Source organism: Peromyscus leucopus, chromosome 23 (genome assembly GCF_004664715.2).
Source record: "Peromyscus leucopus breed LL Stock chromosome 23, UCI_PerLeu_2.1, whole genome shotgun sequence".
NCBI lineage: Eukaryota > Metazoa > Chordata > Mammalia > Rodentia > Cricetidae > Peromyscus > Peromyscus leucopus.
Genome location: NC_051082.1, coordinates 25598017 through 25809960, shown reverse-complemented (window position 1 = coordinate 25809960; position 211944 = coordinate 25598017). Strand labels below are relative to the sequence as shown.

At 51.0% G+C, this 211944-nt stretch overlaps 2 protein-coding genes across 7 annotated transcripts; both read left to right on the top strand.

Moving 5' to 3' along the window:
• The first annotated feature begins 6084 nt into the window (after positions 1 to 6084).
• Clip2 (CAP-Gly domain containing linker protein 2) lies at positions 6085 to 70495 on the top strand. Of its 6 annotated transcripts, none has more exons than XM_028870108.2 (17): positions 6088 to 6507; positions 21544 to 21734; positions 34896 to 35446; positions 40464 to 40588; positions 41481 to 41694; positions 42230 to 42427; positions 44827 to 44930; positions 49001 to 49061; positions 55471 to 55575; positions 56871 to 57806; positions 60373 to 60430; positions 61982 to 62065; positions 63652 to 63808; positions 66008 to 66167; positions 67359 to 67544; positions 67817 to 67879; positions 69202 to 70495. In XM_028870108.2, the coding sequence occupies exons 2-17, from the start codon at positions 21611 to 21613 to the stop codon at positions 69220 to 69222; spliced, it is 3147 nt and encodes a 1048-aa protein (XP_028725941.1). In that variant the 5' UTR covers positions 6088 to 6507; positions 21544 to 21610; the 3' UTR covers positions 69223 to 70495. The 6 variants fall into 6 exon arrangements, with proteins under 6 accessions (XP_037054192.1, XP_037054191.1, XP_028725941.1 ...); XM_028870109.2 differs by having other exon boundaries at positions 6089 to 6507; positions 69061 to 70495; XM_028870111.2 differs by lacking the exon at positions 55471 to 55575 and having other exon boundaries at positions 6089 to 6507.
• A 28632-nt stretch (positions 70496 to 99127) lies between these two features.
• Positions 99128 to 190526, top strand: Gtf2ird1 (GTF2I repeat domain containing 1). Its single transcript, XM_037198295.1, is given in 28 exon segments — positions 99128 to 99304; positions 136367 to 136495; positions 139383 to 139524; positions 144156 to 144311; positions 145930 to 146040; positions 146043 to 146112; positions 147519 to 147829; positions 148980 to 149069; positions 151006 to 151089; positions 157605 to 157788; positions 160695 to 160720; positions 162276 to 162384; positions 163034 to 163071; positions 163562 to 163642; positions 164467 to 164556; positions 166127 to 166174; positions 166980 to 167045; positions 168362 to 168545; positions 170450 to 170499; positions 170701 to 170757; positions 172377 to 172460; positions 175063 to 175246; positions 177069 to 177097; positions 186217 to 186294; positions 186841 to 186921; positions 186924 to 187032; positions 189173 to 189210; positions 190234 to 190526. Coding segments are annotated over 27 exon segments (2916 nt in total). The 5' UTR covers positions 99128 to 99304; positions 136367 to 136372.
• The last annotated feature ends 21418 nt before the right edge of the window (positions 190527 to 211944 follow it).

Genomic DNA, 211944 nt, shown 5'->3' with positions numbered 1-211944 from the left:
GCTGCATATCCCCCTCTCCCCACCCCATGACAGACTCATCACCCCACAACAGCAAGACAAATAATCCCTCCCTTCCATACGCCTTGGTCATGATGTTTCATCACAGCAATAGAAAAGTAATAATACAGAGGGTGACAGCATGGGTATTTTTATCCAGCAGGTATGAAATGTAGTCCAGGCTAGACCTGAACTCACAGTGATGCTCCTGCCTCAGCTTCTTGAGTACTGGGACCACAGGAATGCATCAGCACACTCAGCTCTAACGTTGTTTTTTTTTTTTTTAGTTAAAGTCACAAACCAGTGACATTCCATCTGTTTCTCGTGCTGTGTTTTGGGAGGAAATAGAAGGCTCTTAATGGCGTGAATTCCCAGAAGGGCCCCAAATTCTCAAGAGATGCCCCCTTATAGGGCTGGAGAAATTAGATCCGTGGTTAAGAGCGCTTGCTTCTCTGAGTTGGGTTCCCAGCCACCAAGACTTGGACTCCAGGGGATCCTGCTCTCTTTTCTGACTCAAGGAAACTGCGCCCAGGTGCACACACATACACATAATTTTAAAAAAAAAAAAAAAAAAACTTTAAACAGATGTCCCCTTAGGCTTGGTACCGATTCTAGGACAGGGCTGGAGGAAGACCCCTGTCCCCAGGCAAAGAGCTCGCAGAGAGCTGGCTATGACAGCGTGTCTCCAGAGGCTGAGGCTGCAGGCTGGAGAGCTGGAGGTCAGCCTGGGCTACATAAAGGAGACCGTATCTCAAAAAGCTCAATCTATGCAGTTTTATTTACAGAGGGAGGCCTCTCAGGAAATCCGGAAGGCTGCAAGGAAAAGCTCCCAGGACCTCAGAAGCCCAGCTCCGGTCCCCGGGTAGCAGAGCCCCGCCTCCTGCTCAAGATGTCAGCTTCCCTTCCTCCACAGCGGTACCAACCAGAGGCATAGATGTTCGGCTTCCTCCAAGACAGGAAGAATCCGGAACCAGCCAAGTCCACGTGTCTGGAAGCAGCCGGGTGGTGGCCAGCTCAGCAGGCGTCTCCATGGCGACACCACGCCCACCCCGATGCGAGGGCTCAGCTGTAAGGCTAGGCTACCTCAGATCCAATGGGCAGAGGCTACCATCCTCATTCAAATCAGAATCTCCACACAGTGGTGTTTGGATTTTTAAGTTTCTTTAATGCCTATTTCCAGGAGGAGCCGGAGTGCTTTAGTAGTAACAGAAAACTCCCATGGATTTCCCCCTCCCCGCCCCCTGGGCCCACCGTAGCTGGAGCACACAGGGTTAATGATTTGCTGTATCCACAATGTTTCGTCCAGGCCTTTTTTTTTTTTTTTTGAAGCAAGCTATACATAACAATTTAATAGAACCTGAGGATCTAATTCCAGTATTTTTCAAACTTATCTGTAAGTCTTTCCATTCTGGGGCGGCTCATTGTGAAATTAAACAAAATATGAATACTTCAGCTAAATGTCAAGCTAACTATTTATGACATAGTTGCTTCTATAATGCAATTATGAAGGACTGTCAAGAAACTTGTATGCATAAAAGTTAGTCAAAATACTAACCATAATGTAAAATACGAAGCATTTCCGATTTGCTAGATGGAGAGGCCTTTGGCTCATCATTTTTCAACTACAATGTCATGGAGCTGAAGGAACCAGTCACCTTGTGAACATAAGGAAAAAAACACATGCAAATGGATAAAATATTACAACTTTTGTAGACTATCTCTACCTTTAACACTTCTTTTTATTTAAATTTGTTTCTTATTTTATGTGCATTGTTTGTCTATGTGAGGGAGCCAGATCTCCTGGAACTGGACTTACAGACAGCTGTGAGCCTCTATATGGGTGCTGGGAATCGAACCCCAGTCCCCTGGAAGTGTAGCCAGTGCTCGTAACCACTGAGCCATCTCACCAGCCCCCTTTAGCACTTCTGAAGTTTAGAGACTTAGAGCATTCTTACATTAATTGCAAGAAAATTTAAGGGAGAAGGTCCTTTGAGATCACAAGTATGAGTCACATGGTTATACAAACCCTGCTGCACTGGGGTGTGAAACACGAATCACATTTACCTTTCTTGTTGGCCACCGAGCAGAGATTAACAACCACCTCTCTAAGAAACCGACCAGATGTGTTTCTGTACGGTCAGTAACGTCAGCACTACAGTAACAAGAGCTGCAGTGTCCTTTTGTTATGGTTCCAGAAATCGGGGAAAGAGGTCACGGGAAAAAGAATCAAAACTGTTACAGCCGAGAAACTACTTGTTGAGCTTCACAGAGGGGCCACCTTCATTTTTACGTAACTATGACGGCATTGTTCAAGCTCAATAAATCAGAAGTCTTAATATTTAAATTTCAACTTGACTTTCATTTATCACAATATTAACAACCAGAACTTAAGATAAAACACAAATGGGAGGGGCTATCAAACCGACTTTGCCAGAATCTCATTATGTAGCCCTGCCTGGCCTGGAACTCACTATGTAGACCAGCGGGCCTCAAACTCACAGACATTCACCTGCCTCCACCTCTCAAATGCTGGGATTACAGTCACCATGTCCAACACAAATGTACAGTTTGGGGAGAAAAAGCACCAGGGAATGCAATGCTGGGGCTAAATCCTGTGCTCCAGGAGATGAAGTTGAAAGAAAGGCCTGATGAGGGCTGGAGAGATGGCTCAGAGGTTAAGAGCACTGGCTGCTCTTCCAGGGGACTGGGGTTCGATTCCCAGCAACCACATGGTGGCTCACAACCATCTGTAATGAGATCTGGCGCCCTCTTCTGGCCTGCAGGCATACATGCAGGCAGATCACTGTATACATAATGAATAAATCACTCTTTTAAAAAAAGAAAGGCCTGATGGTATATTAATAAAGGGAGTCTCTGGTTAAGACTCCACCCAGCTAGTCTTGTAACCTGCAAAAGGGAAGCTTATGCAACAAAGGAAAACATCAACAAGTCAAAGTTTAGCGAATGTAACTCAAAGAAGACGCCAGGTTCCAGCCCAAGCAAGCGGAACTTGGTGGGAAGCAGGATTGGAATTGTGGAATCTTCCTCCTCGGTTAACGAAAGGCACTGAGGCCAGGCATGTGGTAGAGTCCCTGCATGGAGGTCCGGAGATGCCATTGCATGAAGATGTGAAAGTGAAGCCTGGCTTTTGTTGGGGCGCCTCCCCAAGATGTTAAGGGCTGCAGAGCCATGGGACGTCTGCAGAGGAGAGTTGCGAACAGAATGTGGGAACAGCCCAAGAGAGAGAGAACTGTTGCTGTCAACAAAGCTGGAAGGAGTGGGGGGTCCAAAAGCAACCCTTTCAGCCCTTTGACATCAGACACGGACTTACGGGGTTTGGAGTCTGTCCTGCTGTCCTGCTTTCTTTCTCCGCTATGCCCTTTTCTCCCTTTTGGAATGGTAATGTATATTCTGTGCCTGTATACTGGAAATATGTCATTTGCTTTTGATTTTAATTTTACAGAAGGTTCCAGTTTTTTTTTTTTTTTAAGTTGGGTTCAAGGACATGAGTGTTTCTCATGTTATTCCAAATTCCTTGGAAATAGCTTCTAATTTATTTTGAGACAGGTTTCTTCAATATGTAGCCCTGGTTGTCCTGGATCTCACTCTGTAGACCAGGCTGGCCTTGAACTCATAGAGATCCTCCTGCCTCTGCCAGACTTGGTGGTGCATGCCTTTATTCCCAGCATTTGGGAGACAGTCTGATGTTGTGAGTTCAAAAGCAGACTGGTCCAGGTAGTGGGTTCCAGGCCAGCCAGGGCTAGCTACATAGTGAGGTTCTATTTCAAAAAATAAAATAAATCTTCAAAAAAAGAGGGGTGGGGGGTGAGGGGTGGAAGGGTAGGGTGAGGGGTGGGGCGCCTCAGTGCCGAAGTATTTGCTTAGTAAGCATGCCAGCAGTCCTGGATTCCATCCCTGTCTTCACATACACACAAAATAGTAAGATTATGGGCTGGGACCAGACATGATGGCACATGACTGGAATCCCAGCACAGGAGAGTCAGAGGCTACCGAGGGAATTTAAGGCAACCCTGGGTAACTAAGTGAAACTCTGCTTATTAAATAAATAAATAAATAAATAAATAAATAAATAAATAATGGAGGGCCAGGGGTGTAGCTTATGGGTAGAGTACTAGTCTAGAATTCCCCCCCCCATTGAAACCGGGGCTGTGGCTAAGATATAGAGTACCTGCCAGAAACCCTCTAATAAGGGAAAGGTTTATCTTTTTCTCACCTAGAACCAGCTTGCCAATAGCCAGGGTCAAAGGTCCACCTCTCAAGTCTGTCACCCTCTGAGGCACTGCCCATGAGCTGCTAGGTGGGGCTTTGGAGCTGACTGAAGCAGCCTGAAGCAGGTGTTCAGACGGCAGGTCTTGCCGTGGGTTCACTTGGGGGCAAGACGGTTCCTTCTGTCTACCTGCCGAGGGCACAGACAGGATGCTCAGGTGCCCCACATGGGGACTTGTGACCTGAACAAATCCCTGTCCCTTTCCCTCTTGAGTAGGGTCTCATGTAGCATGACCTTCTTATGCAACCAAAGCTGGCCTTGAACTCATGACTTTTCTTCCTCCATCTCCTACCCTGATTACAGGTATATGTCACTACACAGTTTTAAGCTGTGTTGGGGACTGAATTTAGGGCTTTGTGTGTAAACTGAACATTCTGCTAACCAAGCTACATCCCCAGCTCCCACTTCCTTTTCTGTGTTATTGTATGTTTAATTATGTGTATATGTGTAGGTATGTGCATGCATATGTGAATTACAGGCAGTTGTGAGCTTCCTAAAGTGGGTGCAGAAAACAAGTCCTCTGCAAGAGCAGTATATATTTAACTATTTCATCTGTGAGATTGTATTAATTTTCCTTCTTTTTGAGACAGGATCTCACATATAGCCCTGGCTGGCCTGGAACTCTCTAACTAGACCAGACTGGCCTTGAACTAATATAGATCTGTCTCAGTGTCTTCAAGTGCTGGGATTAAAGGCAGGTACTACCATGCCTAGCTAATTCATTTTTCTGTTGGTGGAGATGGAGCCTCATTAATACTAAGCAAATGCTCTACCACTGAGCCACACCCCAGCCCCTCACTGGGGGATTCTAGGCAGGGGCTCTACCACTGAGCCACACCCCAGCCCCTCACTGGGGGATTCTAGGCAGGGGCTCTACCACTGAGCCACACCAGCCCCTCACTGGGGGATTCTAGGCAGATTCTCACCACTGAGCCAGGACCCAACTCAGGAGGTAGATTCTTTCCACTCTGTCATGATTTGGGTCCTGTTTCAACACTGAAGCTGTCCACCTAGCTACATAGAACTTGCTCTTTCCTAAACACCCCCTTCTCCACCTTGTATCCCCTCCAGTCATGAGGAGTTAGCTCCTTCTTTTCACCTGAGCTCTCCTGGCTGCCGATCTCCTCTGGGCTAGCCCAATATTACACGACCACTCACTCTTTTGTTCTGTTGAACTGAAGCACCCTGCCTTCTTTAAAGATGGGGAAACTGAGGCCAAGAGGTTAATGTATCACCACACCAGGCTAAGTGAGACCTTGGGTTTTTTTTATTTTGAGACAGGGTCTCACTACGTAGCTCAGCTTGCCCCTCCCCAACCACGCCATCAGGTGGTCCGGGAGTGCCTTCAGGAGGCACACTTGAAGTTCTCACTTCAATTGCATGACCCACCCCGCTCCTTGCCTCTTTCAACACAGTCCCTAAGTCAACTCTTCCGTGAAGCCTTCCAGATCCCAGCCCCGCCCCCTTGCATTCTCAAGCTTCTGGGTCTCCTAATATGGAACATTCACGTAAGCCACGCATGGCTGAAACAGAAAGGGAACACACATAGGTGCCTAGAGCTGAAGCGCGTGTGCGTGAACTCTATTTCCAAGGTCCAAGTCAGCCGTAGGTGGTCAGGGTGGGAAGACGAGGTTCCAAAGTCTTCTCCGCCCGCCCGCTCCCCAGTTTCCGAGCGTCACTAACGCCGGAGAACCGTGAGACCACGATTGCGGGCCCCGCCCCCAACGCCCCCCCCACTCCGTTTCCCCCCCCCACTCGCTCCCGGGGCCCCACCTTCCTGCGCCTGCCCGTAAGTACGCCGGCCCCTTTTGTTCGCTCTCCGGCCGCTGCGCTTTCCTGGCGCTCGGCTTCTCTCGGCTGGGCTCGGCTCGCCTTGGCAGGGCTCCACGGGGCTCGGCTCCGCTCCGCTCGGCTCCTCTCGCCTCCGCCCCGTTCGGCTGGGCTCCTCTCCACTCGGCTTCCTCCTGGCTCGGCTCGGCTCCGCTCGGCTCGACTCGGCTCGGCTCCGCCTCGGGGCGCGCAGGCTGAAGAAGCCGGGCTTACTGGATCGGCCCCTCCCTCTGTCCCCTTCTGGCTGTAGATCGTGTGCGAGGAGGCCCGGACTCGGAGCGCAGAGACCGGGTTAGGGGAGCGAGGACCGGCGCAGCATCCTCGTTTCCGGGGCGCGCGGACCGAGAAGAGGCGAAGGGGTGTCGGGTCCGGGTGGCTGCTGGAGCTCCAAGGTAGGCGCAGCTCTGGGGACGCGCGCGCGATGGGGGCGCGCGGGCAACAAAGGACGCAGAGTCGCGGGGGGCGGCGGCACCCTAGCCTGGGAAGAAAAGGGGGGTACCATCACCGAGGCATTGTCGCTGCGTGGGCAGGGACAGCGGGCAGGGTCGCCGCCGTTGGTGGGCGTGGGCGGGATGAACCCCAACTTCCTCAAGCCGGAGGGCACGCTGCTGGGATTGGGGGGCGCCCCTGGATTGCACCTCCGGATGGTGCGCACATCCACAGACTGGGGTTCGGGTGTATTTGTTGGGGTTCTCTTTCCAAGAGCAGGTCAGACAGCTGGACGAGCTGCAGAGCTCTCGGGGGAGGCTTTCAGGCTCTTGGGGGTAGAGGGGGGACACAGCCCGGTGGGCGCGGCCATCAGTCCTCATCTCCAGACCTGGCATCTGGGATGAGACACGGAGGCCCCCGCCCCGCCACCTGGGGTCGCCTGATTCGTGCCCTTAGCAAAACTTGATTGGAGAGCCTGGCTTGGAAGAGGAGGGTAGGGTAAGGGGGAGGCCCAGGCAGGGTGGCTTTCCGCAGGGGTGCCCCCCCAAGCTGGCGCTGGTGGCTGGTGAGGCAGCAGATTTTTTTTCCCTCCCCCCAGGGAGGGGCAGTGGCGACGCAGGATGCAGGGCTGAGCCTCCAGGGCCAGCCCGCGTGGACTCTTCAGGCGGGGCCTGTGTGTTTGCCCCCGGGCACACAGGGCTTTGCCACGAGTGCCTCCTCTTAGAGCCAGGTCCAAGCCTGGAAAGGTCGTTGCAGAGGGGACCCCTTAGGGGTAGAGGAGTCACAACACAGGAATTCACCCAGTCTCTGAGATTCCGCTCCTGTCTTCTGGGCTGCAAATGGCCGGGGGAGGGGGGGCGTTGGGGTGTTAGAACTAGGAAAGGAATTGGCCTTAATCTTGAAAGGTGCCCGAGACAGAGGGGGGGTGGGGCTGGGGCTGGCCTAGGGCTGTGCTCTGAGGAGGAAGTGGGGAGCACCACGTGGGGCTACCTTACCCCTGCTGTGAGAGCCCGAGTTGTAAATGTAAACAATGAGCCCTTCATTCATAAGGCTGCTGTCACCTGGATTGGCACCACCAGGGGCTGGCAGGTACACAGAACCGGAACCGCTCTGCACAGCCCAGCCCAGCCCGATGCCCCGAATGGGGAGAAGCTGGGGCACAGACGTGGCACAGCTGGAAGGTGGGGCAGACCCTGAAGGGTGGTTGGGCCCAGTGCCCTGCCTGAGGGTGCTTTTTACATAACAGACCCTGAAGGGTGGTTGAGCCCAGTGCCCTGCCCAAGGGTTCTTTTTACATAGGCAATAGCTCCCACAAAAGCTTCCAAACAGGAGGCATATTGGCTTAGATGGGCAGAGAAAGATTTAGGTTACTGGGGCATGAAGTTCAAAGCAGAGTCTGTTTGCCAGTTCCTTTCCTGTATACAGTAGGTGCCCACTTTTAGCACAGGACGCATGGGTTTCAGTAGTGCCCTACAAAGGAAGTATGCTGAAGTAGAGGCTCCAGAATGAGAGAGGGGGGTAGAGATAGAGGAGCCCCAAAAGTGGAAGAGGCTTGGAGGAACACACACATATACACACTCCCAGACACTTGGGGGTGGGGTGGGGAATGGCCTCCTCAGAGCTCCAGATTCCCAGCCCTGAGACACATCCTGAGGAGCAGGCGCTGCTGTGCGCTTGGAGGGCTGAGAGTTCAGATGCTGGAGTTTCACATCATGGGTTCAAATCCTTGCTCTGCTACTTACATAGCTATGTGGCTTTGGACAAGATCGTGTACCCTTCTGTCTCCATTTCCCCATCAGTAAAATGGGGGTACTTAGGGCATTGCCTCTTAGGGCTTTTGAGAGAATTATGGACCCTAGGACAGAGTTTTTTTGATTTTACTTACTTGTATATTTGGTGGCATGGAGAATTGAACCTAGGACCTCATGCATTCTCTGGCTGAGCCACACCCCCAGCCCCTCACTAGGGAATTCTAGGCAGGTGCTCTACCACTGAGCCACACCCCAGCCCCTCACTGGGGGATTCTAGGCAGGTGCTCTACCACTGAGCCACACCCCTGGGGGATTCTAGATAAGAGCTCCACCACTGAGCTGTATTGCCAATGGAAGAGTTTTTTGCTGCAGGAAGTGACCCTCAGCCTGGGGCAGAAGGAGACTTCTCCCCTGCTCAGGCAGCCCTCTAACCTTCACACAGCCTGGCCTTTTAGACCTGCCCCAGGGCCCTGCTCTTTTCTGCCTCTCTGTCCAGCTGCCTGCTTTCCTTCATTGATAGCAAAGCATCATAAAATGCTCTTATCCCTAAGTCTTCTCTGTCCCCACCTAGAAGACAGACTCTGTGATTTCCAGTTCCTCTCTGGCCCTGGATCTGCACAGCTTTGCCCGGAGAGTGGATTCTGCACTTCCACCCAGTAGCTCTTGGGAGAATTTATGCCTTACTACAGTTTTTTTTTTTTTTTTTTTTTGTTTTTTGTTTTTTTTTTTCAAGACAGGGGTTCTCTGTGTAGCCTGGCTGTCCTGGAACTCACTCTGTAGACCAGGCTGGCCTCGAACTCACAGAGCTCCGCCTGGCTCTGCCTCCCAAGTGCCTCCCAAGAGCCACCCGGCTCTCCTACAGGTTTTTTAAAAACACATATTAAGTGCTTACTCTGGGCCAGGAATATTTGGTTCTGCACCTCTACCCCCTTTTGAGACCGGGTCTCACTGTGTAGTCCTCATTGGCTTGGAACTTGCTATGTAGTCCAGGCTGGCCTTGAACTCACAGATATCTGCCTGCCTCTGCTTGCTGAATGCTGGGACTCACTTGCTGAGGCATTCGCCACTGTGCCCAGTGGTTCTGAACTTTATATATACATGCATTCATTTGTTGTTTTTTGCAGTATTTTTAAGATTTATTTTTATCTTTATTTATGCATATCTATGGGACTGTATGCCATGTGTATGCAGGTACAGCTTGGAGGCCAGGAGAGGGGTATGTTGTGAGCTGCCTGATGGGGGTGCTGGGAATGAACCTGGGTCCTCTGAAGCAGCAGTAAGAACTCCCAACCCTGATCCCTCTCTCCAGCCCCTGCTGTTTTTATTGGAGACAAAGTCTCCTGTATCCCAGGCTCGCCTTAGACTTATATAGCCCCGGCCTTGAACTTTTGCCTCTCCTGCCTACATCTCCCAACAGCTGGGATGACAGGTGTGCCACCCCTCCAGGTTTCTATGGTGTTGGGGATCGACTTGGGAGGCGTACGTGTTAGGCCGGCGCTTCACCAAATGAGCCAGAGCACCCGCTCTGTTTTTGTTCTGTTTTGGTTTTAGACAAGGTTTCGTGGAGCTTAGGCTGGCCTCAAAGTCACTGTGTGGCCCGGGCTGGTCTCCCTGCCTCCGCTTCTGGAGTTCTGGGGTGACAGGTACGCACCACTGTGCGCTCTGTCCATGCGTTGGTTAAGCACTTACTGTATGCCAGAGGGGCACACCATCTTCTGCAGAATCATTTTACCCTGCTCCCGGGTCTGTCTCTCTAAAGCGTAATTACAGTCTGGCCGATGCCTCTACCCCTTTTGCTCAGTGCAAAGTCTAAACACTGTCTGGCTTTCGGAGCTCACACAGTTGTCTGGGCCTTGCCTTCCATAGGACTGGCTCTCCTCTGTGTCTCTGTCTGTCTCTGTCTCTCTCTCTCATTAGCTGGCCAGACTTTACATGACTCCACTAAGGTCACCTCAGTCCTCTTTATAAGCTATAAGTATCGGGCATGGCTGTCACGGAAGGGACACAGGATTGGAAGAGGGTCACCTTTGATGTCCCGTTGTTGGGAGTTTTTGTTGTTGTTTTGAGACAGGCTCTCCATGTAGTACAGGCTGGCCTCAAACTTGCTACACATGGGAGGCTAGCCTGATTGTCATTTCCAAGGTTACAGGAGTGTAACACCATGGTTGGCATTTGTGCATGCGTGCGTGCGTGCATTTGTGTGCATTTGGGTGGACATGCACGTGTAGAGGCTAGAGGTCAACCGTGTCTCCCTCAATTGCTGTCCATTTTGTGTCTTATTTGTTTTGTGTTCATGTGGTTGTGGGTGGGCGTGTATATGCGCGGAGGTGAGAGGACCACTTGCCCGGATCCGTTCTCTCATTCCGCCATGTGGATCCCAGGGATTAAAGTCAGGTTGTCAGACTTGGTGGCAAGCCCCTTTACCCACTGAGCCGTCCTGCTGGCCCTTCAGCTTATTTTTTGAGACAGGGTCTCTCACTTAACCAGGAGCTCGCTGACTCCGTGAGGCGGGCTGACTCTCCAGCCCCACGATCCTCTGACCCCCTCTCTAGTGCAGCGATTACAGGCCCGCGCTGCTTCTTGACGTGGGTGCCGGTGATCCGAACTCAGGTCCTCGGGTTTGTGTGGCAGGCTGTTTGCTGAGGGAACCATCTCCACAGCCCCACTGGGTCTGGCTTCTTTGAGAAAAGTCTTGTCCCAGGAGTCAGAGCCTCATTCAGTTAAGTAAAGGGAGACCTAAGTTACATTTATTATTTATTTTATATTTATTTGTGTGTGTGTATGCGTGTGTACACACTTATGCACACTCCCACACACTATGGTGTGCCTGTGGAGGTCATGGAACGACTTTGGGGAGTTGATTCTCTTTCCTCAGTGGGTGCCAGGGCTTGAACTGAGTTCTTTAGGCTCAGCGGCCAGGACTTTCTCCTCCCAACCATCTCACCCTCTTGCCGGCCCCCAAAGGAGATTTCAGAGTAGGAGAAATGAAGACTTATTCCCTGAAGAATTGCAGGGGCCTGGGCCACCTAGACTGGGAAGCTGGCCGGCAGCCCGGCCCCTCATGTTCCTCTCTGGATGTTGGTTTCCTTTTCCCTGCCTTTAATCTTGCCTCTTCTGCCTCATCCTTTCCTTGACTCATGAGTGTGGCCTGGCCCAGGGTGGCCATTCCAAATGCTCGTTTCAGCTCCTGTTCATAGGCCCCTCCTGGCGGTATCCCCTTTAGTCCTGGGTTGCCAAAGCGACCGAATGAGGGGGCTACCCCCATCTGCTCGGCTGGTGGTAGTCTGGGGCTGGGAACACCTGGTGTAGTCTGTCAGTCAAGTTTTCGGGGCAGGAAGTGTGTGTGTGTGTGTGTGTGTGTGTGTGTGTGTGTGTGTGTGTGTGTGTGTGTCTGGAGAACCAGGGCATGGCTGGGCACAGGAGCTGGTGGCAGTGATGGGGAGGCAGAGTGGTGGACAGTTCGCCCGTGTGTCCCCAGCTACTGCGTGGTGCTCCAGTCCTCAGCTCTGTGACTTCAGAGAAACTAAGGGTGTGACCTCCGCAAACCCTCGCACAACGCTGGCCCGGGAGGAGGGGACACCCTCTCCTCCCAAGGGCTGGATAGGCTGGAGGTGGGTCCAGTTGCAGCACCCTGTGTTTTCCGCGGGCCCCCGGGGCCTCCGTGGGTCCATCTGCCTGGTCTTCACGATGAAACACGAACTGTAAGTGATGCCTTCAGGAGCGCTGAGAAAGGTTAATGAACTGTTGTCTTTCAGAGCAGGAGGCGGAAGAGGCTGGGAGGAATCATTAGCCAGCCCTAAGTACAGGGCTGTGTGCTGTCACTCCCGGCTTGCCCTAGTCTCCGCCCTAGAGCCTTGCAGAGTTTGGCAAGTGTTCAACAGCTGACCCACACTTCTTGCACCCCCACTAGAGGATCTTAGATAGGCGCCTACCCCTGCCCCATGCCCCCAGCCTCTCTTGGGGGGGATTTTAATACAAGTTCTGTCACTGAAACATACCTCCAGCCCAGATGGGGGTCATTTAAATTTTTTTCTTTTAGTTTATGTGTATAGATGTTTTGCCTGCATGCATGCCTGGGCGCCAGATTTCATCAAGTACCCGTAGAGGCCAGAAGAGGGTGTCAGTTTCCCTGAAACTGAAGCTAACTGTTGTGAGGTGCCTTGTGGGTGCTGAGACTTGAACCCAGGTCTTCTGGAAGAGCAGCCGGTGCTCTTAACCACTGAGCAACCTCTCCAGACCCACCTCCTTTAAAAACAAACAAACCAAAACAACAACAAGGTCTCGCTTCATCCAGGTTGGTCTCCTGACCTTGCACTCCTGATCCCCCTACCAATTGCAGGCATTTACCTATGTGCAAGGCCAAGCCTATGTGATCCTGGGGATGGAACCCAGGACTTGGTGTAGGTTCAGCCAGGACTCTACCAACTGAGCCACATCCCACCCCTCGGGGCTCTTTCATGCAGCCATTAAGCTTGCAGTTTGAGCATGGATGCCTGGCGCTGTCCTAGGTCCTGAGACGCACACAGCGAGTAAGATTTGCAAGTCTGCCCCACCCCTCTGCTCTCCTGAGTGCCTCCTGGGGAGAAAGAAGTGGGAGAGGGCATTCTGGATGCTGATGAGTACCACTTTGCCGAAAACCTGGGCTGAGTAAGACGGTCCGTGTGTGGTGGGTGCTTGGCATGCAGCCTTCACTGGTAACCAGGGTGAGGCTGCCTTTTTGGAAGCAACCGTAGATAATACTGATTTGGATGTCTGGCGGGTGGTGACTGAGCTTATCTCGGGAATCGCTGCATTCTGTCCTGTCTCTCTTTCATTCTTTTCTCCCCACCCCCTTAGTATTCCTGGGCTTTAGTATCCTATGTATGGGTGGTACTCTTGACCTGCTTTGCTGGCATGTTCTTTCTCCTGGCTGCCCCATCTCAGTCCTCCCCCCCCCCTTGTCCGGCTGAAGTCTCTCATGCTATTCCAGGGCCAGACCCCACCATCAGGTTTTTCTTCTTCCTGTCTCTTGCCTGTTCAGGATGTTGCCAGAGTGGGAGAGGATGCTGGGGTGTCGGCACAGAGGCTTACTGCGGGAGAATACGGTTACAGTAGCAGATACTCATTCTGTTCAGTACCACCTTGGGCCAGACTCTGACCTCGCCTGCCTCATCCTGCCCTCAGGGGAAGTCAGAACCTTGGTAGAGACACGCCATTACATAGATTCATGGGAGAGGGGTTGGTTGCTCCTTTCCAGGCTGGGGTGGTCTGATGGTACCAAAGCACCCAAGCCTAGAACCCAAGCAATTACCTATGATTTAGTCATCCAGTCCTTACCTATAATCCCAGTTAGATAGATTAGAGATAGGAAGAATAGGTGTGTGTGTGTGTGTGTGTGTGTGTGTGTGTGTGTGTGTTGTGTGTGTGTGTGAGAGAGAGAGATAGGTGAGATGATGAGAAGAGATGAGAATATGTGTGTGTGTATGTGTATGTGTGTGTGTGTGAGAGAGAGATGTATATGTGTTTGTGCAGATGTGTGAATATGTGTGTGCCTATGGAGACCAGAATAGACTTAGGTACCTCTCTCGGCCTTTTTTTAAAAAAAAAAATTTTTAATTTACTTGTATTTTTTGTATGAGTGAGTGCTCTGCATATATACCTGCATGTCAGAAGATGGCATCAGATCCTGTTATAGTTGTTTGTGAGCCACCATGTGGGTGCTGGGAATTGAACTCAGGACCTCTGGAAGAGCAGCCAGTGCTCTTAACTGCTGAGCCATCTCTCCAGCCCCACCTTATTTATTTATATTTTTTTCTGAGATAGGGTTTTTTTTTTTGTGTGTGTAAAAGTTCTAGTTGCCTTGGAACTCGCTTTGTAGACCAAGCTGGCCTCGAACTCACAGAGATCCTCCTGCCTCTGCCTCCTGAGTGCTGGGATTAAAGGCGTGCGCCACCACAACCAGCTCTCCTTTATTATTATTATTATTTATTATTGTTATTATTATTATTATTATTATTATTACATTTACTGGGGCTAAAGAGTTGGAACACTTGAAGCTCTTGCTGAGGACCCAAGTTCAGTTCCCAGCACCAATATGGTGGTTCCCAACTATCCATTATTCCAGGATCTCACACCCTCTTCAGACCTCTGTGGGCACCAGACACACATGTGGTGCACATACATACATACATACATACATACATACATACATACATACATACATACGAGTAAGACTCTCTTGTGAAATAAAATGAATAAATCTAATATAATTTTTAAAAGTTTGTAGCCTTAGCCGGCCTCGCTCTCATGTTGAGTATGCCCATGTGTGTTAATGTTCTTGGAGGCCAAAAGAGACCTAGATCAGGTCCCGGAGAGCTGGAGTTACAGGTCGTTGTGAGGTGCCGAGTGTGGGTTCTGTCCTCTGGAAGAGCAGCAAGTGCTTTTAACGGCTGAGGCGGCTCACCAGCTTCGTCGTGACAATTAAAAAAACAAGCAACTTATTACTACCGTGTGTGTGCGATCGTGTATGGTGTGTGTGCTCGCACACACTCAGGTATCCTGATGTGTCTTTGGAGGTCAGAGAGCAGCCGGTTGGACTTGGATTTCTCTTTCCACCTTTGCTTAGGTTCTGGGAATTGAACTCAGGTCACCAGGTTTTTTAAAGTCAACTTTATACTGACTATAACCTTACCTGCAAAAGCCCACATGATGCCTCCTGCCTGTAATCTCATCGCTCAGGAGGTAGAAGCAGGAGGATCAGGAGTTTGAAGCTAGCCTGGGCTACATGAGACACTGTCTCAAAAAAAACCAAAAACACAGTTGGGCCAGGTGTGGTAGTACATGGCCTTTGTCCCAGCACTAGGGAGGCAGGCAGAAGCAGGCAGACTTTTTTGAGTTCCAGCCTGATCTACCTGAGTTCCAGGACAGCCAGGGCTGCGTAAAGAGACCCTGCCTCCAAAAAAACAAAAACCAGCCAAATAAACAAACTGACCAACAACATTGGCGGTTGCCTGTGGGGGCGGGATGCTGGCGGTCTGTCCTCCCTGCTCCGTTTGCCCAGCCTCATCCACTCCCCTCCCTGAAGTCAAATCTCCGTGGTGTCTGGTTGCCGCCTACTCCGCTTTCCCAGAGCCTCACACGGGTCTCTGCTGCTGTGGCTCTCCGCAAGGTGGTCTGGCTTCTTGGCCCTCTCAAGGGGACCCAAGACCCCAATCGGGGTCCTCACCCCCCTTCTGTGCACATCTCTGCCGTGGGCTTGCCCGAGTTAATGCAGCTGTACAAGTATTGGGCCTGGCAGTTCCCCCACATCCTGCTGCTTAATGACCCTGGTGACCAGGGGAGAGAGGAGGGGGGAGGGTGGGGAGGGTGGGAAGCTAGGCAGATGGACGCCATCTCCCTGGTTCTCCCAGGCCTGGGGCCCAGCTGGTTGGAAGCCTGGAAGTTGGCAAGACTCACCGGGAGGGACTGTCCCCGCCTTACCCTTGGTGTGTTTTCGGCTGGGAGGTCATGGACTCTCGGGTGACCTCTCAGTGACCCACAGCAAACTGCTCATGTTCCCTGACCCTCAGCCAGATGCAGTCAGAATGGTGTCCTGGGCCCATAATCTCAGCGCTGGGGAGAAAGGGGCAGGAAGACGGAGAGTTTGAGACCAGCCTGGGCTATATGTCAAATACCAAAAAAGAAGGGGCTTCAAGCCGGTTCAGCATGCGAAGGGGCTTGCTGCTATGCCCCAATGCCCTGAGTTCGATCCCCGGAGCCTTCTTGTGAAAGGAGAGAGAGAAATGAACCCCCCACCCACTTGTCATACTTCACACATGGAGCATGCATGAACCCCCCCACCCCCAATAAATATTTTAAAACTGAAAGAGGAGTCTGGGAGTGGCTAGCCTCGGTAGGGTAGTAGTAGTATCATTATCTCCTGGCGGAAGCACCCTGTGAATGAGTCAGGGCCAGGGGCGTGGCTGGACTTCTGGGCCAGGGTGCCTGTATCTGGGTGCCCTCTTCCCTGCCCCGGGGCCACGTTACCTCTGAGGAGCTGGGCTTTCCACTGCTCCACTTGGCATGGTTCCCCTCTCTCGGACAACCCCACTTCACTGGGTCAGCATCCTGGGCCCTGTTCCCCCTGCCGGAGCTGTGGCCACTCGGCTCACCCCCAGGCAGCTGAAATGGAAACCCTGAACCAGATAGAGCTCGAGTTTCTTTCCAGGAAACGGCAGTTGAGGGCAGCGCAGAGGGACCTGTGGCCCCGGCTGGACCTGAGTTCCCAGACAAGGCCTCTCTGTGCACAGAGCCGCCGGAGAGTTGGGACTTGGGACTTCTGAGCTGCGTCAGGGATCTAGGGATGCTCCTGGAGTTACATCTTCTCTTTCCCAACTCAGCCATCCGCACCCGCCCCACCCAAAGGCAGCCATACTTAGATCCCAGGTTTCTTTCTTTTTTTTTTTTTTTTGTTTTTTGTTTTTTTTCGAGACAGGGTTTCTCATGTAGCTTTGCGCCTTTCATGGAGCTCACTTGGTAGCCCAGGCTGGCCTCCAACTCACAGAGATCCGCCTGCCTCTGCCTCCCAAGTGCTGGGATTAAAGGCGTGCGCCACCAACGCCCGGCCAGGTTTCTTTTTTTTAAATTTTATTAATTAATTAAATTAATTATTAATTAATTAATTACCTTTTTGAGGCAAGGTTTTTCTGTGTAGTCCTGGCTGTCCTGGAACTCACTGGATAGACCAGGCTGGCCTGGAACTCATAGAGATCGCCTGCTTCTGCCTTTCGAATGCTGGGATTAAAGATGTGCACCACTAAGCTGGTGTGTGTGTGTGTGTGTGTGTGTGTGTGTGTGTGTGTGTGTGTGTATATATATATATATATATATATAAATTGTTTTTGTAGCCCAGGCTGGCCTGAGACTCACTGTGTGGCTGAGGATCACCCTAAACTTCTGATCCTCCTGCTCCAACCTCCCAAATTTTGGGATTGCAGGTGTGCACAACCCGGCCCGGTTTGTGCAGGGCAGGGGATCGAACGCAGGGCCTCAGGCCTCCTGGGGTCAGCACTTTAGCAGCCCAGCAACTCTGTTACTGCCAGCTTGGTTATTTAATTTTATTACGTTTCGGTGTGTATTCGTCAGTTCTGCCCTGCTACCGTGTGAGCCCTGGGGAACCAACTCAGGTCATCAGGTATGGTGGCCGTTGCCTGTACCTGCTGGGCCGCACTGCCTACCTGGAACTCCCGTTCTCCCTTCCTCCGCCTCTTTTGTGCTGGAGTCACAGTGTGCTGACCACGCCTGCTACCTGTATCCCATTGTACAGGTCATAACCTCGGGACTGGTTATGGTCACCTGGTTTCATGTCTCAAGGCCTCTTGGAGTGAGACTGGGTTGGACCTCAGGCCTGCACAAGGTCTTACTTCATGGCTTCCACCATCGATCGGCTGCACCGTGGCCAGAGGCCAGCGTCTCACCATGTCACCACAGCTTTCCCAAGTCCCCCACCCCTCACCCCTCTAGCTCACAACCAGTTCTCTGTCCCAGAGCAGGGCTGAGTCATAGAGGGCCAGCTCAGCCCTTTGCCTCCTCTCCTCTTCCTGCTACCCCTCCCCCCTCCCCCTTCCGGTCCCCTCCAGTCCTCCGGCTGGGATAAGCTGGTGGAACTGGCTGAATGCCTTCTTGGTTCCTTTCTGCCAGCTCCCTGCTCTCTTTTGTTAGTTGAAGCAAGTGGGCGCTGTCCCTCGAGGTCAGGGTCTTGGAAATATTGTTTTAGGGCAGGGCCACCGGGCTGGGAGGTAGGGAAGGGCTAGCTCTGGGGCCACTTCAGCGGGGCGGGCTGCTCCACTGTGACTTTGATGGCAACCGTGAAATTGATTTTTATCTTTCTAGCTCCTGGCTCTATGAATGTGTTTTTTCTTATAAAAAAAAAAGTTACACTTTATTTTTGTGTGTGGTGGCGTGTGTTAACATGCACATGTGGAGAACGGTTTGTAAGAGTTGGTCTCTGATACCATGTGGGGCCTGGGGGATTGAACTCGGGTCGTCAGGCTTGGCAGCAAGCTTCTTTCCCTTCTGAACCATCACACCAGCATCTATCCTTTTCTTCTCTCCCCTTCTTTCTTCCCCTTTTTTACTAATATTCATTTCTCCCTCCCTTTCTCTCTCCTTCCTTCCTTCTTTCCTTCCTTCCCTCCTTCTATTTAATGTGTGTGTGTGTGTGTGTGTGTGTGTGTGTGTGTGTGTGTTTCCAATGCACATATATACCCTTGTGTGTGTAGGTCAGGGGTCAACTCTGGATGTTGTTTCTTCTTTGTGTTTTGAGATAGGGTTTTCCCTGGGCTGGGGTCACCGAGAAAGCTAAGCTGGCTGGCCAGGGAATCTACCCATCTCTGCCTACCCAGCACTGGGTTAAAAGGATACGTCATTCTCTTAGTCACTGTTCTATAGCTGTGAAGAGACACCATGGCCAGGACAACTCCTATAAAAGAAAACATTTAACCAGGGGCTGGCTTACAGTTTCAGAGGTTTAGTCCATTATCTTCATGGCAGGAAGCATGGTGATGTGCAGGCAGACATGTTGCTGGGGAAGGAGCTGAGAGCAACATCCTGATCCACAAACAGAGAGAGACAGAGACAGAGATAGAGAGACACACAAAGAGAGAGAGACTGGGCCTGGTGTGGGCTTTGGAAACCTAAAGCCCACCCTATAGTGACACGCTTCCTCTAACAAGGCCACACCTTCTAATCCTTCTCAAGTAGTGCTGCTCCCTGGTGACTAAGCATTCAGATATATGAGCCTGGAGGGGCAATCTTACTCACACCACCACAGTTATCACGCCTGACTCTTTACCGTGAGTTCTGGGGATTGAACTCAGCTCCTCATGCTTGTGGGGCAAGCACTGGACCACCCGAGCCCTTTCTCCAGCCCTTTCTCCAGCCCTTTTGCTAAGGTAGGCTCTCACAACATAACCTAGGCTGGCCTAGAGCTCCGCCCTCCTGCCTCCGCATCCTAAGTGCTGTGATAACAGGTATAACCCCTCATACGCAGCTGTTTCTGAACTTGTCTCAACTGGGAATGTTCTCCTTGTAAGATGCCTGCTATTGCCAGGCAGTGATGGCGCACGCCTTTAATCCCAGCACTCGGGAGGCAGAGCCAGGCGGATCTCTGTGAGTTCGAGGCCAGCCTGGTCTACAGAGCGAGATCCAGGACAGGCACCAAAAGCTATGCAGAGAAACCCTGTCTTGGAAAAAAAAAAAATGCCTGCTACTTATGCAGCAGACTTGGGGCTCTCCAGGCCACATCTGTGCAAGGTGTGGTGTACGCTTAGTAGGTGCAGCTTGGTGCACAGGTTCCTCACAGCACACAGTAGGTTTGTTGGGATCATCAAGAATGGTAGGGAAACTGAGGAAGCCCCCTTTGAGAGGACTGTTGCAGGGACCTGGGGCCTGGCAGACCTTCATCCTCCCTGCATGGCTGTGGCCGTGCTCTCGCATGGGGTTTCCAGTCACGGGATCTGGGTCACGTACTCTGACAGGTGGGCTCTCAGAGAGGAGATCGGGAGGTCTGATTTGAAGTTGCTCACGGTTCCCAGGAGGTAGAGTGCAGACAGAGAAGGGCAGCGGACTCTCCTGGGCTCACCAGATATTTCCAGGGCCGGTGGTCCCAGGAGGCTACCTGGAAGAATGAAACTTGTTGGGCCAAGTGTCGTCTGGGTGAGGTGCAGCTGGTGGAAAAAAATTTGAAGAGCCCATTGTGATGATGTAGGCCTGTGATTTAGTTACTCGAAGTTTGAGGCAGGAGAATAATAAGCTCAAAACCAAGCTGAGCAATTTATACTCATTATCAAAATAAAAGGTGAGAAGAGGGTGGGGGATGTAGCTCAACAATGAAACACTTTCCTAGAGCCCCTCCCCCCAGTGAGGGGCTGGGGTGTGGCTCAGTGGTAGAGCCCTGCCTAGAATCCCCAGTGAGGGGCTGGGGCGTGGTTCAGTGGTAGAGCCCCTGCCTAGAATCCCCCAGTGAGGGGCTGGGGTGTGGCTCAGTGGTAGAGCACCTGCCTAGAATCCCCCAGTGAGGGGCTGGGGTGTGGCTCAGTGGTAGAGCACCTGCCTAGAATCCCCCAGTGAGGGACTGGGGTGTGGCTCAGTGGTAGAGCACCTGCCTAGAATCCCCCAGTGAGGGGCTGGGGTGTGGCTCAGTGGTAGAGCATTTGGGCAGCATGTGGAAGACCGTGGGTTAATGTCTACTTCACAAAGAAACAAGCGAACAACTAAAACGCCCACTGGCTGCTGAACACGTGACTGAGAGACATTCTGAAATCCCCAAGCATTTCTGCCAAGAGAATTTCGTATGGATTTCTGGATTAGCGCTCTTCCCTTCCCCCACTTACGTGTGTGTGTGTGTGTGTGTGTGTGTGTGTGTGTGTGTGTGGTGTGTGTGTGTGTGTGTGTGTGTGTGTGTGTGTGTGTGTGTGTTCCTTATCTTCCTTTCTTTGCCCCCTCATCTCCTTCTCTCTTTCTTGGCTTTTCAAAGACAGGGTGACTTCTGACTTGCAGCAATCCTCCTGCCTCAGCCTCCCAAGTGCTGGGATTAAAGGGGTGAACTGACAGCTTTTTTTCTTTCTTAAAATCTTTTTTGGTGCTTGTGGCAGTGCCCTTCAGATAGGTAGATGTAGGCCAGACGGACCCGTGGGCCTAATGGAGGGGACCACCCTGCTCTGCCTTCCGCGGTGGCCTGGTCCACCAGCTAGCTGTCCCCTGCGTTCATAAGGTGATCTCTGCAGCTTCTAGCAGCCACACCCAGGCAGCCCCAAAGCACAGATCTCATCTCTGTCTATAAATGGCCTGGTGTAGTGAGGCTTGGTGAGGAGGCACACTCGTAATCACAACACCCGGGAGGCTGGCTTAGGATTGGAAGATCCAGTCTAGGAGATATGGTGAGACTCTGTGTCAGAAAAAAACAGATCGAGGCAATGGAAGGCCGGTGCAGCACACACGCAGAGACCTGAGCCCCATCCCTAGACCCGAGTAAATCAGGTGTGGTGACTTGCATCTGTAACCCCCACCCCCAGAAGACGAAGACAGGAAGGAGCTCAGTGCCTTTCTCTACTGTGTGAGTTTGAGGCCAGCCTGGGCTACACGATACCCTATCTCGAACAAAACGGAGAGGAAATGCTGGCGTCCTCTGATGGGCCTCGGTCCGTTTCGGGACCACTGGGACCCCCAGCCACCTCCCCGCATCCTAGTGAGGACATGATGACTCCCATCCCTTTTGTGTTCTGTTCACAGGTGACCAGGGATGGCAGGGAGGATGTGACCGTCACCTGCCTCCGTCTGCCCTCCTCGAGGCACCACCATGCAGAAGCCCAGTGGGCTGAAGCCCCCTGGCCGAGGAGGCAAGCACTCGAGTCCCGTGGGCAGGCCATCCCTCGGGTCAGCTTCATCCTCGGTGGTGGCATCAGCCAGTGGCTCCAAGGAAGGTATGTGGGGCCGAGAGCAGGGAGGGGGAGCCGCAGCCTGGGGACTTTTCCTGGGGAGACGAGCAAATGCGGATCCCACTCAGCTAGGACATCAGCAACAGAGCAAAATAAGGATTCCACCGAGTCCAGCAGAATGAGCCAGGGAATTTATTGGGGTTACTTACAGGCGTGTGGGTAACTCAGAAGTAGCCCATGTCACTCACAGGGCTCAGAAACTCATTGTGTAGCCCAGGCTGGCCTCAGGCATTCAGTGAGTCTCTTGCCTCCGCCTCTTCGGCGCTAAGAGTTCCGATGTGCGCCACAGTGCCCAGTTTATGTGGTGCTGGGAATGGAGCCCAGTGCCTTGGGCATGATGGGCAAGCTCTCTACCCACTGAGCTACATGCTCAACTCCAACAGCGAGGTTTTAAACCACAAGGGATCTCTGAAGTTTCTTTTGCTGTTGCTGTGATAAAATACCCAGGCAGAACTTAAGGGGAAAGGGCCGGGTTTGGGTTCACAGTTCGAGAAGTCCATCATAGTGAGGAAATCCAGGTGACAGGAATTGGAAAACGCTTGGTCACATCTCACCCGTAATTAAGAAACAGAGGTTCACGCATGTTGCTATTCATCTCTGCTCAGGATTCCCTGCTCAGGGAATAGTCCCACCCACTATTAAAAGGAGTCGTCTTATATTCGGTTAATAGAATCCAAGTAATCCCTACAGGCATGCCCAGAGGCCTGTCTCTTGGGAGATTCTCTCAAATTGACAGTTGACACTTTCATAGAGAGTATACTAGAATCAGAAATAGTTTGGTTAGTTTTCAAGACCAGATCTTACGGCTCAAGCTGGCCTTGAACTCGCGTCCTTCCTGCCTCGTCCTCCAGTGCTGGGATTACAGGCGGAGCCCCCACATCCAGCTGGAGATCCTTTCTGTATCTTTTGTGTTGGCAATGTTGATTGTTTCCTCCTCTTCTTTTTGAGGAGTACCCAGTGAGAAACATCTCCACAAGTCCCTTCTTGCATTACACTTCCCCCAGCAGTATAGGATCTTATAGGACCTGCATCTCATTGGATTGTCCCAGAGCTTTGGAGTCAACCCACTAGAATACGGTGAAGCCCAGGTTCCCCGCCAAGATGGCAGATCCCCTCGTACTCATGGGAGGCATTCCAGAAGAACCTAGGATGGCGCATGCCTTTAATCCCAGCACTCAAGAGGCAGAGGCAGGTGGATCTCTGTGAGTTCGAGGCCAGCCTGGGCTACAGAGTGAGTTCCAGGACAGCCAGGGCTACACAGAGAAACCCTGTCTCAGAAAAACAAACTAAAGAAGAAGCTGGAGGTAGAGGTGGAAGTGATCCTGTGGAGGGCTGGAATGGTGGTATAAAAGCCCGAACTTAATTTAGGGGTTTGTGCAGAAATAAGACCCATCTTGGGGCTGGGGGATGGCTCGGTTGGTAAAGTGTTTACCACATAAGCATAGGGCCTGAGTTTGGACCCCCGGCACTTGTGAGAAAAGAGAGCCTGAAAGTTCAACTAGAGGACCCCTGGACTTGCTGGCCAGCCAGCCTTGCTGAACTGGCCAGTTCCAAGTTCAGACAGACAGACAGACAGACCCTGTCTCAAAGAATGAGGTGGAAAGCAGTAAAAGGAGACACCCAATGTGGTGGTTAGTTGTTTTTTTGTTTGTTTGTTTGTTTTCCAAGATAAGGTTTCTCTATATAACAGTCCTGGCTGTCCTGGAACTCACTCCATAGACCAGGCTGGCCTCGAACTCACAGAGATCCACTTGCCTCTGCCTCCAAGTTCTGGGATTAAAAGCGTGGGCCGCCATCCCCTCCCATTCCCCCTCCCCCCCCTCCCCACTCCCCCACCCCCACCCCCACCCCGGCTCAGTGGTAAGTTTTAATTGTCAACTTGACACACTCTAGAATCACATGGCAAGAGAGAGCCTCATGGGGGATTGTCTGCATTGAATTGGCCTATGAACTTGTCTATTGAGGTTATTTTGATTGCTGTTCAACCTGGGAGAACTCAGCCTGAAAGTGGGCAGCACTGGTCTCTGGTTGGGGGCCCTGGACAGTATGAGAGTAGAGGAAGCCAGCTGAGCATGAAGTATGCAGGCATCCCTTTCTCTCTCCTCTTGACTGTGGATGTGATGTGACCAGCTGTTAAGTTCCCACCTTGTCTTCGCTGCTGTGATAGACCGTGACCTGGAACTTTGGAGCTAAAACTTCCTCCTTAAGTTGCTTTTGGTCAGGGTATTTTTTTTTTTTTTCTTTTTCTTTTCAAGACAGGGTTTCTCTGTGTAGCTTTGCGCCTCTCCTGGGACTCACTTAGTAGTCCAGGCTGGCCTGGAACTCACAGAGATCCACCTGACTCTGCCTCCCTAGTGCTGGGATTAAAGGCGTGCGCCACCAGTGCCCGGCTTGGTCAGGGTATTTTATCACAGAAATAGTACTGTGACACTCAATACTGGCCTCCGGCCTCCTCTGCATGCAGACACCATGTCCCTGCACATACAACATGAATATGTACACACACAAAGACACATCTGTGGAAAGGAGTGGAAGCTGAGGTTGGGGAGGTATCAGAGATGAAGGTCAGGGATTCAGATGTCTTTCCAGCATGGGAAGAGCTATGTAGGGTGTGGCCTAGGGGACCCCCGAGTATATTAGCTTTGCCGTGAGCATAGACTGTGGAGGTGACGGGAAGACCAAGCCAGAGAGCAAATGTACACTCATCCAGGCGAGGGATGCATGCTCACTGCCTGTCATGGGGAGGCCACAGGGTCACTGTCCAGAGTCAGTACTCAAGGGTCATTTTCTGGGAGGAACTTGAGGGTGCTGAGTAATGGTAGGGTTGAAAAACTGCTTTGTTGGGCTAATGAGCTCAATTCCTGGACCCATATGATGGAGAGAGAGAGAAATGACCACGCAAGATGTCTTCCAAGAACTATAGACACATCCCAACCCCCAACCCCCAACTCCGGTGTGCATACACAACCAACAGCATATATACATACACGTAGTAACAGACGCAGAATTCCAGGAGCTGAATGAAGAATGGCTCAGTGGTTAAGAACACTTGTTCTTACTGTTCCTGCAAAGGACCCGGGCTCAGCTCCCAGGTTTACATGGTGGCTCACAACTGTCTGGAACTCCAGTTCCAGAGGATCCAGTGCCTTCTTCTTCTGGTCAGACACTTGGACATACATGGTGCACATACTTATGTGCAATAAAACAGCCATACGCATAAGATAAATATTAAGGGGCTGGAGAGATGGCTCAGTGGTTAAGAGCATTGGCTGCTCTTCCAGAGGACCTGGGTTCAATTCCCACATAGTGGCTCACAGCCATCTGTACGAGATCTGGTACCCTCTTCTGACATGCAGGCATACAAGCAAACAGAATACTGTATACATAATAAATAAATAAATAAATCTTAAAAAACCCAAAAAACATTTAAATACAAAGAGGCAAGATTAGCCACAAGCTCCCAGCAGGCTGAGCTTACTCCAGCCGAGGCGGCTCCGTGGAACCCGGTGGTTGGGGAAGTGTACCAGCCAGTCTGGCCCTAGGCCAGGACATGACCTTCAGGGAGAAAGGCCCATTGTCTCTTCTGGGTTCTTTCTTCATTGGCTTTCCCCATCCAGTGAGGCCCCAATTTCTTTTCTTTTCTTTTTTTTTTTTTTCCAACTGTCTGGGATTTAATCCAGAGCCCCACACATGCCAAGCCGGTGTTCCACCACTGAGGCACCTCTCCAGCCCCTCACAGGGGTGGGGAGACTTCTAGGCAGGTGCTCTCCTACGGAGCCACACCCCAAGTCTCCCACTGGGTCATTTTAGGCAAAGGCTCTATCGTGTTTTAGGGTGCCAGTGCCCGGAGCCATGGTAACAAGTGCTAGGGAATAAGAGTAGGAGAGTTGGGAAAACACTTCCCATTTCTGCTGGCCCTTTAGGCTCCCGGCCACCCATGGGACTGGCCTTCTGCTCTCTAAAGTGATGGGGGAGTCCCAGACGTGGTGGTACATTTCTATAATCCCAGCACTCAGGCTGAAGCAGGAGGATTGTGTGATGAGGGCTAGCCTGGGTTAAATATTTGATATATAGCCTGGGCTAAATAATTGGTCTCAAAAACAAACCAACAGTGTCTGGAAATGTAGCTGAGTTGGTAGAGTATTTACCCAGCATGCACGAGGCCTCTGGGGTCCGTCGCCAGCACTGTGTAAACCAGATGTAATGCACATCTGTCATCCCAGCCTGTGGGAAATAGGGGAAGGGTTAAGAGTTAAAGGTTATCCTTGAGGCTAGCTCGGGATATATGAGACCCTGTCTCAGGACGGATACATCAGTCAACAACACAAAGCCTTGAGGAGACTGGGACTCTGTGGGGGACACCCAGGACGCTTTGAGAGAGCCATGTGTGAGTTGGCGCCTGCCTTGGGAAGCAAGGCTGTGGCTTCCTCCCAAGGCATGATGTCAGCTTTGGGCAGAGAGGGTCTGGCATGGCCCACAGCCTGGCTGGATGCCATGTGTAGCAGAGAAGGTCTGTATTGGTACCCAGAAGCGTGACACAGGATGCAGCAGGGTCCCAGGGAAGGGACTTCAAGGTTGGTATCTCCCTGGAATACAAGTCGAGGAGGTTTGATAGGGTGGGCAGGTGTGGAGCTACGTGGAGGAGCATGGGTAGGATGGAGCACCCCTGGAGGATGCTCTGGGGAGCCCTGTCAGCGGGACCCAGGACGATGTTAGCATCTGTCCCGGGCTGTGAACAGGAGAAAGGGGCTCATGACCCAGGCACCTGCTGGGTGTGGCCTCCACTCTGTTCTGCGCTGGGTAGGAAGGTCCTGTTGGGTTGTATACGGCGGCCTTTCTCCGGAGTCTCCTTTTAGTCCCGTGTATGTGTGTGTGCGTGTGCCTGTGTACATGGGAATCCAGATGTGCAGAGCGCAATGCAGAGGTCAGAGGACTGCGCAGGTGTTCGTGTAGCTTCCGTAGTGAGGGTTTCTCTCTCTCTCGCTTTTGGAGATAGGCTCTTACTGTATCGTCCTAACTGGCCTAGGACTCACAGGAGACAGGCTCTCCTATCATCTCCCTGTTTACACCAGGCTAGCTGGCCCATGAGCTTCCAAGGATTTTCCTGTCTCCATCACCCATGCTGCTGTCCAAGCTCTGAGGTGCATGATCATGCCCAGCTTTACCTAGGTCCTGGGGATTTGAACTCAGGTCCTTATGCATGCATAGCAAATGCTTTACCACTGAACCATCGCCCTAGCCTCCGGAGTCTCCTTCTAATGCACTGCCTAAGAAGTCCCTTCTGGCCCTTGGGAGATGTGCTGGGAAGTTGGGAACCTGGGATTGCCAAGCAAAGAGTATGGGCCACAGGCAGCCCTTGTGCTCTGTCATTCAGGCAGGCCTGGAAGGACTTTCCCGGTTGTGTTTGTCACCTATCTGTCACAGCATTCATCTTGTCGATTTGAATAACCCAATGAGATAGTTTATTCTACACCACTGAGCCACACCCCAGCCCCTCACTGGGGGACTCTAGGCAGGGGCTCTACCACTGAGTCACACCCCAGCCCCTCACTGGGGGATTCTAGGCAGGTGCTCTACCACTGAGCCACACCCCAGCCCCTCACTGGGGGATTCTAGGCAGGTGCTGCTACCACTGAGCCACACCCAGCCCCATGGGATTCTGGCAGGCTCTACCACTGAGCCACACCCCAGCTCCTCACTGGGGGATTCTAGGCAGGTGCTTTACCACTGAGCCACACCCCAGCCCCTCACTGGGGGATTCTAGGCAGGTGCTCCACCACTGAGCCCCACCCCAGCCCCTCAGATGTATGTTTATTTATTTTAGATATCTTTGTCTATTACTTACTTTACATGCGTAGGGTGTGTAGTGTGCGTGTGGTTGGGCACACGTGCCACAGCGGGTGTGTGGACGTCAGGTGACAACTTGTGAGAGCCGGTTCTCTCCCTCCACCATGTGGGTGCCAGGGATTGAACTCAGGTTGTCAAACTTGGCGGCAAGTGCCTCTAAGCCCTGAGCCAACTCACTGACCGTCCTCTTGTTTTGGAGATAGTTTTCCTGTGTAATCCAAGTTGGCTTAGATCTGTGGCAATCCTCCTGCCTCGTTCTCCTGGGGATTGAGGTATGCTTGCTCCTCCGCTCCCTGCTCATCACTTGAGTGCCTAGCCCGAGATGTGTGAATCACTGGAGGACCAGGCCTGTTGCCCTTAACTACTTTCAATCAGCCAAGGTCAAGAACATTCCTTCAAGGCCGGCTCCTCCACTCCCTCCCCTGACCACATCCTAAACTTTTTAATGGTGTCAGGATGGGGAAGCCAAGATGAGCTTTTCCTGGGCTGTGTGGCAGGGGGCAGGGCTGCCTCCTAATACTCCTGACGTTCTGTTCACTATCGATCCGGGAGGCGGGGACCAAGGCCAGCGCCTGCCTGCCTGCCTGCCTGCTGGACCCTATGGCCAGTGCCTGAAGCTTCTCCATGGGGAGCTGGCTTTGCTCATTTCAGGGTAAGAAGAAGCCTGTCACATCCCCTCCCCACCCCCACCGGGGTACCCCAGCTGTCTGCGGGCCCGAGTAGTGGGAGTGGAATGGGGGGGGGACAGAGGGAGCTCATGAGTGGCATTTGACTGTTGGAAGGATGCTGAGCGCTCCTGGACCCAGAGTAAACGGATGGAGGATGCCTTCAGGGAAGCAGGGTACGGAGGCAGCGTCGCTGGCTAGGTGCCACAGGGTGGGGGTGTTCAGTCTGCAGAGGGCTCTCTTCTGCTATGGGGAGGGGCAGACTCAGCCTCCCTTGAGCGCCACATGGGTGGGAACGGTCCGAAGGCTGATGGAAGGGGGATGTCATTCCGGGGAGGTTCCGTCATCCCTTCCTTCCTGACCTGTGTCTTTGAGAGCCCCTGGGGAGAGGGAGAGGCTTGGAACAGAAAACCACGGGGGGCTTTAGGCCATGGATGTATGTTTTTTTGAGGTGTGTGGGGAGGGGGAGCCACTAAGGATGGACGGTCCGTCTAGAGGGGGGTTGGTGTATATCCAGCTCAGGAACTGAAGTCCAGTAGCTCAGCAGGTAGACTGTGCGAACTGGGAAAACAGCACCACGGAGTCGGGGGAGGGGGAGGGAGGTTAAGAGAGGGGCCGTCCCTGGCCGCTGTCGTGGGAGGGGTTGTTGGGAGTTGGCACAGGTGGACAGACACACCTCCTTAGGTGGCACCAAGAAGAAACTGCTGTATCGGGCCAGGTGGCACACCTTCCCTGCTTTGGCATTTCCTACTGCCAGAGATTGCAGATTCAGCAACCCATCGGTGGGTGACTCGCCGTACTCATAACCCCTCTTGTGTGGTTATGGTGCTGCTCAGTAACATGTTAAAAGGCTCCGAGAAGTCCCGCAGGGAAAGTACCCTTCACTTTGTGTAAGATGCTTTTTTTTTTGGTTTTGGTTTTGGTTTTTTGAGACTGGGTTTCTCTGTGTAGCTTTGCCCCTTTCCTGGAACTCACTCTGTAGCCCAGGCTGGCCTCGAACTCACAGAGATCAGCCTGTCTGTGCTTCCCGAGTGCTGGGATTAAAGGCGTGTGCCACCACTGCCCAGCTCAAGGTGTTTCTTTCTTTCTTTCTTTTTTTTTAATCCCCCCCCCTTTTTTTTTCTGGAGCTGAGGACTAAACCCAGGGCCTTGCGCTTGCCTAGCAAGCGCTCTATCACTGAGCTAAATCCTCAACCCCTCAAGGTGTTTCTTATTTGAGCTTAGCATCCTGTGTTACTAGAACTGTGTCCCACAGAGCATTCAGAGAGGTGACCGCCTCCTGGAAGGCCCAGGTCTTAGCATGGGATACTTTTCTTCCATCCAAGGCCATCAGGGCAAAAGCCATATTCACCCCAGAGTCTATACGTCCTGGTAAGGCCTCTGAACGCATATATACATATATGTATGTATGTATGTATGTATGTGTGTGTGTGTGTGTGTGTGTGTATGCATGTTGGGGTCATCTGCATGTGTGGGCGTGCCTGTGCGGACCTGGGGCTACTATGGGATCCTTCTTCATCTCTCTTCCACCTATTCACTGAGGCAGGGTCTCTCAGTCAAACTCTAAGCTCATCGATATGGCTGTTCTCATACCCATCCTCCACCAGGGTTTCTGTCTCCACCTTCTGAGGCTGGAGTGACATGTGACCACCTGGCACTTATAGTGGTTCTTAGATCCAACTTCAGGTGTTCAGACTTACAGAGTGAGCACAAAACCACTGAGCCATCTCCTCGGCTTTTTTTTTTTTTTTAAAACCTTTGTGTGTGTGTGTGTGTGTGTGTGTTGTGTGTGTGTGTATGTGTTTGGGTTTTGGTTTTTTGGTTTGTTTTTGTTTTTTTGAAACAGGGTCTCTGGTAGCTTAGGCTGGTCTTGAACTCACTGTATATAATCAGAGATGACCTTGATGAACTCCTGACCCTCCTGCTTCTACTTCCTGGTAACAGGCATGGGTCATCACACCAAGTTCCTGTGCCGTTGGAAGTGGGCTTCATGTATGCACTCTCCCAATGGGGTAACGTTCACAGCCCCACAGAGCCCTTCCAGAAGAGAGAGATCGCTCCATGAATAAAGCAGTTAGAATGTGGGAAGTGAGGACTGTGCTGGCTTTTTAAAACAAAAAAAAAAAAATAACATTACATGTTTTAAAATATTCTTATTGAATTGTGTGTTTGTGTGTATGTGTGTGTGTGTGTGTGTATATTGTGTGTGTGTGTTGTGTGTGTGTATTGTGTCTGGGTATGTGTACGTGAGTGCAGGTGCTCACAGACTCCAGCAGAAGGCATCAGATCCCCTGGAGCTGGAGTTACAGGCAGTTGTGAGCCACACAGTGTGGGGGCTGGGAACCCAGTTTGGCTCTTCTGAGAAGAACGGTAGGCGCTCTTAACCACTGAGCCATCTCTCCAGCACCTTAGATCAGATATTTATCTATATTTACATTTATTTGTGTGTGTGTGTGTGTGTGTGTGTGTGTGTGTGTGTACGCCACACACATGCACCATGGTGTGCTCATGGAGGGAGGTCAGAAGACAGCTTGGATGGGTCAGTTCTCCCTGCTCCACCATCTTGGTCCTGAGATCAAACTTCAGTCAGTCTTGGCAGCAAGCCCTTTACCCGCTGAGCCAGCTCACTGGCCCTGCCCTTTTGACAGAGTAGACGGGAAGCTTTCCTCTCCAAGGCTCCGAGGAGCCCAGGAACTTCCTGAGGCAAGAGATTATAGGAACCTCTTTCAGAGCTGAGCGCCCCTTCCCTCCGACACCCCCAGGGCTCTGTCTCCCTTGCTTCATTATCCTCAGCTGGCTGAATCACACCTTCTCTTCTTGTATGACCCCCACCCCTTCCTGTCCCTCATTTGTCCTCCCCTGTAGCCTCCTTGTGACCACGGGGTTGGCCGGTAGTAGTTTCTCATTGAGCTGGGGTTCCTCCTGGCTGAGTCTTGACAAGTAAGGAGAAGCCCTGCTGGGGTTGGACAAATAGTTCAGACCAAGAATGAGGACCTGAGTTCAAGCCCCAAAACCTATGTAAAAAACAAACAACAACAAAAAAAAAAAAAAAAAAAAACAAAAAAACTAAACCTTATTGGGGGTGGGGCTGGGACAGGACTCTGTTGCCCAAGCTTATAGAAAGCTGTGGCTTTCATCCCTGACATCACATAAACAAGGCACGGTGGTGCGTGCCTGTAATCACAGGACTTCAGAGGCAGAGACAGAAAAAGATCCAAAGTTCAAGGTCCTATTTCGCTCCATAGCAAATTCCAGGCTAGCCTAGGTTAGGAGACACTTTTAAAAAAATCAGGTGAGGTGGTGTCCATGGGCTGTGATCCCAGCGCTGTGGAGACAGATAACTTGACAAGCCCAGTGAGAGATCCTGCCTCAGAAACAAGGTAAGGGGCTGGAGATGGCTCCGTGCTACAGAGCACTTGCTGCTTTTCCAGAGCTCGGTTCCCAGCACCCACAGCTGGCAGCTCGCAACCGCCTGTAAGCTTAGCTCCAGCCATTCCCCGCCCTCTTCTGGCCTCTGTGGGCACCTGCACACACATGGTATATGCATGCACGGCACACATGCACACATGCACAAAGAGAGAGACAGAGACAGAAAGGAGAGAGAAGACAGAGAGAAGAGAGATGAAGAAAAGGCTTGCCCCCTGCCCAAGACAAGGCAGATCTTCTTCATGCAGAGGACAGTGCCATCTGGGTCCCCACTCTGAGCTCTACACCAGCTGTTGAACCAGCCAGCTGTTTCCCTCCCTCACTTTGGCCTTAGTCCTTTGCATCAAAGCTCCACTTGGAACTTTGTTTTTTTTGAGACAGGGCCTCACTATGTAGTCCTGATGAGCCTGGAACTCAATATGTAGACCTGGCTGGCCTTAGACTGTTAGAAATCCACCTGCCTCCTGTGTGCTGGGATTAAAGATTAAAGGCATGCACTACCAGACTGGGTTTAGTTTGAACTTAAAACCTGCCTTAACAACAACAAAGTCTGAAACAACTTCTCATGTAACCCGGGCAGGCTCGCTTCAGACTTATGTATAGTTAGGGGATGACCCTTAACTTTTGATCCTTCATCCTGCCCCTCTGAAGTGTTGGGCCACCACACCCAGCCACTCAAGATAAATTCTGCTGTGCCTTTCTCACAAAGGGAATCACTGTCCAGGAAGACAGTAGATTGCTTGCATGTCACGGATGCCTGGCTGAGGCTCTCACGTATTTGCCCTCTAACCTCGGATTCTTTCAGTAGCTCAGGCTGGCTTCAGAAGTCTCCCCAGTTCTGGAATGACAGGTGTGCACAACCCGATGTGGCTGGCCCTTGATCTTCCTGGGGTTACTGGGCCACTGTGTGCCATGATGGGCGCCCCAGAGACAGTATTAGGTCCAGGCTCCACCCTCAGGTGACTCCGTGAGAAAGTGGGCCAAGGGAACCACCCATATGCCAGATGTTTTGTTTGGGTTTTTGTTTCCCCCTCCGCGTCGAGACAGGGTTTCTCTGTGTATCCCAGGCTGTTCTGGAACTCGATTATAGACCAGGCTGGCCTTAAACTCAGAGATCATCCTGACTCCGCCTCCTGAGTGCTGGGATCAAAGGCGTGCGCCACCACCGCCCGGTCCATTTGACAGATCTTAAGAGCTCTAACTACACACACTACCTGCCCCTGGCATAGATTGTCAGTACCAATAGACTTGGTGACCTCACGCCTAAAATCTTGGGGAAGATAAGGCAGGTGGGGTGCTGTAAATTGAAGGCTAGATTTTCCTGCATGGTGAAGCCAAGGCCAGCTAAGTCTATGTAGTTTGATTCTAAAAACAAACAACAGAAAGGCCCCGGGAATGTGGTCCAGTTGGTATTGTGTTTGCCTAGCAAGCTGGAAGCCCTGGGCTCCATCCCCAGCATCCCGTAAATCAGGCATGGTGGTGCACATCTGTAATCCCAGCGCTCATGAGGCGGCGGCAGAAAGGTCAAAGCTATCATGTGCTATATAGGGAGTTTGAGTCCAGCCTGGGTTACGTGAGAGCATCTCAAAAAATTAAAAATAAAAATCAGAGCCCAACAGTACTCTGGAGATAGATAGGTAAGTAGATAGATAGATAGGTAGATGGAGAGATAGAGAGAAAGAGATGTACACACACATATATATCTTACCTAGTTGTCTCTTGGGGAAACTGAGGCATCAATTTAGGGAGGGGGTTTAACCAAGCCTGGCCAATGTGTTACAAATCTGGGGATAGGGTGCTGTGTTGGGGCATCCCTTGTCCTCCCATCCCTGGGCAGCCAATATCTCCCTGCCTGTCTCTGTGGGGGAACTTGAAAGGGGTTTGGTCTCTGTGAGGCAGGGGCAGCTGGAGGGGCCAAGCGGGGGAGGCTAAAAGGGGAAAAAATAAATCAAAGAAACTCTCTGCTGGCATCACAGACTTGTGACCTGAGTTGTAGCAGCTGTTGAAGCAATTGGTCGGAGAACCTGTGACCCCTCGGAGAGGCAGGGGTCAGAAGAGATTATCTGAGGGTCCTGTGGGCTGGGACAGCTGAGGGTAGGGACAGCTGAGCGGGTAGCTTTTTTCTAAGAATAGCCACACTGGGTTCCCGAAACCCCGGAGCCCCTTCTTGTGTTTTAAACAAAGAGGACAGGTAAAGTGGAGTCCTCAGTGGGACTAAGGTGGGTTGGGCTTTACAGGTTTATGACCCATAGTTGCTTCGGCCTGCCAGGCACACTTTACAGGATTTTTTTTTTTTTTTGTTTTTTTTTTTTGTTTTTTTTTTTTTTTTCGAGACAGGGTTTCTCTGTGTAGCCCTGGCTGTTTGGAACTCCCTCTGTAGCCCAGGCTGGCCTTGAACTCGGAGATCCTCCTAGCTCTGCCTCCAGAGTGCTGGGACTAAAGGCGTGCGCCACCACTGCTGGCTCAGTTTTTTTTTTGGAAAGATTTTATTTAATTTTATTTTGTGTGCATTGGTGTTTTGTCCAAATTCATGTCTGTGTGAGGGTGTTGAATCCCTAGGAACTGGAGTTACGGACAGTTGTGAGCTGCCGTGTGGGTGCTGGGAATTGAACCCAGGTCCTCTGGGAGAGCAGCCAGTGCTCTTAACCGCTGAGCCATCTCTCCAGCCCTCCAGAACTGTTTTGCATTCATTTATTTATTATAGAAGGGAGGGGTGGCATTCATTCCATGGCACACATCTGGAGGTCAAAGGACAACTTGTAGAAGTTGTTTCTTGCCAACATGTAGGTCCCGGGGATTGAACTCAGGTCGTCAGGCTTGGTGGCAAGCCCCTTTACCCACTGAGCCAGCTCACCAGTCCAACTTTTGTTTTGTTTTTGAGGTTCTGAGAACGGAACCCAGGCCTCATGCAAGTGCTCTGCCCTGTCAGCCACACTCCCTCAGTGTGGACCTCGTAGGTGGCAGGGTGTCCCTGAAAGACTCAGACACTGGACTCCCCTGGGTGGGAGCCAGAAGAAAAAAGGAAAAAACTGAGTTACCCACTGTCCAGAAGGAAGAATAAGCCTTACACAGGCCATACTGCTGGCCATGCCTGCCTCAGTTTCCCCGTCAGACAACTATCACAGGACATTCTCCAGCTCCGGCTGGCTGCCCACCCCCACCAGTTCCCAGGCTAGCCCTAACTACTGCCTCTTAACTTATCCCACAGGGTCTCCCCTGCACAAGCAGGCCTCGGGCCCCTCCTCGGCTGGAGCCACCACCGCTGTCTCCGAGAAGCCGAAGGCAGCTGAAGTGGGTGATGACTTCCTGGGGGACTTTGTGGTGGGCGAAAGGGTGTGGGTGAATGGTGTGAAGCCCGGCGTGGTGCAGTACCTGGGGGAGACCCAGTTTGCGCCAGGCCAGTGGGCCGGCGTGGTCCTGGACGACCCGGTGGGCAAGAACGATGGAGCCGTGGGGGGCGTGCGCTACTTCGAGTGCCCAGCTCTGCAGGGCATCTTCACGCGGCCCTCCAAGCTGACCCGCCAGCCCACAGCTGAGGGCTCGGGCAGTGACGCCCACTCCGTGGAATCCCTCACTGCCCAGAACCTGTCCTTGCATTCGGGCACCGCCACGCCCCCGCTCACCAGCCGCGTCATCCCCCTGCGGGAGAGTGTTCTCAACAGCTCCGTGAAGACGGGCAATGAGTCTGGCTCCAACCTGTCGGACAGTGGTTCCGTGAAGCGCGGTGACAAGGACCTCCACCTGGGAGACCGTGTGCTGGTAAGTGTGGGTGGTACCTGGCTGGGCACACCCCCCTCTGACTTCCACCCCTCACCCCCTCATGGATAAGCTGGACCCCCAGGGGCTGAGCAGAGTAGGGGCTCAAAGGGACCGTGAACGAGGTCCAGGCTGAGGCCACATTCCTCACTGGTACCACATAGAGGAGAAGTAGAGAAGACGTGGGCTCGGAAGCCTGCTGCTGTGTGACCCTGAGCATGTGTATTAACCTTTCTGAGTCGCAGTTCCCATCTGTGTCTGTCAGCTTTTTGTGGCTGTGATGAAATGCCAAAGATGAAAACAATTTAAGAGAGGAAAGATGGGTTTAAGCACGTGTCTTAGGCGGGGGTTCCGTTCCAAGTCGGCCAGCTCCATAGCTTCGAGTCGGGAGGGAAACATCATGGCCGAAGGGCATGGTGGGAGAGAGCTGGTAACCTGTGGTAGCTAGAAAGAGGGAGGGGGAGATGGGGGAGTGAAAGCCGAGTGCACAGCTTAGGGATGAGCTGGCAAGATACCCACAGTGACTGCTTCCCCTGAACAGGCCTCACCTCCTCACGGCCAGTCCTGCCATGACCTCATCGTGGGTTAACATGGATGAGTTGGTGCCCTCGTGATCAGTCACCTCTCAGTAGTGCCCCCAGCTGGGGACCAAGCCTTCAACACTGTGTGTGTGTGTGTGTGTGTGTGTGTGTGTGTGTGTGTGTGTGGTGATGGGGGGGGGCATTTATATCCAGACCGGTTCTTTCTTTTATTCTTTTTAGACAGGGTCCCACCATGTAGCCCTGGCTGGCCTAGAATTTTCTGTGCACACCAGGCTGGTCTTGCTCGGACACCATGCCCAGCCGTAATACTTTTTACAAAATGGGAACTTCTGACTGGGGCTGTAGCTCAGGTGGTCGGGGCAAGCACAGAACCCAGGGTTTGATCCCCGGCGCCCCATAAAACATGCTGGAGTACACCTGTCTTCTCAGCACCTGGGAGGTGGAGGCAGGAGGATCTAGGTGAATCTTAGGCTGAGACTGGAGGACAAGATGAGTTCTTCTGTCCCCTACAGGCCAAGCCGTGCCTCCCTCCCCCCAGCTTCCCTCCAACCTCTCCCACTTCACCCTCCTGAGGCTGGCAGCCAATATGGCGGTCTCTGTGGTAGAGGCATCCAGAACTTTCCGTAGGGAAGATGGTCAGTCATCTGAGAAATTGGAGAAGGCACATCAGACTACCACTGAATATAGGGCCATGAATATTCATATCACTACAGATATTCATGTGGTGACAAATATGTGGGCATGAATATTCATGTGTTCATGAATATTCATGAGGCAAAAAAAAAAAAACAGGCTCGGGGGAGAGTGAAAAACATGGTTACTGAAATAAGAAAATGTCCAGACGGGTTAGGAGATTAAGAGAAGTTAGAGGTGGTGAGGCACGTCTGTGATCCCAGCATCCTAGGGGGAGGCAGGGGGATGGATGGTGAGTCCGAGGCCGGCCTAGGCTGCAAAGTGATGATCAGTCCAAACTGGGCCGCAGAGCAAGACCCAGTCGGAGCAACAGGCCAGGGCCGGCCAGTAACTCAGTTGGTAAGTGCCGTACAGCGACCTGAATTTAACCCCCAGCACCAAGGTGAAAAATTCGGACTGTGGGGGTGCGTGCTTGTAATCCCACAGCTGGCGGGGTGGAGACAGGAGGGTCCCTGGGGCTGGCTGACCAGCCGCCTAGCTGAATCCCTCGGCTCCAGGTTCAGTGAGAGACCCTGTCTAAGGTGGAGGGATGAGGAAGCACCTGACCTTGACCTCTGGCCCGGGTGTGCATGTACATAGTCACATGAGCACATACACACAAAGAGATTTTATACACACACACACACACACACACACACACACACACACACGCACACGCACACGCACGCACAGTGGAACCCTGCCATTTTCAGTAAAATAAATGGAACTGGAGGTCATGTGAAATAAATAATAAGATAAATGGAACTGAGGTCAAGGGAAAATAACACAAATACAAGTCAAAGTTCTGGTTTTCCAAGCTGCGTTGGTGACAGTAACTCATGATAGCATACACACACACACACACACACACACACACACACACACACTTGAAATGATACCATTGGCCTGCTGCGTATCTGAGGCTGGCCTTGAACTCCTGATCCTCCCGCCTCTATCTCCTGAGTGCCAGGATTACAGATGTTGTGCACACGGGTTGGGTTCCAGGGCCTCCTACACGCTAGCTGAGCACTCTACCAGCTGAGCGGCTCCCCAGTCCCCTCCCCGTCCCTTGTCGTCGTCCCCCCCCACTCCACCCCCCCCCCGTTAATGTATTTTACCATGAACATTGGAGGGCTCTTCAGAGGCTCCCTTATTTAAAAAAATAAATAAATAAATAAATAAACAGATGAATATGTCAGGGAATAGAACAACGTTGCCCGATTTGAACGGTACACACTGTAGACATATGGTACACACAATCACATTGTACCCATTTGTAAGAACAGCTATTGTCAGTTAAAAAAAAAAAAAAATGAGGACCAGTGAAGTACGAGCTATTCTTATGTGTCAGTTAAAAATACATTAAAAGTTTAAAACAGAAGTTGCACAGAAGCCTGCTATTTAAAGAGATGGGCACGATTACAGAATCCTCCCACCCGAAAGAGGAAATGATACTTTTTTTTTGGGGGGGGGAGAGAAGCTTCTGGACTTTGGAAGGTGGATTGCAGCAGCTCTCAACCTGTGGGTCGTGTAAGACCATCAGAAACCACAGATCTTTACATTATGATTCGTGACAGTAACAAAATGACAGTTAGGAAGTAGCAAGGAAAATAATGTTATGGTTGGGGGTCACCACAGCCTGAGGAACTGTATTGAAGGGTCGCAGCGTTAGGAAGGTTGAGAAACTCCTGGGGTACTGGTCATTGTTTTGTTAGTTTTTCACTGTCACAACCTAGAATCATCTGGAAAGGGAGTCTCATGAGGAATTATCCAGGTCCCACTGGCATATGGACATGTCTGGGGAGGGGGTGGTCTTGACTGATGTAGGAAGGCCCAGCCCACAGTGGGTGGCACCATTCCCTAGGCAGGAGATCCTGAACAGTGTCGGAACAGAGAAAACTGAGTGTAAGAAGCAAGCCAGGGACGAATGCATGCATTTGCTCTTGTAGATGTGATGTTTCAATATCCTGCCTTGACTTCCCCACAGTGTTAGACTATGACCTGGAATTGTGAGCTAAATAAACTCTCTCCTCCCCTCAGTTGCTTCTTGTCAGGGTGTTTTATCACAGCAACAGAAAGGAAATTAGACCGGACCTGGTTTTGCAAGTACTTGGGCCTTTAATTTATGTGTCTGTATAGTTTGCAGTTTTGTTTAATTAACTTTTTTAAACAGTGCTATATAGTTTTGTGTTTTGATTTTTAAAAAAATTTTGTGTGTGTGTGTGTGTGTGTGCACATGTGTACATTAATGCAGGTACCCAAGGAGGCCAGAGAAGGGTGTTGGGTCTTCGGGAGCTAGAGTTAAAGGTGACTGTTTCACCGTGTGGCTTCCAATCCCCCGAGCCAGCTCTCCAGTCTCTAAGGATACATTTGATTGGTGAGCGTGGGATGCACACCTCAGGAGGCAGAGGGTGCTCCTCCTACATAGTAAGTTCCAGGCCAGCCAGGCTACCTAGTGAGACCCTGTCTTTAAAAAAAAAAGAAAAGAAGAAAAGAAAAAAAAATCCCCTTTAGTTATTCTTTGGCAATGTAGTACATGTATACAATGTATCTTGATCATATTTTACCCCCAACACCCCCACCCCCCCCCCCGCACTTCTCCAGACCCTCCCCAACAGGTCCCTCCCCCATCTTCATGTCTACTTATTTATTCCCCAGTGCTGGGATTAAAGGCCTGCGCCACCCTATTTATGATCTGCTGAATCCAACTGGTCATAGAAGTGGGGCCATGGGCCACCTACCAGCAGCCACATTCTGGAAGGAAACTGAGTCTTCCTTCCCCAGCAGCCACCAGTGGCTCCTCAGCTAGGAGAGGGGCGGGGGGGGGGCCTCAGGAGCTCCTCCGCTATTTTATTTATTTGTGTGTGTGTGTGTAGGTGTGCGTAGGTGTGTGTAGGTACACGCACGAGCATGTCACAGCATGGGTCTGGAAGTCAGCACTGCTTTGGAAATCAATTTTCTCTGTCTACTGAGGGTTCCAGGGATTGAACTCAGGCTGTCAGGTTGCAGCTGACAGGTTTTACCTGCTGAGCCCTCTCACCAGCCCTACTTTCAATTTTCCCGTGGTGTTGGAATGGAACCTAGGACCTCATGTGTGCTAGACAAGCTCTTTACCACTAGGCCACGCCCCCAACCCCTCACTGGGGGATTCTAGGCAGGTGCTCTACCACTGAGCCACACCCCAGCCCCTCACTGGGGGATTCTAGGCAGGTGCTCTACCACTGAGCCACACCCCAGCCCCTCACTGGGGGATTCTAGGCAGGTGCTCTACCACTGACCCACACTCCCAGCCCCTCACTGGGGGATTCTAGGCAGGTGCTCTACCACTGAGCCACACCCCAGCCCCTCACTGGGGGATTCTAGACAGGTGCTCTACCACTGAGCCACACCCCAGCCCCTCACTGGGGGATTCTAGGCAGGGGCTCTACCACTGAGCCACACTCCTGGCCCTGAAAACTGCTTTTGTATTTTTACTGAGAGCATTTACCAAGGCTCTAGCATCATGCAGAATGCTACGTACATACAGTATTTAATTATTACAAAAATTCTTTTGGTAGATGAAGACGCTGAGGTTCGGAAGGGTTCTGTAACTTGCCCAAGCTCATGCAACTGAACAGCAGAGTTTGCGTTCAGATCTGTGTGTCTCTCTCCAAGCCCGGCCCTTCCACGTGGCAGTCACGTGACCCACTGGAACCCGTGTCCCTCCCAGCCGTCCGTGGGTGTCTCCTCTCTCTCATCTGCCCTCTGCCGGGCTCAGCCCGTGCCCCCTGCATCCTCTGGACCTGCCTCTCTCCATGTGCCAACAGGTTGGTGGGACGAAGACCGGCGTGGTCCGATACGTCGGGGAGACGGACTTCGCCAAAGGCGAGTGGTGTGGCGTGGAGCTGGATGAGCCCCTCGGGAAGAACGATGGGGCTGTGGCCGGCACCAGGTACGGTGGGCTCTCCTGAGGATCGTCAGACGGGATGAGGATGGGGGGGGGGCGCAGAGCGATCGTGGCCATGTGTGTACCAGACACCGTGATGTACATGTGTTTCCTCCCAACAGCCTGTCAGGCTAGGCAGGGGGCCTGGTCATCCCATTTGATTGCCAGGAGAACTAAGGCCAGAGGTCATTGTCACAGGCAAGCACTAAGAGAGTCCCTCTGTTCTGTGTTCCCTTGGCCACAACACAGGGCCGAGCGAGACGGGAGCACTAGGAAGGCAGAAACACGAGTCTCTGTTTACCTCTGTGTTTCCTGAGTGATACAAAAGGGCTGCAGGTGTCCTGCCCTCTCATATCCCTCCCTCCTTTTTGAAACGGTCCTGGGGAGCCCAGGCCAGCTTCTCATTCACTCTCTAGCAGAGGTTGGCCTTGAACTCCGTATCTCCTAACGACCTCTCTACTTCAGGGTTTTTCTTCTCGGTGCCAGGCACTCCCAGGGAATAGAGAGCACCAGCTCTCCATTAGGAGGCAGAGCAACTAACTGAAGTTGCAGCTGGGGTATCGTGGCTTGTAGGCTCTGGGAGCAGTGCATCCTGGGAGCTCCCATCTTAATTCTGCTGCTGCTTCTGTGTGATGGGCAGCAGGTCTCTTAATATTATTTCCAGCTGTAAATTCTTGGCAGTCCAGTCCTCCTAACCCCCTGCCTCCACCTCTGGAGTGCTGGGATTACAGGTGTGCGCCGCCATGTCTGGCTCCTCCATCCGGAGGGCTTTCACCTTGAGATGTGACTGGCAGGGCCTAAGGAGTGGCCTGTATCTTTTGGGGCACTGAGCTGGAGTCGGAAGCAGGGGAGACCCCAAGAAATGATGGCATCACTCTGGCTCTCTCATGCTCCCCAGGTATTTCCAGTGCCCACCCAAGTTCGGTCTCTTTGCACCCATCCACAAGGTCATCCGAATTGGCTTCCCGTCTACCAGTCCGGCCAAGGCCAAGAAGACCAAACGTATGGCTATGGGTGTCTCGGCCTTGACCCACAGCCCCAGCAGCTCTTCCATCAGCTCCGTCAGCTCCGTGGCCTCCTCGGTGGGCGGCCGGCCCAGCCGGAGTGGCCTGGTAAGCGTAGAAGTTGGGGAGCTGGAGAACTCTGATATTAAGGGTGGTCTTTCTGTCCCCAGCTTGCTGATTCCAGGCATCGGTTGGGGTTGAGGGGTGGTGGGGTGTGTGTGATCTTTTCATAGGAAAAATTGATCCACTTATATGTTTTGTTATTGTTACGGCTGGTTCCTTGGTCACCTTCCCTGGGTAAACAGTGTGGGGTAGATAGAGGCAGGGAATTCCAAAAGACTCTTAAGGGACCCTAGGTGAAGTGAGGAGAGGAGAGGAAGCCACTCGGGTTTGGGCGGAAGGACTTCAGTACCGCTTGGTCTAGAGTGGAGCTGGCCAAGGTGAGGCAGCCCTGTTGAAGGGAGAGTCTCAGCCATCGTGTTACCTTTGAGGGTGAATCAGCGAGTGAGTTTAGGGCATCCTGGGGCACTGGCAGGAAAGCGCAAGGCTTCCCTTCTGTGTTAGTTTACGTGAGGCCAATGAGAGCAAGCTGAGCTACGTCACCGCCAGTAACTTGAGTCCCGCCTGTGCCCACCCTCTCCAGCTCACGGAGACCTCTTCACGCTACGCCCGGAAGATCTCAGGCACCACAGCCCTGCAGGAAGCCCTGAAGGAGAAGCAGCAGCACATAGAACAGCTGCTGGCCGAGCGTGACCTGGAGAGGGCCGAAGTGGCCAAGGCCACCAGCCACATCTGTGAGGTGGAGAAGGAAATCGCCCTGCTCAAGGCACAGCATGAGCAGGTGGGTGGCTGGCGGGCTCTAGGGTGCCCGGAACACCTCTTCTCAAAAGGCCGGAGATGCTAAACGTGGTCATGAAAGCTGCAAACCCAGAGCACACCGCACCACCAATAGCCAGCTCAGCAGCCTGGAAAGTGTCTCCACTAGTGAGCTCAATTGGCTTGGGCCTCTCACAGGTGACTTGTCTGGTTTGAGAGCCCTCCCTTGCTTATATAAGTAAGCATAAGGGGAAGGGCCAGAGTGAATTTTGTCAGTTTCAGGGACTTCCTGAAGCTTTTGAGTTGTTTGTTTCCTGAGTTTTCACAAGCTTCTCTACAAGATGGACTCTTTTACTTCCCTTTAGAGCATCCTGCATTTTAATAGGTTTGCCTCCAAGATAGGATTTCTTTGAGGGACCCCTCTTGGAGGGAGGCCCATAACTACTTCTCAGCTCTTGGGCCAAGATCAAGTGTGGAGCCTGCCTTTAAACCTGTGCGTCCTGCTTTTAGTACTCCAGCACCAGCATTTTCTAGGTCAGAGGAGACTTACTTTTCTATTTTTGTTGTTTTTTTATTCAGAGTCTCCCTTTGTAGCCCAGGATGGCCTGGAGCTCACCCTGTTAATCAGGGTAGCCTCAAACTCTACATTTCTGCCTCCTCCTCCCTAGTGCTGGGATTGCAGGTGTGAACCACCATACCTGGCTGAGTTTCCCTCTCTCTTTTGTTTTTTTTTTTTTTCTTTCTTTCTTTCTTTCTTTCTTTATTTATTTATTTATTTTGTACAAGAAGGGCAGATCTCATTAGATGTTGTGAGCCATGTGTCTGGGTTGAACTCACTCTGGAACATGGTGCTTTCCTCTGCATCTTATTGTTTTTGTTTTTCAAGACAGGGTTTCTCTGTGTAGCCCTGGCCGTTCTGGAATTTGATTTGTAGACCAGGCTGGCCTTGAACTCACAGAGATCCACCTACCTCTGCCTCCCGAGTGCTGGGATTAAGGTGTGTGTCACCACCGACTGACCAGTTTTTCTCTTTTTCTAAAAAACTTTTGGGTACATCTTAGTTTTATTTATTTTGGAGGAGAGGATTGTGTGTGCCACAGTGCATGTGGAGGTCAGTGGACAATTTGGGGGCGTCTGTCTCTCTGTCCATCATGTGGACATGTGGATTGAACTCTGGTCATCAGGCTTGGTGCCTGTGGATACTGAGCCATCCCACCCCCCACTTTGGTGATAGTTGAGGTATTGGGGTTGAGGCATATGTAGCTCAGTGGTAGATCACTTGTCTCATGTGTATCGACCTTAGGTTCAAGCCTCAGCATCACATGCACACACAAAAATTATACTTGGTTAAAATTCACCACGCTGTGTCCAGATTCTTAACTGAAATGGTCCATCTCTAGGGATAAGACTGTTCATGTTTCAGATAATGTTTTGGGCACACACATCTATGGAGAGATAGGGTTTATTGTTACCTATCTGTCCTTCATTCCTGATGCTTGTATGAATGTATTTTGGCAATAATAGAGACCCAGCTTGGGGTTTATACATGTTAGGCCTATGTTCCACCACAAGACCAAATTTCCCAGGCTTCTACTTTTCTTTTTTTCTTTTTTCTTTTTCTTCAAACAGTCTCACTGTGTAGCACAGGCTAGGCGAACTCAATCGCCTCCCCTCCCCAAGTGCTGGGATTACAGGACTGTGCCACCACACCTGACGTAATGCTTGTCTGTTGTGTGAGGTCCTGTTTGGGCCCCTGTGCCCATTGGTGAGCTAGCTCATCCTTCCCCGATGCTTGGGGGCTTGGATTAATGTGGTCGCCTCAGGGCTGGGGTGGAGTTTATTGGTGGAGTACTTGCCCAGAGACCCCAGCGAAGGGCTGGGGCGTGGCTTAGCGTTAGCGCACTTGCCTAGAACATGTAAGGCCCTGGGTTTGATCTCCAGTATTAAAACAAATAAACAGGGGGCTGGAGAGATGGCTCAGAGGTTAAGAGCACTGACTGCTCTTCCAGAAGTCCTGAGCTCAATTCCCAGCACCCACATGGTGGCTCACAACCATCTGTAATGAGATCTGGTGCCCTCTTCTGGTCATACATGCTGTATATAAAATAAATAAATAAATCTTAAAAAAAAAAAAAGCCAACTATCATAAAGCCAACCTCATATATATGCTCAGATGAACCTAGGTGGCGCTGCTACACACACACACACACACACACACACACACACACACACACACACACCGTGGGGCCTCTGCTTCCTTCCCTGCTGGATCTCCCCTCTTCATATCTGGTTCACTCTCCCTGCCTAGCTGGGGCCAGCAGGGAACAGGGGCCTCTCCTCCTACGCCTCCCCTGCTCTGTCCTGTCCCCAAGAGCAGGCTGGAACTGACTTGACCCTGCCCTGGCCTTGCTCTGTCTGGGTCAGTATGTTGCAGAAGCCGAGGAGAAGCTGCAGCGGGCGCGGTTGCTGGTGGAGAACGTGAGGAAGGAGAAGGTGGACCTGTCCAATCAGCTGGAGGAAGAGAGGAGGTACGTGCCTGGCGCCTGCAGGGGGCTAGAGTGCAGCATTTCAGAGCCCAGTGAATGAGTAGGGGTGGTGGTGTGGGGAGCTGGGCGGGGCAGCATAGGCCTGTCTGTAATCCTAGCACTTGGGGGCTGAAATAGGTGGAATCAGTAGTTCAAGCCTAGCCTAGGCTATGTACTGAGTTCCAGGCCAGCCTGGGCAACCAAGCACAACAGCCTTTAAATAAAAACAAACAAACAAAAAAATGTGGTCAGGGATGTAGCTCAGTTGGTAGAGTGCTTGTCCTGATCAGCTTGGTAGTGAGTTTGAGACCAGCCTGGGCTATATAAGATCCTGTCTCAGAAAGAAAGAAGAAAACAGCAAGGGTGCTGGGTGGTGGTGGTGGTGGTGGTGGTGGTGGTGGTGGTGGTGGCGCACACCTTTAATCCTGGCACTCAGGAGGCAGAGCCAGGTGGATCTCTGAGTTCGAGGCCAGCTTGGGCTACAGAGAGTTCCAGGAAAGGCGTGAAGCTACACAGAGAAACCCTGTCTCAAAACAAACAAACAAACAAAAAAAAAAACAGCAAGGGCTTGGACCAGGTATGATGGCTTAGGTTTATAAGCCCAGCACTAAGGAGACTGAGGCAGGAGGATTGCTGACAGTTTGAGGATAGCCTGGACTACATAGCAGGTTTCATGCCAGCTAGAGCTGCATAGCAAAATGTTATCTAAACCCGTCTGAAGAAAGAGCTGTAGCCTAGTGAGAGGGTGCCCGTAGAGCCTGCATTAAGACTGAGTTAGGCTGAGAGATGGTCGTGGGCACTGCTGTTTCAGAGTCCTAGCAATTAGTAGTCAAACTGAGTTTAATCCCTAAAAGCGCTAGGAGAATCGTGGCCTTGGTTTCTTTTTAAAAACTACTTAAAGCCAGGTTGTGGTGGTGGCGCATGCCTTTAATCCCAGCACTTGGGAGGCGGAGGCAGGTGGATCTCTGTGAGTTCGAGGCCAGCCTGGTCTATACAGAGTAAGTTCTAGGACAGCCAGGGCTACACAGAGAAACCCTGTCTTAGAAACAAACAAACAAACAAACAAAAAACAACTTTGTGTGTGTATGTGTTTGCTTATGTGTGCATGTGTTCACTGAGTGAGTTTTTCCCCAGTCTCCATTTTTGTTTTTGTTTTTCCCACGAGGCAGGGTCACCCTGTGCACTTTAGACTAGCCTCCGACTCATGATCCTTCTGCCTCGGCCTCCTGAATGCTGGGATAACAGGTGTGTGCCACTTCACCTGGCATATCTTATCGGTTAAAAACAATTTATTTGTGCCAACAATTAGGTGGCAGGGGGCATGGGTGTGGCCATCAGAAAACAACTTATGGGCACCCATTCCCTTCACTGTGAGTCCTGGGGATCGAACTCAGGTCGTCAGGCTTTACGGCAAGCACCTTTCCTCACTGAGCCATCTTGCTGGCCCATACGTCAGTTTTTTGAGACTGCCCCAGGGATGGAGCAGAAGTTCCCCCAACTCCTGGTTCCCTAGAAAAGCCCATAACAACGAAGGTCAGGGACAGAAGCACACCGATGGGAAGCACCCATGGAAAGAGGCAGGCCTTAGTCCATCAGCCCCAACCAGAGACACAGGGCCTGTCTTGTTCCTGGGTCGCCTGCTGGAATACAGAGTCAGTCTTGTCACCTCCTTCCCAAGAGGTGCCGGTTTCTGTATGGCCCTTCCTTCCCCATGCTGGCAGCAGCCCCTGGTCCTGACACCCCATTTGCATCTGTTTTGGGCATTCAGCCGAGTCCTGCAGTTAATGTCTTCTCACTAGGGGAAATGAGGGTTTATTTATAACTGCATGAGATGGTCGTCCGGGCCTACACATCTGGTTCCCATGGCGATGCATCTCATGCCAGAAAACAAAAAAACAGCCTTTTGAGGCATCATGAGGTGGGGGGCTGGGAGATGGCTCATTTGGTAAAGTGCCTTCTGCAAAAGGGCCTGAATCCAGATCCCTAGCTGTAAGACAGGCATGGTCACACACGTCTTTAACCCATGCACCGGCTGGACAAAGCCCTGCAGGCCCCAGAGCTCCCTGGCCAGGCGGTCTATCCCAGTTAGCGCCCCCAGATTCAGTGAGAGACCCTGCACCTTTCCACACATTGCTGGGGAGGCAGAGGCAGGCGGATCTCTGGGAGTTCGAGGCCAGCCTAGTCTACAGAGAGAGTTCCAGGCGAGGCAGGGCTACATAGCGAGACTTTGTCTCAGAAGAACCAAAACAACAAACAACAACAATCTTAAGAGCCCACCATAACAAAAAGAAGGTGGAGAGTGATAGAGAACATCACCCTGATGGAGCTCAGCGGGTAAGAGCGCTTTCATCACAAACGGTAGGACCTGAGTTCAGATCCCCAGCCCCTGTGTAAAGCTGGGTATGGCCACATGTGCCTGTAACCCTAGTGTTGGAGGGATCCAGAGCCACATGGAACCCTGGAGCTTGCTGGTTGCCAGTCTAGCTTCAGGTTCAGTGAGAGATCCTGCTCAAGGGCGTAAGGTAGAGTGAGAGATCGGGATACCTAATGTCCTCTTCTTGCCTCTGGGCATAGTATACACATGTACATGTACACACACACACACACACACACACACACACACACACACACACCATCAAACCATAATCTCCTACACTCACATACATAAACTATGTACAAGCTCAAATGATTTTTTTTTTTTAATTCAAAATAAGGCATCATGGGAGCGGTGTTCACTGTGGGGCGATTACCCACAACCCCACAGTTCCCCAGAGTTTTCTGCGAGCAGCAGGAAATATTAGATAAAAGGATTTAGATTGCGGAGATAAACAGACAGAAAATTAAGGATAGCCTCGAGAGGGCCTGGAACCTATTCCAACGGGCCCCAACTGTCTCTGACCTAGGGTTTTTATAGAGACGCCAAGGGGTGGCGCAAAAGACCTCAGCCCAGCACAGCCCAGTGCAGACCATCTCAGACACTCGCACTCAGGCTCGTGGTCCTGATCATCCTCTCTATGCGGACCTGCTGGGTAAAGCCACGAGGAACCCGAGAACGGGCTCCCCCAGTTCACCAGAGGTCTGGGTGCAGGTCCCAGCCTTGCTTCCTTGCCTCAGTTACCTTACAGGTCCTGTCAGATGTCAGCAAGCCCCGTTTGTAGATGGCAGCATGAGGTAGTGCCGTGTCCCCGGCCTGTGCCTCTTTGGCATGTGTGTGGGTGAACATGTGTCCCTGAAGGGAACCCTCCCTGACTCCTGCCGTGAGATCCAGGGGGAGCTTCTCCATCAGTGGGCAGCCCAGGGAATGCATGATGGGACCTCCGCTCTCAACTCTGAGGAGGAGAGTGGAGTGAGCATACAGGAAGGCCCCTGGCCTCCCTCATCCTCTTGGCAGAGACAGGGCCACATGGCACGCTGGTATGCCCGCTGAAGAGCCGCCATCCTGGTTTGGTGTTTTGAGGCAAGGTCTCACTATGTAGCTCAGGCTCAGACTGTTGTCCTCTGTGACCATCCTGAGAGGAAAGAGGCTTGTATTTAGTGCAGATCTTCTGATGCTGCCATCTTCATAGCTGGCCCTGGTGCACATACATTTGCTTTTGTGCATGCGCGCGCACAAAAGAGAGAGAGAGAGAGAGAGAGAGAGAGAGAGAGAAAGGAATGGGGCTGTGGATGGAACCAGGGACCTCCCATGTGTTTGACAGGAGCTCTACCACTGAGCCACACCCCAGCCCCTCACTGGGGGATTCTAGGCAGGGGCTCTACCACTGAGCCACACCCCAGCCCCTCACTGGGGGATTCTAGGCAGGGGCTCCACCACTGAGCCACACCCCAGCCCTTCTCTGGGGGATTCTAGGCAGGTGCTCTACTACTGAGCCACACCCCAACCCCTCACTGGGGGATTCTAGGCAGGTGCTCTACCATTGATCCACACCCCAGCCCCTCACTGGGGGATTCTAGGCAGGGCTCTACCACTGAGCCACACCCAGCCCTCATTGGGGGATTCTAGGCAAGTGCTCCACCACTGAGCCATATCCTTGGCCACCAAAGCCCACCTCTGCCTCTTTTCCTGCCCACAGGAAGGTGGAAGACCTGCAGTTCCGGGTGGAAGAAGAATCCATCACCAAAGGAGACTTGGAGGTAACGGGTGCCGTCCTCGCCTGCTCACTTAGCTCTGTGGGTCCAGTCCTTGCCATGGGAAATGGCCTTGGCATTCAGGCAGCAATCCCAGACCTCTTTGGGGAGGCTGGGGTGACTCAGCGGAAAAATGGGGGAAGAGTCAAAGGCCCCCTTCGTGGAGGAGTGGAGGAGGGGAAGGCCTTAGGACATCTGGTGTTAGAAATGGTCATGATGATGTTCTCGGTTGAAGGTAGAGTCGGGACAGACTGAGTGAGGTCCCTGACGTTTTAGGTCTTTACCTAACAACATAGGAGCCAGACTCCTAGGATCACGGACACGGGCCTGGCTAGAAGGAGCATTTGGGATCACAGAATTTACAGATGGCAAAACTAGGACTCACTGGCTAAAACTAGGGCTCACTGGCTGGGGCTCTATCTCAGTTGGCAGAGTGTTTGCCTGGCACTCATGATGAGTTCTGGCTTCCATCTCCAGTACCCCATAAACCAGACGTAGTGGCACAAGCCTGTTACCACAGCACTGGGGAGGCAGATGGAGCAGCATCAAGTTCAAGGTCATCCTCAGCTATCTAGTGAGTTTAAGGCTAGCCTGGGCTACATGAAGAGGTGGGGGAGGACCAGAGCTCAGGAAGGTAGAGATTATCCCAATGCTATAACCAGCTATCAAGTGTGGACACCAGAGACGGTGATTGTTGGGTCCTGGTCCAGCCTGTGCCCTCTCCATATGGCCACCTGTGTGCTTGGTGTGGACACAGCTGGGATTGTCCCTAGTGTGTCCTAGTAAACACACTGTGCTGAGTTAGGGACTAGGGGGGCCTTAGGTCCATTCAGCGGGCATCTAGCCCTGCCCCTGAGGCCTGTAGAGACCTCTGAGATCAGGAGACCACCCTGGGTCACTTTTCCTGTTCTGTCTCTTGATGTTCCTTGGAAAGGAGAGCGGTAGAGCGCTCCTGGAGCGGCCAAGTGGGTCAGCGAGCCAAGCTGTTTCTGTCCTGTCTCTGGCCTGTCCGGCCTCTGGAGGTCACTTCCCTTTGGCTGGCCTGTGCTTCCTCCCTGTAAAGTGAAACAGTCGAAGCCCGTTACAGGTGGCCAGGCCCGAGTGTCCGTCCCTGTGGGGCTTGGTTTTTTATGGGGTGGGGTTTTTTGTTGTTTTTTGGGTTTTGCTTGTTTGTTTGTTTTTCAAGACACGTTTCTCTGTGTAACAGTCCTGGCTGTCCTGAATCTCGCTCTGTAGACCAGGCTGGCCTTGGACTCACTGAGATCTGCCTGCCTCTGCATCCCAAGTGCAGGGATTAAAGGTGTGCGCACCACCAGCCTGGGTTGTGTGGGAGTCGTTTAAACACAGCTGAGACCCAGTGGTCTGCATGTGTGACTAATTCCCAAGTTCCTGAAGGGCCTTGGAAGTCACAGCCATAGGTCATTTCTGGGCTCAGCTCAGACTGGTCTGGGCTTGGTGCCACCCTAGCTTTCTAGAGTGGCTGAAGCAGGATGATTGGAAGTTCAGGGCTAGCCTGGGCTACAGACCACGTCCAAATCAGCCTGTACTTCTCAGCAGGATCTTGTCAAGAACAAAGTAAAAAGGGAGCAGGAGATGTAGCTCAGTCAGTAGAGTGCATGCATGTGTGAAGCCGTGGGTTCAAATCTCAGCGTGGAAGGGCACCTAGTACAGGGAGGTAGAGGCAGGAGGATAAACGTTAAAGTCATCCTTGGCTACACAGCAAATTCAAGGCTAGTCTGGTCTATGTGTGGAGTTCTAAGCCAGGCAAGACCACATAGAAAGACTCTGTCTTTAAAACAAAACAAAACAAACAAACAAAAAACTGGACATGTTGGCACACACCTGTAATCCCAGACCTCGGGAAGTAGAGGCAGGAGGATCAGGAGTTCAGGGCCAGCCTCAGCTACGCTGTGAGTTTGAGGGCAACCTGGGATAATGGATAAATGAGACCCTGAAAAGAAGGGAGGGAGGGAAAAGATGAGTTCCGCATCCTTACCCAGCCTGAAGCCGTTGTGGTTTGTGGTTTTGTTACAGCCAGAGGGACAGGACAGGTGGTTGTAGCTGGCTTATCTGATGGGCAGCAGCCCCCCTGCAGAGGACAGATGGGTGGGCTTGTGGGGAGAAGGGGGGCTGCCAGAACTGAGCCCCCTCCACCTGCTCCCAGCAACAGAGGCTTAGGCAATGATGGATTACCAGGCAATGCACACGTGCTCACCGCCCAGGGCGGGCAGTTCAAGGAGCTGGAGCCAGGGTGGTGCCAGGCGCTCACAGACCCTTGGTGACTCCGGGTCAGCCTGTCTGTCTGCCGCCGCCACCGCCGGTCTGTCTGTGTCTCTTACTACATCTGCTCCCTGTTCCAGACTGCCAGACGTCACCACCCAGTTATCCCCTGGAGAGAATCTGGTTGGTCCCAGGCCTGCCAATAGGCTGGTGCAGGCATTGAGGCAGGGGGATAGGACAGACAGTGACCCAGCCAATGTAGCCAGAAGGTCTGTCACATCCAGTTTCCGTTTTTTTATTCTCAAGACTAAATTGTGACCATGTTTGGAGCAACCAGAATGTGAACCCTGCTAAAGTCCAATTTATCCCCACACACACTTGGTTGTTTTGTTTTGTTTTGTTTTGTTTTTGAGACTTCCCAGGCTGGTCTGGAACTCAGAATTCTCCTGCCTCAGCCTGCAAGTACCAGGATTGCAGGCTGGTAGCCACGCCGTTTCCCCACTTAAAAGACAAACCAAGAGTCTACAGAGAAGGCTCGGTGGTTAAGAGTACTTGCTATACTTCCAGAGATCCTGGGGTTCAGTTCCCACATGGCTCACAGCCTCCGGGATCTCCAGCCCCAAGGGTTCTAGCGCCCTCTTCTAACCTCCACGGGGACCTGAACATATACCCATGGATGGATGGACGGACGGACGGACACACACACACACACAAACAAATCTTTTTTTAACATTTAAAAAAAAATCATAACTAGCTGAGTGGTGGTGGTATACACCTTTAATCCCAGCACTTAGGAAGCAGAGACAAGCAGATCTCTGTGAGTTCAAAGCCAGCCTGGTCTACAGAGTGAGTTCCAGGCAGCTAGGACTATTACCCAGAGAAATCCTGTCTTGAAAAACGCAAAACAAACAAAAAACCTGGCACTGCAGAGATAGCTCAGTGGTTAGGAGTACCTGCTGTTATTGCAGAGGACCTGAGTTCAGCTCCCAGTACCCACGTGATGGTTCACAACCATCTGTAACTCCAGTTCCAGGGGACCTGACGCCTTCTAGCCTCCAGAGGCACTACACATGCATGTTGGTATTATACATTCATGCAGGCAATACATTGACACACATAAAATAAATACATAAATCGAAAAAAGATTTTTATGTCAAAACCAAGGGCTTGGGGTGAGGCTCAGTAGTGGATAGCTTACCTAGAACCCACACTGGGGATGCTGAGGACATGACTCAGCAGAAGAACAACTGCCTAGGCCCCCCTAGTTGGGGGCCCACAGTGGAGGATAATCAGTAGAGAGCCTGAGCCTGAATCCCCAGCACTCTGGTTAGAAACGGGTATGGCACATGTCTAACCCCATTGCTGAGGAGGCAGAGACAGGCTCCCTGGAGACTGCTGCTTGGCCTAGCCAGTGAGCTCCAGTTTCAGTGAGACCCTGTCTCCAAAACAGGCTGGAGAGATGGGTTAAGACCTGGTATCCACCTCTGATCTCCACATGCATCTGAACACACACACACACACACACACACACACACACACACACACACACCAAGTCAAAATTGAAAAATTGAAAGCCGGAACCCTGTCCTAAACACAACACTTGGTCCGCTTGGGCTGGGTCACCCCATCCATCCTCTACTGTTTCCGTGACTAAACTCATCATTGCTCGTTAGGCCTCCCTCCTCTTCCTCTGCTGAGGGGCTGCTATTAGGTTCCAGTCTCTTGGTCTCCACGGCCGGCCACCACTTCCTGGCATCTGAATGTTTTCCCCCCATTGTCTAAGCCCTGCCCACCCCTTCAGACTTTGCTGCGGGGTTGTGTGTGGCAGGGAGGGGGAGGCTGTTGCTTTACACTGTGTCTAAGGGTGGGCCGCACCCTCCCCACTCTTCCCGAGACAAACCTGGTTTCCAGTCTGGTCTCCTAGGAGTACCCCAGGGTGCGGGTCCTCCCCGCCTCCCTGCTGACTTGCAGAGATCCATCACGGGCCCTCCAAATGCCAACCCTGTGCCACCCAGAGAATGTCCTGCTTTGTTCTCGGATGAAACGGGCGCTGTAAAGAGGGGACAGAAGTGCCCTTGTGCTTAACAGAGACCAGGCGTCCTCTGTCCTCTGCAGAGCCTGGGGAAGGGGGAGGAGGGGGAGGGATGCCAACCAAGCCAGGCTCCAGGAAGGACAGTGGGTGTCAGCCCAGTCCCCACCTAGGAGGTCTGCTGAGGAGAATCAAGATGGCGTGAGTTGCGTTAGGCAGGGATGGTGGCATGTACCTGTCATCCCAGCGCTAGGGAGGCTGAGGCAGGAGAAGAATGGCAGGTTCAAGGGGTATCCTGGATTACATACTGAGTTCCAGACCAAGCTGGGCATATGGTACAGTCTTCATACTTGGGAAGTGGGGGGGGGTCAGCCTTAGCTACATAGTGAGCCCCTGTCTAAAAAAAAAAACTAAACAAAACAAAGTCAAGATGATTTGGGAAACCCTGTCGTGTTGATTTTCCCCCCCTTGAATGCAGGCCTGGGTGTCCTGAAGCCAGGGGTCATTCATTCATTCATTCATGCTGCGTGCAGGATGCTCTAACTAAGACTTCAAGCTGGACGTGAAGGCACATGCCTGCATGTAAACCCAGCACTTGGTAGTCTGTATAGCAAAACCCTGTTTCAAAAGACCTAAAAGAACAGGTGTGGTGGCACACACCTTTGGTGCCAGCACTCAGGAGGCAGAGGCATGTGGATAATTTGTGAGCTCGAGGCCTAGAGGGGCATCCAAGGCCAGCCAGAGCTGTGTGGTGACCAAAACAAGCAGGGCCGACAAGAAGGCCCAGCAGGTAAAGGGACTTGCCGCCAAGCCTGAGAACCTGAGTTTGATCCCTGGGACCCACATGGTGGAGGGAGAGAACCAACTCCTGCAAGTTGTCCTCATGTGCACTGTGGCATGTGTGCCCGAGTACACGCACAAACACACACATACACACACACACACACACACACACACACACACACGTGCATACACACACATGCACACACACATACACAATGAATTAATAAAATGTTATTAGCAAAAAAGAGAGGGGCTGGAGAGATGGCTCAGAGGTTAAGAGGCTGCTCTTCCAGAGGTCCTGAGTTCAATTTCCAGCCCCACATGGTGGCTCACAACCATCTATCTGATGCCCTCTTCTGGCATGAAGTTGTACATGCAGATAAAACGCTCATTCTTAAATAAGTTAAAAAGAGAGAGAGAGAGAGAGAGAAGGAGAGAGTGAAAAACTGGGCATGGTGGCATACTCCTTTGATCTCAGCACTCAGGAGGCAGAGGCAGACGGAGCTCTGTGAGTTTGAGGCCAGCCTGGTCTACAAAGCAAGTTCCTACAAAAACTGTCAGGACTGTTACACAGAGAAACTATCTCTCTCTCTCTTTTTTAAATGTATTTAAATATGCACTGGTGTTGTGCCATGGTTTGTCGCATCCCCTGAATCTGGCATTACAAACAGTTGTGAGCTGCCATGTGGGAGCTGGGAACTGAACCCAGGTCCTCTGGAAAAGTAGTTGGTGCTCTTACTGCTGGACCATCTCTCCAGCCTGAGAAAGCCTGTCTTAAAAAACAAACAAAAAGACCCTTAAAGAAGCCACAGGCTCCCAGAGCAGCAGCAGAAAAAGGCTGGACCTAAAAGTAATTGGAAGAGCGGGGCCGTGGTGGGGCACGCCTTTAATCCCAGCACTCGGGAGGCAGAGGCAGGTGGATCTCTGTGAGTTCGAGGCCAGCCTGGTCTACAGAGTGAGTTCTAGGACAGGCTCCAAAGCCCTGTCTCAAAAAAATTAAAAAAAAAAAAAAACAGTTTGGGAAGAAACTGGGGTAGCCATGGCCACCACATTACCAGAAGCCGGCAAGGGCTGGTTCCCACAGCCTCCTCTGCCTTGAATATACTCACAGCTAGGTCACAATGAGGGGAGGGCACCCAGCCCCCCACGTACCCCACTTCTGAGACCCTCTCTCTCTTCCCCCAAGCCGATTCCGGCTCATTGATCTGTTTTCACGGTCTTGTTCGCTGAAGATGACGCCTCCTCTCTCTCTCTCTTTCTTTCTCTGTTTCTCTCTCGCTCCCTTTCTCTCTTTCTCCGGCTTCCTGTTCCCCGTGCCCTCTCCCCCACACCCCTGCCTTCCTTGTCCGCCCCGCCATCCCCTCTCCCCCCTGGGTGGAGCAGACCCAGACCCAGCTGGAGCACGCACGCATTGGGGAGTTGGAGCAGAGTCTGCTTTTGGAGAAGGCGCAGGCCGAGCGGCTGCTCAGAGAATTAGCGGATAACAGGGTAAACCCGCGCCACCCACCTGGCCGGCCCCTCGGCCGCTCGATACCCCACCCTTTGCTTTTTATCATTTCCTCAGCCATCCCGATGGCTGCTCTCACTTTCTAGAATTTCCTCCCCTGCTCCCCTCCGGGAGGGAAGTGGAGATTTCCGGTCAGGCTCACTGTGGGCCAAATGGTGGACGGGGGTGATGGTCCTCTGGGTTGCTGCCGAGTTCACGGCTCCTGGAGCTGAGGCGTCTCTTTGAGACCTTCCCCTGGGCCCCTTCCTGTGCATGGCCACAGAGAAGCCTCCTGGGAGTGGTGTTGGTGGTCTCGGGTGGACACCGGCTTCCTTTGTCCGTGCTGCTGAGGTCGGAGAACAGGAATGCAGAGCCAGGGGGCTCTAGCCTAGAGAGTCTTAGGGTGGCCAGTAGAGGGCCAGCCTGGAGGACCTGGGGCTCGGGAAGGGGGCCTTTTCACACGCTGGGGTATCCCCAAAGGCGAGACTATGTCCGTCTCCGAGTCTGAACATAGCCATATATGTGTGTCAGGGAGGCCCCGAGAGGCTGCATTTGGGAGAATGGTCGGGTCAATCCGAGGGTGCGGTTCTGTGTTCCGCACTCCAGGCCCAGCCGGCCCCTCCACACCTGTTGTACATGTCCCGTCCGTATGTCCAGATAGCTGGCCGGTCCAGCTGTGGTTCTGCTGGGCGGAGTTGGACCAAGCAGCAAGCATTGATCAGGAGAACCACCTGCAGACAGACGGAGGCTTGAGGCAAGGGTGCAGTTTCTGCACAGTTGGCCACAGCACCGCAGGGCGCATGGGTGTCTGGAGACACAGGGGTTCATGTGCACACCGGCCATTGCCTGGTGATCATCGTATTGCACTGTGTGTGCCGGAATGGATGTGCAGGAACCTCGCTAGCTGGGTTAGCGCCCTCTAGACGGGCTCAGCCAGACTGCAGGTCAGAACAAGTTTATCCAGCTGGGCATGGTGGCGCGTGCCCGAACCCCAGCACTTGGGAAGCTGAGGCAGGAGGATTGCCGAGATAGGCATACACAGAGAGCGTTAGCGTCTAGAAAGTCCTGAACTCAAACTTCTCTCATGCACCAATGGGTTCTACGTCCACCTGAGCAACAAGGACATGTGGTTTAACCCCATCATTTGGGGGTACACTCGGGTCCCCGAGAAAAGCCGAGTCCCTAGCTATAGAGATAAGCACCTTCCCATCATCTGACTGCCCCCACCATCGGGTGTGTCCCCCTGCCTTCAGCCTTGACCACTGACCTGCCTCCCTCTCCCTCTCTCTCACGCTAGCTAACTACGGTGGCCGAGAAGTCTCGGGTGCTGCAGCTGGAAGAGGAGCTGAGCCTGCGGCGCGGCGAGATCGAAGAGCTGCAGCACTGTCTCCTCCAGTCGGGCCCGCCACCCCAGGACCACCCGGAGGCCGCAGAGACCCTGCGGCTGCGTGAGCGGCTGCTGTCGGCCAGCAAGGAGCACCAGCGGGACAGCACCCTGCTGCAGGACAAGTATGAGAAGATGCTCAAGACCTACCAGGCCGAGGTGGACAAGCTCCGGGCGGCCAACGAGAAGTACGCGCAGGAGGTGGCGGACCTCAAGGCCAAGGTCCAGCAGGCCACCAGCGAGAACATGGGACTCATGGACAACTGGAAATCCAAGCTGGACTCGCTGGCCTCCGATCACCAGAAGTCCCTGGAGGACCTGAAAGCCACGCTCAACTCCGGCCCGGGCGCCCAGCAGAAGGAGATCGGAGAGCTCAAGGCCCTGGTGGAGGGCATCAAGATGGAGCACCAGCTGGAGTTGGGCAACCTGCAGGCCAAGCACGACTTGGAGACAGCCATGCACGGGAAGGAGAAGGAGGGCCTGCGGCAGAAGCTGCAGGAGGCCCAGGAGGAGCTGGCGGGCCTGCAGCAACACTGGAGGGCGCAGCTGGAGGAGCAGGCCAGCCAGCACCGCCTGGAGCTCCAGGAAGCACAGGACCAGTGTCGCGACGCCCAGCTGCGCGTGCAGGAGCTGGAGGGACTGGATGTCGAGTACCGAGGCCAGGCGCAGGCCATAGAGTTCCTCAAAGAGCAGATCTCCCTGGCCGAGAAGAAGATGTTGGATTATGAGGTGCTGCAGAGGGCGGAAGCCCAGAGCAGGCAGGAGGCAGAGCGGCTGCGGGAAAAGCTTCTGGTTGCTGAGAATAGACTCCAGGCCGCCGAGTCCCTGTGCTCAGCCCAGCACAGCCATGTAGGCGGCTCCTGTGGGGCCCGGCTGGGGGTGGGGGTAGGAGGGGGTGACCTCTGTGTGCCAGGCGGGGGAACGTTTTCCTACAAGTTGCCTGGAGCTAGCCAAAGGGGGCTCCGAGGAGGCGCTTCCATCTCCCTCAGAGTCATGGTGATCATTGGGACCAGCGCGGTCTGAGCTGACCCTGCCTGGTCCTTCATAGACGGGCTCTGAGAGCCAGCCGGCGAAGCACCATTTTGCCAGCCCCTGAACCCTGATTGGTTTAGACTGGAGGGCTGAGAATTGGAGGATTGCAAGTTCAAGGCCAGGCTCAGCAACTTAGATTCTGTTTGAAAGTTAATTTAAAAAAAAAAAAATGGGCCAAGGATGTGGCTCAGTGGCCGAGTACTTGCGTGGCTCGGTGATAGAACACTAGCCTAGCATAAGTGCTCACTTATGTCCTGGGTCCCATCGCCAGCATGACAGAGCAAACATGCATGGTCTATTGAACGGGCTGCCCAGTGTCTCCTGTTGCTCTTCTGGTACCCAGTACTCAGGTGTCACCCCCAAAGTGGGCACACATGCAGAAGGAAGCTCTGCCCCTCCCAGGTCCTTGTCTCATCAGACACCTACCCAGGGACTCAAAGATGTCTTCCGGAGAGGCTGCAGCCACCGTGACCTAGTTGGTTCTAAATCCAGATGCCCAGCTATCGTATCCTTGCTCCAACTGAGCATGCCCTGTTTGTCCTTGGGGGAGGTCAAGGCGTATGGAGGACCATGTCCACTCCAGCGGGCCCAGGAAGGATGCTTTAACTGGCTCTGAGCCTCACATCAGCTGAGCCCTGCCTTGGTCCATTGCAGGATTTATTGTGTTTAATTCTGTGTGGGTATGCACATGTTGAGTACCAATGCCCATGGAGGCCAGAGGCTTCAGATCCCCTGGAGCTGGAGTTCAGGTAGCCGTGGGCCCCCTAACTCAGGTGCTGAGAACTGCACTCAAGTCCTCTGCAAGGGCTGTATACACTCTTAACTTCTGAACCATGTCTCCAGCCTCTACTATCTCACTTAAAATTTATGAGGGACCAGCTAAGGGCCCAACTGTTTAATCCATGCACACAGTCTCTCTCTGCAGCACACTGTTTAGGGAATCAGTTGTCTGTAGCCTTTCTCCCAGGAAGAGACATTTCTTATTTGTTTATCTAAGATAGGGTCTCAGGCTAGCCTCCAACTCACTCTGTAGCTGAGGATAGCCCTACATTTCTGACCCTCTTGCCTTTACCTCTCAAGTGCTAAGATTCCAGATTCGAGCCACCATATTCCACCTTGCTGATAGGTGTGCATGGGATGCCTATGTGTGGTGGCTAGGGGTCAGCCTCGGGTACCATCTACTTTGTTTTTTGACACGTTTAACTGGCTTGGAGCACCTGAGGTAGGCTAGGCTGGCTGGCTGGCCACCCAGCACCATCTGGTCTCTACTTCCCAGGGATAGGATTAAAAGTGTATGTATGCCACCACACCTGGCTGTGCCCAGCCTTTTGGGTTTTGTTTGTTTGTTTGGGTTTTTTGTTTGTTTGTTTGTCTTTTGAGACAGGGTTTCTCTGTGTAGTTTTGGTGCCTGTCCTGGATCTTACTCTGTAGACCAGGCTGGCCTCGAACTCACGGAAATCCACCTGGCTCTGCCTCCCAAGTGCTAGGATAAAAGGCGTGCGCCACCACTGCCCAGCCCAGCTTTTTTTTATGTGGGTTCTGGGGCCCAAACTCGAGCCCTACTGAATTCAAGGCAAGTACTTTACCAACTGAGTCGTCTACCCAGATCCTCAATTTGTCTTTTTCAGTCAGCTGTTTCTTCCTTGGCTTCTGAGTTTACTATTAAATAAGTATTGGAAGAAAGCAGGTTAAGGAAGTCCGTAGAGGAGCTGGCCCTGGGCTCTGCTGTATACATTCAGTGCTTGTTTTATGATTAGAGCATCAAGACCAGTTTCCTGGAAACGACTGGAAGATTCCCAAGGCAGCTTTTGAGAAAAGAGACACCGACTTAAAGTAATAGACATTTTTAGTCAAGGAGATATTCAAACCAGACCTGGTGATACAGTACCATAATTCTAGCCACTGAGGAGGCTGAGGTCGGAGGATCACAAGCTTGAGGGTGCAGAGTGAGTTGAAAGCTGGTTTATATGACCTAATGAGTCAGCGGTGAAAATGAAATATTAAAAAGGGCTGGGGTGTGTCTCAGTGGTAGAGCACCTGCCTAGAATCCCCCAGTGAGGGGCTGGGGTGTGGCTCAGTGGTAGAGCACCTGCCTAGAATCCCCCAGTGAGGGGCTAAGAGCATGGCCTAGAGCATCTGCTTAATATGGAGAAGCCCTAAGGTCCATCCTTTGTTCCTTACTCCCCAAAATAGTGTTTCAGGGGCTGCAGAGGAATCCTTTGAGGGAGCTTCTGGAAGCCAACCTGGGCTTCTCTTTAATCAGAAGAGTCCAGCTGTGTCTGCGCCCCCTGCTGGCATATTGGGTCCCTGCATCCCCAGGTTGAGGTATAAGTTGGCCTGGGTAGGGTGGCAGGTGTGTCCTCTTACAGGACTGTCCTTTCAGGTGATCGAGCCCAATGACCTTTCTGAGGAGAAGATTCGGATGAAGGAGACTGTGGAGGGTGAGTAGCCTCGGGTAGGAGCCCGGGCTTTGTGGAAAGATAGCTGGGGGTGGCCTTGGAGCTGAGTCACGAGGTCTGTCACCAGCTCCTCATTGAGGCACGTGATGTGTGAAGCCACCCCTCGGGGGAGGATGTCACAGAATCAGGGAAGGAGCAGGCATCTCAGAGTCTCACAAACCACCTTCCCGTGGGCCCGTGAGGCGGCCCTGCAGGTAAAGACACTTGCGGCCAAGCCTGAGGGGTTAAGTTCCATACCCTGGCTGGCACATGGTTGGGGAGAGACTCGATTTCTGCAGGTTGCCCTCTGACCCACAGGCTGCCCCACCCACAAGCTGTGGCACATCCCCGCACACATCTGCACAACCATAAATAAGTGGAATTTGTAAACAATTAAAAACCGAAGGACCGCCGGGCGGTGGTGGCGCACGCCTTTAATCCCAGCCCTCAGGAGGCAGAGGCAGGCGGATCTCTGTGAGTTCGAGGCCAGCCTGGGCTACAGAGTGAGATCCAGGACAGGCACCAAAACTACACAGAGAAACCCCGTCTCAAAAAAAACAAACAAACAAAAAACTGAAGGACCACCTTTCCTGCCTGGGATATTTATAGACATGGGGAACTAGAGGATGTGTGTTAAAATGGCAAATTGCAGGAGCCTTGGTCTCCAAGTGGTGAACAGCTCTTACCTTGGTAATGGTTCGCTCTAGAAAATGGAGTGTGGAATAAGATGGAATTACAGAAGCCTCTCTACCTACTGCTGGCTCTTGTAACTTGTTTGGTTTTTTACCTTATTTTTAAAAAGTAGACATAAGCCAGCGAGGCATGGTGGCATGCATTTATAATCCCAGCACTAGGGAGGCTGAGACAAAATTACCATGAGTTCAAGGCTATCCAGGGCTACATATGGAGACCCTGTCTCAAAAAAATAATTATGTGAGATAGGCTTCCCATGAGATCAAGTCTAGCCTGGGCTACATATCAAGATGGTATTTCAAGAAAAGTAGGTATATGTTGGGGCTGAGGATGTGGCTTAGTGGGGTGCTTGCCTGGCCTGGGAGAAGCCCTGGTTCCGCCCCCACCAACCACATAAACCTGGGCATGGTGATGCATGTCTGATCCTATAGACGTGGAAGCAGGAGGGTCAGAAGTTCAAGGTTATCCTCGGCTGTGTGATACATTTGTGGCCAGCCTGGGCTATGTGCAAGAGACAGGTGATAAGCTAACTTGAGAACATCCACAGGCTTCGAAGCATCTTCCTGGTGGGTTTGGGAAGCAATCCAAAGCAGGAGCGCCTTGATGGTTCTGAGGCCGCCATCTTTATTTCATTGTTTCGACTTCTTTTGCTTGGGGAAACCAAGGAGATAGAGACTCGTGTTTTCTAAACCACACACTATGGGGCCATCTTCCTCTGTGTGGGGCGACTCAGACGGTGAGAAAAGATCTTTGACAGAGAGGCTGAGTGTGACCCCTTTTAGGATGCCCCCAGGAGGGTCACCCCTTACATTACTGGGCCTGGGGTGCTCATGGGTCCCCTGTCTTCTCTTCCTCTCCTAGGCCTGCAGGACAAACTGAACAAGAGGGACAAAGAGGTGACAGCCTTGACATCCCAGATGGACATGCTCAGGGCCCAAGTAAGTGGTAAGTCTCCCTCCCTAGGGCCAGAGGTTGGGGGTTGGTGGAGGCTGGCTCTGCAGGTCCAGCTGGGCTGGTCTACCTGCTTGAGAGCTATCCTGGGCTCTGCCGAGTGATCAGATGATGCGGAGGCGCTGCCTTCTCCCCAGAGCCAACTGAGTCCATGCCCCTCGATCCCACCAAGTTCTCTGCGTGGCCTTCTTGAAGACTTGAGTTTCTCACGGGCCTCTTCCATGCAGCCCCTGGTCCCCGGGAGAGATGGGCTGACCTGCAGGGATCCCTGCGTGGTACTGCACACCAGTAATCCCAGCATTCAGGAGGCAGAGACAGGACGATCAGGAAGTTCAAGGCGGCGTTGAAATGTTGGGGCCAGCCTGGGCTACATAAGACATTTACAGTCTTGTAAAAGAAATAGAATATAGAATCTGGACCACCTCGGAAAGCAGAGTACGCAAAGAGGGCCTGGGAGAGGCTGGAAGGCTGGAATTGGTGACTGTGGGACTCACTGGTTCAAAGTGCCTTTGGCATTGCCCTAGGAACACCCCTCCCACCCCTGAGGGAGGGATCACCCCCATCCTCCTTTTCTTCCAGTCCTGGTTACATTTACCTGGCCTCAGGGGTCATGAGAAAGGTCAGTGAGCTGCTTGACTCTCCCAAGGCCAAAAGTGAAGACTTAGCTTCAGTTTTTTTCCTTGTCTGGATAAAAAAAAAACAGCCACGGTGACCTGTCATGCATCCTCATCCCAGAGAGCCAGGGTTGCCGGCTTGGTAGAGCTGGGCTTGTACTTCCGGGTCACAGCCCATCACTGAAGGAAGTCAGGGCAGAAACTCAAGCGGGAGCTTGAGGCAGAAACCACAGGGAAAGTTGCCTGCTGGCGTGGTAGACACCTTGTGTGTTGTGAGCTTTGTGGTACAGCCCAGGACCACCTGTCTAGGGAATGGTGCCGCCCACAGTGGGCTGGGTCCGCAGACCCACAGAGCAGCCTGATAAAGTCAGTTCCTCAGTTACAGTTCTCTTCAGTCCACGCTAGGCTGTGTCCAGTTGACAGTACTAACTCGGACACGACCTTTTCCTTCTTCCCTTTTGAGGCATGTTTTGAGCTCTGTTGAATTCCCAACATAGCTGAGGATGGCCTTGAACTTCTAACCCTCCTTCTGCCTCCCAGGTGCTGGGAGGACGGGTGTGCACTTCCATGCCTGGTTTAAGTGATGTTGGGGATGGAGCCCAGGGCGAAATGCATGCTAGGCCTTGACTCTTTGTTGTTGTTGTTGTTGTCGGGGACAGGGTCTCTGTCCTGAAACTCACTGTATCACCACTGTGACTTCAAGTTCATAGTGATCCTCCTGCCTCAGTCTCCCTGGTGTTGGAGTTACAGACCTTTGCACAATGCTTATCGCACCGCCTGCCTCTTAGGGTAACAATCATCCTGACTAGACGAGCCTCTCATTGGTGTTTGAGATGGGGGTCTCCCGAAACCCAGGGTGCTGAGAATCGAACCCAGGGCCTCTGATTTGCTGGGCCAGCACTCTACCCACTGAGCCACACCCCCAGTTCCCGTTTGTGTTTGAACTCTCCTTGTGGCTTCCCCCAGCCCTGGAGAACAAGTGCAAATCAGGAGAGAAGAAGATGGATTCAGTCCTGAAGGAAAAGAGGCGTCTGGAGGCGGAGCTGGAGGCCGTGTCTCGGAAGACCCATGATGCCTCGGGCCAGCTGGTCCACATTAGCCAGGAGTTGCTACGGAAGGAGCGGTGAGTGATTCAGGGCTCAGCTCCGGTGAGGCTGCCGCGTCCTTTTTTTCCTTCCTTCTTCTTAATCATTTGTTTTGTTTTGTTTTTATTTTTTGAGACAGAGTTTCTCTGTGCAGCCCTGGCTGTCCTGGAACTCACTCTGTAGACCAGGCTGGCCTCGAACTCACAGAGATCCGCCTGCCTCTGCCTCCCTAGTGCTGGGATCAAAGGCGTGCGCCACCACCGCCGGCTTCTTTTGAATCTTCTTAGATGTGTTTATTTTAGGTATATGAGTGTTTTGCTTGCATGTAAATCTGGGTACCTCGTGTGTGCCCGGTGCTCACGGAGGTCAGAAGAGGATATCAGATCCCTGGGAAATTGAGATACAGATGGTTGTGAGCTGCCACGTGGGTGCTGGGAACGCAGCTCGGCTCTTCTGAAAGAGCAGTAAGTGCTCTTGACCCCTGAACCATCTCTCCAGCCCCTCAGAGTCCCTCACAGCTCTCCAAGCAGCGCATTTGAGAAAGATGAGTGCTGCCCTCACATTGTGGTCTTAGGGATATCTTGCCACTTGTAAAAATAATTAAGTTTACTCAGAACTTTTGTGGGGCTTTTTTTTTTCCTTTTTTTTTTTTTTTTCCCCCGGAGCTAAGGACCGAACCCAGGGCCTTGTGCTTGCTAGGCAAGCGCTCTACCACTGAGCTAAATCCCCAACCCCTTTTTTTTCTTTTTAAGGATTTGCTTATTTATAATTTCAGGTGTGTGTGCCTGAAGGTGCACCATGTGTATACAGGTGCCTGTGGAAACTGGAAGGGGGGCATGAGACCCCCTGGATCTGGGGTTACAGATGGAACTGAGACTCGAACTCAGGACCTCTGAAAGAGGTCCAGTGTTCCTAACCACTGAGCCATTTCTCCAGCCCCAGCTTTTTTCTTCAGATCAGGCCTCTCTGCATACCCTAGGCTTGCCTTGAACCCCCTAGTCCTCCGGCCTCAGCTTCCCCGTGTTAGGTTTATGGGGTGAGCCATGCCCAGCTCATCTAACGTGAGCAGCAGCAAAATGGTTTTCAATGAGAGGTTGTGTGAGACACAGAATGTGTGAAGTCCAGAGGACAGCTTGCAGGACTCAGTTCTCTCTTTCACCGTAAGGGCCACAGGGGTTGAACTCATGTCCTCAAACTTAGCGGCAAGTGCCTTTACCCCTGAGCCAGCCCCCCAGCCCCCCTCTGACTTTGAAATACTTCTCTCATTTTATTTCTAAACCCAGACGGATAGCCCAGCCCAGCGGTGCGCGCCTGTGATCCCAGTATTCGAGAGATTACCGTGGGGCTGAGGGATGTGGCTCCGTGGGTAGAGAGCCTGACTGGCGTCCACGACACCCAGGATTCCACATCCCGCACCACGTACACCAGACATAATGCCTGTGACTGTAATCATCAGACTTGGGAGGGGGAGGCAGGAGGGTCAGGAATTCAAGGTGCTACATAGAGTTGGAGGCCAGTCCATGCTCCATGAAACCCTGTCTCAAAACAAAATGGAAAAAAATTACCAGGCGGTGGTGGCACACCCTTTAGTCCCAGCACTCGGGAGGCAGAGCCAGGCAGATCTCTGTGAGTTCGAGGCCAGCCTGGTCTCCAAAGCGAGTTCCAGGAACGGCGCAAAACCGCACAGAGAAACCCTGTCTCGAAAAACAAAAACAAAAACAAAAAAAAAAAAACAACCACCAAAATGGAAAAAAATAAAATAAAATCTGAGACCAGGGAGGTGGCTGCTCTTCCAGATGATACCAGTTTGATTCCCAGCGCCTACATGGTGGCTCACAAACATCTATCCCTCCAGTTCCAGGGGATCCAACATCATCTTCTGGCCCCGGGGAACACCAAGTGTTCCACATGGTCCACAGACACGCACGAAGACCAAACACCCTTTCGCATAAAACGCAAATAAGTAAATCTTTAAAAAAACAAACAAACAAAAACGAAACTCTTAAGTACAGCCAAGTCCTCCTGATCATCCTACACCCAAATGCTGTTCCTCTTGGGTGTGGCCGGCTCACCCCTCTTCTTTACAGCGGGTCTCTGGTGCTCCATTGCCTTGTGGCTGGCGCCCCCTGGTGGTCATGGGTGGCCACGGGCCTCCAGGCACCTGGCTCCTACTGCATGGTGGGAATGAGGTGCAGGGCTGATGCCCCCGGTTCTCTTGACTGTCCGCCCCACCCCAGGAGTCTGAATGAGCTGAGGGTGTTGCTGCTGGAAGCCAACCGCCACTCCCCAGGGCCCGAGAGAGACCTGAGCCGTGAGGTGCACAAGGCCGAATGGCGGATAAAGGAGCAGAAATTGAAGGACGACATCCGGGGCCTGCGTGAAAAGCTGACGGGGCTGGTACGTGGAGGCCAGGGGTGGGGCTCAGGGTAAGGGGTTCCGTGGCTAGCCTGCTGCCAGGCCCAGGAGATCACAGAGGGGGCTGAAAATCCAGGAACTCCAGGATCTCAAGCACGGAGCCGTTGGAGGGGCCCCAGGACTCCCTTTTTAGGCCAGAGATGCCCCTACACCGACACACACAGCCTGGTCTGACCAGAGCCGAAAGCGCACAAATCAGTCATGTGTGGAGGGTAAAAAAAAAAATCCATGCAGGGAGGTAACCACCCAGAAGCGGGAGCTGGGCTCCTTGTTCAGCGGTGAGTGGGGCCAGCCTGGACTACATGAGACTCTGTAATAAAGATCTCTTTAGGCATATGGACTCCATCTAGTTTCATACCTGGCCCTAGGTATGGTGGTTATTGGGTCCAGCTGCCCTGTTAGCATTCTGGTCCTATGTCTGGCCTGGCCAGGTGCCGGTACACACACACACACACACACACACACACACACACACACACACACGTCCACATTTGGCCTGTGCAGCTCTGTGCCACAGGAGGAAACAAGGTCCTGTGCTGCTGGGTGTTCCAGAGCCATGTGGGGTACATACAGGTAGGGGGGAGTTTGTATTTGTACCCTGGGGCTCCAGGCTGATGGACCAGCCCTGTGCTGGGAAGAACGTAGTGAAAAGCTGGAAGCCATATGAAGAGCATGGGTCCTGGAGCTTGGCCCGGAGTGAGGTTTGCCTGGAGCTTGGCCCGGAGTGAGATTTGCCTGGAGCTTGGCCCGGAGTCCCAGGGTGGAGCGGGAGAAGTGAGCAGGCTAGCCCGGCCGGGTGCATCTTGGGATGCTTCGGTGAGAGGGCTTCGTGGAGTGTGTGGACACTGACCATCATATGTCGTGGTGGGGAGAGAGGAGACACTTATAAGGGGCCCGGGGACAGATAGGAGGAATGTGACATGGACTTGGGAGTGAGAGAGGAATCCTGGGCGTCACTGTATTGTCGCTGTTGACTCTGTGGCTTAGTGGGATGAGAAGGACTCGGGTGAGACTGGGGAGGGAGGTCTTAAATTCTGGGGCTCGGAGAAGTGGTAACGGGAAGTCTGGGGGGGGCGGGGTCCTTGTAAAGTCCAGAAGGGAGGTGGGGCCTGAGGAGTTTCCGGTTAGCAGCCACACCGGCAGGTCAACACGCCCACGCCTCCACCCGTCCAGGACAAGGAGAAGTCCCTGTCGGAGCAGAGGCGGTACTCCCTCATTGACCCGGCCTCGGCGCCGGAGCTGCTGCGGTTGCAGCACCAGCTGGTGAGCACGGAGGATGCCCTGCGGGACGCGCTGGACCAGGCCCAGCAGGTGGAGAGGCTGGTGGAGGCGCTCCGAGGCTGCTCAGACAGGACTCCGGTGAGCAGGCGGGGCTGCAGCCTCGGGAACCCCCATCGAGAGGAGGGTGGCGGAGTCCGGGAACCCCGTGCCCCAAACGGGAGGCAGCTCCATCCTGGGCACCCCAGTCTGAAAAGGAAGCAAGCAGTGTCGTCCTGGGAAACCCCATCTAAAAGGCTTTGGTTCTGAGCCTGGCCGGTCCCCTTGGGAACACCGCTCCCCCCTTGTGGTTACCTGTGGAACTGCATCCTGGCCGCCTGCTCAGCGCCTCCTCCCCTCCCCATCCCTCACAGACCATGGGCAATTCCAGTTCTGCCAACGGCATCCACCAGCCAGACAAGGCCCACAAACAGGAGGTAAGCGCGCCAGCAGGCCTCCCAGAAAAGCCTCCGAAGTCACTAAGTATACAAAGGGACGTGAATGCTTTGTGTGTGGTTTTGTGTTCTGTAACAGCGGGGGTTGGGTTGCTTGCTTAGGAAGATTCTAGTACTAGTCTATCCCATCCAGGCATGGGCCTGCTTTTCTTTTTTGGGTTTTTGTTTTTCCTGTGGTTCTGGGAATGGAACCCAGGGCCTTAGCATTGACCACGACCCCAGCCCCTCACTGGGGGATTCTAGGCAGGTGCTCTACCACTGAGCCACACCCCCAGCCCTCACTGGGGGATCCTAGGCAGGGGCTCTACCACTGAGCCACACCCCAGCCCCTCACTGGGGGATTCTAGGCAGGGGCTCTACCACTGAGCCACACCCCAGCCCCTCACTGGGGGATTCTAGGCAGGTGCTCTACCACTGAGCCATACCCCAGCCCTTGGTTTTGGGAGACAGAGTGCCCCCCCAGGTTCCCACCTTTCCCCCAGCATCCACCCAGATCATTGCAAACACCCATGAGGGACTTAGCACATGGTCTAGGAGCATCCGTGTCCCCAGCTAGCTGTGTGACCCAGGCAGGTGAAGCTGGAGTGAAGACAAGCTCAGCGTGCTCCTTGACCTTCCAGCTGTTCCGCGTGGCTTTGAACAAGGATCTTGAAGGCTGTCCCTAGCCAAGTAGCTGTGGGCAGGGTTGGGTTGGCAGAGTAGCTGCCACCCTGGGAACTGTTATCTAGACCATGTGGCGGTTTGTTTTTCCTGCAACCTTGTAACCATAGTCATCATAGCTTCCAGATGTGGAGACTGAGGTTTGGAGTCTGTTTTTTTGTTTTGTTTTCGAGACAGGGTTTCTCTGTGTAGCTTTGCACCTTTCCTGGAACTCACTCTGGTAGTCCAGGCTGGCCTCGAACTCACAGAGATCCTCCTGCCTCTGCCTCCCAAGTGCTGGGATTAAAGGTGTGCACCACCACCACCTGGCTTGCTTCTTATTTCCTCAGATCCATCGTCCACAGAGATTCTTGGATCTCCTTATAGAATCCAGGCTTTTCCTGCCACAGGGCCTTGACACATGCTGTTCCCTCTACCCAGCATGCTCTCTTCCCCTTTGTCCCTCCCTCATTTGCCCATTTGTCCTTCAAGACTCTTGATGATCAAACCCTTGTTCTCTCTAGGACAAACATTGACCCCAAGGAACACCACGGACCGGCCCCATTCACACCAGAGCCCTGCCAGGCTTCCCAGCAGCTCCACCTCCAGGCAGGAGCCAGAACTGTCTCCTTGGAGATAAGACTGTGTTTGTATTGTCCTCACAGCTGTGGACAATTCCCATCTGAACCCCCTGCCGGACCAGGAGGCTCCCACAGACACGGCCTTCCACAGAGTGCGGTACAGCTCGGCCTGGCCCCGGAGAACCTCTCTTGTCCCACGGCGCTTCTGGAATTTGCAGGGCCGAAGCGATCCAGTCGGGCCTCTCTTGGCTATCGCAGGCCGCTCTGAGGCTTGTCTGGGGCACCCGGGTACTTGCCTGCCCCCTTTCCTTTGGTGTCCCCAGGTCCCCTGCAGGCCTCTGAAGGGCGGGGCAGGGCCCCTGCTTGGATGCATTCGCACTGAGAAGGGCTTCAGTCTTCAGACACTAGGGAGGGCATTCTTGACTCCACGTGCGAGCCTCTTGTACACATTGGTACAAGGTCCCGTGGGCCTCTTTAGCCAGGGAAGGTTTGGGGGTGACAGGCTCCTTCTTGCTCGGCACCAAGCTAGTATGCATACTCACCTCCCACCTGCTGCCCGGAAACCATCGAGCAGACGGCTACAGTATTAGGTGAGCACACAGACCCATCCTCCTTCCCCCACCTTTGACCTCGAGCCAGGCTGGTTGGGGCTTGGAGCCAACCAAGCAAGAACAGGTACAGAACTCTTTAAACCAAGCATCCAAGATGGTGTTTTGCTGGGGGTGGCTGGGGAGCGAGAGAGAAGTCGAACTGGTTCCCCTTTGTTTCTGGGAGTCCCTGCCATGTTACTCCAGAGACCCCAGCAACCCACGGAGGGCCCGCCCCTAATCTTCCCAGTGGGTGATGGCTGTGGTAAGTCATACGGATGGCCCAGGTGGCCTCCGTGAGCACCACCCCGGCACCAGCAGGTGCCGCTCACGCTCTTGCCCGTTGAGGGGGCAGGTGAATTAGCCCCTCCACCGTCCTTTCTGCTTCCTGTTGGCTTTTGGGGTAGCACTCGCCTTTTAACCAAACAGCAGCCTAGAGCCCAGAATTGCTGCTTTAGTGGTCTAACTACAGGGCCAGATACTGCTTTTTCCAGCACAATGGAGCCGCTCACGGATTAGGGACTAACGGCCAAAGGCTCCCACAGTAGGGACCGGCAGGGGCTGAGCCCCACCCTGGAGTGGGCTTGCGCCGGGTAGGTGTGCGAGAAGCCATTTCCCCACAAGCACTGGCCTTTGAAGGCCCCCTCAGCCTACCTGGTGTGGCCACCCAGCTGTGGCTCAGCCATCCCCTCCCATAACCCGCCCCCCACCCCCCACCCCGCCCCCAGTGGAATTGTGGAAGTGTGGCGAGTCCATGTTCGGACAATAAAGCTTGTGACTGAGGTACAGGACTCCTGCTGTGGCCCGCGTCTGTCTTGGACACCCTGGGGATGGGACCGGGTCCTAGCTTTGCTAGCTAGTTTCTACTCAGATGTGAAGGGTCAATGGAGGTGGTGGGGGTGCTTTAGAGGGGCTGGATTTGAAGCAGGTGGACCATGTCCCCAAGGAATAACACCCGAGTTTGTCCTCTGGCATCCACATGTCCATATGTATACCTGAGTGTGCTTGCATGCTCATGCACACACTCATACGCACAGGCACACATGCACACGCTCATGCACATACACACAAAAGCTTTTTTGTTGTTGTTGTGGTTGTTTCTCTGTAATAGCTCTAGCTGTCCTGGATCTCGCTCTGTAGATCAGGCTGGCCTCGAACTCACAGAGATCTGCCTGGCTCTGCCTCCGAGTGGTGGGACTAAAGGTGAGTACCACCACTCCCTAGGAAGCATATTTTTTTAAAGTCTGTGGGTGTTATAGGTTTCTATTGCTGTAATAAAACACTATGAGCAACTTGGGGAGGAAAGGGCTGATTTCAGCTTACAGTTCCACATCACAGTCTGTCACTGAGAGGTCAGGGCAGGAACTCAAACAGGGCAGGAACCTGGAGACAGGAATTGGAGCAGAAGCCATAGAGGGCTGCTGCTTATGGGCTTGCTCCCCATGGTTTGCTCAGCCTTCCTTTCTTTCTTTCTTTCTTCCTTCCTTCCTTCCTTCCTTTCTTTGTTATTGTTTCTTGAGACAGGGTTTATCTGTGTAGTTTTGGTTCCTATCCTGGATCTAGCTCTGTAGACCAGGCTGGCCTTGAACTCACAGAGATCCGCCTGCCTCTGCCTCCCAAGTGCTGGGATTAAAGGCGTGTGCCACCACTGCCCGACTCAGCCTGCTTTCTTATGCACACCAGGATTACCTGCCCAGGACTGGCACTGTCCCCAGTAAACTAGGTCCTCCTGTATCATTCATCAAGAAAATGCCCCACAGACTTACCTACAGGCCAATCTGCTGGGGGCATTTTCTCAGCTGAGGCCCTGTCCTAGTCATTTTTCTACTGCTGTGACAATGCACTATGACCAAGGCAACCTATCGAATAAAGCATTTAATGAGGCTTACAGTTTCAGAGTGTGCATCTATGACCATCGTGGTGAGGAGCATGGTGGCAGGCAGGCAGGCATGGTGCTGGTGCAGTTACTGAGAGCTCACGTCTGAACCCACAAGCATGGGCAAGAGAGCAGGAGACCTAACTGAGAATAGCATGAGCTTTTGAAACCTCAAAGCCCACCCTCAGTGACATCTCCTCCAACAAGGCCACACCTCCTAATCCTTCCCAAACAGTTCCACCAACTAGGGATGAAATATTCAAACATGAGCCTATGGGGGCCGTTTACATTCAAACCACCACATTCCACTCCCTGGACCCCATAGGCTTGTAGCCATTTTATACCACAAACCACGTTAGTCCAACTTCAAAAGTTCCCCATAGTTCTTCAGTCTCAACATAGTTCCGAAGGCTCTTCTGAGACTTCAGGGCAGCCTCTTAATTGTAACCCCCTGTAAAACCAAATTACATACTTCCCATGAGTGATGGCGCGGAGAAACCGCCAAACTCCGTGTGTGGAAAGAAAGATTTATTGGGGATCAAATTGACAAGGCTATCACTTGTGGGGGGGCAGAGAGAAGAGCAAAATGATGGCAAAGCAGGCAGAACTTATATTACAGTCAGTGGGTGGGGATCTGAGCTGATCCAGGCTGTGGGGTTGATCAGGAACTAGGTGCCCTTCCCGAGGTAATTGGCCTTTGGCGGGAGGTTATGGGAGGTTTCTGGAGGATTAGGGTAGCTCCCGGTAAACAGAAACCCTCCTCTAAGTTTGTTTTTCCAGATAACAATCCCGATGCCTTAGAGTGATCACTAATAACCACGGGACAGAGTCACTATTAGGCCGTCTTGAAACCTCTGACAACAAATTGAATCCAAAACTCTTCAGTTTCGGCTCAGGCAGGGTCTTAGGGCAAGGGCAGAAAGCAGTCACATTCTTTGCCGAACTATCACAAGAATGGTTCTCTAGCCGGGCGGTGGTGGCGCACACCTTTAATGCTAGCACTTGGGAGGCAGAGCCAGGCAGATCTTTGTGTGAGTTTCGAGGCCAGCCTGGTCTACAGAGCGAGATCCAGGACAGGCACCAAAACTACACAGAGAAACCCTGTCTCGAAAAACCAAAATAAAAATAATAAATAAATAGCCGGGCGGTGGTGGCGCACGCCTTTAATCCCAGCACTCGGGAGGCAGAGCCAGGCAGATCTCTGTGAGTTTGAGGCTAGCCTGGGCTACCAAGTGAGTTCCAGGAAAGGCACAAAGCTACACAGAGAAACCCTGTCTCGAAAAACCAAATAATAATAATAATAATAATAATAATAATAATAATAAATAAAAAGAATGGTTCTCTAACGCAGTGGTGATATTGTTCCCCTCTGAAACCCCTTAAGCTGGACCTCCAGCTCACAGCAGGAATATTTTCAGGCTCTTCCTAGGTGGCTCACAACATTCAACACTTTCCTAGTCCACAGTGGTGGAGACGGGGTGGGAGGGTGGGGGCTGGGCTGAGGCCCCAGGGCCAGTCAGGAGAGCTGCACATTGGTCCTTCACAGGCCCGCTGGGTGTCAGGTGACAAGAAGGGGTGGGGCCACTGCCATTATAGTGCTCGGTGTCCATCACTTTATGGGCTCCAGGTGAGGGGGTTACACCCTTTCCTTCGTGTGCCTGAGCCTGGTGAGTTCTTGGGCCTTATTTTTCTGATAGTTTTTTTGTTGTTTCTTTTCAAAACAGGGTTTCTCTGTGTAGCCCTGGCTCTCCTGGAACTCACTCTGTAGACCAGGCTGGCCTTGAACTCAAGTAGATCTGCCTGCCACTTCCTCTCAAGTGCTGGGACTAAAGGTGTGCGCCACCACATCCAGCTCCTATAATAAGATTTTTAAGCACCCATGTACCCCTACATCCTGAAGGGTGGCATCCTTATTAAATTTTTTTTAAAATATGTTTTTTGAGCCAAGTGGTTGGGACGTACATCTTTAATCCCAGCACTCAGGAGGCGGAGGCAGGTGGATCTCGGTGAGCTCGAGGCCAGCCTGGGCTACAGAGTGAGATCCAGGACAGCCGGGACTGTTACACAGAGAAACCCTGTCTCAAAACAAACAAACAAATATTCTTTTGCTTTTGAAGCCTGGTCTCTCTACATAGCCCTGGCTGTCCTGGAACTCACTCCGTAGACCAGGCTGGCCTCGAACTCACAGAGAGATCTACCTGCCCGCCTTCTCAGTGTTGGGATTAAAGGCATGTGCCACCACACCCGGCTTTCTGCTCCCAGGAATAAGTCCCATGCAAGTCTGTGCTGCCAGGGTGGTGCTGGATGGAGGATGGTGTCTGCAGATCCATTCAGGAGCCATCATCATCCGCCCCAAAATGGATTCAAATGGTGGTAAAATGGAGCCTCTTGGGGGTTAAAGCACAGCCGGAAAGAGCAGTTTTACCCAAGATTGAGTAACTCACAGCAGGGCGCAGCCTGTTGTCGGCACTAGCTTGCACAGAAAATTTATGGTCAGCCTGGGTCGCATGAAGGAGGGAGAGGAAGAGGAGATGGGGAAGAGGATGGGGAGGATGAGGAGAAAGAAGGGAGGCGGAGGAGGTTGGGGAGGGAGGGGAAATGAGGAGAGAGAAGATGGGAAGGAGGGAGGGGCAGAGGAGGAAGAGAAAAATGAGAAAGGAGGTGAGTGTAGAGGAGGAGAAGGAAACGTACGAAGTATGCATAATACATCTACAAGACTTAGATAGTCTTGCCTGTAGTGCACAGAACTCACCACAAGGTGTCGCCCTCGGCTCTTGCACCTTCTGGTCCAGCCCCTTCTCTGTGGCGCACAGAAGACTTAGTATTGGCAAACCAGCACGGGAAAGGGAGGGCATAGGTGTCTCCCTCCTGGCCCTAGAGTCCCCTGGTGTCTCCCTCCTGACCCTAGAGTTCCCTGGTGTCTCCCTCCTGACCCTAGAGTTCCCTGTCCCCAGGAGCCACCAGGCTTGGTTCAGACCTCTGTGGGTATCCATCTGTCCACCCATCAAAGCCAGCTAGAGAGGGGACATGCGTTCCATATCCGGGACCCCTTCAGGTAGGACTTGATGCTCCAGGGCTGACAACCTCCCACCCTCCCGCACCCCAGTTCCTTGTCTAGCAAATCTCCCTGAGGGTGACTCAAAGTGTCTTCATTAAGGTCCTTGCTGAATCAAGGCAGCAGACTTCTAGACTTTTCTCTGTGACCCTGAGCAAGGCGTCCCATCCTTTCACGTAACAGCGGAAGGACTTGCTGTCCCCACGCTGTCCTCAGAGTCACCCTCAGAGCCCCTTCCCTGGCTCAGTGGCTGCCCTTCCCTCTGCCTGGCTGGAACCACTCTGCCCTGGAATTCCCATGCTGCTCAGGAACTAGGGACATTTTCCTCGTTCCTCACTCAGTCCACGCGCGCGCGCCTGCCCCACCGTGAACCCCCTGTTTTCTGCTCTTTCCCTGGTCAAAGCTCCAGTTGTCAACTGGTCACACCTAGAAAGAGGGAGCCTCAGCTGAGGAGCCGCCTCTACCAGACGGTCCCGTGATCGCGTCTGCCGGGCCGTCGGCTTGGCTGCTGGTTGGTGTCCCAGGGCTCAGCCCACCGTGAGTGGTACCATTCCTAGGCAGGTGGGTCTGGCTAGAGAAGAAAGGTAGCTGAGCAAGCCAGTGGGCAGCACTCCTGCGTGCCCTCTGCTTCAATTCCTGCCTTCAGCTCCTGCCTCAGGTTCCCCCGACGACGACGACAACGACGATGAACTGTAACCTGTAAGCCAGATAAGCTCCCTGCCCCCAATTTTATTTTAGTCAGTGTTTCATTACAGTAACAGAAAGCAAATTAGGTCACCCCTCCACCCCGTCCTAACCTCTTTACATACCCGCTCCGGCCTGGGCCTCAGTTTCTAGCTCAAGCCTTACAGAGAAACCTTTCCACGTAAGCACAAGCCTCACACACTCACATGGACACACACACCTACATACACGGACATCCACCGACACAGTATATGTGAACACGTATGTTCGTAATTAACCACACACCAAATACTCATACACGTGTGTACATATTGACACCTACACATACAGACATGCACGCAATACCACACACACATAAAATCCATATATGCACACATGTATCTACACATATACATATATGTTATATATTACATATGCTTGCATTGTGGTGGCTGTTTTTGGTTATCAACTTGACTGCATCTGGAATCAACTAAAACCCAAACATGTAGGGCACACCTGTAAAGGATTTTTGCTTAATTTGAAGTAGGAAAAGGCATACCGTTAATCTGGACTTTTGTTTGTTTGTTTGTTTGTTTTCAGACAAGGTTTCTCTGTGTACCTTTGGCTGCCCTAGAACTCACTCTGTAGACCAGGCTGGCCTCGAACTCCCAGAGGTCCACCTGCCTCTGCCTCCTGGGTGCTGGGATTAAAGGCCTGAGCCACCACCTGGATCTTGAAGAAGGAAGACGTACCTTTAATCCAGATCCTTTGAGCTGAGAAAAGGCACACTTTTCATCTGAGTGCACTTTTAGCTGGAGGCCTATCTAAGAACACAGGAGGAAGCTTTTGCTCTCTGCCTGCTTTCTCTCGCTTTGCTGGCAAGTCTGTTCCTCACTGACATTAGATTCCAGAATCTCCTGATGACCAGCTGAGACATCCAGCCTTGTGGACTAAGCAACTACTGGATTCTTGGATTTTTTGTTCATACCCAGCCATTGTTCAATTAACTGTACTGCAGCTCATAATTTTCTCTCTCTCTCCCCTCTCCCTCTGTTTCTCTCTTTCTTAATTTGTTTGTTTTTCAAGACAAGGTTTCTCTGTGTAGCCCTGGTTGTCCTGGAACTCATTCTGTAGACCAGTCTAGCCTTGAACTCACAGAGATCTGCTTGCCTCTGCCTCCTGAGTGCTGGGATTAGAGGTGTCCACCACCTTGTCCTAACCTTTCTAATACCCATTCTTTATTGTTCTAAAATTTCTTTCTTAGCCGGGCAGTGGTGGTGCTCACCTTTAATCCCAACACTCAGGAGGCAGAACCAAGCGGATCTCTGTGAGTTCAAGGCCAGCCTGGTCTACAGAGTGAGTTCCAGGAAAAGTGCCAAAACTACATAGAGAGACTCTGTCTTGAAAAAAAGAAAAAAAAAAGGAAAAACCAAAAACAAACACTTTATTTTTTATGTGTTAAGTATTTTGTCTGCATGTCTACATGTATGTGCATGTACTGCATATATTCCTGGTATCCACAGAGGCAAAAAGGAGCCAGATCCCTAGAACTGAAGTTACAGACAGCTTTAAGCCACGGAGCCCTTTTCCTCTGCAAGAGCAGTAAGTGCTCTTAACCCCTAGCCACCTCTCCAGCGGCAGAGTTTATTTGTATGCCACATGCATGTGGTTGCCTACAGAGGCCAGAAGAGGGCGCCAGATCCCGCAGAGCTGGAGTTACAGGTGCTTTGTGAGCCAAGAGAGCAGCAAGCATCTCTCCAGAGCTGTTTTGTTTTTCAATTAAAAAACAAAAGTTTTAGCCAGGCGGCGATGGTGCACACCTTTAATCCTAGGACTCGGGAGGCAGAGGCAGGTGGATCTCTGAGTTGGAGGCCAGCCTGGTCTACAGAGTGAGTTCCAGGACAGCCAGGGCTACACAGAGAAACCCTGTCTTGAAAAACAAAACAACAACAAAAAAAAGTGAAACAAACGTCACACGGATTTCTTGTGTACAACAGGACAGCTGGGCACAGGTCTGCCTTGCAGAGCGGCTGTATGGAGCCAGTTAGCGTATGTGTGGTTGCACATGTCAATCACTTTTGGGTGGTGCAAACACGAACACTTGGAATCATCTGCCTCGGTCGTCGTCTGCTGCACAGCGTTGAGTACTGCGTGTGTCACAGACTTCTTCCTAACCCCAAGTTCATGTCCACAGGCTGTGCCGCTGACCACCGCCTGAGGGCCCGGCTCCTCTCAGTATTTGTGTGCTAAAGAGGTATCAGATCTCTCTGTTTCTGTGTGTGTGTGTGTGTGTGTGTGTGTGTCTGTCTGTCTGTCTGTCTGTCTCTCTGTGTGTATGTATGTGTGTGTGTGTGTCTGTCTCTCTCTCTCTCTCTCTCTCTGTGTGTGTGTGTGTGTGTGTCTGTCTGTCTGTCTGTCTCTCTCTCTGTGTGTGTGTGTGTGTGTGTGTGTGTGTCTGTCTGTCTGTCTGTCTGTCTCTCTTGCTGTTTCATTGTTTTTGGTTTTGATTTTGAGACAGAATCTCACTCATCCCAGGCTGGTCTCAGCTCCCAGAGTAACCTGAAATCCTTGATCCTCCTGCCTCCACATCCCAAGTGCTGAGATAGCAGGTGTGTGCCATCCCACCTGGCTTCTCTGTCCTTTCTTTTCTAGAATCTTCCAGCTCTGGGCTGGAAGCTTTCATCCTTTGAGGCAGGTTTTTTTTTTTTTTTTTCAGACCTTTTACCTTTCAAGCTTCTATCATGTTTAGAAAACAAACATGCAACCCCCACCCCCACCCCACCCTCCACCCTCGGGCTGACTCCCCCCAAGACTTCACCTCCTGGGTGGCCTCCTGCATCCAATTAGACCTCGCCTGAATCTTTAACGTTGATGGTTTAAAAAGAAAAAAAAAAAATCTTTTAATCCAAGCTCCGGGCTTTGATCTCCTATCTTCTGGAATCATTTTCATCTGTCACTTAATTTTATCGTTATTTTAAATCTCTCCACTTTTATCTGGCAAGAGGAACTTTCAAGTCCCTTCTTCCTGGCTTCTAATTTTACCTCTGTGTGTGTTGATCGGGACTCAGACTTCAGCCCTTTGCGGTTCTCACTTTCCCTCTTGCTGGCACGGCTCTTCTTTCTTTCATCTGAACTACTTTTCACTATGGAAAGAAAATTCCTGGGGCCGCAGCTGTAGCTCGGTTGGAAGAGCGTTTGCCCGGTGTGCACAAAGCCCCGGGTTCCATCTGCCGCAGACACCGGGATGGTGGTATACGCCTGGAATCTGTTGAGGCGGGGATCAGAAATTCAAGGTCATCTTCAGCTACCTATCGAGAGTTGGAGGTTAGTCTGGGTTACCCCAGCTTCCTGCCTAAAACAACAAATCAGAACAAAGGCACCTACGTTTTGTTTGAGATAATTCACACACCTCACACATTCACCCATCGGAAGTATACGATTCAAAGGGTTTTGTTGCAAATCACAAGTTGTACACTTATCACCATGATTCTAGAGCGTTCTTGGCACTCCCCAGAGGAACTCCACATCCTTTAGCCATCACCCAGCAGCACCCCATCTATTCCTGGGGTGGTGTGTTCCTGGGAATAAGATCTGCTGATGTTCCCACTGCCAATCAGTTCTGGAAGAGTTCAGAGACCCAGCACCCAGCAGGGTAAAGCAGGACAATCATGAGTTTGAGACCAGCCAGGGATGGCAAGACCCTGTCTCAAAATTAAACAAAAGTGGAGGCTGGGGAGTTGCTTTAGTCAGCAGGCTGCTTTGTCTGCATGCATAGGGACCTGAGGCCAGTCTCCAGGACCCACATGAAAAAATTCAGGGGGCTGGAGAGATGGCTCAGAGGTTAAGAGCACTTATCCGCTGCTCTTCCAGAGGTCCTGAGTTCAATTCCCAGCAGCCACAGAGTGGCTCACAGCCATCTGTAATGAGATCTGGTGCCCTCTTCTGACATGCAGGCCTACATGCAGGGAGGCCACTGTATACATAATAAATAAATTTTTAAAAAATCAGACATGATGGCATGCACTTGTAATCCCATTTCTGCGGAGGTGGAGACGGGAGGATTTGGGGTGATCGAGGGTCAGCCAGCCTATTCAATCAACGAGCTCCTGTCTCTAGAAATAAGGTGGAGAGCAATCAAGAAAGATTCCTGAGGACAAACCTCTGGCCTCTGTGTGCATGTACACACACGTACAATTACATGTACAGTGCACACTCACATGAGTACATACACTAAATAACAAATAAAACAAGCAAAACCTTCATGCAAATTTGTAGCCTTAGTATGATGCAGCAGGGCTGCAATCCCAACACTTGGTAGGCAGAGACTGGAAGGTTAGGAGTTCGAGGCTAATATGAGCAACATAGTGAGTTTCAGGCCAGCCTGGACTACCTGAGACTCTATCTTAAAAACACAAAACAACAAACAAATAAAAAACAAAATTGTACCTGCCGGTCAGTGGTGGCACACTCCTTTAACCCCAGTACTCCGGAAGCAGAGCCAGGTGGATCTCTGTGAGTTCGAGGACAGCCTGGTCTACAGAGGGAGATCCAGGAGAGGCACCAAAACTACACAGAGAAACCCTGTCTCAAAAAAAAAAAAAAAAAAAAAAAAAAAAAAAAAAAAATCGTGGGCAAACTGAAAAATAAAACAAAGGCTGGGGAGTTGCCTCGGTAGTTAAAGCTAAGCAAAGAGATGGGAGCTCAGATCCCCAGAACCCAGAGGATTCACAGAGCAGCCTGGCTCTAGAGAGCAGCCATATCGGTGAGCTCTGGGTTCGACTGAGAGACCCTGCCTGGAAGAATGAGGTCGGAGAGCAGTCAAGGAAGATTCCAAACATCCACCTCCAGCACCTGAGCACCCACATGCAGGCACACCTACTCGCTCACGCGCACACGTGCACCCCACACACATTCAAACACGCACGCATACACGTGCATTCTACACAAACGTCGACATAAAAAGAAGAAAAAAGAAGCCGGGTGGGGATGGAGCACTCGGGAGGCAGAGCCAGGCGGATCTCTGTGGGTTTGAGGTCAGCCTGGGCTACAGAGCGAGTTCCAGAACAGCCAGGGCTACACAGAGAAATTCTGCCTCAAATAAATAAATATAAAAAGAAATCAAGTAAAATTTAAAACTGGAACAAAATTACCTGTGACTGCCTCTGTCTCCTTGATGTCTACCTCATTTTCTTGATCTTTTTTTTTTTTTTTTTTTAATTATAGACAGGGTTTTACTATGCAGCCCTGGCTGGCCTAGAAGTCTCTATGTAGACTAGGTTGGACTTGAACTCACAGATATCTGTCTGCCTCTGTCTCCTGAGTACTGGGACTAAAAGTATGTACCACCATACACAGATCAATAGACATATATATATATGTGTGTGTGTATATATATATAGTATATATATATATGTGTATATATATACATACATATATATGAGAGAGGAAAGAGAGAGAGAGATTTATTCTGTAAGTTCTGGTACTCTAGAGAACCCTGACTAATACAATGTGTCTGTGTGTGGATATGTGCACATGAGTCAGGTACCCCTGGAGTTAAGAAGAATATACTGGGACCGGAGAGATGGCTAAGAGGTTAAGAACACTGACTGCTCTTCCAGAGGACCCAGCACCTACATGGTGGCTCACGACCGTCTGTAACTCTAGTTCCAGGGGACCCAACACCCATAGCAAAACACCAATGCACATTAAAAAAAAAAAAAAAAAAAAAGAATACACTGACTCTATTGGAGCTAGAATTACAGGTGGTTGTGAGTCATCCAATGTGGGTGCTAGGAGCTGGATTCAGGTCTCTTCTGGTACACATTTTCAGCTGCTGAGACATCCATCGCTCCAGCCCCCATTTTTTTTTTTTTTTTTTTTGCTTCATCTTTCTTTTTCTTTTTCTTTTTTTTTTTTTTTAATTTTTTTTTTGAGACTGGGTTTCTCTGTGTAGCGTTGGCTGTCCTGGAACTCACTCTGTAGACTAGGCTGGCCTCGAACTCCCAGAGGCCCACCTGCTTCTTCTATGGTATTTAAATTATTTTTTTTTGTTTTTTATTTTTTGTTTTGAGACAGGGTTTCTCTGTGTAGTTTGGTGCCTGTCCTGGATCTCACTCTGTAGACCAGGCTGGCCTCGAACTCACAGAGATCCACCTGTCTCTGCCTCCCGAGTGCTGGGATTAAAGGTGTGCACTACCTAATTTCTGAACTTAATTTTTAAAGACATTTTATTTTTATTCATGTGTATGATTGTGTGTCTGTGTAGATGAACGCTGGTACCCATGGAGTCCAGAAGAGGATGTCGGATCCTCTGGAGCTGGAGTTACAGGCAACTGTGAGCCACCCAGCATGGCTGCTAAGATCCACACTTGAGTTCTCCTCGAAAGCAGCAAGAACTCTTAACTGCTGAACCATCTCTATGCCCCTTCCAATAACTGTTTTTGAGACAGGGTCTCACTTTATAGTGCTGGCTGGCCTATAATTTGCTATGGAGACCATACTGGCCTTGAACTCACAGAGATAGGCCTGCCTCAGCCTGCCAAGTGCTGGGATTAAAGATATGCACTACCATGGTTAGCTTTTGGGGACAGGGTCTTACTCCATAACCCAGACTGGTCTCAAGCCAGCCTGTGACATCATTCTCCGCTACTTGGATGTTGTTGGAATTCCGAGTCTGAGCTACTATGCCTGGATAAGTGTTTTGTTTTGTTTTGTTTTAATTATAATAATGTAAATCCCTAAGTTAATTTTACAGAGTTAGCTATCAAGGTCTTGATCCATCAAGATCTTTAGTAAATTTATTCCAAAACACCTTGTAATTGTTTTGGACTAGTCAAATCACGGTGCAAGGACAATTGCTGTCCATATGGGAAAAGAATGAAAATAGATTCCCACCTCCCACATAAGCAAAAGCCAGACCCAGATCAAATAACTACGTGTGAAAAGTAAAGTTGTAAAACTTTCAAAACAAAATGTAGAACAGGGAAATGTACGTGACTAGAAAAAACAGACACCGTAGTTCAAACCGTCTCTTTAAAAACTTCTCTGTCTCTCTCTATATATCTATATCTATATGTATATACATATGCATATGTATGTATATATATGGTTTTCTCTATATGTTGTTTTTTCAACACAGGGTTTTTCTGTGTTGCCTTGGCTGTAGAACTCTGTAGATTGGGTAGACTCTGGGTAGACTGTAGACTCTGTGGACTGGGTAGACTCTGGGTAGACTGTAGACTCTGTGGACTGGGTAGACTCTGGGTAGACTGTAGACTCTGTGGACTGGGTAGACTCTGGGTAGACTGTAGACTCTGTGGACTGGGTAGACTCTGGGTAGACTGTAGACTCTGTGGACTGGGTAGACTCTGGGTAGACTGTAGACTCTGTGGACTGGGTAGACTCTGGGTAGACTGTAGACTCTGTGGACTGGGTAGACTGTAGACTCTGAGTGCTGGGATTCAAGGCGTGTGCCCCCATGCCCTGCAGAAGTCCTCTATATTTTTATTTATATGTGTTCGGGTGTGCCTGTTTGTCTGTATGTGCACCATGTCATACAGGTGTTCATGGAGGCCAACAGGGGGCGTCAGGTTACAGGTGGTTGTGAACTGCCTGATATGGGTGGTGGGAGGGAGCTAGGCCCTCTGTAAGTCATCCTGCCAATCCCTCAGTCCCTCGGTCTCTTTTTTTTGTTTGTTTGTTTGTTTTTCTGAGACAGGGTTTCTCTGTGTAGCTTTGCGCCTTTCCTGGAACTCGCTTTGGAGACCAGGCTGGCCTCGAACTCACAGAGATCCGCCTGCCTCTGCCTCCTGAGTGCTGGGATTAAAGGCGTGTGACACCACTGCCCGGCTAGTCCCTCAGTCTCTTGTTGAAGATTATTTATCAGGGGCCCAGCCAGCAATGTGCTAGCCTTTCAGGAGAAAGGGCCTACATTTAACCTCTAGAGCCTGTGGAAACAGTTGGGCATGGTAATCCTAGTGTTAGGAGGTTTAGGTTGGGACCCTGAGTTCCAGGTTGGTGAGAAACCCTGCATCAAAAAACAGGATGGGGGACAGAGAGGTGACTCAGTGGATAAGGACATTTGCCACCTAGCCTCAGGGCTGGAGTTCAATCTCAGGACCCATGTGGCTGAAGAAAAGAGTCAATAAGTTGTTCTTTGACTATGGCGTGTATGTATGCACATGACACACACACACACACACACACACACACACACACACACACGGCACGGGGGGGGCACTATTCTTGGTTGTCAACCTGACTACATCTAGAATTAACTAAAACTCAAAAAGTGGAGGGCACACCTGTAAGGGATTTCTGCTTAATTTGAAGTGGGAAGATCACTTCTAATCCAGATCTTTGAAGTAGGAAGATACACCTTCAATCCAGATCTAACCTGCTCCATGCCTTCTCCTGGCAGCCTGTGTACAGACATGAGAGAAGGAAACTTTTGCTCTCTGCCTGCTTGCTCTGGCCTCGCTAGCAAGTCCATTCCTTCACTGACATTGGCGCCCACTTCTGGACTCCAGCATACACTGATGACCAGCTGAGACATCCAGCCTCACAGACTGAGCAACTACTGGATTCTTGGACCTTCTGTTCATATCCAGCCATTGTTTGATTAGCTGGACAGCAGCCTATAAGTCATTCTAATAAATCCCCTTTCTGTGTAGAGAGATTCATTCTGTAAGTTCTGTTACTTGATTAATACACAGAGAGAGACAGAGAGAGAGAGAGAGAGAGAGAGAGAGAGAGAGAGAGTTAGGCCTTACCTGTCCTACCATATTGGTATGTTTCTTTTCTTTTCTTTTTTTTTTTTTAATATTTATTTATTATGTATACAGTGTTCTGTCTGCATGTGTCTCTGCAGGCCAGAAGAGGGTACCAGATATCATTACAGATGGTTGTGAGCCACCATGTGGTTGCTGGGAATTGAACTCAGGACCTTTGGAAGAACAGTCTGTGTTCTTAACCACTGAGCCATCTCTCCAGCCCCTTGGTATGTTCCTTTCAAGTTGAGGTCACCTCAAAGTCCAAAATGAATGGTGGTGCTCCAGCCATCGCATCTATATTCCAGGCGACATTCTGAAGAACATGAGAAATGCTCCAGAATTCCCATGGGTATATTCTGTCACAGTTCACTGACCATATATCAGTCTTCTGATCACACCTGTTTGGAAACCAGACTGTAATCTCAGTACTTGGGAGGCTGAGGCAGAAAGATCAAGAGGTGTTTTTTCTTTGTTGTTTTGTTTGTTTGTTTTGACCTGATCTATGTAAGAATGTTCTTTGTTTGTTTGTTTTCTTTTTCTTTCTTTCTTTCTTTCTTTTCTTTTTTTTTTTTTTTTTGGTTTTTCCAGACAGGGTTTCTCTGTGTAGCCTTGTGCCTTTCCTGGATCTTGCTCTGTAGACCAGGCTGGCCTCGAGCTCACAAAGATCCGCCTGCCTCTGCCTCCCGAGTGCTGGGATTAAAGGCATTTGCCACCACCGCCTGGCTTTAAATAAATCTTTTTTATAAAGAATATTTTTATATCAATAAACAAACAGCCCAAGGGGCAGGACAGGCCTGTTATCTCAGCTACCTACAAGGCTGAGGCAGAGAATAGATAGTTCAAGACTAGCATGGACCTCGTCTAAAAAATAATAAGGAAAAAAAAAGGGCTAAGGGTATAATTCAGCAGTAGAGCCCCTGCCTAGAATCCCCCAGTGAGGGGCTGGGGTGTGGCTCAGTGGTAGAACACCTGCCTAGAATCCCCCAGTGAGGGGCTGGGGTGTAGCCCCTCATGTGTAAGGCCTCAGGTTCAATCCCCAATACTGTGTTAAAATAAAGAAAGTTTGCATCCTGTTTTTAGGCTATTTGAGAGGCAGAAAGTCCATTGAGCCTGAGGCATGCTGGGCGACTGAAGAGCAAAGAGGAAGTCTGCACTCGAATTTCAAAACCAGGCATTTGGAGTTAGCTAGTTCTGTGTGCCCAGGTCCCTGCCAGGCCACGGGAGGGACCAGAGAACAGGAAGGTACGGAAAGGAAAGGTTCTTTCTGTGCTCATGATAAAGCCTCAGGCCAGGTCAGAAAACCAGAGCATCCTGGGAGGAGCTAGTCTGTTGCCTGATAGGACGAGGAGTGAAGCAAATTGGAGAAACTGGAACTCTTGGTGAGGTGCCTGTAGATGGCAGGTTGGGACTGAGGCCTGGAGTGCAGGAAGGGTTTCCTTATAGCCCAGGCTTGCTCCACTGGAAAAAAAAAAAAAAAAGATTTATTTTTGGTTGTGTGTGTACATGTGCATGTGTGTGTAGTTGCCAGAGGAGGACAGAAGAGGGCGTCAGATCCCCTGGAGCCAGAGTAACAGGCAGTTGTATGTGGGTGCTGGGAACTGAACTTGGATCCTCTGCAAGAGCAGCAAGCATTCTTAACCACTGAGCCATCTCTCCAGCCCCTCCTCTTTCCCTTCACTGTATTCCCCACTGTGTGAAATGGGACACAGTTTAATTCCTCCACCGAACCCCCAAATAAGTTCTGGATAATCCCTCCCACACCAGACCTTACATTTGTCATCTGTGAAATGGATCCTTCATATCCTTTCTCTCTCTCTCTCTCTCTCTCTCTCTCTCTCTCTCTCTCTCTCTCCCTCTCTCTTTTAATTCGTTTTTTTTTTTTTTTTTTTTTTTTTTTTGTTTTTGATTTTTGAGACAGGGTCTCTATATAGCCCTGGGCGTCCTGGAACTCACTCTGTACATCAAGCTGGCCTCCAGCTTAGAGATAGGGCTGGGATCAAAGGCGCGCACCACCAAAGGCGCGCACCGCCGCCGCCACCACCACCGCCCGGCTTTATCCTTCCTCTTATAAAGGAATGAAAAAGACCCTGCGAGATTTCTAAATCCCAGAACTGCGCAAAACCCCTTAGTGATGACGCTGTTTCTATCCCTCGTGCCCTGTGAATTCACAAGGGGAAACAGAAGCCCAAAGAGCTCAAACGCACGCACATGGGTGTTCGATCGCTCTCAACAGGTCCCCGCCGCGTCAGAGTTTTGGAATAAAAAGGACCATGTTCTTTGCTTTGCTGAGCCTCCTCCTCCAAGAGTGAGGGGCCCCACTGGAGGAGGGGGTATCTGCTGCCTTCTTTGGTACCTCGCAAATGTTAATTGGGGGAAATTATGCAAAGACGGGAGATGCTCATTTGCATGTTAACGAGGTGGCTATATTAAAAATAGCAAGAGGAAAAAGTTAAGTTTGGGATTGAAGCGAGCCTGCCAGACATTCTGTGGGAGATCCAGGCTCCTGGCATCGAAAGGTGGAGGTGTAACCTGGCTTGATTGGACAGGGACACCACCACCCCCGCCCCAGCTCTAATAGCTTGGGACCTCCGTCCTGTCCTCTAACTCCTGGAGGGTAACCCTTTCACACACTGGACAGATTTTCAGTCACTTCTGGCTGTCTCTCCTCAGCATGTAACCTGCTGTTGCCCTCAGGATACCCGGTCCACTAGCCTCCTCTCCTGACACTGCCAGGAAGAGCTACCTTCATCTGGTCACCCAGTTTCACTTTGAGTGTGAGCCTTTCCCTAGAGGCATTCCGGCTGCCTAGGACAGCGTGGGGCAGCTGGAATGGTAGGTGTTTTCCACTGAGCCAGCTCTACAGTCTCCCAAGTTCCAGGGCATGGGTGCTTTCTTGCGACTCTGGGACTAGCTGAGCTATTCTATCTATCTGTCTGTCTGTCTGTCTGTCTGTCTGTCTGTCTATCTATCTACCTACCTACCTTTCTATTGTTTTTTTTCGAGACAGGGTTGCTCTGTGTAGCCTGCTGTCCTGGAACTCGCTCTGTAGACCAGGCTGGCCTCAAACTCAGAGATCTGCTTTCCTCTGCCTCCTGGGTGCTGAGATTAAAAGTGTGCGCCTTGCACCACCGCTGCCTGGATGACAAGCTTATTATTATTATTATTATTATTATTATTATTATTATTATTTATTGTTTTCTTTTTCGAGACAGGGTTTCTCTGTATAGCTTTGGAGCCTGTCCTGGATCTTGCTTTGTAGACCAGGCTGGCCCCGAACTCACAGAGATCCACCTGCCTCTGCTTCCCGAGTGCTGGGATTTAAAGGCATGCACCATCACTACCTGGCTAGCAAGTTTTTTTTTTTTTAAAGAAACTTATTTATTTAATATTTATGTGAATGTGCTTGAGTGTATGCATAGAAGCGTGCAGGAGCTTTCGGAGGTGAAAAGAAGGGGTCAGATCCCTTGCAGCTGGAGCTCCAGGCAGTGGTGAGCCTCCCGATGTGGATGCTGGGGACCAAACTCAGGTCCTCCGAGAGAGCAGCGCATGCTCTAAACTGCTGAGCCGCCTCTCCAGCCCGTCAAGCTGCTCCTTTTACGGGGATGGAGACAGGGTCCCGTGTATCCAAGGCTGACCTTCAACTTACTGTGTAGCTGAGGATGACCTTGAACTTCTCATCTCTCTGCCTCCACCTCCTGGACACTGGGGTTAGAGGCATGCACAGCTGTGCTAAGTCTAGGCAGTGCTGGGCGTGGAAACTAAGGTCTCATGCATGCCAGCCACGTACTTTATCCAGCGAGCCCCATCCCCACCCTCTGATTATTCTGACTCGGTTTTGTCTCTGATTAACAACTCTTTGGTACTATGAGAGCATTCCAGGATCTATAACAGCATACGACTCAGGCTGTGACCCTGTATTCCCATCAGGTGTCCGACCACTCAGAGACGGTCAAACCCAGCACGAGAGACGAGACTCTGGGTACTCCCATCCAGCCAGTCCTTAAGGACCGCTGAGGGGAGGAAGGAGATAGAGAGGAGGCTGATTATAAATTAGAAAGCAAAACGTATACAGGTCTTCCCTGATCCCAATAAACACCCATTGAGGGTATTAATCACTGGCGATTTGCAAGGGTTTGGTTTACTCGGCCGGGCAAGAGTCTCAGTGAGGCGTAGACTCGGGGTTGAGGATGGCTGCAGGCAGGACCACGAACCTTGGGAGGAGGAAGATGACGGCCACAAAACCACATTCCCCTCCCAGGAAGCCCCTCATTTACACTCCATGATCTATTTTTCATGGCTTACGTCATCGGGCTCCTAATAGCCTTGTGAGAAAGGTCCTATTTTAATCCATCTTATGACCAGGAACACAGGAGCGCAGAGAGGTTTTTGTGACGCTATTGGGTCACACAGGCAACAGAGAGCAATCAGTTCTGGGTTGTATTGTAGTTTTGCTTGATACTTGGTCACAGTAGACAGTCTGGCCATCCACCTGCATCAGCCTTTACAAGTCTGGAATTAGGAGCTTGCAACACCATACCTGGCTCCCCCCCCCTTTTCTTTTCTTCTCCTCTTCTCTTCTCTCTCTCTCTCTCTCTCTCTCTCTCTCTCTCTCTCTTTCTTTCTTCCTTCCTTCCTTCTTTTTGTTTTTGTTTTTTCAAAACAGGTTTCTCTATGTAGCCCCTGCTATCCTGGAACTCACTCTGTAGACCAGACTGGCCTGAAACTCACAGAGATCCACCTGCCTCTGCCTCCGGAGTGCTGGGATTAAAGGTGTGCTTCACCACTCCCTGGCTACCATGCCTGGCTTTAACCTGTATTCTTTTTGATGTTGTTGTTTTATTGAGACAGGGTCTCATGTACCCCCGGGTTGATATCAAATTTGCTGTGTAGCTGAGGATGACTTTGAACTCCTGATCTTCCTGGCTCTACCTTCCGAGTGCTGGGATTACAGGTCTGTGCTACCATGCCTGGTTTATAGCCTGTACTCTTTTATTTATCTATTTATTTATTTAGGTTATTTTTAAATTGAGACAGGGTTTCATGTAGCTCAGGCTAGTCAGAAACTTGGCTTTGTAGCTAAGGATGACCCTGAATTTCTGGTCCTCCTGCCTTCATCCTGAGTGCTAGGATTACAGGTGTGTCCCACCGTACCTAGTTTATGCCACGCTGGGGATATAGAATGCAAGGCTTCATACATTCTAGGCAAGTGCTCTGCCAACCCGAGCCAAATTCCCAGCTCAGGGCGGCTTCCCGCTTCCTCCACACCATTCTAAGGAGGGAGAGGGTAAAGGAGCCCCAGCGGGGCCAGGATTCCGGGGACCCTGTCCCTGTCCACCTCCCTTTGCTTACTCATCTTCCCCAAAACCTCTGCAGCTCGGCTGGCCCGACATTCCTCCTCCTCCTCGTCCACCCTGAAGGCAGTCGACCTGGGTCCTCAGTAGAATTAAAATAGACCTGACCTAAATTCAAACACAATACAGGCACTGAGAAACAGCCGCTTCAGCCTGGGTAGGAGAAGAAAAGGCACTTGAAGATAAACTTTCAGAGGATCCTGGATCTCCAGGTAGGAGAGCAGGCTGACCAGGGCCCGGAACACGGACTGTTCCTAAGACATCCCTAAGTGGGGCAGGAACGGAACTGGAGCTCAGCTGGCAAAGCGCCTGCCTGGCGTGTGTGTGTGTGTGTGTGTGTGTGTGTGTGTGTGTGTGTGTGTGTGTGTGGTCCCGGGGTGCCATCCCTAGCACTGTCCCAGCTCCTCAATAAGGTTCAAATGAAGCTGAGCATGGTAGCGCGGGCCTTTAATGGCAGTGCTCTGGAGGCAGAGGCAGGTGGATCTCTGTGAGTTCGAAGCCAGCCTGGTCTACAGAGCGAGTTCCAGGAGAGCCAGGGCTGTGTAGAGAGAGCTTGTCAAAAAAAAAAAAAATGATTGTATTTGCCTATACAATCATTTTGAAGCCAGCCTGGCCTACCTGGTGAGATCCTAACTCAAAACACCAAGAAAATGAGACAAACTCCGGGGCCTGTCAGGGCGAGAAGCACCTGCGTAGCCTGTGAAAGTTTGTGGGTTTTCATCTCCACACCTGTAAAAAAAAGACAAGAAGTGGGGGGGGGGGCTTTGCTGGGCGCTGGGCTCCCAACCAACGGTCCCACAGCTGGTGCCCACAGATGTGCCTCAGGCAGGTCTCCACCCTGACACTTGGGGCTCTGTCAGCTAAGGGAGTGTCTCTGAGCTTCGGGTCCACAAACGTAAGCTGAGGCTGTTGCTTGGTGCGGTGGTGTATGTCTGTCTTCTCAGCCTTGGGAGGCTGATGCAGGAGGATTGCCTGGAGTTCAAGGCTGGGACTCTCCAGGCCAGCATGACACTGTCTCAACCAACCAACCAACCAACCAACCAGCCCAGGGCTGGAGACAAGTGTGATGGTTAAGAGCATCCGCTGCTCTTGCAGAGAACCTGATTTTGGTTCCCATCACCTACATTGGGTGACCCACAAGCACATATAACTCCAGCCTGGGGGTGCATTTGACGCCCTGTTCTGGCCTCCACGGGCACCTGCACTCATGGGCACAAATGCACACACAGAGACACATCATAAAATTAAACAAACCAACAAACCAACCCTGCAGCTTCTCTGGAGCTTGTAGAGAGGGTCCTGGTTGGGAGAAGGGACCGGGATACGCGCGACCCCCCCCCCCCCCCTTCAGTGACACTCCCATTCCCGGCTGTCCCTCAAGCTCCGGGAAGCAGGGGCCTCACGCTTGGCTCTATCACAATATTTACCAACAGCGTCGCAATTGAGCCAGACAGCTTGGCAATTATAATCACGTTATCATTATTGCTGATAATTTTGATCATAAGCATAAATTATAAACAGGAGCAGGGCCCAGCGGGTGGGGGGCTCCCCCGCACCTCTGGGAAGGAGTTAGGGGCAGCTTCTCCCACCCTTCTCCCCTCCTGGCCAAGGCTGTGGGTGTCTCCTTCCTGAGGCCTGACCTAGAGATGCTGGTGACCCCAGGTGGCTTTTCCAGCCAGGGTCCCCGGGCTGTCCTGACTGTCTCCTACGAAGCCCCACTCTGCCGCACACAAACTATTAAGGTGCAATTACGAAGGGAGCCCGGCGCTCCAAATTGATCTCTCAGAAACGCCACAGCTGCAACCATGGAGACGGCCGAGTCAATTACATGCCTGGCTCTGTTCTTCAAAGATTCCAGCGGAGGAGAGGCAAGGGAGGCGGGGGAAGGGGGGCCGGGAGTGGAGAGAGGCAGAGAGAGGGAGCCCCGGGCTGAGGCGATACCCAGGGAGAGAGCTGGAGAAATCATGTAGTCCCAGAGACACCTCAAGAGAGGCAGAGATCCCGAGACAGAGAGAGATCTTGAAACGGAGAGAAGCAACCGGCTTCGCTTGCGTGGGGTGAACACGCAAGACAGTGTTCGCCGCAATCTCAGCATTGGGAAGGCAGAAGCAGGAGGATCACTAGTTTGGGACCAGCCTGGGATGCATAGCCATTTGAATGCCAGCCTGAGCTACATAGAAATAGACCCTGTTGCAACAACAACAACAAAAATAGATGCGCTGTGGGAGGCTATTTAAAAAGACGGAGCCGGGGGCTGGAGAGAAGGTGCCTTAAAAGCCTGATTGTTCTTGCAGAGGATCTGAGTTCGGTTCCCGGCACCCATGTTGGGCCAGCACCTACACCCACATATATACACATTAATTAAAAAAAAAAAAAAAAAAAAGATAGAACTAGTCATGGTGGCACATGCCTCTGATCTCAAGGCTCTGGAGGTGGAGGCAAGAAAATCAAAAGTTTTAGATGAGGCTGGGGGTCGTGGTTTGCAACTTTAATCCCAGCACAAAAGCAGAGGCCGGCAGATCTCTGAGTTTGAGGCCAGGCTGGAATACAAAAAACCCTGTCTCAAAAAACCCCAATATTTCCATACCTTGAATATTACTTCCTCTTCCCCTCTCCTTTTCTTTCTGGTGTTGTTTTTTTTTTTTTTTTTTCCTGAGACAGGGTTTCTCTGTGTAACAGTCCTGCCTGTCCTGTAGACCTTTGCCTCCTGAGTGCTGGGATTAAAGGTGTGTGCCACCGCCACCCAGCAAGAGTTATGTTCTTTTTTTTTTTTTTTAATTTATTTATTTTTATTTTATGTGCGTTGGTGTTTTCGCCTGCATGTGTGTCTGTGTGAGGGTTTCAGATCTTGGAGTTACAGACAGCTGTGAGCTGTTATGTGGGTGCTGGGAATTGAACCTGGGTCCTCTGGAAGAGCAGCCAGTGCTCTTAACCACTGAGCCCTCTCTCCATCTCTCCCAGTTTGTTTTATGTATGGTATAAAGGATGGAATCCATGTCCGTGCTGAGGATATGCTCTGCAGTGAGTATGCCCCCCCAGCCTTTCCTGAGGGGGCATCTAACGAGGAGCTTTACCACTGAGCCACACCTCAGTCCTCACTGGGGTGGGGGTAGGGGGTTCTAGACAGACACTCTGCTGTTACGTTACATTCTCAGCCCTTCACCTCATATTTATATTTATTTTATTTATAAAGTATGTTTGTGAGACAGAGTCTCGTGTATCTCAGGTTGGCTTAGGCTCACTAGATAGCTAAGAATAACCCAGAATTCCTAATCCTCCTGCCTCCTCCACTCCCCAAGTGCTGGGATTTCAGAAGTGTGCTGCCAAGCATGGTTTATGTGGTGCTGAGGATGGACCCAGGACTTTGTTCTTCCTGGGTAAGTCCTCCACCTACTGAGCCACATCCCAACTCCTATTTTTTTTTGTTTTGTTTTGTTTTATTGAGATGGAGTCTTACTAGATAGCTCAGGCAGGCTTTGAACTCACAGTCATCTCCTGTCTCACTCTCTCAACTTCTGGGATTGCAAACTTTTGCCAACAGGCTTGACTAGGCTTCTCTTTTTAATCTCAGGAACGTTTTTACATGTACTATTTATTTAGGGGTCAGGGGACATGTCACCGAGCACTTGTGGGGGTCAGAGGCGAACATGTGGGAACTGGTTCTCTTCTTCCACCCCGTGGGGCCTGGAGGCCAAACTCCATCATCAGTCTTAGGTGACAGGTTCCTTGACCTGCTGAGCCGTCTCTCTGGCCCTTAAGAATATCATTGTTTCTGCTGGGCGGTGGTGGCGCCCGCCTTTAATCCCAGCACTCGGGAGGCAGAGGCAGGTGGATCTCTGTGAGTTCGAGGCCAGCCTGGGCTACCGAGTGAGTTCCAGGAAAGGCGCAAAGCTACACAGAGAAACCCTGTCCCCCAAAACAACAACAAACAAACAAACAACAACAACAAAAAAGAATATCATTGTTTCTTAAGGAGAAACAGTAATTATCAGATGAGCTCCTGATCCTGAAGATAACAGGAAAGCCACGGTGGTGGTAGAGGCATGGCAGAGATCTGGAGAGTCCAGAGGTTAGGCCTACTGCTTGCTCTCTCCCTGGCTGCTGCAGAACTGCCCCTGCTTCTGTGTCCTGTGCCTTCCAAACCTGTAAGTCCTCGGGGTCCCTGTCCTCACCTTTTGCTTACTTCGAGGTCTCATCCAAAATAGTCTAGCCTCCAGCTTCCTCCGCGGTTCTCAGATGGGTTACCCTTTCACCTGCCTGTCCCCATTCCACCCTGGCTACTTAGCCCCGGGAAGCAAGGAACAGGGAGAGGTGGTCTAGAATGGCACAGACGGAGACCATACTGGCTTGATGGAGGCAGAGATCCAGGTCTCAAGAAGGCTAGAGACCGAGTGCCGTGGACAGCTGTCCCCAGTGACCAGCAGGGAGAGAACAGATCTCGCCACAGGAGCTCACAGGGTGACAGGGAAGCAGTGTGTCCCAATACACTCACTTCTGCAACTAGCCAGGTGAAGGTGAGATGTGGCTCAGTTGGTAGAGCGCTGGCCCGGCGTGCACAAAGCCCCGGGTACCACCCAGAAAGCACTCAAGAGGTTCATGAGGGTGCCGGGACCATAGCCCAGTGGTAGACTCCATGCTTAGCATGGATGAGGTCCTGGGTTCAATCCTCAGCACCCACCAGAGAGAGAGAGAGAGAGAGAGAAAGAGAGAGAGAGGTTCATGAAGGAGAAGCATCCTCAGGCTAGCCTGGGCTATGTGAAATCCAGTCATGAAAAAACGGTCTATTTTAGCTCTTTTTTTATTTTATTTTATTTATTTTATTTTTTTTTTGGTTTTTCAAGACAGGGTTTCTCTGTGTAGCTTTGCGCCTTTCCTGGAACTCTCTTTGGAGACCAGGCTGGCCTTGAACTCACAGAGATCCGCCTGCCTCTGCCTTCGAGTGCTGGGATTAAAGGCGGGCGCCACCACCGCCCAGCCATTAGCTTTATAGTTTTATATGTAATGTTCAGGAAGATAAGGCCCAGAGACTGATTTGGCCTGGGGTATACAGCGTCAGTAGAACCCATTGGTAAATCCGTATTGAACCGGGGTCATGGCACACCTCTTTAATCCCAGCACTCTGGAGGCAGAGGTAGGCAGATCTCTGTGAGTTCGAGGCCAGCCTGGTCTACAGAGTGAGTTCCAGGATAGCAGGGGCTACACAGAGAAACCCTGTCTCAAATATATATATATATATTCTGTATCACATGCAACTGAATGGAATGTGGGACATGGCAGGGCAAGGTTTCTGTTGTACACACTGTTCCCTGCTGGAAATGGACAGTGTATGGTTGTTTATTTAGCCTGTCTGGGGGGCAGTGGGAACCTAGAGGCTGGAAGCAGGGACTTGGTACCCACCCCTTACTTCTAGCCCTGCAGCCGTGGATTCTGTTGGCAAAGGGCAGACAGCAGCGTTCAGCTCCAAGGGTCTTCTGCCCCAACAGGTCTCAGCTCTGTAGGGCCCTAAGATCTAGGAGTTAGGGTTGGGGAACTATTTATTCCTTCTAGAAACCAACAACTGTCAGTGGCAGCAGAGATCAGACACAAGTATTCCTTTAATCTTTTTTTCCCCAGAGACAGGGTTTCTCTGTGTAGTTTTGGTGCCTGTCCTGGAACTCACTCTGTAGACCAGGCTGGCCTCCAACTCAGAGACCCGCCTCTTCTGCCTCCAGAGTGCTGGAATTAAAGGCGTGCACCACCACCGCCCGGCTAGTTCCTTTAATCTTTTATGGACCTCAACTCAGGTAAAACCGGATCCTTGGTTTAAGGAAGAAAAGCATTTTGCTGGTGTGAAGAAGAATTGGAGTTTATTAAATATAGAAAGAGGCCGAGTGTAGTGATCTACACTTTTAATCCCAGCACTTGGGAGGCAGAGGCAGGTGAATTTCTGTGAGTTTGAAGGTAGCCTGGTTTACAGAGTGAGTTCCAGGCTAGCCAGGGCTACATAGACCTTGCCAACAACTAAGAAAGGTGTTTGCTTAGGGAAAGAATAAGACACACGTAAGTCTGGGTATGGGCTTCTCCTAGAAGAGTCACGCTTAAGTGTCTTAGGAGTGGGCAAATATGCCATTTTAATGGCTCTCAACATCTCTTAATTTTTTTTTTCCCCCCGGAGCTGAGGACCGAACCCAGGGCCTTGCGCTTGCTAGGCAAGCGCTCTAACACTGAGCTAAATCCCCAACCCCATCTCTTAATTTTTTTTAAACATTTATTTATTTATGTAGTTATTTATTTGTTTGTCTGTTTATTTATGTGGGGCCGTTTACCTTTGCTGCGGCACCCTCACTTGGTAAGAGGATAAGCAGCTTGTGGGAATTGGTTTTCTCCTTGCGCTATGTGGGGCTGGGAATGGAACTCTGGTCCGGAGGCTTGGTGGCAAGTGTCTTTATCTACTAAGCTATCTGGCCACCCATTGCTCTCTGACAATTGGGATTATAAAATGGGGACCTTGGACAGGATGACAGTCTGATAAGGTAACACCAGGAGCCGTGGGGTCACACAAGGGCTTTTTCCTGAGACTGACAGATAATTGCAGGTTTTGAGCTGGAAAGGGAGAGAAAGGCCGCAGGCAGAAGTTGACTGCGTTGGATTGCAGATTCTCAGTTGGAGAGAGGCTTCGACCAGAGTCTAGAGGGCTCCTCTCTGTTCCCACACCCTCTTAATGTGTGTGTGTTTGTGTGTGTGTGTGTGTTCATGAGTATGTCTACATGTATGTGCATGCAGGTATGTGTGTGTAGGCCAGACGTCAATGTTAAGTGTGTTTCTCTGTTGTTTCCCACCTAGTTAGTATGTGTGTATGCACTTTCATGTGTGAGAACCTGGCACACAAGTCAGAAGACAAGCTTTACCTTCTGGCTTTTTTTTTTTTTGAAATGGTGTATCCTGTGTAGTCCTGGCTGTCCTGGAACTCGCTATGTTGACCAGGCTGGCCTTGAACTCACAGAGATCCACCTGCCTCTGCCCCTCGAGTGCTGGGGTCAAAGGCGTGTGCCACCACACGCAGCCCGGCTTGTTTGAGAGAGGGTCTCTCCTCCCGTCTCTGTGATTCCTGACACCTGTACTTTGTTTGGCCGATTGGTTTTGTTTTGAGGAAAGGTCTCAATATGTAGCCATAGGAAACTTCCTCTGTAGGCCAGGCTGGCCCTGAACTCACAGAGATCCGCTTGCCTTTGCCTCCCGAGTGCTGGGACAAAACTCAGGTGCCACCACCGCCCGGCCCCTTTTATTTTACGACAAATTCTCACTATGTAGCCTGGGGTGGTTTTAAACTTATTTTATTTATTTATTTGTGTGTGTGTGTGTGTGTGTGTGTGCGCGCGCGCGCGTGCACGCGCACCATGGCACGTGTGTGGAGGTCAGAGGGCAACTTGATGGAATGGTTCTTCCCTTCCACCACATGGGACCTGGGGGATCAAAGTCAGGTCATCTGGCTTGGTGGCAAGTGCCTTTACCCACTTGGCCATCTTGCCAGCCAATGAATTTTCAATTCTCCTGCCTCAGTCTGTACGATCATAGGCATGCAGGGGGAGGGGGGCGCCCCCCCAACCCAATGTGGCATAGAGATCTTACATGGAACATGACTTTCAGTGAGCGGACGATCAACACACGATGGCCTTTCTCAGCATTATCCACTGTGGGAGCCAGGCTGTGGTTGGCTCAGAGGCTGTGGGAAGGGGGAAGTGGAAACTCGGACGGGGGAACTGCCTTGCCCCCAGGGTCACGTGGGCAGAAACTGGAAGAGCCAGGATTTGAACTCAAACACTCGGCTGCCAGACCCTTGATATTTTGCCCTGACCTTGGTGTCAAAGCAGGGCAGGCACCAGGCAAGTGGGTCAGAGGGGCCATTTAGGTGGCCTCAAGGCATCCTTAGGTCTCCAGGGGCCCATCACCTATGGCCTCATTCCTGATCCCTGGTGCTCTGCCCAACCCCCTCGATGGGCGCCAGGGCCTCTCTGGCTCCTCCTTGGCCTGCTGAGGGAGGAGCTCTTGTAGAGAGGTTTGTGAACTTGTCCCCAGAGATGGTCACTCAAGGTTAATCGTCACTAAGGTGATGTGTTTGTGGGGAGGCCTGGAAGGAGACCAGGTAGGTGGTTAGGATCTGTAGATTCTTGTTTGCTTGTTTTCATGAAAGGTTCTCAGGTAGCCCAGGCTGGCCTCAAACTCCCTATGTTGCTTCAGATGACCTGGAACTCCTGATCCTCCGTCAGATCAGCTGGTTTTATGTGGAGCTGAAGGTCAACCCCAGGGCTTCAAGCATGCTAGATAACTGTCCTACTTACTAACTGAACTATATTCCTAACTCACCGTGTGTATCTGTGTGTCTCTGTGTGTTTTGACTTTTTGAGACAGGATCTCATAGCCCGGTGGGCTTCCAACTCTCAGGCCCTGGGATGTAAGCCACTAAGCCTAGCTCTTAGAAAAAAAATAAAAATAAATAGTTTTATTTTAGAATAGGGATTCTGTGTGGCCAGACTGGCCTGGAATTTCCTATGATGCCCAGTCTGACATGAACCCACAATCCTCCTGCCTCAGCCCCCTGAGTGCTGAGACTGCAGGCATGTTCATCCACCACGTCCTGACTCTGTTAACCTTGGATTTAGAGAAACTGGGGCAGGACCTCCCTGGATGGTTTGGAGACTTGTCTGCTACATTGACTCTCCCTCTGCTATACCTACCCCAACGAAGGTGTAGCCAGGGACTCGGGGATCACCTGGTTACTAACTCCTAGGTTGGTTGATTTAGGATATATAGTTTTGGGAAGGTTGGGGGAGAATGTCCCCCCCCCCATACACACATTCAGTAGCCTACAGAAGGTCAGATGGAAGGTCAAATAGAAATCTGGGTCTAAAAATTCTGTGTGGTAATGCTCTCTTGTAATCCCAGTATTTGGGAAGTCGAAGCAGGAGAATCAGGAATTGAAGGTCATCCTCAGCTACATAGAGAGTTTGAGGCCAGTGTGGGGTGTGTGAAACTCTGTCCTAAAACAATAATTAGGGCTTTAGGATGCAGCTGTGTTAGTAGAGTGGTTGGTTGCTGGTGGCCTTGCATGCAGAAAGCTCTGGGTTCGAGTCCTCCCTGGTGTAGGTACAAGTCTGTAATCCCAGCACTTGGGAGGTGGAGCCTGGAGGATCAGGTGTTCAAGGCTATCCTCAGTTTCAGGTGCTGCTTGTTCAGGATCCTAATCAGTTTGACCGCAGCCTGGGCTTCATGAGATCCTGAGATAATTATAAATAAATAAAAAGGCCTGGGTCAGCCTATCCAAGATGGAAACCTGGGGTCCCTCCCTTCCCGACCTTGGACACTTCGGGATAAGAGTGACCAGCAGGGTAAGCCACCCAGGGATCCTCCAGGCGTCCTCTGGGTGACCTTGAAGTATCCTGGTCTCCCTGGGGAGGGGGTTCTAATCCGCGGCTGGGGGACTCTCAAGGCCCCAAGGTTGTGAGTCCTCCCCCACGGTGGCACGGGGCGGGCCGTGCGGGCTAATCCCGTATGTAAATGACAGCCAATGGAGGGTGGTGTTGCGCGGGGCTGGGATTAGGGCCGGGGCGAATGGCTGGCAATCTTACTGGGATTACAGAACAAAGAGAGAACCTCCCAGAGCCCGGGCTCGGCTTCGCGCTCGCTCCGCGCCCCGCCCTCCGCCGCAGCCCGCGCCGGGGGTGGGGGCCCCGCGCAGCCCCCGGCCGGCCGCCCGCACCGCGTCCGCCCTCCTTCCCTCCCTCCCTCCGCTGATCCTGTCCCCCATTCCCGGATTATTAACTCGGCAACCAAAGGCGACTGGATCCACCGAGTCCTGGCCACCGGGCCGGGGCCGGGGCGCCCGGAGCGCTTGGGGATCCTGCAAGGTAAAAAAGGAGAAAGTTTGACGAGGGGTGGGGTGGGAGTGGGGGCTGGGGTGGGGAATGATGGAGAGGGGGTGCTCAGGGGCTCGCCTTGGCCTTGAGCCCCTGTTTTGTACACCCACCCACCCCCCTTCCAGTGTGTTGTGTGCATGGGAGGTCCCTTCCCCTCCCCTCCCCCTCCAGGTGTCTCCGTTCTAAGGCCCGCCTTTTGGGGTGTGTGTGCACGTGATCGGGATTATAATTCGAGTTTGGAGGGGGATGGGTTGGGATGGTCAGCTTCTTCCCTCCGGATACCTGCTGGAATCGGGGAAAGCGGGCACCCCTCTTACCCTCACATTCCCTGGAGGTGGAGAGAGAGGCGCCCCACTGGCCTGGAGCCCAGCAGGCCCGGATACAGTTGGGCGAATGAGGTCAGTGGTGCTGCCCTGCCGTGGGAGGTTGGTGGAAGGGGCGTCGGAAAGAGGCTTTAAAGACCTCCTCCCCCACCCCGCTTTTTTTCCCCTTCTCCTGTCTCCCAAAGCGCGAGCCGAGTCCGCACACTGTGCCCCAGAGCGGGCGGTTTCTTTTTAGGGGTGGGGGTCACCCTGGAAAGGGGCTGGCTGGCATGGTAGGAGCCGGACCGCTTTGGTTGGCTGGGGGTGACGGTAAAGAGACTTAGGTTAAGAGGGGCACAGAGGGTGCCGGGGAACAAGTTGGGGGAGCCTCGGCTGTGGGTGGTCTCTGAGTTCTTCCAGAGGAGGGGGAGGGGCCAAAAGGGTGCTCCGCGGCTCCCCATCCGGAGTTCAAGAAGTGATCTTGATCGTCGTGACACCCCCGGCCTGGCCGCCAGGCAGGAGCCGAGAGGGCAACCTTTCCCTGGCCTAGGCCCCGGGGGGAAGCTGGGGGAACGTGGCTCTGAAGAGTTCTTCTGCCCTGCCAGGAGGCTGGTGGAGGAGCTGTGTGGCTTTGGCATCTGGTCTGGCGACCCGGCATCCCAGGAGTAGACTTGAGGTGGCCGTTCCTGGGTCCCCATCCTGGGGAAGTGAAGGAACTCGGGAGCTGGGCTCACCTAGGGAGTGTGTGTATCTGGAATGTGGGGTGTGATGGCCGGGCTCCCGCAGCTCTTTAGAGGAGTGGGGATTTACGAGGGGCTTCTCTTCCGAGGCAGCGTCCGGGGTGCTCAGTGGTCAGTGCGCGCCGTGTGTTCCTCTGTTGTGGTCCTCCAGTCTCTCTGGCCTTGGGAGGTGCCTTGATCCGTTCATTTATTTTAGCAGCGTCATTCCCAGAGGGAAAGGGCACCGGCATCGATTATTTATTCTATTTGGAGCAAGAGGAAGTGGTAGGAGACTGGTGGCTGGCAGCTGGGAGGGGCTGGGGAGTGAGTGGGGCATGAAAATGGGGTGCCCATACCGTCCAGTATCTCGACATCATAAGTCACCTGTTTAGGGCTTCAGGAGTGGGTGAGATTGACTTTGACCTCTTTAGAGACGCTATCAGCAGACCTAGAAACAGGCCTAGCCTGGAGGTGAGGGGGGCGGGGGTGTCGGAACCCCCTAGCCTGTTTCTGTGTTGTGGAAAGCTCACACTGTATCTCCTTCTATAGCCAGTTCTGAGGATGACCTAGAAACTGCCGGTTCCAACTCCAAGGGTCCCAGTGGATCCCAGACAGGGAACCGGGAAAGGATTGGGTCTATGCAGTCCTCCTTGGCTGGTCATTGGACACAAGAGTTTGGTCTTGGGGAGAGTATCTCAAGGGGCATGCCTGACTTACTAAATCATCTAGATTCGGGGGAGAAGGGTCATTTATTTACATACTAATGACATTTTTGTTATCGTGTAAGGCAGGCTCCCAGGAGCCCAGCCGGCTCCTGACACGCGGCCGCAGTCTAGTGCCTTGGCTCTTGGAAATAGTCCGAAAGGCAGACATAATAATAGAGGTCTCGGAGGCAGCTGCTGCATGTGCAAAGATCGGGGCGTGTACCGTTGGGTAATAGCTGGGTTGTTGGGGACCCGAGCTGAGCTTCCCTGGTGGGAAGGCTTGGGGTATTCATCATGGTTTGTGTGTGACCTCGGGACCACAGCAGCAGCATCTCCTGGGCCTGGACCCTGGTTTTTCTCACCTTGGCCCACCTGGAGGACACCCTGGAAGCACTCAGGGGATACTTCTGTGGGCCCGGCTAAGGGAGGGTGTGTAATCGTGTAGAATTTTCCTCTTTTCTTTCAAACTTCAAGACTTGCCTGGTTACACTCTGTCCCCAGAGCCTACCACATCTGTCCTGGCTTTCTTCCGTCTCTGTCTTGCTTAGCTGTTCAAGTGCGTCCCCTTTGATTGCCCTCGATGTAAGTGGGGATGGGCTCTCGCTGTTCACTTGTTGAGTGGCTACATGTTGGAATGAACGAGTGAAACCCCCTGTTAATTTTCTCACATGCTGTGAAGCAGTAGGCTAATTAGGTAGTTACTTTATAGCTCAAGTTGACCTGTAACTCAGGACAGTCCTCCTTCTTCAGTCTCCCAAAAGCTGGGATCACAGGCATGTCCTAGTGTTTTTCTAGGACATCCTCTATTCCTGGTTCCCAAGGGACACCCTGTCAAGTTATTCCAACCTATGTGTTCCCCCAAACACAAACCTGGCACTGTGTTCTCCAGTCTGATCCTTTCTGCAGCTCTCTGTTCAGTGTGTGTGTGTGTGTGTGTGTGTGTGTGTGTGTGTGTGTGTGTGTGTGTGTGTGTGTGTGGCAAGCGGCCAGTGACACAAGCCAGGTTCTTTGGGACAAGCCAGCTGCCTGGAGCCTGCAGAAACCTTGACAGACACTTGAAAAGCAAGATTTGTGGGGGTTAATTCAGAAGCCCCAGGGGACAGAGCAGGATCCGCACCTCACACTGAGTTGGTTTTGTTTTTATTTTATTGATTGACTTACTATTTAAAACAGGGTCTCACTAGGTAGCCCAGGTTGTCCTTGAACTCATGATCTTTCTGCTTCCGCCCTCCCAAGTATTAGGATTGCAGGCAAGTGCCACCACGCTTGGCGTGAACTCAGGGTGCTCGAAGGCACTCCTGGATGAGGAGAGGTAGAGACGTGGACCCTTCAGAGAGTAGAGAAGTCCCAGCAGAGACTTAAAGTGGAAGGGGGCCTGGAAAAAGATGGATTTCTGGCCTGAGGAGTGGAATAGAATGGAGGGGGGGGGTGGGGGGTGGGGGGTGCGTGTCAGCACGCCTGTCTGAGGTCTAACAACCCCGATGGGAGCTGGGGAAATCGGTCGAGTGCTTGGCACCCGATCATGAGGATGTACGTCAATCCTAGCACCCATGTAAAGAGCCAGACAAGGTTGTGATCATTTGTTAATCCAGTACTGAGGACAAGGGGACAAATGGAGCCCTGGCTTGCTGGCCAGCCCATCTATCTAGCCTATTTGGTGAGGTCCCAGCGATAGGCCTGGTCTTAAAACAAGACAACGAGGTAGTTGAGAGTAATGATGCAGGCACTTGGGGAGGCGGAGGCAGGTGGATGGATCTCTGTGAGTTCGAGGCCTGCCAAGTCTACTTGTGAGTTCCAGGCCAGCTGGGGTACATCGTATTGAGACCCTGTCTCGAAAACAAAACAAGGTGGGCGACCCTCCAGAGGAACAGCCTCCCCGCCGCCCCAGACCTCTGGCTTCTGCGTGTGCTTGTACATACACACACACTAAAATGTTGCAGGATATTTGATTACACTGTGAACCCCCGAGATTGCGTGCCTTACTGGAAGAACCTGTTTCGAGTTGTGGTGTGGCTCAGCCCTTGCACACACCTGTAATCCAAGAGTTTTCTGCTTGAACCCTATAAACAGGATTAAGTCGGTCATAGGTCTGGAGGTGAAGCCAGCAACCCGTTGACAGGAAGTGAACATAGGATTATTAAGAAAAAAAACCATAGAGAGTAAGGGGAGTCAGGAGGATGGACAGAGAGATGCGCAGGAAGTAGAAGGGAGGGCCATGGAGTTTGAGAGACATGTTTGAGACGGTAGGAGAGAGGAGAGGCTTCTGGGACGTTGGTGGAGGAGGAAGGTCAGCTGGGTGCTGTCTCTGCCTCTCTGAGCTAGCAGGCTTTCACCCCAGCATCTGGCTCCCGAACCTTTGTTGTTAAAATTGAACGACTTGAGATTTTGTTAAAAACAACACTAAATAAAGAACAGAAAACTAATGTGACCCTGACTCTACCTCCCCATGGGCAGATCGTCATGGCTGGCTTGAAGTCTTCCTTCTTTCTAGTCTTCCTGTTTTGATGGTCACTTAGGTTCAGCAGCTTTTGAGGGTGCACAGGGTAGTGGGAAGCTGGGCAGCCTGGGTTCTCTTGCAGTTTACCCTCCACCTTGCCCTCTGACCCAAGAGGGACCTTTGCAGCTGCACCTACCTTGGGTCATCTCTCTAGAAGGACCTAGCTGACGTGGTCTGTGATTGGATGCCTTGTCAGTTTCAGACCCAGTGCCCCAGGTGATGGTGATAGACGGAAGAGGCTCCGAGTGCCTACTCGGTGGAGACGAGTTTTTCCTTCGGTGGATGGACTTTATCCATCTATGGGTGTGGGATGATTCATGGAATGTTCTGGACAGGGAGTGTGTAGGTCTCTCATTCCAGACACCTTTCTTCTTGACCCTGAGTGGAGAGTCTGGTTGACCTAGCTATTTGCAGGCTCACCTGTCTGCCTCCTTCAGGACCACCTGCTGCTGAAGTCTAGATTTAGCTAATAAAAATAAGGGCGGCTGGTTAAATTTGGACTGCCGCAGATAAGTTAGAGATGACGCAGTTCAACCAACAACTACTGTTCATTTATAGAGCACCCTGAACTGGAGCTCTTGGGGTTTATCTGCTAGCCCTATAGTTCTGTCCTGCAGGGGACTGAGGGTATGGGGCAGAGGAGGGAGGGGACTGGGGTCAGGGCTCACCTTAAGGGACAGAGCAAGTTGGCCTGATGTATAGTTCTCTTAACTTTTTGTGTGTGTGGGTGATGTGTGTATACATGTGTATATGTGAGTGTGTGTGTGTGTGTGTGTGTGTGTGTGTGTGTGTGTGTGTGTGTGTAGGCCAGAGGTTAGCCTTGGGTATTTTGTTTCTTAGTGTTTTTTTTCACCTTGGTTTTGTTCGTTTAGATTTGTTTTATTTTTAATTGTGTGTGTGTGTGTGTGTGTGTGTGTGTGTGTGTGTGTGTGCACATGCTTGTGTTGGCATATGGAAACCAGAGGTGGCTGATCTCCTGGAGCTGGAGTTACAGGTGGCTATGAGCCTCCTGACATGGGTGCTGGGAGCCAAACTGGGGTCCTCTGCAAGGACAGTCCACGCTCTTAGCTACTAAGCCAATTCTCCAACCTCTCCACCTTGAGTTTTGAGAAAGGGTCTCTCATTGGCCTAGAGCTCGCCATGTAAGCTTGGCTGACTCTCCAGAGGACCCCCCTCCCCACTCCCCGCCCCTGCTCAGGGATCTGCCTATTTCTGCCTCCCCAGTGCTGGGATTACAGGCGCTACCACGCCCAGCTTTAATTATCATTGTGTGTGTATCACGTGCATGTGCACCAAGGTACATAGTTCAGAGGATAGTTTTCAGGAATTGGTTCTGTCTTTCATGGGTCCTGGGGACTGAACTCAGGCCGGTCAGGTTTGGTGGTTCTCACCTTATCCACTGAGCCATCTCACTGACGCTTTGCTTTTCTCTATGGGTTCTGGGGATGTTTGTGCTGCAAGCAGTTTACCAACTAAACCATCTGCCCAGCTCCCCTTCTTTTAACTTTTTTTTTTTAAAAAAAGATTTATTTTTATATGCATTGGTGTTTTGCCTGCGTGTCTGTCTGTATGAGGGTGTCAGATCCCCTCAAACTGGAGTTACAGACAGTTGCGAGCTGCCATGTGGGTGCTGGGAATTGAACCCAGGTCCTCTGGAAGAGCAGCCAGTGCTCTGAACCCCTGAATCATCTCTCCAGCCCCACTTCTTTAACTTAAAAAAAAAATGGATTTATTCTAAAAAAAATATTTATTGTGTGTGTCTGTATGTGTTTGTACATGCATGCATGTGTGCATGCCATAGCATGCATGTAGAGGTGAGAGGAGAAGGGTGTGTGCGTGTGTGCATACCACAGCATGTATGTGGAGGTCAGGGGTCAGGAGCCAGTTCCCTCCTCCCACCATGTGGGTTATAAGATTGAATTTTGTTGAACATCAGCCTGGTAGCAAATGCTTGACCTAGAGTCATCACACCTGGTGTCTTTAAATTCTTTGTTTGTTTGTTTTTCGAGACAGGGTTTCTCTGTGTAACAACTCTGGCTGTCCTGGAACTTGCTCTGTAGACCAGGCTGGCCTCGAACCACTGCCTGACTTGTCTTTGACTTCTTTAGTGGAGTTTACACTTTACTTCACTGGGGCCTAAGATCCCCTATCTGCAGAGAGGTCTGGGTGGCATGAAGATTTAGGGTTCTCAGATCCCAAGTACAAGAACCTCTTGTTTTGGAGTCTATTTTTGGGAGGCAAAAGCAGGCAGATCTCTGTGAGTTGAAGGCCCAGACTGGTCTACATCATGAGATCTAGGTCAGCCAGGCCTACACAGTGAGACTCTGTCTTAATTTGTAAAGCGGCTGGGCAGTGGTGGCACACACTTAATCCCCACACTTGGGAGGCAGAGCCAGGTGGATCTCTGTGAGTTCGAGGCCAGCCTGGTCTACAGAGCGAGAGCCAGGACAGGCACAAAAGCTACACAGAGAAACCCTGTCTCGAAACTCAAAAAAACAAAAAAACAAACAAACAAACAAAAAAAAAATTGTGAAGCCAAAACTGAGCACTAGGAGACAGTTTTTCTGCTATCTCCATTATAGTGTCAAGATGGGGAGTCAGCATTTCTTCCTATGATGGTCACAGGTCGGGGAGAAGGGCTGTCTGGGGAGACTTGAAATGAACACATGTGTCCCAGCCTATTTACTGTGACTATAACTGAATGCTGCAGGCGGGGTAAGAGTTCATAGGTGGAGATTTCTTTAGTTTATGGTTCTTAGGATACAAGATTAAGGGGCCCACATCTGGTGAGGATTTATTTATATTTATTTGAATTTTTTGGAGACAGGGTATGTATGTATGTATCACTGTTTAGCTCTGTCTAGCCTGGGGCTTGCTGTGTAGACCAGGCTAGTATTGAACTCACAGAGCTCTGTCCACCTTTCTCCCATGTGCTGTGATTTACCACACCCCACTGTGAGGACCTTCATGACGGTGGGGGCACTCCGATGCGGACGTGAGGTGCTGCAGGGTCATAACGAGCATGTGTTAGCCGGAGTCCCTCTTCATTCTCAAAAAAGCTTTTGTTTATTGATTATTGTTATCATTATTTAATTTTATGTGTATGAGTGTTTTGCACTCATGTTTATCTGTGCATTAACTGCATGCCCAGTGCCCAGGGAGTTCAGAAGAGGGCATCAGATCCCCTGGAACTGGAGTTTCAGATGGTTTCAAGTCATGTAGGTGCTGGGAATCGAACCCTGGTCCTCTAGTGCAAGGTCTCGTGCTAACCACCCCAAGATTTCATTTTTTTAGTTATTATGTGTATACGTGTTTGTGTGAGTGTGGGTTTGTACACATGTGCAGAGGTGCCTGTGGAGGTCAGAAGAGGCATCAGAGCCCCTGGAGCTGGTGTTACAGGGAGTTGTGAGCTGCCAGACGTGGGTACTGGGAACCAAACTCAGGTCCTGTGCAAGAGCAATGAGTCCTTTACCAATGACGACATGGTGGCTTCATCCTCGTGACCTCTTCTAACTAACTCAGTGCCTTCATTTGGGTCCTATCTCCTACCCCCTTCAATGAGGGTAAATTAATCCTTGCTCTCTCTCTTTCCTTTCTTCCTTTTTTCTTTCTTTGAGACAGGGCTTCTCCATGTAGCCCTGGCTGTCCTGGAACTCACTCTGTAGACCAGGCTAGCCTCGTCAACTATCTGGACAATTTGCTTCTTATAAAGTGTAGATAAGACTGGAGAGATGGCTCAGTGGTTAGAGACATTCTCTCTCACTGTACAAGCCTGATGACCTGAATTTAAACCTTGACACCCACATGGTGGAAAGGAGAGAACCCACTCCTGCAAGTTGCCCTCTGACCTCCACATATGTGCCATGGTACATGCGTGCCCAACACATACATTATACACACACACACACACACAACCCAACAATAACAATAAAAACCATTTAAAATGTAGGTAGTGCTTCTGATCTTTTCGTTGGCAGAACAACCCTGAGAGGGAGTCGGGTTGCATGCAGTGGCATTGACCTGTAATTTGGAAGACCGAGGCAGGAAGATTACGAGTTTGAGACGGAGCCTGGGCTACATATCGAAACTGTCTCTAAAACAAAACAACCCTTTGGGATTGTGGCTGGAGAGATGGCTGGGCTGTTAAAAGCGCTTGCTGCTCTTGCAGAGGACCCGGGTTTGGTTCTCCGTCAACTCACAGACACCTGAAACTCTAGTCCCGGGTCTCTGGTGCCCTTTCCTGGCCTCTTGCACACATGGGGTGCACATCAACTCATGTTAGCACGTACACGTAAAAATAATTAATAAACATTAAATTTTAAAAAAGGATTGAAAATAAGGGGAGTCTTTATTTTTCCATCCATCTGCTGGCCATTCCGCCAGCCCATGGGAAACGCGCAGGGCACCTGCCCTTCGTTAATCTCTAGATAGCGCCTACGAGAGCCTCCCACCAACCGCGGCTGTGTATATTCTGGATGGATGGGGGGGGGGGTAGCTGGTGACAAGCCTGTGCCATCACAGGTCTGTTTCGGCGCACATGCCAACATGATCCCACCTTTATCCGAGCAAGGGATGGTCCTTCGGTCTCTGTCACGTCGTCAGCCCCCATCCCTGCCAGTTCCTGATCAGTGTTCTGTCTCTCATCTTAACGCTTCTAGAGCGTCACATAGATGGGATGACAGAGTATGTGGCCTTGGAGTCTGGCTTCTTCCACTCAGGACTGCCCTTGGCGCAGCGTGGACCTTTTGGATCTCTTCCTTCTCCACCCCATTGAACCAATGGCCTTGCGTTTGCTAGGCAGGCACTTTGCTGCTGACTCAACCCCCAGTGCCTCCCTGGGGGATTCTAGGCCAGTACTCCACTGCTGAGCCAGGCCCACTGCCCCTCACTGGGGGATTCTAGGCAGGCACTGGACAACGCAGCTAAATGAGTACTCTCTCTATTTGAGACAGGGTTGGCCTAGGACTCATTCTGTAGAATAAGTCTCAAACTCTGAGATCCTCCTGCATCAGTCTCCCAGATCCTGAGATTATGGGCATTCCACGCCAGGCCTGGCTCCTGTCAGTCACTTGGCTAGGACACTGTGTTGTGGTTGTGCCACACACACACACACACACACACACACACACACACACACACATCCCCTGCTACATCTCAGGGGCAATCCAGGCATCCTCGAAGAACTTGTGTGCTCAATTTGGAACTATCCAAAATGGGGAGGGGGGCGCTATTTCCTCTTTTTCCAGGAGCCCCTTCCCTGCCCACTTTGAGAGCTGACCCTGGGCCAGGAATGCACCCAGCTCTAGTCTCAGGAGCTGGAATTTCATCCGGCGTTTCTGGTGACTCACACAGCGAGCCCCCGAGATGAAATTACACCTTCCTGCCACTGCCGCCACTGCCCTCCGGGCCTCTGGTCCTGGATCCTCCGCAGCCCAGGTGGGCTCTGGAACAATCTATGCTGGAGGGCCAGGAGAGCTAGGGTTGGGATGGTGCCAGGCCGGGGAGCCGTCTGCTGAGTGATGTCATGTCCATCTCTTATGTTCCCCTTGCTCCGGGAGTCAGCTGGGAATTGGGGGGGTCCCTGGTTGTGTATCAACAGCTGTAGTTGCTTTGTGTGGCGTGGAAATTCCAAGTTTCTTCTGTGGGTAGGGAAGCAGGATGGGAAGGCCTTCATATGTGGCCCTCACAGCCGTGACTTATGTGAGACAGAACAGAGCTGTATTGCTTTGGGAGGGTGTGTGTGTGTGTGTGTGTGTGTGTGTGTGTGTGTGTGTGTCTGTATCTTGTGTCTTGTGTCTGTGTCTGTCTGTCTTTGTATGATGGCCTTCCCCCCTCTCTCCTCTTCCTTCTTCCTTCTTTCTTGCGACAGGATCTCAGGTTGCTCTCTAACTCAGTATTTAGCCAAGGATGACCTTGAACTTCTTACCCTCCTGCCTCCACATCTCAAGTGCTGGGATTACAGCTTGGATCCCCATGCCTGGTTTATGATGTGCTGGGGTTTGAAGAGTGTTTTGCACGCAACCACTGAGCCCCTTCTGTCTCTGTGTTTTTTTGTTTTTTTTTTACCTATTTATTAGGTGTGCATGCATGTGCCACGGCGCACATTTAGAGGTCTACAATTTGCAGAACTCTGTTCTGTCTGTGTGGATTCTGGGGGTCATACTCCGGTTGTCAGGTGTGGTGGCACGTGCCCTTACCTGCCATCTTGCTTGCCCTTTTGGGTTTTTTGAGATGACATCTTGCTATATATAGCTCACGTTGGTCTTGAACTCTTGGTCCTTCTGTCTCAGCTTCCTGAAAGCTGGGGGTCACAAGTGTACACTACCACTCCTGGCTCAGATGTGGGTTTTGTTTTTGTGGGTTTTCTTTCTCCTCATATTCTTCCTTCCTTTTTCCCTTCCTTCCTCCCTCCCTCCCTCCCTTTCCTCCTGTTATTGTGGCGAAAACCCAGAACCTCACACATGCTAGGCAAAGCTTTCTGCAATTAAGCTACAATCCCAGCCATGAGCTTGGAGGTTTAAAACTTGTGTGTGTGTATGGTTATCCTAGCCTTCCCTTGACAAGTTTTGCCAACCTCAGCACCCTACCCCCACCCCATGGTTTCCCTGCATCCATCCCTCCCATGTCTTCTGAAGTCCATAATGGTTGGACCCTTGGGGCCAGCACTCAGTGAGAGAAATCCGGGAAACTCTGGCCCAGTCGCTGGTGCGGCTGGGACCTGGGATACTCCCAGGTGGTCCATCAGTAGAGCAGGACCCCTGCCAGCCCACCCATCTCCAGGGTGGTCCTGGCGCTTCTGGGGGGTTCTTGTGACTGGGCCAGGTTGGTCTCTTGTGTTTATCTAGGAGCTGGTTTTTCAGGAATAACTGCTTCTAGCAAGGAGGCCCAGGCTGGGGGTGAGTGGGGCCCTGCAAGGGAGGTGACTCCCCTCTTCCTCCATGCACCCCGGCTTCCAGGTGCCAACACAGCACCCGAACGAAACACCCGCCCTGCTCCCAGGCAGGTGGGCAAACCGCATCCTCCTCTTTGATCCAGATCCATTGCCCGCCCACCCTGGGCCAGCCACAGCCTGAGACTCTGGTCTCAGCATCTCCCAGCTGAAATGCTCTTTGGTCTTCCTGAGTGAGAGGCCGTGGCACCGCCTCAGGGCATCCCCAGCTCACAGTGGAGTGCAGTGCAAACATCAGGGCCTTTGAAGCCAGGCGGGAGCGGGTTCGAGTTCCAGCTTGACCACTGACCTGCCAAGTAGCCTCAGGCACATGACTTCATCTCTCTGAGCATCATGGGAATAAAGAAGAACCTTAGGGGGAAATATTTCTTGTGTGCATGTATGGTGCACATGTGGAGTCGATTTGGGGGACATTTCTCTCCTACCATGTGGATCCCAGGGATTGAACTTGGGCCATCAGGCTTGGCAGCAAGCGCCTTTACCTGCTGAGCCTACCCTGTCTCTCTCTCTCTCTCTCTCTCTCTCTCTCTCTCTCTCTCTCTCTCTCTCTGTCTTTTTCTTTTTTTTGGTTTTTCGAGACAGGGTTTCTCTGTGTAGCTTTGCGCCTTTCCTGGAGCTCGCTCACTTGGTAGCCCAGGCTGGCCTCGAACTCACAGAGATCCACCTGGCTCTGCCTCCCGAGTGCTGGGATTAAAGGCGTGCGCCACCACGCTGGGCTCTCTCTGTCTTTTTCAAGACAGGGTTTCTCTGTGTAGCCTTGGGCCTTTCCTGGATCTCGCTCTGTAGACCAGGCTGGCCTTGAACTCACAGAGATCCGCCTGGCTCTGCCTCCCAGAGTGCTGGGATTAAAGGCGTGCGCCACCACCGCCCAGCTCCCACATTTCTTTTTGAGACAGGGTCTTATGTTAGCCCCTGATGGCCTTCAACTCATTGCGTAGCCGAGGATGAATTTGAATTTCTGTTTCTTTTTCTTTATTTTTTTCTTTTTGTTTTTTCAGAGACAGGCTTTCTCTGTGTAACCATGGCTGTCCTGGATCTTGCTCTGTAGACCAGGCTGGCCTTGAACTCAGAGAACCTCCTGCCTCTGCCTTCTGAGTACTACAATTAAAGGTGTGTGTCACCACGCCCGGCTATAAAGAATATTTTTACATTACTGGTCTGTTTCCTGAGCCCAGGAACTGCTTGCAGGTCTCAGCTTGGAAGACCTTTTTTTGTGGCGAGTGTCCTTGATCCTCTCCGCTTCTCCAAGCTTGTGTTATGAGTCCCTCCTCCGAGTCCTGCCGCCGCCGCCGGAGCCTTGAGGCCCAGCCACAAACGAGAGACCTGCCCTTCTGTGTTGTGTTCAGGACTGTCATCAGTTTCCAGCAAAGTCAGTCTGGGCAGAACTAGTCTATAGATTACAGTCGCATCCCTGAGCATCGTACCCCATACTTAGGAGGATCCAGGACATGCTTGCAAAGGGACGTAGACGCCAGCTCTGGATCACAAGTTGAAGGCAAGCCTGCACAACTCAGTGAGACCCTGGGTCAAAAAAGAAAGTAAGCTGGGTATGGTGGCATTCACTTCTAATCCTAGGACTTGGGAAGCAAAGACAGGTGGAGTTCTGAGTTCCAGACCAGCCTGGTCTACATAACAAACTTCAGGGCAGCCAGGGCTTCCTAGTGAGACTCTGTCTCAAACAAAATACAAACAAACCAAAAAAGAAAGTACAGCTGGACACCGGTGGTGAACACCTGGAACCTAGCATTCAGGATGTGGAAGCAGGAGAAGTTCAAGGGAGTTCAAGGTCAGCCTCGGTTGTTGTATAGCAAGTTCAAAGCCAGCCTGGGCTACTTGAGATCCTTTTCATGCCCTGAGCCCCCTGTAGTGACTGCAGGAGGTTGGGCGACTACTTGATGGCTTTGAATCTCCTGGCAAGCAGGATCTAGACTGGCCATGGCATGATCTAAAACACCCACTGGAGGAAAGGGAAAACAGGCAGCCGTGAAGCCTGGGAGAGCTTGGTTGTGGTCCACGGCAGGGAGAGATTCTGGGTTTCACTCTTCAGAACTCCTGGTCTCCCCCGGAGGAACTCTTAAGTCTCCTTATGTCCATGTGAGCCTCAGAGAACACACTGTTTACAGTTTTGATAGTTCGGGTTCTAACGACCAAGACAAGCTTCCTCCAGGAGGGACCTCAGGAGACTCTGATAATGGGGGCAGATGGGGGTCTCTCAGATGTTGCCCCACCCTGGGATGGGTCCACGCAGTCTCGGACATGCAAGCTCTGGGTTTGGTTCTGTTTGACCTTAAACTCAGGATCCTCCCCTACCTTGATCCCCCAAAGGAGGAATCATGGGTATGAGTCACACACGCAGCTGCCTGGGGTTTATTCTGGTGTAGGTGTTATGTCTCCAGTTGATGGGCTGGCTGCATCTGTCCTCTTAAGGTTCCCAGGAGCTCTGAAGACTTCTGAGCATAGGTAGGAGGGATGAAAGGTGAGCAGGGCAGCAAGTCAGAGGGCAGGGGTGTGCGTGGCTCAGTGGTAGAGCACCTGCCTAAAATCCCGCAGTGAGGGGCTGGGGGCGTGTGGCTCAGTGGTAGAGCACCTGCCTAGATCCCCCAGTGAGGGGCTGGGGTGTGGCTCAGTGGTAGAGCCCTGCCTAGAATCCCCCAGTGAGGGGCTGGAGTGTGACTCAGTGGTAGAGCCCCTGCCTAGAATCCCCCAGTGAGGGGCTGGGGTGTGGCTCAGTGGTAGAGCACCTGCCTAGAATCCCCCAGTGAGGGGCTGGGGTGCGGCTCAGTGTTAGAGCCCTGACTAGAATCCCCCAGTGGGGCTGGGGTGTGGTTCAACTGGGAGAGTGTTTGTAAACCGTGCACGAGGTCCTGGGCTCTCTCCGCAGCATCACATAACCTGGGCATGGTGGTGCATGCCTATAACCCCAGCGCTTGGGGAAAGAAAGCTAGAAAATCAGAAGTTCAAGGTCAACCTCAGTTACATAGGGAGTTTGAGCTCAATCTAGGTTACACAAGACTCTGTTTTCAAAAAATAAAATAAAAACTTAATCTCTTCTCTTCTGACCTAGGAATTGTTAGCCAGCCCACAAGGCGTGGATTTCTGTCCAGTTAATCAGAGTTACACAGCATTGGGTAGATGAAGGTAGGCTAGTGTCGGTCTGAGACTGGCGTCAGGGAGGGCTGCTATGGTTCGGTCTAGGGGCTAGAGTGAGATTAGATGGGATAGGAGCTGGAGAGCATTGGGGTTGAGGCAGGGGCGGGGGTCAGCAGGACCCGGAGGGGGTGGGGGAGTGTCGAATGACTACAGAGAATGTTGTGAAGGGGATTTGGATGGTGGAAGAGACCAGTCGGAGGGAGAAGAAGTCGTCGTCCGTCCTGCGGAGGAGGAGGAGGAGGCCAAGAGAGCCCTCAGATAACTCATAGTTTAAGTTCTGTTTGTAGATAGGGAAACTGAGGCCGTGGTGGGTAGGTGCCTAGACGATGCCTAGATTCTCATGTGAAGTTGGTGTGTCCTGATTGGCCCGGAACAGCCTTTCCTGCGGCTCTGCTCTCACCCTATTGGTTCAGAGGGCAGAGGGCAGCCGGCAGTGGGAGGGGCAGCCGGCTCCGAAGGGAGAGTTCTCACCCCACCCCCCACCCCACCCCACCCCCCAGCCAGCGCCCAGGGTTAGATCATCCCGGAGCCTTTGGCTGTTTTCCATTCAGCCTTCATTTCCCGACATGAAAGGACCTGGTGCTCCTTCACCTCCTCTATCTTCTCAGAAGGCGTGTTTACGTCTGGCAGTGGGGGTCTCCAGAGACACCATCCTGGGCCTCCCACCACAGCCTCGCCTCTGGGGCTGGCATTGCCCCAGCTTGGCTTCCTCTCTGCACGGCATCCTGACATCCATCTTGTCCCTGGGATAAATGTATTGGTATACTGGTGTGGAGAAGCATGCATTGGCCGCTGGGAGCCAGGGGCCCCTGGACTCCCAGCTGAATGATAGATAGGCTTGCATGTCCCAGTCTGCTCCCCCTGTGTGTGGCAGGGGGCAGAGGCGACAGGGAGAGTTGATGTCAGAGCGATGGGGGGGCGGGGCTTCCCTTGGTAATCACAGTTGCTCAGTAAACCAGCGCTCAGGGTTGCCTAGCCTGATGTCAGCCGCTGTCCACGTGGCCTTCTCCAGAGCCACACCCCAGCCCCTCATTGTGGGATTCTAGACAGGTTCTCTAGAGCTGAGCCATGCCCTTAGCCCCTCACTGGGGGATTCTAGGCAATTGCTGGTGTCTGCAGGAGGGTTTTATGTGCCAATGTTGGCACCCCCCGTTTCCCGGTCTGCCAACTGTTCAGTCACCCAGATCCAACCATTGAAGTTGGGGATGATTGCCTGTGTGTTGATGACCCCCATAAGAGTATCTGGCCTAGAGCTGGGCCTGCAGTTCCATTGATAGGGTTCTTGTCTTTTATGCAGGAAACCTGGGTTCCATTCCCAGCACCACATGAGCCAGGTGTGGTATCATAAACCGGTGATCCAAGCCCTGGTGAGGGGGAGGTGGGAGGATCAGGAATTCAAGGTCATCTTTAGCTGCATCAAAAGTTGGGGGAGCTAGCTGGGCAGCGGCGGTACACGCTTTTAATCCCAGCACTCGGGAGGCAGAGCCAGGCGGATCTCTGTGAATTCGAGGCCAGCCTGGTCTACAGAGTGAGATCCAGGACAGGCACCAAAGCTACACAGAGAAATTCTGTCTCAAAAAAACAACAAACAAACAAACAAAAAAGTTAGGGGGCTAACCTGGGCTCCTTAAAGCCTTGTCTCAAACAAGCAAACCAAGTTAATTGACGTAGTTCCCTCAACATGCGTCTTAGTTTGATGATGCGTACCTTGGGTGTGCACACAACACAGGCGTTGGCCAACAGTGCTCTTCTCCCAGTGTTTTGTGGTTGCCCGAGTGTGTGACTGCTTATAGAGCGCCTGTTGTATACCAGACACTGTTTTTTTTTTTTTTTTTTTTTTTGTTTTTCGAGACAGGGTTTCTCTGTGTAGCTTTGCGCCTTTCCTGGGACTCACTTGGTAGCCCAGGCTGGCCTCGAACTCACAGAGATCCGCCTGGCTCTGCCTCCCGAGTGCTGGGATTAAAGGCGTGCGCCACCACCGCCCGGCACCAGACACTGTTGTTGGCTCCCTCTGTTAGCGGTGGACAGGACACAAAGGGAGGTGGGTGGGGCCACCACCTCCCACCACATCAAGCTTTCGGGTCTGACCACCACACTGGCTTCCTACCACATAGAACATACCAGAAACTGGCCATAGGGTGGGGATCCTTTATTGTCCTTTGAGACGGTCATCTGAGTTCCTAACCGGTGTCTGGGCCCGTGGAAAGGGTGTGGAGTCTGGGGGTCCCACTGCGTGTGGATCTTCATCTCCGTGTGTATGAGGGGTTGGGAAGCATGATCCTGGAGTATCCGCGTGTGTTCATTCAGCCTGCTTTCCTTCCTAAAGAAGGAAGCTAATTGGAGCCCATTCTGTGTCTTTCTTTCTTCTCTTCTTTTTTGTTTTTTGAGACAGGGTTTCCTCTGTGTAGTTTTGGAGCCTTTCCTGGAACTCACTCTATAGCCCAGGCTGGCCTCGAACATACAAAGATCCACCTCCTTCTGCCTCCTGAGTGCCCGGCCCTTTTTTTTTTTTTTTTAATTAAAAAAAAATTTTTTTTATATGCATTGGTGTTTGACCTGCATTTATGTCTATATGAGGGTGTCAGATCCATTGGAACTTAAATTACAGACAGTTGTGAGCTGCCATGTGGGTGCTGGGAATTGAACCCATGTCCTCTGGAAGAGCAGCCAGTGCTACTAATAACTGAGCCATCTTCCCAGGCCTCTGTGTCCCTTTCTTGCCAGACTTCCCTAGCCTCCACTTTCCACTTCATCCGCTTCTCAAAGCCCCCTCCCTTGGTGTCCTTCCTGACTTTTGACCTGCCCTCCCCCTAGGGTGTCAATGGCCAGTCTTCTTCAATGTGGAATTCTCCCTAATTCCACTTTCCCTGTTCTGTCTCTCTCCTGTGTCTCTGTGGCTTGCTCTTCCTCGTCTGGTCATCCACCTGAGGTCTTCAGTGTCCCCCCCCTGTCTCTCAGGTCCTGAGGTCTTCAGTGTCCCCCCCCACTGTCTCTCAGGTCCTGAGGTCTTCAGTGTCCCCCCCCGTCTCTCAGGTCCTGAGGTCTTCAGTGTACCCCCCGTCTCAGGTCCTGAGGTCTTCAGTGTACCCCACCTGTGTCTCAGTCTTCCAGTCCAGGGACCCAGCCCCACACCACAGCCCCCTTAACCTATATGGGGCTTGGGCAGCCTTCACCCAGACAGGCTCAGCTCCTTTTTTTCTTCCTGCCTTTTTTCTTTCCCAGGGTATCGACATCCATGTGAACATCTGAGTTGGATGTCTGGGATTAGTCTTGATGTCTCCTCCTCAGGACTCTGTGTCCCCAAATCACTGTTTTGATATTTTCCTGTCTGCTGCAGGCTGGGCAAAATCCCCACTTCTCAAACTCCAACCTTGACACGCCCCCGGGGGGGGGGGCAGCTTTCTATCTGCCATAACCCTCACCCCCGCCTGCTTTCAGCCCTTCTCTCTGTGGCTCCTGCTTGCTTGAACGTCCCTGGTCCCAGGGCCTTAAGGCCCGTCTTGGTGTCTTCCCCCACCACTTCCTGCTCCTCTCCTCAGCCCTGCAACCCCGATCCCCACCTCACCCACTTGCCCAGCCTCCAGCCAAGGCCACTGTCCTGATCAACCCTGACCGCGACACGTGGGCGGCCCAGGCTGGCGGCTGGGTTTCCTGGGCAGCCAGTCATTTGGCAAGCCTTCAAAGTCTGCTCGGCTCTGTGGCCCGGGAGGTGGGTACTTTGGGCTGGGGTGGGGCAGGCGTCCCCCTTGATGACTGCATTGCTGAGGTCAGCTCTGGCATCATCTCCTTTGGGGAGCCACTCCCCCCCCCCCCCCGTTGCCTCCCGTCATTTTGTGCTTCTTGTTTGTCCCTAATTTTGCCTTTTGAGGGTACCTGTTTGTTTGATTTTTGTTTTATTTTTGAGGTAAGGTCTTACGGAGCTCAGGCTGGCTTCAGGCAGGCCTGGTTTGTGTATTGATTGCTGGTGATGGAGTCCAGGGCTTTGTGGATGCTGGGAAGTATTCTGCCAGCTGAGCTATTATATTCCTACTCCAGATCTCTGCCTCCAATAGAAGTGCAGTCATAGGAAAAGGCACAGATGTTGCTGGCGCGCGCCGGTAATCCCAGGATTGGGGAGACTGAGTGAGGCAGGAAAATCAAGAGTTCAAAGTCATCCTCAGCTACATAGCAACTTTGGGGCCAGCCCGGACACGTGAGACGTTACAGCTGGGGTTCAGTTGGTAGAGCGCTTGCCCTGGGTCCCATCTTTAGCACTCCCTAAGTTGGTGTGGGACACATGACTGTACTCTTGCATTTGGGGCGTTGAAGTGGGAGGGCCAGGATTCAGGGTCATCTTTAGCTACCTCTAGTATTAGAGGTCAGCCTGGGCTGATTGAGACCCTGACTCAAAAAAAAAAAACAAAAAAAACCAAAAAAAAAACACTGAAAAACAACAAACAAAAACACACATATACACACACACAAAAAAACAAAACAAAAACTGGTTGTAATTCCAGTGGTCTATTTTCTTGTCATCAAATATCCCTTCCCAGCTTGATGCCCAAGTATACTGGGGTGGTGTGTGTGACCAGTCCCATCTTTGTGTGTGAGTGTGTGTCTGTCTGTCTGTGTGTCTGTGTGTGCACTTTGGTGGGAGTTTGAAGAGGCTGTGGCTGTGATGGAAGTCCTGTGTCTGGGCACCTGGGCAGATGTCCCCTCTGCCAGGCTAGGGGCTTGTCCCATCCCCCAGCCGGAGGCTGCCCTGTGGGGAGCTGTAACCCGCCCCAGGAGAGGCCCCTGCTGCCTGGAGATTAGTCTCCAAGGCCACGCTGCCAGTTGCCATAGGCACTCAGGTCCCAGATAGCGCTGTGATTTCTCATCCTGGTCACGCAGGCGGCTGCCAGTGTCGCCTGCCAGGAGCCAGGCTTTAAATAACCGGCGGAAACCTGACCCTCCAAAGAAACTGTCTACCCAGGCCTGGCCTACCCTCCTGGGGGCAGACTCAGGGCAGCGGCACCCGCTCCACACCACGTTGTCACCAAGGCCCCTCCCGGGGGCTTGGAGCGACATGACAGGTTTCCTCTGGGGAAGCTAAGCCTCAGTACCCAGAAGGGGACTCAGGTCCCTGCCCTGAGACTCTGACCCCTTGCACTTGAGGACTGTGTAGCACACTCCCCAGGATTCTGGGCTTCTGAGGAGGAGGGACGTCTAAACATGTCCTTGTCCCCCTGCAGCTCCACTGCCCTAGTATTACTAGAAAGTGGCATGAGTCCTGGACCGGAAACCTGGTGCCTGCTTCCTGGCCTTGGCCTTGCCTGGGGCCCCCTTTCCTGCCCTGAGGCAGCTCTGCTGGATGTTTGGGTGTGCTTTTTTGTTGTTGTTGTTTTTAATTTTTAAATATTTACTTTTTAAAAACTGCTTTTATCTATTTTTGTGTCTATGTATATATGTGGAGGTCAAAGGGCAGCTTTCAGGAGTGGGGTTCTCTTCCTTCTCCCATGTCGGTCCTGGGGATTGTCATCAGGCTTTGGTCATTTACAATGGGAGCATCAGGTCATCCTCATCAAGTTAGAGACCATCCCTGGCTTTAGGAGACCCAGCGGGCCCGAGGGTGTAGCTCTGTTGGTCCAACGCTCACCCTCGGCTCACTGGGTGGAGAGCTCACCCTCACAAAGCCCGCCTTGGGTTCCATTCCCAGCACCACGTAAACTGTCATGGTGACAAGCAATCCTAGTGCTTTGGCTCTGAAGGATGAGAGTTCAAGGCCATCCTTAGCTACATACTGAGTTTGAGGCTAGCCCCAGCTACTTGGGATTCTGTTTCACAGGGGTGGGGGTGGGGGAGAAAACCTGGGCAGGCCATGGTGGCATGTGCCTGGCATCCTAGCTACTGAGCAGGTACAGCACAAGTTCAAGGTTTGCCTGGGTGACTTAACAAGATCCAGTCTAAAATTAAAGGAAAATGAAAATGAAAAACATTTATTTATTACAAGTGATGACCGTAACTATGTAGTGTGTTTTGTGTTGTTGTTGTTTTTTTGTTTTTGTTTTGAGACAGGGTTTCTCTGTGTAGTCCTGACTGTCCTGTACCAGGCTGGCTTTGAACTCACAGAGATCCATGTGGCTCTGCCTCCTGGGCGGTGGGATTAAGGCGTGTGCCACCACCACCACCACCCAGCAATAGCAGTATTTTTTTTTTTTTTACAAAGCAGATCCATTTTACCAACTCCCTGGTTGCCTGCTGTCTCCAGCCCTCTACCCTTCAGATACCACCGTTTGACGGTTTCTCCTTTCCATGTGTGTTATGTGGTTATGTGTGTTATACGTTTGTTCACACGTGTGGGTGTGCACATGGGTGGAGACCCAAGTCGATGCTGGAAACCTTGCATTTCTCTTCCATCTTGTACATTGAGGCAGAGTCTGTCAGTCAAACCCGGAGCTCTGACATGGCTTCGTCTTTATATGACAAGGGTGGATCCCTTGTCTCTCTTCCTTCTCTGGCTGCAATTACAGGTGGGTCACCATGCCCTTCGGTATCCACATGGGCTTTAGGGATCCCATCTCTGGTCTTCTTGCTGGTTCAGCAAGCGCTGTGACCACGGAGCCATCTCCCTAAACATTTAACTTGTGAAAAGCATTGATGCGCACATGTTTGTGGGTGTGCATGTGTGGGTGGAGGGACACTCTGGTGTCATCCTCAGCCACAGGCCACCTTGGGGGGGGATGTGTGCACGCGAGCGTGCATATGTGTATGTGTGTGTGTATGTGTGTGTGTGTGTGTGTGTGTGTGTGCGTGCGTGTGTATGTGTTGTGTGTGTGTGTGTGTGTGCATGTGTGTGTGTGTGCGTGTGTGTGCCTGTGCGCCTTGGCACCAGTGTGAAGGTCAGAGGACCATCTCGTGGATTGGTCCTCCGTTCCGCTTTGTTTTGAAGCAGGGTCCCTGTTATTTTACTGCTGTGTTCTCCAGGCTAGCAGCCCCGTAGTTTCCAAGGATTCTCTTGTCTCTTCTGCCCGCCTCTCCACCGGGGTACTGAGATTACAGGCAGACACATGCTACTGCGTGCAGCTTTTTCACGTCTTCTCAGGATTCAGTGTCGGGCTTGTGGGGCGAGAACTTGTACCCACTGAGCCGTCTCCTCATTCTCTGAGACACTAGCCCAGGGCTCCCGTTCTCACTGGCCAGGGACTCATCAGTTAGGCGAGGCTGGCCGTCTGTCCAGCGAGCCCCAGGAATCAATCCTTCTAGCTCTGCCTCCTCAACACGGAGGCACCACCACACCTCGCTCGTGTTCGCGTGGGTGCTGGAGACGAAATGCAGATCCTTGTACAGCAAGCACTTTGTCGGCTGAGACATCTCGCCGTCTCCCTCGCTGTCTCCGACTCCGGAAGCCAGGCTGTGACCTGGCTTTGAACTCTGGATAGCGTGAACTTTCGCACCTGGACTCTTTCTTCATCATTTCGACATCCAGCCCTGATGTTGCGTGAGGCGGAGGTTGGGCCGCCTATCTGATGTGTTTTCCAGTAGACGGGGCTCCAGGGAACAGACGAGGAGGAGTGCCCAAATCACAATCTCCAAGGTTTGTTTCTCTAAAAGACCTCGCCTGCTTGAATACCAAAGGATGTCGCCATGTGTGTGTGGTGGGGCAAACCTGGGATCCCAGCCCTTGGGATGCTGAGGCAGGGGGATTGTAAATTCAAGGCTAAGTCTGGGCTACATAGTGAGACCCTGTCTCAAAAATCTGTAGGCCGTGAGGTTGATTAGATGGCTCAGTCTAATAATGGTGCATGCCACTAAGCCTGATGAACTGAGTTTGACCCACATGGTAGAAGGAGACATTGACTCCTGAAAGTTGTCCTGTGACCTCCACATATTTGATGTGGCACCCCCCTCCCCCAATATATTGATAAATGTAAAAGCAAAATTAAAAAACAACCATAGCCCGAAGCAGCAATTGCCATAAGGCAGAGACTAGCCTGGGTCACGTAGGGAGATAGTGTCTCGAAAACAACCATGTTAGAGGTGTGTGCAGTGGTAGGGTGCATGCGTAGACTCCCCGAGTGAGGGACTCAGGATGTGGCTCAGTAGTGCACACTGGCCCGTTAAGAACAGGTCCTGGATTCTTTCTCTAGTATCAAAGGAAAAAAAGGAAAAAGAAATTCCAGAATTTGCATTGCAAGTACCTAAGAGTTACATTATAGTACCTAAAAAAAAAAAAAAAAAAAAAGCCGGGCGCCTTTAATCCCAGCACTCGGAGGCAGAGGCAGGCGGATCTCTGTGAGTTTGAGGCCAGCCTGGGCTACCAAGTGAGTTCCAGGACAAGCACCAAAACTACACAGAGAAACCCTGTCTTGAAAAAAAAAAAGAAAGAAAAAAAGAGTTATGCTTATGGGAGAGACTGTAGAGTCCTGGTGTGACCCTGGGTAAGGATTCAGAGGTCTTGAGACATAGTCTGTTCCTGCTGAGCCTTCATGGAAGTGGTTGGATGAGGGGTCCATCTGGCCCTGAGCAGAAGAACCCTGTGCGGACATACTTGGCGGTGCTGGGAGATGAACCTTTCTTTCTTAAATTATTTTAGTATTTGTTTTTATTTGAGAAGAGAGAGAGAGAGAGAGAGAGAGAGAGAGAGAGAGTGTGTGTGTGTGTGTGTGTGTGTGTGTGTGTGTGACAGAGGTCAGAAGACAACCTCCAGGAGTCCATTCTCATCGGGCTTCGTGGCACACGCCATTGCTCACAGCCATCTCACTGGCCACAGAGGTGGTTCTCTTCTCCTCTTCTGTTTCCTTCTCCTCCTGCCTTCTCCCCCTTCAGTTTTGGAGGTGAGGAAGACTGTAGTCCACACCGCCCTATCATCCTCACTCTGTCTCCTGAAGTACCTACCTTACCAGCTTGCAGCAGCACCCTTGAATAAGAGGTGTTTTTCTAAACCGGTTGAAATATTCTTTTCTCGTCTTATTTACCCACTTGGCTCACTAATGAGAGGAAATGTGAGCTATTGTGACCTTGGCCATGTTTTTCCTGAACTAGGCTACATATAAATGGGGCTGGGCTTTCCTGGGGGCAGAGAGTATCTCTTGTGCTTATTTTAATTTATTTTAGTTTTTGGGGTGTATGTGTGTGTGTATGTGTGTATGTGTGGTGTGTGTGTGTATGTGTGTGCCGTGCATGCACACAGAAGCCAGAGTACTACTTGGGAGAGGCAATTCTCTCCTGCCATCTGGATCCCAGAGATCAAATACAAATCGTTAGGCTTGGTGGCATGTACCTTTATCCACTGAACCATCTCACGATCCCTGGTCGGTTGCTTTTACAAGGAATGGTCTCTCTCACTGTGTAGCTTAGGCTGGTCTGGAACTCATGATCCTTCTCCATCCTCCAGCTCTTGAGTGCTGGGATGATAAATGTATGTGTCACCTGAGAGATCCTGTTTAGAAGGCCCTGGTAAATGAGGTCCCCCAGAAATAGAAGTAGATGTCAATGGGGGTGATCCAACACAGGCCACTTCCCCAGAACATCAGGGGTTCCTTGGACTACGGGAATGCTGGCATCTCCAGTAATTCTCTCAGTGAGGTTTGTGTGAACTCGGAACTCAGGGGCCAGGAATCCTGGACTCAGTTGGGGAGACAGTGAGTGGGTCTCTGCAGCCCCAGATGTTGGCGGTGGGATGTATTTAAGAGGTGTTTGCAGCTACAAGTGCACGGTAAATGTTCGAGCTCGCATCTTAGTTGTGGTCCTCAGCTGTGGTTAGGTGACTGTCTTTATCTTGTAGAGCTAAAATGCTAAAGCCAGGCTTGGTGGTGCACACCTCTGATGCCCCTCCCTTGGGAAGCCGAGGCTGGTGGAATGAGAAGGGAGTTCAGGGCCAGTCTAGGAGACCTAGTGAGATCTTACCTCGTCCCTGGTCATACCGTACTGGACATGCCTGAAGCTAAGCAGGGTTGGACCCGGTTAGTACTTGGATGGGAGACCCTATCTGCAAAGATATCTTTGTGTACATGCACATGCAGGTGTCCATGGAGGGCAGAAGAGGGTGTCAGATGCCATGGCCCTGGAGGTACAGGTGGCGGCTGTGAGTCACCCAACACAGCTTCTGGGACCCGAATTTGGGTCCACTGTAAGAACAAGTGTCTCAGCTGCTAAGCCTCCTCTCCAGCCCGCCTCACCTCATTTTTATAGAGACAGAGTCTATTACTAGGACCTGGGACTCACCAATTAGTCTAGACTGGCTGGGATCGACCTATCTCAGAGCCTCCGCAGTGCTGAGATTGGCAACCACCAACCCCAGCCTTTTTTTTTTAAAGGCAGGAGTGCTGTAGGATGAACTCCAGCCTGTGTGCTTGTGCATCAGCAAATGCTTTGCCGGCCAACCCATCCCCCCATCCCCTCAAAAAATATCTTAAATGATAAGCCAGACAAGGACCGGCAAGATGGCTCTGTGGGTAAAGGCGCTTGCTGCCGAACTTGACAGACAGCCTGAGTTGGATCCCTAGAATCCACCCAGTGGAAGGAGGGCATGAGTGACCTGCACGTTGTGCCCTGACCCCTACAAGGTGCGCCGTGGGTATGATTGTGTGCACATACAAATAAATGCAATTAAAAAAAAATCTCAAAATAAACCAAAGAAGCCGGGTGTGTTGGCATTGAGGAAAAAGAAATGGCGCCGAGCCCCAGCATCCACCTCTCTGTTTCCCAACTGTGGATCCCATGTGACCAGCTGCCTCACGCTCCTGGTGCCGTGATGGACTGTATTCCTCCAAACTATGTGTCCAAATTACCTCTTCCTTCAATTGCTTCTTCTATGGTATTTAAATTATTTTTTTTTTTTTGTTTTTTATTTTTTGTTTTGAGACAGGGTTTCTCTGTGTAGTTTTGGTGCCTGTCCTGGATCTCCCCTCTGTAGACCAGGCTGGCCTCAAACTCACAGTGATCTGCCTGGCTCTGCCTCCCCGAAGTTCTGGGATTAAAGGCGTGCACCATCACTGCCGGCTTTAATTTTTGAAGCATGCTCTCACTGTGTAGCCCTGGCTGCCCTTGAACTTCCACTCTAGACCAGGCTAGCCTTGAAGTCAGAGACCCACCTGCCCCTGCCTTCCCGAGTGCTGGGATTAAAGGCGTGGGCCACCTCAGTCAGCTTATCTGGTATTTTATCAAAGCCGGAAAAGTAATAAGATATCTGAGCCACCATGATCTAATCACCACCATTGGGTCTTTTGGAGGTTGCCTCAGATTCAAACTATAACAGGTGTGTGTGTCTATGTGTGTGTGTGTGTGTGTGTGGGGGGAATTGCTATGAAGCCCAAGCTAGGCAGTAATTCTTAGTGTATATTAGGCTGCAGTGGGATCTGCTGCCCAAGCTGGCCTGGAGCTTACTGCAATCCTTCTGCCTCTGTTTCTTGAGTGTTAGGATAACCAGTGTTAGGCATCATTGCCTTGAGACATTGTCCATGTGACTCCTTAAAAAAAAAAAAGTATTCATTTCAATTTATGTGTATTTTGCCTGCATGGATGTATACACACCATGTGTGTGCCTGGTGCCTTTGGAGGGCAAGAGAAGGTATCAGACTCCTTGGAACTGGAGTTACGGATGGTTATGAAACCACCACGTGGGTGCTGGGAACCAAACCCAGGTCCTCTGCAAGAGCAACAAGTGCTCTTGACCATCGAGCCATGCATTCGAAACTATCCATCCTGTCCCGTCGCCCGCCCCCCCTTTAGGCTCGTGTGAACAGGGCTGCAGTGGATAGAGGTGCATAGGTCTCTTTGAGACTGTTATTAGCTTACTATAATATAGTGTTATGAATTTGCTAATGGGGAACCCCCAGCTAGCCAGGTCAGGGTTCCCCACTCATGAGGGAAGACATGCTGGGCCGATGCAGCAGGGGCAGTGGTGTGTGGAAAGTCACTCAGAACCATCCACGCTGCATCCACGTGGGGAGTTTATTATCATAGAGAGATGAAGAGAAAGATAGGAAAGAGGGAGACAGGAAGAAAGAGAAGGGAGAGAAAGTGGAGGTGTACACACCTGTGGGAATGGAAAGAGAGACAGAAAGAGACAGACAGAGAGAGAAGGAAGAGGAGGAGGAGGAAGGGGAGGAGTTTTTCCTTAAAATGAGGCATTTACGACAGGAAGGGGTGGGGTTTCAAGGGGTGGGGTCAAAATAGCAATCCGGAAGGGTTGTAAGCCTGGTGTGGACCCAAGAAAATGCCCGCCGGCCCTTTGTCTTTGTATTTGGCGTCTGAGCATGTTGCTGGAGGTCCACAGATAGGGATCTGTGCTTTGTGCACACTGTAGAAACCAGTACACCAAAGACCTGCCCTCCTTCTCAGGTCTTAAATTGTCAAGGGCAGCTCGCCAAACAGGCTTCAAGCGCTCTGGCTACCAACCAGAAATGGGACTACCTGTCCACTGCTAAATGAACCAGGGCACAGACCCGTGGTGCTGCGTGCGACACACAGCGACTCAAATTCAGGAGCTCGTGAGTGCTAGGCAAGTGTTCTGCCACCAAGACACATCTCTGCAACCTTCCTAATGTTTGAAATGGAATGATGTGAGGCAGAGCCTCCCTTGGTATGAGCCCAGGCTGATCTAGAACTTGCTATGTAGCTGAGGATAACCATGAACTTCTTAATCCTCCTGCCTCCACCCAGACAGATAGGATTTTAGGCATGTGCCACCACATCTGGTTTATGGGGTGCTGCTGAGAATGGAACCCGGGGTGTTGCGCATAGGCAAACACTACTCACCATGCCCTGACCAGTACCCCGCCCCAGCCCCCAGGCATTGCTGATTGTAACCTCAGGCAATGCAGCCTCGAGTCAGGCCTGAGCAGACAGGAACAGAGGCCGGCTGTGGACCGCAACATTCTCCCAGCTATGGGTGGAGAGCATCGACAGGGATCTGAAATGCAGGGCCCTGGGCAATTTCCCTCGCCCCTGGGCAGCCCATTGGACAGGAAATGGAGACTGTGGGTTGCTGGGAGAAGACAACACTCTTCCCCCAGCCGGGATGGTAGACACTGCCTTTTGTTTGTTCTCTCAGACTTCTTTTTGGAGAAACACAAGCATATGGTGGCGGCTGGTGCGGAGGCTGTGTTTGGGTGGCGTGTGTGCTTGACTTTGCCTTTTGCGTGCTCGCCTGTGAGCCTCTTCCCCGCACTGGCTCCCTACATCTGCTCAGCCGGTCCCCGGGACAGTGACACTGAGTCAGAGAACTTTTCTCAGGGTCCAGAAACATCTCGATCTCTCCAGGGAGCTCTTGTGGGGTTTCCAATGGGGAAGAGATAAGGTATTTAGTCACAGACCCAGACCCTCGATTGGCGTAGCTCTGAGCTGCTGGAGACCCATGTGTCTGTCCTGGGGCCTGAGCGTGTAGTGTGGTTCTGGTGAGAGGGATGGGAACAGTGCCTGAACCTCTAGGATGGTCCTGAGGCTGCAGCAGGAAGGCCAAGGCAAACCCTTGGCACCACAGGCATCTCAGATTTGGAATTTCCTTGGATTTTTGGGATATTCATGTCTAATCATGAAATACCTTGGGGACGGGACTCGGGTCTGAACTAGAAATTGGTTCCTGTTTTGTACCTCTCTACCTTATGCACACAGCCTGAAGGTAATTCGATTTGATTTTGAATTTCATTTTTATTATTTTTTAATTATGTATATATGCATGTGTGGGTATGATGTGCACATGCGTGCAGGTGCCTTGGTAAATGGGAAGCTTAGAATTAAAGGTGGTTGTGAGTCACCCAGTGTGGGTCTTGGGAACTGAACTTGGGTCCCTTGAAAGACCAGTACCTTCTCTTAATCACTGAGCTACCTCTCCAGCCCCACGATTTAAAAACAGTTTTTTTTTTTTCCATTATTACATTTTTACTTATTTCAGGGTGGGTGAGGGAGGGGTAAGCATGTGCCATGGACAGACAGCTTGCAGGAGGTTCCATCATGGGGGTCCCAAGGATTGAACTCGGGTTGGCAGAAATGGTGTCGGTGGCTTTTACCTGCTGAGCCACCTGGTGAGCCTGTAATTAGATTTTGTATTCTTATTTATATTTATTTATTTAATTTTCTTATTTTCGATGTTATTTCTCGGACAGGGTCTTATGTAGTCTATACTGGCCTTGAACATGCTATGTATCTATGACTGGTTTTTGAAGAGAGAGAGAGAGAGAGTGTGTGTGGTGTGTGTGTGTGTGTGTGTGTGTGTGTGTGTGTGTGTGTGTGTGTGTGTAGATGTGTAGAGTCCAGAGGTTGATGTTATGATGTCTTCCCCAGCTGTTTCTCCCCCTTATAGTTTCACTGAACCCGGAGCTTACTGTTTTATTGTTGTTGTTGTTGTTGTTTCTCACTGAACCCGGAGCTTGCTGTTTTATTGTTGTTGTTTCTCACTGAACCCGGAGCTTGCTGTTTTATTGTTGTTGTTGTTGTTTGTTTGTTTGTTTTTTCTTAGTTTGGCTGGCCAGTGAGCCTCCTGGGATCTGCCATTCTCTGTCAGCCAGAACTGGGTTACAGGTGTGTGCTGCCATACCTGGCTTTTTTATATGGATGCTGGGGATCAAAACTCAGATCTTATGTTTGCACAGCCTGCAATTTACACACTGAGCTGGTTTTGAACTCTTTATCTTCCTAAGTGATATGGTTACAGTAGTATTCCACTCTACCCAGCTAGATTGATCCGGATGCTTGGTTGATATTTTTGAGACAGAAATGTTACATAGCCTTGGCTAGCATTGAACTTGCTGTGTAACTAAGGCTGCCCTTGAACTCCTGATTTTCCTGTTTCTACCTCCTAAATGCTGGATATCAGGCAGGCCTAGCCATGCCTAGCAATTTTTTGTTTGTTTGTTGAGAGACAGAGTCTTGTTATATAGCCATGGATGGTCTAGAACTCACTCTGTAGACCCAAGCTGGCTTCATGCTTAGGGTGATCCTCAAGACTCTACCTTCTGAATGCTAAGACATCATGGCCATCTTGAAGGTAATTTTGTATGATTCTTTTCCCATGTCTCCGCAATGTTACAAGAGGTCAGGGGTGGAATTTTCCTCTTGTGGCATCCTGTCAGCACTTTGGAAAATAGAGCGCTTTGGATTTCGGGTTTTCAGATTAGGGAGGTTCAACCTATAAACATGGTGCCTCCAGACAACTGCATCTGTGTCGCCACCCTTGAGGAGGCTGGAAGTTCAAACTCATTGCCTTGGCAGGGCCGGCTCCCTCTGGTGGGTCAGGGAGACTCACTCCTTGCCCTCGCCAACCTTTGGTGGTGGTGGCATGCCTTGGCTCGGGATCATTGGTTAGCCAGTTGTTCGAAACTGTGACAAAGCTCTTGAGAAACTGTTCAAGTTGTGGACAGATTTATTTTGACAGACAGTTTCTAAGGTTTCAGTCCATGGTCAGCTGTCTCCTTTGATTTAGACCTGAGGTGAGGCAGAGCTTTGTGCTCCCGGGAGCATGAGGTGGGGATGAGGGAGGAGGAGGAGGAGGCTGCTTACCTTACGGCATCCAGGAAGCAGGGAAGGGGGTGGGATTTGCAGGGAGGAGAGAGAAGGAAAGAAAAGAAACAAGATACACCCATCCAGTCCAGTCCCCAGTGACCCATTTCCTCCAGCTAAGCCCCACCTCCTCCTAGCCCGGTCAGCAGTGACTCCTAATGAGTCATCCATGTACTGCCCTCATGACCCAATCATTTTTCAATAGCATCACCAGCTGGGGACCAAGCGTCCAACAGACAAGCTTCTGGAGAGACACATCACCTCTAAGTCATAAAACCACGTCATTCTATTCTTCAAAGCTACCTCCCTCCTTTTTTTTTTTTTTTTTTTTTTTTTACTGAGAAAAGGTCTCACTGTGTAGTAGCCCTACGTGTCCTGGAACTCACTGTATAGACCAGGCTGGCCGCAAACTCACAAGGATCTGTCTGCTTCTGCCTCCTGAGTGCTGGGATTAAAGGCGTTGAGTGTCACTAGGCTTGGTTTGCAAAAGTTATTAGTGACCCATTCGACAGGTACCTGGGTTTAGTTAATCCAGCACTTGGGAAAGAGCCGGAGGCTGAGATTTCCTCTCCCTCCCTCCCTCCCTTCTGCTGGCTACTTCTTATGTGCTGTGCCGGCCAGTGCAGACAGAGCAGGGTGAGCCCCAGGCCGTCTGCCAAGACTGTACTTCTTTGGCATTGACTCTCTCTGCTTTGGGCCCGTTGGGTGTCCTCTGTTCTATGGCTCCACCCCTGATCTCTGTGCATACCTTTCTGTTCTTTTCTAGTTGGGGTGTACTTTGTATTTTCATTTTACTGTGTTTATTTATGTGTGTGTATGTTTTGCACCAGCCCAGGCATGTACTTTATATAATTTCTTTTTTGAGACAGGGTTTCTCTGTGTAGTTTTTTGGTGCCTGTCCTGGATCTCGCATTATAGACCAGGCTGGCCTTGAACTCACAGAGATCCGCCTGGCTTTGCCTCCTGAGTGCTGGGATTGAAGGCGTGTGCCTACTTGATGTTTTAATTTTACTGTTTTTATGTTTATTTGGTGTGTGTGTGTGTGTGTGTGTTGTGTGTGTGTGTGTGTTGCACCAGTCCAGGCACACACATGCAGAAGTCAAGCAGGGCATCAAGTGTCTTCCTCCATTAATCTTGAGAAAGGGTCTCTCACCGGACCGGAAGCTGACCATTTTGTCTAGGCATGCGGACCAGCGAGCGCTTGGAATCCGTCTCAATCTTCTAAGGCTGGCGTCACAGGCATGTGCAGCCATGCTCAGCCTTTTACGTAGGTGCTGGGGATTTGAACTCTGTTCCTCATGCTTACAAAGTGGGTGTTCTTGCTCACTGAGCCATCTACCCAGCCCTGCAAGTTGCGATGTGGCTAAGGGTGACCATGAACTTCTGATCTTGCTGTCTTCACCTCTCAGGTTCTGGGATTACAGGCATGCTCCTTCATGCCCACTTTATGTAAGCTTAGGATCGAACCCAGAGCTCCATGCATGTTAGGAAAGCACTCTACCAACTGAGTCACATCTCCTATTTATTTATTTATTTATTTATTTATTTATTTTTTTTTTTAAATTTTGACACCGACTCAAGGATGACCCTGAACTCCTGGTAATCTTCCAGTCTTAGCTTCCTGAGTGCTGTGGTTACAGGTGCACGTTTGTACCACCACAAACTGCTTCCAAGTTGCAACATTTATTTTTTTTTAATTTTAATTAAAATTTATTTATATCATTTCCCCCCTTCCCTTTCCTCCCTCCAGTGCCCCCTTCACTCCCTCTCAAATGCATAACCACTTTTTTTAAATTGTTATGTAAATATATAAACACATAGATAAAATCCACGGCAACTTTTTCCTTTGATTGTTATTGTTACAGACACATATAAACATATAAATACATGCGCCCGACCTCCTAAGTCCATTTCATGGTGTTTGTGTGTATATGATTTCGGGGCTGACCACTTGGTGTTGGATGATCAACTTGAGGGCTCATCCTTGGGAAAGACAAGTCCTCCCTCTCTCAACAGTCATTAATTACCTGTAGTTCTTTGTCTAGGGTGGGTGGGGGATGGTAAGATTTTCCTCTTTCAATATTGCATGTCTGTTGGTATGGTCATTGTTTGGGTCTTGTTTAGGCAACAAATTGTTCAGGTATCATGGGTGTGGCTTCCCTGTCAATTCTAGGAGATGTGATCCCGGGAAGTTTCATGGTCCTCTGGCTCTTAGAATCTTTCCGCCTCCTCTTCCGCCACGGCTCCTGAGCCTTAGGCACAGGAGTTGTGTTGCAGCTGTATCTGCTGGGGCCTGGGTAGCCCAGGGTCTGCTGTCTCTGCATGTTGACTAGTTACGGTTTTCTGGAATGGTTTCTAACTTTTTCTTGTAATTAAAAAAAAAAAAATCCTGCCTTTGTCTGTATCTGTGCCAATGTCCCACGTGTGGAGGTGGCCTGTGGAGGCTGGAAGAGGGTGGTACATCTCCTGGGTGCTAGGATTACAGGCATAAGCCACCTCACTGGGCTTTCACAGCTCTTCTGGTGTCCTGCTGTCACTGCTGGGGCCTCTCTTCTACTGGTCCCCTCCCCTCCCCTCCCCTGGGGCCTTAACTGCTCATCAGACTTGGTGTTCCCTGTTTTCCTTCCCTTAACTTAACACTAAGTAAAAATCAATGTTTTACTCTACCTGCCTTGTGTATTGATGAAAAATCAATTTTTACTTAGTGTCCGGTGCGCGTGCTCACGCGCATGCACATCCGAGGCTCATGCATATGTAGGTCAAGGGACAACTTGGAGGAGCTGGTTGTCTCCTTCCATCATGCACATCCAGGAGATCAAACTTGTCAGACTTGGTGGCACATGCCTTTACCCACTGAGCCACCCTGCCAACCCTATTTTTCCCTTTCAGGGCCCTGCTTGTACTAATGAATGTTACACTTACGCGCTCCTAGCATCCCAGGGCCTGGGGCTTCTCTTGCCTCCTGTAGAACAGAGGCAAGTTCCCAAGTGCCTCACCTGGACTCTCTTGGAGACGGGGGATCCTGTAAGTCCAGCTAGCTGGTGCCAGGATTTAGGATAGTCCACAACTCCTCTCCCTTCCATCTCCTGATTCCTCTGGCTCCGAGTCCCCGCTTCTCTCCTAAGTAGATTGGGACCTTGGCCAGAAGGAGTCAGGGCAGTCTGGAGCGAGCTGGAGGTCAAGAGCGCCAACTACTGCTGCTTGCCTGGCCCTGATTTGATTTGGGTCTGGGCAGCTGAGCGGCTGACGACCCAGAGTTTTTCTGGGAATGGCCCAAGGGCTCAAAGGAGTAGCTGGCAGCCATGTCTGAAGGGCTGTCTGTGCTGGAAGGCTCCCAGGCAGGCAGACGTCCTGGCTAGGGATTTGATAGTACAGTTATACAGTAGACCCTTCCTCTACCACACCAGGGTGACCTAGGGCCACAGAATGGCCAAGATAAAGCTACCAGCAGCCTCTTTTTCAATGTATCCTACCCATGGCCTGTCTTCCATATCCTTGAGTGACTGTTCTGATGTACACTCCCTCTCGATCCCTCTCTCTCTCTCTCTCTCTCTCTCTCTCTCTCTTTCTCTCTCTCTCTCTCTCTCTCTCTCTTTCTGTTTCTTCTTCTACTTTTTCTCCCCTCCCCTCCCCCAGATGAGGTTTCTCTGTGTAACAGCTCTGGCTGTCCTGGAACTCTCTTTGTAGACCAGGCTGGAATTGAACTCACAGAGATCCGCCTGCGCCTGCCTCCTGAGTGCTGGGATTAATGGTGTGTACCATTACACCTGGCTATTTTTTATTTTCTTTGCTACTTGTTTTGAGATAGGGTCAAATGTTTTGATACTGGCTCAAACTCACTATGTAGCCAGTGATGTCTTTGAATTCCCGGTCATCCTGCCTCTATTTTCTGTATGCTTGGAATTATAGGTCTGCACCACCTGGCTTGGTTTATTTATTATTAACTTATATTTGTGGTTCTGGGGGTGGAATTCAAGGTCTTGAACTTGCTAGGCAGATGCTCTAATGTGGAAGTATGCTTCCCAGACCCCCACTGGGGGATTCTAGGCAGGTGCTCTACCACTGAGTCACACCCAGTCCCCTCACTGGGGGATTCTAGGCAGGTGCTCTACTGCTGAGCTATATACACAGCCCTCTTATAATCATTTTTGTTGTTGTTGTTGTTAGTGGAGACAGAATTTCACTAAGTTTCCCAGGATGGCTTAACCTCACTCTGTAGCCGAGGCTATCCTTGAACTTGAGATGCTCCTGCTTTGGTCTTCTGAGTAGCTGAGATAACAGGGTGGACCAGTAGGCCTGCTCAAAACATTTGTTTTATTTTTTTTCTCTGCTTTTTTTTTTTTTTTTTAGTTTTTCGAGACAGGGTTTTTCTGTGTAGCTTTGCACCTTTCCTGGATCTTGCTCTGTAGACCAGGCTGGCCTTGAACTCACAGAGATCCGCCTGCCTCTGCCTCCAAGTGCTGGGATTAAAGGCGTGCACCACTACTGCCCGGCTTCCCCTGCATTCTTATTTACTTATTTTGGTATGTGTACATGTATGTCTCTGTGTGCACACGCCACCACATGCCTGTGGAGGTCAGAGGACAACTTGCAAGAGTCAGTTCTGTCCTTCTACTATGTGGGTCCCAGGGGATCCACGCAGGTCCTTAGCAAGGACCTTTATTCTCTGAGCCATTTCACTGGCCCTCAAACCAGTGTTTTCCCGTAGCCCAAGAGCAGAGGTGAGCCAGTACTGAGTCCAGAGCTGGGTTCTGTTCTCTATTCTGTTTTAATGGTCTGGTGTTGGCTATTGGTGTGGCGTCTTCAAACCCATCTAGGACACCTGCTGCTGTTTTGAGGTTCCCATCCCATCCCACTGCAGCCAGGTTGGTGGGGGGTGTCTGGGAGTCTGTGCCTGGTCCGTTGAACACATCGGACAGTGAATTGGACCCCGAGCGAGGGTCAGCCATGGAGGACAGACACAGATTGACCCGTGCGGAGTTTACAGCCTGGGAGTCAGTTGTCCATGGCCACAGACATCCTGGGCTTGGTGCCCTTTTAGGCTGTGGGCCTGGAGGCCCTGCCACCTGGCTTTTCCCCACCCCACCCAGTGAGCGTCTCGAAGCTCTGTTGACAGGTGGCAGACAGGTGGCAACAGGGTGTGGAATCTGTAGATCTATCCATGGATGACACACCCAGCCAGAGAGTGTCCTGCCCCTGCTCCTGCCCCTTACCTCCTTTTGTTTGGTCTAGTGAGGGGCTGGTGCTCTCAGAGGCAGCATGTAGGGACCCCCACCCCACCCCACCCCCCACACCTAGGAACAGCTCTGGAAGAACAGGATGAAGCCAGCCACCAGCGATCAGCAGCCTTGTCTTTGGATTTAGGGTTGAGCAAGGCAAAGAGGCTTTTCAAGGAGGAGCTGTGTGGAGCCCCAGTAAGCTGGGACAAAGTCCTTTCCTGGGGAATCCCTAGTTTGAGGAAGTGGCCTGTGCCCCGTTGTGGCTGTCCGTATCTGCTCCAAGTCCATGTCCCAAATCCAGGAAATAGACTCTGGCTTCAAGGCAGTGGCCTTGATCTGGGAACGTGTGACCAAGCCCAGAGGTGTGTACAGAGTGTAGAGAGGGCAATGCCCAGCCTCGCCATGGATGAGGCAGTCAGGTGCTTTTCCAGCAGGGTTGGTTAGAGGGATGTGGACACAGGCCAGTAATTCCAGTCAGTACTTAATAGGTAGAAGAAAGGAAGATTAAGAGGTTCAAGCAGCCCAAGCTGCAAAGTAAAGCAAGGCCTTGTTCAACATGTGTGGGCCGTAGGGAGCCACCACGGAGGGTGTGCGGGTGTGCGAGCAGGAGAGGCACGTGACTAGAGTTACATCCATGGAAAAGGCTGGCAGTTAGAACCTATCTGGCAGATCAGTATCATGGTAATGGGCTCACTCTGGTTATGAATTGAATACCTGGGGGGGGGCTGTTCCTTGGGGGCGTAACCCTCATCTGTGTTGCTGTTGTGTGTCTTGTCATGGAGAGACGCCACCAAACGTCTGTCCCCGGAGGGCACTGACCACAGACTGAAGAAAGCATTCCATCCGAGGCTAGCTTGGTGAATGAGTGAGCGAGTGAGTTTTGGTTGGTTAGAGGATGTCTTCGTTATTGCTCTGAGGAGACACATGGCCAAGACGACTTGTAGGAAAAAAAGGCATTTGAGGGAGGGCTTGCTTACCGTTTTAGAGGCTTAGTTAGCTCATGGTCGTCATGGCAGGAAGCAGACAGGCATGGCCCTGGACCGGCAGCTGAGAGCTCTGCATCCGGATCCACAGGCAGCAGGCGGAGGGAGAACTTTGAAACGTCAAAGCCCACCCCCAGCAACACACTTCCTGCAGTAAGGCCACACCCACTCCAGCAAGACCACACCTCCTAATCCTTCTCATCCTTCTCAAACAGTTCTCCAACTGGGGCTAAAGCATTCAGATGTGTGAGCTGGTGGGAGTCATTCTCCTTCAGACCACCACAGTGGGTGAGGGGCTTCTTGCTGTAATGGGCGTGACTCAAGTCAGTTGCATCACCAAAAAGCCCACCTCAGCCTGGTTGATGCCACTCACAAAAACTTGCCTCTCTGGAACTCTGCATGGGCTACAGACAGCTCTACAGAAGAGTATCCTGTATCTCTGCTCCAGCCCCTCACACACTATTGCTCTCTGAATTTATAAACTTGGAGGGGGGCCTTGTGAATCTTACAAATTTCTGGGCTTCCAGAGCTTCGTGAGCGTCTGAGTTTCCTGGGTCTTGTAAGTTTCCTGAGCTTCCTGAGCCTTATGAATTTCCTGGGCTTCCTGAGCCTTATGAGTTTCCTGAGGTCCTGAGCCTTATGAGTTTCCTGAGCTTCCTGAGCCTTATGAATTTGCTGAGTTTCCTGAGCCTTATGAATTTCTGGAGTTCCTGAGCCTTATGAGTTTCCTGAGCTTCCTGAGCCTTATCAGTTTCCTGAACTTTCTGAGCCTTATAAGTTTCCTGAGCTTCCTGAGTTATGTACATTGCTTTGTCCTTGAGTTTCAAGAGCCTCCCTTTAGGAGGGAATGTTTAAATTCTCTGAAAATGTTTCAAATGGGAGAAAATGGTTGTACATTATTCACTTAGATCTCTGCTGTCTCCTGTCATACCTTTGAGGCCCTGAATGATGGGAAGGAAGGCCAGCTGGCAGTCTTTCCCACTTGTGAATTCGGGTGACCCTGGGAACCAGGTGTGCTCACCCAGTTGTACCTTGTGTTAATACCCGCTGTGTCCTCACTGTTTTCTCTAGGTGACCATGGCCTTGCTGGGGAAGCACTGTGACATCCCCACCAACGGCTGCGGGTCTGAGCGCTGGAACTCCACCTTCACCCGCAAGGACGAGCTCATCAACAGCCTGGTGTCCGCCTTAGACTCCATGGTGAGTGTCTGGTCAGGTGGGAAGAGGGCCCGAGATCAAAGGTGGGAGACCTCGGAGAGGGTATGCCCATCAAAATCTCTTTATCTCTGGGGAGTGGGGAGAGGTAGCTCAAGTGGTAAAGTGCTTGCCTTGCAACCATAAGATCCTGAGTTCAATCCCCCCCCCAGAATCCAGATAAAAAAGCCAGGCCTGGGGGCACACATTTGTAATCCCAGTGTTAAGGAGGCTTACTAGGTAGAGTTCCGGGTCAGTAAATGACCCCACCTTAAACACAACAAACAAATAGAAAAGCAATTATGGATGGAGTCTGAGGAACAGCAGCTAAGTTTGTCCTCTGGCCTCTACACACATGCAAACATGTGTGTAGACACCCAAATGTGTATGTATGTATGAATGTACTGAAGTATGTTTGTGCCTACATGTCCCTGGAATCCCACAGCGGGAGGTTGCAATAGGAAGATCTTGATTTTGAGACCATCCTGGGCTATAGAGTGGAACCCTGAAAGGACAAGACTGAGCTTAAACACATGGAGTAGGGCTCTGGGTTCGAATCCCAGCAACACACACACACACACACACACACACACACACACACACACACGTAGCAAAAACAAAAAGTAGATCTGCCTAGCATCCGTTGGCATTTTCTGATGATAAAGTGGAAACTCAGAGAAGGCAGCATCTTGCTTGAGGTCACACAGTGAGTCACTGGTTTCCTGAGCATAGGGGACCTCATTTCTAGGTAGTTCTTGTAGGCTGCTCAAGGTCGTATTTAATGCCTGAAATAGGAGACACCTTCAGAAACTAGCTGGGTGCTAACTCTTTCTCTACAGTGGCCACCACTGTGTCCTGAACCTCATCCACCTGTCGGTGGTGGTGGGTATGACTGGCATGTGACCTGATGGGCAGTGCCACCAGCCTCATGTGGCTATTTGCATTTTGTTGTTTTGAGCCCATCTCTTACACTGTAGGCTGTCCTGAAACTTAACAGTCCTCCCCAGGGACTCCTGCTTGGCTGAGGCTGTCACAAGAGGTGGGCTTGTGGTCCAGAGAGGTTGAAGAACTTGCCTGAGGGTCACACAGGGCAGAACTTTGTAGGCGGGGTTTTCTGTCCTGCCAGCCAGCTCCCAAATAACCACACAGTGAGACTTACAAATTATAGATGTTTGGCCAATAGCTTAGGCTTGTTACTAACTAGCTCTTACAACTTAAATTAACCCATAATTCTTATCTACGCTCTACCACATGGTGGTACCTTTTTTTCAACATAGCATGTTCATCCCCTGCTTCCTCTGCCTCTGGCTGATGACTCTGCCCTGTTCCCCAGCACTTTCTCAGTCTCGCTCTCCCACCTAACCTCCTCCTGAGTAGTAGTTGGCCTCTTTATTAAACCAATGAGAGCAATACATCTTCACAGTGTACCAAAGGATTATTCCACAGCAGAACTTCTTAAAATGCTAATTGGCACAAAGACCAGCATTTATTAAGTGCCAATTTTGTGCCACAGGGTTTACAGAGTTTTGCTTTCGAGGATTTTCATACTGTGTCTTGGTCATAACTTCAGGCCACAAAAGTACACCACCTAGAATTCTGTGTGAGGCCAGGTGGGGGTGCAGGTGTTATATGCATGCATGTTGTGTGGATATGGGTGGGTGCAGGTGTTGTATGCATGCATGTAGGGTCCACAAGCCAGCCTTGGGTTTCATTCTCCAGGTACCATTCACCTTGTTTTTATTTTATTTCTTGGCTTGTTTGTTTGAAACAGGATCTCATTGTACAGTTCAGGATGACCTGGAACTTACCGTATAGCCTGGGCTGGCCTCGAACTCATAGCAATCCTCTTACCTTGGCCTCCTTGAGTGCTGAGATGACAGATGTGAGCCAGCATACGCAGCGAAGCCTATAGCACCTAGTACTTACAAGCAGTCTCCCATCCAACCATGCTTCGCTTCTGAGATTAGATGAGGCCAGGCACATTCAGGGTGGGATAGCAGTAGATAGCTGTTTTAGTTTTGAGACTGGATCTCACACTAGCCTGAACTCATCAAGTGAACTAGATTGGCTGGCCAGAAAGCCCCATGGATTCTCCTGTCTCAATTTCCCCAGTGCTGGAATTACAGGTGTGTGCCACCATACCTGGCTGTGCGTGCGTGCGTGCGTGCGTGCGTGCGTGTATGTGTGTGTGTGATGTGCTTGCACCTGGAGCGGCCCGCAGCCAGAGCAATCTGGAAAGGAGGCTCTCTATGCTCAGAAGACCAGTGACTTGATTGTGCTGTGTGTGGAGGCAGGAGGTTGATGACTGGAGTCTTCCTCCATCACTGTCTTATACACTGAGATCAGCTAGCTCCCAGGATCCCCTGCTTACACCTCTCAATTGATGGGGTGTTAGGAGCACTGCCACAGGCCCCCCCCAAATTTATATAGGTGCTGGGGATCCAATCTGGTCCCTAAGCTTCTGCCACAAATGCTTTATCCACTAACAGCCTGGCCCCTACCACACCCACCCCCCACCCACCACCCTTTTAACATGAGTGCTCGGAATCGAACTCCGGTCTTTGTGCTTAGATGCCCAGCAGTTTACCCACTGAGCCACCTTGCCGGCCCTGCTTAGAGAGATCCTTTTCCTATAACGAGTCTATTGAAATTCTACTGCCATATTCTCCAGGCTGCATGGTGCCCGGTTTTCACGGTTTAGAGAAGGCTGTTAAGTGGGCTGGAGGGTCCATCTCTCACTGGCAGTCCCGTCTCTGTAGTTAGGGCTAGCCTCAAACTCTTCACCGTCCTGTTCTCAGCGTCCCGGGTGCTGGATTACAGGCACAGCGTACCCAGCCGTGCTGGGTTCCAGGCTGGTCTTGATTTAGCTCACACCCCTCCCCCTCCCCCACAGTGCTCGGCGCTCTCCAAGCTGAACACGGAGGTGGCCTGTGTGGCGGTGCACAATGAGAGCGTCTTCGTGATGGGCACCGAGAAGGGACGGATGTTTCTGAACACCCGGAAGGAGCTCCAGTCAGACTTCCTCAGGTTCTGCCGTGAGTACCCCACGTCCTCCATGCCCAGGGCCCTGCTGTTTCTGAAGGGCAAGGGTCCTGGCCCATCTCTCTGTATCCTCTGCTTTGTCCGGTCCGCAGAGCCTGTTGGAGGGATGAACTGGACACAGCTTTGTTCCAAATGGAGCCTGGCAATGCCTATCACTGAAGCCTACCACTAGTCATGTCCATGTGCCCATTTTTAGAGGGGAACACTGAGGCCCAGAGCGGTCACCTGATTCTACTCTATTTGTTAATGGTGCTGGGGATTGAACCTGGACCCTCATGCCTATTAAGCAAGAGCACTGTTACTGAGTCATACCCTCAGCTATTGTTCTACCTATTTTTTTTTACTGTTTTTATTTTTTTCTGTTTATTCTATTTACATTGTGTGCAAGTGTGTGGGCATGCACACGCTGTGGCGTGAATATAGACATCAGAAGACTTGCCATAGTCACTTTTCTTTTCCATCACGTGGGTCCTAGGATTTGAACTCAGGACTTTGGGTGTGGGCGAAAGCTTCTTGACCTGCTGGGCCCTCTTGCTGACTCCCTGTTGTTTTAAGACAGGTTCTCCTGTAGCCCAGGCTGGCCTTGAATTCCTGGTTCCCTGACCTTCACCTGCCCGGGAGAGGAAGGCACTCACCTCCTCTTCTGGTGTCTAGGGTGCTGGTGTGGAACTCAGGGTTTGGTGCATGTTAGGTGAGCGTCTTGCCAAAGGAGCCACATTCCCAGCTCCCAGTTCTACCTCTTGACTGAGTCTAACTGAGGTTAGGGACCAACCGTTGTCCAGCTAAGACATTTAGCACATGTGAGTGTATGACGCTTTTTTTTTTTTTTGTTTTCGAGACAGGGTTTCTCTGTGTAGCTTTGCGCCTTTCCTGGAACTCACTTGGTAGTCCAGGCTGGCCTTGAACTCACAGAGATCCACCTGGCTCTGCCTCCCGAGTGCTGGGATTAAAGGCGTGCGCCACCACCGCCCGGCGAGTGTATGACACTTGATGCAAGGTCACTTATTCTGACCTCTGAGGCCTTGTGGGGCGACAAATGTTTTTGTTGTTTGTTTTGGGTAAGAAGTGCTCAGTTTGCATGGGCTGTGAGTGATGGACAGCTCTTGGTCGGGTGGGCCTCCGAGGTAGAGTGCCGGCTTACAGTCCCTCAGGAGGGTAGCTTGGCTGCAGAGTACTTTACTTAGTGTTCCTCAGGCCCTAGGTTCCATCCCCAGCAACACCAGACTCAAACAACACTTCATGCAGGGCCGTTGGCCCAAAACCTCATTACCTTTCCCAGAGGGTCATGAAAATGTCACCCATGGTGTACAGATGAGAAACTGAGGCATGGTGGACATATTCCTCCTCCCCTACTGCCTTAGCCCAGGTTGGAAGGTGTGTGTAGTAGTCAAGGGTTCTCTAGAGAAACAGAACTTACAGGGGGGAAAATTTTGTTACATACACACACATATGGTTTATTAGAGTAGCTTACAGGCTGTGGTCCAGCTAGTCCAACAATGGCTCCTACCAACAGAAAGTCCAAGAATCCAATAGTTGTGAAGTATCTACCGGGCAGTAGTGGTGGTCCATGCCTTTAATCCCAGCACTCAGGAGGCAGAGGCAGGTGGATCTCTGTGAATTCGAGGCCAGCCTGGTCTACAGAGCGAGTTCCAGGACAGCCTAGGCTACATAGAGAAAACCCTGTCTTGAAAAACAAAACAAGCAAGAACAACAAAAAAATCAGTAATTGTTAACTCCACGAGGCTGGACGTCTCAGCTGGTCTTCAGGATATGCTAGGATCCTGAAGAAGGCGGTTCTAATGCCAGTGAAGGAGTGGACTGGCCAGCAAGAGTGAGGGCAAGCAGGCAGAGAGTGTGCCAGCCTCCTCCTCTGTGACCTTTATCTAGGCTGCCAGCAGAAGGTGTGGCCCAGATTAAAGGTGGATCTTCCCACCTCAAGAGATCTGGATTAAAGGTTTATCTTCCCACCCCAAAGATTCGGATTAGAAGTGATGGTCCTTCCCACTTTAAATGATTCAATTAAGAAAAAAAAAAAATCCCTCACAGGTGTGTCCAGTCTTTGGGATTGTCGTTAATTCCAGGTTTAGTCAGTTTCACAACTGTCTTAGTCGGTGTTCTGTTGCTATGAAGAGACACACGTACACCGTGACCACAGCAATTCTTATCAGCAAACTATGTAACTGGGGCTGGCTGACAGTTTCAGAGGTTCAGTCCATTCTCATCATGATGGGAAGCAGGGCGGCGTGCAGGCAGACATGGTGCTGGAGAGGGAGCTGAGAGTTCTGCATCCAGGTCCACAGGCAGCAGCAGATCCCAGGCTTGGCATAGGCTTTTGAAACCTCAAAGCTACCCCCAGTGACACACCTCCTCCAGCAAAGCCACACCTCTTCATCCTTTCAAATAGCACCACTCCCCTAGTGACCAGGCATTCAGATCTAAGAGTCTGTGGGGGCCATTCTTAGTCAAATCACCATGACAACCAAGAATAGCATCCCAGGAAGCATGATTTAAGGCCGGGACTCCTGTTCTCAGACCCTTGCTCTTTCTCCTGAATCCCTTCAACGTCAAGGATAGAACTTGTCTAGCTTTCTCCTATTTCATATCCCTGGGGTGGAGGGGGGTGCCAGGGATCTCTGTGGACACCCAGGTACCAGCTGTTGATAGTTTTCGTTAGTAGTTTTTATGGTCTCCTGGGCCTTATCCCTAGGATTAGCGGCCCCACATCGATCCAGCATCGATGCTGCATGTATCATTAGTGGGGTACGTAGCTGGAGCATATAGCTGTTTCCCCAGGAGCCCGAGACTCCACCTACTCTGCTCTCCCAGCCTGTTCTGTCTCTAAGGTTGGGTGGAGCTGGCTTCTAGGAGTGGGTGTAGTGGGGTCCTGTAGCCCCTCCCAGCCTCCTGGGGACAGCGTGCCTTATTTTCCACAGCCAGAAAGAGTGGCTATTTATAGCCCTCAGAATCAGGATAGTTTATTTCAAGCTTGGATGGTTGCCAAGGAGAGCCAGCTCCAAGCTGGAAGGGATCACAAGACCCTGCTCTTCCTCTGTTCTGTTGGAGCTTCTAGCACGCCTTTAATCCCAGTACTTGGGAGACAGAGGCAGGCGGATCTCTGTGAGTTCAAGGCCAGCCTGGTCTATGTACAAAGACCCTATCTATCCCAAAGAACTAAAATATTTCTTAAAGATTCCCTAACAACCCCCTACCCAAAAAAAAACCCAAAAAACAAAAACAACCAAGGGGGAAAAGGGTTTATTTTACTAAATGATTCTAGGTTGCAGTCTTATTTCAGAGAAGTCAAGGCAGGAACTCAAGCTGCTAATCACGTCCCATCCACAGTCAAGAGCAGGGAGCTTGTTCTCATCTAGCTTTTTCCTGTTTCATATGCCTCAGAGCCCCATTGCCTAGAGAATGGTGCTGCCCACGATGGGCTGGGTCAGTTAACAGTCAAGACGATTCCCCACTTACATGTCTGTGCCCACAGGCCATTTGATCTAGTACAGTGGTTCTCAACCTTCCTGATGCTGTGACCCTTTAATACAGTTCCTCAGGTTATGGTGACCCCTCCAACCATAAAATTATGTTCATTGCTACTTCATAACTGTCATTTTGCTACTGCTATGAATTGTACTGTAAATATCTGGGTTTTCCAATGGTCTTAGACAACTGTGGTAGACTATTATTTTAAGGTGTGTTGCTTTTGTTTATGTTGCATTTGTTTAACTCTGTGAAGCTGTGATACTGTGCCTGTGTAAAACACCTGATTGGTCTAATAAAGAACTGAACGGCCAATAGCAAGGCAGGAGAAAGGATAGGCGGGGCTGGCAGGCAGAGAGAATATATAGAAGGGGAAATCTGGGAAGAGGGATTGGAGAGCTAGGAGCCTTAGAAGGAGGAGGACCCCAGGGGCCAGCCACCCAGCTACACAACCAACCAAGGAGTAAGAGTAAGATTTACATAAGTAAGAGAATGGGAAAAGCCCAGAGGCAAAAGGTAAATGGGATAAGTTAAGACAAGGAAAGCTGGCAAGAAACAAGCCAAGCTAAGGCTGGGCATGCATCATTAAGAATAAGCCTCCGTGTGTATTTATTTGGGAGCTGGGTGACGGCCTCCCCCAAAAAGACCAAAGACCAACAACAGGCAATCCCTGTGGAAGGGTTGTTTGACACCACCACCACCCCACAAGGAGTCATGGCCCACAGGTTGAGAACCAGTGATCTAGATAATCCACTGGAGACATCCTTCTCAGATTGTGGCAAATTTAAAATTTAAAACTAACCATCACCATATCTCCATTGTTTTCCATGTAGGCCAGGCAGGAAAAGTAGGGCTTAGGTGGGTTGAAATATGAATATAGAATATGGTGTGTGAAACAGATGTTCATGGAGTCCCAGTTCTGAGCCGGACTCCACGGGCTTCTTTGAACGATCGCGAACTGAGGCTCAGAGAGGGAAGGAACAACCCTGAGGTCCACCAGCAAGTGTGTGGCCAGATTGACACCTGCAGCCTTTGGGCTCTCAGCAGGGTGCCCATTCATTCATTCATTCAGTCAGTCAGTCACTTGTGCCTCTGATTCCGGGGCTTAACACCAACCTACGGCTCCTGTGCTCTTGTCCCACAGGGGGACCCCTATGGAAGGATCCAGAAGCAGGACACCCTAAAAAGGTGCAACGCTGTGAGGGTGGTGGCCGGAGCATCCCGCGGTCCTCACTGGAGCAGTGCTCGGATGTGTACCTGCTGCAGAAGATGGTAGAGGAAGTGTTTGATGTTCTTTATAGTAAGATCCTTCCTCATTCCATTCCGGAAAGGGGCGGGTGGGAGACCAGCCTACCCACACCTGCCTTGTCTAGGTTCAGTCCCTTCCAGACCAGCCCCGCCCACCTCAGCTCAGCCCCGCCCACCTCAGCCCAGCCTCACTCCACCCGGCTGGATCCCACTTCATTCCATCCTGCCTTTGCTCCGCCCACTGGTGTCTGACCCAGCCTCTCCTCCTAGCCCAGTCCCACCGTATCCAGGTCAGCCCAGCCATGCCTTCCCAGTGTAACCACATCCACCTTGACCCGACCTCCTCCAGCCATACTTCAGTCCTAGCCTCACCTGCTCTGCCAGTCTCGCCCAGCCTTAGCTGATTTAGCTCCGCCCACCCCAGCTCGGGCCCTTCCCCCGTCCTGCTCAGCCCTATTCATCCACTTCAGCCCAGGGCTTCCCTGCCAAATCCAATTTAGCCCCACCTGCCTCACACCAGCTCTGCCCCACCCTGCCCCACCCAACTCAGCCTACTCCGGTCTGGCCCTGCCCTACCAAGCTCAACCCTGCAGCCTTGCCCACCTCAGCCTAGCCCTGCCCAGCAACCACGTCAGCACTGCCCTATCTGCCCCCAGCCTAGACCCCACCCACTTCTGCCCAGCTGTGTGGAGCTGTGCCTCACCCAGCCACACCCCACCAAGACCGGCCCAGCTCCTGCACTGCTTACTTAGCCTTCCTTACCTACCCTAGCCCACTCTGCTCAGCTGTGCCCCACCCACCTTAGCCCCGCCCACCTCGACCCCGCCCCACCCAGCCATATTCTAATCCAATCCCCACCCACCTTAGCCCCGCCCGCCTCAGCCCCGCCCCTCCCGGCCGTACTCTAATCCAATCCCGTTCAAGTTCTGTCTCAACCCAGCTCCGCCCACTATCTAGCCCTGCTTAGCTTTGCCCTACCCACTTTAGCCCAGTTCTGTCTCGCCCCGGCCCGCCCAGGATAGTTGCTCAGCAACGCCCTACCCAGGTCAGCCCTGCCCTTACCCCACCCAGCCCCTGGCCTAGCCCTGCTCACTTCTGCCCAGCTCTACCCAGTTGTCCCCTACCCACCTCATCCTGGTCCCACGCGGCCTGGCCCTTCCCCCATCTCACCCAGTAGAGCAGACCCCTTCTGCGCTGTAGGACCCCTGAGCAAAAACAAGACCCCAGGACAGGGCTTTCTCTGCCATCTCCAAACTCCCAGGCACGAGTGTCCTCATCCAGCCACCTTTCCTGTATAGCCACCTCTTACCACCTCCCCACCCCCACTGACATGGTCTTCCAGTAGACCACTCCCTCCTGCCTCCTGGTTATTCCGAGACCAAGGCTTTCTTCCCAAAAGATAAGCCTGAGGTTAAAATTCCGTGCACCATCACCGGCCAAGTTCAGTCTACCAGCTTGGCATAAGGGCTCTCCTGCCTCCTCTCTCCAGCCCTCAGACATGCACAGTAGGGCTCTGTCTACAGGCTGGTGGTGTTCATTCTGTACCGCGTCTCCAGCAATGAGGGACCCAGAGCCCCTCTCCCAGGGGGAGTCACCACGCATTGCCTGGCTCCCAGTGTGTCCAGCCGAGCCCCCGCCAGTACTGAGCCTCACTGTTTACTCTCTGGCAGGTGAGGCTATGGGCAGGGCCAGCGTGGTCCCTTTGCCCTATGAGAGGCTGCTCAGGGAGCCGGGGCTACTGGCTGTACAGGGACTGCCCGAGGGCCTGGCCTTCCGGAGGCCAGCGAGTATGACCCCAAGGCGCTCATGGCCATTTTGGAGCACAGCCACCGAATACGGTTTAAGCTCAGGAGGTAAGTAAGCCCCTGTCCTAATTTTATTTCCTTTTGCTGGGTTAAAAATACCAACACAAGCCCATTATGGGAGGAAGGGCTTATTTGGCTCACAATCTCAAGTTCCAGTCCATCACTGTAGGGAGGTCGAGTCCACAGGAATTGGAAGCTGCTCGTCACATTATATCCACAGTCAAGAGCCAAAAGCAATGAATTCAGGCATGCACGCCAGCTCAGCTTGCTTTCTCTACTCTTAGACAGTTCCGAATCCCTTGCCTAGAGAATAATGCCACCCACAGTGGGCTGGGCCGTCCCACCTCAGCGTAATCAAGACAGTCTCCTCACAGACGTGTCCACAGGCCAGCCTAGTCTAAACCCCTCTTTGAGACTCTCTTCCCAAGTGGTTGCAGATAATGTCAAGTTGAGAGTTAAAACTTTCAGGATGTGGAGGTGCACAGCTTAATCTTGGTACCAGTGAGGGAGAGGCAGATTCCAAGCCAGCCTGGGCTATGTAGTGAGATTGTCTCTGCCTCCCCTCCCTCAAAAAAAAAAAAAGACAGACAGATCTGTCACCCCCCATACCCAGCCAGAGGGCAGAAAGCTGGAGACACCCTGAGGGAACTCATTAGGAAAGCTTTGGGTCTCATGGAAGAAGCAAAGCTAAGACCCAGTTATACAGTGTAATCTGAGTCAGGGCATGGCTATGGGCGTTTCCCAAGGGAATTCTGTGTCACAGTGTCCAGGAGAATTCTGGCTTAGGAAAGAGCCACACCAAAGGCTTTGCAGAGGTCGTGGACAAAGGATGATGGTGTGTAGAGTTGAGATTGTCATATAGGGACATGTGCCTCTAATCTCAGCCCTTTGGGGAAGTAGAGGTCAGAGGGCCAAGAGTTCAAGGCCATCTTCAACTACATAGTAAGTTTGAGGCTACCTTGGCTCCATGAGACCCTGTCTCAGAAACATGAATTCATTTTAAAAATCTTGAGCTGGAGAGCCGCCTGCCCTGGATGTGAGCTTGGGCTGTGAATGAGAGTCATAAATGACAGATGAGAGGTGAGGTCAAGCCTGGGCTAAGGTAGATACCATGGGCCCAGCAGAGCTGGGGACTTCATGTTGCATATAGCTGCTAAATCTTATGGGGTGGGAAGGAGCCACGTGGAGGATGGGATGGGTGGCTTGGAGATCTGAGGCAGCTTGGTACAAGCCTGGGTCCGACGGTGGTTGCCACCTAGTATCGGGTGCATTATACCCACGCTGCCAGGCTTGCATCCCTACCTATAATGTAGGGCCTGGCTCCCATCCCACCCCATTGGAATACCTGTGGGTCTGTTATATTCTGTAGAGTGCGTTACATGGACTGTAAAGGGAGAGATTGACAGGCAAGAGTAGGTATTCAAAGCAGTCACTGTCTCCTCTCCTTCACCCAGGCCTCCTGATGATGGTGGGCGGGACTCAAAGGCGCTGGTGGAGATGAACGGTATCTCCCTGCTACCCAAGGGGTCCCGAGACTGCGGTCTGCATGGCCAGGCCTCCAAGGTCACTCCCCAGGACCTGCCCCCCACCGCCACCCCATCCTCCATGGCCAACTTCCTGTACAGCACTTCGATGCCCAACCACACCATCCGGGAACTCAAGCAGGAGGCGCCCACCTGCCCGTTGACCCCCAGCGACCTGGGCTTGGGCTGGCCTGTGCCTGAGCCCCAGGTCCCCAGTGCCCAAGATTTCTCCGACTGCTGTGGTAAATGCTGCAGTGGGGACCTGCATGTCTCTCTGGGTGGTTGCCTTGAAGGAGGAGGCAATTCTGGGCAGGGGTGGGTCTTGCCACTTGCATTCTGTTGAGACCCAGTTAAACTGGGGCCTCCACTTGACCTTCTGAACAGACCTTGAATGGGACCAAAAGGCATCTTCACAGCCCCAGGAGGCTGTGAAGAGCATAAATAAACTAATCAGGGATGATGAGATGGTCCAGCAGGTAAAGGTGCTTGCCAACCAGCTTGATGACCTGAGTTCAATCTCTGAGATTCATGTAGTGGAAGAGGAAAACTGAGTCCCACAAGTTGTCCTCTGACCTCCAGGCATGTGCACACCCACCAGAGATGAATGTAATTAAAAAAGGAAAAAAATGCCCATATGCACTTAATGAGCACCTTCTGCATACCCTGCTTGGATTCAAGATTTAGGGGCCTAAGAGAAGGAGCAGCTGGGGGTGACGAAGATGTGGGCTCTATCCTGGCTGTGTACGCCAGGGCAAGTCTCAATCTCACTGAGCCTCAGTTTCTTCATTTGTAAAGTGGAATGCTTATGGAGTATCCCTTATCTAAGATACTTGGGATCAAGATTCCTAAAGCAGCCGGGCAGTGTTGGTGCATGCCTTTAATCCCAGCACTTGGGAGGCAGAGGCAGGCACAACTCTGTGAGTTCGAGACCAGCCTGGTCTACAAAGAGAGTTCCCAGACAGCCAGAGCTACACAGAGAAAGCCTGTCTGGGGGGGAAAAATTCCTAAAGTAGACATTTCAGACTTGGGTGTTGGAGGAGATGGCTCAGTTGATCGAGTGCTTGCCTAGCCAAAGACATTTGTCATCAAGCCCAGTGACCTCAGTTTAATTCCTGGGACCCACATAGTAAGAGAGAACCGCCTTCCACAAATTATCATTTGATCTTTATAGATAAACGAATAAATATGAATAAAAGAATGAGAAAGGGAAGGCGAGCCTGGCATCCTGCTCTTGCGGTATCTGCCTCCGGATAGCCAAGTCTGGTTTAGAGCAACTGAGATTTGTACTTAGGGATCTAGCCCGGAACCTCCTGATCGCCAGGCTCAGTTCTAGTTTCTCTGAGGTATGTGGGACCCCTCCAAAATGTATGCCTCTCTTTCCCCCTTGTTCAGGACAGAAGCCCGCAGGACCTGCTGGGCCTCTCATCCAGAATGTCCATGCTTCCAAGCGCATCCTCTTCTCCATTGTCCACGACAAGTCAGGTAGGCCGGCGCCCTTGGCAGCTACCTGGCCAGAGTGGTTTTTTGTGATGAAAATGGGTCCATCAGATACGGGTGAGAGAAGAGGGGAGCAGTTTTGCCCAAGAGGCTGAGAGTCAAACCTGGGTGTGCCAGCCATGGGTATCACAAATATCCCCAAGCTACAGCTTCAAACAAGCATTCGTTACTGCGTAGTTTCTGTGTGTGTATTAGTTTTCTCATTGCCATGGAGTTACTTTTCCCTTTGCTGTGATAAGAGAGCCAACAAAAAGCAGTGAGGAGGAAAGACTTGGTTGTAGCTCACAGTTCGAGGGGTTACGGTCCGTCATGGTGGGGAGAACGTGGTGCATGAGGTGGCTGGTCACACAATCAGAGCCTGGGAAGAGGTGAATGCTGGCGTTCAGTTTGATTTCTTCTTTCTATATAATCTGGGATCTCAGCGATGGGAAGGTGCTGCCCGCAGTTAGCGTGAGTCTTCCCACCCTTGTGAACTCAGTCTAGAAACTCGCTCACAAACATACCCAGAGGCTAGTTTTCATGGTGATTCTGAATCCTGTCAAGCTGACAAGCAAACCCGATTATCGAAGCCCATAAGGAAGTAGTTTGTGGTGAAGGGTCTCTCCCAAGCTTGTCGGCATGCTGTCCGCCAGGCTGCAGTCTAGTCCGAAGGCTTGACGAAAGCTGGAGAGCCATGTGTAAGGTCACCCTCGCAGGCATAGACAAGAGACTTAAGTTCTAAACCAGCTGGGCTGCTTTCCATCAGGTCAGGTGAGCAGGCTCACAGAATGGCGGCTGGTGTTCTCAGACTTAGAGGTAAAAGACAGAGAAAGGAAGGAAGCCAGTTTTTCATGACCTCATTTCAGAAATGACTATCATTTCTGCCCCCATTCCATCCATGAGAAAGCCCAGAATGTTCCAGTCAGTGCTCAGAGGGGAGGAGTTACACTCCTCCTTATGAGAGAAGATACATCAAAAAAGTTAAAGTTAGGTGTGTGCCTTTAACTCAGCACTCAGGAAACAGAGGCAGGAGGGGTGGTCATGCATGGGTAGTTCCCAGCACTTGGGAGCTGAGACAGGAAGCTCTCCTTTGAGACTAACCTGGGTTATGCAGTCAGGCCCTGTCTCTAAAGAACAGACAAAAAAGCCGGGTGGTGGTGGCGGCGGCGGCGCGGCGCACGGCTTTAATCCCAGCACTCGGGAGGCAGAGGCAGGTGGATCTCTGTGAGTTCGAGGCTACCTTGGTCTACAGAGCGAATTTCAGGACAGGCTCCAAAGCTACACAAAGAAACCCTGTCTCAAAACAAAATAGACAAAAGAAAGGAAAAAAAATGTATGTGGAGGCTGAGAATGTGGTTGAACAGTCATGAATTGTTTATAATTTCCCCCAGTGAGTGGCAGGAGGTGTGCTTCGGCACTAGAACGCCTCCCTAGAATGTCTCAGTGAGGCCCTGGGAGCTTGGCTTGACAATAGATGACTTCTGTAGCATGTATAGGGTCCTAGGTCCCACACTAGTACTGCCGAATTCCTTAGGCATCGTGACCCATACCTGTCACCCCAGCACTCAAGAGGCCGAGGCAGGAGGATTTCAAATCCAGTCTAGCCTGGTCTTACATAGCAAGACCCTCCTTCCTCAAGAGATGCGGCTTTCCTGGGCTTTCGCCTGCCTGGGGCAGGGTGGTCTGAGGAGAGACAGATCTGAGTCTACACAGCTCTTTGGGAGATGCGGAAGGGACACGGGCTGGTGAGGGAGCCGAGGGGACACTGAGCACCCTGAATTGCATAGGGACCGAGGTGACAATGGGTAGGAGGAGGGCTGTGTGCTTTAGAGTGGTGTCCTAGGCTCGTGGAGGGCGAGTGGTAGGAACTGGGGACTCTGACGGGAGGCAGCAGCCCCCACTTTGGGGACTAGCCCTCACTGGGCCTTCTGTGTTTTGATAGAGAAGTGGGACGTCTTCATCAAGGAGATGGAGGACATCAACACACTGCGGGAGTGCGTGCAGATCCTGTTTAACAGCAGATACGGTGAGTGGGCGGCGGCAGCCCACCGGGTGAGCATCTCATTATGTGTGGCAGTCTCTTGTGTTCCCCCAACACAACAGCAGGAGCCATATGCTGGCGCCCGCGCAGCGTCAGCGCGGATGGCATCCGGCGTGGGCTCTCCCCTGTCTGGGGAGAGGTGGTTGTGTCAATATTTCCCTTGCAGATTCTTTGTGGGGGTGGGATGATGGCAGATCCCCAGACCTTGAGTCACCTGTGGGAAGATGGGCAGGGGTACCGCGTGGCTCTCCGTTGGCTTGTACTGTGCCCACAGCTCCATATTGTACTCTTATTTTTGTTGGGTGTGCATGCATATATGTGTGTACTTGCACGTATGTGTGTATGTGTGTTGAGGCCAGAGGACAGCCTCAGGTATCATTTTTTAGGCTTCATCCACCTTTTATTGTGTGCTGTTACTCAGTCTCATGTAGCCCAGCCCAGTGGTGAAATTGCTGTGTTGATGACAATGACCTTGAACTTTTTTTTTTTTGATCATCCTTCCTCTATTTCCTGAGTGCTGGGATTACAGGTGTGCACCACCACAGCCAGTATTACATGGTGCTGGAGATGAAACCTAGGGTTACATAAAATGTTCTATTCCAGCTGGAGAGGTAAAAAGTGAGGCCCTATCTTTTAAAAAGAAAAAAAAGTTAAGGCCGGGCAGTGATGACACATGCCTTTGATCCCAACACTCGGGAGGCAGAGGCAGAGGCAGGTGGATCTCTGAGTTTGAGACCAGCCTGGTCTACAGAGTGAGTTCCAGGACAGCCAGCAGCCAGGGTTACACAGAGAAACCCTGTCTTGAAAAAATTCAAAAAACAAAAACAAAACAAAACAAAATGTTATTAAATACTTGTGTGTGTGTGTGTGTGTGTGTGTGTGTGTGTGTGTGTGTGTGTGTGTGCGTGTCACAGTGCAAGTGTAGAGGTCAAAAGATGACTCGTAGGAGTCGGTTCTCTCCTTCCACTGTGTGGGTTCCAGAGATCAAGCTTGGGTGGTCATTCTTGGCAACAAGGCTTTTAGCCCCTGAACCATTGTCTTGGGATCCTGTTGCTGTGATGAATCACCATGACCAGAATCACCCTGGACACCAAAGGGTTTGTTTCAGCTTCCAACTCTCAGGTCACACTCCATGACTAAATGCAGGCCAGCGCAGGAGCTCAAGGCAGGCACCCGGAGGCAGGAACTGAAGCAGAGGCCGTGGAGGAACACTGCTCATTGGTTTGCTCTCGTGTCTTGCCCAACCTGCTTTTCTTATAGCACCCAGAACCAGCAACCCAGGTGGGACACTGCCCACAGTGAGCTGGGCCCTGCCACATCTATCATCAATCCAGAAAATGCACCCAGGCTTGCCCATAGGGCAATCTAGTGAGGGCATTTTCTCAATGGAGGTTTCCTCTTCCCAAATGACTCTACCTTAAGTCAGGTTGACAAAACTAGCCAACACATCCATCTTACTGGCCTGGCTATCCCCATTCCTGTGTCCTGGTCTCTTTTTTATTTTATTTTATTTTATTTTATTTATTTATTTATTTTTTATGAGACCCTTACTGGCTTAGTCCTTACTGGCTTGGAACTCACTACGTAGATTAGTGGGGGCTGGCTAATCAGCCTCAGGGCCCCATTTGTTTCCAATGTTGGCGTTTATAAGTGCAAACAAGCTACCACTCCTGGCTTTTTTTGCATTAGTTCTGGGCATCAAAATTGGACCTGTTTATCTGTATGACAGACGCTTTATCAACTGGGCTCAAACTTTTTAATTACATACAATTTGCGTGTGTGTGTGTGTGTGTGTGTGTGTGTGTGTGTGTGTGTTGTGTGTGCATATCCCCATCATATGCACATGCAGGTCAGAGGACATATTTGGGGATTTGATTGTCCCCATCCATCATTTGGGTACCAGGGATTGAACTCAGGTTGTCAGGCTTGGTGTTGAGTGTCTATACCTGATCAGCTATCATCACTAGCCCTTGTCCTTTTCTTCTGTTTTTGTTGTTGTTTTGGTTGTGTGTTTTTGCTTTTTTTTTTTCTTTCTCTCGAGACAGGATTTCTCTGTGTAGATCCCTGGCTGCCCTGGAACTCGCTCTGTAGACCAGGCCGACCTGGAACTCACAGGGATCCACCTGCCTCTGCCTCCCGAGTGTGTGAGTGCTTCACATTTATTTCGTGTGTGTCTGTGTGTAGGCTGGAGTGTGCCGTGGCACACGTATTTATTACAGAGGACAGATTTCAGAGGTTGATTCTCCCCTTCTACCATATGGGCTCCAGGGATCCAGTTCAGGTTGTTGGGCTGTACAGCGCCATTACCCAGCAAACCACCTCTCCTCCCCTCTTCTGGATTTTTGGAGACGGGCTCTTACTCCATAGTCTACGTTAGTCGTGAAATCACTACTATTTAGGCCGACTGGCTCAGCCCACCAAATATGGTGATTGTCTGCATGACCAATTTACCCTGCTTCCTTCCTTCCTACTTTTCTTTCTTCCTTTCCTTTTTTTTTTTTTTTTTTCCGAGACAGGGTTTCTCTGTAGCCCTGGCTGTCCTAGAACTCACTCTGTAGACCAGGCTGGCCTCAAACTCCCAGAGATCCTCCTGCCTCTGCCTTCTGAGTGCTAAAATTAAGGGCGTGCACCACCACCTGACTTTCTTTCTTATTTATATATTTATTTACCTTTTTTTTTTTTTTTTTTTGAGATAGGGTCTCATTTCACCTAGGCTTCTTTGAACTCCCTGTGTAGCCAAGGATGGCTTTGAACTTCTAAGCCTCCTGCCTCTACCTCGTGGGTGTTCCTTTACAGGTATGTGCCACCATGGCTGTTTTATTCAATGCTGAGGATGGAATTCAGGGCTCTGTGTGTGCTAGGCACACACTCTCCCAACTGAGTCACATCCCAGCACCTTTGTGTGTTTTTTTTAGACAAGGTTTTGCTCTGTAGTCCAGACTGGCTCTGAACTCATAGCAATCCCCCTGCCTCTGTCTTCTCAGTGCTAGAGTTCCCAGGTAGGCACCACCTTCTGGCTCTCCTGCTTTGTTGGCCTGTTTTATGTTCTCTGTTTAAAGGGTCTTTTTCACTGTGGGGAGGTAAACTCTGTAGAAGATGATCCAAAAGCTGAGTTTGTCCTGGAGACAAACATTTAGGAGTTTGTCTCCAGGACAGTAAAGCCTGAGACATAACACAAGAGACATGAGTTCCTCTGTCCTGGAGGATGATTTTGTGTCCAAGCACCACAGCAGCTAATGCCTGAAGGGCACATGCATGCAGACATACAGTAGTGAATATTTACATGCAGACATACAGCAGTGGGTACTTGCATGCAGAAAAAAAAAAAAAAAAAAAAAAAAAAAAAAAAAAAAAAAAAAAAAAAAAAAAAAAAAAAAAAAAAAAAAAAAAAAAAAAAAAAAAAAAAAAAAAAAAAAAAAAAAAAAAAAAAAGAATACAGCAGTGGGTACTTGCATGCAGACATACAGTAGTGGATATTTACATGCAGACACATAGCTGTGGATACTTACACGTAGACATACAGCAGTGGGTGCTTCCATGCAGACCCAAGGGAATTTACATGCAGACACATACACCAGTGGCTGCTTGCATACAGATAACTACAGGAGGTGGTCTCTGCAGGTGTCATACAAGGAAGTGAACCCCATGAGGAGATAAGAATGAAAACTCCGTGCAGATTGACTTTGTCAATCTGGATCATACTTGGGGGTAGAGGTGGGGTCTAAGGCCAGGTGGTTCATTGTCAGCATATTTAAAAGCCAGTACAGCCGGCGGTGGTGGCGCATGCCTTTAATCCCAGCACTTGGGAGGCAGAGGCAGGCGGATCTTTGTGAGTTCGAGGCCAGTCTGGGCTATAGAGTGAGTTTCAGGAAAGGTGCAAAGCTACACAGAGAAACCCTGTCTCCAAAAAAACAAAAACAAAACAAAACAAGCCAGTACAATTTGGGGAAAGGTTTCCAGGCAATAATCAGTCCAATTCCAGGTGCACAATAAAGCCTAAGGTGTGACTACATAGAAACTCTGTTACAAAGTACATGTGACCATGAGGGTGAGTTCTGTGGCCTAGAATCTAGTGTGGTCTCTGACTGATAACATAGAGGTCAGCAGGCCGTGAAGTACATGTGACATCTCCTGTAAGGATGGGTAATGGTCTAGGGAGGGTAGAGTCTTGGATAATCATTCTGGGGAATTTGGGTGGGGTCTGCCTCCACAGATAGCAAAAAGATCACCAAGTCATTAACAAAATCCACTCCCAGCCTTCTGGGCGGGAAAAGTTATTTTATCCCCTCCATTGGGAAGAGGGCCCCATGTGTTTAACATTCCTGGTTTCCCTAGTGATCTGTGGGTGGAGGACCTTTGTGCCCCCAACAGATACATACAGTAGTGTGTACTTGTGTGCAAGTGCACGTAGCTATGGGCATTTATGTGAAGATCATATGGTTGTGGACCCTTGTGTGGAAGTGCATAACAGTTATGACACCTTGAATGTGGTTGTGTGCAGTGGTTGGCATTCATGTCCAGGAGTCCACAGTGCTTGGTGAGGAAGCCAGGATGGCTTAGACGAGTCTAAGGTCTCAGGCTAGAGAGTCAGGTGGCTTCCTGAGATGATGCCCTTGCTGGATGGTCTGGGGCTGGTAGCCTAGGCCTTCTGTGCAGGGTCTGGGGTGGCCTAGATGGCTGTCTGCATAGGAGTCTCCTGACATAATCAGGTGAACCCCCTGGCTATAGGGGATGGAAAGAGCATGGAGCCTGGGTAAGGACTGGCATCTGCTCGGCTACAGCTCTAGCTCCTGATGCTAACTTTCTGGCTTGTGATAGGCCAATGATGGTGCAGGAAGACAATACACACACCCCAAAAAGAAAAAGTACTCGGGCGGTGGTGCACATGCCTTTAATCCCAGCACTTGGGAGGCAGAGGCAGGCGGATCTCTGTGAGTTCGAAGCCAGCCTGGTCTGCAAAATGAGTTCCAGGACAGCCAGAGCTGTTATACAGAGAAACTCAGTCTCAAGGGGAGAAAAAAAGTACAGAGAGATCAGGCTTGGTGGTATACACTTGTAATCCCAGCATTCTTGAGGCTGAGACAAAAGGCTTTAAGAGTTTCAGGCCTGCCTAGGCTGCTATAAAGGGGAAAACTAAAGGAGACTTAGAATATGGCTCAGTTGGTCGAGTGCTTGCCTACCATGTGTGAAGCCCTGGGTTCCATCCCCAGCAACATACAAACCAGGCAGAGTGGTGTACGCTGGTAATCTCAGCTCTTAGGAGAGGGAGGCAGGAGGATCGTGAATTCAAAGAGACCCCCATCTCAGAGAGAGAGAAAAAAAAAAGTCCCTTGAGGCTGACATTGTATGGTCATGCGTTCACATGAACTCCCAAAGAGCGATTGCCCAAACGGCAGGCAGGGAGACTCCCCAGACAGGAGGCGGGGGTGGGGAAGAAATGATTTGACAGCTGCTGAGATTTCAAGGGTTTAATTTGACAACGAGCAAAGTGTGACTTCACAGTGTAGAGCTCGCCGCCAACGCTGCCACTAGACGGAGCGGGGGACATCAACAAGAAAACAGTGAGCGGCTCTGGAAGTAGCCTGGACCGTTCTGTCCCGCCCTGACTTGGCCAGTGAGTAGCTCGGAGGGCAGCGCTGAGCTACAAGGGCACACACAACCCTGAGGGGAACAGGGAAAGCCCAGAGCAAGGACCAGCTTGCCTCGAGAAAATAAGCAATATTTGGGGCTTGGCATCTGGTTGTAAGCCCAACCCTTGGAAGGCTGAGGCAGCAGGGTTGCTGTGAATTTGATGCCGGTCTAGGGAATGTAGCAGGACCCTGTCGCAAGCAGGTGCAGGGGGAGCAGGGAGGTAGATGGCTCAGCGGGTCAAGGAAGGCTCTTGCAGCCAAGCCTTATGCCCTGAGTTCGATCCCTGGAGCCCTCCTGAGGGCAGGAGAGAATAGACTTCTGCAAGTTGTCCTCCGACCTCCACACTCAGGCTGGGGCACGTAGGCAATGCCTCCCAATAAATAAATAGTAAACTTTTTTTTAAATGTTAAAAAAAGGACTCTGAGCTGGGCGGGGGTGGGGGTGGGGGGGTGGGGGTGTTCACTCTCTCAATCCCAGCACTCAGGAGGCAGAGGCAGGTGGATCTCTGTGAGTTTGCAGCCAGCCTGGTCTACAGCGTGAGTTCCAGGGTGGCCAGGGCTACACAGAGCAACCCTGTCTTGAAAAGACACTGTACTTTAATGCCAGTATTTGGGGAGCAGAAGCAGACAGACCTCTGAATTGGAGGCCAGCCTGGTCTACATAGTGAGTTCTGAGTCAGCCAGGGCTACATAGTGAGACGCTGTCTCAAAAAGTAAAAAAAAAAAGAGAGAAAGTGGACATGGTTGTTTCTATGACAACGCAGCCCATGCAGTGTTAAATGGGAAGGGACTGTGTGTGATCCGGGGTCTGAACCATGGTGTCCCGTGACTTGTCTCTTACACTCATCCTTGTTCTTACCCTTTTTCCAGCGGAAGCCCTGGGCCTGGACCACATGGTTCCTGTCCCCTATAGGAAGATTGCCTGTGACCCCGAGGCTGTGGAAATTGTGGGCATCCCAGACAAGATCCCCTTCAAGCGGCCTTGTACTTATGGGGTGCCCAAGCTGAAGCGGATTCTGGAGGAGCGGCACAGCATTCACTTCATAATCAAGAGGTGTGAATTGGCCTGGTTCTGTGAAAGGACACCTGCCTAGAATCCCCCAGTGAGGGGCTGGGGTGTGGCTCAGTGGTAGAGCACCTGCCTAGAATCCCCTAGTGAGGGGCTGGGGGTGTGGCTCAGTGGTAGAGCCCCTGTCTAGAATCCCCCAGTGAGGGGCTGGGGGTGTGGCTCAGTGGTAGAGCCCTGCCTATTGCATGAGGCACTGGATTTTTCTGTCCTCAAAGCCACAAAAGCAAAAAGAGGAGCAGATGATTCTAGAATTTTGGGACCCTAGTCTGTCAAGTGTGCCTTCCAGCCCAGACATCCTATGAGGTCATCTGGCCTTTTTCCTCTGCCTCCACATCTCCAAAAATAATGTGAAACCCTTTTAGTCTGACTTTACCTCCCCCAACACAGTACTTCACAAGAAATGGGCCCCTGGTTCATTCTTCAGCTGCTGGGGCAGTGGGTGGGACGGAGAAGGGAAGCTGGGCCCCCCAGACAGGAAGCCAGTTCCACTGGCTTTGCTCTCTGTGGCGGCTTCAGGCCTTGTGGTATCCAGATGTGTGAGCTCCCAGAGCTCTGGGAACAGCCGGGACGCCCCAGTCTCTCAGAAGAAGAACAGGAAGTCACGTTCAGAGTTCATACCCTGAGCCTTAACCTAGACACCCAACTTAGTCTACCCTTACTGACTTTTTTTTTTTTAATAATTTTTTTTTTCAAGACAAGGTCTCTGGCTGTTCTGGAACTTACGATATAGACCGGGCTGGCCTCAAACTCAGAGATCTGCCTGTCTCTGCCTCTCAAGTGCTGAGATTAAAAACGTGCACCATAACGCCTGGCTAGTTTTTTTGTTTCTTTGGGGTTTTGTTTGTTTTTTGTTTTTTGCTGTTTGTGGTTTTTTTTTTTTTAATATCTATTTATTTTATGTATATGAGTGACCTGTCTTCATGCACACCGGAACAGGGAATCAGATCCCATAATAGATCCCATGGTTGTGAGCCACCATGTGGGTGCTGGGAATTGAACTCAGGACCCCTGGAAGAGCAGCCAATGCTCTTAACCACTGAGCCATCTCTCCAGCCCAACTGTTTGTGTTTTTAAAGACAGGGTCTCATGTACTGTGAGCAAGTTAATTTAGACGGATCGTCCAAAATAATAGGTTTCATGACCTCTCCACACAGGCCCTCTAGCCGTAATCACCCCCAGTCACATGCCTAGCCTCCTGTCCTGGTTTTATCCTGCTGCTGTGATAAACACAGTGACCAAAAGCAGCTTTGGGGAGGAAAAAGGATTTATTTCTGATTCCGGGACACAGACCATCACTGGAGGCCAGGGCAGGAAGTGGAGCAGAAACCAGGAAGGAACGCAGCTCACTGACTCGGTCTCTGGCTCACCCTGTGCTCACCCTCTGCTAGCTTTCTTACATAGCCCAGGACCACCTGCCTAGGGAATGGAGCTGCCCAGAGTGGACTGGGCCCTGATATGTGTACCTGTATCAATGTACACGGTTCCTCACGGAAGTGGCCCACAGGCCAGTCTGATGTGGGCGGCTCCTCAGGTGACTCTGGTTCGTATCACAGGGACAATTGAAAACTAACCAGTGCACACACGACTCCTACCCGGACCTGCTGGACTCCTTTCTCTTCGTAAATTCTTCCCCTTGATAATAACTATTGTCAGTCTCTTTGAGACAAGGCTATAATACGTAGCCCATGGCCTCAACCTCGAGATCCTCCTGCCTCAGCCTCCCAAATGTTGGGATTGTAGCTGAGGTGAGTGCCTCCATTCTTGGCCTGGACGTCAATTGCTGTATCTGTATGACTTGGTTCTTGGACCACCCCTGGGCCCCAGCTTCTTCTCCTCTAATTGATCCATTAGTGATCTGACCCTGTCACAGGGTTCCGGGGCTCTGTAGGTCCCATGAGGTCGAAGCTTGTGTGTATGAGCACGTTACTACAAGGACCGTGCTTCCGGCCATCATGACACACCCTAGTTTCTGCCCTGGCTTGGGGCCCCTGCTTTCTGAGAGCACCCCTGAAGGAGTTGCTTTTTGCTGAGCCTGGCACTTAGTGAGACACGGGTATAAATAACAGGCCTTAATGAGTAGGTCTAGGGGTGGGAGTGTGGTTCAGTGGGTAGAGTGCCTGCCTGGCATTCACGAAGCCCCGGCTTCCATACCCAGCTCTGCAAAACAGGGCGTGGTGTTAGAGGCCTGTAATTCAAGCACATAAGAGGTAAAGGCCAAGGGGCCGGGAACTCAGGGTCATCCTTGGCTACATAGGGAGTTTGAGGTCAGCCTCGGCTGCACGAGACCCTGTCTTAAACAAAACAACAACAACAACAACAAACCCAGACAGGTCTTTCATGGCCAGAATGACAACGGGACCAGAGATGTTCAGGTTCCCTCTGTATTCGTTACTTTTCCTTGTTGCTATGACAATATTTCCAACCAAAGCAGCTCAAGGAAAGGGTTAGCGTGGCTCACAGTTTGAGGGGACATGGTCCGTCATGGTGGGGAGGCATGGCAGCAGCAACGTGAGGTGGCTGGTCACAGTGCATCCTCCGTCAGGAAGCGAGGAGGCGAATGCTGTCTGTCTTCATTTGATTCAGTCCAGGACCCCAGCCCATAGGGTGGAGCAGCCACCCATATTTGGGGGTCGGAGGGGGTGGGGAGCTTTCCTCTTCCATTAACCCAATCTAAAAACTCCCTCATAGACATGCCCAGAGATTTGTTTCCATGGCGATTCTGAGTCCCGTCAGGTTGGCGAGATGGACCATCACTCCCCAACTCTTGCTCACGTGTGTGGCCGACCCTGTGCCCTAGTCCGTGGCTCTAAGAACCACACTGGTGGGATCTGTGGCCATCTCTGAGGGGACCAGCCTGTACCGTTCTCACACACTCTTTCCTCTCTTCCCAGGATGTTTGATGAACGCATTTTCACAGGTAAGTGGGTAGCATCGGGTCTATTTTGGAGTTGGTGTCTCCCTGAACTGACCCTGTCATCTTGAACCCCCTTCTGCATCGTGGGCTTATGTGTGGTCTTTGGGCTCCCCAATGGCGGACAGGCTGGAACCCTGTAGAATTGAGAGTCTCCTTGGAGAAAATAGTAATACCATTTGCTAAACATATTAGCCAGGTTCCTTTTGGAACTACCCTGATTTTTGTTTTTGTTGGGGTGTGTGTGTGTGCGTGTGTGCGCGCGCCTGAGTGCATGTGTGTGTGTGTGTGTCCACGTGGAGACCGGAAGTCAACTTGGTCCTTGAACCAACTTCCACAGTCCTCCACGATCACTCTCTACCTTCCTTTTGGAGACAGCCTGCTCATTGATCACATCATTTCCTCCCTAATCTGGTTTATGGGCATACGGTCCTGCATCTGACTTTTTCTGTGGGGTGCTGGGTCTCCAGATTCAGGTTTTCATGCCTGTATGGCAAGCTTGTAGATCAATCTTCCCCACACCTGAGGTACCTTGTTTTATTCATTTTATCTTCTTTGTTTAATTCCCCCCATTTTCGATCCCTTTTTCAGTGCCTCACCATACAGCCCAGCCTGGCCTCAAATTCTGTAGTCCAGGCTAGCCTTAATTCAAGATCTTTCTGCCTCTGTCTCTTGAGTCCTGAGATTGCAGTCATCTGCTACTATCCTTACTTTAATTTTCAGCCATTCTGCAGACAGGGGTCTGATCCCACTTCCATATATAGATAAAGCATCTAAAGCATTAGGAAAATGAGGCCTTGGCATTTCCCTGTGATGCTGTGGCCCCAAGCTTCAACCATCAAGAGCTACACAGATCCTTGGGCGTCTTGCTGCACCTCAGTCCCATTAACAGCTTTGCTAACCCGGCAGCCTTGAAACATTGGGCTCTGTCTGTGGCCCCATTTCTCCATCTCTGACATGGAGACAATAAAGAGGAGCTACCTGACCGAGCGGTGGTGGCAGACACCTTTAATCCTAGCACCCCGAGGCAGAGGCAGGTGGGTCTCTGTGAGTTCGAGGCCAGCCTGGTCTACACAGACAGTTCCAGGATAGTCAGAGCCATACAGAGAAACCCCGTCTCAAAAAACTAAAAAGAAAGAAAGGAAGGAAAAGAGGAACTAACTGCCTTCTAGTTTCTGGTTTTTTTAAAGGAGAAAATGGTCCTGTGGAACATAGGGTGGGATTGGGGGCTATGACCTTTCTCCTGAGGTTCTTACATTATCACGTCCTGCAGAAGGTTAGGGAGAACTTTCCAGAATGAGGGTAGGATGTAGACAGATGAATTCCTGGCAGTTTCAGACACAGCCCCCAAAGAGGAGTTCAGATGCAGACCCCACCCTCCCCGGAGCGCCTCTAGAAATGTCCTATATCTCCGACCAACAGGAAAGGCCCTATGTTTGGGAGTTCACCAGATGTTAGGGTCGTAGTCCTCCGACCTCAGGCTCCTGAATGTTGGGGTGGCGGGTCTGTGCCACCACATCTGACTGAAGAGCCGCCATCTTAAGCCCAACTCTTCCCACAGGGAACAAGTTTACCAAAGACCCCGTGAAGCTGGAGCCAGCCAGCCCACCAGAAGATACTTCCACAGAGGTCTGTAGGGACGCTATGCTGGACCTGGCTGGGACTGCTTGGTAAGAGGTCCCTCCTCTGCTCTGGGTGAGGCCTGTGTCTGCATGGAAGGGCCTGGGTTTTTGTTTGCTTGCTTTGTGGTTTTGTTTTATTTTTGAGACAGGATCTCACTATATCACTCCAGCTATCCTGGAACTCACTGTGTAGACCAGGCTCTGGATCACAGAGATCTGCCTGCCTCTGCCTCCTGAGTGCTGGAATTAAAAGCGTGCGCCATCACGCCTGGTTTAAGATTATTTTTATTTCAGGTATATATGTGTGTGCCTGGGTGTATCTATATGCACTACATGTGTACAGATGCCTACACATGCCAAAAGAGGACACTGGGTACACTAGAACTACAGTTATAGATGGTTGTGAGCCTCCCCCTCCGCCCATGTGGATGTTGGGAACTGCACTTGGTTTCTCTGTAAGAACAGCAAGCGCTCTTAATACTGAGCCAGAGCTCCAGCCTCTTAGCTTGGTTTCCTCAGACGGACTTTTACAGAGTCTGGAGCTCCCAGCAATGCTCCGGTGTGTTTCTCTCAATCCTAGAGGTCGTAGACGGGCTCTGCCACGCTCAGATTTGGGGGGGCGGGTGATTCTGAAGTGTGCGCAGAGTGACTCAGGACAAGGTCAGCACCGGGTCATTTCCCCATCTTCTTTTCTCAGGTCAGACAAGAGCAGCGTCTCTGAAGACTGTGGGCCAGGTGAGAAGCCGCACGTCTCCCTTGCGTATAATATTCTGGGGCCATAGAACCCAGGCGGGTGGCTACCAGTTCCCTGCTGACAGCCAGGAGGAGGCCTGCCCAGGCTGTGAGCCCTCGGTACTCGGACTAGTCCTCTTCCCATCCTCAAAGCCTCACCCAGCCAGCAGCAGAGCATGCTGGGAACTCTCTGGAGAGGGCCAGAGAGTAGAAACCAAGGCCTGGCATCAGCACTGCCTACCTTGGTGTCTGTAGACGGGCAACCCCATCTTTATCGCCCCATGGGTCTGTCTGCTCTGTGCCAGGTTTGGCCTGACTTTGTCCAAGGGCCGTCTGGTCCTTCCTGATCTGGGCAGGAGCCAAGAGTCCAAAATGACATTTCCTGGTTGTTCATTGTCAGATGCACAGACATGAGAATGTTCTGGAAAGACTTGCCTTTATATGGGCATGCCCGTGCCCCTGCCTGACAGGATCCGTCTTCTTCTCTTTGCAGGAACCTCAGGAGAGTTAGGAATGTTGAGGCCCATCAAAATTGAGCCAGAGGAGCTGGACATCATTCAGGTTACTGTCCCAGGTAAGAAACGTGTCCATCGAAGGTGCTCCTGTTCCTGAACGAACATGTTGACAGAAGCTGGGCTGCTCTGCTGCCTGGGACTACTTACTCCATCAGGCCATTGTATCCGGTTGATTTCCCCCCTCCAGAGTGTTTGAAATAGAGCCTGGGGTCTTTCACGTGCTGAGCAAGTGCTCTGCCACTGAGCCACACCCCAGATCCTCACTGGGGATTCTAGACAGGGGCTCTACCACTGAGCCACACCCCAGCCCCTCACTGGGGGATTCTAGGCAGGTGCTCTACCACTGAGCCACACCCCAGCCCCTCACTGGGATCCTAGGCAGGGGCTCTACCACTGAGCCACACCCCAGCCCCTCACTGGGGGATTCTAGGCAGGGCTCTACCACTGAGCCACACCCCAGCCCCTCACTGGGGATTCTAGGCAGGGGCTCTACCAGTGAGTCACACCCCAGCCCCTCACTGGGGGATTCTAGGCAGGGGCTCTACCACTGAGCCACACCCCAGCCCCTCACTGGGGGATTCTAGGCAGGTGCTCTACCCCTGAGCCACAGCCCCCTTTTCTCTTTTTATTTTGAGACAAGAGCTCACTGGGTTGACTGGCCCAGCCCTGAACCCACTCAGTAGTCCAGGGAGGCCTTAAGCTCTCAGTCCTGATGCTTCTCACCTTCCCAAAAACTGAGGTCATCCAGCTGTACCACATCTGGCTACATGGATTTCTTTTAACATCTCGATCTGTCGACCCGCTTGGTCCATTGAGACCTCTGAGGGACCACGATGGGCAGGACATGTAAAAGATGCTCTCGTCATTTGGAATTTCCTTTTAGACCCTTCACCAACTTCGGAGGAGATGGCGGACTCACTACCTGGGCATCTGCCCTCGGAGGATTCCGGTTATGGGATGGAAATGCCGGCTGGTAAGAGGTGGGCTGGGGCTGGCCATGCTGGGGACCTACCACTCTGGGGAGCTACAGGGAGGACAGAGGGCCGGGAAATCCCTAAGTTTTTGCTGGAGTTGGGTGCCTTAGTTGGAGAAGACTCAACACACGAGAGGCATGCCAGATGTGGGACCACCCGTGCCTGCAACTTGGGATGTGTTTTGGATTTGATATTTGCACTTGATAAGATGCTTTCGGCAATGGGACCTCAGTCTATGTGTCAGTTCGTTATTCGTTGATGTTGAAAGCCTGCAGCAGATTGCTGGTATAGCGAATTTGAGGTCCTGGGTTCCATGCCTAGCCCCTGCAGGGAATGAAAAAAATGAACAAGTAAAAATAACTCCCCAAGCCGCACGCCCTTAATCCCAGCACTCAGGAGGCAGAGCCAGGCGGATCTCTGAGTTCGAGGCCAGCCTGGTCTACAGAGCGAGATCCAGGACAGGCACCAAAACTACACAGAGAAACCCTGTCTCAAAGGGAAAAAAAAAAGCTCCCCTTCTCCCCCCAAAAAGAAAAGAACTCCCCAAACAAGCCAGATGTAGTGGGGCATTAATCCCAGCACTTGGGGAAATAGAGGCAGGAGGATCAGAAGTTCAAGGTCATCCTTGGCTGCAGAGCAAGTTCTAGACCACCCTAGCCTACCTGAGACCAAAAAGAGGGGCTAGAGACGGTTCAGCAGGTAAAAGCATTCCCTATGGAAGCCTGATGACCTGAGTTGGATCCCTGGGACTCACGGGATGTAATGAGAGAATGGATACCTGCACATTGTTCTGTGACCTCCATGTGTCTACTGTGGCATGCGTATACCTACACACACACACACACACACACACACACACACACACGCGCGCGCGCACGCACGCACGCACGCACGCACGCATACACACACAATAACCGGACTGTGGTGGTGCACACCTTTAATCCCAGCGCTAAGGAGACAGAGGCAGATGGATCTCTGTGAGTTTGAAATAAAGTGCTTTTCTTTTGCAGAAGTCAGATGAGAGCCTGGATCCTTTGGAGCTCCTCAGTGAGGAGCACCTGATATGGGTGCTGGGAACTGAACTCAGGTCGTCTGTAAGAGCAATAATTGCTCTTAACCACTGAGCCATCTCCCCAGCCCCAGGAAAGTTCTTTCTGTCTCACTTGTGTCTTATACAGATAACCTAAAGGTGTGCTCTATATCAAACCCAAGACCGTGCCCATCCCCGGGAAGCACTCTCCAGCTGACCTCCATCCCCAGCCCTGTGTGTATGTGTATGTATTTGGATTATGGACATTTTGCAAATGTATTTAATGTATTTTTTGGTGCTGGGAATGGTACCTAGGGCCCAGTGCATGCCAGGAAAGTGCACTACTGCTGAGCTGTGCTCCGGGCCCTTGGTTTTTATTTTTTTATTTATTTATTTTTGGAGACATAGTCTCACTGTGTTGCTCAGGCTGGCCTTGAACTCACAGAGATCTGCCTGCCTCCTGAGTGCTGGGATTAAAGGGATGTGCCCCCACCACCCAGCACTAACATGGTTTCTTATCATCCTCTGTTTTCTCTTAGACAAAGGCCCCAGTGAGGAGCCATGGCCAGAAGAGAGGCCGGCAGAAGGTGAGACCCTGCCATAATTCCCTCTCTATGTCCACTCCACCCCTCCACCCCATCATCTTTCCAACACCCTGCATTTGGGCTGGGAGTCCTGTGTGAGCCATTCCAAGTGGGAGAAAGTTCTAGACTGTGCTAGAACTGGCAGGCGTCTGTCAGAATAAAGGTTAAGCTTCGGTTTACACACACCCAGTTGCTTTCTGTGAGGAATTCTAAAGTGAATTGTGCCCCTCATCTTCCTGAGCTAGATTATATGGCTTGAGTATATAAAACTGGCTTTCTGTATAAAAGATGTTAAAAGAGGAAAAACTGGTTTTTCTCTCTCTGCTGAGAACAAGGCAGGGTGAGTGGGAAGGACAAGGTAAGAGTGGAATCTTATCAATAGTGTGTCTGCCCCTAAAGTAAAACAGCCCGGGAGATAAATGCCATTTTGTAGAACTCAGCTTGACGTAGAAGACCAGATACCTTGTAAAGTATTAGGAAATGTTTCTTGCCCGCCCTCTGGTGGCCATGTATGCAAATTGCAGGCTTACTTTGCACCCACTAACTAGTTAGGTAACTTACTGGGCTGATCTAAAAGTGATGCTGCCCGAGAGCAACCACAGAACCTTCTAGATCACCACTCTGGCAGACATCACCACGAGGTATGCAAAATCCAGGAATTAAGGGCTTGGGTAGAGCTGCCATTTCCTTGTTCCTTTCCAAAGTCTCACCACGAGGTAATTCCTGATCCCTCCAAAGCTGGGGGTATGAGTTAAGAAGCAGGATGTTTCTGCGTCCAGGAAATCAGCACACTGCCTTTGTCTTCCAGAAAGCCCTGGTGATGTGATCCGGCCCTTGCGGAAGCAGGTGGAGATGCTGTTCAACACGAAATATGGTGAATAGGGAAAGGGACGGGCCTTCAGGGCAGAGACAGAGACAGAGCTGGGGCTCCTCTTCAGGATGGAGGGATTGGTCCATATCGCTCACCCATGGCAGAGTCCCACCCTGCTGGCCTGTTGGTCCACATACTCTTCCTCCATATCATTCCCTGGTTCACATGCTTTCAGTCAGCCTCAGCCATGGGCCTTATTGACAGCTACAGGCCTCCCTGGGAACTCACAGCAAGAACTAGCTTGCTCTGGAATCCAGAAAAGTGGGGGGTATGGCTCAATGCTACAGGATTTTCTTAGAATCCACCAATGAGGGGCCAGGGGTATGGCTCAGTGGTAGAGCACCTGCCTAGAATCCCCCAGTGAGGGGCTGGGGTGTGGCTCAGTGGTAGAGCACCTGCCTAGAATCCCCCAGTGAGGGGCTGGGGTGTGGCTCAGTGGTAGAGCACCTGCCTAGAATCCCCCAGTGAGGGGCTGGGGTGTGGCTCAGTGGTAGAGCACCTGCCTAGAATCCCCCAGTGAGGGGCTGGGGGTGTGGCTCAGTGGTAGAGCATCTGCCTAGAATCCCCCAGTGAGGGGCTGGGGTGTGGCTCAGTGGTAGAGCACCTGCCTAGAATCCCCCAGTGAGGGGCTGAGTGGTAGAGCACCTGCCTAGAGTCCCCCAGTGAGGGGGTAGGTGTGTGGCTCAGCTAGTTTAGCATGTATTATGCCCTGGGTTCCACCCACAACCCTACAATAAAATAACAGAGTCCAGAAAAGAGGAAGCGATTCGCGAAGCCTGATTTCTCCCTAGCTCCCGGAGTTTGCCAGGTGCTGGCTCCTCACACACTCTCTCATCCCTGCCTCACAATCCTTGTTATATCCTGAGACCCATTTTACAGATGGGAAAATAGGAAGCCTGCTGTGGTGATGAGGCTAGCCCAGGGCAGCAGTCTACTCATGGGCAGAGAGCCTCAGATCAGGCTAACCCTAAATCTGGCATGCCACGGGGCCGTGTGGGTTTGGGGTTTTTGAAGGTAGCAGGGGTCGGGGAGGGGATGAGGGACCCACAGTCATATCCCAGCAACACTGTAGTTTCTCTGCTACATGAGTGAAGAAAGGCCTTTGGGGGTCACATTCCCAGGCTGTATGCCTCCAGACAAGTCACGTCCTCTGGGGACTCTACCCTACCCACAGGCCAGGTGTGCTTTTCTCTCATCTTGCAAGTTCATGGGGTTCAACCGAGTGCCACCTCCAAAGCCCTGCCGTCCCTGCAGCTCCCGCGGAGAGGTGGGGACAGGTTGAGGCTCCGGGTGGCCTTACGGCAGCCATGTCTTCACAGCCAAAGCCATTGGTACCTCGGAGCCAGTCAAGGTACCCTACTCCAAGTTCCTGATGCACCCTGAGGAGCTGTTCGTCCTGGGCCTGCCCGAAGGCATCTCCCTTCGCAGACCCAACTGCTTTGGGATCGCCAAGCTTCGGAAGATCCTGGAAGCTAGCAACAACATCCAGTTTGTCATCAAGAGGTAAGGTCTGAGCCGGGTGTGGCGGCAGGTTCCAGGCTGGCCAAGGCTACATGCTGAGTTTCTGTCTCAAGAAAGGAGAGAGGGTAGGCTTGAGGGTCGGGGCAGAGAGATGAAATTAAGTTAAAAAAAAAATTAGAGAAGTAAGGACTGGCTAGACGCATGAAGGACAACATCTGAGTGGCCCAGCGCCAGACATGGCACCGAACAACTGGCAACTTCCCGTTGTTCAGATTGCAAAATCTTTTTTTTGTTTTGGACAGTCCTGACTCTCCTGGAACTCTTTTTGGAGATCACGCTGTCCTCAAACACAGAGATCCACCTGCCTCTGCCTCCCGAGCTCTGGGATTAAAGGCGTGCACCACCACCGCCCAGCTGTCCTGTACTTTCTTATTTACTTTGTTTTTTTTTTTTTATTTTGGTGTATTTGGGTTTTGATTTTGTTGTTTGTGGGGTTTCTTTTGTTTCGTTTTTTTAAGATGGGATCTTACTTTCTAGCTCAGGCTACTCTAGAACTCACTATATAACCCAGGTTGACCCAAGTGATCTTCCTGCCTCAGCCTCCCGAGTGCTCTGGGATTACAGATGCAAGCCTCCATGCCCTGCTGATCCTAAACTAAATTAGAACGGGGTGTGACGGTTCATGACTGTATAGCAGCACGTGGGAGGCCGAGGCCGGAAGCTGTAGCTCAGTGGTTCTCAGCCTCCCCAACGCTGCGACCCTTTAGTACAGGTCCTCACGGTGTGCTGACCCCCAGCTATAACATTATGTTCATCGCTACCTCACAACTGTAATGTTGCTACTGTTAGGAACTGTAATGTAAATACCTGTGTTTTCCAATGGTCTTGGGTGACCCTTGTGAAAGGGTCATTCTACACACACACACCCTCACCCTCAAAGAGTCTCGACCCACAGGTTGAGAACCACTGATGTAGAGTTTAGACTAGATCACAGTGTTTCATCTCAACAAAAACAAAACGAGAGAGACGCTTTAGAGGTGGTCCAGTCAGTAGAGTGCTTACTATGCAAGCTTGGGGACCTGAGTTCGATCCCCAGGACCCAAGTAGTACCAAAAAAAAAAAAAAAAAAAAGAAATGGTGTTGCAAACCTGTAATCCCGGTGCGGAGTGTGCAGAGATAGGAGGATCCTGGATGTGGGCTACAGGTTCAGGGAGAAACCCTGTCTGAAAACAGGTGAGAATGCTTGCTGGTTTTTGTTTGGTTGTTTTTGGTTTTTCCAGACAGGGTTTCTCTGTGTAGTTTTGGTGCCTATTCTGGATCTCACTCTGTAGACCAGGCTGGCCTCGAACTCACAGAGATCCGCCTGCCTCTACCTCCTGAGTGCTGGGATTAAAGGCGTGCGACACTACCGCCCAGCATGCTTGCTGTTCTTGCAAGGACCTGAGTTTGGTTCCTGGTATCCTGGTTGGGCAGCTCATAACCATCTGGAACTCCATCCTCAGGGGTTTTACACACACACAGCCACACTGTCACACATGTATACATAATTACAAAATAAAGCCTTACCAAATAATAATAATAATAATAATAATAATAATAATAATAATAATAAAGAGCAGTTAAGGAAGATACCAGTTGTTGGCCGCTGGCCTCTACGTTGCACCTGTACACATGTGCGAATACAAACACGCACATCATTTCCCCAGCTGTGTGTTTCAATGCTAGGCAGTGCCCAGGACTTGGGAGGAACCTCAGAGCTCAGAGCTGTTGACAGCTCCCATCAACCAACCAGGATGGCTGCCCCAGTGTGGCAAGGACCTTAATTCTGTGTTGGCCAAGAACTCTAGGCAAGCCCATTGCACAGATCTGTAGACTGACGCTCAGAGGCTGAACAGCCCTAGGATGCTCAGGCAAACGTCACTGATGGCGCTGGTTGTGTTTTCTAGACCCGAACTGCTCACCGATGGTGTCAAAGAGCCTGTTATGGACACTCAAGGTACCTGGGCGTGGGCGAGACCCAGGTGGGTGTTGGGGGAGGGGGGGCACCAAGTCTCTGCCATGCCCCGTCCTGATGCCCCTGTCCTATCCCCTACCCTAGGTATTTCCCCACTGCCCCTGTTGGGTTTGCCCCCTCGATGCCACCTGAGACCCCAGGTGCTCCCCCCTCACCTGCCTTCTCTCCCCACCCCACCCCCAGAGAGGGACTCCTGGGACCGTCTCGTGGACGAGACCCCGAAGAGGCAGGGCCTTCAAGGTAAGTTCAGGCTCATATAAATTTAGGCATGCTGGGGTCGTGACCTTGAGTGGCTTTAGGGCAGGGGTGGCAGTGGGAGTTGGGTCTGGACCCCACCCATGGGCTCTAGGGTGCCCGAGTAGCCTGGTATGTCTGAGTTAGTCAGGAGGGGGACACCCAGGTACAGGACTTCTGAGCTGGCAGAATTCTCTGTCTAGGTGGCAGCCATCTACCTTTCTGTAGTCATTCATCAACTCAGCTCTTAGTACTTTAAAATTGAAGGACTGGTTGGTGGCCATGGAGAGCCAGAAAGGCGGCCAGGAAGGCAAGCAGTGGGATTCAGACAAATGTTAAAGGATGGCTTACAGCTGGACCACGGGGAGACGTCTGGCACCCTTTCATGTGAGGCCAGCCAACATCCCTCCTATGGATAGGGATGCGTCTGAAACCCTACCACATCCTGTGTGCGCGTGCGCAGCTTAGAAAACGAGTGGGCATGGCTGGTGTGAGTCCCAGGGTGGCTGTCACCAGGGGGCTTCTTCATGGTCACCCTACTACTGAGGAGTTCAGAAAGGCAGCAGCGGCCAACACTGGAGTTAGGAGACCTTACAGGGGACCGGCTGCTGGTCACCTCAGCGCCTCACTGGAACAGTGAGGGGAGTTTGTGTGTCTTACCTCGCCCTATGACCGTCCTATGTCTAAGCCTTTAGTGGGCTGAGAATGTCACCAGGAGTGCATAGGAAGCACCAGAGGTCATTTCCTCCTTCCCCTGCCGTCCATACCCTTTCTCTCCTAAGGCCAGGCCAGGGTGTAACCTCCCTGAGGTCGAAAGTACAGTCCTGCTATGCTGGTACATGGGGTTCCTGAGTCAGCACTGTTTCAGAATGGTAGCCCTTACCTGGAGTACTCCCAACCCTGTGAAGAGCTGGCAGCATGGCTCAGTGGTTAGAGCACCTGCCTAGAATCCCCCAGTGAGAGGCTGGGGTGTGGCTCAGTGGTAGAGCACCTGCCTAGAATCCCCCAGTGAGGGGCTGGGGTGTGGCTCAGTGGTAGAGCCCCTGCCTAGAATCCCCCAGTGAGGGGCTGGGGTGTGGCTCAGTGGTAGAGCACCTGCCTAGAATCCCCAGTGAGGGGCTGGGGTGTGGCTCAGTGGTAGAGTATTTCTGTACCGTCTGTAAGACTCTGGGCTCCATCCCCTGTGCCACCAAATAATAAAGAGCCCCAGGCAGACACTCCCATTCTCGTCCCTGTTTCCCTGTGAGCTCTGAAGCCTTTGCTCTAACTCCCACCCAGCTGAGGACACAGAAACCCCCTCTCCCTGGTGCCTGACTTCCAAGCTTATTTATTAGTGTGTTGGTTTTCAAATGTCAACAATTATTAACTTAATTTCATCTCGTGGCTGTTGTCTCAACAGTGTGAGTCCTTCCAGGAAACACACACACACACACACACACACACACACACACACACACACACGTCTCATGAAGACTGGTTTTGAAGGACTCTGAGGGGCCCACTCCAAAGATCTGCTAATTGCCAGAGGAGGAGTTCACTGTAATTAGGAAATCATTTTTCCTGTAAAAGTCACCGAGTGCCTTTTAATGTAACCACCTCTGTCCGTAATTGTACTCACTCTGCAGAAAATTACGACACCAGGCTCTCGCGGATCGACATCGCTAACACGCTTAGGGAACAAGTCCAAGATCTGTTTAACAAGAAATACGGTGAGTTACAGGCAGGGGTCAGGTCGGGGAGAACCGGGCAGCTCCCTGCCTGTTGGGCAGAGAGGTTGATCTATATTTTAGGTATTTCTTTTCTCTACTTTTTTTCCTTTTAATTATTTATTTATTGTGTGTATGGAGGGGTGTGGGGGTGCGCACATACCCCCCAGCAGAAACGTGGTAATCAGACTTGGAGGAATCGGTTGTTTTGTCCTACTGTGGGGGTCCTGGGAATCAAACTCAGTCTGCCAGGCTTGGTGGCAGCCACCTGTGCGTGCGGAGTCCCCTCACCAGCTCTCATCCGTTTCCTTGAGCATCTGCCGTATGCCACGCACTGGGGACACGGTGTCACAGAAAACAGACACGGGGTAGGATGCGTGGGTGGCACACACCTGTCATCTCATCCCTTGGGAAGTTGGAGCAGGAGGATTGCTCCGAGTTTCATGGCAGCGGGAACTGCAGACTGTGGATGTGGTTGAGAGACAGATAGAAAAGGTGTGTGAGCACTCGCCGGTGAGCTGGCCTACGGGGTAAGAGTGGTGGCTGCCAGTTAGGTATTTAATCATGAACCATGATTAATGATGACCAGAGTTTGATTCCTGGCACCCGCATAGTGTGCCAAACCACTGCAATTGACCCTCTTCCCCTCACCACGGGCTGTGCACACAGGTGCTCACACACACACACACACACACACACACACACACACAAATAAAATGTGATAGAGACTGGGGTGTGGCTCAATGGGCAGACTCCTTGCTGAGCGTGTGTGAAGAAGCCCTGGGTTCAGTCCATGGCACAGCATAAACTGGGTATGGTGGCAGACACTCCTATCATCCCAGCACTTGGGAGGTAGAGGCAGGAGGGTCAGAAGTTCCCATCTCAGTTACATAGAATGTTGCCTGAGTTACATGAGACCCTGGCTCCAAAAACAAAAAACCAAACCAACTTTAAAAAGAGATGGCTTTTTTTTTTTTTTTTTTTTTTTTTTTTTTTTTTTTTTTTTTTGGTTTTGGTTTTTTTTTTTTTTTTTTTTTTTTTTGAGACAGGGTTTCTCTGTGTAACAGCTTTGGCTGCCCTGGAACTCAATCAATAGATGAGGCCTTTAATCCCAGCACTCAGGAGGCAGGGGCAGGTAGATCTCTGTAAATTCGAGGCCAGCCTGATCTACTGAGTGAGTTTTAGGACAGGCAAGGCTACACAGAGAAGCCCTGTCTTGAAAAACTAAAAAGAAAGAAACAGACTTATAACAAGAAAGAGCCCGGAGGTGGTGGCGCATACCTTTAATCCTAGCACTTGGGAGACAGAGGCTGGTGGATCTCTGTTTGAGGCTAGCCTGGTCTACATAGGGAGTCCCAGGGCAGCCAAGGCTACACAATAAGACTCTGTCTCAGAAGAAATTGAGGGAAAGAAAGAAGGGAAGGGGCCTGAGAGCGGGTAGACAGTGGTCCCTCATGTCAGGAAAGCATCCTGTCTGGCTTTGTCTACCTTCCTTACTGCTGAGTGGAACATACTCATTCATCCCATGTGGGTCCTGACTGTGAATCTGACAACCACAGGCTGGGGAAAAGCAGATGTTTCAGAGTTCCCATCCTGGAAGCAGCCAGAGAATGTCTTAGGGTTTTTTATAAGAGACACCAGGCTGGAGAGATGGCTCAGTGGTTAAGAGCACTGGCTGTTCTTCCAAAGGTTCCGAGTTCAATTCCCAGCAACCGCGTGGTGGCTCACAACCATCTACAATGAGATCTGGTGCCCTCTTCTGGCCTGCAGGCATACAAGCAGGAAGCACAGTCTAGAGTCTGAGAAGTATTCAGTGTGCCGCCAGAGCCAGCACCTGGAACCACACGTACCTGCTCTGCACTCCACCTAGCATGGATTCACACCAGAAACTCCGCGCACAACACACACGCTAGTTTCCCCAGCTTCTCCAGAAGTGGTTCTCAACCTGTGGGTCACAACCCTGTAGAGGTCCAGTATCAGATATCCTGCATATCAGATATTTACATTACAGTTCATACCAGTAGCAAGATTACAATTCTGAAGTAGTGTCTTAGTTAGGGTTTACTATTGCTGTGAAGAGACACCATGACCACGGCAACTCTTAGAAGGAAAACGTTTCATTGAGGGTGGCTCACTTACAGTTTCCGAGGTTCAGTCCATTATGATCATGGAGCGTGGTGGCGGGCAGGCAGACGTGGTGGTGGAGCTGAGAGTGCTACATCTTGACTGAGAGGCAACAGGAAGTCAACTGATTGTCACACTGAGTGGAGCTTGAGAAAAAGACCTCAAAGCCCGACCCCACAGTGACACACTTCCTCCAAGAAGCCCACACCTAATAGTGACGCTCCCTGCGGGGGGGGGGGGCGTTTTCTTTCAAACCACCACACAGTAGCAATGAAATACTGTTATGGTTGGGGGGGCGGGTCACCACAACATGAGGAACTGTATTGAAGGGCCGCGGCGTTAGGAAGGTTGAGAATCGCTGGTCTCTACACGCTTCCACAAAAGGGCCCTGTGCCCACGGGGAGAGACGCTCCCATATTGCGCCACACACCCTGCTACACCGCTTCCCCTTAACTGGCCCAACTGTCCTTCTCGCACCCAGGTGAAGCCTTGGGCATCAAATACCCAGTGCAGGTACCCTACAAACGAATCAAAAGCAACCCGGGCTCCGTCATCATCGAGGGCCTGCCTCCCGGGATCCCATTCCGCAAACCCTGCACCTTTGGCTCCCAGAACCTGGAAAGGATCCTCTCTGTGGCTGACAAGATCAAGTTCACAGTCACCAGGTACTTGATGAGGAAGGGGAGGGGTTGAGGCTGGACTGGCTGGGATCGGGAGCCCGCTCCAGAAATTCCTGCAGTAAGGATGTGTCTTAGGGTTGGTTTTTGTTTTTGTTTTTTATTTTCCGGAGCTGAAGACCGAACCCAGGGCTCTACCACTGAGCTAAATCCCCAACCCCAGGTTTTTAGAAGAGACACCAAGCTGTAGAGGTGGCTCAGTGGTTAAGAGCACTAGCTGCCCTTCCAAAGGTCCTGAGTTCAATTCCCAGCAACCACAAGGTGGCTCAAAACTATCTATAATGAGATCTGGTGCCCTCTTCTGGCCTGCAGGCATACATGCAGGCAGAACACTGGATACATAATAAATAAATAAATAAATAAATAAATAAATAAATAAATAAATAAATAAATCTTTCTTTAAAAAAAAAAAAAGACACCATGACCACGGCAACTCTTACAAAGAAATATTTAATGGTGGTGGGGACTCACAGTTTCAGAGGTTCAGTCCATGATCATCATGGTGGTGTGGGTAGACAGGTGTGGAACTGGAGAGGTACCTGAGAGTTCTACATCTTGCAGGCAACAGAAAGTCAACTGAGACATTGAACAAAGTTTAAGCCAAAGACCTCAAAGCCCACCCCCACAGCGACACACTTCCTCCGACAAGGCCACACCTCCTAATAGTGCCACTCCCTCTGGGGGCCATTTTCTTTCAAACCACTGCAGGGTGATACAGAGGAACTAAAGACCAGACGGGATCCAGGAGCTTCCACACAGTGACTGACCACCCTTCTAACTGTATGCCCTGCAGCAGCCCCCTGAGAAAGCAAAAATTCTGTGTACACACATGGCCTGGGCGTCTTATTGTAATGTGGAGTCTGGGGCTTGGGAGCTGGTGTGGTGGGGAAGTGTTTCCTGAACAAGCCTGAGGGACCTGAGTTTGGATCCTCAGCATCCGTATAAAAATGTGGGCATGCTCCCATGTACCTGTAACCCCAGCACTAGTTTTAGGAAAAGAGATGAGAAGATTCCAGAGGCTTGCTTAACTAGGTGGGAAACCTTCCCTTAAATTAAAAAGGAAAAGAAAAGAAAAAAAGATACAGAACCGGGAGGTGGTGGCGCACGCCTTTAATCCCAGCACTCGGGAGGCAGAGCCAGGCGGATCTCTGTGAGTTTGAGGCCAGCCTGGTCTACCAAGTGAGTTCCAGAAAAGGCGCAAAGCTACACAGAGAAACCCTGTCTCGAAAAACCAAAAAAAAAAGAAAGAAAGAAAAAGAAAAAGATACAGGATGATTGAGGAAGATACTTGAAGTCACCCTCTGCATGCATGCAAAGGTGCCCACCTCACATACACAAATGGTACAGATCCCAAAACATGCTTCTCATCCCAGCACTCGGGAAGCGGAGCCAAGAGGGTTATAAGTTAAGTTAGCCTAGGTTATATGAGACCCCTTCTCAAAAAGGACAGGAAGGAAGGAGAAGAGCAGGGAATGGGGCTTGGTTGGTTTCGGGTGTATACAGCGTGCATGAAGCCCTGACCCACACCACATAAACCAGGCTGAGTGGTGCACCGCTGTAATCTCCGCACTCAGGAGGTAGAGACAGGAGGATCAGAAGTTCCGGGTCCTCCTTGGCCATAACAGAGAGAGTTCAAGACTAGCCCAGGATACAAGAGCTCCTCTCTGAAAGAATCAAACATTAATCTGTGAAATGGGCCCTAGGCATTTGTTGCCAATTCCTCGGCAAGCTTGTGTCGCCGTCGTGTATCTGGTGGTAGTCTTGTCCCTGGAGCCTTTTCCCTGAAACTCCACTTCTGTTTCCCCTGCAGGCCCTTCCAGGGACTCATCCCAAAGCCCGGTAAGTGGTATTCTGTGTGTTTGGGAGGCACTCGGTGTTGGCGGGGTAGGGCGGGGGTCCTTGCCCAGTTCTGGGAGTGCAAAGCCAAGTCTACCATGGGCACCACTGCCTGGCTCCGGAGTGGGACCTGGGATACTGACCTGCGGTTCCCACACCTCCCGGTTCGTCCGCCCCAGGTTGGTGGGGAAAGGCTGCAGATGCCCTGGTCCTGGAGCAGAGAGATAGCAATGAAGCCACAAGGCTCGCCCGGTCAGAGAATGCAGCAGAGTCAGGGTCCCCCTGACCTCTAAGGGACCTGGCTAACTCAGGGCATGGAGGAAATCCATGGCAAGTGTTGTCCTAGGGGGCAGGGGGCTTGGTGCGAGGGGTGAGGGTGCTGGGAAGATAAAACAGTCTATAAAGGACCAGCTGTTGGAGCCGGGCGGCGGTGGCGCACGCCTTTAATCCCGGCACTCAAAAGGCAGAGCCAGGTGGATCTCTGTGAGTTTGAGGCCATAGAGAAACCCCGTCTCCAAAAAAAAAAAAAAAAAAATGACTGGCTGGCTGTTGGATCTGAATTTGATCCCTGGGACCCACAGAAACCACGTGTAATGGCACACACTTATAATCCTCGTGTCAGAGAGATGGAGAATTGAGCAAGCTCCCAGGCCAGTGAGAGATGGGCTCAAAAGAAAAAAGCTGAGTGTAGTAGTGTAACCTTTAACCCCAGCAGCAGGAGGCAGAGTCAGGTGGGTCTCTGGTGGGTTTGCCTGGTCTACAGAGTGAATCCCAGGACAGCCAGGACTACACAGAGAGACCCTGTCTCAAAAAAAAAGAAAGGGAGAGAGAGAGAGAGAGAGAGAGAGAGAGAGAGAGAGAGAGAGAGAGAGAGAGAGAAGAGTGCCTATGGATTCCCCAGTGAGGGGCTGGGGTGTGGCTCAGTGGTAGAGCACCTGCCTAGAATCCCCCAGTGAGGGGCTGGGGTGTGACTCAGTGGTAGAGCACCTGCCTAGAATCCCCCAGTGAGGGGCTGGGGTGTGACTCAGTGGTAGAGCCTCTGCCTAGAATCCCCAGTGAGGGGCTGGGCCAAGGCTCAGTCAAGTTGGCTAAGATTACACATACTTCACCATATCTAGTTTACGTGGTGCTGGGGCTGGACCCAGAGCCTCGTGCATGCTAGTCTGGAACTTATGCTGTGTCCCTACCCCCAAGACCCTATCTTAAAAAGAATTTTAAAACAAAGAAAAAAGCCTCTGCCTCTGTACCCTCTACACCTCTGTACCCCTGGGTGGACTCTAGGATCCTGTGCCCACAATGGAGAGAGCCCTGGGGGGAAGTGAGTGCTTCCTTAGGAAGGGAGCTGGAGACTTAAGACAGGGTTACCTTCCCACCGGTGAGAGTTCCAGAAAGTCCCTTACTTAGAGCTGACCCTGGTCCCATAGCAGACTCCCACCCCACCCCCACCGCCCACCTTCAGCTCCTGAGTTCATCTGTGAATGCAGGTCTCTTGGCTCCAGGCTGATAGCCTAAAGTCAGACCCTAGCCAGTGGCCAACCCTGGCACAAATGACTGCCTGAGCGGATGTCCTTTCCCGAGTGGTGCTCCTGTCCCTCAGTGGGTCAGGAAGTGTGGCTGAACCGCTCCAGCCCCATAGAAACCCAGTGAGCCTATCCGTCATCCAACCCACTGTAGCCCCCCGGGTCTCTCCCTGCCCCTCCCCCCGTACCCCACTCGTTTTTGGGGAGAGAGTCTTGATATGTATCCTACACTGGCCTCAAACTCACGATCCTCCTGCCTCAGCCTCCGGAATGTTGAGGTTATAGTTGTGTGCCGCCACTCTGGGGTTGGTTAACTTCTCACAAGAGGAAACAGACTCAGAGAGGTTAAGAAAATTCCTCACAGTCACAGAGCATTTGCGTGGTCTGGCTGAGATCTGAAAGGAGGTCTTACCCTGCTTTGGGGAGGATCCAGGTTGAACTTACCCCCTACCCCCATCCACTGTGCTAAATTAAATCTGATCCTGCTGAGTGCCTCTTTGTCGCCCCCTCATGGCCACTGTGTGCAATCACATGGGTCCGGTCAACAATCTTTTTAAACTCCCAGTTTGAAACTGGTTTACTTGTTGGCGGTTTGTTTTTCGGTTTGGTGTTAGAATTTTGAGTGTGTGAGTGTATGTGGAGTGTGTGTGTGTGTGTGTGTGTATAGTATGTATAAATGTTCAGTGTGTCGTGTCTGAGTGTAGTGTGTATACTGTATGTGTAAAGTGTGTGTGTGTGTGTGTGTGTGTGTGTGTGTGTGTGTGTGTGTGCGTGCGCGCACGCGCACATACATATTCAGGTCTTCAGGCTTAGAGGCAAGTGTCTACCTGCTGAGTTGTTTGGCTGGCTCCGGGTTCTGCTTTTTACGAAGGCTGTGGGGCTCAAATTCAGGTCTGTGTTTTCAGGACAAGCACTTTACCGACTGAGCTGATCTCCTCAGCCCTGACTTTTTGTTTGTTGCTGCTGCTGCTGCTGTTATTTTTTTAATATTTTTTTATGTGTCTGACTGTTTTCCCTGTACGTGTGTGCCTCGTGTCTGTGGAGGTCAGGGAACTGGAGTTATAGATGGTTGTGAACCACTGTGTGGGTGCTGGGAACCGAACCCTGGTCTTCTGCAAGATCAACCATCACTGTTAACCGCTGGGCCGTCTCTCTACACCCCACCCCCAGCCCATAACAGTTTGTGTTTTAAGGTGGTGTCTTATTATAGACCAGGCCAGAAGGAACTTGACGGTTAGCTGAGAATCTTCTTAAACTTAGGATCCCCCTGCCCACACGTCACAGTGCTGGAATTACAGACATGTACCACTCTGTCAGACTGGTCCACTCTTGTCTGAGGGTTTCGGTTGCTGTGATAAAAACACCTTGGGGAAGAAAGGGTTTTATTTCAGCTTAGAACTCACAGTGCCACCGAGGGAAGTTAGAGCAGAAACCTGGAGGCAGGAGCTGATGCAGAGGCCATGGGGGAGCGCTGTTCACTGGCTTTCCCTCCATGGCTTGCTCAGCCTGCTTTCTTATACACCCCACAACTACGTGCCCAGGGGTGGTCCCACCCACGATGGGTCTGAGCCCTCCCGCATCAATCACTGATTAAGAAGATGTCCTACAGGCAATCTGAGAGAGGCATTTTCTCAGCTGAGTTTAGCTTGCGTCAAGAAAGGTGCTGGGAGCAGGTGCAGTCCCTTCTGTCGGGAAGGGTCCCCCAGCTGGGGAGCAGAGGTCCCTGTGGGGAAGGACTGTTGGAGGCATCATCCCAGAGGACTGGCCGGAACACTGAGAGTTTCTAAGAGAGAGAATAATAAGTGTATTGTGGGGGCAGGGAGGAAGAGGGATCTATACACACATGTGAACAGTGAGCACAGTCGAGGTCCTCCAAAAATGGGTACAGATTGGTTTCCACAAATCCAGACAGTGGCCACCTACAGGTGGAGTCTTTCTCCCCAGTGACCAATCACTCACATCTGGAGGGTAGGGTGTAGCTGCCAGCCTGGGGAGGTGACATTCTCCAGGTCAGGGTGAGGAGGAAGCCGTGAACCCAGCCTTCCCACTCTTAGGTTTGTTATTGTTTGAAACAAAGTGTCCCAGGTAACCCAGGCTGGCCTTGAACTTGCTGGGCATCAAGGATGACCTTGAACTCTGACACTCCAGCCTCCATGTGACTTCCAAAGTGCTGGGATTACAAGTCTGTCCTCTCTATACAATGCCGTTTTGTGCAGTTCTGGGGATGCAACCCAGAGCTTCATGCATGCTAGGCAAGCACTCTACCAATAGAGTTACATCCCTAGCCAGCTGTCTGTCTGTCTATATGTCTGCCCATCCATCCAGCTGTCTGTCTTTGACAATGTCTCATTATGTAGCCCAGGCTGGCCTTGAATTTACAGTCCTCCTCCTCCTCTTTCTCCCAAGTAGCTGGGGTTATACAGGTCCATGCGGCCGGGTCTGGTGTGGTGTGGTTTGAGTTTTATTTTCAGGCATCAGAGTTTTGTTTTCCAAATGATGTCAGATTTGCCTTTTCTGGTAGCCATGCTTCCGGCTGGGGCGGGTAGACTGCAGAGAAGGTAAAGCTGGTCCCAGGTGGTGGGCCCAGAGAGAGAGAGGAATTAAGATCTAGAAGGGGATGGAGTGGCCGTGAAGAAGGTGGTGAAAGAGATGGAAGATGGAGGTGACGCTTGTCTAAAAGCCTGGATCTTCGGATCTATGGGGGCGGGCTTTGGAGGTAATGAACTCCCCGTCACTGGAGGCATTCAAGCCAAGGGTAGGTAGTCAGCCACTTACCAAAGAGAATATTCCCTGCAGGGTTTGCTGCAAAGGAGGAAGAGAAGAGCTGTTCCCACGTCACAGTACCTGACAGGACCAGTCCCACTTCCCTTTGCTGTCCAGTTAAGAGCTTCCAAACAGCCAGTCACAGGGTGTCACGGTGGACATCTGTCTGTTATCCTAGCTTCTGGAAGGAGTTCAAGGCCAGCTTCAGTTACATAGGAAGCTTGGGACTAGCCTGGGCTATAAGAGGCCTTGTCTTAAAACTGAACAATGAGGACTTGAGCGATGACTCAGAGGTTACGTGTGTTGGCTGCTTTTCCAGAAGGCCTGAGGTCACTGCTTAGCGACTATATCGGGTGGCTCACAGGTGCCTGTAACTCCAGCACCAAAAATCCAGTGCTCACTTCTGGCCACCGCAGACACCCACAGACACTTGGCGCACGCACGTGTATCGTCATCATCGTTTCCTCTGACCCCAGGTGCAGCTTCAGCACACTCTCAAGGAAAAAATGGGTGCATTGGGGTCCCCACAGGCAGAGCACAGCTGCCAGCTTCTTGTGTGACTCCAGCAAGCCAGGTTCAGCTCTTTTGAGCATCAGTGTCCTTATCTATAAAACAGGAAGAACTAGCGGAGCGGTGGCAGTTCATGCCTTTAAATCCCAGCACTCAGGAGGCAGAGGCAGAGGCAGAGGCAGGTGGATCTCTCTGAGTTCAAGGCCAGCCCAGTCTATAGATCTAGCTCCAGGACAGCAGGAATAAACAGAGAAACCCTGTCTTGGAAAACAAAAACAAAAAACCCAGGAAGGATTGCCTTCTCTCCAACCTGCAGCCCATGGCCAAGGCCAGGTGGGTCTCAGAGGCTCAGAAAGGCTGGATCTCCAGCCGGATTAGACCTTGCGGACAGCATGCCTGGGGAGCCTTTGTGTGCTGGTCCCTGCTGCCCAGAAACCTGAGCACCCCAGGGAGCTAGAGCCAAATTCTCAGCAGCCCCAGTTTAATCTAGGACACCTCACAGTCGACTTCCCAGTTCAGGTTCAATTTCAAGAAATTGTTATGGCAGATTAAGCCCCACCCCACCCCAGTGAGAATTTATTCCAATCACTTGGAGAATAAGAGGGGGAAAAAATTAAAACTCTTTAATAATAGCGTGCTCCCAAAGAGAAACCCAGAACAGAAATCTCTTGTGGCTTTATGTAGGTTTAAGCTATCACTTCCTATTCTTACACTCATGTTCATCTCTAAATTGCTTTCCAGTCTGTCCCTGTCCCCGTCCTGTCCCGTGTCCCCTTGTTCCCCTCCACCCCTGGCCCAGTTACACCTGGAGCAATTAAATGTGTTTTATGTTTTGGTCTGGCAGTACTCCTTTAGCTGAATTTTACTTTTATATAACTTAATTTTTGCTTGCTTTTTAAAATTATTTATTTATTTATTATTTGTTATTTATTATTTATTTATTTATTTATTTATTTTTAGGTGTGCTGGTGTTTTGCCTGCCTGTATGTTTGTATAAGGTTGTCAGATCTTGGAGTCACAGATAGTTGTGAGCTGCCACGTGGGTGCTGGGAATTGAACCCGGGTCCTCTGGAAGAGCAGCCAGTGCTCTTAACCTATGAGCCACCTCTCCAGCCCTCTTTATTGTTGTTATTGGAGACAGGGTTTCTCTGTGTAGTTCTGCTGTCAGGAACTCAGTCTGTAGGCCAGACTGGCCTCGAACTCACAGAGATCCACCTGCCTCTGCCTCCCGAGTTCCACCACCGGGCCGGCCAACAATATTTTCTACGCAAGTTGATTGGTAAATCTTTTCTAACGTCAGTGTATCAGTGAGGAAAGTTTTTTACCGTTTCTCTAGCATCGTCTGAGGCCCAGGTTGAGATGCTCAGCTGTGGAGAAGGGCCTGCCACACATAGGTGGCAGAAGCCCCCTTAGTGCCATCTCCTGTCACCTTCAAACTGTGGAGAGCTTCGGGGAGAAGGGGACCTGAGACAGGCCTGGGAGCCAGTCTGGGGTTGATATTGACAAGCAAGGAGCAAGGCAAGGGAATGGTCTTATTTGCCCATTTAGGAACCAAGTTTACCATTTCTGAACTACGATCTTCGATGTTAAGTAAGTTAACTTACATCTATGATCTTACATGAGTTAATTGACTCTGTAGTCTTGGACAAGTTAGCTCACTGTGTATGATCATAGATAAGTTAACTCACTCTCTGTGATGTTGGACAAGTTAACAACTGACTTACTCTCTGTGGTCTGGGACAGGGCACCTGACAATCTACAGTTTTGAGGTAGGTTGACTTACTGTCTGGAGGCCATTCGTTCAGGGCCCCTCTGCCCTTCTGTACTTGATTCCCTGAGGCTGGAGGGATATTTTCCTGGCTCCAGCCCTCCTGCCTTCCCCCTTTCCCGCCCTTCCAGCTCCGTCTTGGTCTGGAGAGCTGAAATAATACTGTCCTGTCTCGGTATCCCAAGACGCCACAATTCCAGCCCCAGCCATGCTTCCTCCGTTAATGTTCTCTGTTAATGTGGCTGCAGTAATGACTGCCTGCCTTCCTGTCTTCCTGGGAAGTGCTGACCGCTGCCAGGGTGGGGCAGAGAGGACTCTGGCCAGATGTCCTACTCCTGGGCCCAGATCTGGCGCTGTGCTTCCTCCTTTATTCCAAAAGGGGCCACGGAGCCACAGGGTGTCTGGGAGGCCCTGACCATTTCCTGGTCTATGGAAACTCAGCCAGGGCCACTGTGACCCACCCTGCACCTGAATGGGTTAAAGATCTCAAGTCCTGCACCCCACATGTGGCTGGAAAGGAACTTCCTGTGTTCCCGGGTTCATAATTAAGAGGCTCTGCCACCTCGTGAAGTTGAGGGAGCCCTGGAACTTTCTGTAAGATTCCAGAAACCCTTATGTAAATGTACGAAGCAGAGGGGCTCAGGGGATGAGTCATCCAGCAAATCGGCACACCCACAGAAAAAAGGACAGCTAGGGTGGCATCCACTAAAAATAGTCCCAGCTCTGGGGAGCAGAGACAAGTAGATCCCTGGTGCTCACTAGCCAGCCCGCCAGCCCAACCTACTTGGCCAGTTCCAAAGGAGAGCCTCTCCAAAGATAAGCGTCCCAAGGAAGGGCTCCCCAGGCATAAAGGCATGAATACAAACACACAAAAATTAACTTCTGAAGACCACTTGAAAGGATGATAAATGGCGCTGGTGGCGGCACTGGTTACCGCTGAAAGGTCGCGGTCACGAAAGAACCCAGTGTTAGTTTTCAGAGCTTTATTAGGGGGGGGGGGAGCCAGGCCTGGAGAGAGAGAAAAATGGTGGGGTGGAGGGAGAGGGGAGCAGAGCAGAGAAGGTGTGGTGTCTGCATCCAGCTTTTTTGTTTGTTTGTTTTTGTTTTTTTCCAGATAGGGTTTCTCTGTGTAGCTTTGGAGCCTTTCCTGGATCTCGCTCTGTAGACCAGGCTGGCCTCGAACTCACAAAGATCCGCCTGCCTCTGCCTCCCGAGTGCTGGGTTAAAGATGTGAGCCACCACTGCCCGGCATGACCTCCACTTGAAATGCCACGATCCACGTGTATTCATATATACAAATTCATTAATTAATTACTCATTTAATTAATTCATACAAAATGAATTAATTAAAAAAGCAAAAACCCTGGGCCTGGAAAGATGGCTCAGGGGTAAGGCGCTTGCTGCCAAGCCTCATGACCTGAGTTCGATCTCCAGGACCGGCATGGCGGAAGGGAGAACCAACTCCTGCAAGTTGACCTCTGACCTCCACGTGTGCACTTGCTCACACATAAATACATGTAATTAAAAACAAAACCACAAATCTTCCACTCCAGGTGTGGTAGGGAACACGACCAGCACTAGGAAAGCTGGGGCAGGAGGATCCTGAGATTGAGGCCCAGCTGAAAACAGAAAATAAAAGCCAATGGACTTGGATTTGGTGGTGGTTATTCTATGTTCCTGTTTTCAGTCTTGTTATCCATAAAAAGGGAGGTAGTAGTGTGCGAGCCATAGGCAGGAGGGAGGATACGGCTTTTTGTCCCTCGTAACTTGCTGTCTCTGCACACCACATACTCCTAAGAACGGCCCCTGCTTCCTGCAGGAGGCAGCCTGTTCCAGTCCAGGCCCTTGAACCTCACCCTGAGATGGGGCAACGTAACAGCCCAACATGGCTGCCAAGCCAGATATCATGGCTTCTACGAGCGTGTGTGTGTGTGTGTGTGTGTGTGTGTGTGTGTGTGTGTGTATACACACACATGTGTTCCTTAAGACAAACATGGTTAATTTTCAGGCTAACGCAGTGGGTTTGAAAGAGTGTCCCGTCACACTGTTTCTGGGGGCTATAACTAGTATCCGCTACACTGTTAGCTCCTTTTGGGGTGCTCTGTGCCTGTCCTGTGGTAGAGGTGCTGCTTGGAAAATTCAGGTGGATGGAAGGATGAGTTGGTATGTAGATGGATGAATGGGAGGTGAGCGGTGGGTGTGTGGGTGGATGAATGGGAGGTGAGTGGTGGGTGTGTGGATGGATGAATAGGAGGTGAGTGGTGGGTGTGTGGATGGATGAATAGGAGGTGAGTGGGTGGGTGTGTGGATGGATGAATGGGAGGTGAGTGGTGGGTGTGTGGATGGATGAATGGGAGGTGAGTGGGTGGATATGTAGATGGATGAATGGGAGGTGAGTGGGTGGATATGTAGATGGATGAATGGGAGGTGAGTGGGTGGATACACTCATGAGACCAAAGCGGCCTCAGTAGAGAAGGCAGTCTCTGGAGAGTCTGCCCAGCAGGCCAGGGCCACACGGGAGCAGCGTGTGCCAGACCTATAGTCCGATTGTCTCCCTGCAGACGAGGATGACGCCAACAGGCTCGGGGAGAAGGTGATCCTCCGGGAGCAGGTGAAGGAGCTCTTCAATGAGAAATACGGTCAGTGCCCCTGGGTGGCCGGGGTGGGTCGTCAGGGCAGCTTGCGTGACCACAGTGACGGATGTGTTAGCTACTTTTTTCTAATTGCTGGGACAACATACCCCACTTAAGGAAGGTAGGGTTTATTTTGGGTCACAGATTAACACTAGTCCATAGGGCAAGGACGTGAGGCAGTTGGTCACGTCTGCAGTCTGCAGGGGAGCAGAGAGAGACCAATGCTGGTGGCCAGCTCACTTTGTCCATTTTAATTCAGTTCTGGACCCCAGCCTCTGAGATGGTGCCACCCTCATGTAGAGTGGGTTAACCCAATCTAGAAACTTCCTCACATAGAGATGTGCCCAGAGCTATGTCTGTCTCTTAGGTAGTCCTGGAACCCGTGGGTGATCAATATGAACTATCCTTACGTATGTGGATGATCAATATGCTGACCCTGGGGTGGGATGGTTGCTGAGTTGGGCTGTCAGAGTCACGATCCTCTCCCTAGAGTGTTTCACCTTTTGACATGAGGGCATCTCTCTCTCTCTGGTTCTGACCTGTGCTCTCTAGGAGAGGCCCTGGGACTGAATCGGCCTGTGTTGGTCCCTTACAAACTGATCCGGGACAGCCCAGATGCTGTGGAGGTGAAAGGCTCCCGGATGACATCCCCTTCCGGAACCCCAACACCTACGACATCCATCGGCTGGAGAAGATCCTGAAGGCCAGGGAGCATGTACGGATGGTTATCATCAACCAGCTCCAGTGAGTGCCACAGGGCAAGAGCTGTGGGGGAGGAGAGGGTACCACCCTGGCCCAGGACACCATCAGCAGGCTCAGCCAGGGGTCGGAGAGAGAGAACCCTGAGTCAGAAAACCAACTCCAATTTTTTGTTGTTGTTTTGAGACAGAGTCTCAAGTAGCCCAGGCTGGCCTGGAACACACTATGTAGTCGAGGCTGACCTTGAATTCCTAATATTCCTGCTTCCACCTCCTAGATGCTGGGATTACAGGCCTGAGCTAATTTACCCAGCCCACAATTCAGAATTTCTTGAGTATCCTCTCTGTACTCAAGACGTTTTAGGACAAGGCTGAAGAGATGGCTCAGCAGTTTAGAGCACATGTTGCTCTTGCAGAGGACCCAGGCTCCATTCTCAGCATCCACATGGTGGCTCAAACCATGCCTAATTCCATTTCCAGGGGATCCGATACCTTCCTCTGACTTCCTTGGACACTGTGCACAAACATGGTACACATATACATACACATGTGCATGCAGAAACTCATACAATAAAATAAATCATTTTTAAAGTTTGAGGTAGGAGCTGGGAAGAGTCACAATTAGTACAAAAATGTTTGTCATACAAGCGTGAAGACCTAAGTTCGGGTCTCCTGGGCCCACAGCACGCACCTGTAATCCCACCACAGGGAAGGTAAAAGCAGGAGGATTCCTGGGGCACACGGGCCCTCCAGGCTAGCCAAATCAGTGAGAAATTCTGCCTAAAAATAGAACACGGAGGCTAGAGAGATGGCTCAGCAGGCAGGAATGTTTGCTCCGTAATCATGAGAGCTGGAGCTTAGATTTCAGTGCCCACGTAACACGTGGGGCTTCTCGTGCATGCCTGTGGCCCCACGAGGAGGGTTGAGTCAGGGTGGTCTCTGGAGTTTGCTGGCTTCAGGCCTAGTGAGAAAACACTAGTGCCAGCTTCAGGGAGAGACTGTGCCTCAAAGGAATAGGTGGAGAACGGTAAAGAAAGACACCCAGTACCCTCTCTTCTGGCCTCCTCCTGTGCACACAGGCTTGCACACCTGTATACACACATGTAAGTAAATAAATTATTTATTTATTTATTTATTTTTTTTTTTTCCGAGACAGGGTTTCTCTGTGTAGTTTTGGTGCCTGTCCTGGAACTCACTCTGTAGTCCAGGCTGGCCTCAAACTCACAGAGATCCACCTGCCTCTGCCTCCTGAGTGCTGGGATTAAAGTGCCTGCCGCCGCCACCGCCACCACCACCTGGCTAAATAAATAATTCTTTAGAATAAAAATAATGTGGAAGGTAACTGAGAAAGATACCCAGCATTGATCTATGCCCTCCACACACATGCATACCATCATGCACGCGCGCGCACACACATACACACACACACACACACAGCGGCACACACACACACATTCACACAGCAGGTAAAGGTGCTTGCCCCCAAGCCTGACAACCTCAGTAAGGTTTCCTGGGACTCACATCATCAAAGGAGTGAACTGATTGGACTCCCACAAGTCGTCCTCTGACCTCTGCTGGACACACATGCACACATACATACACCAATTAAATAAATGTAATGAAAACAGATTTAAACAGTACGAGAAAAAAAAGATTTGAGGGACAATGGTGTGCCAACGTTTTTCTATAATCCCAGTAACCGAGAGGCAGGAGGAGGAGGATGGGCCAGCCTTGGCTACAGAGCCAGGCCCCGTCTCAAAAGGAAAAGCATTTCAGGGTTTTTGTGCCCTGGTCACTTGAGCCTGGTTTTGGTAGGAGCATATATATGCATGGTGGAAGGTGCTGCTCACCTCCCGAGAGCCAGGGAGCAGAGAGAGGAGAGGAAAGAGAGAGGGAGAGGGAGGGAGGGAGGAGGAAGCAATGGCCCCAGGATCCCCACTGAGGACACGACCACCATGACCTATCCCACCCACTAGGCCCCACCTCGTCAAGGTCTAGTGTGCAGACACACATTTAACACGTGGACCGTTGGGCAACACTCAGGGTGTAAAACTATAGCGTGGACTGACCTGGCTGCAGCCACAACCGCTACATCTCAGCTATGGAGAGTCGGTGTCCCGAATCCCAAGGAGCGGGTGAGGAGAGGGAACCACCTAACTGTGGCCTCGCTTCTCTCTCTTTTTCAGACCTTTTGCAGAAGTCTGCAATGATGCCAAGGTGCCAGGTGAGTCAGAGGCCGGGGAGGCCGCCTTCTGCCTCCCGGGGACCAGTCTGTTGCCTTCAAAGATAAAAAAGGCAGGCACAGGCCTTGGGTGGCTCAGGGGATAAAGGTGCTTGCTGCTAAACCTGACGACCTGAGTTCAATCCCTAGACCCCACATGATGGAGAAACTGAGGCAACTCCTTCAAGCTGACCTCTGACCTCCATTCATGTGCCACATACACGTACATAAATAAATGTTTCTTAATAATAATAATAATAAAAATAATAGGTAAGGCTGGGTGTGGATCAGTGGGAGAGTATGCACAAAGTCCTGTTATGATTTCCCTAGCACTACATAAATCGGGTATAGTGGCACACACCTTTAATCCCGGGACTGGGACTGGGGGGAGGGGGGCGGAGGCAGGAGGATCAGGCATCAAGACCAAGTTCAGCTACACAGTGACTTGGAGGCCAGCCTAGACTACGTGAGACCCTGTCTCAGCAAACTAAACCAAAACACTTTGGTGGGAGGTGGGTAGGGAGCTTAGGGCTTTTGAAGGTCGTAGGAAGATAGTCCTACTGAAGATCGAATGATCTGGGGGAGCCAGATCCCTGTACTGAGCCTGTTGGGTAGGTGAGGGGGTATTTTTACCAGCAAAGCAGGCAGGTGAATAGGAGCCAGAAGTGGGACACCTGGTCCTTAGACCTGCTTGGGGATTAAGGCTGGACAAGTGAGCCTCAGCCACTTGGTGGGTAGAGTCACAGAGCCTGGGATGCTGTGAAAGGATGTAGCTTTAGCTCAGAGGAACAGCACCTGCCTAGAATCCCCCAGTAAGGGCCTAGGAGTATGGTTCGACCTACACAAAGCCCTGGGTTCCATTCCCAGGACATAAAAAAAAAAAAAAAAAAAAGAAAAAAAAGAAAAAAGAAAAAGAAAGAAAGAAACCACTAAAAATCTAAAAGCAAGGGCTTTCTCCAGGGAGTTCAGGAGGCCGACACAGAATGGCCCCCAGCATCCGGCCTCAGCAACTGTTTCTTCCACCAGCCAAAGACATTCCCAAGCGCAAGAGAAAGCGGGTCTCGGAAGGCAACTCGGTCTCCTCCTCTTCCTCCTCTTCATCCTCGTCCTCTAACCCAGAGTCTGTGGCATCCACCAACCAGATCTCCCTCGTGGTAAAGTCACGCAGATCCGAACTTCACCCCAGTTCTGTGTGGCCTGTGCCCCACCCTCGGGCAGGGCCGCCCACAGCTCCAGGAACCGGGAGGCACTGGGCCCTGAGAGGGACTCCACCAACCTCAGAGGTGCAGGCGCACCCACTGGCTTTGCCCACGAGATAGATGGAGGGGTCTGTGCGATCAATCGGCGCAGGGCTTGAAGTGTGGGTGTTACCAGCGATGTGTGTAACTGAGGACAGCGGGAGCCAGAGGGTAGACGGTCACATGACAGAACTCAACCTCCGTCATCTGTCGGCCATGTTGCTGAGTTTGGCCCCTTGCCTGATTCAGAGGAAAACCTATGTAAAGCACTGGGTGTGGTGGCGTATGCCTGTAGTCCCAGTAGTGGAGACGGGGAGGATCAGGGGTTCAAGGCCAGCTTGGGCGATATGAGACTCCGTCTCAAAAGAAAACTGCTAACCAGGGGGCTGGGGGTGTGGCTCAGTCAGCAGGATGCTTGCCTTGCGCGCATGAAGGGCTAGATCCCCAGCATTGCATAAACTGGACCTGGTGGCGTACGTCTGTAATCCCAGCACTGGAGAGGTAGAAGCAGGAGGATCAGAAGTCAAGGTCAGCCTCAGGACATGAGAAATTTGAGGCTAGCCTGGGTTACATGAGACTGTCTCAACAGAAAGGAAAGGAGGAAAGAAGGGAGGCTGATTTTAGGATTTCTAGATCCTTTGTGTGCCCCTTCAACTCCATTCTGGATACTTTTTTTTTTTTTTTTGGTTTTTTGGTTTTTCAAGACGAGGTTTCTCTGTGTAGCGTTGAAGCCTGTCCTGGACTAGCAATGTAGACCAGGCTGGCCCCGAACTCACAGAGATCCACCTGTCTTTGCCTCCCGAGTGCTGGGATTAAAGGCGTGCGCCACCACCGCCAGGCCTGGGTACTTCCAAAAGCCCAGAATTTGCATTTTCTGCTACCGTCATTTTTATCATTGAATTCTCCTTCCCCCGAGAGGTGGGACAGTGTCTGTAGGGTGAAGCTGGCATATGGTGTTTACTGCGCCTGCTCACTCAGCCCTCGCTGGTGTGTCCGATCCACATGTTGAACCCCTGGAACACAGGTCCGTCCCCCCCCAGGCTGTACCTGTGTGACCTCAGAGAGGTCTCTTGCCCTCCCTGGGCCTCAGTGGCTGCGTCATAAGTAGCATTGGAGTTCGCCCTCAAGGAAAGCGAGCTAGTTTATTCTGGGAGTTCCTTCATGTCACCTGCAGTCCTAACCTGGTCCCTCTGTCCCCCTCTCTCTAGCAGTGGCCAGTGTACATGGTGGACTATTCCGGACTAAACGCGCACCTTCCAGGTCCCCTTGATTATTAAACCTCAGAGCCGAATCAGGACCTCAACTCAGAAAGACTAAAGGAAATGTAATTTATGTACAAAGTATATTCGGATATGTATCGATGCCTTTTAGTTTTTCCAATGATTTTTACACTATATTCCTGCCACCAAGGCCTTTTTAAATAAGTAAAAAAAAAAGAAAAAGGAAAAAAAAAGTGTTAACTTTATTTTTCTGGCTACACATACGCTTTTGGTGGTGTGGCCCCGGCAGCCACCCAGGGACCGAGTCAGACAAGACACCAACCTGCTCAGGTGCCCCATGCCATACTCTGGAGTCTCGAGTTTCTGAACACTAGATTGGTGGTGTCCGGGGACAGCACTTATTTTCTTTACTGCAGCCCCAGGAGGAGCCACAGAGCGCTTGCCCAGCCTCCACAAAGCCGTGGGTTCCACCCCAGCACTGCCTTTCCTGGGTGTGGTGGTGCACACCTGTGACCCCAGCACTCAGGAGGTTCCGGAGTTCCCATTTGGGGCTGGGGAGATGGCTCCGTGGGTAAAGTGTACCTTCCTTTGCCAGCATGATAACCTGACTTCAGAACCCCGGTATCCGGGTAAAAAGCTATGCACGGTGGCGGCGACATCCTCCTGTAACACCGCGGTGGTGGGAGGCTGGAAACGAGGATCCCTGGAGCCTGCTGGTCCGCTAGCCTAACTGACTGCGTTAGTGAGCTCTGGGTTCAGAGAAGGAGCCTGTCTCCAAAAATAAGATGGAAAGGGATGGCAGGATGGCTTGCTTAGTGGGTGAAAGGTTCATGCCGTCAAGCCTGACATCCTGAGTTCAATCCCAGGCTGACTCCTACACATGACCCTCTGACCTCCGCACATATGCTGTCAGGTGGGAACACACGTACGTTGAGTGTGATTTTTAAATTACATATATGTATTTAAATGTATAACTGAAGTAGTCGAAACCATATGTTCTTTGTTGTTGTCGTTTGTTTTTGAGACAGGGTTTCTCTGTGCAGCCCTGGCTGTCCTGGAACTCACTCTGTAGCCCAGGCTGGCCTTGAAATCACAGAGATCTGCCTGCCTCTGCCTCCCGAGTGCTAGGATTAGAGGCATGCGCCACCACAGCCACCTCAGTTTCTTACATAACTGACAATGACCTTGAGGTCTTCCTGTGGGCGGCTCACAACGCTGGGGTCACAGGCATTCGCTGTCACGCTCACCATTCGCTGTCACACTCACTCAGCATTCGCTGTCAAACTCAGCCCTCTTTCTCTTCAAGACTCCATCATAAATCACCATCTTTTTTACAGAAACTGCCTCTTCCAGTGGAGATGGCTGGCCCTGTGGTGCACCTATAACACACACGCACACGCACACGCACACGCACACGCACACACGCTTAGAAGGGGCATGTGGCAGGAGGATCTGGAGTTGAGGACCAGACCAAGAGGCACACTCACCTCGAAAGCCTGATGAGTTGTTCAATATGAGACCCTGTCTCAACCTACAACGTCAAGTAAATAGAATAGCACACACCTGTCGCCCAGCATTTGGGAAATGAGACAAGAGGATCGGTTCAAGGATATTCTCCTTTAGAAGGTTAGCCTGGGCTACTACATAAGACCTTTTCTTAAAAAAAAAAAAAAAAAAAAAAGTAATCTGGGCCTGGACCTCTAAGTCCAGCCTGGTCTACAGAGAGAGTTCCAGGGCAGCCAGGGCTACACAGAGAAACCTTACGTTGGAAAAAAACAAAAACAAAAAACAGGGTTGGCGAAACAGCCGTTAGGAGTGTATGCTGCTTTCCCAGAGATGCCAAGCTTAATTCCCGGCCCCCATGTCCAGTGGCCCACAGCCGCCTATACCGTCAGCTCCAGAAGTGAATGGCCTGTTCATGTCTACACACATACACATAGTTTAGAGTAATAAAAATAAATCTGTTTTGGTTTTGTTTGTTTGTTTCAAGACGGGTTTCTCTGTGTAACCCTGGCTGTGCTGCTCTGTAGACCAGGCTGGCCTCGAACTCAGAGATTAAAAGACTAAAGCGCGTGCCACCACTACCGGCCAAATTTTTTTTTTTTTTTTATGTAAAAAACTCTTAGATCAACTCCAGAGGCATGAGCAGGAGCAGGCAAAATCTCTGGGCGTTTGAGGCTAGACTGATCTACATAGTGAGTCGTCTGAGCCCTGCCAAGGCTACATAGTGAGACCCTGTCTCAAATCCCAGATCAGGTCACCCACCCCCGCCGCCACCGCCACGCCCCCCACCAGGAGGGGCTGCGGGCATAGTAGCTCAGTGGTGGGGCACCCACATAACACACGGAGCCTGGGATTTTTCTCCCCATTATACTAAGCGCTAACTTCTTGGCACGCCGGTCCGGCGCTCCCCTCCCCCAGCCAGTCTCGTAGCTCAGCCTCACAAGCCACCCTTTATCCACGGCTGGAACCTGGCTTTAGTCTAGATAGGGCCTTGGGTACCTGGCGTCCTTATTCTGGGAGCAACCACTGGCGCCTGTCTGTAGTCTAGACACGCCCCCACCATGACCCGAAGCAGCCAGATCAGAGCCCGCGGTTGGAGCCCCTGGGTGGGGCCGGCGCTGGGAAACCCGATCCCGAAGGCGGTGAGCAATAAATACAAAGCCGCACATTCCCCTTGCAGCCCAGTGGGCCTCTGTGGAGACCCTGTCTCAAAACAAAACAGGCCGGGAGAATGTCGCTCAGCTAGTAGAGTGCTTGTCTAACATGCAACAGGCCCTGGATTCCATCCTAGCAGCTGCATAAACCTGGACACAGTGGGTGGGTCACATCTATAACCCCAATCCTGGAAGGGCAGGAGGGTCAAGGTTGGGAGAGCAGTTTGAGCTATTTGAGCTACATGAGACCCTGTCTCAAAGCAAAAATCCAAAATTAAAAATAACATCCACGAAAAAAAAATGAATTAAGGGTACCCCTCCAAAGCAGCCTTTTGTTGTTTGAGACAGGATCCTGGGTTACCCAGGCTGGTCTCAAACTCATTATGTTGCAGAGGATGGCCTTGAACTTTTGATCCACCTTGCTTCCACCTCCCAAGTGCTGGGATTACAGGTGTGTCTCCACACCTGACTTCATCTAAGAATTATCCTGTTCCCCCCGGTCCTGGTCTCATGTCTCGCCTCCACCCCATTTCCTGGGTCCTGAACTTCGGGAGCTGTGGCCCATCAAAGGTCAACCCCCACAGACACGCCCCTTGTGTCCAGATCGCCCGGAACACCTTCCTGGGTTCCTCCTCTGCGGAGGCTTCCAGATGCTGTTTATGCAAGCCCTGGAGAATCTGAGCGCGCCGCGCTTTGTGAAGCCATTTGAGTCAAAGCGCTCATTCTTTAATTAAACTTCATTTAACCGCCATCTGTCTCCGTTCAAAACGGCATCGTGTTTTGCAACTTGAAATGAGAATTGTTGTTGGTTTGGTAAACACGTCCCCCCCCACACGTCCCTCCCAAAAGGAAAAATCACAAAACACTTTCCAAAGTAATAAACGAGGGATGTGAATTGCTGCTGCGCTGCATTTCAAACGTTCTAATTGCCTGGGGATGTGTGCTAGTGGGTGTCTAATCATCCTATATACAAATTCTTTGTATAAAGAGCTAGTATCAATGAAAGGATCGAGATGATAGAAAATGCTAGAATTGGAGCTGACTGAAAACAGTAATAAAGCAATCATCCGCCAGAAACAAGGCCAGGGTGAGGCGGGAGGAAAGAAGCCGGGTGGCTTCGCCACACACCTGTTCTTCAAACCACACCTGCTTCTCTGGGGGGGCGGAGGGGTCTGCTCTGCCTGCCCAGGTGCACCCTGGGTACTAGGCAGATGAGAGTGGGCTTGTATTCTTGGGGGCAGGAGCTTCCCAACAGTTACAACTCCGTGAAATTCTCTCTGCGTCTCTGTGTTTCTGTCTCTGCCACCTCTCTGTGTTTTCGCTGTCGCTGTCTTATCTTTGTCTACACACACACACACACACACACACACACACACACACACACTCATACATTCATTCCTTAGCCCAGCGCTGTAGAAGGCCGTCCTCCGAACATAACAGCAGACGTCTTTATCAGGGTAGCTTCGACAACTTCCGAGTCGTCTCCGAGATGGAATTTATTGTTCTGAGGACTGCTGGAATTCTCACTGATACAAATTGGGGTGCTGAGGATCCACGGCCCCTGGCTTGATCTCAGACACTTCCTCCTGCACCTCCCATTGTGCAGAGGATGGTATGCCATTCTACCCTGATGGCTTGTGGCCCTTATCGTCTGGGGACGTGCCGGGAGACCTCGGAAAGCTACCTGAGGCTGGGACTCCATCAATGCAGCTGAGTGGAGGTTGTCATCCTCTCCGTCCATACTGGGACAGACTTCAGTATTGTGGCGGCTTTGGACCCCCCTCCCCTCCTGTCAGTACACCCCCCCTCATCAGGCTCTGTAGGTGAGCCCAATAAACCCATGGGCTCCACACATCGGGCTTGGCTTAGAATGGTCCTTTGCCTTGTCCAAGCTGCATAAGGAGGGGTAAACGTGTCCCGGAGTGTCCACAACACCCAGGCTGACCTCAGTTTCATGACTCTTCTGCCTCAGCCTCCTGAGCTGCTAGGATTTAAGACCTGTGCCACCTCCTGCTTACGGAGTCAAGGCTTCCTTAGTGATGTTGACTGAGTCCCAGGGAGTCGGGCTTTTATTGTATGAATTACATTTCTCATCGCTGCAACAAAAGACCCTGCAAAGGCAACTCTTTTGGCTCACAGTTTGGAGGCATGCCCCATCATGGAGAGGAAGGGAAGACGGCAGGAGCCTAAGGCAGCTGGTCACATGGCATCCACCCTCACGCAGAGGTGAATGCTGGTTTGGTGCTCAACTCAATTTCTCATTTTAATGCAGTCCAGGACTCCAGCCCGTGGGATGGGGCCACCTAAGTTAGAGTAGGTCTTCCCGCCTCGGCTAACCAATCCAGACAGACATGGCGATTCTGTATCCCATCAAGGTGATGAGATTACCTGTCACGCTTGCCTTCCGCCTGAATCAAGTAATGGGGAAAAGTGAAGGGGGTCAGGAGCCCCCTCTTTTATTTTATTCTTAATTTTTATTGTTTGTGTGTGGGTGTTTTGCCTGCATGTGTATCTGTGTACCGTGTACCTGCCGGGTACATCTGATCTCCAGGAACTGGAGTTACAGGCAGTTGTGAGCTGCCACGTGGGTGCTGGGAATTGAATCAGTACTTTAAATACTTTATTTTTATTTATTTGTTATTTAATTAACTAAATTAATTAATTTTTTATTGTATGTATATGGATGTCTTTACCTGCATATAGGTCTGTGCACTTCGTGTGTGTCTGGTACCTGCAGAGGCCAGAAGAGACCTGTCAGATCCCCTGGAATTGGAGTTACAGACGGTTGTGAGCCACCATGTGGGTGCTGGGTACGAAACCAGGGTCCTCCAAAGAAGCAACCGGAGTTCTTCACCCTCCCCTGGAAGCCCCTCTCCTTTTAAAGTATCCATGGCCTGACTCCATGAGAGGAGAATGGGCCTGAGGAAAATAATGTTCATGGTTATCCGTTGGGGGGAAACTGAGGCTTGGTGGCCAAGAGCTTGATTGAAGTACAAGGTCAGTAGAGAAGCTGGGCGGGAGTCACAGCTGCAGAGGAGGAGAATCTTAGGATTCACTAATCTTGTAAAAGTTGATGTGTGGCTTAAAACAAGATACCAGGAGGCTGGAGAGACAGCTCAGTGGTTAGGAGCACTGACTGCTCTTCCAGAGGACCTGGGTTCAATTCCCAGCAACCACATGGTGGCTCACAACTGTCTGTAACTCCAGTTCTAGGGGACCTGACACCCTCACACAGACATACATGCAGGAAAAACACCAATACACATAATAATCTTTTCTAAATTATTAAAAAGAAGAAGAAGCAGAAGAAGAAGCAGCAGCAGCAGCCAGGCTGTGGTGGCACACGCCCTTGATCCCAGCACTCAGGAGGGAGAGGCAGGCAGATCTCTGTGAGTTCCAGGACAGCCAGGGCTACACAGAGAAACTTTGTCCACCCCACCCCACCCCCGCCCCAAAAAGAAGTAAATACATAAAAATAAATGCATAAATATATAAAAATGTAAAAGCTGGGCATTGTAGCACATATCTGTAATTCTAGCACTCAGGAGGCAGAACCAGAAAGAAGAGTGTAAGGTCAAGGCTTGGTTTACATAATATCTTCCAGCCCAGACAGAGCTATTCAGTGAGAACCTGACTCATTAAAAAACAAGCAAGCTGGGGCTAGAGGAATGGCTCAGCAGTTAAGAAGACTGGCTGCTGGTCCAGAGGACCTGAATTCAATTCCCAGCACCCACATGGTAGCTCACAACCATCTCTAACTCCAGTTCCAAGAGATCTGCTCCTCTCCTCTGGCCTCTGCAGGCACCAGGCACCAATCTGGTGCACCAATGTGCATACAGACAGAACACCATACACATAAAAATAAAACCTAGGCCGGGCGGCGATGGCACACGCCTTTAATCCCAGCACTCGGGAGGCAGAGGCAGGCGGATCTCTGTGAGCTGGAGGCCAGCCTGGGCTACAGAGTGAGATCCAGGACAGGCAACAAAACTACACAGAGAAACCCTGTCTCAAAAAACTAAAAACAAAAGAAAGAAAGAAAGAAAGAAAGAAAGAAAGAAAGAAAGAAAGAAAGAAAGAAAGAGAAAGAAAGAAAGAAAAGAAAGAGAGAGAGAAAGAAGGAAAGAAAGAAAACAGGCCCTGGGGAGATGGCTTTGTGGAAAAAGTGCTTGTAATGCAAGCCTGAGGATCCCAGTTCAGATGCCCAGCATCCATGTAAAAGTGGGGTGGGCAAGGCAGTCCTCCTGTATTCCAAGCACTTGCGAGGCAGAGACAGGTCATCTCTGGGATAAGCTAGCTAGATTAACCAAAATTGGCCAGCTCCGGGTTCAGCAAAAGTCTTTACCTAGGTAAATAAAGTAAGGAGAGATGGAGGAACACACCATTCATCAATTTCAGGCCTCCACAAGCACACATGGACACGGACACACACACACACACAGAGTAATGTTGTGGACTATTAGTTTAAGATGTGTTACATAAGCTGGGCGGTGGTGGCGCACATCTTTAATCCCAGCACTGGGGAGGCAGAGTCAGGCGGATCTCTATGAATTCGAGGGCAGCCTGGTCTGCAGAGTGAGATCCAGGACAGGCACAAAGCTACACAGAGAAACCCTGTCTCAAAAAAAACAAACAAAAAAGTGTTACATTTGTTTATGCTGTGGAACATTTGTTTAATGATGCAAAGATGTGTTACATTCTTTATATTGTATTGGTTTAACTCTGTGAAGCTGTGTCTAAACACTGTCTGTCTAAAACACCTGATGATCTAATAAAGAGCTGATGGTCAATAGCAAGGCAGGAGAGAGATAGGCGGGGCTGGCAGGCAGAGAGAATAAATAGGAGGAGAAATCTAGGCTTGAGAGCAAAGAGAAAGGACCGAGAAAAGGAGGAGAGAGGAAGCCCGGGGCCAGCCACACAGCCAGCCATGGCATAAGAAAGAAAGAAAGAATATATCAAATAAAGAAAGGTTAAAAGCCCAGAGTCAAAACATAGTTAAAGAGGAACAGGATAATTTAAGTTAGAAAAGCAGGATAGAAACAAGCCAAGCTAAGGCCAGGTATTCATAAGTAAGAATAAGTAAGAAGGCCGGGCGGTGGTGGCGCACGCCTTTAATCCCAGCACTTGGGAGGCAGAGGCAGGTGGATCTCTGTGAGTTCAAGGCCAGCCTGGGCTACCAAGTGAGTTCCAGGAAAGGCGCAAAGCTACACAGAGAAACCCTGTCTCGAGAAAAAAAAAAAAAAAAAAAAAAAAAAAAAAAAGAATAAGTAAGAATAAGTCTCTGTGTATTTATTTGGGAGCTGGGTGGTGGGCCCCCAAAGAATTAAAAAAAAATAACAAAAACAAAAACTCACAGTCGCTTAGAGTGCTCCTGTTTCTGATAACAGTACCACCCACCACCCGGGAGAGACGTGCTACCAGCAGCGCCACCTGTTGGCAGCCTGTGTTCTAAGCAGCGGCTGGCACAGGATAGGAGCCAGATGCCAGGCTCTGTAGTAAATGATTCCCGGTGTGAAAGTGGAGGCCAGAGCCTGGGGAGATGGCTCAGAGTCTAAGAGCCCTTGCTGCTCTTGCAGAGGACCTGGATTCCATTCTCAGTTCACAAATACCATCTCCAGGGGACCCAACACCTTCTGGCCTCCTCCAACGCCTGCCCACATGTACATATGCAGTCAGACATGTGCACATGAATAAAAACAATTTAAAAAAAAAAAGAAAAGAGCCGGGGAGGGCGGGGGCGTGTAGTACATGCCTTTAATCCTAGCACTCAGGAAACAGAGCCAGGCGGATCTCTGTGAGTTCAAGGCCAGCCTGGTCTACAGAGGTAAGTTCCAGGACAGGCACCAAAACTACAGAGAAACCCTGTCTCAAAAAAAAAAAAAAAAAAAAAGACAGGAAGGAAGGGAGGAAGGAGAGAGGGAGGAGGGAGAGAGGGAGGGAGGGAGAGAGGGAGAGAGGGAGAGAGGGAGGGAGGGAGGGAGGAAGGAAGGAAGGAAGGAAGGAAGGAAGGAAGGAAGGAAGGAAGGAAGGAAGGAAGGAAGAAGCCAAATTCTGAATTCTGCCTCTCTGGATGGTGGAGATCTGTTGACAGGTCTATGTCTCCCACAAGTCCTCTGCTTACCAGCTCAGGGATGAAGCAGTCTTAGCCCCTCCCAGGACTTGGACCAGGCATCCCCAAGGAGTTGCTAGAGCTTCAAGGCAGTGACACGTGACTGCCATCCCAGCACTGGAAAGGGAGAAGCAAGAGAAGTGTGGATGAAAGACCAGCTTTGGGTACATATGGAGTTTGAGACTAGCCTGGGCTACCTGAGACCTGTCTTAAAAAGCAAAACAACAATAAATACAATACAGACCTGTGCCACAGGCCTGGCTAATAAGTCATTCTTGGCAGGAATTGCAATCCATGCAAAATATGTTGATTTAGGCTGGGCATAGTGGCTCAGGACTATAACCCAGAACTCTGGAGGTAGAGGCAGGTAGATCTCTGTGAGTTTAGGGCCAGACAGGACTACATAGTAAGACCCTGGCTCAAAAACAAAATAAAAGCGGGGCACTGGTGGAGCTTGCCTTTAATCCCAGCAAGGAAGCAGAGGCAGGCAGATCTTGGTGAGCTCAAGGCTAGCCTGGTCTACAGAGCAAGTTCCAGGACATCCAGAGCTGTTACACAGAGAAACCCTGTCTCAAAAAAAAAAAAAAAAAAAAAATGTCTTTTTAATTAATTATGGACTGTGGTGGTGTACACCTTTAGTCCCAGCACTCAGGAAGCAGAGGCAGGCAGATCTGAGTTTGAGGCCAGTCTGGTCTACAGAATGAGTGCCAGGACAGCCAGGGCTACACAGAGAAACCCTGTCTCTCCACCCCTCCTCAAAAAAATTAAATTAAAAATAATGAATGGCTCATTGGAAAAAAGCACTAGCGGCAGATCATGACGACAATCTGAGTTTGATCCCTGGGACCCCCGAGGCGGAAGGAGAGAACTGACCGTCCAGCTCCACACACACACTTCTAATAAATAATTTCAATGAGGAGGGTGGGAAGAAGGAGGAGGAAGAGGAGGAGGAACCCCCCCCACACACACCTCTGATTGGTGAGGGGAAGAAGCAGAAGAAAGCCAGATGGAATTCTGAAAAACGTCCCCTCCTCGTCCCCCAGAACCTTGCTTGGGCTCTAAAGATTGCCTGTTACCTTGTCTCTGAACCCTCAAAGTGCCATACCCTGTGCCCTGCCCCAGCCAAAGGGAAGCCATTCAGGCACCTGCTGTGAGACACTAAGTGATGACTAAGGAAGCCACTCAGACAGTCTGCAGACAGGGAAGCTCGGGCTGCAGAAGAGGAAATAGAAACAGGGAGGCTGGAACGTGAGAGGACATTGTCACCCCTGTCCCAGACTGCCGAGCAGCCCATGAAGGGGAGCTGGTGTCAGGATGGCGCCGAGGAGCCAAGATCTGTTGACTGAAGTGAGAAGCCAAGTGTATTGTCAGCTACACTGTGGGTGTGGGATATATGCCTGTATATGTGTGTATGTGTGCGTGTAGAGGTGTGCTCATGTGTGTACATATGCGGATGTAGAGGTCAGAGGTCATCCTTTGGTGTCCTTCCTCAGGAGCCATCTATCTTGTTTGGTAGATTTTCTTTTTAGATTTATGTTGACTATTTATTTGTGCGTTTGTGTGTGGGCCCAAGGTCTCGAAGGTGCACTGGTACCTGTTGTGCCCAGATCAAAACCCCCAGAGAGACCACCAAGGACGAGCATACCAGAATGCAAAAGCAAGGTTTATCTGTTACAAGTCATGACAGGGAACTGCTCTCAAGCCATCTCAAGTGAGGCAGAGAAGAGCTACTCTTTCTTGGGGAAGTTAGTTTTTATAGGCAAAACCCATAAAATTTCTTAGAGGGGAGGGGGTTAGTACAGGTCCATCCTTGATTGGTCCAGTTTTCCCCGGGCCTGGACTTTATCTTATTCTAGCTTATCTGTTTGCCCTGTCAGGAGTTTTACAACTCCTCTCCGGGGTCTGATTGTGTTATCTCTGGAGAGGGGCATCTTGTGGTTAATTGGTTACCATCAGACATCCTGACTCTGTTCTTTTGTTCCTGGGACTGGCGCCATCATTTCTGGGGACTTGAAACTGGCCTGGGTCTATCTATATTGAAATATCTTTGTCTAAGGCCCCCTTTTTGAGACAATAGATTGAGGGTCTTGTTGTGCCTAGATCACGTCCCCAAAGCCGCCACTGGAGACTTTAGGTACAGAATGCAAAAGTAAGGTGTTTTCTAAGTTTACAAGCCTCCAGGGAGGCTCTTCCAAATCTCTCACTCACAGCAGGAAGGTTGGAAGGAGCGCTCCCCTTTCTTTGTGAGGCTAGTTCTTTTTTTTTTTTTTTTTTTTTTTTTGGTTTTTTGAGACAGGGTTTCTCTGTGTAGCTTTGCGCCTTTCCTGGAACTCACTTGGTAGACCAGGCTGGCCTCGAACTCACAGAGATCCGCCTGGCTCTGCCTCCCGAGTGCTGGGATTAAAGGCGTGTGCCACCACCGCCCCGGCGAGGCTAGTTCTTAAAGGCACAGACAATATAATTTATTTTAACCCGCCTCCCTTTTTAGTCTTTTGGTCGAATATCCTGACAGTGTTTTCCAAAGTCCCTAAAGCAGATACAGCCACCTGAGGAAAAGGGGTCTAAGTTCTTATCTACACTTAAGAATCCTGGTTTAAGCCGGGCGGTGGTTGCGCACGCCTTTAATCCCAGCACTCGGGAGGCAGAGGCAGGTGGATCTCTGTGAGTTCGAGGCCAGCCTGGGCTACCAAGTGAGTTCCAGGAAAGGCGCAAAGCTACACAAGAGAAACCCTGTCTCGAAAAACCAAAAAAAAAATCCTAGTTTAAGCTTCTCTTTGTCTGTAGGGGATAGAGTGGGGGGTTTTACTGAGGTATCACAGTACCCAGCAAGATCAGAGAGGAGCTTTGGATCCTCAGTTGTCAGAGTTATAGGCAGTTGTGAGCCATCTGATGTGAGCTCTGGGCTCTGCAAAAGCAGCAAGTGTTTTTAATCACTGATTCGTCTCTCCCAACCTTGTTTTAGTTTTTGATCGGGGTGTCTCAGTGCCCTGGGGCTGGCCAAGGAGTCCGAGGGACAGTACCACCTTCACCTCCCCAGCACTGGGATTACAATCACAATGCACCTCTCCTAGGTTTTGTTTTTGGTTTTTCGAGACAGGGTTTCTCTGTGTAGTTTTGGTACCTGTCCTGGAACTCGCTCTGTAGACCAGGCTGGCCTCGAACTCACAGAGATCCACCTGCCTCTGCCTCCTGAGTGCTGGGATTAAAGGCAAGTGCCACCACCAACCAGCTTGTTTCTTTATTTTTTTTTTTTTAAGATTTATTTATTTATTATGTATACAGAAGAGGGCACCAGATCTCATTACAGATGGTTGTGAGCCACCATGTGGTTGCTGGGAATTGAACTCAGGACCTCTGGAAGAGCAGTCGGTGCTCTTAACCTCTGAGCCATCTCTCCAGCCCTTGTTTCTTTATTTTTTAGTTAAAAAAAATTATTTGTGGGGCTGGAGAGATGGCTCAGCAGTTAAGAGCACTGACTGCTCTTCCAGAGGACCCAGGTTCAATTCCCAGCACCCACATGGTAACTAACAACTGTCTGAAACTCCAAGATCTGACACCCTCACACAGATATATACATGCAGGCAAAACACCAATGCACATAAAATAAAAATTAAAAAATAAATTATTTGTGACTGGGCGTGGTGGTGCACACCTTTAATCCCAGCACTCAGGAGGCAAAGGCAGGTGTGTCTCTTGAGTTTGAGGCCAGCCTGGTCTACAGAGCAAGTTCCAGGACAGCCAGGGCTACACAGAAAAACCCTGTCTCCAAAAACAAAAACAAAACAAAGAAAAATTATTTGTGAAGCTGGAGAGAGGGCTCAACAGTTAAGAGCACTGGCTGCTCTTCCAGAGGAACCAGGTTCAATTCCCAGCACCCACATGGCAGCTCACAACTGTCTGTAACTCCAGTTCTAGGAGATCTGACACCCTCACAACGATGCACATAAAACAAAATTATTTTATTTAAAAAAAAAAAAAAAAAAAGAACACTCACTCCTCTTACTGAAGGACCAGTTTTGGTTTCCAGCATCTCTATCATCATTCCCGATCCAGGGGATCTGGTGCCCCCTCCAGGAGGACATCTAACAACTGAGGTGTCTACTGTTGTGGTTCGAATTAGAGGCATCTGTCACTAGGAAAGTGAGCCTGAAGTCGGAGTTTATACAGAATCTCCATAAGATGGCAGCAATTCTTCACAGACGCGTGAAAAATGCTCTTACTTGAAATTTTAATTATTTTTACTGGCAACTGAGACTGGTTTTTAGGGACTTCAACTTTGCCTGCCTTGAACTAAAATGTATAATTTAACAATATTGAAATTGGACCAGGCATGGTGGTGTATGTCTGTAATCCCGATACTTCAGAGGTAAAGGGTCTGAAGTTCAGGGCCAGTCAGGGCTGCGGGAAATCCTATCTAAGGATGACAGAGATGGGCTGCCCAGATGGCTGAGTGGGTAAATGTGCTTGCTGCCAAGCCTCACGAGCTGGGCTAGATCTCTGGGAGTCACATGGTAGGAAGAAAGAACCAACTCCCATGAGTTGTCCTCTGACCTCGGTATGAGCACATGGCACACGAGCACCCCCATGCACAAATACACAGATAGATTTTAAAAAACAAGGGGCTGGAGAGATGGCTCAGAGGTTAAGAGCACTGATTGCTCTTCCAGAGGTCCTGAGTTCAATTCCCAGCACCCACATGGTGGCTCACAACCATCTGTAATGAGATCTGACACCCTCTCCTATATAATAATAAATAAATAAATCTTTAAAAAAAAAAAAAAAAAAAAGGAGAATGGTTAAGGAAGACATGGGGTGAGAGGTGGCAGCACACACCTTTAATCCCAGCACTTGGGAGGCAGAGGCAGGCGGATCTTTGTGAGTTCGAGGCCAGCCTGGACTATAGAGCTAGTTTCAGGATAGTCAAAGCTGTTACACAGTGAAACCCTGTCTCTAAAATAAAACAAACAAACAAACAAAAAAAAACCCAAACAAAAAGACATGGGACATTGAGTTCTAAGCACATGCATAGCATACACACACACACACACACACACACACATACACACATACATACACACACACACACACACCACAAATCTTGGAGTTGGAGGCCAGCCTGATTTACAGAGTGAGTTCCAGGACAGCCAGGGCTATACACAGAAAAGACCAAAAGAAGAAAAAAAAAAAAAAAAAAAAAAAAAAAGAAAAGGAAGAAAGAAAGAAAGAAAAGAAGATAGCTCCGCTTGTGCATTTGTGTGAATGCACATGAGAGCATGCATGTGTGGGCACAAGAGTATCATGGCATGTGTGTGTAGGTCAGAGGACTACCTGCTGGAGTTGGATTTCTCCTTCTCAAATGGGGGTCCTCTAGATCAACTCAGGTCATCTGGTTTTGTGGTGAGTCCCTTAACCCTCTGAGCTGTCTTTTTGTTGTTGTTACTGTTGCTGTTGTTTTTTGTTTTTCCAGACAGGGTTTTCTCTGTGGAGCTTTGGAGCCTGTCCTGGATCTCCAGCTCTGTAGCCCAGGCTGGGATCCAAGGTATGTGCCACCACCACCTGGCTTTCCCAGGTAATTTCTAAATTAAAAATTCAATTCCTAACAACTGGAAACAGTATCTGTTGCCCCGGTGAATAAAATGAAGCAAACTGTGAGTGATTTTTATCCATGGAAGTGTCTCATGCTTTGGAACCAATGGAGTCTGTCCAGTTTTCCTTTCTCAAGTAGGCTGCCCTGTTTGTTTCTCTCTCTCTCTCTCTCTCTCTCTCTCTCTCTCTCTCTCTCTCGTTTTGTTTTGCTTTGTTTTGCTTTTCAGGACAGAGTTTCTCTGTGTAGCCTTGGCTGTCCTGGAACTCACTCTGTAGACCAGGCTGGCCTCGAACTCACCTGCCTCTGCCTCCCTATTACTGGGATTAAAGGCCTGCGCCACCACTGCCCGGTGGTCTCCTTTTCTTTCAAGATTAATTTATGGATCAGCCGAAGTGCATTATTTAGTAGTGTGTGTATCCACTGGCATGCCCTGTGTCTGTGCACGTCATGTGGCATGTGTGTGGAGGTCAGAGCTGGTTCTCTTCTCCCACCATGCGGATTCTAGGATCCCCAGGGGCTCGACCTAAGGTCACCAGGCTTGGCCGCAAGCGCCTTTACCCACTGGGCCACCTCTCCTGCTTTTGTGTCTGTTTTCTCCAGATTGATACTCTTCTCAGTTTACACGGGAGGAAACCAGTCAACAAACGGCCAGCCCTACCAGATTGTCACTGAGAGCAGAATACAGAACGGGCAGTCCTGGCACAAGAGAAGGACTTCAGCCTGGGAGCCCACGGCTGGGAAGATAGAGCATCTGAGCCCCGGATCCCCCCCTTCTGACTCACTGAGCAGTTGTGTTTTTGACAAGATCTTCTAGAGCCTAGAGTGACCTTGAACTTCTGACCCTCCTGCATCCATCTCCTGAGTGCTGGGATGACAGAATTGTACAACCAAGCCTAGCTCTGTTTTTTAATGGTGTGTGTGTGTGTGTGTGCACGCATGTGTGTCCTTAAACATGTGACGTGAGGTCAGAGGAGTCATTTACAAGAGTCAGTTTTTTCCTAGGGTGGGATCTAAGCTCAAACTCAGGCTTTTATGGCAAGCACCGTCACCGGATGAACCGTCTCACCTGTTTTGGATTGCTGTTTCAGACCATATTACACTGCAGCCCAGGCTAGTCTGTAACACTGTGTATCCCAGACTGGCCTTAAACACCTGCAATCCTCCTGCCTCAACCTCCTGGCTGCTGGGTTTCATTAAAATCATTAAAATTCCATAGAGGCTGATGGGTGGTGGCGCATCCCTTTAATCCCAGCACTTGTGAGTTCAAGGCCAGTCTGGTCTACCGCCAAAGCTACACTTAGTAACCCTGTCTCGAAAAACCAAAAAGAAAAAAAATAATTCCGTAGCAAATTTTCATTCTTTGAGATGATATTGTTTTTGTTGGGGGGAGGTCCACATCCACAGGTGCAGGGGTCAGAGGACAACCTGTAGGAATCATTTTATTTTTCCACCATGTGGGTTGTGGGGCTTGAACTCGGGTCCTCGGCCTTGGTGGCAAGCACTTTAACCACCCTTTTTTGCAGAATGACTCAGCATTGAAAGTGGTTTGCTGGTGACCTGTAATTTGCTAGATCTTTAATCTTTAATATAATTATGACACTCCTGAAATTCGTGCCTCTCTGACTGAAGCCACTGACGTGATCCTTAATGACGTCACTGCTTTCCTCCCATGGTCCTTTGGTGTCTCTTTCCTAAAAGGGTGCCTAAAATAAGATTGCGTTCAGGGTGGTTGTTGTTTTACTTCATTATTATTATTGTTGTTGTTGTTGTTATTGTTTTGCTTTCCAGACAGGGTTTCTCTGTGTAGCCCTGGCTGTCCTGGAACTCACTTTGTAGCCCAGGCTGGACTCGAACTCACAGAGATCCACCTGCCTCTGCCTCCTGAGTGCTGGGATTAGAGGCATGAGCCATGACTGCCAGGCCACTTAACTGTTCTTACAGAGGACCTAGGTGTAGTTTCTAGTACCTATATGACTGTTCACAGCCATCTGTCACACTAGTTCCAGGGAATCTGATGCCCTCTTCTGGCCCCTAAGGACACTCGGCATGCATGTGGTGCACAGGCAAACATTCTTACACATTTTGAAAAAATAAAAATAAACCTTGAGCAGTTGAGGGAGGGCCTCGCTGCCAAGCCCAGCTGGAATTCCATCCCTAGGACTTAAATGGTAGAAAGAGAGAACAAACTCCTGGAAATCATCCTCTAATACAGACACACATACACACTCACAGTCACACACACACACACACACACACACACACACTTACACAAACCCACAGATGCACACAGACACAAACACGCATACACTCACACACAAAGACACAGACACACACTCACACACAGACACAAACACACATACACTCATCACACAGAAAGACACAGACACAGTCACACACTCACACACTCACAGAGACAGATGTACATACTCAGACACACACAGTTGCACACTCACACACACATTCTCTCTCACACACACACAGTCACACAATGTAATTTTTAAAAATCAAAATAAATAAACGTCTCTCTGTTTGAACCGGTGCATACCCACAGAGAGGTTTCTCACAACACAATGTCAAGCTGAAACCGGACACGAAACCAGACATAAAAGAGCAGAGCAGGGGAGCCGGGGTGGGGCTTAGCAGTGTGCTTGCCGAGCACACACAGGCTTGAGGTACATCCCCAGGGCTGCAAAACAAAACAAAGAAAGCCCAGCATTTTGGAGATCAAAACCCGGGTGCAGGTGTGGGAGGAGGCCCCGGGGCTCAGCGCTGGGGCCTGGGAAACTCACAAAGAAAATTCTGGTTCTGCCGGTTTACCTAAGAGGGGTTTGTCTCAGCCCGCCTCTCTAATGCTGTCCTCCCCTGCCAAGTTGGCAACCAGTCAAGAAAGGTTAGATCTGGAAGGAACCAGGGAGAAGTGCCCTTGAGAACAGCAACAGAAACCAGCTAAAAGTTCTATACACGTTCCGTGTCGGAGACCCCTATGGTTTTCTTTCTTCTCCTTTTTTTTTTTGTTTTGTTTTGTTTTGTTTTGTTTTTTGAGACAGAGTTTCTCTGTGCAGTTCTGGTTGTCCTGGAACTCACTCTGTAAACCAGGCTGGCCCTAAACTCACAGAGATCCACCTACCTCTACCTCCTGATTAAAGGTGTGGGCCACCATGCCAGGCCATCTTTTTTTTTGAAGATAGGGTCTCATGTAGCCCAGGCTGGCCTTGAATTCAAACTTGCTATGTAGCCAGAGATGACCTTGAATTCCTGAGCCTCCTACTTCCACTTCCTGAGTCCTGGCATTACAGGCATGCATCACCACATCTGGTTTTTACAGTGCTGGGATTTGAACTCAGTACTTCTGTACTTCTTCCCTGGTAGGACAGAACTCTACCAACTGAGCTACTATGTGCCCGGCCCCTTCTGTGTTCTTGTTCTAGACATTTGAAAACTGTTTTTACTCAAAAGATAACCACTCAAGGGATGTCTGTCTAAAACAAAAAACAAAAATAGGGATGCCTAGGGACAGTGACAAGATGGCTCAGTAGGCTAATGTGCTTGCTGCCAAGCCTGAGGATCTGAGTTCAATCCCCGGAGCTGGAGCTCACACAGTGGAAGGAAAGAACCAGCCCTTCCAAGTTGTCCTCTGACAGCCACACACAAGCTGTGGCATGTGTATGCCCACACACATTAAATAAATAAATTTAATAATAATAATAATAAACAACAACACAGTGGCACCTAACCATCTCACCCTCCTTTAAAACTAAAGTCACGATGGGCACTGGTGGCGCACGCCTTTAATCCCAGCATTTGGGAGGGAGAGGTAGATCTCTGTGAGTTCGAGGCCAGCCTGGTCTACAAAGTGAGTTCCAGGACAGCCAGGACTGTTACACACAGAGAAACCCTGTCTCGAAAAACCAAAAAAATAAAAATAAAGTCACAAAGGTGAGTGTTTGACGTAGCTTGCTGTCCACTTTTTTATTCTTTTTCAGAAAAGGTTTTACTGTGCAGCTCAGGCTGGCTCTGACTTTGCTTGGGTCTTCGCTTCCTGGCGCTGGTGCACCTCCACGCCTAACTACTGACTCTCCACCCTTACAACATCTGTGTTCAGAACCCCCAAAGGCATGCGAGAACCCCCAGTTGCCTGGGGTCCCAGGAACAGCAAAACCTCACTGAGAGCTCACGCTGTGATGAAATCACCCCCGAGAAGAAGCAGTTACTTTGTGGGAACAAGCTTGTCCCCTCCAGCAATGGAGACATCTTCAGAAACCTTGCAGAATGAGAGCTGAGACATCAGCCATGCAGACCTCACCTTGACCATGCTTGCTTAATTACACAGAGCTCTCGAGCCAGCCCCCATTCTTCCACTGCTTAAACCTAGAGCTCCTGTCAGTACCCCCAAAGATGGATTTGGGGGCCACCGGCCCCTTTGTCTAGACTTTTCAATATGGAGTCTCTTTTCTATGATTTTCACAATTGTTCCTCCTCTTCCTCCTCCATTTTCCTCTATATTTTTTCCTTTATTTTGTGTATACGTATGTGCACACAAGTACCATAGTTTCTTCTCTCCTACCATGTGGGTGCCAGGGATTAAACGCAAGCTGTCCATCCTATACTCACTGAACCAACTTGACAGCTCTTGTTTTTATTTTTGAGACAGGGTTTCCCTTGCCCAGGATAGCCTAGGACTTATGGCTGAGGATGACCCTTGAATTTTTTTCTAAAGTTTTATTTATTTTCTGGGTGGTGGTGGCCCATGCCTTTAATCCTCAGCATTCAGGAGACAGAGGCAAGTGGATCATTGTGAGTTTCAGCCCAGCCTGGTCTACAGAGTGAGTTCCAGGACAGGCTACAAAGCTACACAGAGAAACCTTGTCTTGAAAAACAAACAATAAAAACAACAACAAAAACTTATTTATTTAATGTACATTGGGGTTTGCCTGCATGTATCTATGTATGAAGGTGTCAGATCCCCTGGGACTAGAGTCACAGACAGTTGTGTGTAGATGGAGTTTTCTGTCCCTCCAGCTGCTCCCCAAATAAACACACATAGACTTAATATTAATTATAAATGATCAGCAAATAGCTTAGGCTTATTTTTTAGCTAGCTTTTAGAACTTAAATTAACCCATTTCTTTTTCTTTTCTTTTTTTTTTTTTGGGGGGGGGCGGTTGAGACAGGGTTTCTCTGTGTAGCTTTGGCACCTTTCCTGAAACTCACTCTATAGTCCAGCCTGGCCTCAAACTCACAGAGATCCGCCTGCCTCTGCCTCCCAAGTGCTAGGTATGTGCCACACCACCCGGCTTAAATTAACCCATTTCTATTCATCTATGTGCTGCCCTGTGTGTGGGGGGGGGTCCCTGAACCTAAGTCCCTCTTTAGGGCACCGTCTGTGGGAGGACATTTCCCACTTTTGCCAAGGTTCCTATGCAGAGGAGAGAGGGATAAGAAATATCAGGGAGAGAGAGAGAGCTAGACGAAGAGAAGAAAGACAGAAACACAGGATAGCTTCGGGAGGACCTGGATCAAAATCCACTGGCCCAGAACTTTGTTCAAAAGGACTTTTTATAGCAATGCCAAGGGGCGAGGCAAAAGACCTCCCCCTTGCTAGAAACAGCCAAGTGTAGACCCTTCCAAACACCTGCTAAACACATCTGTGGTCAAATCATCCCCTTATGCAGCCCTGCTGGGTAAAGCAAGCTCAGATTCTCTGACCCTGAGTAATTTGGGCCTCCACACTGGCCCGAGGCTTGTTTACCTCACCTATGAAGTTTCCATATTGCTTCTTCCATATCTGACTCCTGCCTCCCTAGACTCCGACCTTCTTCCCAGCATCCTTAGTCTGGCTCTCCCGCCCAATCTCTTGTTGCCCAGTTACAGACCAGTCAGCTTTTTATTAACCAATGGGAGTAGTACCTATTTGCAATGTACAGAG

What these genes read in the sequence shown, in the direction of transcription:
- Clip2 (XM_028870108.2), top strand. Translation starts at nt 21,611, where the DNA reads ATGCAGAAGCCCAGTGGGCTGAAGCCCCCTGGCCGAGGAGGCAAGCAC. An exon ending in GGCCCAGCCGGAGTGGCCTG is followed by an intron (nt 41,695 to 42,229) that starts GTAAGCGTAGAA and finishes CACCCTCTCCAG; the next exon opens with CTCACGGAGACCTCTTCACG. An exon ending in GCTCAGGGCCCAAGTAAGTG is followed by an intron (nt 62,066 to 63,651) that starts GTAAGTCTCCCT and finishes GGCTTCCCCCAG; the next exon opens with CCCTGGAGAACAAGTGCAAA.